Raw genomic sequence first — 274,791 nt, 5'->3', positions numbered from 1 at the left:
AACTGTAATACAACATCAGCATCCCTGATTCTACCCACTAAACAGGATCACATCAAAACAAATGGTCAGTCACCAGGGCCTGCACCTAAAATTGCTGAACATGGTCATCAACATCAGGAGAAAATCTCAACAACTTCCAGCTTGGCAGAGGAGCTAGAAATGGTCAGACAAAGTGTCCAAAAATATGAAGATCTAGAAGAAACAGACATGGAAACCTCTTTGACCATAGCGGCTGAAGCTGGCAACTTCCTACTGAAGGAGAACAATAATCTCAAAAGAGACATTCAGATATTGTCAAAACAAAAATCCTCATTAGAAGATACTCTTGCAGGGTTGGAGTTGAAGCTGGAAGAAATGACTGAACAAGAAAACACATTTTTGCACAAAATAGAAACCCTGCAGGAAAAATTGCATGAAACATTGGCTCAACTGGAAAAGGAAAAACAGCACAGATTAGAATTACAAAACTTATTTGAAGAGAATGACAGAATGCAAACCTTTTCACTAGATGAACAAAAGAAAAAAATACTGGATCTTGAAAAATTAAATCAACATCTGACAAAAAAACTAAACGTGATAGAACACAATAATTATACAGATTTAAAACTAAGTTTTAACAAGATTGAAAATTCAGATCAATTTCAAGATACTAAAATGCTCAAAGACATAGGAACTCAAACAGTCCATGAAGAAACACCTGTCATAAACTCCAGCAGCCTCGCTCTGACAGAATTAGCTCAAGTGAAGACGAGACAAGATCGAATGGAGGACGTTGTTAAAGAACTACAAGAACAGCTTAAGACTCTAAATTTATCTAAACTCCCCAGCGAAAGTGAATTGACTACACCAGGAATTAACACACATATATTTGGTCCAAGAACGTCAAAAAACAAGACATTTTGTGCCAAAACAAGTTTTTTCTGATAGGAAAAAGACTGCTTTTAGCATCTCGCTTCAGGCAGCCAAATACAACACTAAAATTGACACAGTTGGAGCCAGACAAACCACTCATAAAAAACTGAATTATACAACACCCCTTCCAGAACAACCTGACTATTCTACAGAAATTGACATAGTTGGAGCCAGACAAACCACTTATAAAAAACTGAATGATATAACACCCCTTCCAGAACAACCTAACTGTTCTACGGAAATTGACATAGTTGGAGCCAGACAAACCACTTATAAAAAACTGAATGATATAACACCCCTTCCAGAACAACCTAATTGTTCTACGGAAATTGACATAGTTGGAGCCAGACAAACCACTTATAAAAAACTGAATGATATAACACCCCTTCCAGAACAACCTAACCTAACTGTTCTACGGAAATTGACATAGTTGGAGCCAGACAAACCACTCAGAAAAAACTGAACTGCACTCTTCATTTAACACAGATACAATACCCACCATCAACTGCAAAGATCCGTCCCAATGGTGAAGACATAGAAGCATTTTTTAATAGACACATAGAGTTTTACAAAAACATAAATAACAACTATTTCTATACTCTCACCAGACCACACTCCGCTCCTGTGCAAATCTCCTCCTCCCACTCAGAAGCTGATCCTGCAAACACTCTTGAAAATAGTTTTTTAGAAACCCTCACTCCCAAAAAAAAGCAGAGAAAAACTAATCACAACCTTATTGACCAAGGAAATCAACTAAGGATATTTCATCAAAACATAGACTGCTTAGGTGGGAAAATTAACAGATTGACACACATTCTAGAACTTCATTCACCTGACCTGGTAATCTTGTCAGAGCATGGTCTTAAAGAGTACCAGCTCTCAAGTACTAGACTGCCAGGCTACAACTTAATAGGAGGCTTCTCTCGGCATACCTGCAGAAAAGGAGGTGTAGCAATTTTTTCCAGTGAAACACTAGGAAACCAAGTACACAATTTAACAACTGAGCTTGCTTGTGAACTTACGTGTGAAACTCACGTAGTACATGTGACTATTGGCAAAACCACAATCTATGTAATTGGAGTCTACAGACCACCAAGTGGAAACCTTGACAATGCCCTTGACATTTTATCTAGTACTCTGGACCTTATTCCAACATGGAAATGTCCTACTATAATCATGGGTGACATTAATGTAGATGGGCTGAATCATGATTATAAAAACCAAAAACTTAAAGACATGTTGGCCAGTCATAACATCACCAGGATAGATCTCCCACCCACTAGAGTAACTCTGAACTCTAAATCATCAATTGACTTTGTCTGCTCTAACCTTGACATAGGTAAAATTGACGCTGATTTAATTATCACTGGCCTATCAGACCACAAAGCTCAGCTCTGCTCAGCTAGTATTCCGAACAAAAAATTACCTTTGCCCATTTTAACCAATAGACATTTCTCACAGAAAAACCTAGATTACTTCAAAAACCTGCTTCATTTAGAGACATGGCAAAATGTATATAACTCCCCTTCTGTGGAAGAATCCTATGAATATTTTCATGAAATACTCATTCAAACTCTTAATGCAACATGTCCACACAAAAAATCCCGCCCGAAAATAAAATCAAAATTCAAAGCAACCAATGAAGAATCTGAAAGGTTGAGAAAACATTTTCTAAGATCCCTGGAAATGGAATTAACAACTGGCAGTGAGGGTGATAAAATAGAAACAGCTATCAGAAAAAAGAACTATGACCTCTACTTGAAAAAACTGAGGAAACAGTCAACCTCAGACTTCATTGATAACTCACATAACAAACAAAGGGCTGTTTGGGAGGTTATTAACTACGAAAAATGCAATAACAGTAAAAAGGACGAACCACTTAAACTTATAATCAATGAAAAACTGATCCAGGACCCTTTGGAAATAACTGAACACTTCAACCATTACTTTACAAAAATAGCTGACATCACTCTCTGTAACGCTAACCAGGCCATAAATAATCAGCTAACAACATGGAAAGACTATGGCGATGTACCTGACTTCATCCCACTCTCAACCACACCGGAAGAAGTCCTTCATATACTCACATCCCTTAAATCGAAACCAGCCGCAGGTGCCGATGAAGTCTCTTCCACACTCCTAAAACACTGTAAGGATGAAATAGCAAATCCCTTATGTCACATAATTAACCTGTCGTTTTCACAAGGTGTCTTTCCTATGAAACTGAAACTTGCAAAAGTATTTCCTAAACACAAGAAAGGCAATACAACATCAGTGGAAAACTATAGACCTATATCGATTCTTCCAACGATATCAAAAGTAATTGAAAAAATCTTTCTGAATCAATTGACAGCACACCTGACTACTCAAAACATCTTGACGCCTCAACAGCATGGCTTCTTACGAGGAAGATCCACCACCACGGCTATAGTTCAACTGACAAGAGTTTATTATCGACAAACTTGAAGAAGGTACAACAGTAACCGCCATGCTACTAGACTTCAGCAAGGCTTTTGATTGCCTAAACCACTCTCTACTGCTCCAAAAAGTAGGGAATATGGGCATTAGGGGAGCATCACATGACTGGCTTGCTAGCTACCTGAAAGATCGACAGCAACTAGTGGAAGTAAATTATACCAGAAACAACACATCCCATAAAGCAAGATCAACCTTGCTCCCAATCACTAGAGGTGTACCTCAGGGATCTATACTTGGACCAGTGCTCTTCATATTGCTGACAAATGACCTACCAAGCTATCTTCTTGACTGGGCCCAAGCTATGTTATATGCAGATGACACCGCTCTTCTTATTGCAAAAAAAGACACAGAATCTCTTGAAATAAATTCATTTATAGTCCCTGAATATGACAAAGCAATACTGCCAACATAATGACCTAGTTCTTAATGAGAGCAAAACACAACAATTAATATGGAAAGGCCGAAGAACCAATGATTACTATGGCTTACCTGAAATAATCCAAGATAATGAAGCCAAGTATCTCGGCATAACAATAGATGACAATCTCTCTTGGAACTCACACATTGATGGTCTTTGCAGCAAGCTCAACTCTAGTATCTATGCTCTTAAAAGAATAAAAAGTACTTGTAACAATGATACTACCAGGACAGCATACTTCTCTCTTTTTGAATCTCATCTGAGGTACGGACTACTTGTGTGGGGCAACTCCTCAGTAAGAAACAGGGAGCGGGTTCTGGTTCTACAAAAGAAAGCAATTCGAATTCTTGCGGGACTGACTCCTCAAGACTCATGCCGTCAGGCATTTGGAGAACTAGCGATCTTGACAGCTGTCTCACTCTACATCTGCGAGACCATCTGCTTCACAATAGCTCAGAAACCTGACCAGCTAGGTGACACACACAGCTATGACACCAGAAATGCCTGTGACTATGCCCTCCCCACACACCACCTGACCTTTTCAATCATCTTCCAGAGGACCTCAAGAGACGCAGAGATGAGAAGTACTTCAAGACAGCACTCAAGGCCTGGCTGCTGCAGAAACCATATTACACTCTAGAAGAATTTTTAAATACCTGATTGTACAACTAAATTATATTGACTCAATTCTGTACTCCATGTATACGAATAAAGATTTCTGTATTCTGTATCAAAAGAATGAAATTTATTAATTATTTTTATGTAATTAATTATACATTTATTTATTATTAATGGGAGCATGATTATAAAGAATGAATACAATAAATGCAATATGAAAATATAAAAATACCTGCCTACACAAAATTGTTATATACTAAAAGTATATAAAGATGATGTTTTTGGAATCTGTAGTAGAATTGACTGGCTATAAATAGTACAAATATAATTTAAACAAATGTGGTACCTCTTTTTAACTTAAAAATTAAATATTTTCCTACAAAGTTTGGGAAATCTAGGCATAACATTACCAAATGATTTGATTTCATAATTGATTTTCTTGTGTTAAAAATACATTAAAAAGAGGCTCCAGGAAGGTGGTCAAAGGGGTAATAAAATATTGTTTAAGGAAATCGCATTTCTTGTAAATGAAAATTTGTAACTCTCTTCAGCACAACAATGAACTGGTGAAGTACTCAATAACCATCAACTCTGCCATCCGGATGCTTACCTTAGAATGACATGCTGGTCTCCGTAGCGGCTTAAGCCACCTCTTCTGATCGACACCCCAGCACGCCAACGAATGCATCCACACATTACTATGGGGAGTCGTCAGTAACTACAGAACACCCAAGTTAACTCTGGTTTTCTGACAAAAGCCTTTTCTCTTGCCGGCAAACGGTCGTGTACAATGGGCCTTAGTACAGTGTCTGGAATCTTGACATCAAAATTTCAGACTGTTCAGTTATCTCTTAGCATAAAATTTCATATTCTTAGTTTTCAGCCATTTTCTGTGAGCCTGGTAGTCAGATACCTAATCCTACTATACCTTCAGTTCCTTGTGCGATTACATAAAAAATTATTTTCGTTTATTGTTTAATCTTGGAAGTAGAATCATAGAGCTGTAACTAAAAAAGAATTTAAAATTACTTAACCGGCAAAAGAGCAATTCTCACAATAATTGCCTGCAATTAAATCTATAAACGTCAATAAGAAGCTCTTTCTAGGAGTTTTCATGCAAAGGAGCTTGCAATATTCTACTTATTGATTGCAAAACAACATTTGAGTTCCACTTTTGATGATTTCCTTCCATTGCAGTCCAAAAGCTCTCATATAGAATGTCAGCTATAAAAATCAGCATGGCTGAATGAGTTTTCAAATGTCCCATATGTAACCAGTCATTGTGAGCGGTTGTTCCATCCTGAATATTTGAGTTATTGCTGAGGTACAAGGAGCCAAATTTTGTATTTCTTCTTCAAAGGGGCTGCCTATTTCCATGCACTTAGCCTCTTTCTGTATTTAGTAAATCTCATTCTTTTCAGTTTGCTAAATGTCTAGTGTATCCAGCCATTGTGAACGGGTTTACATCCTGAATATTTCAGTTACTGCTGAGGTACAAGATGCCAAAAATATGTATTTAGTAAACCTCATCCTTATGGGTTTGTTTCAAACTAGTTCATATGCAGAATTCATCTAGTACATAATGTGGTAGGCACCAATATTTTTAATAAGCATTTTCTGATCAAAGCCTGTCAAAATATTTTATATGCATGTGTACTTAGTATTAGTAATTCTGAACTTTCATAGATCTAGAATGTTCCACATTCTTGACAAGCTCATAATGTAGTCCAGCACAAAAACTGTCAAAAATCCAATATTAATTTACCAATGGTATAAAAGTAAAAGAGGCCTCAGACACAGCACCTTTGGTCACCAGTTAATAAGTTAATTTGTATGTATTTTGTTACATAACTATAAATAAAACATAATACTTACTTACTGCCGTGGCTCTTGGTACCCAAGGTGGTACTTTGCCTCGCCAACACACTGCCTCCAGATCTCTCTATCCATTGCCTCTTCTTCCCAGTTTTCTTATGTCTCTTCTGATCTGGTCTCGCCATCTCAACTTGGGCCTTCCTGGTGGTCTTCTGCCCTCCGGATTGTTTACAAGGACGTTCTTGACTAAGGAGTTGTCCTCCTTCCTTAGTAAATGGCCAGCCCATCTCATTCTCCTACTTTTCACCTCGGCCACTATGTCTGGGTCCATATATAGTTGCCTCAACTCTACATTATGTTTTATCCTCCACTCTCCATCTTCAAGGGTTGGCCCATAGATTTTTCTCAATAATTTGTTCTCCAATACTATCAAACGTTTTTCTGTTTTTTTACTTAACACCCAGTTTTCTGAGCCATATAACAGAACTGGTCTTATAATGGTTTTATATATATACGGAGTTTGGTTTTGTGTGATAGTAGTCGAGAGCTTAATAGCTTGTGGCATGCTGATAAACTTCTGGTGTGCTGATAAATAAAACATAATAGATAATAAAATAACTCTTTCACCTTAGTTTTTATAAAATTACTTCAATAAAGTTTATAAGTTAAGCACACAAATATTGTTACTATGATTAAATAGTTAAATTGAAATTTACACAGTAATAAAGATGACATTTTAATTTGGCAGTAATGCCAACCTGAATAAAATATTTCATCTGCAAGAATTATATTCATAATAGTATTTATCAAAGCAATAGTAGTCTGGTACATGAGCAAATACAACGTTCATTACAATGCGTAATTTCACAGTAAAAACAAAACTGTATTATACCTTAAAAATTAAAACCTAATTTTTATTATTACACCTGCATTTGTAAATATTGAAAAAGTTAATATGAGAGTGATTTAGCAGATTTTGGACAACCAAGATGATAATAGCTACATACGATTGGTTCTCGTAAGATGTTTCTCCTTTCAGTCTTGCCATGGTTACACAAGTAACGCTTGTAAAAATGTGAACTAGCAATTTCAATCAGCTATATAAAAATGTGAGTCTTAAAAGGTTGTATACACAAAACTTTGTTAATGGTTCCATTATATATTGATCAAACTTATAAGATAAGCTTGTTCCATATTTGGGAACAATATAAATAAAAGAAAATGGGTAAAAAATACAAATTTTACATTTTGAAACAAAGGATGTATATATTTACAATATAAATTAACAGATTTTTAGATTGGCTGGTGGTCTTGAGGATTCGGCTGATAATCTACTGATGAACATTTAGCAATCTAAAATCTGAAAAATAAACAAACATTTATTAGATGAAACATAATTAAAACAAATCAAAGGAATCCACTTAATTAGTAGATTATGTTATCAATGGGCATTGATTTTTTAATGATTCTATATTATTTCGTGGTAAAAACAACTTTGAAAGTGTATTGAAGATATTATGCATTTCCACCAAATAGAATTTTAACTCGTGAAATTTAATGTTTATGCCTACTCAACTGTACGACCACAAATCTAGTCATATATGAGGGTCACTGATAGTTTTGAGATATGAGGAGTTTCTTGTTGCTAGATTTACCAAAGGTTAGCTCTCTGGAGTCAATGCACTTTTTAAATTGGAATTTCACTCATTGAAATCACCCAGCCAGTCAATTTATAAAATGGAGTCGAAATATTTATGAATTTTGTTATCGATTTCAGCTTATGAAGAAAAGCGATCACAGCATTAATGTTTTTTCACATTGAGGACTAACCTGAGCAGCATATAGCAAGATCAGGTGAATAAGGTGGGGTGCTCCATAGTTTTGATGAATTTTCAGCCGAAAGGTCCACAAAGTTGAGGAAAGTTCAAGGTATTTTGGTTGATTAATTGTTCCAAGTTGTTGGTGCCAATATGAGGAAGTTCAATTGTGGGAGTTTTAAAGTTTTTTTAGTTTTTTAAGTTGTCTCCAAAAACCATTTTGAGGGAGGAGGTTGGTTTAAAATCAATCTAAAGCATATTCAAATGTTATTTTACAAATCTCAAAGGAGATATGTAATTCCTCAATGGTTCAATAGTCAATGAGATTAGGACTAGGATGTTAGGGACATCTAGTATAAGTAGTTTTATCAATTGCATATAAACAAAACTCATTACAATGAAATTACAAAAACTTAACAAATAATCCATTAAAACTTTTTCATAATAATTGGGAAATATTTCATTTATAATTTAAAAATATGAGTATATAATTTTTATCTATAACATATAAAAAAAAAATTATATTAGGTTAAGTATAATAGAGAGTATAATAGTCCAAACTTTGCCTGACAAAATAAAGAAATTATGCTTTATTCTTTTAACTTATTCTTCATTCTTTGATTCATCCAAGCTTACATATAAAGAGTAGTACATTACTATTAACATAATTTTCCTGAACAAATAGTGTAACACACTCTATAACAAGTACAAATTCTTACAAAGTAATAAAATGTTGTATGTCATTGAAACTTTCTTTGGTAAGTAAACAAAACTGACAACCACATTACGCAAAACACAAGTTAATCCAACATAATTATTTATTATACAGTTATAATGTTATTTATAAAAGTACAATTCCAAAACATACATGGAATATTTGCAGTATTTCAACAAAATTGAAAAACTAAGTGATATGTCCTCCACCTTTATTTGGCTTTTTAATTTTTCCCCTTTAGGTTCTTTTATTGCCTGAACAGAATATTATAAAAGCAATAAAACAAAATTAGCATTAAAACAACAGGTCCTTCTAAAAAAATTATGCTGTCTGTCAGATTGCGTGACAACTCTTGATATAAATTCCTAGAAAATGGCACTCCAGTCCCTCTTGTCCCATTGAAATAGAACTCTATTGATTTTCAGTTTAAAAGTCGGAGAGTAACAGTTTTATCGGGTCTTTCAACACTCTGTTACATTAGTTTATTATATACACTACTTTATGACATACTCATTATTTTATATGCATACATACTGTAAATGTGATGATTTAAACCAAATTAGAAATACAGATAATATATGTTTGAAGTTTTTAATTCACTGTATAGCGCTACTATAACAAGGGTCAATCCATTTCAAATCACCCAATAAAAATAAAATTTGTTGCTGAACATTTTTAATTTGCCTAATTTTTTTATTATGAGTTCCCTATGGGTAGACAATCACAAAACACTATTTGAAAAAATTTTACAAGCCACAGTTTTTTCCTGGCGGCCATTTTAAAATGGCGGTTTTGCAGCTTTTAGTAAAATACGTGGTTTGCGAAAAGTTTAATTGCCAACCTATTTTTAAAGATATCAGAATAATCCAAAAACCAGTGTGTTCAGCATAAAATGAACTTCAATTTGACATTATAATAATGTTTCTTTTGTGCAAGAAAGTCAGTCAAAGTTGTTCTGCAAAATCTCGGAAGAAAATAATCAATTGTTACTTCTTAAGACCATAAAAGTTTAAGAAGGAAAAGAGACTCACTACTAATATTTTATTTCTTTGTTGAAAACTAATATAACTACCTACTGAAAAAGTTTTAGCCCTGAGAATGCTCTCCTTTTTTTCTAGAGCTTTTCAAAAATGGCCGAAAGCCTAATAATGTCATTTTTCTAGGGTTAATAACTAAAAAGGGACTGAATGAAAATAAATGAAAATTTTACAGAATGTTCTTTATACAAATAGGAATATCTCATAAAAAAATTATGACTGAGACTTAACTACATTTAGAGATATACAGCATTGAATTTCAGTTAAACGCGCTACCCTTTTTCTCGCTTGTGTGGTACCAAGTTAGCAAACAAGGGCTTGTTTAAATCATTATGTTAACAATAAACTTATATTCCTTATTTAAACCTACTTAGGATTTACAATAAAAATTATTTAAAACCAGAAAATAATGGTATAAATAAACAATACTCATAACCACAAAACACCACTTGCGCACTTTAGGAAAAATAATTTGCTTAGGTCTATTATACTGTCAAAATGTATATGCATTTCAATTTATGTTCTAAAAATATAATATTATTAAATACATTTTATAAAATACATGATCGGGCAATGATAACCCAAGTGTTTTTTGCCCTTAAAAAAAAAATAAAAAATAAAATAAAATACATGATGTAAAAATATATGTTAGTACCTGAGGAATATTTTAAAATGGTAATAGTAAAAGGTGAGTGACTTGTCAGCTGAAGAACAATGTTTGCTAAAATTAAGAATTTCAAAAGAAATTACTAATATTTGCCACTACCACAAAGATAAGTATTTAGACAAATACAACCACATTTATGGGAAAAAATGTTGTGGGAATAAATGAGAAACTATGTAATGAATTATCATCTTCATTTAATTCGCTGATGAAAATTGCAGCCAATAAGTAACTGACCCCAATGTTTTAAATCTAAATGCACAGAAGAACAATATTATGTGGATACAGTATGCAAGTGTAGTACAAAAATTGTATCGGTAAGTTAAGTTGAAGAATTATAATTCTTACCTATTGTTCTCACTGTGTAAGATTATGAGTTACTATTTTAAAATATTCCTCAGGTACTAACATATATTTTTACATCATGTATTTTATAAAATGTATTTAATAATATTATATTTTAGAACATAAATTGAAATGCATATACATTTTGACAGTATAATAGACCTAAGCAAATTATTTTTCCTAAAGTGCGCAAGTGGTATTTTGTGGTTATGAGTATTGTTTATTTATACCATTATTTTCTGGTTTTAAATAATTTTTATTGTAAATCCTAAGTAGGTTTAAATAAGGAATATAATTTTTTGAGCATTAAATATAAGTTTATTGTTAACATAATGATTTAAACAAGCCCTTGTTTGCTAACTTGGTACCACACAAGCGAGAAAAAGGGTAGCGCGTTTAACTGAAATTCAATGCTGTATATCTCTAAATGTAGTTAAGTCTCAGTCATAATTTTTTTATGAGATATTCCTATTTGTATAAAGAACATTCTGTAAAATTTTCATTTATTTTCATTCAGTCCCTTTTTAGTTATTAACCCTAGAAAATTGACATTATTAGGCTTTAGGCCATTTTTGAAAAGCTCTAGAAAAAAAAGGAGAGCATTCTCAGGGCTAAAACTTTTTCAGTAGGTAGTTATATTAGTTTTTTTTCAACAAAGAAATAAAATATTAGTAGTGAGTCTCTTTTCCTTCTTAAACTTGTATGGTCTTAAGAAGTAACAATTGATTATTTTCTTCCGAGATTTTGCAGAACAACTTTGACTGACTTTCTTGCACAAAAGAAACATTATTATAATGTCAAATTGAAGTTCATTTTATGCTGAACACACTGGTTTTTGGATTATTCTGATATCTTTAAAAATAGGTTGGCAATTAAACTTTTCACAAACCGCGTATTTTACTAAAATCTGCAAAACCGCCATTTTAAAATGGCCGCCAGGAAAAAACTATGGCTTGTAAAATTTTTTCAAATAGTGTTTTGTGATTGTCTACCCATAGGGAACTCATAATAAAAAAATTAGGCAAATTAAAAATGTTGAGTAACATGACCTGGGTGATTTGAAATGGATTGACCCACAAATATATTAAGAAAATAAGAAATATAGTAACTCTTTCATAATTTTTTATTTTCTTACACGTGTTTTGGCAATCATGCCGTGATCACAGTAACATTATAATCTCACAAGAAACTAAAAATAAATATAAATAATTAAGTGATGATAATATGTAATTAACCCTTTCCGCTCGGATGGGCAGCAGTGCTGACCAAATATGGCTTATCGTAGGCTCGTATTATTTTACCGCGTACTGTCCACTCAGATCGGATGGGCAGCGGTGCTGTCCACTATGGCGCCTGCGTGCACACAGCAGCCATGTCATTGTTGCGTCCCCACCAGCTCGGATTTATTTTTGCCGTTGATACTGTGCCTTTTAAAAAGTTAAATGAGTTTAAAGGTCCAAAGGTAAATAATAATGTAGTCGAAAAGTATTACAATGGAAATGTTATATTTCTATAAACTAACATCAGTTACAATGAGTATTAATAATGTGACAGTAAATAATTATAACATGATAAAAAATAAAATTTAACTGCTTATTATTGTTCCGAACACAAATTTAACTGCAGGCTAGTTGTCATATTGTTGTTGAAATATCTGAGATGAATGGTACTTTTCAAAACAAACACTGATGTGAAGACCGGGCTCATTTTCACAAGTTTTGCAATAAAACTTCACTCTTTTCCTGGTGCCGCCTTGTGCTCTGCTGCTACACACGACGCAATTCTTCACTTTTCTACCTTCAAGAGGATATGGTAGATGAAGTTTCCCATTTAGTCGGGAAATGTCTTGCAATTGGGATGGTCTTCCTTTTTTATTTTTGTTCCTTACATCGCCAACAAGCTCTAATACCAGTAATTAATAATAATACCAGTAAAACCAGGTATTAATACTAATATATTTACACTTTTATTTACAGTTATATTTACACTGATATCTAAAAAACTTCATTTACACTATTTAATAAAATTGCACAATACTAAGAATAATAAACAATCCGTTCTAATAGCCTAATGCGTGTAGGTTAACTCACTAGTGACAATGTAGTTAAAAGCGCGCTAAAACGAAAGCCTAGAATGCAATATTGACCAGATGATCAATTTCCAAGCTTTGTAATGAAACAGCTGATTGATCTTAATGCGTTGTGTTATAAAAAAATATGTCAGAATAAAAAAAAGAGTATAACTTGTGGTCAACGCTGCTGTCCATCCGAGCGCTAGTAGGATTATTCAACGGGCAGCACAGCTGACCATCCGATCTCTGAAGATGGCGACTCTAAAAATATATGCGCGCGCTAGAGGAAATGGCAGTGGCCAACACTGCTGCCCATCCGATCTCTGTGGACATTCTAACATTACCGCTCCGAGCGGAAAGGGTTAACTATAAATCTTTGTTGGTAAAGTCTATGTTCAGGATTACTTCCTTAACTTTGATATTTGTTCAAATATTCCATAAAAAAAAAAAAATACAACTTAATACAAAAACTGAGGTTTGTTCTGAGGTTATAATGTTACTACATTACTTATTTTATATATATAGAATAATATATAGAAAATAGGTAATATAAATCAAGGCAGCCTGAAGAAGATAACAAAATACAAGACAAAACAATCTCAGACAGAAGAATACAATTGCAGGTTAGAAAATATGCTATCTATATCTAGAGTTTTGCTTATGGACCAGAACATAGAAAGATTAATGACAATCAATTATTGTTTTATATATGCATAAATAAGTATGATTTAGCAAATGTATTAGTACTAAAACCACAATAAAACACTTAAATATATCACGAATGGAAAACAACACTCACTTTTATTCTTCTTTAAATTTCCCATTGTAGTAAGGGATGTAATCAGAGATTAACCTCCACTCAGACAAATACAACCCCACGGCTGCTGCTGATCCTCCAAACACTGATAATGATGGCAACCTGCAAAACAGCATAATTGTAACACATTTTCAGTAGATTAATATAGTTAATGGTGCACTATCAAATTAAATAAAAGGGTTCTTTAAGAAAACCGTATTATAAGTATACACTAAATGCTATTTATTTTACTTTTCTATAGTTTTCATGTGATATTCGTTTTTTAAATACAACATTGGACATACAGAGGGGAAGAATTGTGCATTGAGTGAAAAGAAGTAAGGGATGTGATATTATAATGAAATGAATTTCGAAAGTTTCAGGAAGGAAGGTGTAAGTGTCATGAGACTGCTGACGGTTCTTAACCCATTAACGTTTTTTTATGTATCTAAATTGTGGTTATATTGAATATTTTGCTGTTATTTACAGAGATATGTGTCATTATCACGCAAATGAAGCCAATTGTCTATTTATGTCAGATATTCTCAAGGTACAATAAACACTAGAAATAAAACCATAAAGTACTCTGGGGCGGGTGACAAGCAAAAACACGTGGTAGCAGTCTGCACTGTGCGACTACAGCGAAATCACCAAGTGCAAACACTCATGACAGAGGACGGAAGAAGTGCTTACATCTAGTAGAAAATGCCAGAACTACTTGCGCGACACACGGTTGTCATAGAAATGCTTCTTGCACAATATTAGAGCAGACAAGAGAATAAAACAGGAACAATATAACAATGTGTAATATTACATAACAAATCATGAAGAGGTTAAGACAACAAGCAGATGATACCTCCCATTGCATTTTGACCTATAAAAATGTCGGTACTTTGGGATTATATCGACCACACCAGTATGAAGAACACAAAAATATAAATTTATAGAAACAAACATGATAGAACGAAAAAACAACTCTTTACTTACAAAATTACAAGCATTTCCAGGTATTGTGATCGGTATTGTTGTCGCTGTTATCTTATCTTTCTCGAGAATCCCGATTACGGCAGGCCACGCGGCATCACATGATAATTTAAGTTTTTTGCACGGTACATAATTGCCTTTCCATTACAATTCAATTTATATTTCTGATCTGCTCCTCTAGAATTTGATATTTTACTGATAGGTACTATCTCTAGGGATGTTTTTCTTTCGTTGACATCAGCGCGGGGCAGCACCGACCGAAGCCCGCGCTGATGGCCGGAGGCACCCGCATTTTGGGTGGCGGAGTGTGATCAAGAATAAAAACAAGTTTTGAGTGATTTTTTAAATAAATAGTTTAGTTTTTGTTTGGTAATGTTTGTTTTTGTTGCATTTTTATGTTTGGAGAAATGTAGAGGTAAAACACGGAAGTACAACAAAGCGACGGCACCAGCTGAAAGGGCGGCGAGACTCTGCAGTCGTTATCTACTAGACCGCTCGACTTTGACCTCTGTCTGAGGATGGGGAGGGGTTTGCGATAAGACAATTCCTGTTTTATATTGACGAAATATTGTTCTACGCTAATCTAGTAATCAGTAGAAGCAAAATGTCAAATAACGATTCATGTCTGGGTGTGGTCAGTATAATCCCAAAGTACCAAAATATCTATGTTGCTTCTGTAGTGGCAGGATATTCAGAATAGATCAAGTTGGCAATTGAGATCGTCTTCTGTCGAAATCTCGTGTTACATCCACCGTGAGGAGGAATAATGAGCGCTATATGTCTTGCCACCCTGTTGCTAGCTCTGTTCCTATCAAAGCGAGCATGGAAAGGCTCTTTCTCACACTTAGCTTTACAGAAATCTTATCAATAAGGGAATCCCGACACTGTAAGACTCATCTACAATAAATTAGACCTTATGATCCATATTTTACCTCAATACCTGACATGCGGTTAGTGATGTGCCGCTCCTGGACATCAATTTAGTTGCCCAAATATCTACAATAAATTAGACCTTTCTCTTTAATCCTTTATCTCAATACCTAACATCGGTTAGTGATGTGCCACCCTAGACATCAATGGAGTTGGCCAAATGTAAGTGATAAATTGGTTTCTGTTGGTGTAGATTCTATTGGTTAGTATAAATTGGCCAGAAGTTAGTTCCCTGGGGGGGTAGAGTCTGTATGTAACAACAGTAGAGACAAATGCGTGTACGTACCTACACCAATATGCATTAAATTTCTTTATAATAATTAGAAGTACAGTATGTATAACTTTTGAAACTATTATATGTGTAACTTTTACAAATATATTTCATACAATAGAACAACTATAAAAAGATGGCAATACAGGCCTAGTTGGTTATTTTTATTAAATACTAGCTGTTTCCCGCGGCTTCGCACGCGTCTCTTAAGCTTTGCCCGTATATTTCTTTGCCTTCAAATAGTGTTTGGATATTTTAATATACGTAACTACTGTGTTGTAATTGCAGTTTATAATGTGCAGGCGCTTTGATAACTTTTATATCTTGCAGTACAGCCTGGTGGTTAGTTACATCAATGGGCATTGCGTATAAACCTTCTACATAGAAAAATACAAATTTTCATAGTGATCGGTCCAATAGTTTCTGAGTCTATAAAGGACAAACACACAAACATTCATTTTTATATATTATGATTGCAGAAACAGTTTAAACAAAATTTGTCGTTTCTCTTAAGCTTACTCTATGCTTTAAAACTATAAGTGTAAAGAAATTTATATATAAATATATTTTTTTGTCGCATTATATATGTTTACAAAGAACAGCTGATTAAAAATTTGAAAAGACTCTTTCACTTAATAACATATGTTTGCTGCAATGCATTTCTTACGGGTATTTCTGTAACCAGTGGGGCGGAATCCTGAATCGGGAAAGGGATAAAAAGTATCCTATAACCTTCTACAGATCAAGACGAACAAATTAAAAAAAAAATTAGGCGAATCCGTCCAGCCGTTTGTGAGTGATGCTGTTACACATGAACAGTTTTCATTTTTATACAGGGTGCGGCAGTCAATCCCGCATTTTTGAAATAGGTGTAAAAAATAAACGGACGTAGATATCAAAATTATATTCATAAAATAGTTTTCTACATTAAAAAGCATTTAAGAAACATTGAAAATAATCACTGTTTGAAAATAACATCAGCAAGATGGCGGCCTTCCCGAGTACGGCATTCGCGCAGGCGATTTTGCGAAGCTGTTCATAACATCACGAAGCATAGGCTGAGGAATTCTCTCAATTTCTAGCCGGATTCTTGCCTTCAGTTCACCAACAGTATGAGGTCTTTCTTCGTATACTTTACTTTTTAGGTAACCCCACAAGAAAAAATCACACGCAGTGAGGTCTGGTGAACGGGGTGGCCACGGAATCGGGCCATTGCGGGAAATCACTCGGTTTGGGAAAACTCCGTTAAGAACATTCATGCTCACGCGGGCTGTGTGACTTGTTGCTCCATCTTGTTGAAACAATGTTTCTTCATTCACTTCATGTTGCCGAAGCTGAGGAATGAAGAATGTCCTTAACATTGTCGAATAGCGCTCAGCATTCACGGTAACAGATTGCTCTCTTTCGTTTTCAAAAAAATAAGGGCCTATGATACTCGACGAGGACATTGCGCACCAAACTGTTACCTTAGATGAATGGAGAGGTTTTTGATGTAATTGTTGCGGGTTCTGGTCACTCCAATACCTAAAGTTCTGTTTGCTCACATATCCCGATAAATGAAAATGCGCCTCGTCACTCATCCAGAGGTTGTGAACAAGCTCACCATTTTCTTCAATCATTTCCAAAGAATGGTTACAGAAACGCAGTCGAGCATCAAAGTCATTCTCATTCAAAGCGTTAACCACTTGAATTTTGTAAGGATGGTGATGTAAATCTAACCTAAAAATTCTTCTGACGGTTCTGTCAGAAATTCCAAGTGCCGTACTCTGTCGACGCGCTGATCTCCGAGGGCTTCTTCCCACAGCAATTCGAACGCGTTCAATATTCTCTGGAGTTCGCACTGATCTCGCACTGCCACCTCTTTTCCTTGTCGTTTCACCAATATTTTCAAAGTTTTCGACCCACAACTTAATTGCGTTTACCGAAGGCACTGGTCTATTGCGATTAATTTGAAAATGCGCTCGGAAACGACGCATAGCGGCTACATAGCTACCACTTTGATAAAAAGCTTTCACGGCAAACGAACGTTGTTGCTTAGTCCACGGCTCCATGTCTACTGAAATGCTATGAATAGGAGAACACAATGGTGACCTTGGCTGCTCGGCCCCCACCACTCCTACGCTCCTGCGCGCTATTTATAAATGCGGGATTGACTGCCGCACCCTGTATATATAGATATAAACCAGCAATAAACAACTCTGTAATTCTAAGCAATATATGGGTCAACCTCTATTTTTCTCATATTACAATATAATGTTCCAATAGTCAATTAGAAAAGGAAATGACTAGAATTTCTTGCCGGAAAGCAGTTATAGGGAGCAGGCAACTCATATTACAATATAATGTTCCAATAGTCAATTAGAAAAGGAAATGACTAGAATTTCTTACTGGAAAGCAGGCAACCGCGAGAATTACCTATTAGTGATCAGGGGCACTGACGTGATCTGGGCTTCAAATTTGGAACTACTCGAGTTAATTTTTTTTCTAAAAGAGCAAGCAGCGCGAAGCGCTGCGCAGCGGGCAAGCATCGTGCGTGATCTTCGTATATACTGAATTGATTCAGGCCAAAGGAATGACACATATTCCTTTACCAGATTTTTACGGAGATTTTGTATTGGGCGGATTATATTGGTTTACTTTGCTTTCCAGCATGTAATTATGTGTTTAAAATTGTTTTACATACATTACCTACATTATATTGTAATATGTAATAACAATTTATCTGAAATTTTTAATAAAAAAAGGATCACGCACGATGCCTGCCCGCTGTAGTTCCAAATTTGAAGCCCAGATCACGTCAGTGCCCCTGATCACTAATAGGTAATTCTCGCGGTTGCCTGCTTTCCAGTAAGAAATTCTAGTCATTTCCTTTTCTAATTGACTATTGGAACATTATATTGTAATATGAGAAAAATCGAGGTTGACCCATATATTGCTTAGAATTACCAACAACTCTGGTGTCCTGATCATACGATCAAAAATTATTTTTGTTGTGCACTGAATTATTAATTGCCATTTAAATTGAATATAAATGGCATTTGTTTTAGATTTGATATGAGTTTAAAAAGTTAAAAATATTATTTGTCAGCATTAAACCATAGACCATAAGATAAACATAGACTGGATATTCTCATATGTATAAGGCCCAATACACAAGTTGAAGCGGAACCGCACCCCTCATTGCTAAAAAACTGAATCAATATCCTAAATATGTACTTTTTTGCAGAGCTAAAATAATCATGTAAATTGTGAAATGCTCAACAAAACTATTTCCATATAAATAGATAAATTAAGTATTTAAAAAGTAATTTTCAACAGAATAATATAGCCCGGTTTATAAGGTAGCATTTTAAGGAATTTTAGAACGTTGAATTAAATTTTCATATTTTAAAAATTCTCGTAATTTATTGTCAAGTTTTAATGCAGAATAATACATTTCCTGCTCATAATGTTTTAATCAATGAACAGTATAGTGAAGTATCTGATGCCTTGTATTGTAAGGGTGAAATACTTGATTTTTATGGTACTGTTCACTATTTGATTTGTAAAAATGTAAAACTTCAAAAATGTACAGAGATGGAAGAATCAAAACATTATTATTTATGAAAAAAGGTTTACATGACTTAAGGATCAGAGCTAAAATATAATTCAATTTTTCAATTTGAACACAAATTATTAATGCTTGTACGTTGTATATTTTTGAGGTATGGACATCTATAGATTTGTTCTTTCAGCACACAGCCTGTAAAATTGGTGTGGCTCCGAAAATAGGTCTGATCAAAGAATGAGGGTAGTAATATAATATAGTTGAATGTGTATAGAAGGTTTTATCAAAATAGGCTTGTACGTTTTTGAGGTATGGCTATCTATAGGTTCTTCCAGTAGTTGACCTGAAAATAACAGCTACAAATAGCAATTATTATTGTAAAAGTAGACTTTTTCATTTAAAATCCGTATTTGTAGTATTTATCTTCATGTTATTAAATTAATATATATTTTGTATGGGTTAAGTTTATGAACTAGGTTAGGATTCAGTTATGAACTAGGTCCTGGATTTAGTTCTTTCTATGGATGTAATCTATGGCCAGTTTTACGTCAGCCCACTTCTTAATTCCTCATTACAATAGTTACGAGACACTGAAACAATGATTTCGGAGCAATAATTATAATTATTTCAACTTTTAGAAGTTAAGACTGGGCTGCTTAATTTTTAATAGGCTTGCTTATGCTATCCATAAATAAAAAGGCTAGTCTATGTCTATTGTTTGCAAGATTTTCATTCCAGTTAAATCAAAGAGCTTACCATTTAAATAAGAGTTGGACGTGTTTTGGGCCGACTGGAACTGGGGACATCTCTATAAAATTTACACTCAAAATAAGAAAATATAATTATCCTACAAACTGTCTTCCTTACAGAAGTATAACGAACGATGGCCTATGTGCCTTGGAAAGGTCGTTCCTTATTGTTTTTCTTACAGCTGATAGCTGAACCACCGTGAAGTTAGCGTCACTTTATCGTCCGTTTGTATTCCGTGCAACAATATTGCAGTCAACAATCAGAAGGCGCTAACAAACATTCAAAATCTAAAATAATAATATAAAACAAATTAGTAAAATACGATTTTTCACAAAATCTACACAGTTTTTCGTATTTATTATTTACCACAAAGAATTCCCGATAAATTTATAATAAATAAAAACCCAAATATAATAACTAAAATGTAAAAATGTATCCTTAAAAGGGCGTTCTCGTACTTAAAAACCACTCCTGAGACTAAACCAAACAAGTGCCCGCAATGAAACTTTGTACACAGATGCTCTGTAAGCTGAAATTAAATATACCAACGTCAAAAAGATGGTGTCGGCCGTCAGAGGTCCTATCGTCTAAATTAAATGCACCGTTGGACGGGCGTTCTCGTACAAAAGCCACTCCTGAGACTAAACCAAAACAAGTGCCCGTAATGAAACTTTGTATACAGGTGCCCTGTATGGTGTACTTTAATATACAAACGTCAAAAAGGTGGTGTCGGCCGTCAGAGATGCTATCGTCTAAATTAAATGCACCGTTGGACGGGCGTTCTCGTATAAAAGTCACTCCTGAGACTAAACCAAACAAGTGCCCGCAATGAAAATTTGTACACAGGTGCCCTGTATGCTGAACTTTAATATACCAACGTCAAAAAGGTAATGTCGGCCGTCAGAGGTGCTATCGTCTAAATTAAATGCACCGTTGGACGGGCGTTCTCGTATAAAAGTCACTCCTGAGACTAAACCAAACAAGTGCCCGCAATGAAAATTTGTACACAGGTGCCCTGTATGCTGAACTTTAATATACCAACGTCAAAAAGGTGGTGTCGGCCGTCAGAGATGCTATCGTCTAAATTAAATGCACCGTTGGACGGGCGTTCTCGTATAAAAGTCACTCCTGAGACTTAACCAAACAAGTGCCCGCAATGAAAATTTGTACACAAGGTGCCCTGTATGCTGAACTTTAATATACCAACGTCAAAAAGGTGATGTCGTCCGTCAGAGGTGCTATCGTCTAAATTAAATGCACCGTTGGACGGGAGTTTTCGTATAAAAGTCACTCCTGAGACTAAACCAAACAAGTGCCCGCAATGAAAATTTGTACACAGGTGCCCTGTATGCTAAACTTTAATATACCAACGTCAAAAAGGTGGTGTCGGCCGTCAGAGATCCTATCGTCTAAATTAAATGCACCGTTGGACGGGCGTTCTCGTATAAAAGCCACTCCTGACACTAAACCAAACAAGTGCCCGCAATGAAAATTTGTACACAGGTGCCCTGTATGCTGAACTTTAATATACCAACGTCAAAAAGGTGGTGTCGGCCGTCAAGCTATCGTCTAAATTAAATGCACCGTTGGACGGGCGTTCTCGTATAAAAGTCACTCCTGAGACTTAAACCAAACAAGTGCCCGCAATGAAAATTTGTACACAGGTGCCCTGTATGCTGAACTTTAATATACCAACGTCAAAAAGGTGGTGTCGGCCGTCAGAGGTCCTATCGTCTAAATTAAATGCACCGTTGGACGGGCGTTCTCGTATAAAAGTCACTCCTGAGACTAAACCAAACAAGTGCCCGCAATGAAAATTTGTACACAGGTGCCCTGTATGCTGAACTTTAATATACCAACGTCAAAAAGGTGGTGTCGGCCGTCAGAGGTGCCTATCGTCTAAATTAAATGCACCGTTGGACGGGCGTTCTCGTATAAAAGTCACTCCTGAGACTAAACCAAACAAGTGCCCGCAATGAAAATTTGTACACAGGTGCCCTGTATGCTGAACTTTAATATACCAACGTCAAAAAGGTGGTGTCGGCCGTCAGAGGTGCTATCGTCTAAATTAAATGCACCGTTGGACGGGCGTTCTCGTATAAAAGTCACTCCTGAGACTAAACCAAACAAGTGCCCGCAATGAAAATTTGTACACAGGTGCCCTGTATGCTGAACTTTAATATACCAACGTCAAAAAGGTAATGTCGGCCGTCAGAGGTGCTATCGTCTAAATTAAATGCACCGTTGGACGGGCGTTCTCGTATAAAAGTCACTCCTGAGACTAAACCAAACAAGTGCCCGCAATGAAAATTTGTACACAGGTGCCCTGTATGCTGAACTTTAATATACCAACGTCAAAAAGGTGTGTCGGCCGTCAGAGGTCCTATCGTCTAAATTAAATGCACCGTTGGACGGGCGTTCTCGTATAAAAGTCACTCCTGAGACTAAACCAAACAAGTGCCCGCAATGAAAATTTGTACACAGGTGCCCTGTATGCTGAACTTTAATATACCAACGTCAAAAAGGTGGTGTCGGCCGTCAGAGGTGCTATCGTCTAAATTAAATGCACCGTTGGACGGGCGTTCTCGTATAAAAGTCACTCCTGAGACTAAACCAAAACAAGTGCCCGCAATGAAAATTTGTACACAGGTGCCCTGTATGCTGAACTTTAATATACCAACGTCAAAAAGGTAATGTCGGCCGTCAGAGGTGCTATCGTCTAAATTAAATGCACCGTTGGACGGGCGTTCTCGTATAAAAGTCACTCCTGAGACTAAACCAAACAAGTGCCCGCAATGAAAATTTGTACACAGGTGCCCTGTATGCTGAACTTTAATATACCAACGTCAAAAAGGTGGTGTCGGCCGTCAGAGGTGCCTATCGTCTAAATTAAATGCACCGTTGGACGGGCGTTCTCGTATAAAAGTCACTCCTGAGACTAAACCAAACAAGTGCCCGCAATGAAAATTTGTACACAGGTGCCCTGTATGCTGAACTTTAATATACCAACGTCAAAAAGGTGGTGTCGGCCGTCAGAGATGCTATCGTCTAAATTAAATGCACCGTTGGACGGGCGTTCTCGTATAAAAGTCACTCCTGAGACTAAACCAAACAAGTGCCCGCAATGAAAATTTGTACACAGGTGCCCTGTATGCTGAACTTTAATATACCAACGTCAAAAAGGTGGTGTCGGCCGTCAGAGATGCCTATCGTCTAAATTAAATGCACCGTTGGACGGGCGTTCTCGTATAAAAGTCACTCCTGAGACTAAACCAAACAAGTGCCCGCAATGAAAATTTGTACACAGGTGCCCTGTATGCTGAACTTTAATATACCAACGTCAAAAAGGTGGTGTCGGCCGTCAGAGGTGCTATCGTCTAAATTAAATGCACCGTTGGACGGGAGTTTTCGTATAAAAGTCACTCCTGAGACTAAACCAAACAAGTGCCCGCAATGAAAATTTGTACACAGGTGCCCTGTATGCTAAACTTTAATATACCAACGTCAAAAAGGTGGTGTCGGCCGTCAGAGATCCTATCGTCTAAATTAAATGCACCGTTGGACGGGCGTTCTCGTATAAAAGTCACTCCTGAGACTAAACCAAACAAGTGCCCGCAATGAAAATTTGTACACAGGTGCCCTGTATGCTGAACTTTAATATACCAACGTCAAAAAGGTAATGTCGGCCGTCAGAGGTGCTATCGTCTAAATTAAATGCACCGTTGGACGGGCGTTCTCGTATAAAAGTCACTCCTGAGACTAAACCAAACAAGTGCCCGCAATGAAAATTTGTACACAGGTGCCCTGTATGCTAAACTTTAATATACCAACGTCAAAAAGGTAGTGTCGGCCGTCAGAGGTCCTATCGTCTAAATTAAATGCACCGTTGGACGGGCGTTCTCGTATAAAAGTCACTCCTGAGACTAAACCAAACAAGTGCCCGCAATGAAAATTTGTACACAGGTGCCCTGTATGCTGAACTTTAATATACCAACGTCAAAAAGGTAATGTCGGCCGTCAGAGGTGCTATCGTCTAAATTAAATGCACCGTTGGACGGGCGTTCTCGTATAAAAGTCACTCCTGAGACTAAACCAAACAAGTGCCCGCAATGAAAATTTGTACACAGGTGCCCTGTATGCTGAACTTTAATATACCAACGTCAAAAAGGTGGTGTCGGCCGTCAGAGGTCCTATCGTCTAAATTAAATGCACCGTTGGACGGGCGTTCTCGTATAAAAGTCACTCCTGAGACTAAACCAAACAAGTGCCCGCAATGAAAATTTGTACACAGGTGCCCTGTATGCTGAACTTTAATATACCAACGTCAAAAAGGTGGTGTCGGCCGTCAGAGGTGCTATCGTCTAAATTAAATGCACCGTTGGACGGGCGTTCTCGTATAAAAGTCACTCCTGAGACTAAACCAAACAAGTGCCCGCAATGAAAATTTGTACACAGGTGCCCTGTATGCTGAACTTTAATATACCAACGTCAAAAAGGTGGTGTCGGCCGTCAGAGGTGCTATCGTCTAAATTAAATGCACCGTTGGACGGGCGTTCTCGTATAAAAGTCACTCCTGAGACTAAACCAAACAAGTGCCCGCAATGAAAATTTGTACACAGGTGCCCTGTATGCTGAACTTTAATATACCAACGTCAAAAAGGTGGTGTCGGCCGTCAGAGGTGCTATCGTCTAAATTAAATGCACCGTTGGACGGGCGTTCTCGTATAAAAGTCACTCCTGAGACTTAACCAAACAAGTGCCCGCAATGAAAATTTGTACACAGGTGCCCTGTATGCTGAACTTTAATATACCAACGTCAAAAAGGTGGTGTCGTCCGTCTGAGGTGCTATCGTCTAAATTAAATGCACCGTTGGACGGGAGTTTTCGTATAAAAGTCACTCCTGAGACTAAACCAAACAAGTGCCCGCAATGAAAATTTGTACACAGGTGCCCTGTATGCTGAACTATAATATACCAACGTCAAAAAGGTAATGTCGGCCGTCAGAGGTGCTATCGTCTAAATTAAATGCACCGTTGGACGGGCGTTCTCGTATAAAAGTCACTCCTAAGATTAAACCAAACAAGTGCCCACAATAAAAATTTGTATACAGGTGCCCTGTATGGTGTACTTTAATATACAAACGTCAAAAAGGTGGTGTCGGCCGTCAGAGATGCTATCGTCTAAATTAAATGCACCGTGGGACGGGCGTTCTCGTATAAAAGTCACTCCTGAGACTTAACCAAACAAGTGCCCGCAATGAAAATTTGTACACAGGTGCCCTGTATGCAGAAATTTAATATACCATTGTCAAAAAGGTAATGTCGGCCGTCAGAGGTGCTATCGTCTAAATTAAATGCACCGTTGGACGGGCGTTCTGGTATAAAAGTGTTTCCTGACACTAAACCAAACACGTGCCCGCAATGAAAATTTGTACACAGGTGCCCTTTATGGTGTACTTTAATATACAAACGTCAAAAAGGTAATGTCGGCCGTCAGAGGTCCTATCGTCTAAATTAAATGCACCGTTGGACGGGCGTTCTCGTATGTATTGAAAGTAAATAAAAATAAATCAAGTGTGTTTTGTTACTAAATGGATTATTTATCTCAGTAAGTGCTGATTATATTCAACTGCAGTGCTACAAGCTTTTTAGGAGTTTTACAAGCATGTATTGAAAGTAAATCAAAATAAATCAAGAGTGTTTTGTTACTAAATGGATTATTTATCCCAGTTAGTGCTGATTATATTCAACTGCAGTGCTACAAGCTTTTTAGGAGTTTTACAAGCATGTATTGAAAGTAAATAAAAATAAATCAAGTGTGTTTTGTTACTAAATGGATTATTTATCCCAGTAAGTGCTGATTATATTCAACTGCAGTGGTACAAGCTTTTTAGGAGTTTTACAAGCATGTATTGAAAGTAAATAAAAATAAATCAAGTGTGTTTTGTTACTAAATGGATTATTTATCCCAGTAAGTGCTGATTATATTCAACTGCAGTGCTACAAGCTTTTTAGGAGTTTTACAAGCATGTATTGAAAGTAAATAAAAATAAATCAAGTGTGTTTTGTTACTAAATGGATTATTTATCCCAGTTAGTGCTGATTATATTCAACTGCAGTGCTACAAGCTTTTTAGGAGTTTTACAAGCATGTATTGAAAGTAAATAAAAATTAATATATTATATATTATTATACACTTTATTATAAGTAAAGTGCAATATAATATACATATTTTTTAGCAAATGCTACAGAATAAGGAAATAATAATTACAATTACTAATTGTTGCCTGTTGAAAAGTTAACGGTTTTAATTTTTTGTTAATATCTTTTACATTTAGTATAGCCCTTACTAAACTCACTCAAATAAAATTACAGAATAAAGACAAATTTATTACAGATAAAAAATATATACAACTTGGTCATTAGTTTTTAGCAAAAAACAGGATCAAAAAAATTATGGTTGCCTGTAAAGTCGGTTTTACGGGCGAAGATTTTACGTGACAACGTCTTTTTCTCGGTAGAATATTTATTGATATGAATATTATTAAATTGCACAATAGGAACAAGGAATTGAATGAAAATAAGAATTGCACAAATTTTAACTATAGAAATATATTTTGTTTACTAAAACATTGTACATAATTTGAAATTAATTAAAATTTGTTATTGTAAATGGTAAAGTTGAATAAAAAATTTACTAAAATTGGAATTTGAAATTCTTGCTAAACACAGTTAAATTCTAACTCCGCGCGTGGTGATTGGTCGGTTTAGTTCGTTTGTTTGGTCGCACTGTTATGACAGGTTAGAGGTTATAATTTGTTATTTTAAATGTTTGACTAGCAATACGCGCTGTTTCTTCTCAATCGACTGAATTACGATTGATTGCAGAGTGATTTAAACTAATAATTTACTTAACACTATCAACATTTGTCAATAGTATGACATAACCTATAAACTCAGTTTCTCAACTTTTGTGTCAATCTAACAATTAATCAATCAATCATAGTTTACGATAATTAAATATCAGTGTACAATTATTTACCTTTATTGTTGTAGTTGTTGTAAATGACGAATCTAAGCACTCCACATTTTCACGAATAAACATAGTTATCTGCTTTATCCCGTGCGGCGGACCCACAGTTATCTGCTTTATCCCGTGCGGATCCCGTGCGGCGGACCCACTGGACGGGCATCGTAACGTTACCGGGCGTTACACTTTTTCATGAGTGACTCCGAGCCGCAACCTAATTTAAGACGTTGTCACGTCAAAAACTTAAATATTTTATTATAAAAGACATGTTCAGTCCAAAACGTGGTATTGTGTAGTGGCATCAAATTAATAAAATACTCAAAAGTAAATAACTGTTCTTGATTCTATGTGTGTTTTTCAGCATTTGAAGACACCATCAAGAATGAGAAAATACCAACAAGCGACAAAGGAATGGTAAGTCGTGTACTAAGTATTGTTGCACTAAAAGATTAAAAAGCTAGTTTGAAGTAAATAACCATTTTATTAATTAATTACTGTTTTACATCCATTTTGTACTTTGAGACACTGGAATGTGTTTCACTTTTTAACCTTAAGGACGTAGAGACTATTAGGAAAGATCGAATGCTAAGTTAACGATAGCATAAGATCTTAGAATTAAGACTTACTTGAGTTGTTCTGTAAAGCTGTGTACTATACTGAGAGACTCTCTAAATAAAATAGTATTTTTATTTATTGTTTTTTTATTACTTGAAAATTATTTTTTAAATATACATATTTGGAAAAATCATAAACAATTTCTATTGCGAGTGCTCTTCTAGAGAGAGATCCTGGTAGATTGTAGTTATATCGTAAATATATGGAAAATATTTCATAAGCCTATTACAGTATAATTGACATACTTTACAAAATAATTCTAAAATGTTTTAGATATTTACGGACAACTAAACTTTCCAGAAAAAAATTTTTAAATTGATTTTTTGTAGAGGGTGTAGCAATGCATAAGTTATATATTCCTAAATCGACACTTAAACGTAGCTGGAAGCAGTATGAATAGTTTTAATAGTTATTTTAATGTTCAAGATTTTCCTTCACAATCTAACCCAGTGACTAAAAGATAAATCATTCTAAACAGAAAACGAATTCATAAACCTAACTAAAATGTAATCTTTACACACTTTGTTGCAGTGAACTGTTCTTTGTGAATATGTCAATAAAGTTATTTGCCTATTGTTCCATCTTAGAACACTGGAAGGTGTTTTAAATATATTTATTATTTTAATAAAACGAGGTTGAAGGTAATATTTATTCTTCTGTTTTCTCGTTGCCATTATGGTTACCATTAGACAAATAAAAATATTCCCTAAAGCTCACCCAAATCCAATGTAGTCGCATGCATCATAATATCTCTCATTGTTCGTCAGATAGAAATGAAATTTTCACGATATTGTGCTGATAGATAGACATAAATGGAATTTCCCATTTGACATTTGTCAATAGTATGACATAACCTATAAACTCAGTTTCTCAACTTTTGTGTCAATCTAACAATTAATCAATCAATCATAGTTTACGATAATGAAATATCAGTGTACAATTATTTACCTTTATTGTTGTAGTTGTTGTAAATGACGAATCTAAGCACTCCACATTTTCACGGATAAACATAGTTATCTGCTTTATCCCGTGCGGCGGACCCACAGTTATCTGCTTTATCCCGTGCGGATCCCGTGCGGCGGACCCACTGGACGGGCATCGTAACGTTACCGGGCGTTACACTTTTTCATGAGTGACTCCGAGCCGCAACCTAATTTAAGACGTTGTCACGTCAAAAAGTGTGTTGTTTGCTTTTCCTAAAACTCTGGCATATTTGAACAATTATTTTAACAGATGAGTTTTATAGCAACCAAAAAGAATCGTTGGTATATTTAGGTATATTTTCATGATTTAAAAAGCTAAAAATCTTTAACACCAAAAAAATAACTTGCGTAAAGAGTGACTCCCATAAGAAACATTGATTCCAGCTGACGATATGCATATATAAAATTATCTGTAGTCTAGCCACACTCTAGTTAAGATGGTATTAAAATTCAAAATAATCTTTATTTATAGATTGTACATCAATACAAAGAATGATATCATATGTCAAATGCTAATCTAAAAGAACTAAATATACTACACATTTAATAAGATAGCATTTAATTTTGTCAGAAAATTATTTGCATTGGAACAAGGTGAACGGTAGATACCAGCGAGTACAAACTGGAAAGAGTCCAATTTACATTCAGCCAGACAACATTCAAATTCTTTTTCAGTATTAAGACTATTAATTGAAAGTGTATTTAATCCTTCAACCGTTACATTGTACTTTGATAATATGATAACTCCACTACTACTATAATCCTTTTGTGAAAAAAATTATATTAAATAGTATCTAGAAATATTGAGCCGTTCTAATTCAATACTTGTCATTTTGTGTTCTCAAAGGACAACTATATCAGGGTTAATTTCTTGGAGTGTCACTTCTAATGCTTCAATTCTAGTTGGTAAATTCTGGATATTTTGATGGAATATTTTCAAAAAAGAACTTTTTTCAACTTTGGCTTGCTCTTTGGCTTATGCTGAATGTTGTGATACTGGTTCCCCTTGGTTTGTTGGTTATTTGCATGTTGTATTTTTATGTAATTTTATATGTGTTTGTAAATGTTATTAGTCATATCCTTCTATATATCTCTCTACTGTGTATAATTGAGTGTAGAGTGTGTAGTTTCTTTAAAATGTGACACCCTGAAAGAAAGTTTTTAAACTAGCTGTGACTTTTGAGTTTTGGATACAATTAAAGTTGAATAGCATACTGGTGAATTGTCATTTTATAGCTTCCTAATGAAGTATTCTTGATCCTCCAATATTTGGTGGATAACTATAGAACTTATTTTATGAAAGTACATATACTATGAAATTAATCATAATGTTTACAGGCTATACAATTCTGTCTACTGGAGACATTGTCAATACTAAATGTAACTTTTAAACTGTTTTCTGTGTAGGCACCCAGTTTGGTACCGTGGTCACGCTGTTCGTAGCCGGGTATCTGACTGCAGGTCCATGGGGTTGGCCCAGTATCTTTTACAGCACTGGACTGTGTGGTGTGTTGTGGGCAGTGGCCTGGCTATTTTTAGGTGCCAATTCCCCGGACACCCATCCTTCCATCAGTGACAGCGAGCGGGAATACATCAAGGCAGCCTTTGTTAGCAGCTCAGATCAAAGCAGTGTAAGTAATTCAAATATATTTTTTCTGTCTACTTAAAGCTCAATATGTACATAAAGTATCGCCAAATTATTCTCTACACTATTACCCTGTTGTCAGTTTGGGAAATCCAAAACTGAAGAACATGTGCATCAGTGACAAATTTGGTCGCCCAGATTTGTTTTTGCTATACCCAGTATAGATTCTACTAGCAGGCAAGCTAGGAGTGAACCCTACTGGGGTATCACGTTGGGTTTAGTAAAAGACAAAGCTACATGCAGACCAAAAGTCCAAGAGGTTACATAGCCCAAGGTCCTTCTCATGAAAGGCTGAATGGAACACCACACATGTTATGTCAAGGCAACAAAAGGGCTCAAGACAATATTTATTTTGCAAGGAGAATGGAGTAACAAAAGGAACCATCTACAAGTACTGGACAGTGACTCCACCGTCCCAAACTAGTGATTGCTTTGAGGCTAACAACACCCAGCTCAATTTCTAGAATTTGCTTTTCTAGAAATGATGCTGTACCATTCACATTGCTATTATTAACTGTAACATGTATGGGGGCTATTTGGAAAGTATCCTATGTTCGATGATTACTCCTTATCTACAACCGCTATTGTTGTCAGATTCAGCATTTACTATCTTTATATACTTCTACTTGCTCTGAGAATAGCTTCCATTCATACCTTTAATAAATTGGTTGTTAGTCAGTGTTCAGTCTACAGTTTCTCTAGCCTTCATCAGATTTAAAAAAACAAGATGGAACTTGAAGATTAGCATCGTTTTGGTTCAAACCCAGGAGGATGTGTGCATAGACCAGTCAAATGATCTAGCAAGCCTTTCAGGGGAAAGGCATGACTCCAACTTCCATAAATTACTGGATCATCCATTTAAAAAATGCCCATGTTTTGGTTGAAAGTGATCTACCAGCTACGTTCTGGTCAACCTTCCTTAACGCTAACCCACAAAATAATCAAACGTGTGAGGTTTGTGATAAAACCGGACAATCGCTTAGCAGTGCATGATATGGAGGAAGATTGGGATGTATGAGATCCTGAATTCTGTCTGAGGAATTACGTTTGAAATGAGTGAATGTAAATTTCATCCCAAAATTGCTCATAAAAAAAAGGAAATTGCACAAGACATGTATGAAACCATAACAAATGACTCTGACATCTAACTGTTCCTGAAATTGAAGGCAGAACTTGTAAAATCCCGAGGGTAGATTTTACAACTTATTTTTCAAAGTGAAAGGTTCGTTTGAAGAAGTGCATTATGTCTAATGGAAATTACTTTGAGGAAGACTAAAGTTTGGTTGTGATTGGTAAGCTAGTTTTCTGAAATATCAGACTTGTCAACTTGTGTCCCCCATTTTCCCACACGGTAACTTGCTAATATTGTGTTTTTCATTTATCATGATAAGCTTATAGATTTTTTCCTTTATAAACACTACGTACACCACATTCTCATCTAATTTAATGGCATAACTCATCCTAACCCAAGCTGGCTTAGCTATTGTTATCAATAAAATTTAGGTTAGGTAGTGTCTATAAAATTCAAAAGTGGTAGTCTATACATACAACAGAAAATATCCATGCTTTTTACAAGCACTAGACTTACTAATTTTGTACATGTGTGCCACAGGAAATAACAACAAAGGCTGCTTGGCGTTTCTTACAAAACTTTTGCAATTTATTTGCACAGTATAGCTAATGATCTCTAATATAGAACAATTTATTGAACAAATTTAAATCAAAGCTTTTTTCCTGGCTTTCAGCTTTGCAAACTTGTTTATAATGTCAGAAAAGTCTGTACCGAAAGTTAAGTTGTTTTCACAACACAACAATATTAGAGAATTTAGTTTCTCTTGTAAAATAGTTTTTCTCTTCACATTCTTGACACAGGGTTAACAGAAAACCCTCTTTCTGCAGTCCAGTTAGTGATGGGTAAAAATCCTGAAGGACACTTCAAGATTGGAAAATCTAGTTTACAGATAATTTTTTGAAATACAATCATATAACATCATCAATATGATAAAAAAAAGCTGTTTGAACGTTTAATATATGTATATCAGTCCCTTGGACGCAACCCTCATATTATAAATAACTTATACTAAATAGTAAATTAGTTTAATTCAATTAACCGATTTTAGTTTTTTCTATCTGAAACTGTTTTAAATTTAGCATGCGACGCTAGATTCTTTGATAACCTTATATTATAATGTAAACAAAAATTCTGTATAAGTTCATAATAATAAATAAATATAATAATAATTATGTATTCAAATGATTGAAAGGCCAAACATTTTTAAAACTTCTGTAAAAAATATTTAGAATCTGTTTATTTTGTAGAAGTTGTAAATATTGTTGATTTTTTGTGAGTGGGTAATGTAATGATGTGGACATCACTCAATCTTTTTGTCATTAAATCAAAGACAAAAATTATTGTTATCTTTCACAAATAAATTAATCACTTCAAATTTCCAAGGACTCAACCTTTAAAAAAAACCCATCGTGACAATATTAATTAATGATTGAAGTCGACTGTTTTAAGAGTTGTTTATTTTCTTGAAGATGTGTTTTACAATTTACACAGTTTTACCATACATGAACTCATTTGTTTAAAAAAACATTTGTAAATTTGTCACTTTTTCAAACACTGATCACTAAATACTGTTCATTTAATACGTAATTTAAGTAAACTAGTAATCATTATTAATGGATAGGAGAATCATCAGGCTTACCTTGAAAACTTTCTTCTCGGGTTCACTGATTTGAAAGGAACATATGGATCTAACTATTGATACTATATTTGAGTAGTATGTTATAGTACTATACCTTGTACGAATAATATTATAAACAATACTTTACCTAATACAGATATATAGTACTAAATTGTAGCATCAACAGTGTCCAGAAAAAGTAAATTGGCTACCCTACTACCTACCTTGATTCTGAAACTTAAACTGAACTGGTTGAGATAGATTGCTGTGCAATGAAACATTTCTAAATATGTCTTTATGTGTTTCTTCCAAATCAGTGGCCCCAGAAGGATATTTTTAAGGTAAGTCTGATGATTCTCTTATCCATTACTAATATTCATTGGTTTTCAACCCTAATAAATCAGTCCTAGACTAATAATAATTAAGTGAAGTTTCGACTTTATAAGCATATTATGTTCACCCATTATCTGATCAGACCATATTCCATTGATGAAAAAATATATTTCTTACCAACCTAAGTTTCATATATAAAAAAAAATGTAAAATATGAGGATTTATCCAATAATAAGCAGAATAGCACTGTTGGGGGTTGCAGTCTTCTGTCAGACATGTATAGCACAAGCTCATAATTTTTGTTGACGAATACATATTTTAAAAATATTCTGGTTCTTTTGGGTGCCCTCATGCAATATTTAGTATCCTAGTCTGAGGAAAATAGATGACAAAGAAGTATTTTATGTTATTTAATAGTTTTTAGTACGAGACATAACAATGCAAGCCTGGGTTGTGGCGTGGTGTTGCCAGCTTTAACGGAAGAATAACTAGTGATCAGATAATTGATTGAATTCAACAGGCGAGTGTTACTGCTCATCGTTACTGCTCATCTATCTTCGAGAAACCTTTACTGTAATTATTTACACTATGACACAGATTGTGAGTAAGAAATAATAATAAAATTAATGCGAAATAATTGAATGCTGAAGAGCAAAACAGATAAACACAACCGGAATGAAGCAAGACATCGTCGTGTCGCCTCATACTGAGAATCAGCTGATGTAACAATGTGGTAACGCTGCAGGTTACATGGGAAGTGAAGAGTGGTAACTGCACATACAGCCAGGCTTGCAATAATGTGCCTCGTACTACATTAAGATCTGATACAATAGAAGGCATTACCATTGTGTAAGAATGAATGTAATAGCCTAGTTTTAATTAAAGACTAGATTATTAGACGTAAGTGCAATATCTTTGTACCTGATTGACTGAAAAATACCTGGATTAGCCATTACAATTAGAAAGAATAAAAGTAAAATTAATCATTCAAAATAGTTTCACTACCGTTTCTTCTGTAATATCAAAACACTCAAAACTAAATCTAAAAATTGAAATATTTTTGTACGATATCTAGACGTTTTGTAAGTAGTTAACTTTATGCACATATTTGTACGAGTATTCAATTAACTCAGAGAAGGTTTGATTGTTTTTAGCAAAATTATGAAAAGATTTATCCAAAATGTTATAAATTTAAAACATTTTACCAAATACCATGATAGTTTGTGCACATGTAATATAATTGGTGGTTAGTAACAGTTTGTATATTTTTTTATTTCAAAAGCATATATCCCATTGGGATCTTTAATTTTTATGAAGTAATTAAGTTCATAGGGGCCAAAACACTTTTAAAGAGCTAATTTTAAGATTGCATCTCAGTTTTGTATAGTTTTTTGGAAATCTTGTCAAATTTCATGTAAATAAGTCGAACCATCTCTGAGTTAATTATGTAAAAGTGTAACTCTTGAGGCATATCCTATTACTCAAATAAAGTTATTTTGTATTAAAAATCATATTTGAGTGTTAAGAGATTGCACAATAAACTAAAAAATTAACACATTTTATAACTAAACCAGGAAATGTTTCATAATTTATATAGATTTTACCATTGTTAAAAATTTACAAATTTTATATAATGTTGTTCCATGCACAGTATTACCATAATTTTACTATAAGTTTGTTATTGAAATGTACATTTATAATAAATATTTTAAACACAATATGCTTATCACAATGTTTATTCCGTGTCTTAGTTTACACATTAGAAAATATATCTATCCATAGTCCCATAATTTATAACTGAACCTCACATTAAGTAAAATAATACAGATTTTGACGGATATCTTTAGAAATGTAGTTTTAATATCCATTAGTTTTGAATCTTAAAAAATTTGTTGGTAAAGTATCACACTCACATGGCTTTGTACACAAAACACGTAGAAGCATTAATTAATTGTTCTCTTTCGCCTCATTCGGAAAACGTAGATAGGTTTTGCGACAGCTTAAACATTAGTACCTAATTTATTTTCATAGGATTTACAAGTACTCAATATCTTGAAAACTGTTTGAAGATACTAAAAAATGTTTATGACAAAAAGTTTAGGAAATGTTATAAGCATACAGAACAGTTTTTGTTTTTTCCTCTAGGTTCATAAATAATGGAGATGTGAATTCTTAAAAGGTAAAACGGCTATTTTAATGGAAAGGCATGGAGTACCAATCTGGTCAAGAAACTTAAATCAATGTATTTAAAAGGTCAATATTTGTACCGAGTTTGAACTTGTTTCAACATTCCTACCACCAGTTCTTTGTGGTAGAAAAGTTCTTATGGGATTTACGTTTAATCAGTATATCGAAAACCATTTGAGATACAAAAAGCCTGACTTATTACCATATTTTTAGTAAACTTTATAAATATTCCAGAACACTTTTTGTTTTTTTCTCCAAGTTCTTAAATAACGAAGTTGTGAATTTTTAGTTTAAAGGCAGCCATGTATTGAAACGAAATGGTGACAAAGTAGTTAGTGATTGTACCACGTACAATTTTGAACGGGGTGGATTTGGGCTCTAGAGATCATTTTCAATGAAGTTATGTAGAAATATTTGGTAAGTGCTACCGTGAGGGTGATTACAATAGGCTGATTTTGTAAAGAAAATCTCACCTTAAAAATTTACACATTACAACTCTTTATTCCAAATTTAGACAACTGAAAGCCTAGACGTGTCAGACAATGAGAACCTGTGTGTATACCACAAGCACACTCGCAGCACACACCAAAGTTTGTTACTTGTTCAAAATTCAAATCCCACAATTGCTATTATTCTATTTTTAGTTATTTATTATTTATGATTTATTAGTACATATAACTATATGTATGTATCCTTCGTACTTGGGTGAAGATTGGCAAAATATGTTTTTGGACTGGGACAACATTTTGTGAAAAAAACATGTTTTTTTAACTATAAAACTTATTGTGTAATAGTAAGTTTGCACCAACTAATATTTTTACCATTAAAAAGTCATGCTGATGTATCTGCCTCTGGTTCTTACTTGACGATAATATTAGCAAATATCCATCTGTTATCATTAGTAAATTCTTTGTGAATAATACTTTTATGTTACCTACTCAATGGATAAGAATAAAAGCAATTAATTTAAGTGAAAACTATTGCTTTTAATAAGATAATATGAGCTAATAAACACACAAGGTGTACAAGAAATCATTATGAATATACCATAACAAACAATACATCATACTCAAAGTTCATTGTTTGAGAAAGTTTTGATATACCCTCCTTTGACAGCTGGGACCACCAAGTGACTGCAGTATTACCAATTGAAAACACATTTATCTTACAAATAGTCTTTAAAGTAAGGCTTTGGTAGTTTTTGTGAACATTTTTGTAAATTATTTCCAATAAATGCAGTTTCAAATGGAAAATATACTAGTATAGTTTGTGGATGATACGTGTAACATATGTGAAAAATCTAATCTTCAACGTATGTATCAGCAAATTGTCTGCTTCAAGGAAAGTCATTAGCGGATGTGCTTGTATCCATCCGTGAAGGATAAATACAAGCAATAATTTAATGCGGGTTCTAAGTAGGCAAAGGAAGCACTTAACAATTTCCATACATTCTGTTTAAGATCCTCAATTAATTATGTTGAAGTTTCCAACGTTTATTATAGTTATGTTCATCTAGGACAACAAGATGAGAATATCTCTCATAACATTTAGTCGTAAAAGACTCTTTGCTCTCCTTCTGGATATTCAGGATGGGTAAGGAGATTTGTTGAGATCTCATGATGAGGGATAACGAGCACTTTCTCAATCTTAACACCTTGGAGGAAGAGGAGGTTAGTTCTGTTCCAGCCTCTCCCATTCAAAGTGAGTAGGTGAACCAACATTAAGGGAGTCCATCCGTTCCAACAGTCATCCTCTGCAATGGACCAGACCTATTGATGACTTCCAACCCCCCTCCCCCCATAAATCTTGTCATTCACAGTTCGTGAATTGCCACTCCTGGACATCTATTGGGTAGCCTAGATTTAAGTGATACTGGTTATTGTTGTACCCAGCTAGCCAATGCTAAATAGCTGGTAGTGCCAATTGCCAATAGTGTAGGTCCTGGCAGATATAAGCCATCCAGAAGTGAGCTCTCCTGGAAACCTTTTTTATTGTGCTATGAGTAACAAAGAGCAGAGGATATGAAGAGTTCAACAAATTTTGACACGCCTAGCTATGGTTTACTTTTTGTATAAATCAAACTATTAGTCTAGAAGTTGAAAGCTAATTTGCACTATGTAGAACATTCAGCCGATTGTTTGTGAAATTGGCAGAGGATTTTCCGCTAAAGTTGTCATCTACTATAGTTTTCATGGAGGTTGAAATGGAAGAATGTCAAAAGTCTTAAAGTATATCGAAATGATAATATTTTACTCTGTTCATATTTTGTTTTAGCTTGACTTACTTAAATCTAATAATTATCAGACATGCAATAAAGTTATGTCATCAGCCAACTTCCACGAAAACTGATGACTCATTTCTTTCTTAGGGAAAAATCTTCTGTCGATTTCACAAAACACTCGGCTGTAAGCCAATATAATAAAAGTTAGCCCTCAGCTCCTAGACTAATAGTTTGAATTAATTGTTCCAAAAGTAAAAATTAGCACTATTGGCTCGCAGAGTACACCAATAACCGATGTGTTACTAAAGAGTTGTCAGAAAATGCTGAATTTTAGTCGGTCTCTCCGTATTTTTGGCTGATTCTGATTTAACTTTTCTTTATATCTCTGTTTTAATTGTCTTAAACTAAAACCAATTGACTCAGGAAAAAACTGTTCGATATCCTATTTCTATTCCCATCAGAATTAGCGTGACAATGTCTAAGAGAAAATTCCTCTATCTATCAATTTTATGAAAAGCTACATTGTGTGCTAATGCAATGCAATTTGGCTCTTGGCTCATGGACTACAGTATCTTCTTCTGTAAGGTACAATATTTTGAAGAACTAATTCCAAGCAAATCTTTAGTTCATTTTTATCCATAGTTCACTAAAGATATTTCATATATATTTAAAAAACAATCAAAGAACACTGAACACAAATTTACACACTTACCATAAACATGCACTATGTACGTAAGTTTAAATTTCGTTCCTCAAACACTTATATTACAAACATCTTACTATATATGTATACGTACAAAATTTTACAATTTTGTTTAAAAAAAATTAACATAACGCATTGAAGGCATCATATGAGGGTGTATGACATGTGCTCGGAATTGACTTGTAAAGAATTATAACTTTATTTAACTAAACCAAAGGATATATATTATTTTTTTTAATATTCTCCCACCCTTAAAATAATTTTATTTCTATATAATTGGAAGCTTTTTTTTTATTCCATCGTAAAGATTTAGTTTCGTCACAAGAAAAAATGTAATTCAAAAAGGCATCATTTTGTTGAAATGGTTTGAAGAGCCGCTTCAAAAACATCCGATTGATGTCACTTGTCATCCTGCGATAACAGATGTGGAGCTCACCAAGAAGACACATTGTGATATCCCAAGTATTCTATCACGATCTCTTGGACACTACTGTAACTGATTCTGAGTTCTTCAACATTTTAAAAACAAGTTATGCGCTGATCTTCCTCAATGAGATTTTGGACTTCCTCAATGTTGATCTCGGTTTCACTCGTCCTTGGGCGACAATTGTGGCACTCATTCTCAACCCTTTCACATCCCTCAAAAATTTGTTTGTGCCAAGTAAACACACATGTTTTTTTGCAAGATATTGTCCCTGAACTTTTTTCATCACATTACAAAATTTCGGTTAGGCTTACTCTTTCCTGAGCCAAGACTTAATAATGAATTTGAGAGTTGCGGTTGTTTCTTTCTGTCCCCAACAGTATATAAGCTACGTACACATCAAGCAATTTTAGGTCAATGACTCATTCGGAATTTTTTAGATAACCAGTCTCGTTTATAGTTTACTTATTCTTGTAGTAACCTTTAAGGTGGTCAGTTGGAATAAATTTTTTTGATTCCAAAGAACTGGTTGCTCTTAGCCCTTTAAATACTACTTCTGAGGAGAGGAACATATAGAAAAATTGTTTTCTTACATGAGGAGTGTTAGGAATTTGATATAAAAATTTGGGGCTTATTCAGACTCAAGGAAAAATGGTTTAAGATAAGGATATAAACTGTTTACAGTATGTACATGAGAAGTGACTGAACTTTATGAAATATTACTATTTCCATAATAAATACTATTTAAAAACCAATTTTAAACTTAAATTTAATAATAGGAAATAATTATCATGAAACCTTGAGTTAAAAGAAAATAATTCACTAAAGCCAAATTAACTATTAGTTAAATAAAATTGTTATTACTGTATAACCCTCAGTGGCAAAATAAATGCACAAGTTGGCAACATAGACTATTATTAAAAATTTAAGCTTAGCAGCCAATCACAGTAAAAATTCTGATTAAAGCCCTTCTAAAAGTTCATAACAATATGCAACAAGTCTGATTTTGGAAAATGCATCAAGATTTCTTTATGTATTTTTCTCTGTAGACAACAGATATACTTTACCTTACAGTGGTCACTAGAGTAGCCAATCATGTTCCGTGATGTAATGAAATAGGGCTAGTTATAATTATTATATTCATCACAATAATGATCACTGACTTCAGAAATGCTATTTTTGGATATCTACTCATACTGAAGACCTGTCTTTGGCCTGTGCACAAGGATCATCCCAGTTATCATCAATATTACCTAGAATTCCTGGTGGGATATGTTTTGAAATAAGGTCTCTTCTCAACTCACTGTAACTCCTTTACATCGCTGTCTCCACACTACCTTTCAAATTGTATTGTTGGATGGAATTATTAACATGAGAAGATTTCTTCTAATAACTTCAGAGGTTGACTGTCACTGCTGAAAAAATGTTTTGATGTAGTAGAGATTACATTTTCTAGGTGTAAAAACCGATATTTGTAATTATTTGTCAAAAATCTGGCATTTTAAGAGCTGCTTAAAAATCTTTTAGATTACAGTTTACAATTATGTCCTGTATAAAGATTACATAATGTTAATAGGGTATCAATTATTAATCATAAGCATATTATAAACCACCCCTACACTGTGAGTTGATAGCAAAGGAAAGAGGTTTAATCGTTATTCTTCATCAATTTTGTTTTTTATATAATCTAGACAAGTAAATAGTGAGATTTAAGAGAAAGTTTTTTATTGTTACATTAGAAATTACACGATTGAATGAATGACAAAAATTACAAATATGAAGATGTGGAGAGGAAATACATCACAACTAAATCCATTTATCAGCAACCCCAGTGACTTGTGTTCAAATGAAAAATGTAAGAAATAGTGGTGAGCAAAGAGCCAATAGCTTACAACGTGAATTTTAGCAACTGGTGCGTATCCACAACGTGCCTTCAGATTGGATGAACATTGTGCAGCTGCAGCAAACGGGAATTTAGGTACCTGGCGATTATCCACAACGTGACTTCAGATTGGATAAACATTGTGCGGCTGCATCAAACGGGCATTTAGGTACCTGGCGATTATCCACAACGTGACTTCAGATTGGATAAAACATTGTGCGGCTGCATCAAACGGGAATTTAGGTACCTGGCGATTATCCACAACGTGACTTCAGATTGGATGAACATTGTGCAGCTGCAGCAAACGGGAATTTAGGTACCTGGCGATTATCCACAACGTGACTTCAGATTGGATAAACATTGTGCGGCTGCAGCAAACGGGAATTTAGGTACCTGGCGATTATCCACAACGTGACTTCAGATTGGATAAACATTGTGCGGCTGCATCAAACGGGAATTTAGGTACCTGGCGATTATCCACAACGTGACTTCAGATTGGATGAACATTGTGCAGCTGCAGAAAACGGGAATTTAGGTACCTGGCGATTATCCACAACGTGACTTCAGATTGGATGAACATTGTGCGGCTGCAGCAAACGGGAATTTAGGTACCTGGCGATTATCCACAACGTGACTTCAGATTGGATGAACATTGTGCAGCTGCAGCAAACAGGAATTTAGGTACCTGGCGATTATCCACAACGTGACTTCAGATTGGATGAACATTGTGCGGCTGCAGCAAACGGGAATTTAGGTACCTGGCGATTATCCACAACGTGCCTTCAGATTGGATGAACATTGTGCAGCTGCAGCAAACAGGAATTTAGGTACCTGGTGATTATCCACAACATGTCTTCAGATTGGATGAATAGTGCAGCGGCTGCAAACAGGAATTTAGGTACCTGGTATGTATCCACATGTCGTCTGATTGGATGAATAGTGCAGCGGCTGCAAACAGGAATTTAGGTACCTGGTATGTATCCACAACTTATTTTCAGATTGGATGAATAGTGCAGCGGCTGCAAACAGGAATTTAGGTACCTGGTATGTATCCACATGTCGTCTGATTGGATGAATAGTGCAGCGGCTGCAAACAGGAATTTAGGTACCTGGTATGTATCCACAACATGTCTTCAGATTGGATGAATAGTGCAGCGGCTGCAAACAAGAATTTAGGTACCTGGTATGTATCCACATGTCGTCTGGTTGGATGAATAGTGCAGCGGCTGCAAACAGGAATTTAGGTACCTGGTATGTATCCACAACATGTCTTCAGATTGGATGAATAGTGCTGCAGCTGCAAACAGGAATTTAGGTACCTGGTGCATATCCACCATGTGGTGGTAAGATCCTTGGTATGTGTTCTTTACTGTATTGTATATCAGTAGTCTAGGGGCTATCAAGCAGGATTTTAGAATGTTGGATCCTCTGTTGAACTGTGATGGGTGTAGATGTTTGTTGTTTGACTGTTTTTATCATTGTCCCTGGGGTTTTGATTCATTATTTTGTATCTCCACTTGTCTCTTCATATTAATGTACAGTTTGAAGGAGACGCAAATTTTCAAAACTCTGCCGTTATTACAGTTAATGGCTGTTGGAATTTATTCACATCTTGCACATCAAATTTTAAGCACAACAGGATTTTCTACTAGATTGTAACAGAAATGTTATCTACTCATGTTTATGTCACTTCCACAATTTAAATGAGTTTTTATAAATCATCTCTATAGTTACAATACAAAATTGTCCAATTGTTGAATAGAAAAGACTTAATTTGAGATCTGAATGAATACTATTAATTTGTTAAAAGTTTGGTTGGTAGTGTTGATTCAGAATATATTTTTAAAATTATCATGTCCCAAATACTATTTTTAGTAACACAAAAGATTAGATTTAGTTAAATAACATACTAAATGTTTATGTATATTTCTATGCAAGAGTTTTTAATACTTTGACTGTGTCAGACACCTTACGGCATAGAATCAGAGTGATAGTATTAAAGTTTACTCAGTGTAGAGCCACAATAAAGGTGTTAAACATTAAATGTTCTATTTAAATAGTCCATTTACTGGATAAACTATACAAGAGTTTTTAATACTTTGACTGTGTCAGACACCTTACGGCATAGAATCAGAGTGATAGTATTAAAGTTTACTCAGTATAGAGCCACAATAAAGGTGTTAAACATTAAATGTTCTATTTAAATACCGTAGTCCATTTACTGGATAAACTATACAAGAGTTTTTAATACTTTGACTGTGTCAGACACCTTACAGCATAGAATCAGAGTGATAATATTAAAGTTTACTCAGTATAGAGCCACAATAAAGGTGTTAAACATTAAATGTTCTATTTAAATAGTCCATTTACTGGATAAACTATGCAAGAGTTTTTAATACTTTGACTGTGTCAGACACCTTACGGCATAGAATCAGAGTGATAGTATTAAAGTTTACTCAGTATAGAGCCACAATAAAGGTGTTAAACATTAAATGTTCTATTTAAATACCGTAGTCCATTTACTGGATAAACTATGCAAGAGTTTTTAATACTTTGACTGTGTCAGACACCTTACGGCATAGAATCAGAGTGATAGTATTAAAGTTTACTCAGTATAGAGCCACAATAAAGGTGTTAAACATTAAATGTTCTATTTAAATAGTCCATTTACTGGATAAACTATGCAAGAGTTTTTAATACTTTGACTGTGTCAGACACCTTACGGCATAGAATCAGAGTGATAGTATTAAAGTTTACTCAGTATAGAGCCACAATAAAGGTGTTAAACATTAAATGTTCTATTTAAATACCGTAGTCCATTTACTGGATAAACTATGCAAGAGTTTTTAATACTTTGACTGTGTCAGACACCTTACGGCATAGAATCAGAGTGATAGTATTAAAGTTTACTCAGTATAGAGAGCCACAATAAAGGTGTTAAACATTAAATGTTCTATTTAAATAGTCCATTTACTGGATAAACTATGCAAGAGTTTTTAATACTTTGACTGTGTCAGACACCTTACGGCATAGAATCAGAGTGATAGTATTAAAGTTTACTCAGTATAGAGCCACAATAAAGGTGTTAAACATTAAATGTTCTATTTAAATACCGTAGTCCATTTACTGGATAAACTATGCAAGAGTTTTTAATACTTTGACTGTGTCAGACACCTTACGGCATAGAATCAGAGTGATAGTATTAAAGTTTACTCAGTATAGAGCCACAATAAAGGTGTTAAACATTAAATGTTCTATTTAAATACCGTAGTCCATTTACTGGATAAACTATGCAAGAGTTTTTAATACTTTGACTGTGTCAGACACCTTACGGCATAGAATCAGAGTGATAGTATTAAAGTTTACTCAGTATAGAGCCACAATAAAGGTGTTAAACATTAAATGTTCTATTTAAATACCGTAGTCCATTTACTGGATAAACTATGCAAGAGTTTTTAATACTTTGACTGTGTCAGACACCTTACGGCATAGAATCAGAGTGATAGTATTAAAGTTTACTCAGTATAGAGCCACAATAAAGGTGTTAAACATTAAATGTTCTATTTAAATACCGTAGTCCATTTACTGGATAAACTATGCAAGAGTTTTTAATACTTTGACTGTGTCAGACACCTTACGGCATAGAATCAGAGTGATAGTATTAAAGTTTACTCAGTATAGAGCCACAATAAAGGTGTTAAACATTAAATGTTCTATTTAAATACCGTAGTCCATTTACTGGATAAACTATGCAAGAGTTTTTAATACTTTGACTGTGTCAGACACCTTACGGCATAGAATCAGAGTGATAGTATTAAAGTTTACTCAGTATAGAGCCACAATAAAGGTGTTAAACATTAAATGTTCTATTTAAATACCGTAGTCCATTTACTGGATAAACTATGCAAGAGTTTTTAATACTTTGACTGTGTCAGACACCTTACGGCATAGAATCAGAGTGATAGTATTAAAGTTTACTCAGTATAGAGCCACAATAAAGGTGTTAAACATTAAATGTTCTATTTAAATAGTCCATTTACTGGATAAACTATGCAAGAGTTTTTAATACTTTGACTGTGTCAGACACCTTACGGCATAGAATCAGAGTGATAGTATTAAAGTTTACTCAGTATAGAGCCACAATAAAGGTGTTAAACATTAAATGTTCTATTTAAATACCGTAGTCCATTTACTGGATAAACTATGCAAGAGTTTTTAATACTTTGACTGTGTCAGACACCTTACGGCATAGAATCAGAGTGATAGTATTAAAGTTTACTCAGTATAGAGCCACAATAAAGGTGTTAAACATTAAATGTTCTATTTAAATAGTCCATTTACTGGATAAACTATGCAAGAGTTTTTAATACTTTGACTGTGTCAGACACCTTACGGCATAGAATCAGAGTGATAGTATTAAAGTTTACTCAGTATAGAGCCACAATAAAGGTGTTAAACATTAAATGTTCTATTTAAATAATAGTCCATTTACTGGATAAACTATGCAAGAGTTTTTAATACTTTGACTGTGTCAGACACCTTACGGCATAGAATCAGAGTGATAGTATTAAAGTTTACTCAGTATAGAGCCACAATAAAGGTGTTAAACATTAAATGTTCTATTTAAATACCGTAGTCCATTTACTGGATAAACTATGCAAGAGTTTTTAATACTTTGACTTTGTCAGACACCTTACCGCATAGAATCAGAGTGATAGTATTAAAGTTTACTCAGTATAGAGCCACAATAAAGGTGTTAAACATTAAATGTTCTATTTAAATAATAGTCCATTTACTGGATAAACTATGCAAGAGTTTTTAATACTTTGACTGTGTCAGACACCTTACGGCATAGAATCAGAGTGATAGTATTAAAGTTTACTCAGTATAGAGCCACAATAAAGGTGTTAAACATTAAATGTTCTATTTAAATAGTCCATTTACTGGATAAACTATGCAAGAGTTTTTAATACTTTGACTGTGTCAGACACCTTACGGCATAGAATCAGAGTGATAGTATTAAAGTTTACTCAGTATAGAGCCACAATAAAGGTGTTAAACATTAAATGTTCTATTTAAATAGTCCATTTACTAAGACTTGGCCTTTCATTCTCAAACCATCATTTGGAACAATTCTCTTATGGTTTGTAAAAATACGATTAAACTTTGAATCTCATATGTAATATTTTGGCAGTAAAAGTTTATCTCTTAAAAATTACGTATTGTATAAATTAATTATTTCAATTGTTCATAACTACTGAAACTAACACGCAGATTAACTTCCAAATATCACAAAGGAATTTGTTGAGTGAAAAAATAGTTTTTTTTACTACTTAACCCAAGTCCATCCTGAACCCTTACCTCGCAGCCTTATCTTGTCCATTTGAACTTTCTGGTGCTATTTGCTTTCCCCACACATCCACTGATGTCTTTGATATCTTTATCGTCTATATACTTTTTTACAGGCACTTAACTGGTCAGATTATATGTTTAGCTAAGTTACTTTATAGCCATGCAATTGCTCAATGCAGGAGCCAACCGCAAAATCTTTAGTGACCTGCAGAAAAGACAACATTATTTTCTTATTTATTTTTTTGTTAAGAGAGGCCGATCTCCTTTTAAGCCCTGTTCTGCCGTCCTCATGGACGGATCTTATCAAAAAGAATAAGAAGGAGAGTCGATACAGTATAATGTAATTAATTATTACTTACTGATAAAAAGTGGAGGCTACAGAGAGGCCACTATTTTTCCTGCGCTATTTTTCTCAGATCCAAAATTCGACGTTTTAAAACCGCTCGCCATCGCGCTTGTAATTTATTAGTACTTACTTACTTACTTACTTACTGCCGGGGCGTAGTAAGTAAGTAAGTACTAATAAATAGTAAATAGTAAATAGTAAAAATAGTAATTTATTAGTTCCAATATAAATTAAGTCACAGAATTTTGAATCATTTAAATTCACGGCATTTACATTTTTAACTGTAAAAGCATTCTGTATACATTTTACTTAGGAATAAGCGGTCACTATAATAGTTCACAAAGTATGTATGTCCAGTTACCGTTCGTCTCTTATTATATGGCAGCGTATTGATGACGTCACGCTAAAGCCATATTTTCTAAGGCGACAAAGTGAGAGCTCCACCATACTGGTATTTTAAGGTTAATTTTTGAATTATCATTGTCCTTTATTTTGTTACCGCTGGGTTAATCAAAATAGATGTAAAGTTTAAATCCTTTTAATATTTGAACGTTTACTCCCGGACTCCGAGGTGCTTAGTCACTGAAACTCATATCCTCTGTAATTTAATTCAAAATCTGAGTCTTACAGAAACCTACTGTCGTTATATACGGTTTGCAGTTTAGAAAAGACAGCTAAGGCCAATAAGGGACTCTTACCGCATTTAAAATTATACATGGTGTAACAAAAACGGGATTGGGGATGAGGATGATTCCCGAACGATTACAGGTATAAATTACTGCACCTATAAATCTACTTTTAGAAGTAACCACCATTTTTTGTCATCTCGGGAGACGACCTGAAAAGAGTCAGAAGGAAATCTTACATTGAAGGATAGGTCGAGTAGTACATAACATTAAAGTTCTCTATTATTAGAATACAATGCCGCAAATATAACCTGAAAAGGTTCATTCTTTAAAAATTACGCTGGTTCAAAGTTTGAAACATTTACAATGTAAGTCCTTTTCTAAGTGGTTCCTCTAAAGTGTTCCGAATATATTCGTTTTTGTTTTACCAGGCGTGACTGCCTTAAAATTACATATTTTGCCAAGTTCTTTCAGTTTCCACAAATGCTGGTCGATATTTTCACCAAGTCCTTGCCTTCTAGTCGCCAACAAACTGGTGACGGAACTATATCGTATTAGTTGGTTTTATAAAAAGTTTGTCGAGGATAGTTATAGGTTCAGGATACGAATCAGCTCCTGATAGTAGTTCATGGATGCTGAAGTTGACAAAGTTTATAAGAAGCTTTAACTTGCTTTCCTCAGCAGCGCATATTGCTTCAGTAAAGTTTTAAAATGTTGCTTTCCAGTGGTTCCAATGGCCATCAGCATGATGTTCATTTGGGTCAGGCATAAGCGTTCTGAAGATTCTTGGAGCAATTGGAAAATTCTTTAAATATTTAAATATAAGCGTTCTGGCTTAAAGAATTGTTCAATTAATGCCCTTAATGTGAAAATCACTTGTAATATGATTAATACAATTAAGTTGAATAAAATTGTTATGAAATGGATTAAAGTTTAACCAAACTTAAATGGTATTATTCAACTTATTACATTAGATAATAGACTTACAGAAAGTAAACAGTAAACATAACTATTGGGAATTGATAAACAGCATAATAGGCTACTACAATACCACACACAATAACATACACCATTATATATGATAAAGAAAATAATGAAATGCTTCTCTAATCTAGTAAAATGTTTTACAATGATTTGTTTTCTAACTGTTAACCACATTTTTGACGTTGGTATATTAAAGTTCAGCTTACAGAGCATCTGTGTACAAAGTTTCATTGCGGGCACTTGTTTGGTTAAGTCTCAGGAGTGACTTTTATACGAGAACGCCCGTCCAACGGTGCATTTAATTTAGACGATAGGACCTCTGACGGCCGACACCACCTTTTTGACGTTGGTATATTAAAGTTCAGCTTACAGAGCATCTGTGTACAAAGTTTCATTGCGGGCACTTGTTTGGTTTAGTCTCAGGAGTGACTTTTATTCGAGAACGCCCGTCTAACGGTGCATTTAATTTAGACGATAGGACCTCTGACGGCCGACACCACATTTTTGACGTTGGTATATTAAAGTTCAGCTTACAGAGCATCTGTGTACAAAGTTTCATTGCGGGCACTTGTTTGGTTAAGTCTCAGGAGTGACTTTTATATGAGAACGCCCGTCCAACGGTGCATTTAATTTAGACGATAGGACCTCTGACGGGCGACACCACATTTTTGACGTTGGTATATTAAAGTTCAGCTTACAGAGCATCTGTGTACAAAGTTTCATTGCGGGCACTTGTTTGGTTAAGTCTCAGGAGTGACTTTTATACGAGAACGCCCGTCCAACGGTGCATTTAATTTAGACGATAGGACCTCTGACGGCCGACACCACCTTTTTGACGTTGGTATATTAAAGTTCAGCTTACAGAGCATCTGTGTACAAAGTTTCATTGCGGGCACTTGTTTGGTTTAGTCTCAGGAGTGACTTTTATTCGAGAACGCCCGTCTAACGGTGCATTTAATTTAGACGATAGGACCTCTGACGGCCGACACCACATTTTTGACGTTGGTATATTAAAGTTCAGCTTACAGAGCATCTGTGTACAAAGTTTCATTGCGGGCACTTGTTTGGTTAAGTCTCAGGAATGACTTTTATACGAGAACGCCCGTCCAACGATGCATTTAATTTAGACGATAGGACCTCTGACGGCCGACACCACCTTTTTGACGTTGGTATATTAAAGTTCAGCTTACAGAGCATCTGGGTACAAAGTTTAATTGCGGGCACTTGTTTCTTTTAATCTCAGGAGTGGCTTTTATTAGAGGACGTCCATTTTACGATACATTCCTACTGTTTACTTTGGTATTATATTTGGGATTTTTTATTCATTACACATTTAATGGGAAACCTTTGTGGAAAGTAATAAATAGAAAAAACTGTGTTGATTTTATAAAAGATCGTTTTTTATAATTAGTATTATACAATTTATCTCAGTTTTTGAATTTTTGTTAACGCCTTCAGATTGATGACTGCAACATTGATGCACTAGACTGTCTGGACGATAAAGTGACGCTAACTTCACGGTGGTATAGCTGATGCATTATTTTAAACATACAGGCAGAAACATATAGAGTAAAGAACAACTCTGCAAACTGTGTAGTTGGAAAAAGATTTTGATTCCATATAACACTCAAAGACAAAGGTTAGAGTAATCCACATTTGATTAAACTGTATACATAATTGTACATACATCGTTTAAATACAATAAAAGAATTAACTACCCAGGTTTATCTTAAGTGTTTTATACAAAGAAACAACTTTAAGTTCTGTGCCTAATGGAAAAACCCGTCCATATTTTCAGAAATTTGTTTGAGCGTCCTGACGCAACGCCCTAAACAAAAATATATTAAATTATTATATTTTGATAGTACCCGCATGACTTAATGAATATTTCCAGTAATTAGCACTCGCATTTCAATATTTTAAAGCCTCCAATTGTGGTTTTAGCTACATCTAAAGCCATATACAGTAATGACAAAATAATTGGCATGTCAATAACACCAGTAATTGGCACTACCAGATCGAACTTCAACAATCCTACAGTTATGGCAAGCTGGTTTCTCCAATAATGGCGTTGCCAGTCAAGTGTTCATAATTGAAAATTGTATATACGTTGAATAAAACGTCAGGACTCCCACCCTCTATTTGTTATATAGTCTATAAAAGGCGATATCTTTAGGGTAATAGTGCTATGTGGAAAGAAAATTGCATTTGGTTATTTTGAAAATTGTTTGTGTCCCAAAGAATGTGGGATTTTGGGGGTAACTAAAAAAAAATTAAATGTATACTTCTCTCAAGTGACCTCTCATTTTGAAGAGCATAAAAACGTAAATAATGGTGAAAACTATAGAGATCGCTATCTCTTTCTCATTCAAAATAATAGTTCGTCAAAATTTAAAATAGGTTTTTTACACTTATATTTTTGTTATTGTAGAGGTACTGTCTGCGTGGAGACCAGTTTAATGGGCGTTTGTGTTCTTAATCAATTATGGACGAAGGATCCGATGAATATTAGAAAGGACACTGATAAGAAATTTATTTGCAACGAGTGAACGGAAATTCCCGGTTCAAACAACGGTTTAGTACAAACGAGTTCCTTCTTTGTGTCAATCTCGTCAGACAGGTCATACTTTTAGAGCGGTTATTACTCGATAGAGTGGTATTATTATTGTGTGGTTACACTTCCGTAAAGTGTTTTGACAATATAACAGAATATAACAGACTTTCTAAATTTGACCGTTTTCAATGGGTTTTAACCATTGGGTTATAACTAACTATTGTTATAAAATATATCACATTTACTTATTTTTCCTAGCATTTAAGAACTGATTGTACATAAAAATAGTTACGCTAATGTGTGGGTATGCGCGCATTTGAGAAAAATAGTGGAATCAAAGTTAATTTGTTCAACAATCATTGATTTATTCTATACTGGAAGTCTGTTTGAGGAAGACTTTGGACTCTTTGAATCTGATGTGGATATATTGTTGAAATTTAAAAATACGCCAAACGGAGATTTCTTCCTCCTGTGACAATCTTCTGACACTCGTACTTATGTCTACTTTAACGGGTGTTTAATATTATTTCCTGAGCTCTTAACTGCCACTGAAATTGGGTAGCCCAACTTCTCAGCTTGTAAAAGATATTCCACATTGTTGCAAGCTTAATACATATAATTTCTCAATTTATGATTCTATTAGAAGAGTGTTTTGAATGTAGGTATTATTTTTTTATTTTAGTCTTTTAATTTTAAACTTCTTATTACATACAAGGAAGTTTTTATTTGATAAAAATTTCAATTTCTCAGTTTATAGCTGTCCAATCTTAAATATGTTGTTGATACTATAATTTGTGGGACTAAATTTTTCAACATTTTTCTCTCTTGCAGTGTTTACAATAGTTGAAGGTTTTTTGAGCAATTTAACTTTTAGAAATAAATATTACTGCCATTTCAATTTTATAAAGACAAGTAGAAGCAATTGGCTAAACATGCTGCTGAGCACGTCAATTAATTCTAAAATCTAAATAATCAATTGGTTTAAATTTAAGATTGAAGTAACTTTTCCAAATGTTATTCTGTGCTACTAATGACATAGCAGCTGGATCTTTGAATGTTTTAGTTGCGTGATTACATTTTGTGGTTATTTTCTGATTTGTTCTGTTTATAGTTATATTTTATGCTTCCTGAAGATGCGGGTATCAAATCCCACGAAACATAGATACTTTTTATCTGTTGCTTCATTCCAATAAGTGAAATACTATAAATATAAATATACATATGTACCTTATATTTTAGCGTTGAACTTTTAAATGGACAGCTAAAGGCTAAAATAGTGTACGTCGAGGCTACATGGGGATTTCAAAGGTGAATAACGTTAATAATAGGAATAAAGCAAAGAACTTAAAAAAAAAAACTGTAAACAATCCACAAGGTACACACTCCTGAATAGCAGTGGATTCCAGCAGTTCTACACAGAATGTGTTTTACTAGAGTTTTATTGTCAGTATAAATATGTCTATGGTATTGTGTTCTTAATCTGTTTAATTTATACAAATCTTAATAGTGTACGTAGCTAAGTGTAAACATGGGAACGAAAAGGAAAGCGGATAGTCAAGTTCCAGCAGAAGAAAGTGATCTTTTATCAATTAGACCCTTGTAAGTAGGCCTTTGTTTATGAAATCTGTAAGCCTACTTATTAATGAACCTTAGAAGTGCAGCAGTCTAATTACTCTGTATTAGCAGGCTACTTCTGGATGTTTAGTAGGCAATTTTTAAACACTGTGTTAAAATTATAGTAACTAACTTAACCTTAAAGTATTAATTTTTTATAGATAATTATCCAGAGACATTTAATATTTGCAGAAGAATAATATAATTTATGGGGTAGACTTTAATAAGTGACCTACACTCGTTATTCGGTTGTTTTTGTCTGATTGTTTGACTTTTTTATCTGAAGGCATAATTCAGTATTACAATTGATTTAACTTAGCATATGATTTCACCTTATTACTTATAGCAGTTTTAATGTAGTAAACAATAAACAGTAAGAAGTAACTAATATTTTTAGACTGAAAATGGTGATGAATATGAGGAAAATATGTGAGATATTTCTCACAAGTGATGAGATTAGTTTAAGTGGCTTCAACATGTACGTTTGGCTCCTGGTAACCCATGGGGAGAATTATTTCCTCCATTTCACAAAAGTTCTTCTCATTGCTATCAAGCTGGGCAAGTTATAAATATTGTAAGATTTCTTTGATATGTAACTTAATCTAGGCCTCAGTAGGTTTTGTTGTTTTGTAATGTTTGTGTTAAATTTATGTTTTTTAAAACTGAAGGTATCAATTTACATTAACGTGACCATGGAAAGGTATGTTAATTTTTTTTCCTGAAAACTACAATTTTTCCTGAAAACAATATTGAAGAAAACATTCGTCGGCAACAAAAATTAACGTAGCTACGATTTTTTTAAATCCTCTGAAAACTGTTTTTTGACAGTTTCTTATAACTCCGTGTCTACTCAAACTCTGTAATAGCCAGATTTTAAAAACCGATTATCATACCAACAACGAGAAATTATCGTACTTTCATATAAAATAATCGTACCAAAACACATTTAATGAAAAAGTATGTTATGTTCGTATAATAAATTATGTTATAATTAACTTTTGGTTTGTTACTTGTATAAATTTGTCCAAAAATCTTCATGGTACGATAATAACTACCCATCGTGTATCTTACTGGCTCATAAAATCAATGAAATTATCGTACCTCTGGCAACACTATCCATATTTGACAGTTTGGTATTACTCCGCGCCTTCTCAAATAAAGAAGGGACGCCATTTTGAACTACTGTTGTTCCTCCGCGTCTATTATTAACCTCCTAGTTCAGTAGTGGTAATGGCACACCTTTGTGTTGGATGTTCGGTATCTCACGTGGAAGCAATTCATAAAGACGAGTATACGTTAATCCTGTCAACGATGCCTGCCCGCTGCTTTTTTAGAAAAAAAATTAACTCGAGCTTGCAAAAGTCGAATCCTAGATCATGAGATGCCCCTGCTCCTTAACGCAATAATGTCCGAAAAGCATCAATATGCACCTGTGATAATAATACTTGGCTATAAATACCCAACCCATGAAAAAAAGTCCATTTTCCATGGTCGTCACGCTAATGTAAATAAATACCAAAACTGTAACGTACAAGATTTTTCTTGTTATGGTCATTTATTATAACTCTTATTTTGTACGATTTTTTCATATCGAAGTTGGAGATATATCGAACAATTCGACAAAAACAACCAAATAAGGAGTGTAGGCCGCTTATTAAAGTCTCCCCAATTTATGGGTAGAGTATGATAAACGGACCCGGTTTTTTATATTGAAATTATCAAACAATATTTAATTATTATACCCATCGATATAATCAACTAGGCCTAATATTAATTAATTTTAACAATAACTTAATCATCTGCACCTACTGTACACATATTTTATATTCTAATACACAAAGACTATTTGCTGTACCTTTCTTGGTTTAAAGATGTTTGTTTTGTTGTTATGTTTTGTGTACTATATGTCAATTTTCCTGTCACCAGTCTTAATTTTGTTGTTTGATTAATGGTTATGGTTCTTTTATTATTTATGACATTACATAATTCTTTAGGGTAGGGTACGATTAACGGACCCGGTTTTTTATATCGAAATTGGCAAATGATATTACTTAATCATAACCATCGATATAACCAATTGATACTGATTATTTATTTTGAACAATTAACTTAAATAATCCATATCAAACAGCTGTAAACACTCCAGTAATACATGTAAGGTAATATTTAAATTTTACATTTAAGTATCATTAGATTATTAAAAATGGCAGTCAATTTTAGAAAACTACACGACATTGCTTTAAAAGATGATAAGACATGTTTTATCGTGGCTTCAACATGTTGGATTTGTACCAAATAACCCATTATTTGTGAAATTTGTGGGAAAGAAACAACTGTAACTGTTAGAGGGGCAAACATGGTCCTCTTCAGTTTTCCTAATTTTGGTTATAATAACTTGTTTGATCACTGGAAATATTAAATTCATATTTTAATTTAAAACATATGATTGTTATTGAGGACTCTAGATACTTTTATATCGATTGATAGTCTTGGATTTTAGATGCGAATATTAGGTATCGATGATTACATTCTTCGATATAAAGAAACCGGGTCCGCTTATCTTACCCTGTCCATTCTTTAAACTGTTTCTATTCACTTGAAACATGTGACTTGAATTTTTTATTTTAGATACATTGATATCGATTGATAGTTCTGTTTTTCAATATATAAAGTATCAATGATTGTTATAAGCAATGTAAAAACCGGGTCCACATATTGTACTCTGCTCTAATTTATAATAACATTTTTGTACAGCACTAAACATGAAGTTTTATGAAAAGAAAGAAATATTTAAAGGGTGGAACTAGGGTGACAGACAATTTGAATTGACAGAGAAATTTTGGGAACATTCTTTTAAAAAAAGGAGGACGAATCCATAAGCAAGTTCTTATTCAAAACTTTTATTAATTCACTTAATCTGTATGTTCATACAAGTTAGTGTCATATATTATATATTGCAACAGTTTAATTAAAAGAAGTAATATTATTGTCTACAGTATAATAAGCGGCCACCAACACGTTGATGTTGATATCAATTTTAAGTACCGATACTATCGAACACGACATTTAACCTATAGATGTCCTAAATAATTATTGCCAGCTTTCTTTATTTAGACTAGTGAGTCATTACCAACACTGTTGTTATTTCTTTTATGTAGGAGAAGGCTAGTGACAATGACAAGGACAATGGCAATGAATTTGCAAATATTGGCTAAAAATGTTGTTATAAACACTAAGCAATGTTTTAAATAGCTGGATACAGCTTGCCTAAATTGTCTTAGAAAAATCTTTGAACATTTTGGGTTCTTTTTCTTGAGATAACAAGTAAATCTTCAATGCAGGATACAATTTAAGAACTTCTCAATGACAGAGAAAAGGCTAAGCCACCTAGTTTTGCAGTGCCATGTTGTTGGTGAATCTACCGAGTCACAAAAATCTTTCAATTCTCGGTACACACTATGTTTATTAAGAAATAATTATGAATTTTCATCACAAAAGAGTCAATGTCATAACTTAGTAAGTCACTAACTAGTAATACTGCAACCCTGTGCAATTTATCTGTCATTCAGTAATTTTCTACAATTATTGTACCAACTTCAATTTCTTTTTTAATATTGACATATATTAAACAGTGAATGTTTTTTTAAAATTTATTGTAGATGAAAACAAGTGTTGGTGAGATTAAATAACCCCCCAAATAACTAACCACCACGTAATCCTCTGTCGAAAATAGTGGCCTCTGCATAATATAAAGTACCTATAAAACTTAATCTCAGACCAAAATGAGTGCTTTAAAATTTTTTTAGTTCTTAACCTGTTGACGAGTGCGCACGGCATTTGCCGTGCCCCTATGACGGTCCATACTGAGTGACAGACTGTTAGGGAGTAAAACAAAAAAAATTTTTTAAATGTTAATAAACTTGTTTATTATAGTTTAAATGTATATAAAAATACATTGTAGATTGTTAAAATCAATATCCTCGTTTTAAAACTTTACTAATATGTGATACTGCTCAAAACAAGGATATATACAAAGGGCGACCACATGTTGAACATTCATAGCTGGTTTCTTTTCTTCTTTGTCCAGTTCGAGTACTGTGTTTGCATGCACACATAGCACTGCCTGAGTAGTTTTCGCTTCTTTGGGTTATTCTGGGGGAGTGGCCTTATAAAATGGCGACCTTGGAGGCGTAGCGGGTCTTGTTTCCCCCCTCCGTAAAATAGTTTTTTACATTATCACCAGGTGCCACCACGATACAGGACTAGTAACACTGTACAGAGACACTATTAGGAACAACTGAAAAGTTCCAAAAATCTCCACTAGACGTCACAGTAAGTCAGTGAGAACGAATTGACAGTCATTAGTCTGCAACGGAAAATGCCCTGCCTCCTCATACGGGACCAAACGGCAAATGCCGTGCACACTCATTTGGGTATGTTTTGCTGCACTCGTCAACAGGTTAAAGGAGTAAAATTGATGACAAAATTAAATATCAGTCATTTTGGAGAAGTTAGAATAAAACTGTTAAATCTCTGATTAGGTTTATTTAGCTTTATTACTAAGAGGATCTATTCGAGATCTTGAGAAAGCTCTCAGTTGTTATTTAAAATTCGATTACAAAAATTAAATAATAACATGAAAAAGTACCCAATTGACCTAATAATCATTAGCATCACTATCTGAATCATTGTTATTGTTTTGATATCAAAATGTGTGGATGGATTTCCTTTTTAGACGGCTTGTATTTCTCAGAATAAGTAGTGAATCCTCTCCTTATAAGAAATATGTCGTCTCTCAAATATAAATTCAGCTAAAGGGCTTTCGAAGATAAGTGCTTTATATATCTGTACCACATTATATTTTCTCTTCACTCCCCTTCACAATCTTTCTACTATCTGTGTGTAAGTACCAGTACTTGGTTTGTACGAGTGATTTACAGTCAAATGTGTAAATCTTCCAAATTGAAGACAGTTATATGTCTTCCAACAATCAGATAGTGATATTGTTCCTGTCAATATTTATTCATTTACGATTGGTAACAATGTATCACTAAAATATGTTTTAATAAGTACTAAAAGTACTTATTGGAGTCACTTTCAATTTTACCAAAACCCTAGCTATGATTTCCATTTCAATTGATCGATTCTATTCTATTTTCTGTTTCATTTTCGTCTCCTGATTTTGGTTTCACCAATTTCTACCACTTTACTAGTCCTACCAATAACCTGAAATTCTTTAACAAGAACAGCTGAGCAAACTTCTTACAAATAGTTATTACAGTCTGTAACTTTGGTGTTAGAAATGTCCAGTTCATTCAATAGAATATCGTACCTTGAAAGTTTTAGTAATGCCCAGTAAGCTGCAAATGAACAAATAGTTATCTTATCTAAATTGTTTTAAAACCAATGATGGTTATATTGGTATATCAATTTTATTGCACTGAATCTTAATCTTTTTTTGTTTGCCAACGTATTCTGCTCAGTTGAAACACTGGAATACACTCTTAGTTTCAAAACCTTTGTCGTTGAGTTTAGTACATATGTCAAAACCAATCATAATTATCATACCTTGAATAATATACCTGAAAACTGAAATTTTCCAACAGATTTTAAGAAGAAATATATTAAAATCTTTTAATTGCTGTACACAACCAGTCTCTTGTTCTACAGTTTTTCTACAGAATTATTTGTTAAAGTTAGGCCTTTTTATTGTATTTAATTATTTGAAGTCTTAAATATATTTTAATTGAGCTTTATTGACTGTTGAAGGTTTTGATGACATTTCTGCTTTTTCAGAGGAGCTGGGCAAGAAGTTGGAAGATCTTGTATTATGCTCGAATTTAAAGGAAAGAAAATCATGGTAAGTGTTTATAAGCTCTGTTCATTTTCTCTTTGTTATCATATTATGTGTGGGACATTTAAGAACAGACTTATGGTAATAGCCTATTTATTTTAAAAGTTACTATTCAATATTAAAATGGTTGCAAGGTCAATACATTGTTTGTTTTACTCATTATACCATTCCTAATATGAATTTTCTGCTGTTCCTATGTGAGTGGTAGTAACTACCAGTTTGATAGGAATATTTCCAGCCAGTGCTGAAGAATAGTTTTCTTGCTTCACTTGCAAAGAATTGGTAAGATGCTTCTCAAAGACGCACCCACTCTTATGCGACAGGCCAAAGTTATTTCTTAAGATGCTCAATTTATTAATAACTTAGATTATGGTAAGTTTTTACTGGGTAAAATCTGCAGCACATGGATATTCAGTGCCAAATTACACTCACATAGTCTCTGGCTATAAAACTAGTGTTGAAATACAGTAGCTACGGAAATAGAACTATAAATACATAAAATGTATTTCATGTATATAAATATGTAGTTCCAGTAATTCATTGCATATAAAAGTGTATTTAAATATGCGTGAAGGTAACAAGACTTTTTAGAACATTTGGGACTGTAATGTGAAACAAAGAAAGTTATCACTGTTTCGATATTTGCAATCTTGATTTATTTCTCAGATGGATAACATAACAAGAAACTAGGTTGAAGTTAGCAAAACATACCAAAGCATTTTGACATGCAAAAGTCTGAAAACACAATAAACAGGCTGCGTTTCAAATTCATACATACTATCTTTAAAAACAAGCGCACCGTAAAACTAATTAATTATTTTAAATTTAACAAAAGAACACAGGCCAGAATATCAATTGCAGATAACTCACTCAGTGGTCAATGACAAATGGTCATGACAATATGCAGCTAATACATAGATGAAATGATACGACTAGTACAGGTTAAAATAAAGAACGCAAGGACAGCACAAGATTGAAGCGGATTCTGTAATACTTTGTTCCTTCCTAGGGTGCGGCTGGCCGTAGAATCGACATTCTCATACATACAAGGATTAGAAACGTACACAGTCTCCCACCTACTTGAGGCCCTAGGATTCTGAAAGGAATGTCATTCCAAACTCAAATAATTATTACAATACAATACAATACAATACAAATTCACTTTATTCATAATTTGTACATAACATGTAACAAACATAAAATGGCGTCAGTTTATAATATGTACCATACATTACAATAACCATGGTATCATAAGATAATACAAGGTGCATAATGCCTACTCAATCTACAAAATTTTTATTCTAGGCCCATGAAAAATCGGTCATTATAACAGTTATCATTATGTACAAGATTACTTTGTGTATTTTACATTTCAGTCCTTAAGGCTACTAACTAAAGACAAAAAACTCATCAAATGAATAAAGTGGTCTACTAATCAAATACTGCTTTAGCTTATTTTTAAAGTTTTGAAAATTGTCAATTGCTAAAATATCTTTAGGTAAATTATTGTAAAATCTAATGCCTGCAACTATTGGTTTTTTCCTTGTGAACTGCAAATTAATCTGTGGAGCTGCCAATTGATTACGGTGTCTAGTTAAATAGTTATGGAAGGTGCCTAATCTAGGTAAGCTGTAATTAGCTTTCCTTACTTCTAATATCGTGTCCATAATGTAAAGCCCATAAATAGTTAAAATACCTAAATCCGAAAATATTTGTTTCACTGACTCCTGTCTCTGTAAATTTAACATAACCCTCATAGCCTTTTTTTGTAACAGCAAAATACTTTGCAAATTAGCATTACTGGTTGCTCCGTACAAAGCAACACCAAAAGAAATATGCGAGTGAATATGTGAGTAATAAACCATTTTTAAAGTTTCCAGATTACAATATTTTGAAATTGATTTTAATGCGTAAAGACCAGAAGATATTTTCCTTTGAATTACCTGTATGTGACCATCCCAAGTTAAGCATTCATCCAATGTCAAACCTAGAAATTTAATTTTATCTACTCTTTCTATTTGTGTGTTCTGAACCTCAATTTTTGGCTGTGGACTGAGTTTATTTTTGTGTGTACAAAATGAAATATATTTAGTTTTATCTGCATTAAGTGACAAATTTTTTTTCACAAAAATAATTATATATTGATGTCATATTTTGGTTTGCTATATTTTCTATTTCGTTTAGAGATTTATGAGATATAACTAGGTTACAGTCATCTGCATACAAACACATCTTACTATTTAAATTTAATACAGTATTCGGTAAGCCTTTAATATAGCACAGAAATAATAAGGGGCCAAGTATAGAGCCTTGAGGGACTCCATATTTAATTATTTTCATTTTTGATTTAACAGAGGTTAGTTGCCCATTCTGAATATGAGGAAGTTCAACGTATTGTTTTCTCTCTTTAAGATAGGAAATAAACCAGTTCAACGGCACACCCACAATTCCTAAATGTTCTAATGTTCTAATAAGAGTATAATGGCAGACTCTGTCAAATGCTTTGCTGAGGTCCATAAATATACCGAAAGCACGATTACCCGAGTCCACAGAATCCAGAACTGACTCCACAAACTCAATTCCAGCAGTGATGACAGATCTACCCGACCTAAACCCATGCTGCTCCTCCTCAAATAACCCATTAGTTTCTAAGAATTCCACTAACCTAATATGCATTACACGCTCAAATATTTTGGAGAAGGTTGGCAGTATTGACAATGGACGATAATTAGTAGGATCAGTTGTACTACCTTTCTTAAAAACTGTTTTTATTTTAGAAATTTTCAGTTTTTTTGGAAATATTCCACTCACAAAAGAAGAGTTAATAACATGCATCAATGGTTTAATCAATAGATATTTTGCATTTTTTTATAATAGGCATAGGGACATCGTCATACCCCGCAGAGAATTTATTTTTAAAAGATGATATGACTTTATCAAGTTCGATTTCGCTTAAAGGCTTTATACGAAGCTGTTTGATGGGTGGATTTTGAGTATTTAAATTATTACTATTATGGTTAACACAGATAGGGAAATTTTGAACTATACTGTCATCTACAACATTTATGAAGTGACTATTAAATATTTCACAAACTTTGTATGGATCGGAGCTCATTTGGCCATCTGCAATCAATCTAATGTCATTGTTTCTTTCTATTTTAGGTTTTATTTCTTTATTTATTATTTTCCAAGTAGATTTGCAGACATTATCAGAATTCATGATTTTATTATTTATAAATTCCTTTTTTGCATCAATGGCATTTAAATGATATCTTTTTTTTCTTTCATTAAGTAATTCTTTTGTAGCTCTATCTTTTGTTAACCTTACAGTCTGACTTAATGCAATTAATTCTTCCTTTTCTTTTTTAAGTTCATAGTTTATCCAATTGTCCTTATTAATGTTATCAACCCTGGATTTTACTAATGGAAAACACAAATTAAAATAATACATAAATATGCCGTAAAAAGTGTCATATTTATGTTCTACTGGAGCATTGTACAGATCTAGCCATGTTTCTGAAGCTAATTTTTTAACAAATAAATCATTATTTTCTTTTGTAAATTTTCGTTTTAGTTGTGAAATTGGCTGGTTTTCTTTTTTATTAGGATAAGCTATTTCTAACAGCTGAGCATCATGATCAGATAGCTCCGTGACCAGACCAGAAACCGAAAGTTGTGACTTATCAATATTAGTAATAATATTATCTATACCACTTTCAGAACCAATGGTAACCCTTGTAGGAAAATTGACAAGATATTGTATGTTGTGTTGAATTAAAGTATTCTTCAATCTATTATGGGCTGAATTCTCCTTTAAAACATCTATATTTATGTCCCCTGCCAGAATTATATTTTCATATTTAGTAAGTAACATACCTAGAGCAATGTCAAGCTTATTCAAGAACACATTATCATACATTATGCCAGGAGTTCTGTACAATCCAACTATAATTATTGACAAATTGCCTAGTTTACCATCTACTGCACAACACTCAAATTCTTTTTCACTTATTAATTCTGTAATTTTTGGAATATTAACAGTTTTTAATTGTGTACTACTTTTGCTGTTAATAAGTATCATAACTCCTCCTCCTCCAAAAGTTTTGCGACAGAAAAATGACTTTATTGCGTAGTTGTTTACTGTTGCATTTATTACTTCAAAATCTTGCAATTTATGTTCCGAGAGAATAACAATATCTGGATTAATTTCTTCAAGTATTATTTCCAAAGCAAGTTTACGGGAGCTGAAATGTTGAATATTTTGGTGGAGGATTGATATTTTAGATTTATTTTGAACTTTAGTTTTTATTTTAGAGAGAGAGGAGGAGTTATTCACATGGAGGTGAGTTTTTAAGTTTGAGGCAAGAGTTGGTATGAATTGTCCAAAAAATCTGATTGCTGTTGCTGAGGACTGACATCCCGGATTGAGGTCTCCGTAGGGAAAGACGTAGAAGGTGGAGTCTCTGGGTGTATGGTGTCGATATCAGAGGTAGGCCCTACATCAGATGCTGCACCAGGATTCAGCTGGATGACAGGAGAGGACTCTCGTAGGCAATAATTATCAATGCCTTGTTGAAGAGTGTTTTGTTCATCTGTGGGAGCTGAGCTGCTTCTTTTAGATAACATACTTGCAATCTTCCTGGCAACTTCTGCTTTCCCTCGTCTATTTAGATGGAGCCCATGAGTCGTGAACAGATGTCTAGGCAACAGATGAAGAGGAAGTAGGTTTAATCCTGAATTTTTCATTGCATTCATTTCTAGTTCTGAGTTAATTGTAGATATCTTTACGTCCAGATGAGAAACATCATGCCTCATAGGAATAGTGCCTAATATTAAATTAGTGTGCTGGGTTTTATTCATGAGACTAATCATATCTTTAACGAGGCTGTTTACTTCTGTATTTTCCACACTATTGGTCCCTGCCAGAACCAGAATGTAGTCGTCACCTCCCAGGTATTCTCCTAACTCTTGCACATCTTCCGTTACTTTCTTAAAGCCAGCCCCTGGCCTCACAAACGAACAAACATTGTAAGTTGTTCTTTGTTCAATAAGATGTCCTAAGTCACGGCCATGGCTGTCCGATAGAATGATTACATTCGGTCTGTTGGATTTACTGTTATGTTTGGGCAAAGTCTCAGGTGAATGATTATTTACTTTGTTTTTGTTTTGCTTTTGGGAAAAATTTTTCTGTCTAATAACAAGTTCATCCTTATCCTGAGGGTCAATGGTTGCAAGCTGACTATAGCGGTTTTCTGAGAAAAAATCTGAACTAATAATATTAGGAGTTAAAGTCAAATGTGATGTTGTCCTGATTGGTGATGCTTCACAATTGGTTAGCCTTAAGGGTGGAAAACAATTGAAGCATTTTTTATTGAGATCTCTCTGCTTATTTATTTCTATTTCTGTGTTTTTTTAGGTCTTGTTGAAGAAGTTCAATGATACATTGAAGCTCTTTATTTTCTGCTTTAAATTTGCACAGCTCTTCTTTCAAAATTTTTGTGTGAAAATCTTCATTGTTTATTGGATATTGTACTTTACTATGGGTTTCATCAAATTGCGCTAAAAGATTGTTTTTTTCAATTAGGGATTGTTCAAGTGAGATACATTTATCAGTCAGGGCATCGATCTGGTACTTTAGGTCCAAATAAGAAGGAGTATTCACTGCTGCATCAGTTTTACCATTTCCCGTATTAAGGTTTTTTGAAATAGTTTTTATTGGTGTGGATTTGCTGTTTTTGTGTGATGCAGGTGTTATTTGATAGGAAGTTGAGTTTGTTTTATTTTTCGTGGTAGGAGTAATATATACTATTCCAGCTTTGTTTGTTTTATTAAGTTTGGTTTCCCAAGCTTTATCAATGTCTATCAAGGCTTGCTTATAGTCTTTTTTGTGTTTATCTGTCACTGCTTCAAGAGTAAACTTCATTTTGTATTCTTGGAAATGACAAAGATCACCCTTATTGAGGTGTGCAACTTCATTAGTGGCAAAAAATTTTACTTTATATTTAACAACAGTTTTGTATGATTCTGTATCAATTTCAATAACTTTTGCAGGCCAGTGAGGAAAACCTTTAACTTTGCCAAAAACCAAGTCATTCACTGCAAAAGAAATGTTAATAGGCATTTTACTTCTTTTTTTTTACAACTAAGTTAATAAATCAAAGTCAATAATTATAACATTGTGAACTTACAAGTTCACTAATAACTTGTAGTAAGCAGTGTAGTTAGCTATAGCAAAAGCCTATATGGTTTGAAATGATAGCATCATTAATAATGGGTATAGTATAATAGGGTTGACCTTGAACTATGTTCAGATGTTCAAACAGCTCAGTCAAGTGTTAGACAACAAGAATCATCTGGATGCAACCAATGTCAAATGTAGTGTACCTTTTCCTGTCAAGCAACAGTCTTTATTACAGATAAAATCCTCATTAATTTTTGTTTGTTCAATATTAATTTACAGATATTGAATCCTCATTAATTTTTGTTTAATGATAGTCTACTGTAAAAGAAAATTTATAATTCCATCCTCAAGATGTAGTTTTTATTAAATTAAAAACATTAATGGTTATCACAAGTGATGTAGAATTCCCAGTAATTTAAATTTGAGGGAATATTCCAACAGTAATGGTTTTGGAAATAGACGACCCAAGCTATTTTATTTTTTTCAGGGTCTGTCAAAGCCTTCTATATCTCTGGTTGCAGGTTAAAGAAAAAGAAAAGAAAGAAACACGTCTTTATTGAGGCGAAATTAGGACCAAATGGCCCTTTCTTACATTTAACCTATCAAACAAAATTAATATTAATAGTGCAAAATAAGGCTTATTAACTAAAACTTACACTTACTGTATTCCATTCACGATTCAAAGAGTAGCCCGCCGCCCGCCACGGTCATCCGGTCCAGATATATTCGTCTCAGCTCCACAAACAAACCGTTCCCGACTCTCAATTTGTTTGACAGGATCTGGTAAGGAGTTCCATAATCTACAGGCGGTAACGGGGAAGGATCGATTATGGGTGGTGGTTCTGTGTATTGGAATTCTGAGACTTAGTGCACCAGACTGAGTTTTTCTTGGTTAGATCTGTATATTACATAAAATACAAAATGCATTTTGCCCTTGTGTTTATTATATTAATAAAAAAGAATCTGGATAGGTTGTAATATACATTATAAATTTGATACAGTTTTAAGTAACTAACGACCTATTGTTTCAGTGCGATATTTTCTAATTTTATTTGAAAATAATTTAGATATATATATCACTTATTGTTAAAATTTTTTTTATTTTCCAGCTTGATTGTGGTATACATCCTGGGTTGTCTGGCATGGACGCACTACCATTTGTGGACCTTATTGAAGCCAATGAAATTGATCTACTATTGATATCACAGTAAGTAATTTTGAGTTATTATTATAACTTTACTTTTTGTTTGATTCCATTAACTCTTTCGTTTACATTTTCTTATTTTTTATGAAACTCCATTTCTGTTGTTTCTACACCTCTATAATCAGAAAGAAACCTATGCATGTAAAATCTCGCCAAAATTCTCTGATTTCAGCAATTGGGAACTCCCATATCTGTACCGTATCACGTCTCACTACAAAAGGCTCAGGATTTTTTTGGGATTCAACAGGGACATAACATCATCAGAAACCCTTACCTACAAATATGGGGTCTTGCCAAACATCCTTGATGTTAGTGATGCGTTTTAGAGGGTACCCCCTATGTTTGCATTAGATTACATTGTATTTTAGTAGACTCAGAAGCTTGAGGTATCCAATAAAAGATGATCAGTACATAGTGTCATGTACATAGTGTTGCTCCAAACACAAAGTAGCTTAAATGCTAAAACACAGTTTGTCAGGAGGTCAAAAATAAAAATTATGCCTCATTCAACAATAGCAACATTTGTAGTCTTGGATATGTTTACATATAACGTATGTAAACATAATAACTTTTCAGGGGTCTATCCTGGGATCTCTATTGTTCTTATGTTACATAGAAGGTTTGCCAGGGGTTATGGAAGGGTTTGGGTGGTGTTGTGTGTCTGAATGCTTAAAAGTGTTACTAGAGGTATAAAAATATTAAAATTGTATCATATATTGGTCTAAGTAGTATTAAGGGTATTTTACGAAATTAATCTTTTGTTAAATTGAGACAAATATAATTATATTTATGTTTCTACAAAACAGTTCAGGTCAAATTTCAACCCTGACATTTTTCTAGACAATTACAGACTTAAACAAGTAGACCACTCAAAGTTTCTAGGGCTTATAATAGATAAGAATTTAACTTGGCATAAACATGTAGATTATTTTACTAATAGGATGTCAGCTGGTCTAAATGCATTGTGACAAATGGCAAAAATTAGTAATTTAAATTAATATATTTCTCATTGATACACTCACATTTAGCGTACAAAATACGCATTTATGAAGCAACAACAATAAGAAACTTAGATAGGTTATCGATCCTACAAAAAAAATCTTTGAGTCATGAAACATTTAAGATATACAGATTCTGTTAATCATATTTTTTCTCAGCTTGACATTTTTATGATATATTCATGACATTTATTTGAATCAATAATTTATGTTAAACAATTATTTGATCCTATACTAAAAGCTATTGAACATACATTAATATTAATTTTAACAGACATATTGATCAATACAATCTAGAATTTATAAAAAGAAATACATAGTTGTGAGATATTCGCATAATCTACCAGCAAAATTTATAATGGGAACAGATCTATTAAAAGTTACAAAATGAAATATAACATTATTTGACTAAGTTGTCTTTGTAGTCTTCTGAGGAATTTTTAAATATAAAACTAATGAACTAATTTAAAGAAGAATTGAAGATAAATTGTTGATGTAAGTTATTATAGCACACTTAAACTAATGTTACCATAAATAAAGTATACATTTAAATTAATATTAGTATTTAGTTTTATTGAAGTGACCCTATTCATTGTACGTTGTACATGTTAAGAAGTAAAGTGATTTGGCTATGACTATTTTAGGATGGCAGTATGTGAGATCTCATTAAACATCCCCAAGGTTTGTGATGGGTGTTAGGAGAAATCTGCATCTCCGAACCATTATCGTGTTTCACTATAATAGGCCCAGATATTGGATTTCAGACATTTCCCATCAGTATATCTTATAACGATAGAAGACTTCATTTGGAGGATTAAAACCTATAATAAATAATAAATTCGTTTATCTGTCGTAAAACATGTTACATGCATTGACAAAGTCTAATTCAGCTACAGACTAAATAACATTGTCTCTAAATAATATTTAATAAGTATAATACATAAATATTATATATATATATATATATATATATATATATATATATATAAGACATTAATTGTCTAGTTGAAAATTATACTAGTTATATCATGAGTTTATCTTAAAACAATCATTAAAAGTCTATTTTGTTAATAGAAAAAAACTCATCAATATTATATAAAGGGTTTTTTAACAGCCATTCATAAAGTTTATTTTTATAAATTTTAAGAGGGTATTTTTCTATCAAATGTTTTAATTTGTTATACACCTTCAAGCCAATTATAACATGACTATTCAAAGATTTGCTCAGTCGACAATATTCAATTAAAATGTTATTTTTGTTTCATGTGTTATAATTATGTGTTTGTGTATGGTTTATTAAGTCCTTATTATTTAAAATGTAAACAGATAAGTCAAACAAATATAAATTAACTATTGTAAGTATTCCTTGGTTAATGAAAACAGGTTTACAATGATCAAGATATTCAGCTTTACCAACAATTCTAACAGCTTTCTTTTGAAGCACCAGTATTTCCTGAACTCTAGCACTATTTCCCCACAGTATTAATCCGTATCTCAAAATTGACTGAAAGTATCCAAAATATGCAGTCCGAACATAATTATCACTTATGCAGCAAGATAGACGTATCAATAAAAAAATAATTCTAGATAATTTAGTAGACAGAAAATCAATGTGAGGTCCTACCCTCTTCCTCACTAGAAATACTGCTTACATTTAAGTGCAGACTAAACATGTGCACAAAACTTAAAACTAAAAAGTGTGAGGTGGAAGACTGAAGGTGAAAGTGTGCTACATTCCCTGATGTGTGTGACACGTGTTGTCTAGTGCTCTTGGTTCTGTGTAGTGAAAATGCTTGGGTTCATTCTCAAAAGTCTAGACTTTTCGCTGTTGTTGCACTAGTCAGGTATTGCTTGTTCTTTTGACGTACAACATATTATATTGTATAATTTATTTTAGTATTTGGCAAGTTCATTACTGCAGTATTAGGGATTGTTGACGTCGTAGGGGCAGATTTCAATCCTTGAAATGTAGTGTTCTGTTTTTGGAACCTATAATGATGGCAAATTACCAAAATCCCATTTTTCTTTCAGACCAGGAACTTAATCAGAAACCCTCACCTACATATATGTAACTCTCCAGATATCCATTAGGTTTCTATTAGGTATTTGGAGAATTCTTGGACCTACACAATATAATAGGCCCTGAAACTTGTAGAATCCAACAGGAACATCAGTAACTTTCATTTGTGTAGATTGAGATTCTATTTCTAGATTGAATTCCCAGAATTTCATATTTAAACACCTGTCAGTATTAATACTGAAACTAATTTTTAAATTGAATTTTTGATGGCTCTTAAACTTAGACTATATGTAATTTTAAAATCATTAATGTCGACTTGAAGTTCAGTTTTGTGCGTATTTTTGCAAAAGCTTTAGTATAAAAAAATAATTTGTTTTTAGTTTTCACTTGGACCACTGTGGAGCGCTGCCATGGTTCCTTATGAAGACTAGTTTCAAAGGCAGGTGTTTCATGACTCATGCTACAAAAGCTATATACAGATGGTTGCTTTCGGACTACATAAAAGTTAGGTAAGTTCACATGCTTGTTTGTTTTGTAATATGATCATGTTTTCCAGAATTTATTAGTAACATTTATTTATCTAACAAACTTGTTTAAAATATACATTTTATACCTTTACTATAGTTGTTCTTAAAAGATAGTTCTAAAAGTATTTCAATATTTCTACTACATTTTTTTACTACATGTTCTAATTAATTTGAATTTTTTGATTAACCAGTTTTACTGCCAACTTAAGAGAGACTTCCCTATCCAAGTACATATTTTAAAGCAAGTGTGAATGAAGAGAGAAGGTACTTAAGATTTCCCAGTTGCCTGAAGGGTGATTAAGTAAAGTACAATTTCAAAAGAACATGTGAAATCTGATATCTGCAACTACCGTCCAATATCCCTTTTTCGGTAGCATGTAAAATTATTGAGATGGTAATCTGTCGCATTGTACCTGGAGGAAAATAAACTTTTGGCTTCAGAAGATCCAAATCTTCTGATATAGTGCACATTCATATAAAATTTCATTTTAGATTAAATTTGTCATCCAACATAGGTTTGTCTAACGCTATTATTTTTTAAAGAACTTTTTCCGATTTTTGACTCTACCATCCAAAACATCTTCTTTGATCAACAGACCTGAATCTGTGTCTCTGTCTATGCCCTAAAAGCAGAAGAAAAGTAATGTGGCATCAGTATTGCCAAGTCTGATGGAAGCAATAGGTTTTTTTTTTATTTAATAGACATTGTCTTGAAGTAATACAGAAAGTAACCTCAAAAGGGAGCGGACTGGTAGGGTTTTGTGGGAGGAAGTCCCTCATCAGCATTCTACTGTGAATGCTGACTATCATAATTTTCTCTACATGTGAACAAAAAATGTGGTACTCGTATACGCAATTTTATGATGTGTGCTTTCACAACAAATTGCAATGAAAAATATGTGTTTGATGTATTTTATTTTATTTTTGTTGTATGTTTTCTGTATAGTTTAATTCCTGTATAGACTAGATAAGCATAAAAAATTTCATTTGAACTTCTTTCACAAGTGGCTTTTTATTTTAAACTTAGCTATAATTTTTTTGTATTAACCCATTTTAATTTGTTTAACTGTTTGTAATTTTATGTTATTACTGATTCAAGCACAAGAGTTATGTGTCAATGATCTGTTACAGTAATATAGCAACAGATCAGATGCTCTACACAGAGTCAGATCTAGAGAACAGTATGGATAAAATCGAGACGATCAATTTTCACGAAGAGAAAGATGTCGGAGGAGTAAAATTTTGGGCTTATAATGCTGGACATGTGTTGGGAGCTGCGATGTTCATGATTGAAATCGCTGGAGTCAAGGTGAGTTCATAAAATATTTATGTTGTATAGATAAAACTATAATTGAAAAAGGCATAAATTTTTTAGTAATCTATAGCTAAATATTTGTGCGAAATCTTTTCTCTGTCTGTCTGTTGGTCACAGAAGTTACTTTTGAGTACTAAATTGTTTCATTTTTTACATATAACAATTTTTGGAGCAAAATTAGATAAGAAAACCAATTTATGTAATAGTGCCTAGCTTTAAGAGTTTTCCAACCCTTTATTTAGATACCGGACTTTAAAAAAATCTCAATTTAAACATGACAAAATTTATAGATTTTATGGATTAGAATGAATAATACATCAGGGACCTCTGTATCCTATAAGGACATTTATCAAGACCATACATTAAATTAGTGGAATCAGCTACTTAGTCAACTGTAAGTTTAAATTAGACAGCTATAGGTCCCAATACTAAATTGGAGAAAAAATAATAAAACAGAATAGAGTCAAATAAATAAATGTGGGGTAAAATGTGGTCTTAACAAAGGTTCACTTAGAATGAACATATTTGAATGTAAAAGGTCTGCCAATTAACATATTTGTCACTGTCGTGTTTCTATCAAACAATCACCATTTATTATTGACGATTTCTCAGTTGTCAATAACCGATAGTTGTAGTTGCAGTTATGACCTGCATTCTTTAGTTCAGTTAATTAGTGTTAGTTTTGCATGTTTTAGAGATACTTGACACACAATATGTTTGTTATGATTACTGACATCTGCGTGTAACAACTCATTGGTATGATTTATTCACTCTAACCTCTAACACGTTAGATTAGTTATCCACCCGAACAATAGAATCAGAATGCAAATCTCAAAATGTATTGTTACTGCCTCTTTTTGTGTTGTTTAATGATGACAGATAAATGTTTGAACAAAATTGTATTACCTTTAAATTTTTAATGTTATTATCACTCACTCACTCATGACTTGTTGCGATGTTGGATTTGTGTTGAAAAAGGATGAGTAAAGATTAGTTTAATATACAGCAATTATCCACAGTATGTTGTTACTTTTTGTAGGTACTGTACACTGGCGATTTTTCTCGGCAAGAAGATCGTCACTTGATGGCTGCAGAAATACCAAGTGTCCATCCGGATGTGTTGATTACAGTGAGTATTTTCACATAATTGAAAACGCACATAAATAAAACAACGTAATTGGGTTGTGATTCAACTGACCTTATTTCAAAATTACTGCTTATATTGCAGCCACAGGAATCTACTTAATGATAGTCTTATAATAAGTGTGATTCATTTGTAAATTGTGCAGTTTCTGTAATAAATATCATAATTGCAGGAATCAACGTACGGCACGCACATCCATGAGAAGAGAGAAGAGCGCGAGAGCCGGTTCACAACGCTGGTCCATGACATAGTGAACCGGGGCGGGCGGTGTCTCATTCCTGTATTTGCCCTGGGGCGGGCCCAAGAACTGCTCTTGATTTTAGGTTGGTACGATTATTGTAGTATCATGGGTTACCTCGTAGGTTGGACCATAAAAAAACTCCACTGAAATCGAAATCGATAGTGAAATGATTGTTAACCAATTACCAATATTTAAAATTACATTATGTAATAATTATTTCCACTTAGATTTTCGATGGTGTCTAGAAGCGTACTAAAAACCAAATCCTTTTATGTGAATGGCATTAGATCTTGTAACAGAGTCGGAAATGGTTGGTTCCTTTACAATGGATATCAAGTAAGCTGATGTAAATAACAGGTCAAGTTGGTAGTTGATTTTTTTTCAAATGCCTGTAATATCAAATACCCAATACTTTTCCAAACAGGATATTTTTGCAATTTTATTTTTTGTTGGCCAACAAGACTGTTGTTGAAGTGGAAAAACAACATATTGCACAAATATGTAAATATTTATATTTTTAATTCTAGTAAAAAAATTATAAGACACATGCTATGCCACGTGAACATTTTCTGATGAAAGTGGACGTTTATTGCATTGTATGAATAAAATTTCATTTCATGACATTGAAGCTCCATAATTATATTTTGAATTTAATTCTATAAGGACAACTTTATCAAAATCAGTAATTTTTAAGTATGCACAATGTTGTGGCTTCAGAATAAGTGTCATTTTACTGAATAAACAATTACTTTTTACAGCTGGCTTTAATACATTTTGTTACTATTTTCTCTTACAATAATTATAACAATTGTGTACATGCCTTTTATTCTAATTAGACCAGTTTTGTTGCATGGGTAAATAAATTCCAAAAATTTAGTCATTGTAAAATTATTTGTATATATATATATAATTAAGATTTCTATTTAAAATGTTATAAGATGTTGTGTCACTCAGTTGTCTTTTTGATTCGGTAATGTAATCCTTTATATTTATGATTGCACTTACACCCCCCTTTTTAGTAGCAAGTATTATCATGTCCTTTTTATGTTTTAAAGAATTTATAGATTTTTGCTGCAGTTTTGTTAAAATGTTATTTTTGATAAAATTATCTGCAAATGTAGGATTAGAAATATTAGAAATAATTACATTTAAAAATTGCACTATTGGGTGATCTTGATTCAAAGGTGGAGGATCCCAATCCAGAGGAGACTTAAACTTTATAAGAGATTTTAAGTATTATCATCTGCTTCTTCATTATGATTGTTATTTGAAAAGTAATGCTTAATTCTAAGCTTTCTTGAAAACTATTTCTTTAAAAATTACGCATCACGTAATTATAACCATAGTGGAGATGTCTATTGTATTCTCTATTGTGAACTTCTTGCATTGTGAATTCATTAAAATATCTGATTTGTTATGTTATAATGTGTATATTTGTCCACAAACAGATGAGTACTGGGGCCAGCATCCTGAATTGCACGAGATTCCGATCTATTACGCTTCCTCCCTGGCTAAAAAGTGCATGGCTGTCTATCAGACTTACGTGAACGCCATGAATGACAAGATTCGTCGTCAGATTGCAATCAACAATCCTTTTGTCTTCAAACACATTTCTAACCTAAAAGTAAGTCCACTAGTTTCATGTTTCACCTTTGACTGGATTATAAAACTCATTAACCCCTTGAGTGTGAACATTCCGTCCTATGAGAGCAGTCCAGCTTGTTTCCAGATACTGGTATTGTACTGGCAATTCAACAGGTATAGTTTTATATTTTTATATGAAGACATACAGGGGATGCAATTTTATACTGATTACACTAAGACTTTACCACTAAGGTCAAATTAGTATTTAGTTTTCAGGGATCATTTCATGGGAAAATGAAAAAAAAATTTGTAGTGAAGGAGAGCCTATTGATGCCTAGCATTTCTTCTTTGATCAGTTTTTTGGATTCTCAAGGTTTTTTTTGCTGTGGAAGTACACTTTGTCTTTTAGATAAACAATACATAAGCATGTAAAGTTTTTATTATTCCTTGATCTGCGGCACCTCACGCTTCCATTTAACCTGTGCAAATCACTGCTGTCGGCAGCCTCCATATTTTAATATATTGAAAATGTAAATGATTGTCTATCAGCTAAAAAAAGTACCGTACATTTGTGAAGCCCTTTTGGATTTCCTTTCAAATGAATTAATGTGATTTAGTCATTCAATATACTATAACGTAGATATCAAACAAGAGCTAAAATTTTAAACTGTAGACATCATTTTAAATTCACTGCATTTCAATTACAATAACACAAGTTTGTGTGGGCTTTGCAGGGTATAGACCATTTTGAAGACATCGGACCGTGTGTGGTGATGGCTTCTCCGGGAATGTTGCAGAGTGGCCTGTCTAGAGAGTTGTTTGAGTCATGGTGCACAGACAGCAAGAACGGAGTCATCATTGCAGGTATGCTACCGATCCGTCTGTTTAATACTTTTATACCTTTAAACACAAATAACAAATTGTGTAGTATCATTTATAACTTTTACTTTGCAATATGGGTGATTATTTTCAGTAAAAATCATGTGTTGCTGCAGGTTACTGCGTGGAAGGTACTCCAGCCAAGGCTATACTCTCAGAGCCAGAAGAAATTGTGACAATGACCGGACAGAAATTGCCTCTTAAGATGTCGGTGGATTACATATCTTTCTCAGCCCACACAGACTTCCAGCAGACCAATGAGTTCATAAAGATTCTCAAGCCCCCCCATGTAGTAAGTGTTGTCAACCCGTTAGTTAACTGTAGTTTAGAGATATATTCAGCATTAGTACCAAAATGTTATATTCATTTGTTTGAGACCACGGGAGTGGTGTTGAGGATTACTTACGGTTAATTTGATAATGCTTATTTGATTTGGTGGCATATGAACCATGTGTGCTAAAAATTATTGGTTTAATTTAACTCTCTTTTTGTACACAATTATACAGTACAAATATAGATGAAAAGTTTACATTAGACAATTCTACTTCAGTTTATATCAGCTCGACATTGGTGTCATGAAATGTCCTGCAGAAGTTGAAGCAAAACTTGATCTCTGTCCCATACTTTAATACAAATTTCTGTGGTGACTGAATCAACTGCAGCTATATGTATTATATATGTAATGTTATATATATTGGTAAGTGGGCTATAAATATGTGTTTATACTCACCAAATTAAAATCCAAAATCTTAAGGTCAAGTAAAATATTGGCCGTCTTTTACCCATCTTATCCTATTCAACATGAGAAATTTTTCATTAAGTAAATCATGGCTTGAAATTTTGCATTAAACTTCATTTCTATGTAGGCAACATTGAGTTTGATGGTGGTACATGTCTTTCAGTGGGATTTGGCTGAGTGTTACTAAAGCTTAACTTCTCACAGAATATGTCTAAATAAAAATGAATTGAGCTATGAACTTGAAATTTACCATACATATCTTCATTTCTACATAGGCAACATAGGAATTTGATGTTGGTGCATGTCATTCCCTGGGTTTTGGCTGAACGTTAGTGTAGCCTCACTGTCTGTAGAATATCTCTAGAAAGATTTCATCTGTAGATTTTATCTAAAACTCCACTTACATATAGACAAGATCGAGTTCAATAATGGTGCATGTCTCTCCTGGTTATTTGAGTGAGCGTTAGTAAAGCCTACAACTCAAGGGTATATCTCAAGAATTAATAAAGCTATAAACTTTAATTTTTGTATATTTCGATATAATTCAGGGAGCTAGTGAAACTCTTTTGATCTATGTCTGTATGATTTCTGCGGTATGTCTTGGGAATGAACTGAACTATGGACTTAAAACTTTGCACACATGGTCTGATGTACTTCTACCTTTTAACAAAGTATTTATAGATGAAAAGTGTGTAATCAATTTCTTTATCGTTCAGTATTCTTTATTACTGCACTCAACCCTTAATTTGTTCTTCTCAGTTATACTATTTTATAAGTCTAATCTCCTTAAATTGGGGATTAAGGTGGAGTTTTCTTTTTGAAAGGCCATAAATGTAGTGAATTGAATTTGTCTTTTAATAAGCACTTTTGTCATTTACAGTATTACAAGTAAAAAATATGTATTGTCATTGATGCTTTATATAGGAAGGGAATGGTACAGAATAGGAAATATTAGTTTACTGAAGCGCAGTTTTGTTGACAGGTGTTGGTGCATGGAGAACAGAACGAGATGAATCGTCTGAAAGCAGCTCTGGTGAGGGAGTACGAGGATGATCCCAACACAAGTATGGAGATACATAACCCTCGCAACACTGTGGCCGTTGAACTGTACTTCCGTGGAGAGAAGACTGCCAAGGTAACATATCATTCTATGAGATTTTGTATACTTTCTAAAATGTTTCTACAACTAAGAATTTTTATGTACATTACTAGAATTTTTAGATTATTTAACCCTTTGAGTGCCAACGTCCGATTTTACCGGAACAAATCACAAAAAATCGAAAACTTTATATTTTTAAACTAATATATTAAATTGTTTATGAAGAACTGTTCTTTTAAAAATAAATTGTTATAGTACACTTCCGATCAATTGACTTTAACGAAAATCAATCTAGAAGGCACTGACATCACTGTCAACAGATTGTGATGCATATTTTTCTCAGTTACTTAAAAGTTGTATAACTCATTCATTATTGAAGACAATGCTATGAAATTTTCAAGATATAGACAATTGAATACTCTTTTCAGTGATATGGGCAAAGAAAAGGATATGAATTTTTTGGTAATGATAATTTGGTTGAAAAATGAAATGTATAAATAAATTCTGCAATATTTTTAGGTAAGTCTGTTTTTGGTATTCCTAAATTTAATTTTATAGTAACTTTGTTATTTTATGTTAGGCAGAGTTTTCAGAGAAAAATAAAAAAATATTTTGATAGCTTTTTTGAGCTATCAAAATAAAAAATATTTTGATTCACAATAATCCAATTGTGAATTTTTTACTGAAATCTTACAAAATGCCTTCAAAAGGGCTGGCACTTTTAGGTACCCCCATTAGAAAAATATCTGGCACTTTTCAGTACACCCACTCAATAAATACTTGGCACTCAAAGGGTTAATACGACTGGGTTGGCTTAACCTATTGTTTTTATCAGAATATGATGTAGAAATAACTAAATTGTTGCACAATTCTTGAATCTTGCGTAATACTCTTAATAAATAAATACTTTTTGGTGTTAAAAAGTGAAAATTGTTAACACAGGTGATGGGAAGTCTGGCCGTGGAGAAACCAAAACCTGGTCACAAGATCTCTGGTGTACTGGTCAAGAGGAACTTCAACTACCATATGTTGGCGCCTTCCGATCTCACCAGTTAGTAGCTTCTCACCTCAGTTTAATTTGTAATTGAAGATGTTTGCATGTGACTTTTAGACCAGAACATCAAAGCTCCAAATCTGGCACTGGATCCAGGTCGCATTTTAGTTCATTTTAAGACGTTAAATTAGAGACTACAATTGTAAAGATTGTGATAGATGTACAAAAATTGTTGATGTCTTGATTAATCAACAAAAGGGTTGTGTCAAGGGTTAAGGGTTAACCCTTCACACGCCACTAATAAATCGATTAACTTTCCTATAACGCCAAGACAAGTAAACATTTGTTTCCTTCAAGTTCAAAACTAATTTTTACTATAGCTAAATTATAAAAACAACAAAATTATAAAACAGGGAATTTGATTTAAAATTGGTGTATTTATTAATAAAATAAAAAGAACTATTTACAAAACTGTTTATTTAAAATAAATTTAAATTAAATAAAAAATTAATGTTTTTCAATCATTTTTTTGAAAAACATTAATTTAATTAAATAAAAACATTAACCCACCCCCTCCAAAAATTAATTGCTTAGTATTTTTAAGGAGAACAAGAAATCAACTTCTTTTTAATACTTTTCCTCTGTATTTGTTTTTTTGTAATGCAATATTAACCAGTAATAAATGAGTATCATTGTAACTCTAAAATTGAAATATGTAATGTTTTGATTTTCCTAGTGAAAGGCCATTTGCCAGTTTTATATTTATAATTCTTTGGTTTAAGCCTAGTATTTTGTGTTAACCAGCCATTTGGCTCTTTCATCTCATTATCATAATAATGTGTAATTTTGTTGGTTGAGTATCTAGTCAATCGTGTGTACTCAACTTGTTTTGACAAGACTTTGATTGACATACAACTTGCCTTATAATGACTGACGTATTTCTGTTTTCAGAGTATACGGACATGAACATGAGTACGGTAATTCAACAGCAGTCCATCCACTTCACAAGTTCGATGAATGTGTTGCGTTATCTGCTCACTCAGCTGACCGGCACCGTTGAGGCTTTGGAGGATAAAAAGCTGAGAGCATTCCAAGCCATCGACATCACACTTGACAACAAGATGGTGACTCTGGAGGTACATCTATAGTTACTTCACCAGTGTTAATATTACAAGTGCAAAATCAAGACTCCTTATTTTTTTTTAATCAATCATAGAATCATTGACAAACATTCAATCAATCAATCAATAATTCTTTATTCATTAGTTGTACAATACGGTACATCGAATAGTGTCATACATTACTTATATATATAAAAGTACTAAACATACTCAAGTTCCTCTATTGAATACAAAACTAAATCAATCAAATAGTTTTTTTAGTTTTCTTTTAAATTTGTTAATATTATTTTCCATCTTTATGCTTTGAGGAATATTTTTCAGAAATCTTTTCCCGATATACATAGTTTTTTTCGTGTACATTTCAAGTCTATGATGATCATTGATGATTTCATTCTTATGGCGTGTGTTATATTTGTGCACGTTATATTTGTGCACATTATTTTCTAAGTTAATTTTTTGGCCATGATTGAATTTAAAATATAGGATGGTTTCATATATATAAAGTCCAAAAACTGTTATTATTTTTAATTCTTTAAAGCAATTTCTAACAGATTCTGAGAATTTAAGCTTAAGTATACTTCTAATGGCTTGTTTTTGCACCTTTAAAATGTCAGTTAGGTTTTTCTTAGTTGTGGCACCAAATATGGCTATGCCATAAGCAATGTGTGAATGTATATGAGCGTAATAAATCTGTTTTAGCACTTCAGTAGTACATAAACAAGACATTTGCCTAATTGCATATAAGCCAGAACTAATTTTACCAATCACAAATTTAATGTGCTCATCCCAGCTCAAGTGACAATCAATGATCAATCCGAGAAATTTAATTTTTGATGCATTTTCAATCTCTGAATCGTCTATAAGAATATCAAGGTCATAATCATTATTATTTTGTTTAGTTTTAAAATTAATGAATTTAGTTTTCTCATAATTTAAATTAAGTTTTTTGTTGTTAAAAAATTGTTGTAGATTAGCCAATTCGATTGCTGAGATGAATTCAACTTCTTCTTTCGAAATTCCAGAAACCTTTAGATTTGTATCATCTGCAAATAAACACAACGTACTGTTTGCAGTATAAGATAGTTTGCTTTCAATATTCCTCAAATAACATAAGAAAAGAAGAGGTCCAAGATTTGAGCCTTGCGGGACTCCAATTACACTTTGCTCTAATTTAGATTTAAATCTTGTTAAAGTTCTATTTGTCGACTTATGAGCTATTTCAACAAACTGTTTCCTACCCGTCAAATATGATTTGAACCAATTCAGTGCAATACCTCTAACTCCAATATCATATAATATTGATAATAAAAGATGGTGATCAACACTGTCAAAGGCCTTAGAGAGGTCCATAAAAATTCCAATAACAACTTCCCCTTTGTCTATTGAATTTATTATGACTGATTCTATAAAACTTACTGCAGCTGTGACGGTTGATTTATGTTTCCTAAATCCGTGTTGGGTGTCGTTGATAATATTGTTTTGTTCTATATAAGTCTTCAGTCTATTATATACTACTTTTTCATAAACTTTCGATATAGATGGTAACAAGGAAATAGGTCTATAGTTTGATTTAAGTAACGTATCATTTGCTTTAAATATCGGAATAATTTTAGCAATTTTGAGTAGATTAGGAAAGATTCCACTAACTAATGAAGAATTTATCAAATGTACAAGAATTTTGCTTAGCTCTTCTTTAACTTCTTTTATAATTTTTAATGGCACTTCATCGTAACCACAAGTCAGTTTATTATCAAAAGAGACAATAATTTCTTGGACCTCCTTTACATTTGTTGGAGTTAGACAAAAGAACTTACTGAACAATTTCTCAACATCTCTTACAACTCTTACATCTAAGTCATTAATATTTAAACTTGTTAATGGTTGGACATTTTCGTTTTTTCTGTTAGTCATATTTATAAAATAATCATTAAAAATGTTACAAACTATTTCTGGATTTTCTATGCATTCATTGTTCTCTTGAAGTACTATATTACAATTCTTATTTAGTTTACATCTTTTATTTCCTACTTCATAATTAATTATATTCCATGTGGTTTTTACTACATTGGAAGCCTTACTGATTTTATCACTGAAAAATTCCCTTTTGGCTATTAATAGTTTTTCCCTATAATTCTTGGTTTGTAATTTGACAAAACTAGATAGCTCTTCATCTTTAGTAGATCTTGCATATTTGCCAGTGTTTATGATTTCTTGTTTCTCCATCTTAAGTTCATTTTTTATCCACTTAAATGGATTATTTTTTATCTTAAACATTTTTATTGGAAAACACCAGTTAAAATAATAAGTGAAAACCTGATTAAAGATATTATATTTATCATTGCATGGAGCAAGGTATATTTTTTCCCAAGTTTCATTTTTTAGAAAATCTTTAAATAATTTTATATTAAGTGCAGAGAAATCCCTACGGTTTTCAATGTAATAATCATTGTGTCCATTAAACTGTTTCAGATTTTTTATTTTTAAAATTTGCCCATCATGATCAGATAGCATTGTTACTACACCACTAATTTCCAAACATTCCCTTTTAAAGTTTGTAGAAATGTTGTCAATTGCTGAACTTGAGCCCTGGAATACTCTCGTTGGAAAGTTAATTAGACAATGCATATTGTAACTCTTCAAAATGTTTTTGAAAACTGATGATGTCCTGTTTTTGTTTAACATGTTTATATTTAAATCACCTGCTAAGATTATATTTGAGGAGAGCTTTAGAACACATCCTATCAAAACACTTAATCTATCTAAAAATATGTTTACATCTGCATTAGGGGATCGGTAAAGACCCACAACAATACATTTTACATTATTTACAATGAACATTGTTGCACAACACTCAAATATCCTATCGTCACACAATTTTTCAATATCGGGCATCACAACCTGTCTCCACTTCATCTGTTCCTCAGCCATTCATAGACAGCCAATTACATGAAGGTAAAAATTGCATATTAACAGCTCATTCTACTACAGAGACAGGAGTAATACAAGGAGCTCTATTTAAATAAGGGCAGTTTGGTTTTACAGTAAAACCAAATGTTATAACTGGTTAATTTAATATATTATAATATATTCTACTTTTTATTCTTTTTTATATGATTACCTTATTTATTTAAGTACTTGTTCACTCCTTAAAAAACTTTCTCAAAGAAATTTGCTGCGTACTCTGACATCCAGGAGTTCACAGCAATTTTCACTTCTTCGTGGTTGTTGAAGTGCTTCCCGCCAAGGCAATGTTTTCAGGTGCTAAAAAAGGTAAAAATTGCTCTGATCAAAATGATGATGGTGAGTGATAAAAAAACTCCCAGCTGAGAGAGTCAGTCATTTCCTGAATTTGGACAGCAGTGTTAGGCATTCTATTATTATGGAGGAGTAGGATTACTTTTGTCAGCATTCCTCTAGAGTATTTTGTTCTGAAATGTTTGAGGAGATTCGTTAATAGGATTCTGTGTCAAAATTCATTCCCCCCAGTATAAAATCTATCAGCAAAACACTACCTTTCCTTGAACAATTTAGATGCCATGATCTAGTGCTATTACAGTGTTCCTGTGGTTTTTGACCTTGATAGGAGAGGTTAATTGTTTCAAGTTTGTTTTCAACGTTGGAAGGGTTGGAAGAAAACAATATTTTTCTGGACATTTTTCATCATTTATTGATGCAAGGAATCAGTAACACTATGTTTTGAGATATACAACAGGTGGATTGTCTCTTCCACATGTAGATAACTGACCTAATACATAATTACAACCTAGGTTTCAATAAAAAAATTACACCAGAGCACGGTGACACGCATAAATCAGGAATCACAACAAACATTCCATTTCCTATTTTGCTACCATCTTGTTTCTGTTGTTATGGTTGCCATTTGCTATTGGCCTTCGGTCAGTTTCGAGTGGTTGGTTGATCAATGCAGACCCATTGAGACTTGTATTCTTTAGTTCGGTTTCAATAATTAGTGTTTTATTTTTTATTAAGTGCATGTCACAACGCTCTTGTATGACTTGTTTATTTGAATTTATATTGTAGTTATCTGTTAGCCTCTTCTCAGTGACTACCTACCTATTTGCTGCTACTCTATGGAATAGTGTTGGACAGTCTATACACCGTTCCTTGGTTTAAGCTGATGGTATACCCTTACTTCGTCTTCTGTGATGATAACGTTACTCAACATGTCATCCTTTTTTGTAGTTAAAGAGTCGTAAAGGTTAAGAAATTGGCTCAGTATATTGTTCTAGATATTGCACAACCAAACCTGTACAATATACTAGAATACTCTAGTATACACGTGGAAGGGCTTAATAAGTATTGTTCATAAAAAGGGAAAGATTTTCAGGAATTTGAAAACAAAAACATTTAATATTTAGTATTTAACGTCTTCAGAAGACACCTTTATGTGATTTAAATCCAAAAGTAGTCTTATTGTTGTTTCTGCAATTAAAAGACAGGGTTGTTCTTGAGAAATCTAAATTGCAAGCTCAGCAGACATTTGAGACAACTATAATATGCCATTATAAGACAATAGACAATAGACAATTGCTTTATTTTCGTATTCATTAAGAACAGAAATGGCGTCAAATATGATAAGACATATAGTCAATTAATTGTAGATAAAAGTTGCTAACTACATTAACAATTAACATGTTTAACTGACACAGTTTAGGTAGCTATTTCTTTAAAACATGATAAAAGTTTTACCAAAATAACAATTACAAAATACACATATAATTTACATATTTACATTGGTTATATTCTTGAACTCTTCAACACTATATATTGACCTTCCAACAAGCCACTTAATAAGTCTTTTCTTCAGAACCTGCGGAGTGCTGGTTTTGAAGTTCTTCGGAAGCATATTATAAAGCTTCGCTCCAGCATAAGACGGCTTCTTGGCAAAAAGAGCTGAGTGATGTAAGGGAAGACTGAAGTCATTGGCCCGCCTTGTGTTGTAATCATGGATGTCACCATTCCTCTCGAGACGTTGTGTGTAGGCGTGTAGAATCACTTCAGTAATGTACAGAGTTATCACTGTAGGAATTCCCAAGATCTTGAAAGCCTCTTTGCAGCTATCTCGAAAGTCTAGATCAGCCATGATTCGTATTGCACGCTTCTGTAAAACCAGCACTCGCTGGAGATTCCCTGCAGATGATCCACCCCACAGTACTATACCATAACGAATGTGGGTCTCAAACAGAGCATGGTATGCGGTTCTTGTTGCAGTAGGTGTACCAATTGATTTTATCCTCTTTAGCACAAAGAGTGCTGAGCTGAGTTTTTTGCATAAGCCGTCTATGTGGCAGTTCCAAGTCAACCGGTCATCGATCACTACCCTAAGGTGTTTTGTGGTTCGTACTCTTTCAAGGTTGGGTGGAGCATGAACTTCATCCTTATTTTTACCAAAAGTAAGGCATTTTGTTTTTGATGCGTTGAAAATTAAATCGTTCCTAAGGCAGTATTCCTGAGCCATATTTACAGATGTTATGGTGTTTATTTCTAGTCCTGGAACTGACTTGCTGTTGCTTATTAAAACTGTGTCGTCTGCAAAAGAGACAGGATAACAGTGGTTCCCCAAGTAGTCAGGCAGGTCACTAGTGAAAAGTACAAATAACACAGGTCCCAACACTGACCCCTGTGGAACCCCTCTCCTCATAGTCATTGGCTTAGATTTTTTAATTTTCAGCACATGCTTGTTTGAAAATTGCAAACACCTCAGACAAATAAAGAATACAATTGTGCTAGATACTTTGTTAACATAAATAAATTTATAAATCCATAATCTAAACCCAAAAAAGTAATATATTGGTAATAATTCAATGTCTGCTTCTATAAATACCATCTAAGTAATTGAAAGGGCTTTAATCAATTTAAAAAAAAAATAGTTGTTTGTATTTACTGGTAATATTACCCAAGCAGCTGAAGCAGCAAACCATATCGTATCACAAGATTCAATCTCCAACCATGAGAGATGGTTGCTGTAGAATGAACACTCAACGTCTATCTCAAATCAGAATCAGAAATCAGAAATTGCTTTATTCATAAGTTCGTACAGCGTACAATGAATAGTATCGTGAATATGAATACTATGACTGTACTATACAACTAAGGCTAAAACAGTGTAAACACACAAATATAACATAAAAATAAAATAATAGAATAAATAAGCCTTACAAACACTTTCACATAACTCATCATCATCATCATCCGACGTTTCCGTTATCACGGGTCGTCGTACACAGCCTCCTCCACTTTTGTCTGTCATTCCAGGTCTCCTTTTCCTCCACCTGTATTTTCTGTAGTCCCCTTCTCTCTATGTCTTTCCACACTTGGTCCTCCCATCTTCCTCTCGGTCTTCCTCTTGGTCTTCTTCCTCTTTCCTCCTTCTCCAGTGCTATTCTAGGCATTCTATTATCTCCCATCCTCTTCACATGCCCCATCCACTGTATTCTTCTTCTTTCCATTGTCTCTTGCAGTGAAACTACCTTCAATCTTTCTCTGGTTATCTCGTTCCTTATTCTATCTCTTCTTGTAGTCTTCTCTATCCCTCTTAAAAATCTCATTTCTGCAGCTTGCAATCTGCTTGTTTCACATAACTATTGCTCACATATGTGACCTAGTTGGTTATGTTGTTAAAGTGGGTGGCGACGCCAGTGAATGACATGTTCGCCGACTGTGTGCTAACGGCTGTTCTACAAGCCGAGTCTCTGGACCCTGCCAGCAAGTTCCTGCCCGTGCCATCCAAGATGGACCGCATGCACTTCAAGGTATCGTAATGTTTATCACTTTTGGTTTGGTTTAATTGTGATTCAAAAAGCATGTTTTATAAAACTTACCAAAGTTTTTTAATCTGTTAATTTATTTATATGTATGTATAATTTATCTGCTCTAGGAATGCCTGATAGAGATGCTGCAGGAAATGTTTGGAGAAGACTCTGTCCCGAAGATATTCAAGGGTGAGAAGCTGTACGTCACTGTTGATGGGAAAAAAGCGAATATCGATCTCTTGAACTTGGTTAGTACTTCTGACAGAAATGAAAACAGTATTAGTTCTATACAAGTTGTGGTATTATTCTCTAAAAAAAATGAGCTAGACCTCTATAACCATTTTTTTATTACTCAGATAGATTCAAATAAGTGTTGATCCAGTTTTTTAGTAATTTTAATTGTATCGTATTGTGTTGGCAGGAGGTGACGTGTGAAGAAGACGAGACATTCCAGCAGATTGTTCAGACAGCAGTGAGCAAACTGCACGACTCCCTGGCACCACCCAGAACCGAGTTCCTCAGTGGAGCCATCCTGTCTTAGTCTCCGGTATCAAGCTAAACTCCTCTCACTGGTTGATTACTTCAGAAATGTTAGTACCAGGGGAAGATATCAATGTAAACAGATAAGAATTATTTGTTTCATCACTTAGTTATAATGCAGAACAAGGTATTACTGGTATTTAACCCATTGGCATTTTAATTTTTATGCCGCTTTAGTAACTGGAATTTTCTAATTTTTCATGGTTTGGCTGATTTTATGAACAAGTTGTAATACCTTAAGTTCTGAAGGAGACAGAGTTGTGAAAGTCACTAAATTACATATTAAGTGTTTTAAATTCATTATAAAAACGAAAAATATGCATACTATTACATGCATGTGTACAGTGTGATTCCGATAAAAGTGCACATTTTTTTCAAGGTTAATAGACGATGTGAATATACACATTTTTTGTCAAATACACATGGGGTCACAAATGTTTCGTTTATATGAAAATTAAGAAGAATGTGTGAAACACCACCTTTTAGGCAACATGTAATTTTCACTTTGAGATTCAGCAAAAATCTCCAATCTGCCAGAAAAAAACTTTATTGCCTTCCTAATAACACTTGAAGGAACGGCATGATGTGAACAAGAAAGTAAAAAAATATTGTTACAGTAAATGTTCACAATTAATAATACACTTTTTCATTATTGTTTGCAAGAAGTGGTTCTTTTATTTGTAATTATGAGGAAAAACATTTAGTTTCAGCAGCTTTGCGTTTTTCTGGCCGAATCTCAGAGGCAAAGAAAGAGGAGTGTCACAAATTCTCAATTTTTCCGGAAACGAAACATTTACGGCTCCATGTGTATCGGATAAAAAAATTTGTATTCTCATCCTCTATCAACCCTGAACAAATTTGCACTTCTATTGAAATTACTCGGTATATCATACATACTATTTAACTTTCTTTGCTCTAGAAACATGCCATTTTATATAATCGCTGTAAGTGTCTGTGTGATTAATTAAAACAACAAGGAAAATCACTTGATTTGTACAACAGAAAAAGTTACATTTTGTGCAAGTATTCCATCCAGAAACTTGAAATATAATGATGGATAAGATTAATAGGAGTTCACAACCTGTTCAGTGTATGTAGCTGTCTAGCGGACAACATAACAATTGTGCTGTTGCCAGTTTTTGATGATGGATGGATTGTGAAGGAAACAGAATTATATATCAGCTAACTATAAATCAGCTGACACTGAAGCTGTAAATATTAAAAACTAACAAATACTTTCAAGACTTTCTTTCTTTGCAAGAATGCTTTCTGGTAACCAAGGTCGATTTGGTATTCTTATACATCTAAATTAGGATATAGTATAGCAGTAATTATGATTTATTATTAAATAGTAAAATATTTGGCGGCTTAAAAGTACCCCTGTACTTTTGATGCCGCTGTGGTGTAGTTAGTATGACATGTGCACGACATCACCATGGTGTCATCAGGATTGAACCTGTTAAGAAAATATTTGCTATCTAACTTATTTAAGAACTTTGTTTAAAAATGTAAGGAATTTGTCTTCTTCTAAAACAGAGATGCTACAGGTCAGGGAAGTCAGGGAAAAGTCAGGGGAAAAAAAAAAACAGGACTGGAAATCAGGGGAAAATCAGGGAATCCGGTCTCAAGTCAGGGAATTTCGACGTTGGTCAGGGAAAAATATAAAATCCCTTTACACAAATAAACTTACTGCCGCCGCGCCGAGTCCAAGCCTGCAGACGACGTGGCGCATATTTTACTTCAGTGTTGTAAAAGATCATTTAAGTCAATCTTTTTGTACGTATTAAACTGTGTTCACTTTATTTTTTGCTTTTTTATATTTGCCACCCTGTTAGCCTCAACACCGCTTTTTCCCACCCATTAATTGCCAAAAACCCTGGGGATTGCGTTGAAAAAAGTCAGGGAAAAATGAAAAATTTGGTCTGGAAATCAGGGAAAAGTCAGGGAATTTCATTATTGGACTCCTGTAGCAACCCTGTAAAACATGAGTTATAAATGTACTAATAGCGGTGTATGTACGTATGTAATAGAATTGTCTGAAAGCTACAATATAGTAAAATTTATTGTTGAAAGAATGTTTGTAAAATATGGAGAATTGGGAAATTCCCAGTTAGCTTAGGACATTTAGGTTGACAGAATTAGTTTGTGCAATTTTTTAAAAGATTATTTTAGTGTCATTGGGTAAATAATAAAGTTTGTTAAAATAATGTTTATTTTGTTTCAGGTATATATTTTCCCCATGACTGTCTGTGTATTTTGAAGAAACATTCATCTTGATAATGTGTATTATCAATAAAATATTTAATTTTGTTTAATTTCAGTTTGATCCTTTTTACTATTATTTAATAAATTAAAACTATTTAAGTTGTAAAACATGGTTGGTAAAAGCTTGTGAATAAAACAAAATATGTGCAATTGCAATGTTACATTTACCTAAGTTTGGGAACATTCTTTTACAGTGATCTAAATTAGATTTTTGCCAGTAACCAAAACCAATTCTTGAAATAACAGGTTCTGGCCTATGATGGCACGAAGGTCTAAATAGGCTACAGACCTCCTTCCTCCCCATTAAATCAAGGTTTACAATGAAAAAAAGTTTATATGAGAATATGTTTACTGTTTTTAATAAGAAATATACCTAGACTGATTCTGCTCATAACCAGTATAAAACACATCTCTAAAACTGGCATTTCCAATGTAAAATATACAACAAATGTCTTTACCCACAATATCAAAGATTTTACATCTGAGAAATTGTCCCTTATAAAAAACTGACATATGAATAGCTAATTAAAATTAAACTAACAGAAAACTAACTCCCATTCCTCTTCCTTGGCTCCTGGTTCTTAGTAACAATGCACCTGGCTAAACAGTTCGTGTACTAGAAGAGTTGACTGAGTTATGAGGGCAGCAAGTGTTACTCTGGCTCCCATTCCTCTTCCTTTGCTCCTGGTTCATAGTAACAATGCACCTGGCTAAACAGTTTCGTGTACTAGAAGAGTTGACATACAAGTTGACTGAGTTATGAGGGCAGCAAGTGTTACTCTGGCTCCCATTCCTCTTCCTTTGCTCCTGGTTCATAGTAACAATGCACCTGGCTAAACAGTTCGTGTACTAGAAGAGTTGACATTCAAGTTGACAGAGAGTTATGAGGGCAGCAAGTGTTGGCTCTTTCTCTCCTCTTTCTTGGCTCTTCTCCTCTTCTTGGCTCTTCTGAAAAGACTACAATCATTAATCAACGAAGATTCTGTCTGCTCATCAGTTTGGTTTTGGCGAAAACATGGCACAATAGAACAAGTCCATGGAGTAGTCTAAATGTTACATGAGTGTTTAGAAAATAAATAAGTTATTCAACAGCCACCTTTTAAGATGTCAGTCAAGCGTCTGATAAGGTGTGGCATACTGGTCTATTGTACAAAATTAGTAAGTATTTGCCCCATTCTATTTTTCCAATACTTAAAATCACATATTTCAAACTGATCTTTTCAAATAAAATATCAAGTTTCTTAGCCACATTCAATAGAATCAATGAATCATCCGGAGTTTCTCAAGGAAGTACACTTTGACCATTTTTATACTTACTATATACCACTGACCTCCTAGAAAGTTCCAACTGTTGCAGATGATACTGCAGTGCAATTACTGATTGGCTTAATACATGGAGATTGAAAATTAACGAAAATAAATCAGTTCACATAACGATTACATTAAGTAAAAATTCTTGTCCTCCAGTTACATCGAAAGACGTTCATTTACCCCAAGTAACTAAAGTAAATTATCTAGGCTGGCAATTAGACAGAAGAATTACATGGAAATCCCACATTTGAACAAAGAGACAGCAGCTAAATTTAAAAACAAATAAAAAAGAATTGGTTACATGGATTAAATCAAAACTCAGTTTGAAGAACAAGTTAATATTATATAAGACTACCCTAAATCGTATTGATGTATGGTGTGCAACTACGGGGAGATACTTCAACAGTATCAATAAAAAATGTTTAGAAATAATTGCAAAAACTCCTTGGTATGTATCCAATAAAATGTTACATCAAGATTTGAACATCCCAACAGTCATAGAAGATACTATCAAATTCAGTCACAATTGTCTTTCAAGATTAGAAAGATAATCAGTCAAATCATCTTGCAGTAAATATACTTGATAATTCTAAAAATGTGTACAGACTCCACCGATCTGCTATCCTGGAACTACCTTTTAGGTTCTTGAATTATGTATGTTAGTGTTAACAATGGTTAACATATAATGTTATTTCGTTATATAATATTAACTTCTCATATCCATAAACCAATCTGAAACCATACAGACTCAGTTCTACAGCATCTGTTAATTTGTTATCTTCTAGTAAAGAGGCTTGTAAGAAACAAAACGTACAAAAAAGGACATAAATAACAATAAGTTTTTCATTTCACACTCCGTTAAAACATTGCTCACACAATTAAATTCTTGAAATATTTTAGCCTTGCTGTGAAGAGATATTGTCAATCAATAAGTAAAAAAAAAATACTTGCTAAACAAAAGGAGAATATTAACACAAAACCTTTTAAATTTAAACTTTTTTGCTGCCAAGGATAACATATGTAAGAATAACATTTTTTGGGGGTTTCTTTTTAAAATAGGATATACTATTTCCAACATAAAATGGACCACTTAATTGCATTACTGTTATTTTATAACTGTTTACATTATTAAAAACGAAATTTTCACAACTACGCTTGTCCTGTAAAACGCACGTCCATAGTGTTGTCCAGATAACACTATAGTGTTGTTGAAGTAGACTATATCGGTTTTTTATGTACCCAGTGTTCTATAGTAAGGTATAGATTGAAACATCCAGAAGCCGGCAATACTGTGACAGGTAAATTTACTCATTTTGTATAAAATCGAAAAGAAAATGTAGGTACTTTTGATGAAAAGAAGTAACGCAAATATAAACATCTCGACTTTTATTAACAACATATAACAATATGTTGCATTTATTTTAAACTCTCTAAAGCTATTGTAATGCTCAGATTTAATATTAAATGGCTTGCAAAACATAACAGAACACAAATTTAGTCGGGTTTTTTATAGATAAAAAGAATGTAAAACCGAGGTATTTTTGGCCATGTACATTTGGACCATTAATATACTGAATCCATAAATTTTCACCCAAGCCAACGGGCCCAAGAAGAATACAGGACGCCAATGACATATTCCTCTTAAATGGCATTGAAAACACTCCTGAGATAAGCGATAATCACTGAAAGATATTCCAACCTTCTCGCCCATTTAGGATTTAAAAAGGACTGTTTAGGAGTCCTGGATTCTGAGAGTGAAACAATTTCAAGTACCTGTGGAGTTATCACTTGCTTATCTCTCCAATATCCGTGGTATTTGAGTATATCCAACGAGTTCAGTAATAATTGAACTTTAGATAAATTCTTTCAAGTGCGGAGGAATCCTAAGTCTAAGTCCAAAGCTTATAGTTTGTGTTCTGTTCAAAAGGTTGCAGGCTAAGATAGTTTACGGCGAATCCGATAGGTGCGCTGTTGTTACCTTTTCTATGATGTACGTGGGCATTCGGTATTGAATCTTTATTAGGTTAAACCTGAACAATTTTGACCATTCGTGGCTCTATTAATAATACAAATTAATATATCTACAAACCACGAGATTATTTATTTTTGTTAAACATATGTCTGTGGATATATAAGGTTAATACTACAGGAAAACTAATTTTTCCAAACGAGTTGATTGTGCCTTAAACAATTTGAGTAATACCTAGTGTTGCTTGATTAAAAACAGTATTTTAGGTTAGTTGGAGACTGCAGTCAAACCTTACAAGGTAATTGACATACAGCTACAGTAATTATTAAGATTAAAACACTTGTATTACCGTAAGCTATACTGTATATGTAGGTAGGTATATTATAAAGGAATGTAAAAGTAGCAATTTGATGGGTGTTAATTTCAAAGTTAATTATGCCTCATAACGTGTGTCATTGTATTTTAAATATTTCTAGTAAATAAATGACCATTTTCCAGTTAGTTGAAATTGTCAAATTTAAAAAAATTTTATTTTAAAAACTTTGCAATGGACATACTATTACAACTAAATTGTAATATAAATCAACAGTCCCGTTTGACGTAGTCAATTACGCAATACAGCCCGTTGTACTGTATAACTAAAAATGATGTAAGTAACGTCTTAGGCCTACCACACACGGGTCGACCTGTTGCAACCAGAGTTTAGAACTAGTTTCAAAACGCAACGAGTTTGCAACCAAAATAAAACCTGACTCCACACACGACGCGACTGGGTGTGGATCAGTGGGCAATCTCTGTGCGAACATGCGTATAGTGGTATAGTAATGTTTACATTCACATTTTTTACTTGATAAATTATCAATAATTGAATAGTTATTTGTCGGAGTGTAACTTTATCGATCATTTCAAGTACTAGTGAGGATGAGGAAGACATAATTGCATGTTTTCTACGTCGTAGACAACGAAGAATGCGCAGAAAATATTGGTGTCACCCATACATAGAGAAAAATGTAAGGTGCAGACTATTCGTAGCAGCTGAACAATTAAAAGAGACGGACAGAAAGTTTATAGCTTTCTACAGAATGTCCAAAGAGTCATATGTGGAATTGGTGACGCTGGTTGCTCCATTTATACATAAGGTTTGACACAAATATGAGGGAATGTGTGACTGCTGAAGAAAGAATACTCATAACTCTAAGGTATGTATTTATTGTCAAAATACAAAATTAGATATCAAGTAATTATTCCAGATTTTGCACATAGAACTGGTTGGCGTCAATGTCCTGTGTAAATTGCGTGTAGTAATTACCAGCGGATGTTGGCGGCGCACTAATATTGCTGCCTGACTGGTGAGAGATTAGTGAAATGCTGGAATGTGGCGACGCTGGTGTGACATCTGATGTGCCTGATATTTCATCAATAAGAGTAAAAACTTTGCGTTTAAATTGTTTGATTTGTGAATCACTGAGTTCTTCCAACTCTGGTATCAAGCTAAGAAGGAACATTTTCAAAGCTTCTTTCTTGTTACTATCGTTTGCGGTAGTACTATTTTCAAGTCGTGCTGTTTTTGCCTTAAAATATGCAGCAAAACATTGATCTGCTTCGACAGCGGCTTTTTTTCTTCTGCGTTAGGCGTTTTTTACCTTCATTCGGAATGGACGATGGCTGTGAGCTGGTATGAGGTTGTATTGGTATGATTGGGGATGACCGGGAAGTATTATCCTGTACTATTGACGGCGATTGCGGTGATTCAATTGAAGGATCATCTGGAATATCATCCAATATTTGTGATTCCAATAAAGTTTCGTCGGTATTTACGTCGCTACAGTTAGGAACCTCTGGTAAATTTCCTGTAGAAGGAGGAGCTGATGTTCTTACAAACGGCAAAAAAACTGCATGGCCTCTGCCAGGTAGTAGGCCTTCTTCTTAGCGCCAGATCCCGAAGGTGAAGGTTTGATTTTTCGCATGAATACTGTCCGGAGATTACGCCACTTGTCTTTGCATTCCGCAGCTGAAAAGAAAAAAAGGGATAGCAAAACTTGAATCGGTTGGGCCGATGTAAGTTGTAGTATAAAGTAGAAAAATGCACAATATTGTACGTGTGATAAATACACTAAGTATTTATATATAATTTATGAAAACCCGTCAGTAATTATGCTTGTTACATTCAAGCGTTTGTTACAGGTATTTGGCTACAGGATGTTCATTTGTCGCTCTCTCTTTATATTTTGCAAGAGGCGAGAGTACAGTTGGAGTCATTATTAAAGAAACCACGAAAATCATTTGGAATGCATTGCAAGCAACTTACATGCCGGTAACCAATAGGTGACCAATGGAAAGTAATTGCCGAACGTTTTGAGACATTGTGGAACTTACCAAATTGCCTTGGGGCGTTAGACGAAAGCATATCCGCATTGAGAAATATCCAAATACTGGTTCAGAAAATTTTAACTATAAAAGTTTCAATTCATTAATCTTACTCGGATGCTGTGATGCTGATGGTGCTTTCACTATGATAGAACCAGGATATGCTGGACGAAATAGCGATGGAGGTGTTTACAAGGTCAGTGCCATGCGATACCTGGCTCAACCATGGTGCTTTTCAAACTCCGCCACCCACCCCATTGCGATACGACGACATACAAAGACCATTCCCTTACTACTTCTTGGCAGATGAAGCGTTTCCACTAGCACGCAATGTAATGAGACCATACTCAATGATGTAAAAAGAATATTTAACTACAGATTAAGCCGAGGAAGAAAATCTATTGAATGCACGTTTGGTATGGCTACTGAAAAGTTTGCAGTGTTAAATGGTCCCATAAGATGTCGCAATGCAGTAACAGTAATCGACATCGTAAAAGCCGCTTGTATCCTACACAATTACGTACGTAAAAGAGAAGGTATCGACTATAACGCCAGCCTACAGTGGAAATAGCTGAAGGACCATGCCCAAGACAGCATCCAATCACTGAACGCTCTTCGGCAGTTTACTGTGAGACAATATTTGGCAAGTTACTTCATTTCTCCTCAAGCATCTCTGCCCTGGCAGTGGGAAAAAGCTATAGAATAAATCATTCTTCCAAGTGAAACATCATTGATTGCAAGATGTCGGTTTTTGCAAGCCCTATAAGGACTCAAGTAAACTGTCAAAACATACTTCAATAAAAACTTTGTACATTAAATTATATAACTATATTTTGTAACTGACTTATTATTAATTTCTTTTCATTTAAAATTATAATACAGAATGTCCCCATAAATAAAGGGCCAAAGTCCATGATATTTTAAATGGGTAAAATATTTTACATTACCGCCATTATGAAACGGTAAAAAATGTTTTATTTTCTCAAGACTGTATTATCAAACCGCATGAATTTTAGTTTCTCACATATTACTATAGTACAGATAAAGTATGGTGGTCATGAAAAAATTCTAATTTTAAACGGTTTAAAAACTGTCAAATTATCGATGATAACGATAGGTCTTGAGATATCAACACTAAACATTTTTGCTTATTTTGACTGAAAACCCATATCGTTTGGCTGGCACTACTTCACAACGGGACACCTGCACATATCTGCTATCAAATTACCTGTCATGTTCATTGCTACTCCAATCTCGTGCCAAGCCTTGTCAGTTATATCCTTTCTAGAATATCCTGGTAATTTGTAATTATACAACACTTCGTACTTTTCGACCTCTGCTACAAGTTTTAAAATTCAACTCTTGATCACCCATCTTGCACTCACAAACACGTGAAACTATGCAACGCAACTGTTTGGTGACAAGAAAATACGGGTCGCATGCGACCAGTCGGCAACTGATTTCAAACTGGTTGCAGTTTAGTCAGCCCGTGTGTTGATCCCCACTCCAGCACACGTCCAAGGTCAACAAACAGTTGCGTCTGCAAACCGATTTGAAACTATAGTCGCAAACCGGTCGACCCGTGTGTGGTAGGCCTTAGTCTGCGATGCGTAATTCTCTGAACACGTATATTTAATCACACAAGGGAATTTCGTGGAACCACACGCGTTTATATATCATAAGCACAAACGAACACACGCAAAATAATTTAAAACTCCAACTTTCTTCTAGAGTTTCAAAATTTACTATGAACGCCAGTTCCGTGAAACTCCGCAGTCTCTTATTGGCGCGTTATCAGGTACTATTACCCGAAAAACGTGATCAGCTACTGTTACCCGGAAAACGTGATCAGCTACATTCACCCGGTAACGTGATCATCTACTGTCACCAGGAAAACGTGATCAGCTACAGTCACCCGAAAACGTGATCATCTACTGTCACCAGGAAACGTGATCAGCTACTGTTACCCGAAAACGTGATCAGCTACTGTCACCAGGAAACGTGATCAGCTACTGTCTCCAGAAAACGTGATCATCCAATGTTACCCGAAAACGTGATCAGCAACTGTTACCCGAAAACGTGAATCAGTTACTGTTACACGAAAACGTGATCAGCTACTGTTACCCGAAAACGTGATCATCTACCTGTACTGTCACCAGGAAAACGTCACCAGAAACGTCAGCTACTTTCTCCAGAAAACGTAATCATGTAATGTCACCCGAAAACGTGATCAGCTATCTACTATATTTAGTTTAGTGGCAGATAAAACTGCTATTTAATCATTTGCTTTAATCTTACTAACAAAGAGCAATTGTGGTTTTTTACTGGTATCTCGTATTTATCATTTCAATCCAGGTTTGATGTTTTTATTTAAAAAGGGAATATAAGCTAAACTCATAACTGTAATACAGGGTGTGACTCATGTGATTCGTATTATACTTGTAAATGAACGTGTTAAATAAAATATTCAGATGAATTACAAAGTTGGTCACGATTAATAAAGTATGTCAAGAAGACATGATAAATGATCTGATTACATTTCCAAGCTATTTAAACTTATTCATAGACTTTAAGGACCCACTGAGGCCCCGGCAGTTGCGGTTCTAGGCACGGGATTGGCAGGAACATTCACGTTTGTTTAAACTGTTCTCAAACATGGATAAAATCAATTCCTTGGCAGCCACATAAGAGTTAAGAACATGTTTATACAAATTCATGTAAATTCATTTTGTAGTTCGTAGATTTTGTTATCATGTAAATTGCTTTTAACAGTTTAACTGTTTTCGCGAATGACCGTAACCAGTTTTGTGAAATAAACTTTTGAAAAATGTGACCTTAGGTTAAGACCTACAGTTTGAATAAATCATTAATAAATAAAGTATTCCTGGCAATATGAGTGAAAGATATATAAGTGCCGTTTTCATGAAATAGTTGAATACGTATAAAAATCATAATCACATTTTTCATAAAATACCTGGACATATATCCAAATTTTAATTCCAGTAATTGGTTTCAATTTTTATGAATACAAATATTAATTCTGTTTTCTTTTAATGTTGACAGTATGGCTGGTTCAAATCTTGTCCACAAGTTTGCAGGCCGAGTTAGTTTGGACCAGAACTGGCAGGAGCGCCCTTGTAATTGTATTTTTCTTTTAAATCAAATATATTTAGGTACATAAATTGAAAATTCAAAACTTTGATAGATAAAATAATTTTTAAAATATAATATAATTTACTAATAAAAATTTACGTCGTGTATAGTACAAAAAAAGTAAAACACAAAAAGAAAATTGGATTAAATTTTTCAACAACCCGTCTGCAGATTTAAGCTTTGTATGTTTATATAGGTATTTAAGTATATTATTTAGGGTATACCGTCTTCTTTTAATGCTGTATTGGATAGCAAATATTATTTGGAAGCTGCATTCCTGAATGACTTTACCTGAATGTTGAATGACAGCTCATATATTGAATAACAGCTTATGTTCACGCAATAAAACATTATTATTATTATTATTATTACAGCTGATATCGATTTTGATATATAGTCAATAGTGTAGAAATACACCGAGGCCACCAATCCAGTATTTCCGTGTTGGTAACGTTTGAAATAACGCGTGATTTTCTATTGAAAATTTTATTATTTTATTAAACTACAATTATTTCAAAAATACAAATACGATTTACCTTGTATAAACAAAACTAATTATTAAACTAATTTGAGATACATTTAATATTGCAATTCATATTGCTTTTTCTATGCATCAATTTTAATGAGTAAACTAGGTATACTTTAAGGTCAAAAATAAAATTTGTTTTATTAGTAATGTTAATTTTCTTTTGACTATATTTGTAAGTTTAACAATATTTGTAATTTGTACACACAGATTTTTAACTACGTTATCAACTACTGTCAAAAATTCATCAACTAAATCACACAGAGAAATTCCCAAGCCAATCCCGCATCACAATTCCAATATCGTACTTGATAACGAACCTTTTATAGTTCAAACAATGTCCATTGTACTCGTTATACTCGCAGTCCGAATGCCGTTGGCTACTTACCTGTTGTCCAAAGTGCTATATACGAATATAATAACCGTGATGGTTTGGCCAAAATGTATTTCGGACGCTCTTTTAGGTGTATTCCGCTATTTTAATAAATAATTCATCATATTTTATACTTGAGCACAGCGGCGTATCCAGAAATCTTCTCTGCTTCTCTGGGGATGTCTGGAAAGTCAGAGTGTAATATGAGCATCGCCTACGTCAGTCACCCCCCCCCTCAACACCACAACTGAAAACACCCCTTGCACATCACACTGTGGACATATACAACTGCAGAAATACAATATTTGTTATGTCAAATAATTTATTATCATAGAAAATATTTGCCGCTCTATACAAGTAATTTATTGATACAATTAATTTTATTTGTATATAATTTTAGTAACATTCCCACGGAATCTTGGCACTAATATGTGAGGTGCATAGTCCTAGATTTTGCTATAGGAATAATTATTTACAAGTTTTTTTTAATAAACATTAACTTTAAAACCTCTCCTTTGAATATATCTGTTTAAATTAATCCCGGTAATATTAATACAAAGATAGATATACTGACATGTGCTCTTTTTTATGAAGCAGCCGGACATAATTCTAAACTTTTTAATTCCAGTAATCAGTGTTAATGTATAAGAACACAAAATATCAATATTTTTTTCTTTTGATGTTAACAGTGTTGCTGGTTCACTTCTTGTCCACCAGGTGGCAGGCCGAGTTAGTTTAGACTGTAACTGCCAGGGGCGCCCTTGTGGTCGTATTTTTCTTTTAAAGTGAATAACTATAAGTATTTATTAAAAGTATAGAACTTTAATAAATAAAGTAATTTGAGAATATAATATTATTGTTTCCTAAAAATTTTATATTACGTATTGTACAAAAGAACTAAAAAAAGAAAGAAAAATAATTTTTATTTTTATATCTCGTCCGCAAGATTTAAGAGGAGTATGTTTATACGTTTATTCAATTCATTAATATTTCATTACATATATTTCTCTGTTTGTGATTTTACTTGGAAGCTGCATTCAGTTATTTTAACTTAAATGATGAATCGCAGCTCATTATTATGTAGAGTCGTTTGTTAATTGTAGGGCGTGTGTGATATTGGTAGTTTAAAATTTACCCGTGAATGCTGACTTGTAGCTAATATCAATTATTGTGAGTCATTGTGTAGAGACAGACCAAGGCTAATAAAAGTCTACTTGTTATCACTAAATTTGATACCGTTAATCGGCACAAATGAGACAAAAAATAAATACTGATTTAGCCAATACCAGTACTCTGATAAGACGTTAAACCAGTATTTCTGTGTTGTTAACGTTTTAATACGTTGCATATAATTTACTAAAAAAAAAAATTAAAACACATACACACATTCAACTTACATAAAAACTAAGGAAGGAGTTGGCAACCAGAGAGTTAATATTATTCAAATCTTGATTTTATCTTTAATTCTATGTGTTACTTCAACTTATATATCGTAGATTTGTAAGTTATTTAATAAACATCAATTGTTCTGAAAACTGTGTAGCTGTGAAAGGTCTTCATAAAGGTATTTAATTATTATTATGTGAGGACAGTGCAACCTTTTTTTGTATGATTCAAACTTTTGATTATATAAACAATCATTGAACACGTTGCTAGTTTAATAATACAAATTAACTTTAAACCCCCTTTTATCTTGATTTTTAATACCGATTATATGATTCTATTTTGTAATAAAACAAATAATAATCGTGCAATCAAACACATGTGCATACATACAAACTTTGATTCAACCAATCTCTTTTAATATCAAAGAACAAAAATCATTTCTTTACTTCAGATATTAACTGTTTTGCTAGATAAGTTCTTGTCCACCAGATGAAGACGGAGTTGGTTTGAGCTAAATTTGATAGGCAGCGCCCTGTAGTCATGTTCTTTTTCAGACATGAATAATAATTATTTGAAATTAAAGTGAAATACTTTCTTAAATTATATACTATATAAATATACTTAATGTACTATCAAGTACTGCAGTTTTCTTCTGCTACTCCTTGATTTCGAGATTTGACTACTAATATCTATTACGCGCTATTGAATTATAAAATGGGTAGAATATATTCATTTTACGTACGTTTTCATTGTATTAGGGAACGTGCTATATCAACATTTCTTAAATTTCACATCTTGAAGCAGCTTTGGAAATGAATTAGGTTAGGTTCAACCGCATACGAGCAGATAATGGACACTCAAAATCTGTAGGAGAAATATCAGACCAATGTTTACGCTTTCCTTACTTTTAAAAGAGTGCTTGTTTTGTTGGTATATTCTCTTTCTATTGTACCTCTGTACGGCTTAGTTACACAAGTACAATTTATATTTATGTATGTATGTATATATTATATATATGCTATATATAGCTCCCGGCGGAGCAAGTACTTTTTGTGTTTCAATGTTTATATATATATATATATATATATATAATTTCAATAAAACATTGAATTACAAAAAGTACTTGCTCCGCCGGGAGCTATATTTGTATTTATATATAGGTAAAAATACGTACGTAAGTTGTTTTGTATTTTACAATAAACTACACTTGTTCATTGTAAAATATTTGTTTAAAGCCCATGTGTAGCCTAATATTTTGTCTGTATTCACGTATTAACAGCTTTGTTTTACGTTAAAAGTATTAAACAAGCATAATATAAAATAAAACATAATAAATATATAAATAAGCACAGAGCAAGGCAGTTAGCAACAATTTAAGTCTAAAAATGTGTTCATAATTATATTACACATATAATAATTTATATATACAACACAATAATTAATTATACAACAGAGTTTTATTATATGATTTCAAAGATTCACCAAACTTGTTATTTTTCATAACTATTTCTATTGTAAGACGATAAGAGTAGTTATTTACCAGTTGGGCCACCAGAAGAAAAGTAATACTAGTTTCTGCGTTATCTCGCACCAGGCAGCAGGCTGAGTTAGTTTTTGTAAATGAATCTGTTATGAGCACCGTTTATTGTAATTTTTTTCTTCCAAATAATTAAGTTATTTAAATTTACGATTAAAGTTATAAATACCTATGGTAGTTTTCCCATTAAATGGGAATTACATCAATACACAAAATTGTATATTTTATAACAAGTTGTAACCGGACGGAGACGGGACTTGGAAATTAGATAATCAGAACACTAGTTGGCCGCAAAAATCTGATTTTAATATTAATCTCTTTCACATTATAATAATATTATTACGATACTTATTCACATTTCCACTAAACTGTACATTTTAAAAATATATTAATCATTCATCAGCGAAACAGTTAGTTTAAAAAAAATTTAGATTTTAGAGGAAAGGGCAAAACCACGGAGCGAACGCGTTACTGTTCGAAGTACAGGCGAATTTCACAAACCATCCACTCACATTACTTTCTTCGCTACAAATTTTTATTAAAATGGCGAGACTAGACTCCGTACGGTAGACTGCCTCCCAAACGATTTACTTGGGCGTAACAGAGTCCTAGAAGAACAGGGACACAACTTGGCCCAGTACACAGCTGGATGTCCAGCAGAATCGCAAATTCCTGAAAGGGGCCAAAGCCTAGGATGGGCTCTTCCGTTAAAACTTTGAAAATGAAAACCCAGGCAATATTTTGGTTTTTATAAAAAAATTTTTTAAAAAAACTTTTTCCTTTTTCCTTTTAATTTTAGGTGGGTGTATTTTAAAAAAGACTTAAAAGTTGGAACTGAAAAACTTGTTTATAAAAAAAAATCTTAATTCACGGAAAAAATTTAAAACCCCCATTCAAAAACAGGGGTTTTTAAGGGGTTACACATTTACCCCAGAAAAGCCCCACATGGTACAAAAACGGGGCCGTTCCTTTTCCCTTTTTTTTTTTTTTTTAAAATTTTTGGAATTTTTTCCCTAAAACTATAAGGTATTAATAGAAAAAAAGAAAAAGGGGCCCCTTTTTTTTCCCCTTTTTTCAAGTTAAAATTTTTACTAAAATTTGTAAAAAAAATCCCTTTAAAAAAAAATTTGGGGGTTTTTTAAGAAAAACAAAAAACAAAAATTTTAATAAAAAAAAAAAATTAAAATTCAGGTTCTCTTGCAAAAAAATTTGTTTAAAAATGGGGAAAAAAAAAATTTTAAAATAAAATTAAAGAAAGGGGTTTTTAAAAAAATGGTTTAATTAAAACCTCAAACAAAAAAGAATTTTAAAAAAAAAAAAACATGCTTTTTCCAATTAAATGCCCAAAACATTTTTATTTGGGGAAAGGGGTCTTAATTTTTTTTTTCCTTTTTTTTTGGGAACCCTTTTTGGTTCCCTTATTTATTAAAAAAAAAATATTTATTTTTTTAAAAAATTTAGCTACTTCCCAAATGGGGCCCCATGGGTTTTTACTCGGGGGGGTTTTGGGATACCCCTTTAAAAAAAAGTTTTAAAAAAAATCTTTAAAAAGAAAACATTTTAAATTAAAAAAAACAAAAACAAATTCCCCCCCCATTTACCAAAAACCCAAAAAAATTCCCTTTTTTAAAAAATTTTAAACCCCCTTTTAAAAAAAATTTTTTTAAAAAAAATGCCCAAAATTTAAAAAAGGGTATTAAAAAAAATTTCCCTAATCTCATTTAAAAAACTAAAATTTTTGGGTTTTTTTGTTTTTATAAAAAAAAAAAAATTTCCCCTTTACTTCCCAAAAGAATTCACTATATTGGGGGGGGGGGGGTGGGGGGGGGGGGGGGTGGGGGGGGGGGGGGGTGGGGGGGGGGGGGGGTGGGGGGGGGGGGGGGTGGGGGGGGGGGGGGGTGGGGGGCATTTTGTACAACTCCACTAATTTTTTATTGAGCATCAAAATAACACAGTCAAAATATTATTTTATTGCCATTTTACGCTTGTTTAGAAACTCTACAATAGATTTATGTGTTATGTAAAAACTAAATTACAATTATATTTATTGTTTTGAATAGCTATATTGCTACTTATTTGAAATTTAAACAAAGTTCCTCAATGTTGAAGATGGAGCTTGTATTGGTTACTTGTTAACTTATGTGATGTGTCTGATGAAGATAGCCTGGCTATCGAAAGGCCTCACAAAAATAAAAGTTTTAAATATTGGTTTATGTGTTTGAATGTAAATAAGTTAAAGTTGTCAATGTTCTCTCCAGGTAGAATCGCTACACATGCAGTACCTGAGAGAGGTGCCGTGCAAGAGGTCGTTGTTTGAGATGTTGGAACGTTTCAACACCAATGTACCGTACAGTGGACTGATACACCAGGTCACTCAGGATGTGAGTAGTGTCCGTCAACTCGTATTAGAATAGCTAATGTTAAAACATAACAGTGTAAATTATACTTATTTTCTTAACACATTTGGTACCACCGTGTTAAAAGTAGAACTATAGAGGTCAAGCACTACTTAAATGTGCTATCTGTTTTCGTGCCATAGACCATGTACCACTTGATCTCAGCAAATAGACTAGAGATGCATATTTCCCACCATTTTCAATTCAAATCCTGCAGAAATCTCATTTTACAGTCAACATGAGTTGGGATAGCTCTGAGAAAAAATGGTGTTTCAAGAATTTAACCTTTCCCACGCCATAAATGGATATATTAGAATTGTAGACTTTGACCAAAACGCCAAATACAGTTATATCCGATATTATAAATTATGTCTCTTGGAGAGTTGTATAGTTCACAAAAGGCCTTTGAAATGCCTGGTGCATGCTACGGGCTTATCACGCGCTTGCCAAGAAGTATTTATAAACGACCTTCACTTTGCAGCAGGGGGGGACAGGAGAGCCCTTTGTCTAACTCCGACCACCTGCTCGTAAGTTCTGCGTCTCCTACACAGCCATAACCAAACATCCGTGGCTAGTATTACTGCTTTCTCGGTTGTCACAAGTGCGCATCTACTACGTATCTCATTATTATTCTTCATCTTGTGTTAGTGTTGTGATTAGTTTGAAATATTTATCTTGTTTTATAGTAGGACGAGGTGTATTTAATTTAATTTTAAGTTATTTAAAATAATTGATTTAAAATAAACAGTTTTGTAAATAGTACTTTTTTATTTTTATCAATAAATATGCTGATTTTAAGTAAAATGCCCTGTTTTATAATTTTTTTTGCTTTTACCCTTTATAATTGTTATAATAAAAATTAGCTTTGAACTTAAAGAACAATTTTTTTTACATGTCTTGGTGTTATAGGAAAGAGGATTTATTAGTGGCGTGCAAAGGGTTAAAAGCAAGTTGTAGTAGTGTTAATTAAATGTGTAATTTGTGTATCCAGGGACTTTTCTCAGACAACAAGGAAAAGGCGATACAACAAACCATGCAGGCCATCATGGAACGGGAGATAGATCCTCAAGACATGGAGCCTGCTGATCTGGAGGCATTGTTCCACACCTTACGTCGACTGATAGCTTCTAAGGCTGGCTTCAGCGCATTCTCAACTCTCCGCGGGTAAGTTTCTACACAGTCTATAGTGTGCATATTCTGTTTGAATCCTCACTTCTGCTTTCTTTTTGTCTGCCATTCATAAATCTGTATACAAAATGAGCCTGTTACAATTGTCCCCACCAAGGTAGGATTTACTGAAAATTTCAGCATAACTTCATTAAACATTACCCCCTGAGGCCAAAATCACCGCCCTCTTCAGAAGTTTATATATATATATATATATATATATATATATATATATATATATGCTATATAACGGAGCTTGTAGAAACAAAACTGTCATAAAAAACCCAAACAAGTTGAAATTTAGTACAAAACTTGATCTTGTAAATATCTCAACTAAATTTGTTCACAAACTTGGAACGCCATTTCATTCCATTGTGGTGACTCTTTAAACTTAAAAAAATTCACAACTCTATTATTTATGAAGCAAGAGAAAAAAATAGTGTTCTGAATGCTCGTAACATTTTATCAAATGTTTCTATAAACTTTTTTGTTTGTATGGGGGGGCACTACAACAAGCAACTTGCAGCGGCTCCTAGTCCACCAAAAAAGAGCTATCAGGGTTCTAAAGGGTCTCCAGCCTAAAGAATCCTGTCGTCAAGCCTTTGCAGAGTTGAAAATACTCACTGTAGTGAATCTTTACATCCTGGAAGCAGTCTCTTTTCTCCACCTCAAGTCACCCCAAGCAGCAAGAACTGGTGCCCAAATTCACAGCTACAATACCAGACATGCCTCTAGCTACCAACTCCCTGTACACAGACTGACAGCCACAGAAAGGAAACTGACCTACGCTGGAGCCAAGTTATGGAATGCCCTTCCAGAGAACCTGAAGAAGATCAGCAGGCTGCAGTTTGGACAACTTCTGAAGTGCTGGCTACAAGAACATCCTTTCTACCAACTTGATGAATTTTATCAATGTACTGACAACGCCTAACCACTGAATTTTAACATGTATTTCTATGACTCTTGTTCTTATCTCTATGATAATGTACAAAAGAATGTCAATAAACAATATCTTATGTGATTTTTGAGACAGTTAGTACACAAAAGGCGCATGAGAATAAATTAATAATATTTCAATTGTCGCAAAATCTATCTATTTCTTCCGACTGAGGTGGAAGGACTATTCAATTCAAATACAGAAAATTTCAGGTAAGATATGATTGTCTAAACAAGTTAGCCTCAGTAAACATTTGGTAACTATATCTAACATTGTTTTCAAAAGTCAACCAAATTGTACACTCAAGAATAAATTTCTGCTTTATTTAAATCACAGTTCTATAAACAAAGATTTAAAAATATTTTTAGTTATTTCATTAAAATATGAGATTATTATTCTGTTAAATCTGTAGAAACTCTTCCCTAAATAATTGTGGTATTTATTAAATTATACTTATATATTCAATCATAATTCCTGAAATACAAAAATATAACATTTATTATATATTGAAAATAAATTGTATTACAATGTCAACACAATTTCTATGTATTCTGATATGAGCCACAGCTTATCTTCATCGAGGAAGGTAATGTTTAGTAAATGACAATAAAATCAAATAAAATTTTATCTTTATTTACATAAACTTCAAGTTAAGTTTAGTGTCAGTAAATTACAGTACAAAAGCTTAAAGGCTGGTCTCGGTCTGGTTGTCTTGACCGTAAATTCTTTTAATGAGTAGAATTCTCTGTTCTGTAATCAGTTGTTGAGGTTATGTCTAAAATGGTATTGGTCTGTCTTTTTCAACTCTTCCAGTAATGCATTCCACAGCTTGTGACCACTATAGCTGGGAATTGTCCTAGTAGCTGTGCGCTAGTTGGTTGAATGTCTTATGTCATATTGATGGATTTGTGCATATCTCCTTCCTGTCTCAGGTGCTTTTATGTGTATATGCACCACAACCTCTAGGATGTGTAGGTTTACTACTGTAAGTATTCTTGGATGTTTGAAGAAATTCCTAAATGATTCTCGAAATTTGAGATGTCCAAGAATTCTTGAAGAATGATTAAATTTATATTATACACTATGGTGCTACCCCATACAGCTAATCCTTAACGAAGATGTGTTTTAAACAGGGGATGATAGGCAACTTTTAAAGTAGCTGTATCACTTGTGTTTTATATCCATCGCATTACACACAGTTTTTGTACAGGGTTTGTAATGTGGGAGAGCGTCTAAATGTGGGGTCCAAGAAAGGTCGTCATGTATTATTAAAATAATAATAATAATAGCTTTATTGCTGTAGACAATTACAATATTGTATGGCATGCGTCATATCAATTAAAATATATAAGAATATAAGTAAAGTTAACAAAAACAATACAATTAACAAATAAGTACCCTTAAAAATATAAAATTCCATTGTATAATAATTATAATAATTGTAAACAAATAATGTAAAAAGTTTGCAAGGTAAAAAGCTAAAGTGCTACACATAACGGCACCCCCTGCAATCCTCACAATCTGCAAACTCACCAACAGAGTAGTAGGCTACTTGCCTTAGCTTCCTCTTAAACAGTGGTTTCCTTTTTTCAACACGCAAGCCTAAGGGCAGCTTGTTGAACAGTTTAACTCCAACCTCAGATGGCAGAGCTTCGTAAGCCTGTGTAATAGACATTACATAAACGTGTGTAATAAACATTACACTATAGTTTGTCCACCACCTCAAGAGTGCCAGATTACAGTACAACCCTTCCACCTGAACGTGTACACACCGTCACACGCGCAGTCCTGCCTACATATCTGTTTTGGCTGATTAAAATTCAATTGTCATGCTTTATTTTTCAGATTCCGGGAAGGGCTGGGCAACATGGTGGTGAAGGCGTTGAAGAGGAACCATGAAGCGATCACACATGCTGCCATCGACATGGTGTGTGCTCTGATGAAGCCCATGTACAGCGACTGTGATCTTAGGCAAGAGCAGCTTAACAAGTCCTCATTGCTGTCATCCCCCAAGTTCCTGCAGAGCCTACTGGACATGTGGGTCTCCCACGTGGTGAGTACAATCCACGTGCTGGTGGGAGTCCCTCAGCTGTTTCTTGTAAAGTGACGGTTCAGTTTCCTTAAATCAAAATATTAAAAAAAAATGTTATGTGCAGCAAAATTTTGAATTGGAAAGTAGTATAGTCTAAACTTTTTTTCCTGGTTTCCTAGTGCTAACCGAAGTTTGGATTACTAGTAACAAAATAAATGTATATGGAATGAATGGTTTTTCGTTCTTTTAAGACGAGAAGCTTAGTGGTTCTTCCGACATTTGCGGTTAGTGATGTGCTGCTCCTGGTTATCCACAAGGTTGTCCAGGTATAACTGACACATCGGATTTTACTGTACCCAGTGTGGGTTCAATTGGAAGGCATAAACCTGCCAGAAGTAAATCGTTTGGGGAAAATTAATGGTTACAACACTTTTAGTCATTGTGACAATGATTATCAATGGTATCCGCTCTTTCCTGTAATAAGTGCAGTGTAGACATACTGACAGGGGTGCGGTCGGCTGACTGTCTCCAACTCACTTGCCACACAGATAGTGTGGATTTCTTCCTCCTCGCAGTGTACAAGTTACATAGCGTCCCAATAGCACAATTCCTCATTGATATTGAGCACTTGATTGCATATTGCATTGGCAAAAACTTGATTTTTACAGATGACATAAACTGTAATACTGTGGCAGATGATGTCATGGCTGACATGTATTGGTCAGCTATGGGTCTACTCTATTGTCTGTGAACTGACTAGAATAGTAGGTGAAAGTAAAATCTACATTGAACACTGTTTAGTTAGATTTAATATCACACATGGCGTTAAATCAAATCCTTTAGTATTGAATCTTGGCATTACAGATCATTCAGTTGTTGTTTTATGGGTAAATATTAAAACAAATAATGTAACAAAATTCATGATGATTACAAATTTTTAAGGATAAGTATTGGAATTAGAATTGATGAATATACAATGGGCACAAATCCTCAATGAGAAATCAGTATCAAATGCATTTTATTTGTTTATTAATACTATGCTAAATTTAAAAAATAAATTCTGAGAATAGATTGCAATTAAAAAGAGCTTATGTAAACAAACACCTAGGATAACTGATTATTTGTCCAGAGGAGCAAATATAAGGAAAAATATTTATAGAATAATGATTGCTAGACCCTATGATTATAAATTTAAAGAATATGACGATCATTTAGAAAATAGGTTGAAGGATAATACGAGGGCTGTTCAGAAAGTAACCTCCGGTTGGTCACAGTGCGGGTAGTGGAGGGGAGTAGCGCGCGCCATCTGTGCATTCACGCACTAAGCAGGTCAGTCGGCATCAAGCTGTAGTCGAGTGAACATCGTACCTGCGCTAGTTTAGTTTTTGTGGCAGTTTGAAATGTGTGCTGCAATAGAAAATACCGCCAAATGTGAAGTGCGTGCTGTTATACGATTTTTTTACAGCCAAAGGATACTCTGCAGCAGCTATTCATCGTGAGCTTTGTGCCGTGTACGGACCACAAGTTATGAGTGAAGGAGTTGTCCGTGAATGGGTACGTTTATTTAAAAGTGGACGAGAAAACGTTCATGATGAAGAGAGGAGTGGTAGACCATCCTTGGTGACTGACGAACTCGTTCAGACAGTTGATGCAAAAGTTCGTGAAAATCGACGTTTCACAATGGCGGAGTTGTCTACTGATTTTCCACAGATTTTCTAAGACTCTTTTGTACGAGATAGTGACAGCAAGATTGGGTTACCGTAAGTTATGTGCACGATGGGTGCCCAAAATTCTTACCGACCACCACAAAACTCAAAGAATGGCCTCTGCATTAGACTTTCTGTCACGTTATGCGGACGAAGGAGAACCATTGTTAAACAGAATCGTGACCGGTGACGAAACCTGGATTAAGTACGTAAACCCTGAGACAAAAGAACAATCAAAGATGTGGGCACATTCAGATTCGCCTACCAAACCAAAAAAAGCCCGGCAAGATTTTTCTGCCAGAAAACTGATGGCAACGGTGTTTTGGGATGCCAAAGGGGTGTTGTTGGTTGAATTCATGGAACGTGGGACGACCATTAATCAAGACGTGTACTGTGAAACACTAAAAAACATTACGACGAGCTATACAGAACAAACGCCGTGGTATGCTGACTTCCGGTATCGTTTTTTTGCACGATAACGCCCGTCCTCACTCTGCTTGCAGAACAACAGCCCTTCTTAAGTCCTTCAAGTGGGACGTTTTCAACCATCCACCTTACAGCCCAGATCTGGCGCCAAGCGACTATCACCTCTTCATGCATATGAAGAAATGGCTCGGGTCCCAGCGGTTTGATGACGACGAAGAGCTCAAAGATGCGGTCACAGGCTGGCTCAAGGCACAGGCGGGTGATTTTTATGCAGAAGGAATTTCAAAGCTTGTGAAGAGATACGATAAGTGCCTCAATCGTGATGGAGACTATGTCGAAAAATAGTGCAAAGATGTAGTTGTAAGATGTATATATTAAAATATTTTTACTTAACTTGGTGTATTTTTTTCAATCGACCGGAGGTTACTTTCTGAACAGCCCTCGTATAAGAAAAGATAAAGAGATTATTATTTGAAAAAAAAATTGGTGTTGATGCTGGGTATTCCCGAGAACAAGGAGAATAATGAATAAAATAGGAAAGGGAAACTCGTACATCTTTACTGATGTGGAGATTGTTGTTGATTGCATCACAATTTAACTCACTTTTTATAAATGCACATAAAAAACCATAATAATCATGATTGTAAATACTGAAAATCAAGCTATGTTTAGTAAATTATTTCAAATCAAAAATGTAAAAAATTCTGTTTTTTTTTACTGCAGCAACTGACATTGACGTTTTCAAAAGAATAAGATCCTTAAGAAACAGTAAATTAATTCTGTTCTATTAGATAAAACATGGATTGGTCAGTGAAAGACCTGACCTGTTCTGGTAATATCTTATTTCCCACCTACTAAAGCTTTTAGACTGATCTTTTTATAGATTCTCCTGGGATAGGCATAGAATATTGAGTGGTTTTGTGATACTAGAATAAATTATCCCTCTGGTCCCTACATTGTAGAGAAAGTAAGTCTTAGTCAGTTGTAATCTAAGAGATGTTCAAGTACTCAGAATATTGCTGTTTACTGCTAATATGTTCTCAGCCATTATATCACTGTTCAAAAATAATTCGAAGACTGGTCTTTGCCCAATAGAACTGAAAGGATGCAGTACAATGAATAAAAGTGGCATTGTACAATGCTAACAAATTATGTAGACCCAGGAATTTCCAAATCTACATTGAAACTCAACTTTGAATGGTTCAAACGTCCAGTTAAATCATCTTTTTTTCCTTTATTGACAATACTAGTTTGTTGATAAAGCAGACTCGATTAAACATTTCAGTGTACCTTTACAGGAGTGTGGAACAGGCACTTTGGTGGTAACAGCCATGCTGGATTTCCTGACATTTGCTCTGTGCGTGCCGTTTAGCGAGACGACTGAAGGAAAACACTTTGACACGCTACTGGAAATGGTCGCTAACAAAGGGCGTACACTCTTTAAACTATTTCAGGTAAGATGAGATGGATACATTTTAATTATTTATCAGTAGTATAATTTGAGTGCTTTTAATTGTGCATGTGACTAAAATTTCCAAGTTTTGTCATTATGTATTACTTGCTAGAGTGCTTTGAACTTATTTTCTGCTCAGTCAATATGAGCTACTGTACGTTCTCTTCATAAGGTTTTTGTCTTTTCCTGGCTGCTGTTTCTGTCTTGAAATAAATGCTAACACATTCTTTTCTATTCACAGCTATACTTAAAAGCTTGTTAAAAAATACTCAATAGTATATTTTGTTAAATTATCAGTAAGGAAATAACCGCAGTAAAATGAAAATGGAGACTCCTGTCAGTTTTACCCTAACATTTTGTTCGTAGTTTCAGAAATTATAACACCTTTTTGTTACAGCACACATCGCTGACGGTACTGAAGGGTGCAGGGTTGGTGATGCGGGCGGTGGTAGAGGAGGGGGAGGCCACGGTGGCCAGCAAGATGCAGGAACTGGCACTATGTGAGGGGGCGCTCCCAAGGCACCTGCTCATCGCTCTGTTCACTAACAGCTCCGAGCAGCGACACCTGGCACACAGACAACTCAGCAGACACCTTGTGGGGCTCTGGGTCACCGGAAACCCTGACGCCTTGGATCTTCTGCACCGCTGTATGGTGAGTAAGTTGTCCAGTCGATGTCTAACATATTATTTGGCAATATCGTCTCGTACCGATCTATCAATTGGTAATTGCACAGCCCATAGGTTTACTGCAGTACCTGGAGAGCAAGGACAAGGTGCCTGATGGGGAAGCTGAGGATGTGCTGCAGATCCGTGATAACCTCAAGCTGGCATTGGATCACGCAGCGAAGACGCAACGCAACAATATAGCCATCAAGCTCGAGAGACACAGAAAAATACTGGAGAAACATGTGGAGGTAGGTTTTATACAATATCAGTCGGTCTTTTGACTCAATAGCACTGCTTACATTAGCTATAGGATGTAGTTCCATCTTGTCTGGGCGTATGTTATTTGGTTTGTACTAGTGACGGAAAAATCCATTATGTTCAAATTTTAGATCTGATTCCGAATCTAAAAAATCGATTCCCAATTCTCAAATTTCGAATCCTAATAGCTTTTTATAGCCTACTTGTGATTCAAACAAAATCATAATCAATTACTCAAATTTTTAAACTTTTTGAGACAGTCTGATAACAAAAAGTAATCCAAGAATACCATTCTATTAAAGGAACTTACGAATTGAGGATCAGGGAAATAGCTATATGTTAACAACTTAACAAGTTATATTCCCTATTTTCTACTTTAGTTTGTTGGATTATAATTTGGGCTTTCGGAATTTATGCCTTAAAAATATGGGCATAATTTGCATCATATATAAAACTTAAAATAGTTGAAAAATTTCAAACTATGCCTAGCCATAATAAAATATGGTGAGGTATAAAAAATACATATATTATATATATCGGAAATATTTATTTCCAGAACAACTACACAAATTGTGAGGTAAGTAAAAAATGTGCAGCTGTCTGTTTGCTTCCAATCGGCTGGCATCCGCAAAAGTCGCAGTAGACTTACAGCGATGAATGAACATTAATATAATAGAATTGCAAATACAATATTACTTAGAAAACTACCATAATTTCTTGATTAGGATATCTATCTACAATTTTTTATACATAAAGTATAACAAAAACACATTTTGACGATCAGTAACATGTGTGCTGCCGATCAGGTGATAAATCAATGACATGGTGAATCCCCGCAGATTCAATTGTTAAATACCATTAAACTCTTCTAGAATCTAAGTCTTTGTTCAAAATTTGTGGATTCAAGATTCAGGATATGGCTTCCTCACATCACCAGTTTGTGCCCTATACTTTCTTTTTATACTAGTAAAAAGTTCATAGGCATATTTTATGTACTGTGTTTCTAAATTACTTTCAATTTAAAAATGGACATGAGGTATAAAATAATGTTTTGAGCCGTAAAATAAAAAAAATAACATTTTTAATTTATTGTATGTAGAAAATGAACTTTTTAATACATTTAATTGGTTAGTTGTTTAATGTATAAGAAACCACGTTTTTCCATTAAATAAAACTTTTTGATAGCTTGTGATTTTAAGTATATTTTCGCTTTAGTTAAAATCACCTTTTGTTACTGGGGCTACTTGTTTGTATTAGGAACACAAGTCTATACTGTACTACATTTGTGGATGAATATTTAAATAAATAAAATGAAGTAGTCAAACCAAAATATATTCAAACTCAAAAAGTAATAGAGTATATAGTAACATTTATACTAGTTATTTATACATGATAGAATATAATAACATTTGTACTAGTTATCTATACACAATAGAATATAAGAACATTTGTACTAGTTATTTATACAAGTGGTAAGGTAAGGAAGGAACAGAACAATGAGTCTTTTTGTTTGGCTACCTTATGAGGTGAATCTTGTAGCTATCTATATTCAAATATTATTCTCTATTCATTTTTTTATTTGGTTTGATTAAAATTATACATTTCTACAAACAACAGCAACAATTTGTCAATTAAATAAGTAATAACAATGATGGTTGACTCTATAAGTGCTGAATTTTATGTTTTATTGTGTTTATGTGTGTCAGATTTGTAATTTTATAAATTTATGAACATTTTCGCTCATAATTTCGATAACAGGATTATTAAATTATATTGCTGGAAAAGGGAAATTTATAATATTTGACATTACTAAACCAACATTAAATAGTATAATAGATATATATTTTTTTAATTTAAAATTTTCTTAATAATGGTTGTTTAAATAATAGTTTTTCAAAGCAGACATTTTAAAATAAAAGAACAAAATTAGAAGTAAGAAAAAATTCATGAAATAATTTACAAATAAAATTCCTGTAAAATTTTGCACTTATATTAAATTGGCAATACAAATAAATGTAGGCCTAGTTTTAAGTTATTTAAAAAATGCTTAGGAAAATTGTATGTAAATTTTATTAGCATACTAAATTATATTATTTAGCTATTCTTTATATTATGGCAGTTTCAGTTCATTCTTTTAAGGGGACAGGGTAGGGCCTATCTAAACAATGTTAAATTGACCAAACATTTGCACACATTTCTCAACAACCATAACAGATATTCCAATGAAATTTTTTCACAATAATAATTATACTATTGTACAATGTTTAACAGGAGGAATTTAAAAAATTTATTTTTTTTTAATTTTTTTTATAAACTGCAACAAAAACATTGTTTTTAGCTTAATATTTTACTTTTATTTTTTTTTCCTAGAATGAATATTGATAAAATCTCTCGTTAACCATACAAGTAAGTTAGTTTTATATGTGATAAAAATTTCAGACCTTTAAACCTCTCCAATGCTGAGAAAAGTGTGGAAATGTATTTAAAAAATGTAAGTTTCGGAAATCACAAAAAACGCCAAGAAAGACAGTGTTTTAATGGTAAATACATGAATTTAACGTAAACTTACTTTTAATGCATCCCATAACCATAGCTGGGGTCATCAGGATCCACTTCCACATCTTCAATTTTCATTTTTTTATGTCTTCTCATTTGTCTAGCCTTGTTTGTGATCTCTAACACTTGTTTTTTGCGCAAAGTATACTCGGTCCTTATCCAACCTTTTCATAGCTTCAATTGTGTTTAGGCCTATTTTCATGTTACATTTTTTCATAGTTTCACATTTGGCAATGTAACCATCATTAAAACATGAAATTGCACCATAAATGCAATGTTTTATTAGCTACAAAGACAGTTTTGGGAATGCGGTTCCAAATAACATTGTTCACGCTCTCATTTGGATTTTGGGTGTTCCCATGAACACATGTTTTAGTAGATCTGCTTTGGCTAGGTCATTAAAAATAGGTTTAATCTTCTTCATAACTACTGCAGGTAGTGCCTTTTTATGGGAAAAATGTTGTTGGTTTGCTACTGCCTTTTGGTACTTGCACCACGATTGCTGGCGAAATCGGTGCGTGCAATGTCCACAAATATCGTAAATAAACATGACTTACATATAGATATATATTGTATTATATATCAAAATGTTCAGAATACTTCAGAGAACAAGAAAAAACAATAAAATGATTTTTGAAAAAAACCTTTTTTTGCTTACCCTGAATTAGATACAGAGTAAGATACATTACTATTACTTCATGTCGGATTTTAACACTAATTTGGTATTGACACAGCATGTCCTGCTTCACTGGGGGAAAACATCGTTGAGCAGTACGCTGGGCATCGAAAAGAAGGAAGATAAACCAAGAGACCGACCTATAGTTCTACGAAAGAGACGCGAGAGAGTGAAGATTGAATCTAACTGGGCTCTTTTCTATTACATGTTCAACCACGACCACAAAATGGCCAACCTCATTTGGAATCATAAGGTCAGAATATAATACCATAGAAAGTCAGGATGTAATAGCGTAGAATAGAAACAATATTAACTGGTGTTATTTGCAAACTAAAGTGTAATGTAAATTTTGTGAATCGCCGTTTTCAACATCCATGATAATCGATTGTGTATTGTTCAGACAAGAGAAGAATTACGGGAGGCTTTGGAGAAGGAAGTACGACTTTTCACTTCCGACAGAGACTTGCCAGGGAACACTCTAATTGCGTGGAACCACAGTGAGTTTGAGGTCTTCTACAACTCGCTCAGTGATGAGGTTTCTATCGACGGTTACTACCTCAACTTGCTGCTGGAGATAAATTCTGTACCCGACTCGCTCACCAAAGATGCGTGAGTAAACAGTTGCAATGTTTTCGTAAAGCTATAGCATTTTGTCATAAAGGAGAATTGTCTATTTTACAAATATTTGACAGGATTATGTGTATTATTAGCACAGACATTTGATAGAGAAATTTCTATACTGCTTCAGGTTGGGTTGGTGAGGTCGATATTTGGCAAGTATAAGTGACAACAATTTCTTGCTTCTTGCTAAAACACAAAATCATGTAATTTATTAATTTTTATTTATAACATATTTGTATATTCTTATTTTTGTTCCTTTTTAGTTCTAAGTTGAGCCATGAAACTTTAAATCAAGTACTGTGCTGTGTGTGATAGTAAGATTAAAGTGATCAAAGGGGTTTGCAGTGACGATCAAGCATATCTTAATTCAATTCAATTCAATTCAATATTCCTTTATTGATTTAGTACACAATTTGTGCACTGATTGATGTGACACCATTTTAGCCTAAATTAAAATATTAAATAAAACTGTGGTGGTTGGTCTCCAAACCAGGACCTAAACCACTGCAGCACTTTCCTGGTCTGCTGAAGAAAATTCCATCTTACGCTCATAGAAAGTTACTAACTGACAGCTATAGACAAGGGTTAGCAAGTTATAAATTTAATAACAAGCTACATATGAATAAAACTGTGCAAATTTTGTCCCGGCGGAACAGGTACTTTTGTGGTTCAGTGTTTATTGAAATTTTATATATAGACATAAAATTATAAGGTAGCTAAAAAATAATAAAAATGTTTACTTTAAAAAATAAAAAAATATATTTACAACATTAACAATTTCTCTAAACTAATAATTGTATTACAAATGAGGGTCTAGAAGCAAAACAGGACATGTCCAATTTCGTGTATTTTTCAGTAAACTCAAAAAACTTCTGTAATAAATGGCTTTTTTTGTTATTCTATGTCAGATTTTTTTTGCAATAAACTTTAGGGTAACCAAAAATGAATTACAGACTCAAACCATATATCTAAGCAACCATTATTTAATAATTTTAATTTTAAGTTTGGAAATGTCCGCTTTTGCATCTGGAAATGGAAATGACCACTTTTGCATCTGAACAAATGGGAAAAGTCTAGTTTTGCACCTCAAAATTAACTACAGTGAAAAAGTGTAAGCAGTAAAACCAGGCAAAATAATTTCTGTATGATTTTTATTTTAATACAGGTAATTAGAAAAGTAACATTTCACAGAACTTTCGTCCATGTCAAAAGAGTAGTGGTTAAGCTTTGGCACTAGACTCGCAAATCTTCAACAACTTCTGAAGGTTCGCAAACAGGATCATCACCAGGTTCTTCAATGGTTGAGTTGTTGTGATCATATACTGCGTTCTTATAAAACTGCAAATGAGGAAAATTCTTCCAATCAGAACCAAAATGTTTTGTTAAGCAACTCCTTAACATCGTTTAATTTGGACTGTTTCACCTTAACACCCATTGGCAAAACATTTGGTTTGATGTCAACAACAGTTTTTCCCACTTTGAAAATAGATAAACTACGTCCAGTGTTTGATCTGTAAAATATTTCACCTCGAACAAGGATTTTATAACCAAGTTTTTACCTTTTTACGTTCAATGATGATTCTTGAACACTTGCTGATTTGAAAATGCCAGCTCTGTAGGGATTTTAAACATTTGTTTTTTCAGTTTTCCAATCAAGTACCTCACAGTCAGAAAGCTTTACTACCGTTGCAGCACTACCAAAAGCTTCAAAATACTCTTCAGGTTGAATTATGCTGGTTTTCTTACGAACAGTCTTCTCAATTTGACCAAAAAAAACCCGGTCCGGAGGCAAATAACTATGACCAGTTACTGGAAAAATAAGTTCAAGCGTATTGATATTAGTAGGAGCATCAATTGCTAACCATTTCTGAGCCATCAACAACAACATGGAGTTCTTATTTTGGCCGCCACACACCGTCTGCAACAAGTCTTACTGTATTATTTTCAGGATTGAAATTTGTGTTTCTTAGTCTGTGGTAGACTGCAGAAGCTATTTCGCAAGACCCTTTTGGACGCTCCAGTTCTGACCATGTGTATGAAAAAACGTTGTCATGTGTAAGTCTACTTTATGGAAGTCCCTTCAACAATGGTGAAATTAAAAATGTAAAGTTGTCTGGAATAGTAAAGTTGCTTGATCCGGGATCCTAGGTAGGGGCATGTTTTTTTGGCAGTCAAAGCTAAAAGTCTTAACATTAACACTGTCAACTCTTAATATATCAAAAAAAGCTTTTAGCTCGTAATTTGTGTGTACTCGGAGCTCAGTCATTATTTTGTTCTTATCTGCCTTATGAAGTGCTCGTTTTATTCCCTCGCGCAAACGGAGGCAAGTGGAACAAACATCCACAGCTGGCGTCCCAAAACCAATGTTGTATTTCGTATTGAACAAATTACCTAAGAAGCATTCTCGTACTTTAAATTCAGGTAAAGCAGTGGAGTTGTACAAACTCCAAAGTTTTCTGATGTTCATTTCAGGGGGTAGGTACGCTCTTACAGAAGAAGATGATCGGCAGTAGTGAGATTCATTACATTTCAGGGACTCAACAAATTGTTTAATCTTTGCTCTATGACTAGATTTTTAAGTGGGGATATTCTATCACCTCCTCTTTTTTTCCTTAGGAGACTGACCTGTATTTTTATACCTTTTTGCAATACTCAGAACTCTATGCTTACTAATACCAAGTATTTCAATAAACGCTTTTCTGCAAACAGGTACTCTTCTGTTTGTAGATGTACTGTAGACATAATACTTCATACTTACAGATCTAGCCTTCTTTAGAGGTTCATACTTATGGCGCTTAGGTACAAGTGCTTCAGAAATGCTTCAAAATAAACGAATCTTGAATATCCTTCCTCTCGATTTCATAAAAGTTTTTATGAAATGTTTTAATGTCAAACATGTTAAGGCATGAACACTGGTAGGACTGGTAAGGTTTTCCCTTTGTGGTTACACCTCGGATGTTGTGGTAATCCTTTAGCAGAATACCTGGAACAAAACAAAAGTAATTAGGTTTTATTCAGTTAGATAAAAAATAATTAGGTTAGACTAATGCACTTAGGTTAAGTTAAGGTTAAGTTGTTATGCGTACAACAGTGTTAAGCTTAGTTTGGTTAAGTTTTGTAAAAAGAGTTTTACAATGCAAAGGCTTATAAGACTTTCAAGTTAATAGACACTGTGCTAGATGATAATTTAAAATATTTGAACTAATCAGCAAAGACCATAATGCCATTATACTTAAAAACACTTTTCATGGCCTAGGTCTAACTAGTGTTGAATCTTACCTTGCAACTTTTTCCCTCTCTCTCTTCCATGCTGTGGGATTTCTCTGCATTTTCCTTGATTCCCTAGCATTTGTAGGCACTGGATTGCATTCCGCTTCATTCATATTATTAAATTATTTAATAATAATAAAAGCTTGGGAAAGCTACTGTTCTCAGTTTAACACAAAATAGCAGACAGCAACAAACCAAACAAAACAGCTGATTTCATTGGCTGAATACTCTCATCTCATTGGTCGGGGGAAATGTCCAGTTCTGCTTCTCAATGGAAGTACAAATGTCCAAGTTTGCACCTCAACTGGATTTTAAACATTAAAAATATAATAGAAATGTCCACTTCTGCTTCTCAACTACTGCACCATTCCGTGTGTCTTTACACAAAGTATAATAATTGAATTCTAACTCAATTTGACCCAAAAGTGGAAATGTCCTGTTTTGCTTCTAGACCCCTCAAATATAGTATTCAGTTTATTAAATAGAGATTTTACTTTAAAGGCAGTGGTAAAAAAGTTAATGGTTTATCTTTAATGTATTTTGTTGTAGAAAACTCAATTAAAGTCTTACATTTTGCCCATTTTAATTGTTGCAATTGGTACTGTAGAAGTTTCAATAAAGGGTTATATCAATCTTAAAGAATGTATTTGGATTACTTGAAGAACCAAAAGTTATTGAAACTGTAATAATATATTTGTTCTTGTGTATATTTATTCTTCTTTTCTTTTTTATATTAGAGTAGGATAGAGACAGAGACTTATAGTTTGCACTGTTCATTTTCTTTTCCACTGACCATCTAAAACAGGGATCACATCATAGAGGTTTAAAAAAGGGTGCATTAAATAATTTAGGTGTCCTAAAAATTGACATGCTCTAAAAATTTACAATTTTTGGGCGTGTGTGCACATTGGGCCATGCTAAAAAACATATTTTTATACCTTATAAACGCATTATGAGTTTACTTTTTTACCTCAACACACGAAATAGTTATCTGGATCAGATTTTTAATCAACCCCATGTTTAAATTTATTTTAAAAACATGTGAATATTTAATTCCTATCTTGAAAACTTGCATAGGATCTAAACCTCACTTATAATTCTTGTGGTGTGACTTAGACTAGATGTAATGTTACAACAGACGAAAGTTTTTCAACAACCTTTACCACCGGTTTCTGATCAACACCCGGATGGAAATGAAGTACACGTGTCTGCAGGTCATGACAGTCGTATATGGTCACTACCACGAGGACATTGGACCCTTCAGCGATACTAGATACATTGTCACCATGGTGGACAAGGTCAGTAAAGACAGTATAGATTGTAATACAAGCATTATAATAAAGACAGGAAGTTGTTTTGTTTGAAACCTTCTGTAAATATATCAGTGGTTGCAGACACAACTTCATGGTCCAAAATCCTGACCTGTTCATAGCCTATTCTGCCACAGCAGCATTCTACACAACTAAACCTGTTACATCAGGTTTACCATCAAAATGGATTGTTCCAAAAATATGAGTTTTCTCAAAAAAAAAAAAAAAAAAAAAAAAAAAAAAAAAAAAAAAAAAAAAAAAAAAAAAGAGGTTTCACATTAGCTGATCATATATTTAACTGCTAACGGAACATCATAGTCCAGTCATTGATCACCCAGAAACTGATATGACTGTTTGGGTTTTCATAACCGATTAAAGTAGTAATTTACAATACATTGTGTTATTCGACAGCCGCTCAACATATGTTCAATTCTTGAACTCTGTCAATATTGACTAATATTACCAAATACATAAAGATGTCCGACATAGCCACTGAACGGTTGTTGAGTTACAAAGGATGAATGTGTTAATATTGTAATTTAGTTGCTAAAACATACACATCCATTCATAAATTTGTGAAGTTGAAATGGAGTATTAGTGAGCTGTTGTGTCTGCAGTGTGCTGACCGCATGGAGAGAGACAGGTTGGTGCTGTTCATCGAAAAACTGATCCTTAACAAGCAGAACGTGAAGACTCTGCTGGACGCTCACGGTGTACAGACTCTGCTGGATCTGGTTACTCTAGCCCACCTTCACACATCCAGGTCAGTGGACTTCTTCATTCCTGTGGTTGTACATTTTTTGTTCATTTAGGACAAGAAGCTAAAGACGTAATCTCATGTATAATGTAAGCTTATTTTTAATCAGATTTTCAATAAAGTTTAATTTCTTTTGGCAACTGTTCCAGACTGATGAAATTTTGATTCTTCAAACAATAAAAATCTGAAACAAAACCTCACTGAACATCTTTTTGTACTCAATTAGAAGTACAAATCATCATCATCAATTCATATATATATACATGTATATTTATCTGAAGAAGTGTACCTAGATACACGAAAATTTATAAATGTTTCAAACCAATATACCGTGGTTTATTTATTAAGAAGAGAATAACCTGTTTCTATAAATATATATATATATTTGATTAAATTACTTTCATTCTGAAGAATAATGACTTGTTTAAATGTATAAATTAAATTCATGACCACATAGATTGAGCAAATCTTTATAAAATCAATAAGTGGACATTTAGTGAAAATACTTAAACAAAATTTTTATAAGTGGTTACTCAATAATCCTCTTTAATCTTTAAATAAATTTGTCCTAATGTCTGTGATCAATTTTTTAATTATTAAGAATTTAGTTTTTATACTGTGCAACTGTGCTTAATTATTTACATTAATAAATAATTAAACACAGTGTTTTATTAATAAATAAATTTGTGTTTTGTTTGTATATGTATAACTTGTTATGTTTCTATTGTTGTTTTAGTCTTTATTTTTCATAGGAATTAAATTTGTGAGATTTTATTAGCAAAATTTGTTTAACTGTTTTTATTTATTGACTTATTTGTCATAACTTTAAGTATTTTTATATTATTTATTTAAGTAGGTTAGTGACGTGGTAATTTGAATGACTCTGTCAATGCGTATGTTAGCCTAAATGACAATACAGATATTCTTATTGCTCTAAAAGACCTTTGTGCATGCTACTGAAGTGACAGGATATTCAGGATGGGTAAGGTCAAGAGTGAGGGCCGCCTCCTGCCAAGATCCTGTATTAAATCCACCATGAGGAGGAATAAAGGCCACTTTCTCCATATCACCTTGGAAGAAGGGGATAGCCAGCTCAGTTACATTCTCTTATAGTCAGATTTGCCAGACGTAAGAAAAAGAAAATTAGTGTTGTACCCATTGTAGACATTACTGACAGGTATAAATCAGCCAGAATTTAACCCATTGCGGATCACTGACGAGCTGGGCTCGTCACGCGGCGGCCGGGCCTAACAGCACGATGACAAGCTCAGGTCGCAAAAGCGGTCTGCTTTTAAGTTTCCCTCCAAATAGTTCTATTAAAGTCTGATAGATCGGACGATCGTCTTCACTTGTCAACTAAGAGTGTTTAACAACGGTCTACGTTTAGAGTTTTCAAAAGTTCTATAACTATCCTACAGATCGCAGTTGTATGTCGAAGTTGAAAAATCATTCATATGAGTTTACTCTCTGCTTTTTAGCGCTTCTGATTGGGTGTTTTCCTAAGTTGTTATTATAATACTTTTGAGGTTAGTGACACAACTAAACGACGCAGACGTACATATTGGCGGGTTTAGTCTAGACTATGGCGCGGATGTTGTAATCGCTTCGCCCGAGCCGCTTTATTTAGACTATGATTCAGACATTATCCCTGCCACCCCGGAACCTTACTCGCGTGTTATCGTTCCTACATCACGGATACCCCAGCAGGTCCTTGTTCCATCTGAACGAAACCTTCACAGCTGAATATTCTAGTATACAATAGCGAGCGATACGATGTGGCGCACCATTGCTGTTCGTTCGGCCGCTGACCGTAAATTAATTCGTGCCTGCTGGTGCCCGCGCGCAAAAACAATACGATCCGCAATGGGTTAACCCTTCTGTGGAGATGGTTACATTTGATGTTCAGTGAATTTAAAGATCGACCAAGGAAAGGCAAGTTGACAGAAAGGTTAATATTAATGTAATTTATTTTTCTTAAATGTCTCTTGTCTGCTTTCTTGTTAATGCAAAACAGAGAAACCGGATCTGCAATTGTATGAATACAACTGTACTTATGTGACAAATGCCTTACTGTCAGAATTTTGAGCAGTATCGTATCTGAAGAACTCTTTTATGGTAAATGGTCAGAGAATCTTTACAGAGTGTGTGTTACAGGGCTGTGGTGCCGACCCAGACCAACGTGATTGAGGCAGGCCACGCCATGGCGCAAGACAATGAGAAGGAATGGTACTACAGTGTTGGGACAGAGAAGAAAGGACCTTACACTTTTGCAAAGGTACTATTTAGCTAGAAATTTTAATACATTTTTTGTTATATGTTTTCAACAGTTTTTAGTCTTATCAGTTGAACTGATACTACTAAACCAACCTTGGGCAAGGTAACCTCCACCATTAACCTACATCCATACTACGAGATCTATTACAAAATAGCTTAACCAACAAGGGTTTCAAATTATTACATCACTGATCAGAGGGCACCACCAACGTGGGGCTAGGCCTATATTCATTCATCAATAAATCAGATCTACACAGTGTTCATGGTTAAGTTGGTCAGTGGTTAAGGGACTGATTCTCATATTAGGTTTTGTGCTTATAGAAGTATTTCTGGTTCAAATTAATTATATATATTTTTCTTTTTTTTCGAGAAGAAGACACTGTAGTCCTCAAACGTAGTCCTAAAGGACCTTTGCACCTCCCTTACATATGTTTACGCCCTCAAAATCTGAGACTTTAACAGAAGCCAATCAAATTTGAGGGCTTCTGTTCTCTGATATCCTTGAGGCTGAAAAGATACGCCCCTAGGAAGTTTTTCCTACTTTGAGATATGACAGGACAGTTTAGCCATATATGTTCCGCTAATTCTTCTGCTTTTTCGCTCAGCTGAATACGTTAAAATTTCTTGTGATATAAGCAAAATTTTTATAAGAGTTAAAACATGGGTTTACACTAAGTGCACTATTAAAAAGTGTCTTACATTGTTATCTATGCAGTATCTTGTATAGAATGTGTTAACTAACATACTCATAGTGTAGAAAGTATTTTATACTGGTTAGTATTACAATCTTGCATCTATCTCAGTAACCCCCCAATCAATTTACCACAAATTGTTATGGGCTTGGAGAATAGAGGACCAGTACCATTGGAAGGAGACAAACAAGTCTACAAATGACATTGTGAATCAAGTTGGGCTACTGGGAAACTGATAGATTTGCAGAGCAACTAAATACGGCACTGCAGCCACTCTCTTTATTTTTTCATTGATGAAGATATCTTTCTTAAAAGAAAAACACATTCATCATAAGTTTCTAAAAAACAGGCTAATATTTGTTTATTTAAAAACTAGTGTATTAATTCAAGTATTACTGAAAATATTGTAATGCAGTTCCATGATTGAAGCAGTGCTATTGAAATATTTGTTTATTGTTTACAGTTTATGTAATTTTTCTTAACTGTACTAGAAACCTGTAATTCGTGGTTCAGAGGCAAGACATCATGCCTCTGTAAATTGTGTGGGATTCAGTTACCCATGTTATGTGATAATTACCGATATCATGTTTCCAGGTTGACCTTGAATCTCATTAGTTGATGAACAAAATTAATGCCTCAAATCTGGGATTTTCTCTAACATATCACTTTAATCCAGATTTTAAGAGGTTTCCCGTATTTTTTTTTTAATTTGTAGATTTTTACTTATGTTTAAGAATATGTTTTTGAGATTATATCAAATGCTTTAAAAAACAGGATAAATTCTACTTAAGTTAATAATGGGTTGAATACCCATTAACTCTTCACATGTCACTAAAAAATCCATTAATTTTCTTATAACGCCAAGACAATTAAAAAACAATTTTTTTTCTTTAAGTTCAAAGTTGATTTTTATTTTATACACATTATCACACTATAAAACAAGATAAATATTTCAAAATAATCACAACACTACCACACAATGAAGAATAATAACGAGATATGTAGTAGACGTGCACTCATGACAACTGAGATAGCAATGATACATGCCACGGATATGTTTGGTTATAGCTCTGTAAGAGATGTAGAACTGGTGAGCAGGTGGTCGGATTTAGACAAAAGGCAATCCCCTCTCTCTGCTGCTGAATGAAGATCGTTTATAAATACTTCCTTCGCAACACAGGGTATTTTAAAGGCCTTTTGTGAACTAAAAATCTCTCCAAGAGACATAATCTATAATATCGGATATAACTGTATTTGGCATTTTGGTCAAAGTCTACCATTCTAATATATCCGGAAGGGTTAAATGGTACATTGGCTGCAGTGGATTCCACTTAACCAAGGTGTTATCTAGATATTATACAGACTTAAGTTATTCTGTGTAGTATAATCTGTGTTTGTGTGTGACGGCACAGATGAAGGAACTGTGGGCCAGTGGAGAACTGACACTGAAGACCAAGTGCTGGGCCCAGGGGTTGGACTCGTGGCGACTACCACAGAACATACCACAGATCAAGTGGTGTCTGTTGGCCAAGGGTTCTCCTGTCATGAACGAGTCTGAACTTGCCACCACCATACTCAACATGCTCATCAATATGTGTCAGTTCTACCCCAGCAGGTAGGTTACTTGATAAGTTGTATATGACAAATATCTGATACATTTATGAATTGGGAATAATTGCATTGTTATTCCTAGAACTGAGATATGTAGAAAACAAGATAGTTTTTCAGTTAGTCAAGAGATTTATTTGCATAATACTAGAAAAAAATTTGTTTGACTTACCCTCTATTCGCTTGGAGAAAACAAAATCAAGTATCTTGTATTTAAAAATACAAATTTTCAATAAACTGCTACAAGAAGCGTGGACTGTCCCTTTTCTCAAATTTAAAACTAAACTTGAAATATGGTCGAAAGCACAGTCTTTCTATTTCAATAAGTTACTGTTATCTGTAAATATTGCTGGTTTGTTTATTTTTATTTATTTATCTGTATAAAACTAAACAAAATGTGACTGTCTAAGAGGAATAGCATTTCATATGCTTTAAAATTCGAAATGTGTCTTGATAAATAATCAGTTTGTTTAGTTGACAGTCTGTACATTAATTTAAGGCCTAAACTCATACCACCATCGATTTTTCTTACCACCAAAAGTATCATTGAGGAGTCATAGAACACAGCATGTCAGCTTGCAAATATCTTAATCAACAGCTGACATGCTAGGGTATTACAAAATCAAATTGATTTTTTCTACTTATATAGCATATGGGGTTTAAAATCAATATTAGGAAAAGTGTTTCGATATTAAATACACCTTAGCTGATGTAATTTTGTGAACTAATCTGCCACTCGACCACAGAGACGAGGACGGGGCAGTGATCTGGCCGATACCACGTATCAAGCGAGAGCTGAGTGGGCAGCAGTGCCTGCCTCACCTGGTCCAGCTGCTGCTTACATTCGATCCCACGCTCGTCGAGAAGGTGACCGCATTACAAACATTACGGAAATTACAACTAAAAATGTGTGGTATATTTAGTGTTAGTTAAAGGTACCTATTATCGTAATTAACTTTTATTTAATTGTACTTCCACTGAAATTACACTTAGTTGACATTTAATTGGTATCTTTATTTACAGGTGGCAACACTGCTGTGCCTGATCTCAGAATATAACTCACTCGCTGCCAGCCTCTACACTACCGGAGTCTTCTACTTCATACTGATGTACACCGGCTCTAACGTGCTGCCCATCGCCAGGTTCCTGCAGATGACTCACATAAAGCAATCCTTCAGGCTTGACGAGGTACCACCACAACTAGAATATTGATTGATAGTGAACTATTTTTTTTTTTTTTTTTTTTTTTTTTTCCTTTGGGATATTGGGGTGGATTCCTAGATCCTCACACGTCAACCTGAGCTTATTGTGTGCCCCTTTGATGTTAGAGGGGTAAGCCTATCTTCGTGCCCTTAATTAGGCTAAGAAGCTTTTCCCCGATACTAGCATCTGGTTCGTCGCCTGGTTGTTTATCACCGAAAAGAGCCCTTCTCCTTGCTCCCAGTCTCTCACAGTCCAGTATTATGTGTTTTGCAGTCTCTTCAGACTTATTGCAGAGTCTACACTCCGAGTCCTCATTTCGTAAACCTAGAGTGTTTAGGTGTTTCCTGAAGTGGCCGTGTCCAGTGATCAAGGCAATCACTTGCTTAACCCGATCCCTCCCCAGCCCCATCAGCCATCTGGTGAATCCGGAGCTAGAATCGGCAAGCAGTCTTTTGCCGAGTGCTTGTCCTTGGTGACTCTGCCACCGCAAGCGGTGTGTCTTCCTGGACCATTTGTTTATACTTTGATAAGCGGCTGACTTGCTTATACCACAACTCGGTTCTGGACCGGTGTATGGCATGCTTGCTCCGCTTTTGGCAAGCCTGTCGGCGCATTCGTTGCCACCTATGCCTGTGTGGCCCGGTACCCAACCAAGACGCACACAGTTGCGTGATCCAAGCTTGCAGAGAGTGTTAAAGCACTCCCACACAAGCTTGGATGAAATGCTGTTGGAGTCAAGAGCTTTAAGAGCTGCCTGACTGTCTGACATTATACAGATGTTCATTTCCTGGTACCTTCTGGTGAGGCCTAGGTTGGCACAGGCTAGGATACCATAGATTTCGGCTTGAAATATGGAGCAGTTCCGACCCAAACTGCCGCTAAGGGCAGTTCTAGGGGATTGACTAAACACTCCATATCCAGTTCTACCCTTAATAAGCGAGCCATCCGTGTACCAGACAAAGCTCTTTCTTATTGTTGGGATGTTATCTTGCGATTTCCACTCATCTCTGGAGTAGAAGTCAACAGAGAATGGCTTATTGAATACGAACTCCGTTCTCATTGTGTCGGAGACCATTTCGAGAATAGCGCTTGGGTTTACAGCTTCAGTGATGGCGCCATGGCTCGCGTTAGACGCGCCATTCCTCCACAAGCCAGCAACCATCAGCCGATAAGCTGACTTACGCGCTTCAGCTTTTATATGAACATCAAGAGGTAGAAGTCCTAAAGCCACCTCGAGGGTCGCTGAGGGACTGCTCCTGAATGCTCCGGTTACAAAGATTGTGCCAAGCCTTTGTAAGCTTTCAAGCTTGGCTTTGGCAATTACCTGATTCACCTTTGTCCACCAGACTAATGAACCATAAGTGATTTGAGGCCTTACAACTGCTTTGTAAAGCCATAGTGCTATATGGGGTTTTACGCCCCATGAGATTCCTGCAAGTCTCCTGGACGTCATGAGCGCCCACTTTGCTTTGTGCAGGATATTATTAAGATGATCATTCCACGTAAGCTTATGGTCTAGAGTCAGTCCTAAATATTTGACTGTCTTTGACCACTCCAGCTGAGTGGATGCGAGTTTCAGCCTAGAAAGAGACTCTAGGTTCTTTTTTCTAGTGAATGGTACAACTACTGTCTTAGAGGGATTTACTTTCAGTCCCTCTCCCTGACACCAGTTGTGTACATGTTGAAGGTTGGTATTCATGATATCAACAACAACATTTGTGTATTTTCCCTGTACCATAAGGACTATGTCGTCTGCATATCCTTGGACATAGATTCCGTTGTTAGTAAGGTCCTCAAGTAGACCATCTACTACTAGGTTCCACAGTAGAGGTGACAGGATGCCTCCTTGAGGACATCCCCTTGTGGGTGCGATCACAAGCGATACTTCATTGAGATCGGCCCTGATCCGTCTGGAGCACAGCATGGCCCTAAGCCACCGGCACAGAGCTGGCTCGAGGCCACGTCGCTGTGCTCCACTTACCATTGCAGTGAATTTGGCATTGTCGAAAGCTCCTTCAATGTCTATGAAGGTGCACAATGCCAATTCCTTGGCGGACAGGCTATCCTCAATCCTACTGACTAATTGGTGCAGTGCTGATTCACAGGATTTGCCTTGCTGGTATGCATGTTGGTTGCGATGAAGGGGAGTGTCTGAGAGAACTCCCTTTCTCAGGTGCCTCTCCACCAGTCTTTCTAATGTTTTCAGTAGAAACGAAGATAAACTGATGGGACGAAAAGATTTAGGGACAGAGTAGTCCGCTCTCCCTTTTTTAGGGATGAAGACCACCCTGTTGAGACGCCAGACTTGTGGTATGTACCCATAGGCTAGGCTCGCCCTGAATAGTTCACATAGAAGGGTAAGGAGATTCTCCGGCCCTTGTTGAAGCAGGGCCGGAAAGATTCCATCCCCTCCTGCAGATTTGAAAGGGGCAAATTTAGAAATTGCCCATTTGGCTTTAGAGAGAGTGACAATCCTTCTGGCAATGGCCCAGCTACCACGACAAGCTCTTGGCCGTGAGCCTGCCTCGTGATTACCAGACGTTCCAGTGTCGTCATTCTCAAAGATACAATCAGGGAAGTGAGTCTCAAGGAGAAGTTTGAGGCTATCACTAGACCCGGAAGTGTGTTGACCTCCCTGGGACCTTAAAGATCCCAAGTGACCGGTTGGACTTGAGGCTAGCAAGCGTTGCAGTCTAGCTGCCGCGCTTAACTCATTTACCTTCTGTGTAAACCGCCTCCAGGAACTTTGTTTTGCTTTTTTAATTGCTAGGCTGTATTCTGTTAGAGCTCTATGATAGGACTCCCAGATACGGCTCCTTTTGCATTGATTGTACAGCTTCCTGACATTAGCCCTTTTGCGAGCGAGGTCTGCAGTCCACCACTTATTATTGGTTCGACTCTTCCCCCGTCGCAATGGGCAATTGTCATGGAAGCTATTGATTATAGCATTCTGCAGGTCAGAAGCTATCTGATCTATGTCTGTGAAGCATCGCACCCTTCCGCCTACCGATCCCAACTGTGACTGAAGGTCAGACTTATATCCCAACCAGTCAGTCCTCCTGGGATTACGATAGAGGACCTCTGCAGCCTCATCTTGCAAGTTAAAGAGGATATACCTGTGATCCGATAATGAGGCCTCTTCGCTTACGTGCCACTTATCAACCATTCCAAGTATTCCTTGTGTGCAGATTGTTATGTCAATAACTTCTTGTCTAATTCGTGTTGCGAACGTAGGGCGGTTACCTTTATTACATATAAATAGGTCCCTACTTAGAAGAAATTGTAAAAGTGCCTCACCTCTAGGGTTAGTGTTGGTGCTGCCCCATCCAGCAGAGTGATGGGCGTTGGCGTCACAACCTAGAAGAAGTTGTTGACGTCTGGCTTGTGCTTCTTCCACCAGGAGCTCTAGGTCTCTTGATGGAGGGAGTTCCCTGGCATCATATGGCAAGTATACGGAGCCTACAATTGTGCTCTGCACTATACCTCCATTCTTCCAGGTCAGTGTGCCCACAGTGAGATCTCTGGAGCAGAATTCGTTGAGGGTTAGAAAATCCAAGCCTCTCCTCAACAGGATGCAGGTTCTGACATTCCTTAGAGAGGTACAGTAAATTAACTTACCTTTGGTTTCATTTAGGCCCGCCACTCTCCCTTGGTGAAGCCATGGTTCTTGAATCAGTGCCAGATCAAATCCCTCCTGGAGGAAGAACTGGCAGAAGGCTGCCGAGGCAGCCCCACTGTGCTGGAGGTTGATTTGTAGAACTCGTGGCATTGTCCTTGACTGTCGAGGAGACAATTGAGACCTGCCAGAGTCCTAAGTTGGCTCTACAGTTGGAAGCCTTCACAGCCTTGTAGCAGACCTCGTCCAGGAAGCAGACGAATCCGTAACCTTTCGGGTCTGGCTTGGATGGAAGGATTTTCCACTCGTTTACATTCAGGTTGGGGTTCTGCTTATTGAACATCTCAAGTACCTTTTCAGGTGTCTTCTTCAGAAGCTTCGGGTGAGCTCTGAAAAACACCCTGGTGGACCTCAAGATGTCCTTACGCAGACCCACTCTCAGAGAGATATCATCTCCCAGAGGTTTTATTCTTTGGATAACTTCTTCCAGCCAACGTTTGGTGTGTTCGTTGATGCAGGAAGCAATTAAAACACCTTTCTCTAGGTAGGTGCCCGCAAACGATGGAACGGAACCATCCTCCAGGGGTTGGATTTCTTCCATAATTGCGTCCTCGATGGCTTCTCCTTGCTCTGCACTAAGCTTCGCTTCCGGGTAGCCTTCGAGGGCTATGGCCATTTTAATCGCTGCGACCTCTCTGTAGGTAGCCTTGGGTGTGCTACCAGAGGCCTCGGGATCGTGGGCTTCGGGCTTTTGGGTTTCCCTCCTAGCCTTCTTTGCGGGTCCCTCAGCGGAGGGCGGGGTGACCAAGGTGCCTCTGGGGCGTTTGGCCGACCCCACCCCCGCCTTGGTACCCGCAGTTGGGCCCGGAGTTGAGACCTCCTGCCGTTCGGGATTCTTTTTCTTCTTCTTTTTCCCCCTCCTCCACTTGGAAGGGTCAAAAGCTTCACCCTTTTCAAGAAGTTTAGCCTTTAGTGCTTCTCTTCTTTGAGCAGTGGTGAGATTGGGCCTCTTCATTCTGAGGTTGCCGAGTTGCTCTGTGGCATCATCCAGCGTACCTGTAGACATGGGAGTGCTTGGGCTGTTGAGGAGCTGATCTTCTATATCTTGAAGGGATTTTGCTACCTCAGCGCTTGTACTGCCTTCCTCAGATAAAGCCTTGCCATGTATGGGAGCTTCAGTGTGCAATGGAACCTCCTGTGTTCCTAAGGCACTTTGTTGAGGAGAAGGTAGGGATGTTGGCATAACAACCTCTTGAGTTGTGTTGCCAGGTGGTGGTATGTGCGAGGTAGCTTCAGGAGCTACCTCAGCAGGAAGAGGTAGGTTAGAAACAGCTTCAGGAGCTGTTTCAAGGGTTGGTTTGTTTTGTTTTTTGTTTTTGTTTCTTTCCATGTTGTTCCCACGAGAAGCTAGGGAATGGAAGGTCCGCCCAGACAGAGCCCCGCATGCCTGGGTAAGCTGCTTTTAAACTGGAGGGTCGCCGGTGTCCAGAGTCCGCATAGTATAGACTGGTTTGCCACCAGCCATTCAGCCCTGGCCTACGCTGTTCCACCGTGGCTTGGCCCCTAGTGGGAGAAATGAAAGGGAAACTAGATCGAAGAGTTGAGGAACTTTACCTCAGATAGAAGAGAGTGAAGAAGAGAGATAGGCTGACACATAGAGAAGTGTGCCAGCCATAGGCCTCCAGAACAAGAAGAGAAGGGATCTGGAGCATTAGCTAGGGTACCTCGGGGTCGCCACTACCCGTACGGCCTTGAAAGTAAGACCGCCCCTGAGGGTGATAGTGAACTAAGTATAATAGAGGAATAAAAATAAACCCGATAGTGGTTTGAATCATATCAGAAAATGGATTTTAGTGTGGAAGAATTTATAATGAAATTTCTGTATATATAAAAGAGGTTGTTTGTATAAATATGATATTGATAGACTCAGAAACTATTTGACCGATCATTATGAAAATTTGTATGTATATGTATTTTTCCACCGAGAAGGTTTATAATTTCTCAAAAATATCTAAATTAGAAAGCTTTCATTGCTCTTAAACCAGTAAAGTTTAACAAATTGGGTAGCATGCTGAATTCAATTTCCCAATAAAGTGATTGGTATGATTTTTCCCATTTTGCAAGATGTCATCTGAAAAATACTATAATAAATTTACTTTGTACTGTATAGTTTCATATATTTCCAAAAAATGTTATTAAAATGTTGTAATTTTTTATCCAGTAAAAATTTATATTCAAGTGTTTAATTACTTTTTGAGAGAGACAAAATTTACTGTGTATGTTTATCAGACTTGTAGTGCCATACTCTGAAGAATTATTACGTTGAACTACACAGGGAAGCACAACTAAAGTAACAGGAGTTCAAGCACAAGTCTCCATTTTAACTTTTAAGTTCATTGGATTTACTGTGTAGTTCTGAGGCTGTATAAACTAGTTGGCCAGTGGTTAATTTGTGCCAGAGATCAAAGATATTTTAATTAAAATATTATTTGTGAGATTATTGCTTTTAAAAGAAATATATTTTACATAGGTTAATTCATCGGAGCTGATGCAGCGCAGTGTGCTGGGTCAGCTGTTGCCAGAGGCGATGGTGTACTATCTGGAGAATCACGGAGCTGAGAAGTTCGCTCAGATATTTCTGGGCGAGTACGACACCCCAGAGGCCATCTGGAACTCTGAAATGAGGTACTAACGTTTTTTTATTACTGAAAAATTGTCTCTCAATAAATTACAGAATTGATATAACGAATATGATGTACTGTTGTTTTCAGGAGACTGCTGATAGAGAAGATAGCATTACATTTGGCAGACTTTACGCCAAGGTTGCGTGGCAACAACCGAGCGCAGTACTCGTATATCGCCATACCAGCCGTGCGCTATCCGCAGTTGAAGAGCGAGCTGTTCTGCAACATTTTCTATCTAAGACACTTGTGTGACACCACGCGCTTCCCTGACTGGCCCATCAATCAACCGGTAAGATACGCTAACAAACGTATAACTAGATTTAAGTCATTTTTATAACAATGCATAGTGATATTTTAATTGCGGTTTTGCACTTATAATAGCAGTACCCCTTCTGTTAGTTTTATTACTTGTCACTATGTACATTTGCATTTTTCTTACATTCAAATATGGACTACACTGTCTTCAACTTCACGGTGTATTCGCTTTCTAATCTTCAGAGGAGAATTTTATCTTGTGTAAACTTTGATAGCCAAACATTACTTTGGGGCTTCCATGTTTTCTCTCCCATTGCATCATGCTCTTGGTTCATGTCCACACAACATACTCACTCTGCCATGTTTACATGAGGCTTCCATGTGTTCTTCACTTCTTCCGAGTACGTTCCAGTATTAAGTAGATAATGTTCTCATTAAATGATCACAATATTATGAATATCAAGTTCGTTTACGAGATGGAGTTTAGTGAAAACTGATCTTATGGTTAAAGTCGTGTACATCATTTATTTACGTACATGTTATCTTAAATGTTTCATCTTTAGATACTTGTAATGAATAAAAATAATTCAAATGTGTGTACAAAATTGCTTTCCGTCTCCCAGTCATAGTGTGTCGTGTAAATAAGCAAAATGGGAGATATGAGATTGGTAATATTCTTTGACTATGTCCTGTCTTGTCAACAACAGGTGTGCAACATGAGCATATTAGTTTGCCAACATATCCATATTTGGCACTTACTTCCTGCTTGCTTACATCAAAGGTACCACCACCAAACATTAAACATCTCCTGGCATAGGTAGTTCCCTTTTCTATTTTATATTAGTTTAGTAATAAGAAGTAATCCTTTTTATTACATCAGTTTTTAAACACTTCGATAATGAATAATATTCAATAGTGAAAGGAGTTGTTACCTTCAATAAAAGCAAGTTAAATATCTTTTTTAATTTTTTAAAATTATGTAATTATTATGTTTACACAATGCTTTGTCAATACCACATGAAGACTTGTGTCTGAAAAAACGCACACTTCTCACTTAACACTGAATGCGAAAAGCTGGATGGATGTGGAGGTCCTAGTTATTTATAGGACCCCTCTAATTTTTTTTGTCTTATAAGTCTATAGCAGCATTTTTTGCCGCACCCAATCCAACTCTTTTGTAACCATATGTTTGTATTGTCAACTGTAGTAGATGGAATGCATGACTAATAGAATTGAACAGAACAGCAAATATTTTCCAACAATGAATCCATATTTTGAACATTTCTCATTTTTAACACTTTGTACCCTGGGCCCTTAATACATGTTTCGGCGTGGCTCCCTGGGGGTTTTATGATGCTTTTAAAAAATTCTGAGCTATTACAGTAATTATGTTATAAACTCATACTATATATCTTTTTAAAGATAGAGATACATACTTTTTTTTTAAATGTATACAAATATAAAGTTTATTTTCAAAATAAAATTATTACATAATATTGAATGGTATGTAAAAAATACAAAAAAAGTTTTTGCTTCATAGCTTGTTAGTTCAGGTAGTTCGCCTTAGTGTGGTAATTTTTAAAGCACAATGGTCTGAATCAAATACAGGATCTGGCACATTTTCGTTTAGATTGTTCATAAAATCAATATTTGGTCCCAGGTGTGTATCAAAATCATCGTCACTCAAAATCATCGACTTGGAGTCAAACAAACAAAAGATCGCGAATTGCATCACTTTTGATTTCATCACCCATATTATTTAAACTCGAAAATAATAAGTAAAGAATATAACAGAAAATCAACGGAAAGTCGAGAAGAAAGAACAAAGCGAGTGTAAATACGAAACAAAACACACGGATAACCTCACATTGCTTGCATTTGCCTTTACTTCATTCAGTAAGAAACTAAAGTTCTAATTATTTACAAACAGTTAAATTCACATTTTGAATACATTATAATAATATTTGCTTCAGTATTTGTCAGCAAGATTTGTAGAAAATTTAGTAAGACATCACTAAGACTCACGACAATACACAACGTGAAACACTACAAAGCAAACTGACAGTACCGACGATTAGCCGCGGCGCCTACGATCAGCTGTCTAGACTCGTTTGTGACGAAAAATATACGTATTTCATTACTAAAACGTGACCCAGGGATCTCAAAACCAACAAATACGAACTTAGACAACCAATGAACATAATCAAAATGTTTGAATCCAAAAATAAGATGACTGAGCTAAATGATACAATTAAATAACACGACCCGAGCTATTCTCGGGCGCCGGTAGCAGGCGCTGCCGACTCGGCCCGACCTATACTCGGGCTCAGGGTACAAAGTGTTAAATAGGGCAGATTACAAAACTCCATAAATGTCCTACTTTTAATGCCTGTAATCTCACATGGAGAAATCAACAAACAGGGACTTCCTTTAAAGGGTTATAAATTTAATGTAAAAAGTATTTTTAAATCCAAAAATGATTGTACCACCATAATTATAATCTGACTATTATTAACAGAGTTTACATGTATATTATATAACATTATTTTCCAGTTATATGGACTTGAATTTTTTGTAAACTTTTTAGGAACAGTTTTGTTAAAAATTTCTTGTCTTTGTGAAATTTATTTACTAATATTTTTTTAATCTTTATATATATACGAGGGCTGTTCAGAAAGTAACCTCCGGTTGGTCACAGTGCGGGTAGTGGAGGGGGGTAGCGCGCCATCTGTGCATTCACGCACTAAGCAGGTCAGTCGGCATCAAGCTGTAGTCGAGTGAACATCGTACCTGCGCTAGTTTAGTTTTTGTGGCAGTTTGAAATGTGTGCTGCAATAGAAAATACCGCCAAATGTGAAGTGCGTGCTGTTATACGGTTTTTTACAGCCAAAGGATACTCTGCAGCAGCTATTCATCGTGAGCTTTGTGCCGTGTACGGACCACAAGTTATGAGTGAAGGAGTTGTCCGTGAATGGGTACGTTTATTTAAAAGTGGACGAGAAAACGTTCATGATGAAGAGAGGAGTGGTAGACCATCCTTGGTGACTGACGAACTCGTTCAGACAGTTGATGCAAAAGTTCGTGAAAATCGACGTTTCACAATGGCGGAGTTGTCTACTGATTTTCCACAGATTTCCAAGACTCTTTTGTACGAGATAGTGACAGCAAGATTGGGTTACCGTAAGTTATGTGCACGATGGGTGCCCAAAATTCTTACCGACCACCACAAAACTCAAAGAATGGCCTCTGCATTAGACTTTCTGTCACGTTATGCGGACGAAGGAGAACCATTGTTAAACAGAATCGTGACCGGTGACGAAACCTGGATTAAGTACGTAAACCCTGAGACAAAAGAACAATCAAAGATGTGGGCACATTCAGATTCGCCTACCAAACCAAAAAAAGCCCGGTAAGATTTTTCTGCCAGAAAACTGATGGCAACGGTGTTTTGGGATGCCAAAGGGGTGTTGTTGGTTGAAATTCATGGAACGTGGGACGACCATTAATCAAGACGTGTACTGTGAAACACTAAAAACATTACGACGGGCTATACAGAACAAACGCCGTAGTATGCTGACTTCCGGTATCGTTTTTTTGCACGATAACGCCCGTCCTCACTCTGCTTGCAGAACAACAGCCCTTCTTAAGTCCTTCAAGTGGGACGTTTTCAACCATCCACCTTACAGCCCAGATCTGGCGCCAAGCGACTATCACCTCTTCATGCATATGAAGAAATGGCTCGGGTCCCAGCGGTTTGATGACGACGAAGAGCTCAAAGATGCGGTCACAGGCTGGCTCAAGGCACAGGCGGGTGATTTTTATGCAGAAGGAATTTCAAAGCTTGTGAAGAGATACGATAAGTGCCTCAATCGTGATGGAGACTATGTCGAAAAATAGTGCAAAGATGTAGTTGTAAGATGTGTATATTAAAATATTTTTACTTAACTTGGTGTATTTTTTTCAATCGACCGGAGGTTACTTTCTGAACAGCCCTCGTATATATATATATATATATATATATTATACTTAAAATTTTGTGAGTAAGCTTTCTTCTTATATCAGCAAGCTTTATGGAGCCTAAAAGTGATTAAGTGGTTTTCTGTGGCAGGTGAGTCTGCTGAAAGATGTGCTGGAGCTGTGGAAAATGGAGGTGGAGAAGAAACCACCGGAGATGTCTGTAGACGATGCCTACGAGGCACTGGAACTGGCCAGAGGGGAGCACCACGATGACGCATCGCTGCGCAAGTCCTACTACAAGTTGGCCCATAAGTACCATCCTGACAAGAACCCTAATGGAAAGGTGAACAGTTACCTTGAGTTGATTTATGACTATTAGACAAGACCTGTTCAAGTTAATTTGTTATAATTTAAATATTTTTCACTGGAACGTTGTGGGAAGTGGAGGTCACAATAAACATGTGACTAGGAGGCTCGGTTGGGTAGTAGTAATAATTTACTAGTAAGGATATTTGTTGTGTTTGAGTTATTATTGGTTCACTTCCGATGATTCTGAGTGGTTAACCAATAATTATCAAGAGACAATACATCATTACTTTGCATATCTTTCATTGTAAGAGCTGGATCTGCTCTTTTTGCTACACATAACTTTACAATCATTATTAAGCTGCATGTTGCACTGTCATATTATTGTCTGTCCATATTTCAAAATAATGGTTCCCTGCCTCAACGGATCTCTGAATGTGTGTTATCTTCTTCGATATACTTACTGTTTATTTTTAATATTCTTGACAGAGAAAAAATCATAAATTTACTGATGGAAAGTGTAATATAAAAGTACTGATTCCATAACTCTTCAGGATTAATTGATTTGAATGTACCATTTCATCTACAGTTAACAATAAAGGAAGAGATTCATAAATCTGAAAACAAAGACCCCCCTGCCAGTAGTAATCTTTTAACTTCCAAAAAACTTAAATCTCTCATCGTTTCAACTCAAATTTCTAACTATTAAGAATAAAAGAAATGTTTCCTCTTGCATTCAATATTGGTTTTGAAACAATCATGAAAGAGTTTTGTTATTTTCATGTTATGCTGAATGTACTTCATAAAAACTCAGGTGATATTTTTTTCGTTCATTTAACAAAAAATAATTGTCCCTTTATTGGGGACCTTCTGTCACAAAAAGCCATATAATAAATTATTTTAATATATATACAGTGGAGTCCCGCTAATCCAAACACGTGTAATCCGAAAGTCGGTTAATCCGAACAGGTCCAGGAGGAATTATTTATAACGATAATGAATAGTTATAGGAACTAATTACTTAAAAAATGAAAATGGGTGCATCATTTCGTACATAAACAAAGAAAACTTTAATTAAATAGACAATTAGTATTTTATTAAGACAAATTGTGTACGTTACAGTACATAAATAATGAAGTTAAATACGTACCAAATTGAAACTTATAGGTTAAGTATGAGTTAAATTACTGTATTAAGAAGTGAAATCAAACAAAAATTGGACGTACAGTACTGATATTATTATTGAGTACAATATTAATTGTTAAAAGACATAAATTCAGTTATTGTCTTCTGTCGCATTGAAGAGAGTCTATTGGATGACGCGTAGTTTCGCCATCGTGTCATAAACATGATATAGGAAAGTGTAGCAGTAGCCTGTTGCTCTAAGTATCGTAGTGCAAGGTTAAGCACTGCTGCACCGTCTGCGTGTGGCACCAACCCTCCTTTATCACCCAGGTTCTCGTCGTCCCGTAGCGCGTGGACCCTTACTATATCCAGTACGCTCACATTGCTTAACAATAGAACTCTCACACTAAATACGGTAAATATGCTTAGTATTCGCAAACACGTTTATTTGTCAGAAGAAATACAATGCAACAGTCAGAAAACATGTTTTAATAAACAATGTTGATAATTCTATAACAAAATAGACCCATTCTCAAGTTTAAAACCGTATTTTTCTGTAATTCTGGCTAATCCGAACAATCACATAATCCGAATAGGGCTCGGTCCCAATTAGGTCGGATTAACGGGACTCTACTGTATATATATATATATATATATATTATTAATGGGAATGACTCCAATACATGACGTTATGTAAATTTATAAATCTTACAAATGCATTTGTTTTTAATAAATATTAATTAAGACATGTCGTTATCAGGACAAGTTCCAAATCGTGAACCGAGCTTACGAGTTCCTGTGCAGTAACAAGCAAGGAACAGAGAACGGTCCCAACCCTGACAACATTGTGCTGATTCTACAGACACAGAGTATACTGTTCCACAGATATTCAACAGGTGAGCTGTAACGTATTACACAAACTTTTTGCTGTCATTTTATGGGTTTTATTGTGTGCGATATTGAGAGTTCTGGGCTGAAAGAACCAACAATGTTTGGTCGCTGGGGTATAAACGAGCAGGTTAGATTGTAGGCTAGGAGGGGAACAAGGTATACGTGGGAAAGAAACTATGCCGTGAAAACAGTACATGATTTGACCACTGAATGAAGTCATGCCACTGGTGGGGGGGGGGGGTGTTGCCAGTCTCTAAGATAGGTTTCATCAGACATGAGTTGTAGAGTAGTCTTTGGACACATATCAGCTGATAACTAGGACAGTTTGTAGATGCACTGGAACTTGTGGTATTAACATTGCCCAAAGGCAGGGAGTAACAAAATACATCACAGTTCGTCACCAGGATTGCAGCAGCACACAATACCCGTGGCATAGGAACGCCAGGACGGAGAAAGAGAGAGAGGGAAGAAACCTGAGCAAATCAAATAAAGAGAACCGATTCGCAATGAATGTGAACCGCCCATCAAGCATGATGCTAGGAAGTAACTCGTCAAATGAAGAAAGTTTTTACATCAAATATGACAGGAAGTAATCAACAAATGCACTTTTATCAACACAAAGGTCGTAAAATATTGTGTAATATAGTCTTGTGCCAAGCCTAGGACCTAATATAAAATTTGTTTGAAATTCTCTCACCCTTCTCCGTACCCTTTTTAATCCAAAGGATAGGATACAAAATCTCTGTAGTATCAATGCCTACTTTCTACCCGAGAGGATTCCTCAACTAGTTGTCACACCAGTTGTACCACTAGTTGCTCACGGCTAAAAGCGGCCTAAGAACTAATTCATATCCTCTACCTTCTACTTTAATTAGATACTTTATTAAATGGATTACCAGAAAATTTGGAATATATTTGTATCACTCATAATACGTATTTTACACATATGAAATGTTAAAACAAGTAGCATTATGCAGTAAGAGCATTATGCAATATTCCAAAAAAGTATGATAGTTGAGATTCAATCTCGACTTTTCCGAAGGTAGTGGGACACGAATTTTTCTTTTATCTAATAATAAGTGACAATATCTTGGCAGATTTGATTGCTGAATTATGGCAGGTTTGTAAAATATAAAATGAAGGTTATTGTAGTGAGGAAGTAGTGTGCTAAAAACTGTTGTTAATGTTAAAGAAATATCTAATGTTATCAGTACATGTTTCTTGTTTCTAGACACTGTTGTTTAGTTTCCTTCATATTTTTAAATGTTTAATGAAGATTATTAAAAAAATACACTCAAAGCAGTATATACTGTATTTATTAGTGGTTTATTACTCCATAACATTGTTATAAATAAGTATTAAATATCAAAAAATAATGTAACCAACAATGGAAAACTTGATTGATGCATCACTTCATATACAAGGTATGTTCAAAATTAATGGAAATTTTCATTTTTTGAAAAAGAAATATATATATTTATATTTTAATTTCATCTATGCTTGTAAAATGACAGTCCTCTCACACAGAGCCATGTGTGGAGAATATGAAGACTGCGGCATTGTTACAGTACTGTTTTTGTCCAAAAATTCATGAACAAGCAAAGAAGTGTGAGCAAAATGCATTGATAGTCTTGGTGCAAAATTCATGAATTGTTTTGCCACAAATCCGTTGGTTTTGTAACTTGTTAAAACTGTTTTAGTCAAAATTTTAATATTTACTCAAGTTTAATTTTATGCATATTGAACTTACTCCCGACTATACTGCTCCGATGTCTGCCAGTCCAAGGTTAACAGATTTGCTCAAAGTGGCAAATATAATGCAGTAAATTTTAATTTTTGCAGCTATACTAGCGGAACTGCACCGTATTGTGCAGGAGATGATGGTTTACAGTATGAATCTTATATTTTCATCACAAATACTTTTTTTTTTCTAATCATTTTATTTGGAACTAGTAACAAAGAAGTTTTCAAAAATTTCCTTGTGTCGGCTATAAGAAGTTGAACTGAAAATCGTCAATGTTTGATTACACGCTATGGTGTGGTTGTGTAGAGCTCCAACCGTACAAGTACGCTGGTTACTCGCAGCTCATCAAGACTATCCAGCTGGAGACAGCTGACGCACAACTGTTCTCCAAGCCAGCTCTGCTGCTAGTTGCTGCCACGGAGCTCGCTTACCATACCATCAACTGTTCGGGCCCTCAACGCCGAGGAACTCAACAGAGAGGGTGGCTTTCAGGTAAAGACACTCTAGCTCTTAACCCTTCACACACCTATAACCTGTAACGCTAAAACAAGTAAAACAACGTTTCTTCAAGTTCAGAGCTAATTTTTATTATAACTAAATTATATACAAGGTGAAAGAAAATAAAAGTATAAAACAGGGTGTTTTAGTTAAAATTAGCATATTTATTGATAAAAATAAAAAGAACTATTTACAAAGAGTTTATTTCAAATAAATTTAAATTTTACTATAAATTCATAGGCCCAAAATAGTGTAGAAGAAATTATTGCAGCTGAATTTGTGATGGTGTCTCGTGAAGAATGAAAACAATGATATTGAGAGCCGGCAACCCACATAGATATAGAACTAATGGCACAGGATAATTTATCATAGACTGTTTACATTGTAGTGTAATAATGTAGTAGAAAACTATCATACTTAACCCTTCGCGCGCTGTTGACAAATATAACCGCCAATATTTACTTTGCTAAAAACGCTGTTGACAAATATATTCGCTTTTAAACATTGAGGATATTATTGGGAGTAAGTAGTTCCCAGTTTTGCCGGTGGAGTGCAGCAACTGCTGAAGCATATATCCCTCAATAGAAAAACACAGTAATAGTTGTCCCCGCCTCCCGATTTTTCTCCAAGCTGCAAAATGGCGGCGCACTACCCATGCCACTGCCTGTTTTGCCAGACCCTAGCGCTACTGACGAACTAACTTGCCGGTTTAGTTCGTTCGCGGACTGCGAGTGGAACTGTTCTGCGTACGTTGTCAAATTGGTTTTTGACATATTGGGAAGATGTGTTGTGTGTACACGCAACGGTTTACGCAAGGAGACCATTTACGGGTGCAAGATATGCACCGCCCGGCCGAACCTGCACCCGGATACGTGTTTCAAGTTGTACCAACGTTGATGTTATCTTGAACACCATGATGGCTAATTTTAGATCTTTTTATACCCATTAATGTTTTATTTTAATTGTATAATATACATATAATACACTATAATATAATATTATACACGATAGTAAAATTTCGTTCAACATTTCGTTAAATTATACACGGTGTATTTATATTGTTTTATAATTTAAATAAACGTATTAAAAAAATTATACTTTTTTCGTTCCCAAAAGTCTTTTTATATGGTAACAAACTCAAATATAACATTAGCGTTGACTTTATGGAAAAAAAATTTTCAGGTATATGTAGCGTTTGGGTATGGTGCGTCCCAAATTGCCGTAGCGCGGGAAGGGTTAAGTTAATTTTTACTAATTAAAAGGAAAATCAGCAGCATGCCTTGAAAACTTTCTTCAATGGTCCATTGATTTGTGACTTGAGATTTGATTTGAAATTTACTTAAATTTATATGACAGATAAATAGTTATTCCATTTAACAAATATAAGAGTTATGATTGTATTAATAGGACAAAAAAATTGATGTAATCAAATGATTAAAAACAAGAGATAGTTTGATTGACCAAATTAAAGTTAAGCCATTAAGGGGTTTTTAAAAACCTAAGTGTTTTACCGTACATTTTTTAAATTTATATCCATATTAATAACTTTTTGCGTTTAACAAATATAAATACTTCAAGGAGAGGATGTTTTAATGGTTGGTGTGTTATATTACAAGGTTTTGTGGAGGAGGATTTATTTATACAATTTGTGTTATTGGTTGTGTATAAATATAATTTATTATTCTTTGTTTAAAACACTTGTAACAGATTGTGTGAAACTGAAGTTTTTGCTCTGTGGTAAGGTGTTATTAGCAGCATTTTCCCGCTGTGTATCGATCCTGAGTCGCTCGTCCACCCAGCGAGACATGAACGTAGAAGTGTGCACACACTGTACTCGCTGCTTCAGTGCCGCCGCTCAGTTCCCAGCCTGTCGTTCCACATTCCTTCAACTGCCACAGCTCATCGACGATTTGCTCAGGATATTGCACTTCAAGGTCTGTACTAGGTCGACATGTCAGGTTCCATATTTCAGTAGATTTACCCACACGAATATGTACAACTGTAGGCTAACGTACAGATTCTTTATTTTCCATAGATTTAATTGTTTGGTATTTGTTTCTTTCAAATTATTTGTACGGGAAAGTTTGGAAAATGATTGGTTGTATAATTTGTTGTTTTTGTATCTACATTATTTATTATATTTGTATTTAAATACTGAAAACTGAGAATGACGGACATGAAAATGGGTCTCATGTACGTCTAGGTTTGTTGGTACTTGGTAATTTTTTTACTAAGGATCATTACTTTATATATAAAATATCCTACTGCTCACTCCATCATTTGCTTCACAACTTAAGAGTAAATTCAAAGCATTTCACGATCAGTTGTTCAATGTCAGTACTATCTAAAACTATAAATTCAGTAAGTCATCCAAGTTAATGTAGATTTTTTATAACTTTGAAAAGTCTTAAAAGTGAAAAGTAGAATAAAGAAATGGCCCATGGCCATATTGTGCCTTGTCACATGTAAAAGGTAAATTATGTGAAGCACCTTAGTGACTTTCACTCTTACTGTTGACAAATTATTCCTCTGAAGTGGTAAAAGCAATGCAAAATACATTACATTGGATAGATAGCATAAAATTTGTTTACATTTTGAATTTTGTAGATAAAAGAGTAATATTCATCCATAACATGTTACAAAACCTGAAGAAGCTGTGCTGTGAAGTGGCAGAGTGTGTGCGGAACATCTCTGTGGACTCCAGGCTTCAGGACGCTCTGCTGGACGCTGGAGTACTCTGGTACCTGCTCACTTATTCATCCATAACATGTTACAGAACCTGACAAAGCTGTGTTGTGAAGTGGCAGAGTGTGTGCGAAACATCTCTGTGGACTCCAGGCTTCAGGACGCTCTGCTGGACGCTGGAGTACTCTGGTACCTGCTCACTTATTCATCCATAACATGTTACAGAACCTGACAAAGCTGTGTTGTGAAGTGGCAGAGTGTGTGCGAAACATCTCTGTAGACTCCAGACTTCAGCACGCTCTGCTGGACACTGGAGTACTCTGGTACCTGCTCACTTATTCATCCATAACATGTTACAGAACCTGACAAAGCTGTGCTGTGAAGTGGCAGAGTGTGTGCGAAACATCTCTGTAGACTCAAGGCTTCAGCACGCTCTGCTGGACGCTGGAGTACTCTGGTACCTGTTCACTTATTCATCCATAACATGTTACAGAACCTGACAAAGCTGTGAAATGAAATGAAAAATGACTATTTACAGAGGCGAAGTTAGGACTTAAAAGTCCTCTCTACCACTTAACCTCCAACTGTGCTGTGAAGTGGCAGAGTGTGTGCGGAACATCTCTGTAGACTCCAGGCTTCAGGACGCTCTGCTGGACGCTGGAATACTCTGGTACCTGCTCATTTATTCATCCATAACATGTTACAGAACCTGACAAAGCTGTGCTGTGAAGTGGCAGAGTGTGTGCGGAACATCTCTGTAGACTCCAGACTTCAGGACGCTCTGCTGGACGCTGGAATACTCTGGTACCTGCTTACTTTCCTCTTCTCTTACGACTTCACACTGGAAGAGTGTGGCGTTGAACGCTCAGAGGACACTAATAACCAGGTACCAACTTGTATTTGGATGTGAATAAAGGAATATCTTTTTATAAAAATATTGTTTTAACTCACTCTAAGTCTTCAGTCAGTTCTAGAGTTAAAAATAGTTAAGAATATAGTAATCTCTACAAATTACTATGAATATGTTGGAGTTATTTTAGATTGTACACTAAAATGGGAGAATCATGTTGATAAAATAATTGGAAAACTGAATTCCCCATGCTAGCAAAAATTTGAGACTTGAATGTTTTAAGAACAAAAACTGTTTACTTAAGTTATTTTGAGTCAGTCATTGTTTGTTGGGATAGTTAATAGCTCATAGAATATGTTTTTAAAATTTTGAATTTTATTTAGTATTTATTTTATTTGTTTACAAGCCCTATAACATTGTAATGTTTTCTTGCATTAAAAAATACATAAATTTAACAATGAAATGTTAAAGCAAACACACACATCATCGGATCTGTATAATGTTTTATCGGATTGTTCATTTTATATGTGGAAACAGCTTGTCTGTAATATTTTAACCATTATCATTTTAATATTGTTTGTCAAGCTTTTTATAATTGTTGTATATGAATGCAGGAGGTGTTGAACCGGCTGGCCAAACTGTCAGTGCAAGCGTGTGCGAGGTTGGCTGGGTACGAACCAGACAGCCCTGACAAGCCTCTGGTCAGACAAGTGATGAGTAAGCTGCTCACCCCCTACCTCACTGACCTGTTTGCTGATGAACACCCTGAAAAGGTAATGCAAAATGTTCCTTAACCCTCAGACTGATAATAAATAACTCCCAGAATGAATGATACACTGGTTTTTGTCTTTGCGTATTTTTCAGAATTTAAAAAAAATATGTGCTAAATACTAAATAATAAGTATTACATATCAATTTTTTTGTTAGAAATTAGAGAAAAATGTAAAATAATGCAAATATGCACCTACTAGAGTATTGTTTTTTTATTTGTACATAAATTGAAAATTTTTTGTTTTCTAAGTTTTACGCCATATAACTTTCACGTGACTTAGATAGTAAGATACTTTAAATGTACAAAATATACAGTTTTGTAGTGAACAAAAGTATTATAACATATTTACAACACAAACAAGTTTTCTGATCATAATATAAAGTATGTACTACTTTTTTGACAGTGCGCATCCATATTGGTGCTTGATGAATTCTTTGGGCAAGAAGAATATCAGACAATTATGAAATGTTTTCACTGTCACTATCAATTTTCACAACCCAACTCACATTTTACCGGTTTGTAATCATCTAGACTACCTGACTACAAATCTAACAAAGAAATATCATCATGCACTCTGCAGATATGTCGCTTTCATTATCAGAACCAATATTTTCATTATCAAACAGCTTACGCATATCATTTGAACAACGAGGATCAGCCATTTCACAACATAATAATCAATTATAAACAACTAGCTTACATAATAACCTAGCAACAAAGAATGTCAAGGCCGTGCAGCGCGTCACCATCTGCATAGTCCGTCGCATTTGGATCGATATCAGCTGACAACAAGTAATATTATGAACATAAACTATATTAAATGAATTGGTATTTATGAGTAGAAGATTCGACTCGGTCCAACTTAAACGGTATTTGTGTAATAATAGCAGAAAGTTGACCAACAGCTGTGCTGTCTTTATCAGTTCACAAGCGGTATTAATGAACGTGTGTGCTGTCGGTCAACAGTGGGAGAGTTAATTAATTGTATATATTTCAAAAATATATTAATATCAGAATCTTTGCTAACTAAAACATTTAAGTATGAAATTGTATTGCCCTTTAAATATGTTTTAACTCTATTTAAGTAATATACAGGTGTTAATTATACAGTGCAAGACATTGTTGGATACATACTGAGTAGATGTTACACACTAAGAAAGAAATTTTTAATTAATTTTTTTCCAATAATGCAAATTACAAGACAATAAGGAGATTTAATACTGTAATGTTTGCAGGTGTTGAAGCTGCTGACCAGCAACAGTGAGAATCCGTACTTGATGTGGGACAACAGCACTCGGGCAGAGCTACAGGACTTCTTGGAGACTCAGTGTGCACAGCGAGAACACCAGCCACTCACAGACATCCAGTTCTCGTACTCAGGCCACGCTACAGAGCTGGTCATCGGCAACGTGTTCATTCGACTATACAACAACCAGCCAGCGTTCCCCATCAAGGTTAGAGCCATTTATTAACCGGGTAATCTTACCATTTTTGGCTGAATCTCAAATAACTCACTGCAGTCTTGTTAATCAGTTTTGATGGAATCAGACTTTGTTCGGAAATGCCCACTTTGGAAATACATGTAGTCAAGTCAAAGTCAAAATTTTCTTTATTCATATACATCAAGTACAGAGATAGTGTCAAACGGTAGTTAAATTAATTGGTAACTTGAAACGTTTTGCATAGAGCATTAAGGTCCATGATTGGTCAGTTGGTAGAACTCTTCGAGCGTGTAGATGGCCTAGCGTGAGAGCAGTTTTCGGAGTTCGAACTTGAGCTATTTCCCTCTCTTCGTTCTTATTTCCGTTGGCAGACAGTTGCTCAGCTTTCTTCCCGTGTAGGATGGTTTTTTCTCGTACTGTGCTAAGTGATGAGTGGGAAGTGGATACATTGTTCAGTTGTGGGTATTGTAGTAGTGTAGGTCTTCGAGTCTTAATAGGTTTTCTCTATCAATGTACAGGACAACTTCTTGGATGTAGAGAGCTTTCACGGTCAAGATCTTTGCAGCTCTCCCAGGAATGGAGATTTGCAAGAATTCTAACTTCCTTTTTTAAAGTGTTAGATTTCTGGTCATGTTAGCATTTGATGTCTCTCACCAAATAGCTAGACCGTATCTTAAGTGTGTCTCAAACAGAGCAAAATAGGCAGTACGTGCTGTCGTCAAGTCACCGATTGTTTTAACCTGCTTGAGTGCATATAGGCTTGAGTTTAGCCTATTACAAAGCTGGTCAATGTGAGGAGTCCAGGATAAGCTTGAGTCAATTATGATTCCGAAGAATTAGGCTTGTTCAACCAAGTTGATATCTGGTAGACAGTTAATTTGTCCTGCTCTTCTCCCAAACCCTGGTTGGTTAGTTTTTAGAGGGGTTAACCACTAAGTCATTGATATCACAATATTGATAAGCCATTTTGACAGCAATGAAAGCATTCAGACTGAGATTTTCAGGTGTACAGTAGAACACCTCACATCCGGCCACCACGGGACCGAGCCCCTGGCCGGATAACGATTCGGCTGGATAAACCAACCTACAGTACACAGCACTTGACGAAACAAAACAATTGTACTGTACTGTACTAACCGCACTGGAAATAATCAACGAACTGTTTACAGGTTAAACCTATTATTTCAACTGAGGACAACACAGGAAAATGTAAACAAATAGATACACCAAAATAACGCAAGAGTCGTGGGAGACTAGTGCGTGCAACTGCGCGTCTGCAAGCCGTGGTAAATAAATTTCGATATTGGCCGGATAAACCGAGGTGCGGTAAAACCGAGGCCGGATATGAGGGGTTCTACTGTATTGTTATCAAGGATTAAAGTTGTATCGTCAGCATACATCAAAGTTTTAGAGTATTCATGTAAGTATTCTGGAAGGTCATTAGTAAAGAGAATGAACAGCACTGGGCCCAGCACAGATCCCTGTGGCACACCTCTTTGTATAGGCTGAGGTTGAGATCGGATTGCTTTGGTTAGTTCTTTTTCATTTGATTTTAGTTCATCTACTTGACTTCAGTCTTTGAGGTAGCTTTCAAACCATTTCAGGGCTGTTGCTGTTACACCCAATTCTTTTAGTTTCTTCTGTATCAGGTCATGTCCCAGACAGTCGAAGGCTTTACTTAAGTCCAGAAAGACAGCTGTAGTCAGGTTTCCTTTTCCTATGCTATCAGTTATTGATTACACTGTCAATCATTGCTGTTATAGTAGACTTGCCTTTGATGAAACCATGCTGAGAACTACTTATCAGGTTGTTCACATTACAATGTTCTAATAGCCTGATAAGGAGTATTTTTTCACAAAGTTTTGAGACTGTTGGTAGTAATGAGATGGGTCTGTAGTAACTTAATTCTGCTTTCCTCCCAGTCTCAAATTTAGGATAGATTTTTGATATTTTTAGTGCCGAGGGAACGTGACCTTCGTTGAAAGATTTATTGAAGATGTCAGTAAGGGGGCGGATAAGTTCTTCTGCACAGTGTTTTAGTATTTTTGTGGATATGTCATCAATTCCGGCTGAGTTTTTTTTATTTAAAGCTCTTTATAATTGATCTTCATGTATGAGAACAACAAATCACTAAATAAAAGCATGGTATCAAGACTGCCTGCACGATTATTAATACATCGTAAATAAAACAAAACAAAAAACCAAAATCAACTATGCAGTTAGTATATAATATGTGACTTCCTGAAAAACCATTTTCAGTGTTAATACTACATTATAGTACTTTAATGTTTTGTTTTATAATTACTTAACCAAAGACTAACAAAATCACGTAGGACTAAGTGTGCCATTTTGTTAATTGTTCATTTATTTATTTTTGTTGATGGCAAAAATGCTACTAGATTAGAAATACTCTTCTCGTAATAAAGAGTTTCATGTGATATGTTTGGCCTATAGATTATTAGTGCATTGATGGCAGCAACTATTGCCAATAGACAATAAGCTTTATTCGTACATTCTTAGAGAATTACAATTGCGTCAAAACAAAAGTATAATTCATGGATAATACATGTATAGTTTTGTCAAGATTCCATTGGGTTTTCCAACTTAAGAACTCTTTAATTGTGTAAAATGGATGAAGCAGCAACCATCTTCTTAGCTCTCTCTTTATGGCATCGATACTGCTCTGTGATTTGATGTCTTTAGCCAGGACATTAAAAAGCTTGGATCCCATGTACGATGGCTTCTCTGATAACAGTGCCATGCTGTGTACTGGTAAGGTAAAATCTGCAGCCCGGCGGGTGTTGTGTGTGTCCAGGTCCCTACCCCTTGTCAAGGTTTTTATTGTATGCGTACATGCGATCAATTGACATATGTATAGAGACGCCACAGTGATTATGCGGAGCTCAATATAGGCATATCTACAAGTTTCTCTTGGCTGTTGACCAGCGAAAATGTGGACACACTTTCATTGAAGAATAAGGATTCTTTGTAGATTTGCTTTACACTATCAAACCGATTCTGTAGTCTCCCTTCTTTTCGCATAAAATTATCCATGTTGCACCCAAAGTATTATTTTTGAATAAAAACTTTAAAACTTCATCGTAAGTATAAATAAAAAAGTTAACAGACCTAAGCAACAAAAAGGATAAAATATATGAGGGAAATATTCGTACAAAGTGTGTTTGCTGATCGAAATCATATGCTTGGGGTCGAACGCAACCCATACAATGAACAAACTCTTCTTGACGGCAACGCGAGTAGGCAAAAACTGGTTGACATTGACCATTTAGTAGGTAAGATGCTGCCTGAGAGTTTTACATTAGACAGCATTTTATTTCACATTATACAGTTTACAAAGTTGTGTCTGGGGTAGAGCCTACCCCAGCATGTGTGCCTGAGGGTTAAAAACATTCAGTAGACTGCGCCTACAGTGTACAAGACACTATTAGGACTATGAGGAGGTAAAACTAAAAGTAGATAGCTTTGTGACCTTTGCTCATCTCCGTGTCGCTATAACCAGCCTGACAAAATATTTTGTTAGTGATCCTCAATGGGTTAAGCACAATAACGTTTTATTAAGATTCATTATTAAGTTTCTTTAAATAGCTTTCTTTAAAATTAAATTCGTACAAGTTGTTTAATGATGTGGTAACCGGATGTCTGTATAAACAGAGTCCAGATTAGTTAGAGTGAATTCTCTTAATGTTATTCTTTCCAGAATCCAAAGGGTTTTCTGCTGGACTTGCTGGAGTATGTGCGATTGTACCAGCCATCGCAGAGAGGTGATGAGCCGAGTGACCCGGAGCGCAATGACAGAGTAACCATGGCTCTCCAGGCTCTCAGTAATGTCATCAACAGTAACCCTGGTATGTTCCATCCGAGTCTAACCAAACAATATCATTTTGTTTTAGTAACAGAAGAATGTCATGAGTCATTTCTGTTACTACTGTAAGTACCTAAAGTGCTGACAATTACATTAAAACGCAATTCTTACTTTTTTACGTTATTGTACATTTTGAAAATGAAAGGATATTGTCATAATTGCATCTGGAGTTTGAAGTTTGTTTTTGACAATGGAAAGATTGTGAAGGAAACAGGATTTTTCCGGACATTTGCCATTGTTCAGTGATACAAAAAATCAGTAACACTACATTTCAGGAATTTTCAGGAATGTTGTGTGTCATGTACGACTGTCGTAGGTGGTTGGTCAACGAATGCAGACCTATTGTGACCTGTATTTATTCCTTAGTTCAGTTTTAATAATTAGTGCTGTGTTTAGTTTTTTATTAAGTGCATGATTTAGAGTTAGTGAAGTTGACACACAACATGGTGGTTGTGATTCCTGACTTAAACGTGTCAGAACGCTCTGGTATGATTTTTGTATTTTAACCTAGTTTAGTTATGAATTAGGTTAGTAATTCACATGAAGGAGAGATCCGATTTCAGATCTCGAAACGTAGTGGTATTGATGTTTTGTATCACTGAACGATGACAAATGTCAGGAAAAATCCTGATTTCTTTGCATCTGGAGAGTTTGATTAATAGGCCTATCTGTTATATTGATAACCTAAGAGAGACACAATAACTTCATTAAGTCAGGAAGTTGAGTTCATTATCACACTAAACAAATTATCATTTCCTAATTGAAAAGATTACCAATAAATAAAAACAATTCCAAAATTTGTATGTATATAGCCGATTGAATATGTGTATTACACCCCTATTGATGCTATTATTTACAAAGACACGTCCATACAGGGCTGGAGATCCAGTGTATAGGACACTTCAGGCTTTTGTTCCCTCTATTGAGTCTGGAGAGTTGCCGCAATATCCAGCAGTCGGCGCTGAAAGTCATCAGTTCAGTCACCCGCAACCAGGAGTGTATCAGTGACGTAGCTGCTTCCAACGTCCTGGTAAGTTTTCACTGGGCTTCGTGAGTTTATAATAGGAACTATTCGTAATCACTGTCAGTTGAAGATAGAAGTTTCTTCAAGGTTCGGTTTTGGGATCATTTTTATTCTTTCATTATATTAATAGGATTAATTATGTCATCAACAATAGAATTTATGAAATGAGACACATTTGTATTATTGTTTTAAGAAAGGGGGCCATCTGACCAATAATAAGCCAGGAATTTTGTTGTAAAACTGGGGAGATCTTAAAAATAATGTTTTCTCTCAAAGAACTTGAGAAGTACGAAAATAATTTAAACAACTCATTGAATTGGGAGCTTATTAATTCCTTTCATTGCATTTTGTAACACAAGGTCTGAGACACTGTAAAGAAACTTTAAATGAAGAATAATGGCATGACATATTGGCAAAAGCTGCCCTGAAGCCGGTTAATCAAAAATTTACTCCATTAATGTAGTGGATTCGATCTTGGCTAGTCTAAGCTACGTGTCACGTCAAAAAGTGCCCTGTACGATCTATTGAACAAGTTGTGACCTGAATCTCACCCTTCTGTTGTCTTCTTTATTTTTTTTTTATTTCGTAGCCGCAGTATGTTATTTTATTCAGGGAGGAACTGTTAGTTATCGAATTTAATAAAGTTTTGTTATTTTGATGTAATTCTATTCTTGTATAATATATAATCTGAAGGTAAATGCAAAATAAATGGAGCCAATCATTTATTAGGTTATTAAAGAACATTCAGAGAAACTGTGGTAAATACCAATACCTAGGTCTTCCCCAGAACGCAAATTTCAACGTATTTCAGTAACTTCCTTGAGACATTCATTTCAGTTGACCGTGGTACTTCTATGGTAATCAAGGTAGTGTTGTTTTCCAATTCCAGGTTTAATAAAATTGAGTTTAAATATAAAGGAGTGTTCATTTCTTTGTTAAATTATGTCGATGAACTGTAGCAAGTTCTGTTGATATGTTGAAATCGTCAGGTATTAAACCCCCTGGCGTATCTAGTTTTAAGTGGACAGTTGTAAATAGTAGAGATGTATATAGGTTCTGTGTATAGGTTAAGTAATTCCAGATCAGAAGATGTCTATGGACTTTCTAACTTTGTATTAAAGGAAATATTAGATGCTATAATCTATCCTTTAACACAGCTGATTAAACTGGGTGCTTACTGATGGAATATATCCACAGTGCCTTAAAATAACAATAACAGTACCTTTACATAAGAAGGGTGACAAAATGAATTTAAACAATTACCGGCCTATTGCCCTAGTACCCGTTATATCAAAGTTAATAGAGGCTATTGTGAAAAACCAATTGGAATATTACTTTGAGTACAATAATTTGATTTCTTCATCTCAGTATGGGGTTTAGGAAAAATCTTTCAACTGTTGAAGCTGTAGAAAATATCGTATCTTATGTATTGAATAGCTTTGAAAATAAGGAAGAAACAGCTGCTGTGTTATTGGATTTAAGTAAGGCATTTGACGTTGTACCTCATGATGAACTCATTCAAAAATTGAAATATTATGGTCTGGAGAACAATGCTTTGTCTTTGATTATGTCTTATTTGAGCAATAGACTTCAGCTTGTCAAAGTAGGTGACAGAGATCAGGACTTAAGAGGGTGGCAAGCGGGGTTCCCCAGGGCTCTGTCTTGGGCCCCTTCTTGTTTACTGTCTTCATTAATGATCTCCCTAAATTTGTCCCTGGTAAGGTTGTCTTGTATGCTGATGATACTACTCATCTGTTATCATCAGACAGAGACTCAAAATTAAATGATGTCGTTATGGGCTATATGAGGGAAAGGTCCTATCTCTGGTTCTCTGCTAATAAATTAACTGTGAATAATAACAAGACCGAGGAAATTTGTCTTTAGTTTACGTAATTCTGTAAATAAGTCTGTAAAACTACTTGGTATCAATTTAGACTCAAAGCTTAGGCTGGGGAATCCATACAAACCCATTTATGTATTAGATTGGCAAGAGTAATATTTCTACTAAAAAAAACTAAAATTGTATACAAGTCTTAATCTTGTCATTACGCATATTACGCTTTCTTTAATGTACACCTTCTGTATGGGGTTTTACTGTGGGCAACTCTAGTGGAGCCAAGACTGTGTTTTTAAGTGGCAAAAGAAAGCCATACGCTGCATAGTAGGAATTAGCGACAATGAGTCCTGTAGGCCATTTTTTGAAGAACTGGGTATACTTACGCTTCCATGTATATATATATTACACAGTTTAGTTTTTTGTTAAGGAAAATCTCGACTCTTTCAATCTTAGAAGCTTTAACCATGAACACAACACTAGAATTTAAAAAATACAATTGATGTGCAATATGCTAGGTTAAGTAAAACTCAACAGAACTATGCAATAACCGGAGCTAGGCTATTCAATAAGTTACCATTAAGTGCTAGATCAATTTCTGTTGGTAGGTTTAAGAATGTTGTTGCAGAGTGGCTCAAGAGAAAAACATTTTATTCTGTAGATGAGATTTTTTTATGCTAAATTTTAGTGACTTACAATTTTAAAATTTTAAACATTTTTAAACTTTTAACATAGATATAGATTGTATTTATTTTAGGCTCTGTAGGCCTACTTAGTGATATTTTTAATATCATATTTGGACTTTGTCAATACAATTTTGTAATTGTTGGACGACAATAAAATGATTCTGATTCTGATTCTGATTTAGTCTTATTACAAATATGTCAAGTATATAAACAAAATATTGGCCTCTTCTAATAATGAAGTAATTGATGTGATGTTCAAAGGATTATATTTTTTGTACATTTATCGCTACAAGTTAAGTACATTAACATTTGTATTATAAGTTTGTAATTGTAGCAAAAATTTCAAAACTTGCAACATGGGTATCAATGTTATTTTACTAGCTCATATTTTAAATTTTAATATTTTAGTTCATACATTTTGAACATTAATCGATCAATTAAACAATCCAATATTAATTACTAGATATGACATCGATACCAGTTACCATTTTGATAACATCTTTAAAAGTTTGTACCTGAAATGTAAATCTAACTATTTACGATGAACTGGTTCTGTCATACTTTATTAGACCTTGTTGTATATTCTACTCATTCATATATCAATGTCATTCAATAGCAGAAGTACATAGGTTAATAAAATGCCAGGTGTACATTGTATTTTGTTTCTCAGAACAAGTCACGGAAGCAATCCTATCCTACCACTAAACGCAACGTGAATGCCCTAGTATATGGTTCATTTACCTATTGAATGATACTATTTGAAACTGATATAAACAATGATACTCAGGTATATATGCTACTGGCACTGTACACTATCGAGGAAAGCCGTTCTGTGTGCCTGGACATACTATATGCTCTGGTCTCCAACACAGCAGTTGTCAAAGATCTCTATGCCAAAGGTTAGTCCATTTATTCATTCTTTTATTTAATAATTCTTCAGTCAATTTTCAGTATATTTTCCTCAGTTTTTTTTATTGAAGGCCTTTGGGTGGCTTCAGTGACCACAATTGTGTACGGGTTATGTCTGTACAGGAGGCTACATCTACGTGCTGGATCTGCTGTTCTCCGCAGGCGTTCCCGAGGTCCAGACCAAATGTGCCGAGTTACTCGGGCGACTGTGTGCGGACAAGCTGTCAGGTCCTCGTGTGCGACTGGCCTTGGACAAGTTCCTACCTCCTGCTATCTGTGACGCCCTACGTGACAGTCCTGCGCAATGCCCCTCACTTCTTGACACCAATCAGGAGAACCCTGAGCTTGTCTGGGATGACGAGTCTAAGCGCAAGGTGGGCGCAGCCATCGCCAGTCTGGCTAGACGGTGAGTCGAGTCATTTTAGCAAAATGCAATAATATGGTCACCAAACTATCCTATAAAGAAAGGTAAAACATGATTTAACGTGTAGCATATTTGGCACTCTCATTTGTTGTTTAATCCTATGCACTTGAAGGCAGTATATATAATTTGTCCTTGGAACTCGTATGGCCCGCTCTACTGGCCACCGCCATTTTGTCAGGAGCACGGATTAATTTTTGCTGTAATGTTATCTCAGCACGTATGTCCAGCTGTACTGGCCAAGATACGTATAATACGTCCATAGCTCGTAAGGCCAGCACCACTGGCCACTAAACGTAACAGTTATTTTCTAATGTTCTCTTTGTTTTATATGAATGGTGAGTGCTGAAACCTGTCATGCAGCTTTATTTTAAAGTAATATTTAAGTAAAGCAGTAAATTTTAAATTAGCCTATAATTTTTCCCTAAGCATTGGCTGTGCCAATACGACGAACTAAAGTGATAGAAGGGATAGAAACCTAGAATATTTTAATAGAAGACGTGTGTTAACAATATATGTTGTTAACAATATATGTATAAGAGTTAAATTTCCCAAATGTATGTTTATATTTGTATTAGAAAAATTCATAAAAAAATCTTTTTAATTATTTTTAATTTCTTCCTTAAACATTTAAAATTATATCCAAATGACATGGAGGAAATTGAAAAATAATTCCGATCTGGGGAGGCAAGCAGCAAATATGGCTGCCGAGCTCAATGAAAGTAGCACGGCCATCTGTACTGGCCATACGAGTTGCAAGGACAAACTACGGCAAAACGAACTCGAGATGTCTGCAACCTTGGTGTGGCCAGTGCTGCTGGCCTTTTCAGCACATAGGGTTAAAGGATATGCAATCAAAATATCCATAGTCATAAAAACGTAACAACTTTATAATTACATTACAGTGCATGGTGAAACTCAATGCTTTGGAAAATATAAACTGGAATTTACAAGAATAATTATTTTTGTTTGTTTATTGTTAATGTTTATTTAAAGGAAGTAACAATAACTTCACTACCAACTATAACAATATTTGGAAATCAAAGACTGCTTGTGGTGTATAAAGGAGATATTGAAACTGTAACATGAACGGCTGTTGAGAAAAGGCTCAACCACTAACTTTCTCAAGAACTGTGGGAGTTATAGTAACTTTTCACCAGTAAATCATCATTGTGATTGCCACACCACAATTTTGCAGGAAATGATTGCCTGCCCCTCCTAAATTTTCATTTATTATATCGCCCAACTTCAATGTAAAAGCGGCCAATTCCATCCTCTCCTGTGGAAGCTCATTCTACAGGGTGTCCACAAATTACTCTATCAAGCTTCACCATTTGATTTTTCAGGTCAAAATAAGTATTGTCATGTAGAGTATAGAGTATTCATCTTGCTTAGTTTACCGTCTGTCTGTATGTTTATGTTTGCTGGAGAGAATTGTATCTTTAGAATTGAATAAAGGTATAAAGTTGAAACTTTGCAACTTGTTTTGTTCCATACAGTCTTTGTTGAAAAAAGTTCAGAAAAATATCTTAGGTTTAATATTCTTAGGTATATCAGTAGGTTTAAAAACGTTAACTAAAAATATTATAGTTAAAAATACAAATTTTCAAACTATAATAACAAAAATTAAGGAAATTTTAAAAAGTGCATAAAAAATATTGAAATATAGGTTACTTTTATATGAACATTTTCATATCAAATTTATTTTGCTATGCCAAAAAATAGTCTTTATTATAACAATTATTTATTAGTTATTATTATACTATTAATAATAACATTAGTTATTATTTTTATGATGTACAAAACTTAAAGCAGATATTTTATTACATATTTTAAAATCCCAAATTATAACTATACCAAGATATATTAAAATGTATAATATATGGACAATACTGACCTCTGCCTCACAGCTGCTGTTTGTTTCATCTGCGTCACATCTTTTTTTTATTACTTGTCTGTATTTCGTGTAATAAAACTCATAATGAGTCAATGGAGATAAAGTTAACATTTTGACTGCCAAGTGGCACAGTGTCTGTTCTTGAAAATCTCATAACGGTTTTGTTGCGTTAGCTCTGTTAAACTGATGTGTGGTAATGTGATGTTAGGCACTACGCAGCGCAACGTAAGAGCCACGACGCCGTGTTGACGCTACCAGATACCAGCATCGTGGGCATAAACAGCAAGGAGGTGATGGTAGGGGGAGTGTACCTGCGGCTGTTCAATAACAACCCTGGCTGGCCACTGCGTAAACCCAGAGACTTCCTCTCTAGTCTACTGGATACTTCCATCAAACAGCTCAACAAGGATGGCACTGACGTAAGCTCCCCGAGTCTCTAGATAGTGGCCAGATCCTTGACTGTTCAGTGTTTATTAGTTAAATTTGGTAATGTAGTTATATCACCAATTTTATTTTTAAGTTTACATTTTTTCTTCATGTTTGTGTTTTTATTTCCTTTAAGTATATTTATTGTTTACCATTGTTTCATAGAGTCTATTATAATCGGCTCAAAAAGATAATTTACAATAATACGTATTATTTGCCATTCAAATTTTATGAAGATCTTATTTGATTTGAAAAAATGTTACAAATTACTTTCTATTCAACAATTCAAACATTTGTTGTTTTTTTTCCTGTATTTTTTTTCAAAATTGTTTGGTTGATTAAAGAACAAAGTTAGGCTCTTCATCTATACATGATCATAATTTACTGTTTGATATCTAGAAATTATTTTTGAATTTTTTCATGAATATTATAGTTATTCAGGAATAAAAATAATTTTATAAAAATCTAAAAATAAAAAAAAGCAAAAAATATGTCAAATACAACATTTTTACTTACTTTTATTTGTAACTCTGAGAGACAATTTTAATTTATCAATTAAGAAAATGTTTCTTGTAGTTCTTTGATTTTATTCACATATTACCTAATTTTAAAATAATAATACTTTCTGCTATCAAACATTCCAGATTTAAATTAATATTAAATTTGTATCTGAAGAAGACATGATTAACACGAGTTCCTTATCTGTCACCGTTCTTGTAGGACATCAATGTACAGGATTCACTACAACTATCAGAAATAGTATTGAATAAATGTATGTTTACACTTGATATTTAAAATATATATTTAATTTGTACTCATTTTGTTATGTAAGGAATTAAGTGAAAAGATATTTTTACTTTAATATAAAAATGTTTTCAGTTGTTGGAGAGGAGTTGTAAATTAGTGTTCTTGAAATCTACTTCCAAAAATCACTTTCAAAATTTGAAAGTATTATCTGTTTGAGTTTAATATAGAGAAGTGACATGTGACTAGAAATGGGCCAATTGTGATTCTTTATTAATTAATTGTTTAATATATTTAGCAAATAAATAAGGTGGTTTTAATTTCTCTACATCTTTGAAACCATCAGTTTTGAAACTTGCCTATAACCGTTGCACTTTTTTAAGTAACATTGACCTTGCATGCTACTGACTTTCCTCTTTATTCTGTTTGATAAGTTCTCGCTTAAGTCAATGGCCATGAGAACATGCTGATAAGGCTAAAAATGCTAAAAATGCTACTTACAAAACAATCTCACTTCTAATTTCAACATTACAATTCCAGTACAATTAAAATATGTAATGCTAACTGTAAATTATCAAACTAGTTGTAAGTGTACTTGAGTATGAAAGAATTGGCTCAACAATTCAATCAATTTTACAATTTCATAGTAAAACAATTACTTTGTTCTGCATTGTTGATCAAGATTTATCTGGATGAATCCTGTTATTTATTCATTTAACATTTGTTTCTAGTTTGTTTATAGAGGAATTTCTCCCAATAAAGGAGTTGTTTGTCAGTTACACTAGCTTTGGTTGCAGTGGATATGGGAGGGTAGAGACATGAATGATTTATTTTTTAGCTATATATTTGAAACCAACTGTCAGAAATGTCAGCCAATGAGATACAGATACTGGACATTATAACTTGTAGGGCAGTTTCCATTTCTTTACTTTCGTTAAATGATGCTGATACAAAACCATTATTTACATGTCTCATTGGAGTATAATGGTTTTAATGAGTCAAGCCAAAAAGATTACTATCTGTGGAAATTTGCATTTTGTCACCTTTTTTCTGTTCTCCGATTTTGACTCACACTGAAACTAGCAAAACTTACTAGGAAATGTCCCTCAATTTATTTCACAAAACAAAACTAGGTTGTGTTCTTAATTGGTTAATTGGTAACCAATTGGTAAATTGGTTCTCCTCCACACCTCCGATTGAAAAAATCCAGAGAAATCTGTGCCACTGTTCTTGCCACAAATGTTAATTTTAAATTAATAATTTGGGAAATTGCTTTAAATTTCAAAGATTGTGGAAAAGAGTTGTATTGATGAACTGTTTTCTGACACTGGTTTTATTTGTAGTAATTTTATTTATAGTTTACTGTGCAGTCATGAGTAATGATGTGACTCTGCTCTCTGTACATGTTATCTAAATTACGCTTCTTATAGACCTATCATCAATTTGTGATGAAAAGAGCTTTTAGTCAAATTGGTATGTTTGACTTTTTTGCTTGACCTCAAGTGCAAACACTGCTCTAAGTGATAAATAGAACAGAAAAACTAACAACTGCAGCGAATTTTCCACTGCTATATTTTTTACTTGATCTCCAGCCAGTACTCAATTTTGAATATTACAAATTTCTTAATTGTAACATTTTGAAATAAATGTTACTTATGGCTATTAGATAACCCATTTTATGCACTGAACAAGTTGTTCTGATTGAAGAACATTCTATTTTGATATTTTGATGGTTATAAAATGTATTACATTTTACTATTATAATTCTCAATATTACGTGGCAAAATGAGTATTTGAGTATAATTTTATCTTTGTTCTGTATTTGAACGTAATTGAAGGTGAACTGAAGAGATAATACTAGTACTTGATAATAGTTATTACCTATAAATTTTAATAGGTGTTTGTCTTTTTTAAGTTTATTGCAAAGATACTTGTATGAAGAATTTTCTATGTATAGTTGTTGAAAATTATGTTTGAATAGTTTTATATTTATACATCTGTAATTAAAATAAATTTTGTGCAGACATTAATAAACAGTTGTTGGTAAATAAACCACCAATAGGCACCAATAAATAAATCTACAGAAAATCTTTATAGAATAAAAACGTGGTTGTGTATTACATACAATAAATAATGTGAATCAATTCTAGAATCAATATTTAAAGAACATTTTCAAAATGGGATAAGATCATTGATACAACCCTAATTTTGAGCAACGTTGTTAGGTGGATGCATCAATAACTACAATAAATAAGTGTACAGAAAATCTCTGTAGAATAATTGAAAGCTGGGTTTTGTACAGTTAAGAGGGTGACAAGCTAACAAATTAAATTCTAAACTTATTAATGATATTATACAAGTGACGAACCTGTTGCTGAATAATCTGGAGAACCTGTGTTTTATACTATTTCTGTCTGTTGTGGAACAGTATGATCTACTCGAAGTGGTGGTGACTGCTCTGGTGAACCTGCTGCAGTCTCACCCCATGTTGGCCGACCAAGTACCTTCACTGGGCTACATTCCCCGACTCTGTGTGCTCCTACATTCACACCATCCCCCTCAGGCCTGCCACGCCATACTACGCATACTGCACCAGCTGTCCATCAGTGATGTAAGTATATAGTCCTCATTATCTAATAATTTTCCTCATTTATGCTGTCCCCCTCAGGTCTCCTGTACCGTTTTGTGCGTACTGCACCAGCTGTTCATCAGTGATGTGAGTAATATAGTCCTCATTATCTAACAATTTTCCTCATTTATGCTGTCCCCCTCAGGTCTCCTGTACCGTTTTGTGCGTACTGCACCAGCTGTTCATCAGTGATGTGAGTAATATAGTCCTCATTATCTAACAATTTTCCTCATTTATGCTATCCCCCTCAGGTCTCCCACACTGTATTGTGCATACTGCACCAGCTGTTCATCAGTGATGTGAGTATATAGTCCTCATTATCTAACAATTTCCCTCATTTATGCTATCCCCCTCAGGTCTCCCGCACCGTATTGTGCGTACTGCACCAGCTGTCCATCAGTGATGTGAGTATATAGTCCTCATTATCTAACAATTTTCCTCATCTATGCTATCCCCCTCAGGTCTCCCGCACCGTATTGTGCGTACTGCACCAGCTGTCCATCAGTGATGTGAGTATATAGTCCTCATTATCTAACAATTTTTCTCATCTATGCTATCCCCCTCAGGTCTCCCGCACCGTATTGTGCGTACTGCACCAGCTGTCCATCAGTGATGTGAGTATATAGTCCTCATTATCTAACAATTTTCCTCATCTATGCTATCCCCCTCAGGTCTCCCGCACCGTATTGTGCATACTGCACCAGCTGTCCATCAGTGATGTGAGTATATAGTCCTCATTATCTAACAATTTTCCTCATCTATGCTATCTTCCTCAGGTCTCCCGCACTGTATTGTGCATACTGCACCAGCTGTTCATCAGTGATGTGAGTATATAGTCCTCATTATCTAACAATTTTCCTCATCTATGCTATCCCCCTCAGGTCTCCCGCACCGTATTGTGCGTACTGCACCAGCTGTCCATCAGTGATGTGAGTATATAGTCCTCATTATCTAACAATTTTCCTCATCTATGCTATCCCCCTCAGGTCTCCCGCACCGTATTGTGCGTACTGCACTAGCTGTCCATCAGTGATGTGAGTATATAGTCCTCATATTTTCTAATATTACTCCTCAGTAATGCAGTGGATGAGCTAGAATTTACTTGTGGGCAAGTAAATTACGTGACAGATCAGCAATAAAGAAAGACAAAATTCAAACTAGAGGGTGTTGTGGCTATTCGTTTAGGGCTGATAAGTCGAATCACGTGTTATGGCCACATAGTTAACGTTGGAGGTACCTGCCACATATAATCGTACAAATTAAATGTAAACAAATCAGTTTAAACAAATTTATATTGAAATAGATTAATATATAACAAATTAATACTAACGAAATTTGTATTTTATAATAAAATATATTGGATTTTGATGATGTTGGCGTGGGTTTGAGATTGTGAGGGGGAATGGACCTGCTCTACCTTCCTCGGTCTCCTTCTTGAGTAGCATCTAGGATGTATAGTTTCAGTACCATGTACATCTACAATTTGTTTAAACGTTTATCAGTTTTATAAGTCAGAGTAGTGGAATTATATACATTTGTCGATGTAAAAATGAATTAGGCCTAATAAAATAGGAGTTTTCATGAACTAAATTAGAGATTAATAGTGATGATTTGGTGAGCACGTGTTTCATAAACCTATGTAAGTTTATAATTTAAAATTCATTACTGTGACGTTTACCTCGATATAAAGAAGACTAAATTTTTGAATAAATAAGTGTTTTTTTTAGTGTATAAATAGAATGAGTGACTTAGTGCTCTTGGTATTTTAATTGAGTTTTTAAAGAAGAAAGATTCTCGTCAATGTGAGTAAAATTCGCCAGAAGGGTTGAATGTTGATGTGTATTGGAATGAGCAAACTATTGGAGATAAAAGAACAGAATGTAATTATTTTGAGAAAAATTGAAGACTTGCTAACAAAAATGGATGAAAACACAGGCTCAACTTAACAAGGAAAAGCAAGAAAAAAGCAAAATCCAACAAAATCTATCAAGACCACGCTATTGAACAGGAACAGCTTATAACTAATTCACATAAATAGAATCAAATCATTGGAAATTAAAAAATATACAGATGAACAAAAGGCTTACTACCGCTAGGGAAACAGTCCTTTCTGAAACCAAGAGAAATAGAAACTCAAACACACCAACTAATTATGCGCTTCCACCACCGAACTCATCTCATCTTGCTAGAAATGGCACAGTTGAAAGTAAGGCAGGAGCAAATGGAAAACAAACTTATGAGCTTCAGTGAACAAATTCACAAATATGGGAGTTATCCAGGCACAAGAGGAAACTCTGGAAGAACCACTACAAAAAGCTACACCACCACCACCACCCAAAATTGAAAATCTCTGCAATAACACAAAAACCAATAGTGTAAACATCTCAACTAGAAACAAAAGGCTTAGAGAATGCAGGGGAAAAAACTTCTTCAGTGTCTCCCTCCAAAATGCTAGGTATTTGGCTGCAGGCAAAGGTGGCTCGCAGACAGAGCCAAAGCTCCACACTTTTCAAAGTCAGCAAATGCCCACCAATCACGGCTAAACAGCTAGGAGAGAATGAAACGTTAGAAGAGTTCTTCAACACAAACTTTAATGAGGCTTTAAATTTATGTCCTCTCCTTTCTGTGGATGTTGACTGTACAGAACACCAAGAGAACACAAAAGCAATAGACACTTCAGTATTACCCCAACCTATAGTAGAACACTTACCCTTAGTAAAAAGCAAGGAGAGAAAACTATACTGTCCCAAAGACCGACACTAACTCTGCTCTTGTGATATCGCCCACACAGGTACCCTCACAATCCAGGCAACATACATCAAACCAGCAATCTTTTTTAGACAAACTCAAGATGAAGGACACGAGGTCATAGTTGAATCAATAATAAGGTCCACACAGAATCAAAATAAAACTACAAAAACTCACCATTAGCTCACCATAATATTGATGGCCTTCAAAACAAAATCGACAGACTGACTCATTTTTTTGCACAACTCTAACCCAGACTTAATAATTCTCACACAGAACATGGTCCTAAGTAGAGAAAAACTGGAAAACCACGAGAATCCTTGGCTTCAGTCTCATAGGTGGTTTTGCCAGACAGCGGCACCGAAAAGGTGGAGTGGCTGTATTTGCGAACTTAAAACTGGAAAACGAAATAGCAGTAACATCTATATCAAGAACTTACATCAGAACTTATATGCGAAAGTAATTCTTCTGAAAATTGAGCTTAAACAAAAATTTCTTCACCTACTAAGCGTATACAAGCCACCTTGCAGCAACTTGGAAAACGCAATAAACTTTTTATCATCCGGAACTAGACAAAAATCGTAAACATAAATGACCCGATACTGGTGATGGGAGATGTAAATGTTGACAAACCTGGTTGACAGTTGCGACAAAAGAACTCTGGATGAAATGCTCCTTTAGCTACGGCTTGAGAAGGCTTCAACTACCTCCAACCAGAATAACTAGTCATAGTCGGAACTCTATAGATTTTTGTCTGTACAAACACCGGAGGAAACACTAATAACTACTAGAGTGCAAAAAAACAGGTTCTCTCGGACCACACTGCACAGCTATGTACTATCATCACCGATATGACAAAGCAAACACTGAACCAATCACAGAGAAGACAATTCACTACACGAATAGTGCAGGAACTGAAGCTCAATCTTCAAGCACAAGATTGGTCACAAGTCATACTTACTGAGGACACGGAAGCTGGATACAAAGCATTCAATGGAATCCTTCAATCTGCTATGAACATAGCGTGCCCTCTCAAGATAATAAAGAAATAGAAGAAATTTCAACCAAAAATATTTGGGGACAGCGAAAGTCAGACTCTAAAAATGCTGTACTTGGAGGCCACTGAACAGAGAACTCATCACTGGTCACCCTGATGATAAAAAAGAAACAGCTCGAAGGAAAAAAACTTACGATCAAAAAACTCAAAACACTTCGAAAACAGTGCAAACTCAGCTTATATAGACAGGTCTGACAACAAATCAAAAGCCATGTGGAGAGTTATAAATAATGAAAGAAAAGAAAAATCAACCAAAAAATCAACTGGAATGTTTGAGAATAAACGAAGACATCTCGAATTCTCCAAAGGTCATTGCCAACCATTTGAATAACTTCTTTGCTACAACCCCTGACAGAACACTTAACAAAAATGGAAATAGACCCAACACCAACATCTACAATAGAACTAAATAACCTGCTCCAAATTCCAAAATTAAATTTTTTTGAAACAGATGAACTAGAAATTGAAACAATAATTGACTCGTTAAAACCAAAAACATCAACAGGTGAGGATGAGATCTCCTCCAAACTAATTAAAACAATGCAAACACGAAATCATCATCCCCACTGACAATAGTTGTCAATAAATCACTCTCCCAAGGAACATTTCCCAGTGAATCTGAAACTCTCAAGAATTTACCCAAAGTATAAATCGGAGCAAGCAAATGAAGCCACCAGTTACAGGCCAATCCTCTCTCATATCAACATTTTCTAAAATTTTGGAAACATGTAGTACGAAGTAGACTTCTGGGACATCTCAAACAGCATAATCTCCTTACATCTAGACAACATGGCTTTTGTGAAAGACAGATCCACCTCAACAGCAATAGCCCAACTAATAGAAGCCATAATAGACAAACTGGAAAAAGGACAGATCGCCTCAAGTATATTGTTGGACTTCAGTAAGGCATTTGACTGTCTGGATCACAAACTTATCCTAACAAAAGCTGCAGTATCTGGGAGTCACTAACAAGGAACTAGACTGGTTCAAGAGCTATTTAAGCAACAGGAAGCAGGTAGTCGAAATCACTCATATGGAGAACAGTACTGTGAAGAAAGTAAAATCCGAACAACTATCAGTGAGCAGAGGAGTACCTCAAGGCTCCGTACTCGGACCTGTTTTCTACATTCTAGTAACTAATGACTTCTCAGACTATCTTTAAGGACTACTGCAAAATAGTAATGTTACGCTGATGACACAGCTCTGATTTCAGCAAATAAGGACAAGGACCAACTCGACATAGACTCTTTTTATTGCCATATAACCAGGCAAAACAATACTGCTGTCTCAACGATCTGGGTTTTAAATGACTCGAAGACACAGCAATTAATTTTCACAGCTAGACCAAACAACTTCCATGGGCGTCCCAGAAATAACAACAATAGAAACAGGAAAATACCTTGGAATAATCTTAGATCAAAATCTCTCTTGGGAACCCCATATAAACCAACTCTGTCACAAACTTAACAGCAGCCTATATGCAGTACGGAGAATGAAAACAAATCAGCAGCACCCGAGTAGCTTTAACAGCTTACTACTCCCTGTTAGAATCTCACCTGAGATATGGTCTGATCGTCTGGGGAAGCACGACAATCGCAAACCTTCAACGGGTAACTTATTATCCAAAAAAGTGCTATTAGGATTCTAAAAGAACTAGGACCACTAGACTCGTGTCGAGCTGCCTTCAGGGAGTTGGGGAATCTTGGACTGTGGTAAAACATCTACATCCAAGAAACAATCCTCTTTGCAATAAGAACAGGCCAAGCAAGAAACTGGTGACAACCATCCACCCTACAGCACCAGAAACAGGAGCAACTTCCTCCTCAATCAGCACCATCTGAGCTTGTTTGAGAAAAAAAACCGTTGTACAGAGGAGCGCTGTTTTTCAACAAACTGCCCGAATCCTTGAGGAAGCTTCCAGAGAAGAACTTCAAATCTTCCTTAAAATGCTGGCTTCTGGAGCGTCCACACTACACCGTACAAGAGTTCACCCAATGGAGAACCAGCATCTTGTAATAACAGACACTGAATTGAACACAAATTGTAATACTAACACAAGTGACCCTTTGCTCTGTTCTCTATGAATATGTGCAATAAAATAAATAAATAAAAATAAAAAATATTCATTAGTAACCAACCTATTATAACTAATGAGACTTTGACTAGAAACACTTTATATGATATGGAATTCATTTTAAAACCAAAATTTTGATTGATGCAAATTAAAATTAGTATTTTGTACTAAAGGAAATTTAGTGACCTAGTGACGTACATATATAACCTAGTGACCCATATATTTAACATAGTGACTTGTATGTTTGACCCTTCATAATTATGTTAAGTATGTTTAATTATTTATAATTAAACCCAATCTTTTGGTATCACTAAAGTGGAGTGTAAATTTATCTACATTTAATACAGAATCGTAGCATTTGACATCACAACTTGTGGCAGAATACAAACCTGTACCTTTTGATTTAGACATACCAACGTGAACCTGTACAATTATTTGGCCAAAGATTTATGAAATGTACTTGGTGGGATGAGTCGTACTCAAATGATATTTTTAAATTGACTAGAAATTAAATGCTTTATATTTATAACACCATATGACTCTGAATGATGTCACCACAACTATTCCTAGTCCACAACAACTGGTAACAGGTCATAGTCCAAAAGAAGCACTAGAGCGTAGACAATTAGAAAAGTTAAACTTACTGAATATATTAATGGTTGTTCTAATATTATGTTTACAGAGTTTACAAAAACCTTTATTTAAAAAATTTACATAAATTTACAGAGTCAGGTGCTTGGAAGCACGTGTGACTTATTATTACAATATAATGCAATACATTAAACAAAATATACATGCAGTTGGCAATTCAATGTTTTTTCTTATTTTTATGTTTCTTCCACCATGGTGCACAAATACTATACTCTTACTATCAGTCCATAACATATACTTATTTACTACTTATACAATCCAGATTTTAACAAGAACCATCTCACAAAAACGAGGTAAAAAATTAACAAGCATAAATATGTTAAGTTTTAACAAATAAATAAATATATAAATGATAAAATATTAAATATAAAATATCAATTTTTGGCCAGAACACTGTCTATCTCCATGAACAACCCAAAACAGTAAGATCAACAAACAATATTCAAAATATCAACAAGCATAAATATGTAAATAGATTTAACAAACAAATAATTATCAAAACAGCAATAGAGTATTATAAATTTTAAAAAAATATCAAAAATATAAATAGATTTAACAAAAAAATAAGTATCAATCAGTAAATAACAAATATAAAATACCAGTGACAAATATAACACAATCAGACAACAACAACTTAAAATAGTATATAAGTATTAATAGAATATGTTATTTCACATTTATTTAATGTTAATATTATTATGTGTTACTTTGTATTGTTTACGTACCTGTGTTGCTATAAATTGTTAACACATTGGAGTCTGGCTTGCTATTTGCTGTTTTCATAGCCTGGTCTGCATAAATTCATTGGTTTTTTCAGATTTTTTTTTAGAAAACTGTTAAATATTATGTATATGATATTATATTTTATTGAAAGTTCTATCTTTCCTCTTTAAATTTATATGCAAAACTGTATTCCTATAAAATGTAATTAATTTTTTTTTTAACTTCAAAAGTTATGTTTTTTGAAGAAAAATAAAAACTCCCGCATGTCTTGTGTTTCTTGTAAACTAACTTTTGAATAAATAAAACAAGTAATTTCAATTTTTTTAAAGGCATTTACTTTATAAATATTTACAAATAATTTTAATTGCCAAAAAAATTTCAAATGCTAAAAAAATTATTGTTGTCGTAGACAGACAGACGACGCGCCAGGCCACGTCATTAGATAAACAAAAGCCTCAAGCGGGTATGACGTAGTAGCGCCTAGCGGAGTTTTTCTGAACTAACCATCTAAGCTGGCTTTCTAATGCAGCAGACGGCACTCGAATATCACTCGAGCAACTCCGTATATCAATCGGCAAAGCTGTGCTCGAGTGACGCTTGAGCGCCGGCCGGGGGTTTAAACAATGGCGCTCGAGTCTGGCTCGAGCGTAGACTCGAATGTGTTAAAACTTATGAAATCAGTGTAGTCAAAAAAGCTAAGGGAGAGGAAATGTAGTATATTGATATACAGTTGTATTATTTTCAAATAGAAAATGTATAATGTTGGTACCACTGATTAGCAAATAAACCAGCCGAGGCCGACCAACCACCTGTTTCCGTCTTCCCTCTCCTTATCGATGACCAGATGCCATGACGTGAAGATGTCCCTGGAAGGCCTCGGTAAAGCAAAGTGTATTTATTAATCCTGTCAATGTGTGTACTTTGTGAGTGGTACTGAAATGTGATTATAACAAAACATGACAAGATCGTGTGTAAAGTGTATTATTAGCACAATCTGCTCGTGATGTTGCAGGTCTGTATTGGTAGCATGGGGCAGACTGATGTGCTGAGGCCTATCCAGATGACCATGAAGGAGAACGCAGAGTTGGTGGTACTAGGCTGTGACACTATGGCACGACTGTTCTTAGCCAACAAAGATCCTCTCGTCAAACAGGTAACAAGAACAGAGAAATGTTAGGTTATTTTAATTATATTAAAGGTTGTGAATGGCTATAAAACTTGTATCATCACAAGTTCAGATATTGTATATTCATTGCGTACCGCCATATACATTCTATATATAGCTTTGTTTGTTCAGAAGAATATTAATCTTTTTGACACTGCCATTTTTAGTGAGCACCATCTCCGCAATGAACTAAATCTCAGAATTCCAAAACATAGGACCACGTTTTTCAAAAACGAATATCAGCTCGTTTATAATTGAGTCAGACTTTACAATTCATTGCTGGAGCGGCTGAGGCAGGAGAGTGGGGATGCTTTTGGTAAGGGATTAAAGAAACTTCTCTTGTCAGAAAACCGTTACAGTATTGAGGAGTTCTGACTTAACGGTAAAGGTTGATAATGAGCATATAAATATTTAGATATAAGAACATAATTATTGAAATGAAAAAAGGTTATAAACTAAAATACGAGTAATGTAACTTTTTATTAATATAGCTTTTACTAGTATAGCTTTTTTTAAAAAATTGACACTATTTCACTGTGTATACTGTTTTAAATAGAAACAATTTGAGTTTCAGTTTGAGTACATTTTCTTCAATCAAATGAATTAAAATGAAACTAAACAGGATTACTTTTAAAATAATTAGTTTTAATAGAATATTTTAATAATGTGTTTTTATTGTATCCGGACAGAAAGTCCAAACACAATCCATTTTTATATGGGAGTTTTAGTGTTACTATATTAAGTGAAAGTCAATTCCACACTCAAAAACACATTCAGATTTACCAATACATGTGATAACAGAAAATGACACTGAAGGTTTTATTTTTGTGATGTTAAGGTACTGGCAAATATAATTTTAATTTGTTGCCACCATAATGCAGTTGTTTTATTTAATTCTTAAGTTTCTAGGCAAAACATTTTTTCAAGTAAAAGACACAGCAGTGTGGGACAAAAATGCCTCCTTTATTCTCCTATATTTTCATTCATTGTCTTGGTTTCGTTATATTGATGACATCTTTCTTATTTTAAATAGTAGAATGAAATTACTGATATTATTTAAAAAATAATTAAATATTTTTCAGCACTTAATTTCACCTTGAAAACCATAAAAAATGTAGTGACATTTCCGTATGTGAATGTTTTATAAACAACGGTAGCTTTAAAACTGAAATTCATGTCAAGGATCAAAGTAATATACAACACTTATATCACTAAATATGTCATCCACAGTATGTAGACAAGTTTATTCCCAAAGGGTCTTGCTCTCTAAGAGTTAATAATTTTTATATGGATCAACTAAATTTCAAAATTACGTAAAATCAATGAGCGAAGTGCCAAGTTATCTTTGTGTCGTGTTGTAACAGGCGCTGGACGTAGAACTAGTGCCGTACCTGCTTGGGTTGCTCGATGGACGGTTAGACAAGATGGAACATGCCGCCCGCAGTAAAGCACTGGTAGTAAAGGCCCTCAAATCCATGTGTCAGAGTGTATTGTACGGGGCTCAGGTGTCGGCCATTCTCAATAACTCCCAGGTGTGGACCAACTACAGTCAGCAAAATCACGATCTCTTCATCACCAACGCACCCACACAGAACTATCTCACAGGTATAATGCTACTATATTTTATTTAGAGAGTTTATCTTTATTTTATATGCTTTCATTTTAGGATAGCAAAGAATTTGTTTTAACCGGACAAACCTTTGAGGACCTTATGAAGTAAGCATACACAAAAAGAACAATATTTATCAAGTATTCTGTACCGAAAGTGAATAGCATGTAATAATTGGATGTATTTGAAGCAAAACAAAGTTATTACAAATAGTTTCTTATGTCTTTTTAGTTAATGTTATGTAGAGAATAATTTGCATACAACAAAATAAGATGTAGAGTTCATTTTTTGAATCAAATAAAAATTATTTATTGAAGCTTTTTTTAACTGATGTCAGTAAAATGTTATAGAAATTTTATAATGAGTTATTTTATAAACTATATCCTTTAATCTCCATTTCCTTACTCGTAATATTAGAGATCAGAATGGTGTCACAATACATTAAGATTTTCAATTTGTTTCAAAGTTGAAACAATATATTATGAGTCAACACAAAATGTTGTAATATTTGGGTCACAAGTATAATAATAATCCAATAATGTTTTACATATAACTAAATCTGGTTATTTCTAAAATTCATGTATTAAGCTTACTTAATTTAAACAAATATTCAAATTATTTTACTGAATTTGAAATTAGATTGGCTTATTGGTTTAGCCATCATTTATGAGAATACACAGATATCCACCCCTAAGATTCAGAGTTCTTTAATACTAAGTTAAAACTATATAAACAAGCACGTAACATCATATAGTTACGTACTTGTGAGTACATCAAAAACTCACTATAAATAAAAAACAATAATTTAAAAGAATAACATTAAAGTAAAATTTAGTCACAACTAGATGTGTACGAGGGCTATCCAGAAAATAAGTAACATTTTGGAATTTAGAAAACCAAGTACAATAAAAACATTTTATTATATACATATGAAAGGAGGTCTAAAATACCACTTTACTACATAATCCTCACACAAATTCAGGCACTTATCATAACGGTGGACAAGCTTTGAAATTCCTGTCACAGAATTCTGCTGCCTGTGATCTCAGCCACTCAGTGACACGTAACTGGAGCTCTTCATCATTGTCAAATGCTGTGTTGCTAGCCAGGTCTTCATTTTCAGGAACAAGTGAAAATCACTTGGAGCAAGATCAGGACTTCAGGGGGGATGAGGAAAAACTTCCCAGTTGAATGAGTTAAAGTCCTTACATACAGTTTGCTGTGTGAGGTCGGATGACAATTTTCCTTTACATTTGTTTTTGACAGCTCTCTTAAGGTTTTGCAATGTTTGACAGTACTGCTTAGAGTTTATTGTTGCACCACGCTCAAGAAAATCAATGAGAAGAACACCTCACCTGTCTCAGAACGCTGTTGTGTGCCCCGACTCCATGGAGTGTAATTTTGTCTCACAACTTACATATTTCACTCAGGTTTCATCTCCTGTTACGATTTGATCCAGTAGTGTATCACCATGACTGTAGTAGGCATCAAAAACGTGAAAGCTGCCCCAGTTCACAAATCTTTTTGTCAACTTTGACAACCAGACCGTCAGTCACAATGCTCAGACGTCCACTCTTCTCTTGATCATCAACGTTTATTCTGCCAATTTTAAACTGAACTTTCAGTCATTTTGTTGTTACCATACATTTCACACAGTTCCAAATAAATTTCTATCAGTTTTAAGTTTTCTGCCAACAAAAAACAATTCACTTCACAACTGGTGGGATTTTTAATTGCAGCACACATTTCAAATTGTGCAGAGATGTTGCTGTTGTCACAACGACGCTGACTGAGGTGCAGAGCACAAGCACACCAATATATATGTGATTGGCACACACATGATGGTGTCAGGTGGAAATGTTCCTTACTTTCTGAATAGCCCTCGTATATACTGTATAATTATCGGCTTTCCTAATGAACAGTCTAACCTTTGAGTAATTTCATCTCTGGGATCATTAAGTTAAATAAATTAACATTTGATAACTTCAAAATATCTTAAATTTTAAGCTATACTGTTTACCAATTTAACAAGTCATTGTTATTCATGTTTATAATATTAATAGTATGTTTGGCACAGAAGTAACTATTACAATGTACCTGTTTCAGGAGTGCCGATGACTGCAGGATACCTAACACAAGGCAGTTCCCAGACACTACCCAACTCCCCCCCTCCTCTGGAGACGGACACCAGCTGAGACCTGCCCCCTCCACATTCTCCTTTCCCCCTCCCCCTCGTCTGCTGAGCCACCTTGTGATATCCACGCCCACCCAACCTGTGATTTTGAGTGTACAGTGATTTATTTAGAAATTAAGGGAACATCCTATTAATTTGCTTACTAGTTAGGAATTGATTAATTTTATAAATATCGTCTTAAAGTATGTGAAATCGTTCTTTGTGTGACAAAGAATCTGTATATCGCTATGTTATTATTTTCTTGCTTATTCTTCATTATATGTAGTTTTTATTTTAATCTCTGTATGTTTATAGAAAGCAATGCTTTACACTTACTGTAATATTGTAATTCTTTTTATGAATTCAATTATAGATTTGGTTAATGTGTATGTATGGTTTATAGAGTTGTAATATCCATTGTGATATTAACTGTTAAGTTAAGGTTCTCTTTGACCGATTTATTAAAATAATACTCAATTAATTTTGTTATTTTCGGCTAATGTAAGTCAAAGTAATCTCATCTGATCCAAACTCCATGTATAACACTAATTTGTGTGGATTTTTAATAATAATATTGTTTTTTGTCCTGTTGCAGTACCATGTTCATGAGAAAGGATATCCAAATTATGGAGCACTAAATGTTTGTTCAAAACAAAATCATTAGTGATACAACAGTACCGTTAATAGAAAAGTTATACAATGTAGAATTTTATGTTCTGTTTATATATTTAAACCACATTTAAAAATACTTAAACTTACCAATTGTGCTTAATGTCTATTTGTGGCAACGACTAATGTTACCATTTAACTGATCTTGGAGAAGGTGAAAAATATCTTGAACATATCTTAAATTGGGGAGTTTTTATAATAATAAAAGTTAAAAGTGTTGTAGAAAAAACTATTTTAAAGTAGAAAAGTTATAATATAAAAAGGGTAGTAAATTGTAAAAATAATTGTGTTGGATTATATAAGCCCTGTGTAGCGAAAAAAAAGTTTTGTAGAGTATATAAGGTTGGTGCTTTCGTATCACGTCCCAGCTGTCTGAAAATGGGTCTATGGAAGGAACTGTGGAAGTTATCACACAATAGCTTTCTGGCCATGAATTTGAAATAAAAATATGATACTGTTAAAAACTTATATATACACAGTTAATTGATTTCACAACACTTAAAAAAAATATATAAATGGTTTCCTCCATGTGTCCGATTCAAATAGAACAAAGGAACCTGTGAATTGAACAATGTGTTAAGCGGTACTGTACAAATAATGTGTTAAGCGGGCCAATGGAAGCCACAGGTGCTTGACTTCACTGCCACCATCTACATGAACGTCTGACGTATCCTGATGCGTCAACCTTGTATACTCTGTCGATCTTGACCTTGTTCGTTAGTTTACAATTTTTTTTAATAAGGCAACGAGAGATTAGCTCATTTGAAGTAACATAATAATCGATGCTGGTGTATTATTGGTTTCCTCACGAACATTTGCTTGATATTCAAGATGTCTTTTTAAAAACTGTAGAATACTTACTCCTTTTTGGGAAAACTAAACAAATATTATGTTAAAATCAAGTGTATAAATAGGTTTATCATCCTCTGGCTGTCTTTTTATCCATATATTTTATGAGAAAATATTCAAAAGTATAGATAGATTATTTAGACATGAAACGGTTTGCGCATGGAGTGGTGAGGTGGTGTGAGGGCTAGGTTGGGTAAGGGGAAGCGCAAGGCAGGTGCGGCTGGTGGACTAACTTACTAGCACTATTGCAGATATCGTTGCGTGTCTAGGCTTTCATTGTACTTTGTTACCATAACACTCCGGATTACTGCTTCTCCATATAAACATTGTACGCCTATATTATTTTTTCAGTTTTTGTACAGTTATCGAAACCGAAGCACTTGCTGTGTTTGTTTTAAGCGCTGATGATAACAATGAACTGACTATCTGCGTCGTGCATGCGCGCTGTTAAATTTGTCAACTGCGCAACTAGGGCCCGTTTCACGTCTAAGTAATCCGTCTTTAATAAAATATATTTACTTGAAATTAATTTTTTTTTAACCAAAACATATAAACATACATAAATGCTTCATGTACGTATCACTTAAATAAATATTTCTTTACTTTATATCAATATAAAATATACAGTATTTTTTTACTGCCTTATTGGAATCGTTGCTACTCTGATTTTTCTCAGTTTTTTGAATTGTCTTGAAAAAGAAATATTTTTTTTTTTGGGTTTATCTATATTATTTCATATATCATTCCAATCTACTTAAAAAACTTAAGTGGAGCTTTTGACTAAAACTGTTTTTTTTTTTTTTTTTATACAGTATAATATTGCTGAAGAAGAACGTAATAAATCACTTGGTCTCTTAAAATTAGGAAAATACTAATAAGCAATGTAAAAATATATATTTTGAAAGATTTCAGTGTTATATGGTATGTATGTTGATAAATTATAATTATTTTTAATATTTTCCACAAATGTTTATACAAGCAAACGTCTAGATAATGAAAATATTCAGACCCTTGTTTTAGTATATTCTGTGTTTATATATAAACGGCCAAGGAACAAGCCGACATATTTGAAGACTATTTTATTTATTGCAACACAACGTACAATCAGCTTAACAGTTAAATCTGATTACCTTTACAGGCCAGCAAGTTCAGTACATCAGTAGCTTATAGGTTTACCATTTTTTTTTGCTGTTCAGTGTGTAAAAATGTTTGCTCAATGCTATCGTGTGACTAGCCTTTCCAGTCTTTCTCAAAACTTGGAGCAATAAATTCTCTACCCCGTTCATAGATAAAGAAAAGGAAACCAGCAAAACTCTCCTGAGTGGTACACTAGTGAAGTTACACATTATAAAGTCACAATATACTTGATTAATTTGTTATTTACTTATTTCGACGCATTACTTAAAATCAGTATGGAGGGGCTATATTAACTCTAGTGTAAATTGCTCTACGAGTAAGTATTACATACATTTGGCTTAAGTAATAAACATTATTAAAAAGGATTTTGGCAATAAGTTACATGCAATTTTTAATTCGGAGTTAAAATACAGAAATCTACACTGGGAATCACAACAACTTAATCGAAGCCTAAACATTACTCATATATATATATATATATATATATATATATATATATTTATTAAAAAATATATCATTCTAATATATATATATATATATATCATTTTATATATATATATATATATATAAAAATATGTATATTAGAATGATATATTTTTTAATAAGTTACTGTTTTATGTTACGAAAAAGCTAATTGCCACATAGTCTGAGGTGTGGAACTTTGGGAGTGAGTAGATTAAGATCCGAAAGGAGACTAATCTCTTCTTTTAAAATATTTAAAGAAAGCATAACACAACAATCTATTTTTATTTTACTAATGTGTTATTTCCCTAATAACTACAATTATTTAAACTTGTCAATTATAATAATGTACGACTTACTGTCCAACATTGTTTTATTATACAGGGTGTCCCGTAACTTTCTGGACAAAGGTGTGCCACATTATTACTCAGGTCAAGAAAAAAACACTTCTCACGATATGAACTTGGGTCTTCAATGCTTAGTTTCCCATCAGTCTGCCTTTGTTTGTTTTTTATAAATACATATATTAATATCTTAAAAACTAATAGATTAAATTATGTATTCCAAATTTAGTTCAAATGTTTATTGTAAATAGGTCAGTTACTGCCAAAAATATTATTATTATGATCTTTAATATTTTGTAGATGGCGGCCATTAAAACTTTTTAACTTTGAATATCTTAAAAACTAGCAATTTTTCTCAAGAATTATAAGAATAACCTTTTTTAGAGAACTTTATTCCAAATTTACATTCAAAATTACTTAAATTACATAATAAATAATAATATAATTAACGTTCTCAGCGAATAACCAACAATATAAAAGTGAATTAATGGCAGCTCCAGAATATCTGATACATATTCCCTTTACATCTGAGTTTTTATTTAAAGCAATGAAGTACATTAAGATTTGTTGCGAAGTAACGTGTGTTTTATCTAAATAAATTTTAAAAGCCTATAGCAGTATTATAAAAAATGTATTAACAACAATAAATTTCTTTATAAACAATAATAATGAGAAACGTCTTAATTAACAGTAATAAAATGCTTTTTTTACAGTAATGCTTTCTTTGATTCAAAACAACGAAATAAAGGTTACTGTAACTAGGTTAACTGTTGCCTAGAATAATAAACAGTTAGCCAAATCTAACATTAATGTTCAGACAACAATGTTTTTATAATTAAAAACAACATAGATCAGCTGTTTTATGGGAAAGACAGCTGACTGGTGTAACTTTATTTTAGTAAAATAAAAACCTAAAACAACAGATATTAAAATAACTTCCACTAACACCAAATATTTGACACTACGCTGTCCTTAGGTAAGCCTGAAAGGTTTGTATTTAAATTCTTTTGGATTATAAATACAAAAACTTACAAAAGTCATTAGATATTCCGGAGCTGCCGTTTATTCAGTTTTTGTATTGTTGGATATTTGCTGAGGACCTCGATGAGGGACATGTTTTGTCACAGTAAATCTGCTCTAAATCAGTTATATATTACTCAGTTTAAATAAATTTGGTGTTATTAAATTTGTGATCAAATTTTCTAAAAAATGTTATTCTTGTAATGTTTGAGAAAAATTGCTAGTTTTTAAGATATTCAAAGTTAAAAAGTTTTAATAGTCGTTGTTTTGAAAATATTAAAGATAATATATAATATTTTTTGCAGTTACTGATCTTGTGACCATAAACATTTTGAGCCAAATTTGGTATAATGTAATCTACTAATTTTTAAGATATTAATATTTTTATAAAAAAACACGTACGGACAGACAGATTGAAACTAAACATTGAAGACCCATGTTCATATAGTGACATATGAAAGATAGAACATTTAGTGCGTAAAAATAAATAAATAGTAACCATAGAAAAGTGAACTGTGACTTTGTTTAACTTTACAAGTTCTCCATTTAGATAAGCTTTTTTTGGTTTCCTGTCAACGAATTGTCTTATCTTGGCTCATAGCCCTTTTCAAACTTGAGCTATTTATCCAGTCCATTATTATTTTTCCTCTTAGAAACGTTCATTTGTAAGTTTTTAGCAATACAATTACCAATCTTCCGTGTTGTATGACTCCATCACCCCGTTGTATCGCTCTGTGAACCAAACCTGTCTGTAAGCTGTGTACAAAATATCTTGATTTACAACTGCCAAATCAGATTCTACTGTATGTAACTTATTTTTGTGGGAATTCAACTTCTGTACATGTTAGCTTGTAAATAACAAAGTGTTACTACAATGTATAATTAATTATTAAGACTGTACATACAAACAATGTCGCGTGAGTGCCTCTTCAACCTTAACTACGTTCATACTTGTTGTTGTGTTTGTTGAATCTTACATTTTATATTCTATCTTTATATTTATATATTACAATATTAATTCCTAAAAGACATTATGTTAACCATTCGTATTCTGTTGGACACATCTTATCTAGACTGTGACTGAAGATAAGGCCTAGTGGATGTGTTGCATTTATGTATTTGTTACTTATGTAAATAAATAGCTGAGATGTAAACAAAATAAAATGTATTTATAACAATTTGTTGTTGTGCTATCCACCTTGTATATAAGTGTCTGTAGATATAACTGAGCTAATACACAGATTGTATTCTTTTACGTTTTGCGTAAAAATGTTTCTTCATTTTAGGTAAATACCAATTGAATTTGAATTAATTGTAGGTTCTAGGAAAGGAGTTTTAGAACAAAGAAATCCCTAGAATTGTAAAAATATTTGTTTGTATTCGCGATCTTTAAAACTAAACTACTTTTTTATATAATTTCATATTGAGCGTTAATGCAGAGTCAATGAAAGGGAAAGTTTGATGTTTAAATTAAATCTGATGCTTTAATTTGGTTTTAAAAAAGTTGTTATATATAAACATTACAAATTAAACATTTGGGTAAAATGTACTGCAGATAACAAGTAAGCATAAGTGTGTTTCAAAAAGCATTTATGGGTTAACCGATTGTCATCATATATAGCTCAGTAACAAAGTTTAAGAAATTGAATGAAAATTTTCAAGTTTATACAAATCTAAACAAATTTATCTAGTAAAAATAAAATTTTGCATAACTTTTACTCGTATGGTGTACTTTTCGGAAGAATATTGAAAGCTCTGGAAATATTTTGGATGGTTGAAAAATGGGGATGAGATTTAACCTTTTTGTTTAATAATCCTCTAAATACTGAGGGAAACTGCCATAATTTAGATGGTGGTGTTCTGAAACTGCATGACATTTCTATCTTTTCATAATGAAGTATTCTGACAACATCAAATGTATACCTTTATCTGAAGTATATCAAGAGGAAGATGATCGTAAACGCTAAGCATCTTTCTAACCCTGTTAACATATGTTGGTAAGAATAATAGGATTTCTGACATTTGCCATTGTTATACGCTACGAAATGGACATAACAATGGCAAATGTCCTAAATCCTATTATCCTTTCAAACTTGAAACAAAGAATATTTTGCTTGTAAAATGAAAAATGTTTTTATCAAATGAGCATTATTTCATTCTTTACAAAATATTTTAGGTTTTAATTAATACAAAAATCATTAATACATGCTCCATGTAGGAGTGGTTCATGCAAAACTTCAAGTACGAGTATATAGATGAAATATTTGTCGTTATATTTTGACACATGATACACTGAGCTAGGTTTCATATCAGTGTTAATAAAAGTTCCTGCGAGTTAGAGAGGGTGTGACAACGCAAGAGTGCGTGGAAATCAAATCTTGTCGCCGACTTTTAGTATTGATTTCCACTCTATTATTTGTTGTTTTTACTCTATGAACAAAAATATGTTTAAAATCTCATACAGTTGTACTCTACTTGTTTACTAGTGTATTTATACTACTATTTTCTTGTTGCCATCATGGTTACCCATAAGACCAATGTAAAAGTATTTGCTAACGCTCAGCCCAATGCCATGGAGTGACATTCTCTATCATCAACCTCATTTATGCTAATATATAAATGAAGGTACATGCAAAATTTCAAGTCTATATGCCAGTTTCTTTCGAGATGTCGTGCGGACAGAAATGACATTTTTCCAGCCCCAGGAATATGCTTCACTAACGCTCAGCCAATAATTTAGCACAATTCACGGAAACTAAGCATTTTACTTGTTTTTTAATTAGCCCTTTTAACTCTCAGCTCCACAAGAAGATTAATGTCAATCATATTTACAGTAGGATGCATTTAACTGTGCACACAACCGGAGCAGGCCAAAGTTAAACAATCATGCGCAAAAACATCGGTCTGTGTATAATCACCAGCGAGCGGGGGAAGGGAAGTGGTGGCAGTGCCTGGTCTATGCTTCCAGAATAGTATCCAGTTCTCCCCATCAACATACCTCACCACCATGCACATTGGCCAAGGTCATGAGCACAGTTACACGCCTCCTGTACACTTACTGTAGAAGTGTGGGGATAGATACCTGGGGTTGAAAGTGTTATTATACATAGTAAATTCCTTCTTGATTAACATAATATATAACTGTTAAATATTAATTACTTATGTTACATAGACAAATTAATATGCAACTATTGTTCAAAGACTACTCACTACATTTCCTGTAGAGAATCCCATACAATTAAAGAAAATAAAAAATATATATTAAAAATAAAATTTCCTTTTAAACCAGAATAAAGAGTCATTAAATAATACTGTTTGAATGTTTATGTTGAGAAATTGTTATTATTCCAAATATAAAATTATGGATTTAAACAAAGCAATGTGATTAGAACATAAAATTAACACCAGAATGCAATTCACCATCTTATCAATTTACCGATTAAGTTTTATTACTGTCAATGGATCATTTAAAAGATACATGTTTTAGAATATTTGCCATTATTATGTGTTACATAAATTTACACTACATTTGAGAATTGGAACCAATCTTCTTTGGTGTCAAAAACCTTAAGGCAGTGGTTCTCAACCTTTTCAACGCTGCGACCCCCTTTTTAGGTTGAGAATTTTGGCGACCCCCTTCTTGTAACATCGTAAAGTAAGCCTTTGTATGCAAAAAGACAGCAATAATTAGTTTTAAAAAACATAAAAAATACTATTCAAAACTATATAAAAACGTTAGTGAGCACTAATTTCTTAATAATTAATAAACGATCCGGTAATAAATGTAACGAAAGTAATTTTAATCATTTTCAATTTCAATATCAAAGCAGGCAATAACTGTGCGCAGTGTATTTACAGAACTGACGCGTGGTTAAAGCCGCGGAAAACAGCCTGACATGGAGCTGCGCGCGCAGCCATCGCACGGCGCAATTCGTCCTCCGACAAGCCACTGTGCCAGTGTGCCAGTCGACTGCCTGACGTCTTGAGAAATAGTGCGTACTTTGATCTTCAAATTGAACACTCACGTTTTAGTATTAATAATGGATAAGTTTTTAAAAAGAGAAGCTTCATGTAGCAAAAGTAGTTCCGAAGTCTCAAAACCAAAATGCCGAAAGTATGATAATGCATATCTACAGTTTGGTTTTACTGAACTTGAAAACAAACCTCAGTGTGTTATTTGTAGTGAAGTTTTATCAGTTGAAAGCATGAAACCTTCAAAAATGAGGCGTCATCTTGAAACTAAGCATTCTGCGCTGAAAAACAAACCAGTCGAGTTTTTCCAGAGAAAACTGCTGTCCCTTCGCAGTCAACAGGTAAATATTAAAATTCATACTGATGTTAGCAAAAATGCCCTCAAAGCTTCGTACGAGGTAGCGCTAAAGATTGCTAAAGTGGGGAAACCACATACCATTGCTGATGAATTAATTCTTCCCGTCGCAATCGATATGGTTTCAAATATGATTAATCCTCAAGAAGCTGACAAGCTAAAAAAAATCCCACTATCAAATGACACTGTGTCACGACGAATATCAGACATGGTGAAAGATGTTCAGAACCAGCTAAAGATGCAAATAAATGAAAGCACGTTTTTTTTCGATTCAATGCGACGAATCAACTGACATTGCTTGATTGCTAACTGTGCTCAGTTTTTGTGTTTTATTAGGTATGATTGCGGTCACTCTATTAAGGAAAATGTATTATTTTGCAAATCTTTGCCAGACCATGCCACAGGTGAAAGTCTTTTTAAAGTGTTCATCGAGGCAACTGAACTATTTGAAATTGATTAGAACAAATGTGTTTCAATTTGTAGTGATGGTGCAAGAGCCCTTTCGGGTAAAAACAGCGGATTGATTGCCAGGTTGAAAACGTTAATGCCAAATGCAAACTGAATGCATTTTTTTACATAGACAAGCTTTGGCAGCTAAAGGAATGCCGGATGACTTGCGTCAAGTTTTGGCTGAGGCTATCAAAGTTGTTAACTACGTCAAGAGTCGACCATTGCAGAGTAAATTACTTGAAAACTTGTGTGAAGAGGTAGGAGCCCTGCACAAACATTTGCTACTCCACACCGAAGTGAGATGGCTGTCCCGGGTAACGTGTTGAGTAGGCTGTTTTCATTGAGATCAGAAATGTTGCTTTTTTAATGGACTTACTCTTTGGAATACAAGAATAAAAGATGAAGACTTTGAAAATTTCCAACTTACACAAGAATTCAAGGAGTATGTCTCAAGTATTGGTGACACATCCATTGACACATCATCTCTCTCATTACTCATATCATCACACCTTGAAGCCTTGATGAAGCAGTTGAATGATTATATTCCTGTTAAAGATGCAAGTGGATCTGTGTGGATAACAAAACCATTTTCCGAAAAAGCTGTTCAAAAAGCTGAATTGAATGCTGGCCTCCACGATGAACTGATAGATATATCAAGTGATCAGTCATTGAAACTAACTTTTGACGATGTTTGTCCCGACAAGTTTTGGCTAAGTATAAAGAAGGAACACCCAGAATTGACCAAAGTAGCATTGAAATTTTGATACCTTTTTCTACTTCTTACAATTGTGAAAAAGGATTTTCCACAATGGTGAATTTAAAAACCAAATCAAGGAATCGTTTGGCACTGGAAAATGATATTATTTTGAGTTTGACAAAAATCAACCCAGACATTCTACAGTTAGTTAATTCAAAGCAAGCTCAAGTTTCTCATTAAATAATTCTGCTAGAATTTAAAAAAAATGTATTTTTTGCAATGTATTTTGTGTAGTGTGCCTTTTTTTAGAATAAACAAATTTTGTCTCACAACAATAAGGCCTACGTTACGATACAAGCGGCGCGGCAGGCACCATCATTTTTAGCAGCGATGTTGAGTCATTTAGAGCTCCATTTGTTCCTTTTTGTTAATTATAGTTGTATTTTTAAATAGTATTGATTAATTGTAAATTGATTAAATATACTTATTGTATTTAACAAGCGGACTCAACTCAGTTTCTAAATAAGTACATGGTCGATTCATTTGATATTCGCCGCTCATATGGTATATATGGCCTGAGATTTTTAGTTTTTTTCATTTATCACCTATCTTGCGACCCCCTCAGACCCGTCCCACGACCCCCAAGGGGTCGCGACCCACCGGTTGAGAACCCCTGCCTTAAGGCATTAGGTTAAGCATACACACGAAACTAACAACTCTCTAAGGTTGACAACAGAACACATTGTAAATCAAATAAATTCAAGCATATAGCTGAGGGACGAGTGTGAGAACAACAAACACCAACCTTATCACTACACAGAACAGGCCCACTGAACAACATATCATACATACACCAGATAAAGTGAGAAACGGATGAAAACAAGGTAATCGTCAAGTGTCTTCATGCATGAGATAAAAAAAAAAACAAAACAAAAATCGAATAACTGCTTTTAACCATCCTCTCCCAACAATCCTGTTCCTTTTTGTTTTAGATGACGTGCCACGTTGCCACAGGAAATGCCAATAATGATTTCTCACTTCCTCTAATGTATGCAGATATGACTGTTGAATTTCGCTCCAGTTTACCTTCCTCTTACGTGAAGCATCTGAAATCTGATGCTGTTGCAGACTTGACTCCTGAAATCTGGAGTCATGATCCTCTGAAGGGATCCAAAAATGGTCTGTGACGAAGAACGAAGATGCTCAAAACTAACTCTCCGCATTGTTTTGACATCAGAGACACAGACTACAAAAGGTGAAGAGGTATTCTCAGCCCTTCCCGCCATAGCTGCTTTATGTGTGCAGATATGTTGTTCAGTGTGCCTGATTGATGCTTGTTCCTCTCACGCTGGTCCTTTAGGTACATGCTTGAGTTTTTTTATGCATGCTTAACTTTATACCGTAAGGTTTTTTTTTGACACCTGAATAATAGGATTGATTCTAGTCCTCGAAATTAAGTGTTCAATTTTTTATTTTATAAAATGTAGCGATAGCAAATTTCTGAAAACTTATTATCCTTTCAAATGAGCTCAGTAAATCTTCTCCTTCTACAGTAATCAATTATTTGGGAAGAAGTGCATATGTAATGAAATTTTTTGAATTAATTTTAAACAGTAAGGCTACTTCAGTAAGAACTCTTCTCAAATGTCGTGAGCAAGAACATCAGAAATCCTTCTAAAGGCAAAATGCATATAAAAAAGCAGCCATTAAGTACAATTTCAACCTTCAATTACTATGAAGTACTTTCTTCTGACACGGACGACTATGAAGACGAACTCCAGAATATTGATGCTGAGAATGTTCAAGTTAAAGTACAAAACATTGTTACAAAAAAGAAATTGCTACTTTGTTCAGACAGTCATGGAAGGGATGTTGCTTGGAATATTAATAATATTCAAAACTCATTTGAGGCTATAGGTTATGTAAAACCTGGAGGAAAGAGTGAACAAGTCCTGAACATGATAAACTTCGAAAAAGAAAATTGTTCAAATGACGATGTACTTGTTCTCATGTGTGGAGCAAATGATGTTGCTAAAAACGAATCTCAAGTTGCCATTAACAACATTACAAAAGCTCTTGAAATGGCAAAATGTTACACAAGTAATGTAGTTTTGGTGGACTTGCCAAATCGATATGACCTGGCTGAGTGGTCGTGTGTTAATGAAGAGACAAAGAAAACCAATGAAATTCTGAAGAAGCTCTCTGAGAAGTATCCTAATGTGACACTAGTTGAAGCCAGTAAAGCAAATAAACACTTGCATACTAGACATGGTTTACACCTTAGTGTTAGTGGTAAAAGGTGGCTGGCTCATGAAATAATACAAGCAGTAAGAGACAATCCAGAAAAGCGACCCACATCATCTCTAAGTACTGAATCGCCAGTGCTTGCAGTCAGCCCAAACAAACAAAGTCAACAACTCGGGAAACTCACCATCTCCAGTCCCAAGTCGCCACCCGCCCTCGCCACTGATGACAACACAGTAACAGACTTCATGGGATTTAATATCTTTCATTTGAATATCCAGTCGATCAAAAATAAACTAGACATGTTAAATATTTGGATAAATGAACTTAATATAACTATCGACATAATAACAATTAATGAACATTGGCTTGTTGAGGAGGAATTACTTTTATATCCTCCACTAGGTTTTAATTTAGCCAGTAGTTATTGTAGAAAACCTCCCCTTATAAGAGGAGGAAGCAGTGTATATGCCAGGGTAGGGATGGAATTTCAAATAATTAGCTTGGAAAATTATTGTTTTCCTCTTGTATTTGAAGCTTCAGCAATTTTACTAAAAAAAGAAAATTTCTTAATTGTAACTATTTATCGCACACCTGATTCTGATGTTAAGATTTTCTTCTGTTTACTGGATACACTTTTACAATTTTTATCAAAAACATACAAAGAAACCATAGTTTTGTCAGGAGATTTTAACATAAATATAACTAAAAATTCATTTGAAAAGGAGTCCTTTCTTAATTTATTACGCACTTACAATATGTATTGCTTGAACCTGGAAAACACAAGAGGAGAGGCATGTTTAGACAACATTATCACTAATATAAATACAAGAAAACTTAAATGTAAAGTAGTAGAACCTCACCTGTCTGACCATGCTGGCATCTTAGCTAGCTTATATAAATCTAATCTGACAAACATACAATGTGCTGTAAAAACGAATGACATGTACAAAAAAATAAGAGTGATGACGCCTATCACCATTGATAGTTTTAAAAAACTACTTCTTGAAGTAGATTGGACTAGGCTTAAGTTTTTTTATACTGTTGACGAGGCATTTTCTTATTTTATTAATTTATTGACTAGTTTATATGAAGAAACATGTTATTTAAAAGAAGTTATAGTTAAAAATTCAAAAAGGCCAAATATTCAATGGTTTACGCCAAAACTTAAGAATTTTAGAAGTTTTGTTTTAGTTTGTTATGACAATTTAAAAAAATAGTAAAGGTACAGAAAGAGAACTGTTGGCTAAATCAGTGTACAAGGAAGCTAGAAAACAGTATAAAGCCTTGATTAAGGAAGAAAAGCTATTGGCAAGTGAAGATTACATTAAGAGGTCTAAAAATAAATGTAAAGCTGCATGGAATATTATCAAAGCTGAAAAAAGCACAGAATCGCAATCTAATGAGTCTTATATTGATTCTAATGTTTTTAATGATTATTTTATAAATGTAGCACTAGATATGAATAAAACTCAAGTACCTGATGATTTTAGTGTAGCTCTTAGCTTAGTAAATAATTATGTAAATAGTTGTACTCCAAGAAATACTTTATATTGGAAAGTAATTGTTGTTGAAGATGTCCTAAAGTGTGCTTCTGAATTAAATCTATCGGGTAGTGAAGATTACTATGGTTTTTCGAATAAGATTACTAAACAGATTATCAGTGTCATAGCTGAACCACTAACTTATCTATTTAATCGAATGTTAATTGAAGGCACATTTCCTCAATGTTTAAAAATAGCAAAAGTAGTTCCTATCTATAAGAAGGGTGATAAAAACAAACCCTTCCAGTTATCGTCCCATATCTTTAATACCTATTTTTAGCAAAATATTTGAATATTGTATCAAAAACCAATTACAAAACTTTTTCATGCTAAATGGTCTCTTATGTAAAGAGCAGTTTGGGTTTTTACCAGGACTGAATACTACAAAAGCTGTAGAAACTCTAGTTGGTAATGTTATTCATAATTTTGAGTATAAAACAACATCATCTGCAACCTTAATTGATTTGTCTAAAGCCTTCGACAGCATACCTCATGAGTTACTTATAAGTAAACTTTATTGCTATGGTGTGCAAGGTAGTGAGTTGAATTTGTTGGTATCTTATTTGAATAATAGAAAACAAATGGTTGTTCAGGGTTCTAATTCGTCTCTCATAAAAACAATTCAAATTGGTGTGCCACAAGGCTCAGTTTTAGGTCCTTTTTTATTTATCGTTGCAGTTAATGATTTTCCTTTCAATTTACCCTGTATGTCAGTTTTGTTTGCTGATGATACTACTCTTCTAAATCACCATAGTACACTTAATGGTTAATAAAAATACAAGAAAATGCAATGAAGGTAGCAACTGAGTGGTTTCAGGCTAACAGGCTTGTTGTAAACAATAGCAAAACAGAAAATATAATTTTTTCAATGGACCATGTAATTTACAAATGTTTTAAGCCTGTTAAACTATTAGGAATCTTTTTAGACAGTAGACTAAGCTGGGAAAGCCATATAAAAAATCTTTGTACTAAATTGGCGAGAGTAATTTTCCTATTGCGCAAATTGAAACTCTGCATCACTGAAGAAATGCTAATAACCTCCTACTATGCCTTTTTCCACTCCCACTTAGTCTATGGAATTTCTTTATGGGGAAATAGTTTGCCATTCAAATAAAGTGTTTGTCTGGCAAAAAAAAGCAATAAGAATTATAAAAAAATCTTAATGAAAGGGAATCTTGCCTGCAAGCTTTTAGGGATTTAAATATCATGACATTGCCCTGTTTGTATATATATTATTGTTTACTGGATGTGAAAGCAAATCTGCAAAGTTATACTGTTAGAGAAACCATACATACTTATAAAACTAGAAAAACATACATGTTAGAGCTGCCAAGGACCAGGCTTGAAAAAACAAAAGGTAGTCATATCTATATGAAAATAAAACTATTTAATAAATTACCAAAAGGAGGATGGATTGTAAATATAAATAGGTTTAAACGAGTTGTAAGCAAATGGCTTAAAGAAAAAGCATTTTACTCTGTGAATGAATATTTGGCCTGTGATATTAGTTCCTTAAGTTTTTAATTTTGTCTAGTCAAGTTTTAAGTTTTTTAACCTTTATTTTATAGTTTGGAGATTTTATGTTTTAACCACCTGACTTACATATTTTAAATATTTATATTGTTACATTTTTCATTGGGTTTTAATTGTATGTGTTATTTGTGTTTCTTGTCCAGTCTGTGTTTTTTATATATATTTACCCTACAATGCTTTCTTATTTCTTAAATAATTTTATACAACCGCTCTCTATTTATACCAATTATTAGTTTTGTAAGTTCCTATATCTTGCAACATTCCTGTTAATTTTAAAATAAGTCTCCAATTATAAAATTGTTAATTTTTTAAGTATTACTGCCCAATAATGTGACGAAGTCTATTGTAACTAATTATGTTACTTAATGACTAATAAAGACATCTTGAATCTTGAATCTACATTTGAGAACCAAAAAATAAACTATTCTGGATTTCTTTTAAATTGGACCGTGATTTAAGATTTTGTGGAACTCATTTATGACATGTCCATTCTTGCCAAGTCATGGTATTGTTTCTTTTTTCTTAAGTCAGGCTGCATCATTTTTTTTTGTGCTTACTTTAATTTGCTAGCTACATTTCTTGTCACACTCCTTCATACCATATTACTTAAAGTTCCACATCAATTTTGTATCAATGATCATATGATTGAAACAAATATTGTAATGCATATTTGTATGTTAGTAGATAGTTCCAACTATAAAAAGAAGTCATTGATTAATAATAACATATATGCAAAATTTCTGTATTAAAACTCAATAGAGCCATGGAGGAAACACATTTAGCGATTACTAGTCATAAAATTGATCTTGATCATTAAAGGAATGTGAAGAAAAACACCAGTTGATACAATTTAATATTTATGTTTTCTTATTCTTTGTATTTCAATGTTCAATTCAGCCACAATACAGAAAATTAATTTTTTCTTAATAATCCCGTTTGCATTGATTTTCCAGTAACCGAATCCAAGAGGCAAGCGATCCATGTTCCGGAGAGATACTGGTGCATCTGTCATGTTGTATTCTCCCTAGTAACATAAAAATATAAATTATCGGCAGTTAACCAAAAAAACTGACTTCTGAAGTTTTAAAGTACACAAATTTTGTGTTATTGTAATGCAGTAATGTACTTTGACAACTACAGTCAATTAATAATAGTTTAGGTTAAAGAGAGGAAACTCAATCACATTTTAAATCTGACACTCAGTCCTTTTTATAAGATTTTAAGATTCCCTTCATGAGTTCCATTGAACTAATGCACCTTTTTATAGTTGAACAGTAATAATTTAATTCTCCATTACAACACATCTTTTATGTGTTTGTCACATACTTTACTAACAACAAAGATGGTTTATTGTTAGTTAGAATCCTTCCTTTAGTATAATTATCCATAAAACATAAGTGTCAAAAAAATCTTTGGACTTAAAACATGTACATTTGATAAAATATGGCATTAAAATAAGCTATCAAGACCTTGGATGATTTCTATTGTTACCGTACATAAGATGTCATTGGTTTGAAAACCAGCAAGTTACTTGAATTAAAAAACAAAACAAAAATAAACAAAGTCCGATTGTGATAGTTAAACTGAGACTCACAACCGGATGACTATATCAAAAGAGGCTACATCCAAAAAGAATGTAATACCAAAGTATAGGGTAAATTTTGCAAAACCAGCTACATAACAGAAACTGGATAACAGGAATTCAGTCATTCGCCATTGTTATACGTTACAAAAGGTATAATACAATGTTTCAAGAATTGGAATCTCCACTTCGACAGGTGGAGGAAGTATTTATTTTTGTGTGTAGCTCCTATTAATGTGTTTTCTATTAATTTTATAGATATTTTTTTACATTTCATGTATTACAATGATCACTGACTTCTAAATATTAAATGAATTAATATTTATATACATTTCCTGCTGATAAGGATGAGAAATTGGTAGATATTAGTAAAATTGGTTAAATTCAAGAATTGAAGAGTTGCCAATTACACCCATTAAAATTAAGACAACAAACACAAGATTTCTAGAGGAAGAGGCAGAACCATATCATCCCTTCAGGCATATCTGATGCCTACATCAGCAGCTGGCTGATGAGCCTGAACTGAAATACATTACATGTAATTTTACTCTAGAAGTTTAAAAAGAACTAAACTGTTGTACTTTCTTAGTCCACCATTAAATACATTGCCAATGACTAGACTTCTAGTGTAGGGATCAGTTTTAAAAACCTCTTTATTCATAATATTTATTTAAATGACATTCCTGATTTATTGAAAAAAACTGCAATGTGCTGATTAATAGTGAATCACCGTATGGACTACATAATAGTGCCAGTTTAGGGATTTGAAGGGTGGGGAATCTTGTAAAACAAATTTTAAAGAGTTCCTAATAATGACTATACCATATATGTATATATAGTATGTGTACTATTTTTCAATTTTTATGATAGTTCCAATGGTACTTTTTTCAACAAAATCCGTTGAAAAAACAACTGATACCTCTCAACTGTGACATGTTTATTGCTCCCAGCTTGTGCAAGCATACCTTTAAAGTCTGCTTGCTTATACATTGACGGATTTTGTTGAAACAAGTACCATTGGAATGTTAATATAAGTGTTCAAATAGTTGGTGTCTAGTAAATGTTTTTATAACTATACTGGTTTTTTTTGTTATTTGACTAAAAATTTTCAACAGCTGCCATTTTGTTAATATTAGAGAAAATAACTCTACTTTTTTCCTCGTATCTATTCAAACTTATGTGCCAAATTTGGTTTCATTAGTGTAACTAGTATAAAAATAAACCAAAAAGGCGGTTAGAGGCTAAACGAGACATTTCTCGGCTTATATTAATATGACATTTTTTGTTTCAATGTTCTGTACTAATCATCCGCAGAAGTTAGTCACACCCTTTTGTGAACACCCTGTATTTATATATATATATATATACATATATATATATATATATATATATATATATATATATATATATATATATATATATATATATACATTATTGTTTTGTAAAAGTTAACGAAAATACCAATGAGTATTAAGATGCGTCACAACGTCTATAATGATTCTTCATTCTTAACACAAAGCATAACTTACCAATAATACCTGCAAAATGAGCTTTGATTATCTTCACTATTTTAAATTTCAAATACTCCAGAACATAGTTTTTTAAATTTATTGCAGATAGTGACTTGAGTTACTGCAAAAGATGGTGGCGTGTGACTTACAGGAGATACAGGGCACTGGTCAGACAGGTTGGTGATGTGTTGGACAAATTCCGACCACATCTTGTTCTGATCGTGGAGTTGCTGACAGTCGAGTACCACTCTGTGTCGAGAGTTGAACTCGCAAGTGTCCGGCTCTTCCTTCATTCTACACTTAGTCAGCTCCAGTATCAGCTGGAACAGTCGAAAAACCGGAGCTGCATTACCAGGATGAAACATAAAGAAGTTAAATCTTAATAGTTATCATTCCAATAAAACTACATCTATGTTTCGGTGGAACAGAGAGAATTAGTGATTGTAACTGATAATGGGGAATAAAAGGAGTGAAAAACAATTTCCAAGACTATAAAAAACTGTAAATAAAATAGTACCTTATCTTATTAAAAAATAAATCTATCATTATAGAATTGTATTATTACTTGCTGTATTTCAAATAGAATAAAACCTTGTAGTTTGATTTGTATTCTGTTTATTCTTGTATAAATAATCCTTAAACACTTTTAAGAAAAGTAAGTCGTGTAATGTAGCTATGATAGGAAGGGTTTGATTCAATTGAATTTTCAGTTTAGCTCTAGTTTACCTTCCTTTTATTGCAGCGTCAGATATCAGACACTGTCTCAGACTTGGTTATCTCAGACTAGTATAAGAACGATGTAAATGTTTTGTTTTGAGCTTCTTCGTCATCGACTTTCTTTGGATCTATTCAGATGAACATGACTCCAGATTCCGAGAGTCAAGTTTGAGACAGCGTCAGATACCAGACGCTGCAATAAAAGGAATGTGAACTGGAGCTGAACTCAAAATTCAAGTGTTGTAAGTCATCTTTAACAAAATCAACATTTTTTTTCAAATATTGAAAAGGATAATAACAATCTGTTATAAAAGTTAATCCCACAGCTCATCCCAAAGTAATAACTAAACAGATTGTTTTATTTACTACCCCCAAGATTTGCAACACTATTTCTAATGAATCTTTTTGTTTTTACAAACTAATTGGCAGGTGTTTCTAAAGCATAAAGAAAATACTAATATCTCTTTTCTTCTTGCAGAGGTTCATACGACATAGAACAAACATGCAGTTTCAATCAAAGTAGTTGAAATGTAAATTATCCAGTTATAAAAAAAAATCAAAGCAACTTCTTGCTCTATTTAAAGCTATTTCATTGGCCATAATTTATACTTAATTATTTTAGTGAAAAATCACTCAAATAAAACACAATATCAGATAAAGGAGAGTAGATTTGAATATAAAATTGATTACCTTGTTTTGAAGAAGACATTGAATACACAACATTTGCAAGAATATTTAATACTAAAAGAATGTTTGAAACCACTTACATCAATCTTACCCCCAACTGGTCTTTTGACAATGATCTGAGAGTTGACTGTCATAATCCTCCTCTGATAATTCAGGATTGCTTCAGCTAGTTCAACGTCAGTTTTTTACACCCTCACACTGAATTAACTTTTCAATGTGTACTTCTTTAACTCCCTATAATAAATAAATAACGCATATTAACTTTGATTTCTGTACTGATGAGTGATAGTATAATGAAAGAAACCCCTGAATATGGTATATAGTCAATCATAATCATAATTTAATTTAATAAGTCCATAGGTATTTATCAAAAACGTATTGGTGATATAGTTGGTGTTGAAATTTCCCACTTAACACACTTTTCAACTAGCTTTCATATTCATTAAACATTTTAAGTAGATGCTGATTTAATAAAAGGGTAGGTAAAAACTCAGCGTGCATAAAACTGTACACATTAAATGTCAAACTAATCTACGTATGGCTATGAACATTATTTTTTATAGATATTTAGTGTAATGTCTATGCAGTCTCCTGTGTCATGTACGGAACAATTTGATACAGTAATACAATTGTTTAATCCTATGAGCTCAGGACATTAGGATGTCACAACAAATTTTGGAATGGGTGTACCATCTTGTCTACCCAAATCTCTTGATACATTAATAGCAAAGATTAGAAAAAATTTGGAAATTACAGGAAGAAGTTGACATATTAAGGCTGGACTCTAAAGAGAAAATTTGGAAGAACGAAATAGAACGGATATCTAAACAAAGAGCAAATGCAGAAGAACAACTTATACAAGAAAAGAAGAAACTTGAAAATATATTAGAAGAAAATAAATTAAAAAATAAATTAAAAGAAATGAAATGCCAAAATCTTGAACACCTTTATTCAGAATTAATGCTAGATCATAGGAATCTAATTGAAGTAACCAAACTACTTGAAGAGGACTTAAAAACCCTCTCTAATACCCATAAAGAAAATCATCTGGACGAATCAGGGAAAACATTCTGTGAAGTAATCATGAAAAGGTAAACATATTAATACAAAGTCTTTTGAATGAGTGGCCAACCCTCCCAAATACTTCTATCACACTTTCAAACAAGTATGACATTTTATCAGGGCTGATAACAGATGAACCTTTGCAAAACCAGACTGAAATCAACACACTAAACAGTGACTACAAGAATGAAAGTAAATTAAAGCAGAAAAGGCCTATTATTAAATCTAAAACATACACAAAACAAGAAACAATTAAAAACAGTTTTATACCCAAAAAAATCCAAATTTTTGCTGACAGTCATGGTAAAAATCTGTAAGACGCAGTGCAACCACTAGTACCAGATTCTGAGGTTTTTGTCAATGCCTGTCCTGGAGCCCCAATAACCCCAATGTTTATGTCAGAATTTTTAGATTTCTGACATAAATATCATTTTTTTGATTAGTTTGATTTGTAGATTTCTGATTTTTCTATACTGTATTAGCTATAAACGTAATTAACAAACCATGTGCACACTCTTCATAGATTATATTAAACCTGTTACTTGGTCATAAAATTAGTATAATTATAGTACAATATTGTAATAACTAATTTTGTTGTTGTAAATATCAGTGCTGTATATTTTGACGATGCCTATTTCATATTGTTGTGACCAATGGCTAATAAACTTCTTGATTCTTGATTCTTGATTAATTACATTTTATTCTCACGTAAGCGAACACCTGAGCACATCATATAGACAAAATTGCCTTAAAACGTCTACTAAGGTATGTAAATAGTAACTATTAGAAAATCACTTTCATGGATCCATACTTACTAATATAAGTAAAGTAACTGGAGCAAATATGACAAACAGGCAAAAGAACACAAACTTCATTTCTATACATATGTACACTCATTGCCATCATCATAGAGAACTCTGTATTGTTTTAACCATACAGACATCATAGTGTCCTTCACATCCCTGCCTAATTTGCGTCAGTTTTTATAGATAGACGATATGTCATGTCTATGATAATATCAGATATAACATCTTCATTTAGATTCTCATCAGAGGTTGGTTGGGTCTAATTGTTACAAGAGAACAATTGTTCATTGTGTCAAATTTTATATACTAACTGCCGTGCTATTGTCACGGTACTGTTACATTTCCTGATCTTATAACTGATTTGCGTTTATCATTACAAAAATAATTTTCATGAAAACATATCACAAATTTAATTTTTAAAATGTTATAGCTTTGATTATTAGTGTAACAATTTAAAAATTTATTTATGATGTATTTTTATGAAACTCAATTTATAACTTACAAATGTCTTTTAGTATCTATAGCATTTTATTCTGTAGGGAAGTTCAAGATGAACTACTGAGAGACAAATATAAATGCTGGATAAAAAATGGTCTGATAATAGTACAAATGAATGAATTATCTTTATCTTCTGGGTATTACAACTAAAATATACCTCCGATTGTATCCAAATTCTTGTTTTTCTTTTTACCAATTAACATACCATCAGATAAGAGAGCCAAACCCAACTATGAAAGGGTTAAACGTTATCCTGTTTCGTGGACATTTTCATTCATAACACTCTTTAAATCTATCTTATTGTGGGTTTTAGCTAAATATTTAATACATGCTACTAATAAATTGTCGAATAAAGAACTTGTATGAATCAGACTAATGTTTGCCCAGCTGGAACATGAATTACGGACTTGAGGTGGCTGTGGATGGAATGGCAAATTAAAAAGTGGTAGATTATGAAAACTCAAAATAATTCATACTTAGATTTAATAGAATTAAGTACACAGAGAGTTCGTTTTCTTTGAATACTTTGAGCGTAGATCCCATATTTGTATGGATTCTGTTAGCTCTGTGGTGTCTATCGGGATATTAGTTGCATAAGTCACTGCTAAAATGCACGCTAAGATCTGAATCGGCTTATTGCTAAACAGAAGCTGTTGCCTTGTTTGTTACAAAATTCCTATGCAAAAATCAAAATTTTAATTGTATCATACTAAAAAAACTACAAAGTTTACCACGTTTGTACATAAATAATCAATTTAAGATTATTATGCTGAAATAAGCATTGTAAAATAAATGCAAATAAAGGGTCCTCGGGAAAAGGGCTTCATTGAATTTTTCTGTTTTTTGAAACTGTGTTACTGCCAATAGAAATATAAAAACAGGTAAAGAGAGATACACTTTATAAAAGCAATGACCTAGGGGAAAACGTGCTCATTTCAAGCATATTTTGGGGAAAGGAGATCATGTTATATTACTCTGTATAAAGGTGTTCATTGCAAAACTAGCCACTGGTTGACTGGTGGCACTCCTGTTTTTTGTTTGTAATTACATTTGAGGTTGTGTTTTGATTGTTGCTATGGCATAACATTCAGTATATTACTGCCTTTAAATACAGTGTTACTAATTATTCAGCAGTTTTAACATTTTTATTCAGTTGAATTTGAGTAGGGAAGTTATTACACAGTAGAAGAAGGGTTCAGTGTTAGTGATTTTCAGAGAAGCCTGAAAACGACAGGAAAAAATATGTAAACTGCTGAACAATATAGTGTTTAAAAGGTGTATTGTATTAAACCAAGGTGTTTATCCAGTTTCTGAATTATTTATACCCTATTACATTGAACTCTGGGGAGGGATTTCATTGCTGTAAATGAGCCCTTCCTTTTCCGAGTCCTTTCCATACTTATGAAGATATAAATGTATTTCCATAACAAGAGTAATAATAAATTAAAAGTAAGTCAGTGACATATATTGAATGGTCAACGTATAGACTTTCAAAAAATATATTAGGCCAGTTCTTAAAATTGTTAAAGAATATAAACCATATGTTGTTGCGTACCCTTGAAGAAACCTTTAGTTAGCATGTTTTGTAATAAAACATTTTTAAAGCTAATTTTTCATCAACATAAATGCATAATAAGAATGTTTTTGAATAATTTAAATTTTCAACATAATTCAACAGCTTTAATCAAAAGAAAGATAAAAACGAGTGAAATACAGGATATGAGCATTGTTTATAAGTGAATAATGTTTGACATTATTCTTTTTTTAAATCAATAACATAGCCCATAGTTCTATAAAGACATATGATTCGGGGCCAGCACTCAAAATTGGTCATCAACAAACGAACTTTTAAAATTGTTTCTTTCATAATCGGGGACCAGGGAAATTGTAAAATTAAATTGATGTGGATTCATGAAAACCAATCTTACTCTGGAGTGGTTTTCTGGGAAGGGTAAAGAAATATAGTTCTTACAATGAGGAGTGGTTTGCTGTGCAGGCCATTTCAGACTGATAAATTTAATTAATTAATTTAATTAATGGTAATTTTTTTCAGAATAACTCATTTCAAAAATAAAACAAGTTTGGCTAATATTGTATAGTAATAGGATATGAAATATTTATTCTCAAAATATACTATACATAAAACAAAGTCAGATTAGTTTACAACATTTATAATTCAACAAGGACTGTAACTGATTAAAATGATCTCTGATTTGTTGGATTCATCTCCATGCCAAATAGCAGAATAGATATTAAAATTTCGTAAAAGTCATGAAAAATAGGTAAATAGAAGGTCAGATTCCGTTATATGCCCCCAACGCTTAAACTTTTTTCAATGAACTTAGAACGTTATAAAACGATATAGTTGAGCAACAGAACTAACATTCCATCGATCAACAAGCATTTCCAGGTATTGCGGTCGGTGTTGTTGTTGCTGTATCTTATCTTTCTCGAGAATCACACCGCGCGGCATAACATGATTATTTAAGTTTTTTACATGGTACATAATTGCCTTTCCATTACAATTCTATTCATATTTTCTGAACAGCCCCTCTAGAATTTGATATTTTACTGATAGGTACTATCTCGATGGATGTTTTTCTTTCGTTGACATCAGCGCGAACTACATCGTTCTATAACGTTCTAAGTTCATTGAAAAAAGTTTAAGCGTTGGGGGCATATAACGGAATCTGACCTTCTATTTACCTATTTTTTTCATGACTTTTACGAAATTTTAATATCTATTCTGCTATTTGGCGTGGAGATGAATAGCAGAATAGATATTAAAATTTCGTAATTAAGTAATTCAAAAATAGGTAAATAGGTCAATAGAAAATTATTTTTATATAATAATAGAGATTGAAAGAGCATGTTAAACGTAATCAACAGTTTTGTTTAAACATTGTTTTATGACAGCTCCATAGTTTAATTAATTTAGCCTTTATTTTCCATTTGTTTACATTTATAGTCTTGAAAGCATAGTGTAAGCTTGATAGTAACAACACATCTTATTTCAACCTTTTCTACAACTACCGTTGGCACAGACTAAGAAAATTGAAAGTTTCCTTACAAATGTACTCTTTAGCAAATACTAAATATGAAGTGTTTGGTCAGTACTATAATGTAAATATCAAAGACAAAGTTATTACATGACATTTATTATAAATTTAAAGACTGCTCAGAACTGTGTGTGTATATACTTCATCGGAGAAACAAAGCAAAATCGACTATGGCACCAAAAATATTAAAACCTGAATAAAATTTATTACAATGGCCAAGTTATGTACTTTTTGACATTGGCGCCGGAAATATAATTCACTCAAGCCAGAAGTGCTCATATACGTGCAAAGTCGACGAGTTTTTGCGTGCAAAGCCGCGGGCAGCTGTTAGTTTAGAATAAAAATCACTAAAGGAATTTAATCTTAAATTTTGAATGATAGTATTTTACAGTCTATTTTCATGAAATTTGTTATTACACGTGAAGATTTCAACATGTTAAAATCTCACATAAGTAAAAAATTTTTAATTGATAGTTGACCTTATAATAGGTATGTCGTCTTTACGGTATTTACATCCGCATAAAACTTTGAGCTGCTCATACTCAAACTCTTAATTTGATTGGGATTTTTAACTTTTGGGTAGTGCTTAAAGTTTAAAACTTTTTTTATCAGTCCCGTTGGAGGAAAATTAAGCAGGAGACATATGTACAGATTGCGTAATATTCTAATTTCAAATCAAAATAAAATTTATGTTGGAACTTTGAAATCAAATCCATTGTAATTTTCTAAGCTATTTCAATTTACGAAATACACGGCATTGCACATATACAGTTATGTTCAAAGCGCTTAATATTTGAACTTCACCATCACGCAGCACCTACAAAAGTGAGGTTTTCTCACTATTTCATGCGCCTTCTACCTGTACCCGGTAATTTCAGAAACCGAATACAAAATGTCGTCTTACTGTTTTAGAATCATACGTTATACAGAGTACGCCTAAAATGTTACAGTTACATGCTCCAGTTGCAGGTAAACGAGTCCGAGTTCTTTGTGCCAGAAACTGCAGTAAATGTGTAAAGTGTTTATATATCGTAAAAGTACCTTCCTTCGGTTTGCGGTATCTTATTTTCTTAGGACAGACTAGTACCCGGTGCAAAGTATCTGGTACGTCAGTAGTCCCGACGTGATCAATTATCACAGTAGTAAGTGAGTTGTCGATCCTTAATAGTTCTGTTCTGTGTTAGTTTGTTGACATTCGTTAATTGTCACTTGGCATCCATGCAACACGGCCCTGGGTAGTCTGGCGATTTGAGCGTTAAAACAAGCAGTAGTCGGTCGGTAAGTTGACAAAAACCTGCTCATTTCAATCTGTGTTAAAAATTAAATGTTTAAATGGTAGTTTACAAAATTTGATACTCAAGATAATAGCTAAAGAGTTCAATAACGTGGATTAATGCAGAATTTTGTGCACCACCCGGTTAAGAATAAAAGTTAAGATGGTAATGTAATAACAACTTCATTTTCATATTATTCTAAAATTAAATACTCAGTTACTGTAGACTACACTTGTGTCTATCTTGTATAAACATTTGGTCTTAGACGGATCACAAGTTTTCCGAGTTATGAATGTTCAAAACTGCAGATTTGTAGAAGTTCATACAAGAAGAAACTAAGCAGCTAATTTCTGAAGAAGTTATTGAACCTTGGCGAGCCCAGGTGCTTGTTGTTAACGGAGGGGGAAGAAAGAAATTATTGCGCATTGACTATTCACAAAACTATAAACCGATTTACCATACTAGATGCATACCCACTGCCACGGATGGAGGATATTGTACATCTGGTTTCTAAATATAGAACATTCAGCCTCAATAATATTTCCAGAAAGCCTATTACCAGTTACAAATTGAAGAAACATGAACATGCTTAAATAGCTTTTAAGTCATATGGCCGGTTATACTAGTTTAACAAGATTATTTTTGTAGTTACAAATTGTGTTCCTAATTTTCAAAGGACTAGACTCAATTATCCTTTGAGAAGTTGGACAAATGCTCCTTTGCTCAGAAATTGATTCAGCTCTTAGGTTATGTCATTTTTAACCTCTTCATGCATGACGATGTCATTTGACACCACTAAAATAAATAAATATATATAAAATGTAAGATTTATTCCAAACTGTGTCTATCTCATGTAGTTCCAACCAAGGGTTCATAGGTACTAGCAAAAGCCAGCCTACAGCACATTGGAAGCAATAGTTCATTTTCCATCCATTTTTATACAGTTCAGCATTGTTGTTATTAGTGAGAGGTTATTTTGGCAGTTTCATAATTTTTTCCTGATTAATGAGGAATTTTTATCAGTTTAAGAAAAATTTTATTCTGTTTTTAGGTATTATATACTAACATATTTACTAAATAATATTTTTGAAATTGTTAATATAATACAAATTAGCCACAAATTATTGATGAGTGGCGAATGACGCCACCATACAATAAGTGAAACTATCCCCATGCCCATTTACAGATTGGTATAGTTTCACTTATTTTATTTTTTCTTCTTCGTAGGTGTAAGAAAACATGGATACTGATATTGCCGAATACTTGGAATTACATAGTGAGAATATTATTCCATCTGGGTCAGAGGATGAGGAGTTGTAGTTTCTCAGGTGATGAACTATTTGAAGTTGATGTTGCTCACAACAGAATATTTCAGAAGGTATTGAAATACCAGAAGATCTTCCTGAAATTTTTACAGATTTTCAAAATTTTCAGTCAATACAGGAAAACCCAAGAAGTTATAACGATCACTCGGCTCATGCTATATCTGAGTACACCTTCATGGGAGGAGTTGACATGCGGACAGAATGATAGCACATTACCCTCATGGCATCAAGTCTAAGAAGTGGTACCTTAGAGTATTTTTTTTCACCTCTTAAATGTGTCCCTAGTGAATGCCTGGTTGTGCTACACGAAATCGGTTAGATGGAAAAATGGGACTTGTTGTCTTTCAAATCATCTGTAGCCAACACCCTCATTGTGAAAGGGTTAAGTGACACGAAGAAGAGAGGAAGGCCCTCATCAATGTCTCCTAACAACACTCCAACTCTTAAAAGAAAAGTAACCAGTAAACATAATTCCGGAACTGAGATACGACAAAGTTGACCACTGGCCATCGAAAGTCGAAAACGCCAGGAAGCAGCGATGCCGTTTTGAACACTGCAAGAAAAAAACCAGATTCCAGTGTAAAACATTTGTTTACATGTATGTCCACACTTTATGGAAGCTTTCCATAGTAAATAGGATGTTCTTATATTGATTATTTCAATAAATAAATTGATTTCAATTTTGAAATTTAATTTTTTTTTTAATAAACATTTTTTTTATTTTACAAAATGTGACAATATTTAATGTTAAGAGATTAAATACATTTTTATACATTTATAACTTAAACATAGTACTTATTTAATGCACATGTACCAGAAAATAAAACAAATTATAAAAAAGGTAACATTCATTTTTTTGTTTCCTTATTGCATGGTGGTGTCATATGACGTCAGGTCCGCCATTTTTTAACTAAGACGCAAAACAATTTGAAAAAATTATTTTTTTTATTAAACAAGCCTATTTATCAAAGAAAAACAAGTAAACAAATTTTTATTTTTATTATTTAATAATTCATGCATGAAGAGGTTAAAAAATCTAATCCGGCCAGATCCAAATTACCTTTATTAAAGTTGGACGTATCTCGTGATATTCACTCTCTGCTTGAAGTTCTTAAGGCATGTTTTATCACTATTCAACCTTTATCAAACACTTTTATGAAAAGATAAGGCCTCTGTCATCCACTAAACACTTTCCACTGTCTCAAGAGACTATCATGGGTGGGGGGGGGGGGGGGTGGGGGGGGGGGGGGGTGGGGGGGGGGGGGGGTGGGGGGGGGGGGGGGTGGGGGGGGGGGGGGGTGGGGGGGGGGGGGGGCCGCCCGAGCGTCTCGGCACTATTCACGGGTGCGCGCCGGGACCTATCGGTCCCGCTGGGCATTGTTGTTTTGCTTTTGGCACTGTTTACGCAGCACTGCAAAGAGGTCCTTTCTGATAGCGTGAGCGTGTTGGGCCGGTTTTCGTTCTTTGTTCTAGTGTGCATAGTTTCTCGGTTCAGCTAACTATAGTTGTTTTCATCTAGTGCTGTGTTTGCTATTATTTCGTGATTGTTGTTAGCGAAATAAACAATGGCTGGGACATCTAGAGACCCCAAAGTAGTTTGTAATACATTACCAATGAATCGTGATGATATAACAAGTGCCATGACAATAAGATGCACAATAACAAAAAGTGTTTGGTATGATGTACATATTGTAAATAAGACGTGTTAAAAACTACAAAGAAGGGAGGGGATGGTTGTAAATAATAAAATGATATACTATTAGTGCCTTTCAGTGAAAATTATCTTGTTTTAGAGTGGGCACTCATGTATAAATCAACGAAGACCTGTAGCCAGGACAACGGGACCCATCGGTCCCGCAACATATTACATAATTTTAAGAGTCTTGGGAACATAATGCCTAATTTCTTGTCTTTACTACCATCAACAGTCATAAGGTTACGTGTTACACCCCTAAATAATACAATAGTTCTTGTAATAAATCAGGTTCTTGTAAATATGTCATTTTCAGGTTCAATGGGCATTGGTCCATGCTGACGGGACCCATCGGTCCCGCAGTATAATGATGTCAAAAAAATGTAAATATATGTCAAAAAATAATCTTTTATGCTTTTATGTCACTTCTGCAAGTTATATCTTCTAATTAAACAAATTTTAAAAAATTAGCACCGGGGTTTCGCTAATACTCAAATGCTTAGCAGTGAATGTGTTAATAGATGAAATAATAAAGAAAACAAGATAAAGGGTTCAAACATACCCGAAAGCTGCTTGGAGTCCATTCCAAGCATTGTCACTGCACAGGATGCAAGTCCCGAGCAAAAGTCACTAGCACAAAAAGTCAAGAGCACAATCACATGTCACACAAGCACAGGTGAAACCCTACTGACACCACTTAAGTATCAAAGAACAATTAATTAGACTGTTTTATTAGTAGACAAGAAATACACTCCTACTGCACAAGAAAAAAATATATGCTTGAACAGATGAATGTTCGATTGGAGAAAACCAAAGGCACTTTTATTTATATGAAGATTAAACTTTTTAATAAACTTCCTGAAAAAGCATGGCATGTGTCTATCAGTAGATTTAAAAATGTTGCGAGTAATTGGCTTGTTGATAACACATTTTATTCTTTAAAATGACTACTTAACCTGTGATATTAGTACTTTAATTTTTTAATAGTTATGATTTTGTTGATAGTTATTTCTTGTTATTTATTTATTGTTGTTAAACCTATTTTATTGTTAATTTTAAATTGTTGCATTGTTATCTATTTATTGTTACTTTTTATTGTTTTATTGTTATATGTGTATTGTTTTTATTTACTATTTAATTTATTCTGTATATAATGTTTTAGATATGTTATATATATTTAACAAGATGCTGCTAATACCATTTTTACTTTTATTTTCTTTTTAATGACCAAATTGTGGCGTTATTCACATGTTCATATAAAATTTACTTTGACTTACTGTCTAATCATTACACTTGTATTATGGGATTTTAAAGGTGTGATAGGAGTAGGCCTTTTAGATATAATAAAAAGTGACGTTGTCCATTGCATTGTCAAGTGCTTAAAGACAATAAAGATTTCTTGATTTTTGATTCTTGACTGTGTGTTGGATTCTAACAAGAAGGTCAATGTCAGCATGATGGCATGTCATCTGAAACAATGGGACAGGATGGCGATGGTCAGGAAGAAAGGGGTAAAGGCAAACCGTTCCAGCCCTATGTTTTGGTCTTAGACCTTATTGTCATGGTATATGTACAAATTTTGTAGGTTGAGGTTTTTTTGTTATTAAAATCTTTTTAGGTTCGTAGTTAGTTCTTTTTTTAATATTGTTACCTAAAGTGGCCTTACCTCAACTTAACGGTTGTTCTGCTAATTTTATGTATGAAGCCTCAATAAGCTTGCATCTCCTCACAATGTATTGCGTTGGCTTCATCCCATTTTTTCAACATTCTCCGTTTAACCCGGATTTTTGTAATGTCCCAGCTAGTCCAACTTAATGAAGGTTGCACTGTGATTACAGTTTAGGGAGCTATACTTTTAATTAGCAGGTTATTTGTTCTGTAACCTGAATCCTATTTTAACTAATATTGGTTGGCTTTGTAAAAGAAAATTGTCTACATTTACTTAGAAATTATTTGTGGTTTTATTTAATAAAATTAGGTGTGTTTATATGTGACCATTAGATTAAATGTCCTTTCTTTGTTGCTAACCTGTAGGAAAACGCGGCGTGTTCAGCACAAGTGGAGGCCTAAAGCTAGCCTACGTGAGTGGACTGGAGGACTCAGATAGTTCGGCCTGCAGTTTCACGGCAGCCGATGTGACGAGAGTACGAGACTCGTGTATCAAGGGCCAACCCTCGTATCGGGGCATCGACATACTGCTTACGTCCCAATGGCCCCAGGGAGTGTTGCAACGCGATGAAAATGCTGTAAGTTGCTAATGTAACTGATTTTTAATATTAGAGAAAAATTAATGCGCTTTAAGATGTTTTTTTTTTTTGTTCGTGTTGTGTTGATAAAGCGCAATGGTTCTCAAAAGTGCTATTCTCTATGAAAGGCCTTAACTTAAAATGTAGTATTTACATAGTTTTGGTTAGTTGTACACTCAAAGTTTTTTGTTTGAAAACTTATTAGAATAGTTGTAATGAATACTAAATGGCTGCAAGCTTTCACAAAGTGCTTCAAAATGTCTTATGAATTAATTCTAGAAGTCCTTGCTGTCACTATTAATATAAATATTAAGAAAATCTTGTGAATGAGTGATGTCAGTGAATGATTGATTTGTCTCACACATATGTAAAGATTGTAAATGGCTAAAACCTAAAAAAATTTTCACAACTATTCTAAAACAAGCTTTACACATTTTGACCAAAGTTCATTGGTCACTGATTAAAATGGTTTGCTTGGTTTTATATAGTTACTGTAATTAAAACCAGTATAACTCAAAGTTTCAATTTTCATTTCTTAAAGTTCAGAATAGTAGTTAATTGTTTGGATTATAGAACTGTCCTATTGTTTACTAAGAGGCTTGCAGTTAAACATTAATCCTTAGAACACTTAGTATAAATTTCTGCACTTCCCCCTAGTGTGCCAATACAATAACAAAATCTTTTTTAATTTTTTTTAAGTTCTATTTGAATTTAGGTTTCTAAATTTATTGTAGGAAAAATTTAAAATAAAATGTTTTAATGATTTTTGTATATTTTTTATAATGTTACTGTTGAATTGTAAACAAAGTTTTCATAATCTGGGTTAGCCGTTTTTATAATTAATTTAATATAAAACTAAAAAAAATCACTGCAAACATAGATACAATCACTATTTCAATAAGTGCAAATTTAACCACATGTGATTTCCCATAATATGCACAGGAAGGGTTAATGTTTGCAAAATATAGATGTAATGTTACAATGACATTATGAAAAGACATATTACAACTTCAAAGTTTCTAGTGCTCATTAGTAAGGCTCTAATAGGAAGATAATAAGTAAGTAATTTATGAGATTAGATGTTACTACAGCCACTTTAGTGTTTTCTGGAGTTATATAAAAAAGACATTATAATAAGACAGTACTTGCTTACAATTATATTCCAAATTTTATATTTGTTGGTTGTACATGCTGCGTAGCCATAATATAGGTGCAATACTGAATATACGGAATGAGGACGACAGTCAATCTCAACCATTGTTTTGAAGTGATATTTGATTTTGATTACAATGCTGTTCATGGAGGACAGCAACCTGATAGATTTACCAACTTTTCTGGAAGTAGAGGAACATTAATGTGACGTTTATCCATTGATTAGTGACACGGAAAATCTCAGAATATTTTGTTTTTTTAAGATTCAGTGGATTTGAGATTTGATTTTAACACTTAAAGCCCAAATTCAAGTACGTTAGGTGTATGTATCAACATCAAACGAAGATTTGTGATATTCCTCTCAATATTTCTTTTGTTGTGAATATTGTTGTACTTTATTGAATTGAGAATTTGTTGTATTCTAAAATTACATCTTGTAATTCCAAAAAGAATCTACAATCAAAATGTGCTAAAGTATGATATATTTCTTTTTGTTTTGCATGTTCTTTTTTTATCCATAAGATTAACAATCTATCAGATCAATGCTAATTCCAATGTTTAATTTTTCAGAAAGTGAAAGCCCCAAAAGGGTCCGAACTTTTGTCTTGGTTGGCAGTTCAATTGAAACCCAGATACCATTTTGTTGGCTTGGAAGGTATATTTTATGAAAGGCCGCCATACAGGTAATTTGTCTACCATTTTGGTTCAAACAATTTTTTTAAAATATTAGTCAAAAGTACTTTTCAGTTGTGTTTTTCAATTTTTGCTATTCATTTATGTTTTAGGACATAACTTTATTTTTTTTGTCAAATATTTATTTTTTTAGTTGTAAATCAGTATACTGATATTTCCACTCTAACAAAACTGTTTTCAAATAATACAAATAAACAAAAAACATAAAATGACCTTAAACAATTTTTAATAACAATGCTCAATGAAGCACACAAAGAATCCTCTACATTAATAAATTAAAACACTGTAAACAACACTAACTTTTTATGAAATAATCTCCAAACAAAATATCTTTTTTCAAATTTCTCTGAATTTTTTATTTTACTGAAAAATGGTTATTTTGAATTTAAATTTTTATCATTGCTAATTTAAATGATTTATTACTTATTTTTAGATAATATTCAACATGTTCAACAAAATACACATGTATTTTTTCTAAACGAATTGATATATCATCCTCATAAAGTGGCGTAAGTGTTGAAACACAATTTTTCAGAAGAGTAAAAGCAAAATTATCTCATTGTAAACTTTTTTTAATGAGGAATAGTTGTAATTATTGATACATGTACTGTACTTTCTATTCATAAAGAGTCATCACATGGTAGAATTAACTTTTTCATACGGTTTCAAGTCAAATCCAGAATATAAATATAATTTTTAAATTATATCAGTTACTTAACCCTTGTTTGGGACAATAATATATGTATTATCTATTTTTTAAAACTTTTTGTCATTGTATTGAAGATTTTCAAACATCTCATTACATTGACACTGGCACTCCATACACCCGTGCACGTTTTAAGGTGTTTTTTATATACCCAAGTGTTGACACTACTTTGGCTTTTTCAAACGTGCCAAATTCAGAATTAAATGTTTTGTAAGTATGTAAAATTTATATATTTTATTTATTAATTATTTATTTCAGGTTATTGATTTAGTTTAAGATTTTATTTGATATCTATCAACGTTGTTTTAATTTAAGAATTACGTATAGCAAGATAAGTTTTACATAGCTAAAAAGATGTTTGTTTTAGTATATTATCAATTTACACTAGTCTAGTCCTACCTAAGCAGTATAAACATTACCTACGACAAGTTATGACTTGTAACACAAAATGATGACCATGTCAATTGCTGTATGCCTAAAGACAATAAAGATTTTGATTTGATTTGATTTGATTTGACTAAAAACGTTAATAGCTATAAATTTAATGTCAAGTATAATAACTCTATTAATGTCTATTTAACTCTATTAATTAATCAAAATAAAGTACCACTGAAGATTTATACACTTGTTTTACAATTTTGTAAAATTCCTCACTGCTTAATACTATTTACTATCATTAATTAATTAGTAGAAGAGATTTTCTCCATTCTCTTATAAATTAGTATGTAAATATAAGTCGCTTTGTGAGTTCCTATGACACAGACGTGGTTGACAGGAATCTGGACACAGGGAGTGACAGTGGAGCACATCTAACCCGCTTCATGTCACTGGGTGAGGTGGGTGGTGACGCACGGTGGTTGTACGCTGCCAGCCTGACACCTGTGGACATCATGTCTGCGCAGGAGCTGCGCCAGCAGACGACAGACCAGACCGAACTGCCGTATACGGGCCGAGCGTTGTCAGCCACAGTGAGCGGTGCGAGTGACAATAGTGCAGGGCACCAGTACTTCTACGACATGACACCGGCCAAACAATCACGTGATGGTGACGGTCCCAGGGAGAAACGAGCGAAAATGGAATTTGATCAAAGTAAGTAATGTCCGCTTTATGGTTATAAACAGAATATTTACAAAGTACAGATCTTGAATCCAATTATACTCTGAGAGTGTGGAAACATTTTATCATGAAATGTTAAAATTGTTTGTGATTTTTTTAAATCAAAGCCAAAATCACTTGTGCTCATCAAAGTAAATCTCTATAATCTTATTCCACTCATTCAATTCTAATTGACAGACCATTACTGAGCATCGTATGACAGTTTTTTTTTTTTTTCATAATAAAAAGAAAATAAATATAATCATTTAGTAAACATATAGTCACATATTGAGATTCTGTTTTACTGACGATTATTAAGAACAACACACTGTTTATTGTTCAAAGTTTATTTTTGAAAGTGGATTTTTATGGGTAATGGATTATTTCACACATTTCCATCAAGTGTTGTTTTATCACAAAAGCAAATCTCCATAACAGTACTTTTAATCTTTCAATACACTGTTAATAAATGTCAGGAGATCAAGTTAAGCTGATAAACCAGCTGCTGCAGGGCAATAAAACACAGTACTTTCCTCATATCCTCTCTACCTATCAACAGGATATTTTTTAAATAAATCCCAGAAGGAGCATCTTTGTCAAGCATAAAACATTATAAAGCATACATTATTACAATGTTTGTTTTTGTACTAGGTTATCATTATTCTGATTCATATAACTCTAATTTTTTATATAATTTATTCCCTTTGAATTTTGTTTTCAAATGTATTTAAAGAGTCTAATTTAAGTTTATTGGATCCGTAGTGTAGCCTATGAAATTCTTCAACTTTTTTTTGTTCTCAGGTTCATGTTGGTTCTGCCTTTCCAGCCCTCAGGTGGAGAAACATTTGGTCATCAGCATTGGACAAGAAGTAAGTTAGCTACAGCTATCATCAGTGCCTGTTGATAAAGTTAATTTCTGTTTATACAGTCGATACAATAATAATATATAGTTGGTAAAATAATTTTAAATAGGAAACTGTGGTGTGCCTGAATATTCTCTCTGAAAAGAGCTGTAATGGAACATAAATACACCAAACCAACAGGTGCATCGCCAATGAATACTATACTGGTAGCTAAAAATAAAAGTTATCCAAAGCTGTTATTATTAATCAGGGTATTGTAGATTTAATTAATTTGCTATGTGCCTTAGAGGATATACATTAGTAATCATCCAATGTATATGTTCTTTATTTTCACAATTTTTTCGAGTTTTGCATTATTTAAGGTACGTATTAGTAATTACCACACACTAATAGTCACTTCAAAACAACGGTGGGTATTTAGTTCCTGGATTTATCATTACCAATCTTGCCACCACCACATAAAAGATGGTTGATTATTAGATGAGATTATTACTGTCTAATTACTTAAAATTAAATTACTGTTAAAGTACACCTAAACTTTATGTGGTGAGCAGACAAGGGCAACTGATTTCCAGAATTTAGATGTGGTATATTGGGTTGGCACCCAGATGCTGTCCACCTAGGTATAGAACATTTTGAAATTCTCAAAATTTAAGAATTGGATAGAAGTGTTATAAATAGTTTTGTGGTAATATTTCAGGTGTACTTGGCCCTAGCAAAGGGAGGTCTTGTGGACGGTCATGTGTTAATTTTACCAGTAACACACCATCAGGCTGCCGCTCACCTGCCAGACTCGGTCACTGCAGAGATTCAAAAGTATCCTTCTTTATTCAAGTGTCACTTTAAATTATCTGTGAAAATCCTGAAGTTCATTTATCAGCCCTGTATAAAGCGTAGCTCTTTTATACACACTACTGTAGTTTTGGATGGGCATCACAAATTTAGACTTTCAAGTATTGTAGAGTAATTTTGTCATAGTAAAACAACACACAATACGTGAATGGCTTCAAATTATAATATACTAGTCTGAATATTTAAAATTACCTTGACTAAAATACTTGTCAACATAATAAAATGGCAGTATTATTTTTTTTTATTCTTCAAAAATGTACAAAGATTTAATAATAAGATATTTTTTAACTTTTTACTAAATGTTTTAAAACACATCTAATTTCATATTATATTTTGTAAAAAGTTATATCTAATTCTAAGGTATGTTGTACTTTTGTTAAATATTTTTTTACGATTGCTAATCTGAAAATTGTCTATATATGTGGTATTATATTCATAACGAAGTTATCTTGGCAAGATTCTTACATTTTTTCACATTTCAAACTATTTTATGAATATATAAACTGTATAACATCATTATACTTAATGATTCTTAGAATGGTCATCAAATTTTAGTTTAAGCGTTGTTCTGACCGCAACTATTTGAAGGTGCAATATTTTGTTTCAGTTAAATTTGATAGAGCTCCTTCTACTTGGATACCATAAGCTAAATGTGCATGAATGATGTAAAATATAGTCATTTTATTGTATCTATATTGCAAAACAGGGCAAATATAGTTTAATTTCAAAATTACCAGAACTAATGTTTAAACACAATTATAATCTAATTGTACCAGAAAATACCAAACTGGATCAAATTAAAGTGCAAGTAGTTGGTATTATTAATTTCAACTAAACTTAAAGAATAATGTCATAAAGTTTTATACATTTTCTATTCCAAATTATAGAAACCGTTTATATTGTGAGGTAACTGTATTTTATTATCTTCAACTTGTATCTGTTATCATGCTATTGTATCTTTTATTTATTATATTCTTACTAAATTTTATTGATTGATTGTGTGAGTCACATAATTTTTTTCCAAGGAAAAGAAACGATAGTCCTAGAAAGGATCTTTTCATCTTCCTTACTTATATTTGTGTCCTCAGAATCTGAGACCTTTACAGAAGCCGATCACATTTAAGGGTTCCTGTTCTCTGATGTCCTTGGGGCTGAAGAGATATGCCCCTAGGAATCTTTTCCGAATTGTAGATATGGCATGACAGTTTAGTCATATGTGCTCTGCTGATTCCTCCGCTTCTCCGCAGATTCTGCATTCATGGCTAAGGCCCACCTTCATAAGGTGTTTTCTAAGGGGGCTATATCCTGTCAGCATCCCTATAATCATTCTTATATCCTCCTTACTCTGATCTGGAGAGATGCCCACCCTTTAGCATAAGGAGAGATAAACATTTTTCATTGACTTAATCCTGAGGCCCTACTCCAATTAAAGTATTTTATCCTATTTTCCCAATCTTTTACAAGAGCTTTGTTCTAGGAGAAAGCTATCCCTTAACCCGGCTCTGGTTCCACCATAAAGGACTTCGCTCCCTTTTGCGCTAGACCCTATGTACCAAGTTTGAAGTCTTTAGAACCTTTCTATCATAGATATTTCACAAAAAGGACCTGTTGTGTTCTTAATTTTAGGTAGTATTTTAAAGGCATTTAAACAACACTAATTATATTATGCTCAAGGGTAGAAGGGTTATTGTAATTTTTGCTTCTGTAGTTATATGTTGTTCTGTTATTTTTTAGTCATGAGATAACTATTCCTCATAAATCTTTAAAAAAGTTTCCAAATCACAATAATTGTTTTAATTACTTCTTGGATTTTATATGTATGATTGCTTTTGTTAACTCAAAATATACTTGATTCTTTTGTTCCTTAATACAAAACCAGATTCCAAGATGCTCTAAGGAAATGCTACGCCAAAGATGGTAAAGTACCTGTGTTCTTCGAGCGGAACTATAAGACTTCACACTTACAAATTCAAGTAATACCAGTCTCTAAAAGTGTCAGTCCCAAACTGAAAATGGTGTTTGAGGTAAGTATAAAAGGATGGTGTTGAATTATAAGGATTTTGATCAATAGAAACATTAATTCAAAGATACAAGTTTGGTTAAAAATGTAACTACCTATTATGAGTATTATTTATATTTTTATAATTTTCTGTGTGGATGATTTAAAATTCTACTGTGGAATTTATGATCACACTACTTCAGCTAAGTTATGGTACTTATTTGTTAACATATGAAACACCTTTCTTGAACCAAGATTCAAAGCCAACTCCATAGGATGATAAGCAAAGGCTTTAGCAACCTACGTGTAAGAAGGGGCAAAAATATTAAGCCATTTTATAAATTAATATAGCTTCACATTAGACTATAAACATTTCTGTGGGTTTATTATTTCTTACAATATATAGTAGATCTCAAGTAATGAAAAAGATAATAAAAACAAATGAAAACATGTACGATTTGAAGATGACATTATTTAAATGCTGTTAATTTAATGCCATACATTCTTCAAGTCTCTCAATAAAGCTGTCCAACACTTTCCTCAAAATGTCAGTTAATATTGAATCGACCATATTGCTGATAGCAACCTTCAAGTTTTCTAGTGTGTGAAGTTAATTTACTACAAATTTGATTTAAGGGGATCTGATGGCTCTATAACTGTGATTGTTAATTTGTGTAAGTTTAGGTATCTTATATATTAAAGTGTGCACCTTAAGTTCCCCTACAAGTTAAAGAAAATTGAAAAGATTTTAATTTGTAAAAATCAAAACTTTGGGAAATTGTCTAGCTCTTCCCTGCTCCATACGCATGTTCCCTAAAATAAAGCTTTTCCTGCATTATTTGCAGTTTTTGATCTTTTTCAATCTTTGATGTTTCCCAAATTAAAAACAAGCTAAAGCCTCATACACACTTAGCTGTTCTTTCCGGAATGTGAGACCAGATCACTTGGGCAATTCACTTGGATTCTGTGTGCCGCCATATAAACATTTCTTCAGAAGTTCCGGAGAGGCTGTCTTTAAAACAAGGCTTTATTTCAAACATGCACTTGCCAGGTGTATGAAAATGTCCATAATGATCAAACTTTCATCATTTTGTTTTGCTTTCTGGAATTTGTACCAGTTACTGGCTCTTTATGTGTAAAGAAATTGTTGTAAAATGAATCTGAAACAATTAATAAATTTGAGCACTTGGGGGTTATTGTACTCTTCTTAAGATACCTCCAAATAGAAAAGTAACAAAACAGGGATCAGGTGCATGTTGCATGTTAAACAATGTCATCATTGCAAGAGATGACATGATCATGAAATCTCATGTGCAATTACTTGTCTGGTTGGACCCAAACTTTTTTATAGCTGATAATTTTCTCTTCGGTCCAAAAATAGAAACCACACTGCAACTCGGGCACTTTGCAGAGGAGATGGGTCCAACTCTTGCGGGTTTTAGTCCAATTAATATTGGTAATTTTGTTAATTGACATACCATTATGGTAAAAATGAGCTTCGTCACTTATTGCAAGAATTTTTCTTAGGACTTGCATAGTTGCAAGACTTCAGGTTTTAGTCAGTGGCAATGTCATATAGGTGAAGTGTAGATCATAGTCATCTCATTGTCAAATCAGATATTAAAAGAACAGCAGCTTGTATACGTATCTGCAAGGACGTATCCAGCAAAGGGGTACAAAAGGTCCGAACCCCCCCCTCCAAAGTTTCAATTTCTTTCTTAGTAAACAATGATTATTATTTAAATTATTCAGTATTACTGACTTACCTTTCTCAACAAAGAAACGGGCCAAAACTTTAAAGGACAAAATGGGGCTTACTCTCCACTACGGAAAAATATCAGTTGTCTGGATCCCCCCCAAATTTTTTCCTGGCTACGTTCTTGCGTATCTGTCAATATAGACTAGTTACACAGCTTGTTTTTTTCCCCCTAAAACATTTTCAGGCATTTTTACTGATCTTAGATGATCTGTAAGCTTATGTTTTAGGTTAAACCTGTTGAGCTAAAGCTACTCACCTATAGCATTATTGTGTTACAGGATGGAACAAATCAAATCATGTTTATTTCCGTAATACTCCTACAAGTATTGAAACTTTCTATTTGCCACCAGATGGCCAAGTCAAAAGTACATGAATGATGTACTATTCTAAAAACTGAATAGAATCAAAATCAAGCAGAGGTCCAACAGTAGCATTTACAGCAACATTATGTAAACTTGGTGGTTTGAGACAGTTTTTAAAGTTTTTTTTTTATGCAGGCTACATTAAAACTAGTCAGAATAAGGCATTAACAATTGTAAAAAGCAACAAGAGTATAACAAAATTTATAAAATTTTACAAAAGTCCCCAATAAATATAAAAATCAACAATAGGTGTTAAATTCTACAATAAATATAAAATTTAACAATCAATATATAAAATTATACAAATATATCTACATACAAAAAGCCTACAACAAATTAGAAATATAAATTGTTTGTAGTGAAAAATTCATTGACTGAATAAAATGGAGATGTTAACAACCAATGGTAAAATTTACATTTAAATATTTTTACAGGGTATTTAAGAATGAGATGCTCCAATGTATTGTAAATCTTAAGTGATTCTTAAATGTTTAGTGCTATATGGTGAAGTTCAGTTAACTATGTAAATTCAACCACATATTTGAATACATTACAAATTAATTAATAATTATTAAACCCTTTCACAATTCATGTACAGGACCATGCAGAAGCGGAAGGGTTCAGTGTGGACGAGTTACCACCTCATGCTCGTCTTGACCAGATCGTCCAGCCCAACACCCCCTACTTCTATGTGGAGCTGCCGAGTGGAGAGAGACTTTACCATAGGGTCAGGAAACACTTCCCATTGCATTTCGGCAGGTAAGTTTCAGACTTAAGGTTCCGGTATTTTAAAATATGGGTCATTTTCAAAAACATTATAGAGATTACTTGTCATAACACCTTTTCATGATGTTCCCATTTTATATAATGCATGCTTTTTTTTATACGCATTGTCTTCGTTTACGTAAATATTTAGTATTAATTATTTTATTTCTCTCATAATAAAGAATGTTTTACTTCTCATTACGTTATATAAGGTTAAACTAAATACTCTCATTATTTAAGGCAAAGGTGAAGTTTTCATATCTCAAAACAAGCAATAAAATCATAAAATGTTCAGCTTTATAATAATTTTGAGTTATTTAATTATAAACTGAAACATAATAATTAATAAATAAATCTTATTGTCTAAAAAGAAATAGGCAGATTTCAATGAACTAGATAGGAAGAGTGACTGATGTATAAAAACTGGAAAGGAAATGTAGTCACTTGTAACTAATCACTAATCACTTGGAAGTGTTTCCATCTTGGAAAGTGATTATTCAAGACAGAAACCAAAATATATAAACACACAATGGACTTGAATAATTTACACTCACCATATACTTTTATAAACCTGAAACCCATTAAGTTTACATATGTTTCTGTTTCAAGTACTGACATTCCAGATTGAAAGAGAAAATTCTGCACTTCCTAATCGATCAATCACTATTATTATGAAAATAATTTTAGCATTAAGTTGTTTAGTATCCTGGACTTAATGGTTTTGTATGTTTTACAGAGAAGTTCTTGCAAGTTCACAAGTATTGGATATGGAAGAGAGAGCAGATTGGAAAAACTGTTCATTGTCCAAAGACGAAGAGGCCAGGATGGCATTGAAGTTCAGAGCAATGTTTAAACCATTTGACTTTACACTGTAAATGTTTTTTTTTTTTCAATAAAATGACTTTTGTACAAATAAACATATTTATGTACTACTGTGACAATACTTTCCCACCGACTTGTCATTCAAGCTACTAATCACAGAAACGTAACTCACAATGTATTATGTTCAAAATAAAAGTTGATTATAAAATGTCTTTATTGGTGGCATAACCTAATGGCAAGTGAAAGTAATAAAATTTATTATACAATGACTTTTCTGTCAGTGTAGCTCTGGAAATTCTGTTATTTCGGTATAAGATCCTGAAGACATTTTTTAAACCACCATTTTGAAATTATTAATGATAGAATAACTGGAAAAATATGCCTTTAATCAAAAAGCCTGTAGAGAGCAAAATTATAGCTTATTAAAAATAAAAACAATCGCGTATTTATGGTATGTGCAGACCCAATGCAATTAGAATTATTGCTTGTTGAAAGTTGATTGGTATTTTCAAAAGTTGATTGGTATTTTCAAATGCCAAAATGGAAAGTTTCTACGTTCAATAACCAAAAACCAATGCATTTTTCGGGAAAAACTCATAAAATGTTTTTTTTACTTCTTTAATAACCTTTATTTTTATTTTTTATAAAAGTTCCTGGCATCAAAACTAAGTGAGTTATGTCTATTTGTATTCTTTCATTGGGAAAAAATAGTAAAAAATTTCATCTCTCTTCCACTCCATTCATGAAAAACCTTCAGAAAACCGACAATTTCACTCAAGCATAAGTCAAAGAGTTTTGATTTTCAGAAAAATCTTCATAGAACAAGTTGCTTAAAATTAAGTCAAATTTATCGATTTCTGCACTTATTTTCAATGAAAAATTACTCACTCCCAGGGAAAAAGTAACCCCCGGCACAGGATAGACTTTGTAAAAGAGAACAAGTAGAACCTAAATGCATATTTTTATGAAAATCGGTGCTGTATGGGATAAATATATGGGGAAATGGTCATTGACTGGACTAACCATAGTTGAAGTTTGAAAATGAACTACTTTATTTGTGAATATATTTTTGTTAGCATTAGATTTGTACTTATAGTTGTGAAAATAACATTAAATTGTCAAATTACTAGGCTAAAAATAAACAATCTGGAATTAACTATGTATTCTTGTCATAGTTTTTACGTAATTCAAATATTACTTTTGAGTTGTTATTTTTACCACCAAAGGTCAAACTCATAACCTTTTACAGATTTACTTGTGGCTAGGCTCACATACTGTCAGCTTGAGAAAATGCCATGCTTGAACTGGAATCTAATCTTTTTAGCACATTGTTACCAACCACCCCTCATGCTCTTCAGCAAAGCCATGCCCAGCTTCTAGGTCCTCTCTCTGTAGGTAAACCTGAACTGCTTTTAGGCTGTAGGAAAGGAAAATGCTCACTTTATATCTATACAGAAACTTTTGAGCCCAAAAATAAAAGCTAATTGGACTACTCTCTAAAATACACTGGTTACTTACCAGTGGTGGAAAAAATATCAACACGGTGAAAAAACACAAAATGTAACAAAAATAAACGTTTTATTCATAGAAAAAATGTCAGAATACAAAATTGTTTGGAATACCAACAATGAGGTTGTTTTTGGGACTACAAGTTTGTGGGATGAGTTTAGCGAGTGAAGTGGAGTACCCTCTCTCTCGGGCCAGCAGGCAGCGGTCGTAGTCGACGATAGCCATACATCTCTCTCCCTGGGCACTCTTGTCGTAGAGCTGTTTGTGAGTCTGGTCTGCGCAGTGACCCAGCACCAGGTAGTGGTGAAGTGACAACAGAGACATCTCTGAACTCTGGGGGTACGACACCATGTGGTTGTTCTGTGCACAGTACAGTACAACCAATCATTGCCATTCTACATCTACATACTGCAATATTGTTTACAAATTTATAGACTTGAACACAACAAATATATGGATATGATATTAAAAACTATCTGACCATATTACCATAAGATAATCTAAAAAATCTAACGTGACAACTCATAATATCCATGATTTTAGGTTTGAGATAATTTAAAATCTTGTACCAAAATTGAATACACAAAATAGTGTTTTATTAAAAAAAAAATAAAATTTTATAAAATTACAGTTAAAAATATGTTTTTATAATGTATGCACATCCTAAATACTTTTATTATTTCTAATGGATAGGAAAATCGTCAGGGATATTTTTTCTACTCCGCTTGCAATGGTAAATTGCTGTAAAAAACCGGTTATGACCACTTAAAGTTTGCAGCTGCCAAGCATCAAAATCAAATATTTCCAGAGAAAACACAAGAAAGTAGATTTAAAAAACGACAACAGAAACTAGAACTGCATTTCACCTTTTAGGGTAAAGCAAACAATTGTTATCTGAACTGCAAATAATTGTTATCTTAACTGCAAGACTCCTTACAGACCACTAGATTTTAGAGTAAGTATAAACCATAATACCAAGGCATCTTAAAACTGATGGAGATGATTATTCAACAAATGAACAATAATAATCTGTCACAGAGATAGAGGTAGAATTTCCCTGTCTATAGTCACACCAAAGGTACTCATACTTTTCTTGCAAGACTTCTTCATATCCTTTCGTATCAACTAATGTATATTCCCATAACATCTTTACATCTTTTACAAAAAAACAACTAGCAATAGAATATAATACCTTCAGGTGATATGACACAGTACTGAAAATTCTTTAAATCCATTCACTATGTTCTTATCTCTCAGCAAAGAGAATGATAACTTTAATTTTATACGTACAAAAAAACTGTGAACCATGTGGACTTGAGACTTGTAGAGGTCACATGTACTAACTAGCCTCAATTGTAAACTAACCTTGCAGCTGTATATACTAGTATTTAACCCTTTTAGTGCTACAGCGTCTACGTCATAGACGCTGCGTTTATGTCTAGAAGTGCTAGCGTCTACATCGTAGACGCAGCGTATTTTTATATGTAATGGTTTAGTTTATGCAAGTTACTGGCTGCAAACGATGACAGTTCATCCAAAAGCCATAGAGTAACGATATTTGTATATTTGCCGACGACCAGCCATTTATACGTCTTCAACGTGAAATAAAAAGAAGGTCAGTTCGGATGTTTATGTTGCGAGCAAACTGACGCTGTGCTATTTTACTGTTTTATCTTATTTTATCCATTAAATTGTGTTAATTGTGAAATACTACTTCATTAGTATTCCAAATCATTGCATTATTTCATTTTTCATTTGTGTTTTCCGTGTGTATTATATTTTACTAAGTTACAAACTATGTCTAATAAGAACATTGCGGGTTATGATGAGTTACTTCACCTTTTTTATTGTTTTATTACTGAATAAAACAATTATTTAGGTAAAAAAAAGTGTTAACTGTGCTTGAATTTCTTCTTTTATAAATAATACTAAAGTTAATAAAGTATTTATGCTAATAATAGTAAGTGTATTACATTTCTCTTGAGCATTTCAAACATTATGTAGGGCAAAATTTGGCACGGACAACATATATTTTTCATCCACACTTCTTATTTTTTGTGTAAAAATAAAATAAAATATATGGAATTTGTTTAGTTTTGTTGCTGTTTCCGATGGTAGCATCAGAAAAATAATATAAAATTGTTTACATACTAAAATTGTATGCCAAAGTGAAAAGAAAATTTTAAAAAAAATTACATTATAAAGAAAATTTTTTTTATTACAATCCAAATATATACAAATGTACTTTTTTGTATTTATTTCTGTTTATTGGTTATTTATCTTCAATAAAAAAAAGTAACAAGATATGACCTCAATTAAGGGGATTCTGCATCTAGAAATGGCAAAAAATGACAAAAATTTGAAAAAAAAATATTTATACATATTCTTGTTCTCTGTGTTAAATTCTGAAACCAGAAAAACATAACTTTATGACTAAAAAAAATAATATTTTATCTCATAATATTTTATTTTTATTCGGCCATGTCCTGAGTGTGAACTCGACATTTTCTGGTTTCAAAGAAACTTTACATGTAATAAGCATTATTGTTTACTCTTTGTTTCTATAGTTATTTATCTTTGTTTGTTTGTCTTTCTGGCTAGCTTGTATGTTAGTTAGCTAACAACTGTTTTGCTCAAACAGCTGATCAAATGTATTTGAGTCATATGGTAGCATATCACAAACAAACATTTCACAAAATATTCTGTTTGTTTACAATTGTAATTGTGCAGTTTCTTGTGTTTTAGTGTCTACAATAAGTGAAATAGTTTTAGTCAAATATGGGTCGAAAAAAAGAACTCCAAAAAGAGACAAGTGATAGAAATAGACAAGCGATTTCGCTAAGATGGAAAGATACAAGTGACAATGGAAATAGAGCTCCAGTTGAGCCTAGGCCTAACCTACAAACTTGTGATCCACAACCTAGTGTTAGTATGCAAACATGTTACAAATGCAACCATTTGTCCCAACAACAAGTAAGTGAAAGAGACTGTGGAAAATGTAAGTAGGCCTACTGGATTTGCATTATATTCTCAGTTATAATGAGATAATTCCAGAAAAAAAACGAATCATCAGAATACATTTTAGTCGAAACCAAGAAGCTTGAAAGTTTTATAGGCTCTTTTCCTTGTAAAATGTGTTTTTCTGAGAGGTCAAAAGTAATAACCAAATGCATAAAAGGTTTTGCTGTTACCCTGAATGTAAAATGTGATGACTGTGATTATGAGACTAGCTTTTGTACGTCCCAGTCGACGAATACAAACGACACTCCGAGAGGTTCTTATGACGTAAACCGCAGAGTAGTCAAAGCAATTGCTTCTATTGGCAAAGGGCATAGGGCTTTAGATATGTTTTGTATGTCCTTGAACATGAGTCCAATGAATTATAGAACGTTTCAAAAAACATATAAGTAGCCTACACGCTTCTTCAAAAACAGAAATGGAACATGTTTTGGAATTAGCCCGATTCGAAGTAAAAAAGTGTTATGGCACTTTAGATGCTGACAATGAGGTGTTTGACATAACTGTGAGTTATGACGGATCATGGCAGAAACGTGGTTTCACATCCAAATATGGGATTGGTTTGTTGTATTGAAATTTTGACAGGTCTTGTTATAGATTTTGAAGTGATATCCAAATTTTGTAACATATGTGAGGTAGCAAAAACGAAAAATTAGCAACCCTGAGCATTTTCAGACTTGGTACAACACAATCACAAAGGTGTATGTAACCAAAACTATGTAGGTTCATCACCAGGAATGAGGTGGTGAGGCAGCAGAAAGATTGTGGCGGCGTTCGGAAAGCATTGGATTTAGATATACAACCATGTTGTCGGATGGCGATGCAAAAAACAATTGCACATCTAAATGATTGCAATATTTATGGTGACAAACCAGATTGAAAAAGTGGAGTGCCCTCAATCATGTTGCAAAGAGGTTAGGCACTGGATTGAGAAAACTATAAAGGATCGTTCAAAATCAAAAAACCCAGTTGGAGGTCGATCTCGAGGTCACCTAAGTGAACCAGTTATACAAAAACTAACAAGGTATTACCACAATGGTATACATAAAAACCTTGGTAATGTAACCAAAAATTGAAAGAGGCAAATATATGCCACTCTCTTTCACTGTAAATCCCCACTGATGAGTCACCACATCATAAGTTATGTCCGCTAGGAAGGAATCTTGGTGTTTTTACCAAAGAGCCATTGCTGATGGAAAGATCTCCTGAACCACATGCATTGAAAATCAAAACACCTCTCTCTCTCTAATGTAAGTGAAAGAAATGCTTCCTTTATATGAGAGGCTCTCCACCGAAAACTTTGTTGACTAGGTGTTTAGCCGGTCGTGACTCAAAATGCCAATGAGGCGCTCCACAATGTTTATTTGGTCAAAGTGCCCCAAAACTGTTTACACATCTAAAACAAAACTTGAACTGGGTATTTTTGAAGCCATCAGCATTTAACAACACAGGCTATATGAAAACTTGTTCAAGCTATCAAGAGGCTGCAGGTATTAGTCCTGGGAGGCACAGTTATAGGATAGCTAAGCGCTTTGATAAAAGCAGGCTACGACTATCAAAAAGGCGCATAGAGTTACAGATTGGAGAATATAGGAGGAGACTGAAGTGGCACAGATAGCAGAAGAACGAAAGACTAAGAGCAACAGAAGGGCTGGTGTATGGTGCAGGAGAATTCTAGGTCTAAAACCTAGTAGGCTACATTGGCTGTAAAGATCTGAATGCTGGAACCACTTACTTGATACGGTAGGTCTAAATTTTTTTTTTTTTTTTTTAAGACTTCAAAACTTAGATTTTGGACTCAACAAAAAATATTTATGGATACTAATTCTAATAGGCCTATGTAAAAATAACAAATTAATGTAATATTATGTTATATAAAATTGTTGTATTAATATAAACTTGTAGATTACATTGAAGAAATGAAACTATTTTAGTTTATCGCGATTTTCCGAAAGTTAGGTTTCTTTGAATAAAAATTGATATTGCTTGAGAACCATAATACATAGAGAGCTGAAATTTTTTCCAGGTATTATTCATATCATGTCTAAAAATTCCTATGTATTTTCATAACTCTACAGCTTACCTAACCTATTTTTTTTAATTATACAAATAAAATAAAATGAGAAAATATTTTTTTTTAATTTTTAAAAGCCCATGGAATTTTAAATCTATTGGGGTATGACAATGAAAATACATAGGAAATGTAGTAGCTGTCAATAGCATCAAAATAAAATAAACAGGATAACAATTGATTGTCATTCAGCTATGGAATATCAATTTTAAAAATTAACGTTTTTACAAAATAAAAACGAGTATTTATTTTATTGTATCCAAGTAAAATTAAAATATGACACCAAAGGTATTTACATATTAGTTTTTACATGTAGGGAATTGAAAAAATACATCAAAATAATAAAATGTTAGTAAATATAAAAAAAAAACACCCATCTCTAGATGCAGAATCCCCCTTAAGGAAATAGTAAGGAATTTACTAAAACTCTGCATTTATGCCCTAAAATGCGTAGCACTCTTGGGTATGGCAATGCACCAGACCCCTTAGCACTAAAAGGGTTAAATAATAATGCACACATTTAACACTCATATTTAATTTAACACCACTAGTGAATTACAACACATATTCCAATAATTAATTTAATTTTACGAGGCCTTTTAGAATCAAGGATTCCATCGTCAGACAACTTCACAAAATTTTTATTTAAATTTCACAACTCATATTTAAATTTTAAGTAAGGATTTTGGAAGTATTGCAAAATAATATAATGAGATTAAAATATAAGCTGATATTATTTACTAGATAAAGTATGTCCTGATCCTAATAGCATGAGCATACAGTAACTGTCAAGGACAATATTAGGGAATATGAAATTATAAAGTCTTGTGAAAAAATAAAAACATGACTCTCAACTACATGTTTTGATACACAAGTGGCTTACTTGTAATGAACCGTAACAGCAGGGACAGACGACGAATGTTGCGTTGCGCTGCAGACAACTGTGGATCACTAAGTCTGAGGCTACGCCACAAGCGTGAAGTGATACTCCGATCTGAACATAACATCAATCATCTAAGTTATGTGTTTCCAGAACACAACATTTGTACTTTATTATGTTTTGGTTATCTATAATTTACTATTTTAACAATAGCAAGTTAACTTGTCATAATAGTTTTATTTGTAACATTTTCCCAATAAATATGATATAAACATTACAATATTATCAATTATATACTCTATGACCGACAAATTGTATTCATGTTACTTTGTAGAAAATAAAGCTATAATATACTAAATATGTGTATCTTTAAAATTAGTTAACCACAGATTTGGTGCCATTAAAGGTCCAAATTGGTTACTCAGCAATTTGCAAGCCTTGCAAACAAAATTATATGTATTATTATACATTTTTTATCAGCTAGACCACTTTAAATTATAGCACTAATGTGGGAAATTTGTAAATGATTGTAACTGCAAAGTAAGCAGACCACTCATTCAGTAATTATTTTTATAATTGCATATTTTTATTGTTAGATTAACTTGTTACTATTTGGATTCAACTGAGTTTGAAACATCAAATCCTGAGTTGAACAAAAATTGTATGAGTCATCAGATATACGGATATTTCTACCCTAAAACATCGTCAGAAATATGATTTCCATACTTTCATTATTAGTAGACTAAAAGAAACTCACAGTCTTTAAAACATAAGAACACATCTTTCATAAATTGGCATAAAACTTTAAGGCCATTAATCGGTGTTGGATATGATACAATGATTTTTGCTTCAAGGAATTTTCAAACTTTTTCATAATGACCTAATTTTTCAGTATCTTGACAAAACAACACACCTGAATTTTAAAGAGTTGACAAATGGAAGAAAAGCTACTGACAAAAGCAAACTCTGGTGACAAGGAAGGGTTAAAGAACTCAATTATTTACCTGAAAAGAGCCCTTGAAATAATCGAGGTTGCACTGTATGACGGTGACATTGGACAAGGTCAAATCCCTGACTCGGGCCTTGGCACGTGCCAGAGACTCCTCCTTGTTGTCCAACAGAACTACGTGACATTGAGGCAGACAATGAGCCACCACAATGCCCAAGTGCCCACTGCCACAGCAGAAGTCAACGATGGTATCCCCCGGCCTTGCTACCTGTTACATATAAGAATGTACATCACTAATCTATCTTTATTCTCCAATCTCTGCAAATACCCAAACTAGAGCAGCCCGCAACTAAATAGATGTTGCCAGATTTACGTATAGGACAAATTATTGATTAATCACATCATTCTTGCAATAAACAAACATCAGTTGTCACCTTAAACCAATATATGTAGGTTTTTTTCATAGATCTGTTTTGCAGACAACATGTAAATCAACAGATAGTAGAAACTACATCAATGTCATTAGAGAACAGCTGGTGGTCAGCAGCGATATGGCAACACTGCCTCAAATATCACGGACTATTTTGGTGCTGGCTACTCTAGCAGAACTTACAATTGACAATAGCAACACCCAACTTTTTGGGGTATTGGTTTGTGTATTACCTTGTACTTATAAACCATTCTAATATTTTGTTTAAAAACATCTACAATATGATTTGAATGTGTTACAACTACAATATGACTTGAATGTGTTACAACTACAATATGACTTGAATGTGTTACAACTACAATATGACTTGAATGTGTTACAACTACAATATGACTATTAGGATGATATCAACATAACATATAATTGGCATAAAGTTGTTTATGTCATTAATTAACTATATACACACTGTATCAAACAACTGACACACAATATATACACTTAAGATTGATAAAATATTTTGATGCATTATCGATACTGTGTTTGAAATCATTCACCATATCTACATGCCTGGATTTATCACAGCTAATCATTTTCTGCTCAAACTATGATTCTCTCTATTCCATTAACCTAGTAAAGTCAAATCTTGTTTCAGTTTGTCATTTGGTATTTATCGGTCTATCTCACAATTACAGGAAAACTAGTTACCGCACTCACCTAAGTTGAAATTCCAATAGAACACAGCGTTTCCATAATATAGTTAATCACATAAAAAATATTCATAAACACTTTTTTAATGCGTTAACATAACTACTGATACTATAACTATAGGCTGTCTCACTATAAACTTGTGTAAATATGTAGGTTATGGGGGAGTTTTTTTTTTAATTAAGAGCCGTTTCTCTCTATATGCAATCCTCTGCTCCCTAAGTATGATGACATAAAATAGGCCTACTTCCCTGTAAAACGCACAGTATTTATTTTTTAATTGTTTCCAAGGTTAAGCTTTAAGTGTAGAAGACACAATTTTCCTCATTAACTGTTACAATTTTGGTAAAAACTGTAGTAGTTTTAAATTAAATATCCGAAAACCTGTTGCCATGAAAGTACAATTTTACCATGCAATTGAAACTTTTAAATTTGTACCAATTCATTATATTTAAAAAAAGTTTCTCTTTTTTAAGATTTTAGGGTATTAAAGTTATATTATGATAATTTAACTAACATTTAAAAATTAAAATTAACAGTTAGATTTTCCAAAAAATGTCTCAAAATATAATCTAAGAAAAAATTAAGTTCTAAAAGTAGACAAGATGAAATTTTTATAATGAGTAAGTAATAAGTTGGGTATAGCATAGCTAACAGTGGTAGATTTGGATGATTTGTTTGATTTCGATTAAGCTTTGCCAATTTGGGATAACTTATAAGAAAATTATTCTACTAGTTTACAGAACTATGGTGTCCATATTTCGCTAAGAAATTGTTTCAGTTTGAAAGGTTTGTCTATTTTTGTATGGTAATTAACCCAACTTTAATATACATATGGAAAGTTTACTAAAATTAGAGATACAGGACAACTGCCATAAACTTAAAACCTCAAGGGTCTGAAATGAAACCTTGGCAGTAACTAAATCCACAACTGCTGAAAACAACCGATCACATCTTCCTGAGGAAAATCACATGTATGATATGTTGTACAGTCTAATATACTAGACTAGAACTAATAATACTATGTCACTAGTAAATAATACCTACACAAACAAAATAGCATGATTTTGAAATTTATTCAAAGAAGCATTCATTCTGAAAAATGGAAGCTTGATTACTCTTAATCGTAACATTACTCACTATATGATTATTGATTCGCTTATAATATGTGATTTACCTTGATAATAGCTTTGGAGAGGTTCTCCAACTGTTGCCGTTTCCTAGCCAATCTGTCACTAGGCACATCAGGCTGTACACCACCCGGAACCCCTTGCCAGTCCAGTGGCACTTCATGACCAAACGGCAGAGGGTCATACTCCAAATCCAGTGCTAGATCTTCCACCACTCTTTACAGATTGGAAACTTTCAGTTTAACATCTATATAAATGGGTCTCCACAGGGAATTTAACACTTCAAGTTCTTGAAATAAGAATTCTACTTAACCAAATTAGAAGTAAAAAATTGACTAGAAATTGGGTATAATTTCACTTCAACTGATTGCAACATGCAGCACCTTACTTATTGTACATAGCAATGGTTGCTCACACCATACCTGTATGTACTCCAGTAACAAAATATTTTTTTAAATAAGAACCCACTTATGTCCCATTCTGAAATGTTGCATATATGTAGTCAGTTATAGTTCAAGTTCAAAAAAATTGAAGGGGACTATTTTGGGGTTTTTTTTAAACCATTTTGGGGAAAATTACAAAAACTTAAAATATACAAACAATATAGTGTCATATATCAAATTAAAGATCATTTCAAATGGAAAAGAATTCGACAAATTGGAGCTCCTTGGATTTAATAGTTTTTTAGCTACGTTGTTTAGAAAACTGAGATGTGATAAAAAATTACCTTTTTGTGGGTTTTTGAAAGCCTGTCACTCAAAACGTAAAAGGCAGAAAAATGTAAAATTTTACATTTTAATAATTCTTGGTAGGTACAACTTCCATACAAAATATCATGAAAATCTGAGAGGTCAAAGTCCAGATCATTGGTTTAATTGTTAAAGCAATGTATTGACGCGGTGCGAACTGGAAAACATACATGTTAATATATGCTTTGTACAGTAAAAAGGCACAATGATATCCGACATGACACAAATTTATTAGCGAACTCTGCCAGCACCGCAACAAAGCTGCTAACTTGTTGGCTGATATTAATCTGATCTCTGCTCATGCACTCAAGTGGATCTAAGAAAATAAATGTCATGTCACCGCATGTCATTCATTTTATTTATCTATTAAAAAAAGGACTTATACTGTGATTTTGTAGCTATGCTAATTTTTAGTACAATAATATAAATTAAAGTCACATTTAATAAGTTAGTAAGTATTGGTGCACAGCAGAACTACTTACTTGAGAGCTGCGTCAACATCATCCTGGCGTGTAAATATTTTCCACTTTGGTTTATACCTCTTTGGATCACTTTTGTACAAACTGTGTAGAGGAACTTCCGGAAGCACACAGTTGATGTCCACACTGTTACCGGGGAATTGAGAAGGGACTTCTTGGATGGTATCCAGAGCCTCCGAGACATGATCCTGACTGATGACCAGCTGATACCAGCGCAGCACAGACGGTATCAACGGTGCGAGTGTTAAACCCGACAGCAATTTGAAAATCACACGGACACATGGGACTATCATGAGGTCAGCAAGAGACATCGTATGACCCTCGGCGAACTCGTGGTCAACACAGTCCCTGTTCATCTTCTTTCGTAGTTTTGTCCACATTGTGCATCCTGACGGGCTGTTTGAGGTGTTCTTCAAACCTGGCTAAGTGTCTGGGTACCTCGAATACCTTGACATTTAGCACGGTGTCACTTGAAAGATCTTTAACCACTTCTATAATGTCTATTTCACAGAACCTAGTCCAAAGGGAGACCTCCGCACAGGCAAACAGGCAGCCCTCCCTAAAACCAAGGAGATGTCGCCATTCTTCACCACTGTTTTTTCACTATCTGTGAGACAACAAGTTCCAGTTTAAAATTTGTAACTATTAACATATCATTAGAAATAGCAATAGGCAGAGCATAGATATCAAGATGACTAAGTTCATTCACAAAATTCATTACATTTTATTTTCTTTTTGGGTATTAATACTTGAAGCAATTTTTACCACTTTTAAATTTAAATAAAAGGGGGAAATTCCAGTACACTTTACTCTTAAAAAAATTATTGATATCAATTTAAATTTGGGATTGGAGGCTAATAGCTAATAAATTTTAAGCTCTAAACCTGTGGTATTGATAGATCTTAGTATTTCCAACAACACAAAAAAGAAACTCTTTCCTGATGTGCTGTGCTTCAATACTATACCAATACTACCATTACATCAAATACTATATTCAAGTGATATTGACCCTATTACAATCAACACATTCACTGCTAAAAAGAATACTCATTATTAAGCATGCTAAAAAATTCTAGCATATATTGCAACAATAGTTGAAGGTCTCCGATCAGAGATGGCAGCACTCGGAGTGAGTTCAGCGTGTCTCCGATCGGAGACATTAGCAATGAATCTGTTAACAAGATCATCACCCTAAGACATTACAAAGCACTTCAAAAATGAAAAATTAGTTCACAACTGAAAACATATAAACTAAAAAATGTTTTACTCATAAAATAATTATATGCAACATAATGAAATTGATGTTTTATCACCCCCATTAAAATCTTCTTTGGAAACATTAAATATTGCTCTTTTTAAAAAAATTACAAATTTGTCGCAAAACCTTTTTAAATTTCTCCCCAACACATGTATATAATTTATTCATAGTTACAAAGAAGTGTACAGTTAAAGACTAACCTGCCGCAGCACTGCACACAGTCCAGCTACACAAGAGGTTGTGTCTGTGGTAGAAAAAAACGGGCAGGTGACAATCTCGTATCGGTGAGTTCAAGCTTTCCTGTGTCACAGAGCGGTACCGCAGTGCTCCAACATTCACGCTCAGACTCACAGCTTCGCGTTCACTCTCCACCAGCACAAGCTCAATGTTAGAGGGACTCCGGAGATAAGACATCAGGAATATACAGACTGCTGACGGTACAGGCACCTCGGCTATCTCATCCAACAAACTGTACACTTCCAAAAACACCTTAGCCATCTGAAATGCACCCAAAACTAAATTTTAAAAAATAACAAAATGTAATATTTTTCTTTTCTTCTTTTTTTAAGTACGTTTTTATTGGTATGGAACAAAACAGATAGGCTATTCCAAGTGCTGTGATCACATACAGGATTTGAACCTACACTACCTCTAATTGGTTCTCTACTACCTCTAATTGGTTCTCTACAGATACTAATTGCAACATAAAAAGTCCATGATTTATCAATATTTTTTTAATTTTTACCAATCTACTATTTTCTACAAACACACATTACAACCTTAGTACAAAGTTTGTCAGAAAAATATCCCTTTGCTGTGATTATTACATGAAACAACACAGACCACCAAAAGGAATTCACTGCACTCCACCCAATCAAAAAATCAATCAATCAATCAAAATCCTTTATTGCTCAAAATAACATTTTCATGCATTAGCAACGTCATTAAAGTATACACACAGGGCTAGCTTAACTAACTTATACAGTGTTACATGTTATGCTAAGTATACATCAAAGAAAAAAAACAAAACTATATTTAGTCTACTATTTACAATTTATGCAAAAAAATCCTGGACACTGTAAAAGGAACCGTCGATGAGGAACTGTTTTAAGTTATTTTTGAACAAGGTTAAAGAACAATCCACCTTTAAAGCATCTGGAAGTGAGTTGAAAAGTTTAATGCAGTTGTAAGTTACGTGTTTTTTGAAAAAAAGAAGTAGAATGTTGTGGAACTGGAATGTTAAGCCGGGTTCTAAGTGAATAATCTGAATTGGTGTTAGCTAGTGTCATAAAGTATTCATTCTTTTTAAAAAAAACTAAAGATTCATAAATAAATATGCTTGGGAAAGTAAGAATGTTGTTGTTTTTAAATACATTTCTACAAGATTGATGCCTACTTAGCCCAAAAATAATCCGCAAAGCTTGCTTCTGCAATTTAAAAATGAAATTGGTTCTGCAGTTCCTTCCCCAAATGGGAACTGCGTAAACAAGATGAGAATAAAAGCGGCCATAGTACAAAGTTAGTAGTAGTTGTGAATTAGCGAAAGAAGCCAATTTTCTCAGTGCAAACAAACACGAACTTAGTTTTTTTACTATTTTATTGATATGCAATTCAAATGTCAGGTTGCAGTCAAGTTGAAGACCTAAAAAGCTCACTGAGTCCACACATGATACCATGCACTCCCCTAGCATTACCTGTAAGTTGTCCACAAAACTACGTCTAAGTGTGAAATTCAGAATATGGGTCTTGTCTGTGTTCACAATCATGCCATTTGAGGTAAACCATTGAAGAAGAGCATTGGATTCAACAAAACCATTGATCTCTAAATCCACTTGATTGTGAGCTGTGACCAAAAGAGATGTATCATCGGCAAAAATACAAAGATCTGACTTTTTGGGTGCAATGTCTAATATCGTTAATAAATACCAAGAAGAGAAGAGGACCCAACACGGACCCTTGGGGGACTCCCATTTTAATGACCAGATCATTAGAACACTTTCTTCTTAAAATACCCTGGCTGTCCACAAAACTGATTTCAACTCGCTGAGATCGACCGCAAAGATACGATGCTATCCAATCATGAGCTTCACCTCTGACGCCCAGCCTCTGTAGTTTACTTAACAGTAACGAATGGTCAACTAAATCAAACGCTTTGCTTAAATCACGAATCAGTGACTCACAACTATCTGCTTCATATGTTACTACATGTGCTTGTGTTGCATTTCATAGTGTTGATTGAACGTCTTGGACATGGAGATAATGTGACGAGATGCTCTGATATAATAGTAGTTTAGACAATTCAAAGATGACCGTATTTGAATGGAGAGTAACCCGTGGAGCCTGTAATGCCAGAAATCTTGCAAACATTAAACATGTTGATGCAGCAACCAACAAATGCTGTTGATTTACTAAATGGAAGTTGATAATAAGATCTTGGCATCTCAAAATCTGCAGTTTGTAAAATTTTACACCAAGATTTACAAATTAAATGTGTTTCTAGATTTCTGGCTGTTGCATGGCTGCCAAATGGCAGGCCACTCTCTACTGAAATGCGTCGATCCATTTTGAATCACTTAACCTCATGAAGGGTTTCTACGTACTCTGCACATTCGTCGTTTCTAAACTCATTTTCTCTTTCTAATAGAAGAGATTTATCAAGAAAACTTAGAACAATGATGAAATATTTAAAGTTCCAAATTCTACTATCTGTAGTATATAACCCTTCTCCTGTGACATATCATTCTGATGATTGTTCTTAATACCTGTTAATTATTTAAATAATTTTCTTCAAATCATTAATCTCATAAACACAAAAGCATGAAAAATTATATACAACTTCGCCTATGCTTGTGTTTGACACTGTACTCAATGTATATGTGATTAAAGAATGATTTGATTTGATTTGATAACCCGAGACTTCTGGTAATAAGAATCTATGATAACAAAAACAACACTTGTTGCTCAACGCTGCAAGTTGCAATTTTACTTTTATAAATTGATTCCAAACCAAAATTACTAGACTTACTCAGTCTATGACTGAAATTAGTGGTATAGTGCTTTATTCCGCATTTCAAGTCAATGTAGGAGAGCTAAGGTCATGAAGCATGACGATGACCTTTTTTCTCACTTTGTATAGATATCCTGATATTACTTGCCAATTTCATTGATGTTAGAGATTCGTTTGTCAAAGGTGCATGAGACCTAAGGTATTATCTTGTCTATGAGTTTCAGTGATTGAGGGTAATGTCCAATTTACTATTTACATATACTGTATAATCTTCATGAAGGGCCAACATTCCACTTCAGTGACCAGAACTAATATTTATTTTATCTCTGACACAATTTATTTGGTATTTGTTTGTGGGCTAATAATACTAACCATCTATTCTCAAGTTTTCTTAAGTCCTTGTCTTATCAGAAATCAAATTGTTTGGAAATGGTGCACATTACATCCACCCAGCACATGTACATCAAGCACCTCCCATCTAGTGTATGGATCTTAGCAGTGAGTTAACAATCCAAGACCTAATTAATGCTCAAGGCAGATTACTCTTCTTTCTAAATCGTAGCAATTTTTATTGAATGTGATAATGTTGGTTTTTGTGTATACTAATAAATGAGGGTATGATGGTAGTGCAGACTGAGGAACTTGTTTCCCCATACACAGGCTGATGCCCATGTGGGGATAATTTCCTATAAGATATTTGTTATGTATTCTATTTTACTCTGTACATAAATTTTGGAAATAAATAAATCAATCAATCAGGGGTAAGTAGGGTAAAAGTGAATTTGTTATAGAGTTTGAAGGTGTTAAGAAAGACAGTGTATTAAGTTAGTGTCTACAGTAAATATTGAGAGAATTAACCCACTCACTATTAAACAAACTAAACACTGTTGGCTATCTGTCTTTGAATCCGTCTCAATGTCCTGAGATCTAGAACTCTTTGTCGCATGTAAACAGTAGCGGTCGAGAAACAGCCAATCATGAACATAAATCCTTCAAATTGCCAAAACTTCTTTTCCTCCAGCCAAGTGACTCGCTCACAACTGAAACATTACAAAATAAATATTACAAATTTACACCATTATACATTTTTAATATACAATAATGTAAAAATACTCATGATATTCTACAAAAAACCTAGAGGATATTCTCAATATACCTTGTTTCAGTACAGCTGATAGTAATGAGAAACAAATGCTTTGATGTTTATAAAACCAATTTATTCCAGTTTCTATGAGAAAAGTATTAAATAAACTACAGACTAAGACGGTACAATTTTATAAATATCTCATTCTATACAGGATTTAAAAAGTTCGATTAATAGAATCTCTCCTTTATCCTTTGTTTAAAGTTTGTTGTTGACAATGGAAGGTTTGAAATGGTAATCAAGTTTCAAGGATTGAAATCTATCCTCTTGGTCCGGTGTGAAGACCATTTATACATTTACTTGTACTTAAAACCTACAATGTTCGGCAATAAACTAAAAGTAAAATGAACAAGATTTTAACAATCAAACAAACCTCAACCATAAAATTTCATACACCCACCATGACATTAAGATTATGATTCAAACATAGAGCCAGAGGCAACTGCCTTTATCCTTCCCCTCCCGACCATTACCTTCCCGTCTCATAGTTTCAGATGACACACAACACGATACCACAGAAAATGCTGACATTGATAAGCATATATATATATATATATAGTATATATATATACTGTCTTCATACCTGATAAAGAGGATAGATTTTATTCCTCAAAAAGTAATGTTATACATTTTGTAACATATGACTATGGCAAATGTCCGAAAACCTATTATCCTCTCCTTTATGATAGTTCCACCAATAAAAAAGAGTGACTCAAATGGGGACCTGGCACGCACAATAAAAGCATTTTAATGTCACCTCATGATCACCTCACCTTACAAGAACTGTATGAACCTTCCACTCATAAATTTTAAAAGCATCTTTTGGTGATTTAAGTTAAGATCAACACAAAAAAAATCCACAGAGAACATATTGAAATCGCTATGAAATTCTACAGATTAGTATAGTCAAACTAAAAAATAAAATCAAATACAAGTTTCAGATAATCTAAGTTAGTTTTATGAGCCTCTTTTGTTTGAATGTAACCCAATTGGCTATTCCTTTTTTGACAGTTTAGAATTCAGTAGCTGAATTTTCCTAATTTGTAGCAAATATTTTCTGGGGTAGCACCTTCAAGTATAAACCAAAACTGTCCAGTTTGCAAAACCTTCTTTGGATATAATAATGTTTTGTTGTTTTGCTTTGTTTTATAATCTTAAAACTTTGGCATCTCAATTACTGAAAATAGAAATGAATAATTTTCATTATTTTTACATTCTATAATGAATTAAACTTCATTCATATTGCTTCTTTCAGGAAAAACTTCAACCAATGGCTGAATATTGACCAATTTCTTAGATTGTTATATGAGACAATGCTTTTTGCTATAATTGGAGCATCCCTTTGACGTTTTAGTTAGAATCACACAAAGTGCATCATCTATCAAATAGTTTATTGGTTTTGGAAGGGAACAACGGATTGTAAGTTTTTTACTAGATTCTATTTGGATACGGTACAGATATCCTGAAGTGATCTTTAAGCCCTTTGCTAACTGTTAACAGTACCTTTGCCTACATTAGTTCATCATACAGATTTTCATTTCATTTCATTTTTCATTTTACAGATTCTCCTACGTCTAAGTGTTTGAAAACATTTCACTTTTGCTCGAGTAGGCTACAACAGGAAGTTAACGTTTTTCACTCATATTTTACACATATTTACTAAAGATGAATATCATATATGAATATATATATATATATATATATATATATATATATATAAACACAGATACTCACACATGTACTTATGTACACAGCTTATCACTGTCAAACACTTGATTAACAAAAGAATATATGACTTACACGTTTGTGAAAAGTGTAAAATCACATTGGAAATACACAAACTAAATAGAACAAAATAGGTTTCAATTAATGACCGTTGATGTAACAGGTTGTACAAGTCATAGAGAGCAAATGAAACATAGCTGTTTGTGTATCTTAACACAAAACAAATTGTTACTAAAAACATTCAATTAAAAAAGTTATTATTATAACAAGTGTGACCGATTACAGAAATTAGGCCTACTGAAAAATAGGACTAAAAACACTATAAAACTATATACATGATTATTGTCGAAAAGTATACGTTGGAAAGTTCAAGTGGAATGCTATCATCACTGGTTTGAGGGAATAGATAATGAAGAAAAAAATATCTCTTTATATCAAACTCTTGAATAACTGGCTCTTGTAACATTTTTTAATTATAATTAACACAGGAACTGTAATGAATACTATTTATCAGCCATAACTATGGGTCTACTAATGATTTACACATGTTATTGTGATTTGTAAAATAATTGTTACAGTATATAATATTGTAACTGGTCACTAAGACTAACCTTTTTTTTATCAGTTGAAATAGTACAGACATTTATTTCTGACTTGTTAATTCCATAGTTCAATTGAATTATATTTGTATATAATGCGTTATTTTAAAACTTACCTTCTAAAAACCTTTCCTGATTTTTTCACAATTTAATGCCTCCTTGAAATGAGTTCCACTGCAGATTTTGTTGCTCTTGCTTGCAATTTCAAAATCTATAAAACCAAAAATTTTGTATCAACATTGAATTAAAATATTATAAACAAAACGTTTTCCCTGCACTTTTAACTGTTAAAATGGTAATTATTACTAGCTAATATACAACTCACAAAATAATATGCTCTATAAAAAATCTCCACTGTATATAAACAGCTCTCCACAATTCGACTGTGATAAAAACAAACCAGTCACAATTTGTAGCATCTCAGGTGTTACATGTCTTACCTCTTCCATTTATGACATTTTCAATAGCTCAATATTGGCTAGTTTAGTTTTATAAACTCTTTCTTTTATAAAGCTCAGTAAAAAATCTACATGATTTAGATCCGGTGACCTAACAGGCTATTCAACGTACCCCTGTGACCAATCTAACGGTTAGGAAACACTTGATCTACAACAGAATGCGTGTTCGTCTACGCTAATGGTTTGGAACACTGTAATGCTGAAACAATACTGAATTGGAAAAGAAGAGTACGCACCACTGACAAAATGTTATTTCAACATGTCCCAGTAAATTTCATCTGTTATATTACCATCTATTATAAACGGTCCAATAATGTTCACTATTCCAGCCCACACATTCACCTGTTGAGACGTTTGTATGTGACCTTCAACCATTGAATGGTCACTCGAATTGTGTTTATTATGTGTCCATTTAATAAGAATGTAGCTTCGTCAAAAAGAGTATTGAAGTTAAAACATGTTGAATTTTTATCATACTTCTTACAAGTATTTCGCAAACTTCATTTCGTCTGTCGAAATCGTCCTCTTCTTGGCCTAATTATCTTTTTAGGAGGATATTTCTATTTGTATAAAACATTGAACATTGATGCATGCTTATATTGTAATCTTCATTCAGGGCATTTCTGGCCAATGTGCTGGGATCATCAACAAATGTTTTAAGTACATCTAACGACTTTTCTTCATTTGCTGCCGATTGAGGCCTACAACGTCCTCCACAATCTTCAATTGTTGCTGTTTTTTACAGCATTGGATTGTCTCAAACACTAGAGACTTATTGATTGAGGATCTGTTATGGAAAGGGTTACTAAACGAATTTGCAGTTTCTTCGTAGCTCAGCGCTGGATCTCAAATAGAACTATGCTCTCATTGAATATTAAATTAGAATAAAATTTAAACTAGTAAAACAAAAATTTGCAAGGTTTTTTACTTTTTTTATACTTATATTTTATGTTTACGAACCTGAACAGGGATGACATTCTTCAACAATCTCAAAATCCTCTGTCAACCAACACAAATCAGCACCTGAAGCATTCTTTTCAGTTACTCGCAGAGATCGTCCATTTCCTGTTGTCCAGTTGCTCTCTATAACCAGGACAAACAGTGTCAATCTGAAAAAAATTATTATTGTGATAATTTAAATTTTAAAAATTTATATCCCATACTACAGATTCTTCTACATTAAATTTATAATTATTAATACAATTGATGGTGTTCCAATGATAACATGAATATGAACATGTCTAAATGCTCTTTCATGAATTTCACACAAGGTTATTTTGTGCAATCTTAATAAACCTGTTGATTGATTTTGTTTACATATATATTCCCGATTGTTATTCTCTTGGAGAGAGTTCTGATGACTATATCTTGATTAAGGCCCTTGATATTATTTTATTTAGCATCTTTCTTTTCATGGTCATCTTGCTTTCCTGCCCAAGAAGACACAATAACACTATGGATTTCTCATATGTTCCACAGAAGGCTTGATAAGGCAATAAACAATTTTGATTTGATTTGATCATCCTGAAGGAATAAAGCGGAGTTCTCGGAAAGCATGTGTATGTATGATGCTGTATTGGTATACATGCTGAATGTTTTGTTTGAAACATATTTACTACTAAAGAAATCTTTAAAAAGTACTAGCGGGCCCGGCGCGCTTTGCTGCGCATTTCAATAATTTTTTGCAAAAGTTGCCCGCGCGGCTTCGCACGCAATTTCCCGTTGAAAACAGTACACTATATTCACTTATTCTTTTTCTATCACATTCTAAACATTGCTGAGATAATTGATAGTCGTTCCATCGTGAGCCTCTTGGGCGTATTATGAAGGTACCATATTCCTGCCTCTATCTAGCTGTTACCCACGGCTTCGCACGCAAATCTTAAGAACCGAAGTCCTTATATTACTTAGTAAATTTTTTTTTTTACTATAATAAATTTTAGATTAAATTAGTTATATCTCCGATGCCACGATTGAGCTTGCTTTGTTGTCTCGATCGAGAGAATATGTACACACGGAGTTTTGAGAACCATACTTCTGTCAAAAAAAACAACTAAGGTTGATTTTATAACATTCTTTATATTTGTAGCCAACGTAAGATAGTAATTATGATATCTGCATTACTCTTCTGATCAAGCATGAGCATGGTTTATATTAAATAAATATTGCAGTTAAAGGTGAATTTTTACGTCAAATTTGAATTGTATTATCTGGATAGTAAAGTCTATGTTTAACAGTGATTGCAAAAACAGTTTAAACAAAATTTGTCGTTTCTCTTAAGCTTACTCTATGCTTTAAAACTATAAGTGTAATATATGTTTACAAAGAACAGCTGATTAAAAATTTGAAAAGACGTTAACATATGTTTGCTGCAATGCATTTCTTATGGGTATTTCTGTAACCAGTGGGGCGGAATCCTGAATCGGGAAAGGGATGGGCATAGCTTATAAACCTTCTCCGTGGAAAAATACATATACGTACAAATTTTCATCATGATCGGTCCAATAGTTCACGATTCCATAAAGGACAAACATACAAACATTCATTTTTATATATATAGAAGTATAAATATTAACTTTTTTATTAGTGCTATATTTTAAAAAAGGGAGTTTTTGAAAACTGGTGTTACAAAAAAATTTAATTATATGTACTTTTAAGATTAATTATTAGCAATAAAATATTACAAACTTATTATAAAAAGGAGGAATTTATAAAATATTTTTTTTTTTTAAGTTGTTGTAATAAGATTTAGGCCCTTTAAATCTAGGTCCTAATAGGCCCAGGACATAGAAAGATTGTATTAATCTAATAAGACTTATTTCAAGTCTCCATGTTATTTTAAAATTAGATTCTTTACTAAAATACCACGAAAACAGTCATTTTGTATATATCAATATAGGGCTCCACTATGTTAAAAGTTGTATCAAATTTTTAGAGATTTTTTAAAATTTGATTTATTAATTATTAATCAAACAGTTATATAATTATAACCCACTGGTGTGTGAAACCATCTCCATATTATCCTAACTGTGTTAATGAAACACAGAGAATTAAAATTTGTGCCAGAAATGGACAGCTTTTCAGATGGTAGAAACTCTTGAGATGAGCCAAATCAGTTTAAACTCCAACAATGTAGGCTACTGTATATGGAAAATGCCAGGCTATGGTATTCCTTTGTTGTTATAAGCAACTATTTTCGGGATTATATTTCAAAAGCCAACATTTAAAAAATCTAGGGATGGTCCTGTACATCAAAAACGTACGAGTCGAATTATTAAACTTTGCATACACAGTCTAGTATATATTATAATACAAGGCTCATTCTTAGACTGCACCTATTTTGGAGCTAGATTGATTTTACAGATTAAGAGCAAACCATAGGTTAGAGATGGCCCCGTAACTCTAAAAGGTACAAGCCGGTTTTGATAAAACTTGGCATACACATTCTAGTTATATAGTCTACTATACTATATTATGATGTTAATACAAAACTGGTATCAGTGGAGTTAACGGTCTAAATAGCCAATCAAAATTTTAACGTTATTTATGTATTCTGCTCATTCTCCTGAACAAAAATATATACGGTTTTAGGGGGACAAATAACATTGCTTTTTAATACTTGAAATGTAAATGTAAATTTATGGCTATATTTGTGTACTGTGTTTCTTGTTATCTATGATTTTCACCATTATCTGCTCCTGATAGCTTACATATGAGTGTTCTGTGGTCAGAACCATCTAACGGTCCGTGCAGTCTCTTCAACAATGGTGTCTACTCATATTACTCAATTGCAGCACATTAACACTAGTAAAGTTAATTAATTTTGAAAGTTTTTTTACGTGTTAGATTGCGGATTACATGAACAGTTAACATATTAGGAAATTAATTTATTCAATTTTAATTGGTCAACGTGTTTTTTTTTTTTTTCAAGTGAGAGTAGACAGATAAGTTCATTGTGTAATGATATGTTATTTTTAAATCAAGAAATCTATTTTAACATGATTGGAAATTACCGCATGGTGTGTAAGGTACATATGAAGTTATAATTACGTTAGTTATGCTTTTTTATTAAACTTCTGTTTTCAAACTATTTATTGATTTGTAGAAGCATTATTTTGAAATTTGTTTTTATCAACACCGGAAACAAATGCACCACTGATGTTATTAACATATTGCTATATATCCTTTGAACAAAACAATATAAGGTTTTAGAGTATTAAAATGACAATATTGAGGTTTAGAACATTTTAAGTAGAACTACTTTTCTTGCAAGATTGTAGGAAGTTATGGTTATACAAGAATTTGCAATATTTGTGTTTTTTCAAGTTGTGTTTCCAATAAATCAGTAATGGCTGGAGGCATCCATGATCACACTATTTAGAATTTGATTTTTTACTGATAGGTAGCACCTAAAGGGATGTTTTTCATTTATTGCCACCAACGCTGGGCAACACCCCACAGCTTGTGCTGATGGCCGAAGGCACTTGTGTCAGGCTGATATAAACTTTTATTCTTAGCAGGTCTAAATTAACAAAAACCACTTTTATTTTGATCAAATTCCTCTGATTTTAACATTAATGTTATTTTCTTTATCCAAAGATGGCATGACGGCTGACGTCAACAGCAACAAACAAGAGGTAGGCATCATAACAAGACCATGTGACACCCTTAGAACAATGAAATATTACTCTGTGCGATAAAAGTAGTTACACTTTAATGTTCTATAACCTCATTATTTGTCATTTACACTTACTTATACTTATACTTATACTTTTGTTTCCGCAGGAAGTTGGCCCATCTTAGGGCTTCTGCAGGTCCAAAACTGCCCTGAATAGGAGGGACAGTGTTTAGGGTAGGGTGGGGTGTTCCAGCCCTTTACAATGATCAAAAAATTGTTCCATGCTATAGAAGGATTGATCTATTAGGAAATTTTTTAGCTCACTCTTGAATTTTTTGTTACAATTGATTGTTCTTATTGTTAGTGGTAAAACTTGATAAATTTTTAGTCCAGAGAAATTTGGTTTTTTTTCAAAAAGAGTAAGCCTATGTTGCATTGAGAAATTGTTCTTAAATCTAGTATTGTAATTATGACTATTGTTTATAAATTCTAAGTTTTGAGATTTTATGTACCAGGCACATTCATAAATATATAGACATGGAACTGTTAATATTTTTAGGTTTTTGAAGTGATCACTACAATGTGAGCGGGGAGGCAAGCCCAACATGGCTCTGATGGCCTTTTTTTGCCAAGTAAAAATTCGTTTGAGATTTGAGGCTGAGCCCCCCCACAGGATGATTGAGTAAGAGATGTGAGACTCGAACAAACAGTGGTATACAGATTTTTCCAATTGGTTGTTTTTGAGTTTTGCAAGGTTTCGAAGGACAAAAACGCCTTTGGCTAATTTGCTTTCAATTTTGACCAACTGTTCATTCCAGTCCAACCCATCATCCAATATCACCCCCAGCAGTTCTGCTGATTTTGTGACATCCATCTCCCTGTCACCAATGCACAAGCTAGGGAGTCCAGGAATTTTTTGAATTTTTCTTTTGTTTTGTTTGGATGCAAATGCATTTTGTTTTTTCTTGATTGAGTTTGAGGTGGTTTGATTCAAAAAATTGGGCTAGATTGTTTGCTTTGATGAAGGATTCTAATTCCAGGACTCCACAATCTCTGTGCCTGGTAACTAGGGTAGTGTCATCAGCGAACATGTAAAGATTTTCCACTGGAATCTTACTGGTTATGTTGTTTACATAAACCAGGAAAAGCAAAGGGCCCAGGATTGAACCTTGTGGCACGCCATTTCGGATCAAACTGGGTCGTGAAAGTGTGGATTTAATTTTGAATTTGGTTGTGCTGAGAACCTCCACTACCTGATACCTATTGGTCAAGTATGAGGTTAGCCATGCGATGGCAGAATTTTGAACGCCCAGTGCTGATAATTTCTTCAATAAGATGACCGCATTGACACAGTCGAAGGCCTTCGATAGGTCAGCAAAACAGCCGAATACCGTCTCACCAGCCTCGACCGCATCAATGCAACCATTTACAAAATCAATTAAGGCCAGTTTGGTTGATTTGGATTTTCTGAAGCCATACTGCCTCTCCACCAGGAGTTTATTTTCCTCAAGGTAGAGAGTCAGCTGGTCACAGATTACCCTCTCAATGATTTTGGATACTGCCGGAAGGAGCGATACTGGACGATAGTTGCAGACATCGGACTCATCACCCTTCTTTCTGAAAAGAGGCCTCACCTTGGCCACCTTGCAGGCATCCGGGAAGGTGCAGCTGTTTATGGAGGCATTCACCAACTCCACAAGGGGTTTAGTCAGTTCCTTTTGACAGAATTTAATAGCTTTCATACATAGACCATCCACTCCGGCCGATGTTTTCGGTTTGAGTTTTGAAAAAAAGTTTTTTTAGTATTCTATCATCTATGGGCCTGAAAGATTCTAGTTTTGTGTTAGGGTCTATGTTTGGACCGTCATTGTCATCAGAGCAATAGTTTAAATTTTCATTTATTTGGTCTGCAATGTTTATGAAGTAATTGTTAAAAAATTCTCCAATCTGCTTTGGGTGATTTATTTTTTTGTTTCCATTAATTATTTCAATATTTGTTATCTTATCAGTGCTCTTTCCTCTAAAATTATTTACAACATTCCAGGATTCCTTTTGTTTGTTGTCAGATTCATTTATTATTTTGTTAAACCATTCTGCTTTTGTTGACTTAATTCTTAATCTGTAAGTCTCAAGGGCTGAATTGTATTTCTGTCTGTTTTCTGAATTTTTGTTTATTTTCCATTTATTAAACAATTCATATGCCCTGTTCTTTAAATTGCTTATTTCATTGTTCATCCATTTAATTCTGTGATTTTCTTTTATGGTAACTTCTTTTAAAGGGCAGGCTATATTGTAGTGGTATGCAAAAGTTTTGATAAAAGCTCCATATTTGTCATTTATATTTAGGGCGTTATAAAAATCTCTCCAATCTTCATTTCTCAGTCTAAGTTTTAATTCATCTAAGTTATTCTGTTTCATGCTTCTTATTTGTTTTTTAGTTTTACAATTTTTCCCTTTGTGAGTATCAATATTTAGTGATATGGCATGGTGATCAGATAGGAGTGGTTCGATTACTTCGTTTTTGTGTTTTTCAAAATTTGTAATGAAGTTGTCGATACAAGTAGCAGAGGTATCAGTTTCTCTGGTGGCCTCTTTTACAGTTAGATTCAAGCCAAAACTTGTTAAATTATTTTTAAAATCTAATATGGTTTTATTTTCACACAATATATTCAGGTTGAAATCACCACCTAGTATTATATTGTTCTCTTTTGGTGTTAATTTAGAGAGGTAAAGTGTTAATTTGTTTTGGAATATGTCAATGTTTCCATCAGGGCTCCTATATAGGATGCCAATAATGGTTTTCTTATCATCTACTTTGGTTATTATTTCACAGCATTCAAAATTCTTGTTCTCAGATAATTTATTGCCAATGCTGGTTATTTTTAGAACTTTTAGTTTAGACTGATTTTGCTTATAGATTGCAACTCCTCCCATTCTCATCCCTTCCCTGCAAAAACTGTTTTGCAAAGTGTAATTTTGTATTTTCAACATGTTTTTAAAATCTTCAAGACCATGCTCAGAGACTAAGAAAAAATCAGGTTTATTGTCATCCAAAAATATTTCAGTTTGTGTTATTTTTTCAAGAATGCCCCTTATGTTTAGGTGAATTACTTTACAGGACCCTGTTATATTGTTAGATGAAGCTTTTTTCCCCAATTTAGCCTTCTGTCCCGTCGTTGGATATATCGGCTTGTGGTTATCTATGTGTTTTCCAGGGTCATGTCTAATTTTTGCGTTTTTTTCATCCAGTGCTTTTTTTGGACTGACTAGTGAGAGATAGTTGATTTATTAGGTCGTTTAGGACATCCTTGCCCGTTTTATTAAGGTGTAGGCCATGTCTAGTAAAGCAAGTCCTATCTAACATTAAATTTATGTTTAGGAACGCCCAGTTATTTAGTTTACATTTATGTTGTATGATTTCATTTTGTTTTTTTATTACTTCATTTTTGTCCGGGCTGTCGAATCTGTAGGGTGTTTCGACCCACAGCACCCTTCCCTTGAGCCCTTCCGCAAGATTGTCCAACCCGGAGCCCAGTTCCAAGTTTGTTTGGTTTGAAATGGCATTTGACCCCCCTACCATGAGTACAAAATCAGAGTCCCCTGCCTGTTTGGTTACCTCACCCGCTCGGTCTATCATGGACATGAAAGAAGTACCAGGTTGCACATCTTCCAAAATTTGAAATTTATCCCCAATTTTTGACCCTCTCAGCCGGTCACCACAGCCCCTCCCATGACTGTCTGAAACCAACCTAACCACACATTCCGGCTGGCGAGCCCCCCCAACACTCGCACCAGCTACACCCCTATGCCCCTTAACCTCCCTCCACTCGTTTCAAACCGCCATTCACTCCCTCCTCAGTCATGTCCATGACTACTTGCCTCAGTCTCGTTAACTCTACTTCCTTAAGACCAAGATCCTCTAATAAGGTTTCTTTTTCCAATAACAAAGTTTCGTTTTGAGTTTTTAGATCATTGATTTTCTTTTCATTGTCCCTAAGAAGGCCTATTACATCAAGATTTTTTTTTAAGCTTAAATTTAAATTGTGGTAGTATTCTATGCAAATAGGACAGACCCAGTAGTCATTTTTCCTAATGTTAACAAAAAGTGTTTTTTTTTTTAGTTTGCTACATGCTTTGTCTGCATGGAACCACTTACAGCATATGTCACAGGCTATTGAGTCGGTTTTGTTTTCATCAATGGGCTCTCTACATTTACAACAGGTTTCAACAATCATTTTCTTGATGAGCTTAAGTAACTTTAAATAACTTAAAAACTAGCCTAGCGTTGGGTAGCTTTTTGTCAATTAGTAGTAAGTTAACAACGAGAAAGTCTAGACTAACTTATTGTATGAGTGGCCAGATAGGCCTAGTCTTATATTAGTCCAAATTTGATCAAAAGCTTTAATTGTGTGATTTTGAATTCCTAAAACTAACTATGTAGGTAAGTGGCCAGATAGGCCTAGTCCTAAATTAGTCCTAATGTAACTATACAACAATCAGGAAATTATGCTGTTCAAGAGTCAGCTAAGTTCCTGGAACAATTTTTAATGTTTGTGATTTTTTTGAAATGAAAATGATTAATGTTGTTAGTTTAGAAAAGATTCATGACCAATTGGGTTTTTTTTTTAATTTTGAAAAAGTTCCGGCCCTCCCGGTTCAGAGTGATGTGGGTTTCAGCTGGTGTGTATGGATATAAAATGGAAGTTTTAAGGTTTCGAGGTTGAAGAAAGATATTTCCAAGCAAAAGGAAGGCAGTTTTTAGTTGTACTTGCGTGACCTGCAGTTATCCAGAATTGAATTTCTTTATTAATGTGGTACGAACTTCTTCATAACCTATATCTTGACTGAGCACGTTTTTTTATGTTTTGTCGAAAATTTTAGTAAAAAGCAGAAATTTATTGTTCAGAATGTAGATTTGTTTATATAATACTGAATCAAACTGAAAAAGTAGCACTTATTTACTGATTTATCAGGATTTTTGCGGATTTTAATTGAAGAGTAAAAAATTTGCAGCCGCCACACACAACAGTCGTCCCGGCTACCTAACCTTAACCTTAAAGCAGTAATCACTGTCTCATCAGGTGTTCCAACTAATTGAAATCACCCATTGAAATCTCATATTGTTTGTTCAGGAAGACAATAGCTTGTGTTAATAACACAAAGCTTGCATTTTGTCAGGTTGGCAGTTAACTTCACAATTACCATAAACCTGTATTGGATTCTTTTTAAGCAAAACTCTAAAAGAATTTGTTTTTGTATTTAAAGTATTTATCTTTCCTTATAAAATTAATACAGATTTTGTAGAGGATTAGTTATGAAAGTAGGATGGAATCTAGACGCAGTTTCACTTGGGTGCTAATACTTGTTCTTATAAAGAATAATCAGACTGAGATAGTCAGTCAACTTTAACTCTTTGCAACAGTAACTTAGGACTGATAGTACTTTAGGTGCTAAGACATTACTTCAGAAACAATTAATTGGATCATCTATGATCTGGTGAAGGTCATTCCTTTCATTTTTCAGGTTATTTTCAGCGACATTAAGGCTTTACCAGAATGCCTGAGTAAAAAGGTGAACCTCCAGAAACATCGCAAATTGACAAGAACATTTGATGTTAAATACTAGTTTACCAGAGACTGGACCTTGGAAATTACTGAGATAAAAATCTAACCAAGAATAAACTTACTTACCCACCAAGGAAAATAATTCCTAAAAGCATGCGTTGTTTAGAACATGATTCGATCATCTCTAATAATCTATCGTTTTCTTAAATTACTTAAAAAAGTGTTACACAGATATTATAATCGTCTGCTCTTACTCTACACACCACAACGGCCACAATTTGATTGAAGTACTTCGTCTTCGTAATATCGTAGTGTACTGTCTTTCTCGTCTACTTCCTGTCCAACTACATCTGACATCAAAACAGTTAGTCAGCAGCACTCATCAGGTACTCCCTCCTTCCTTAGTTTAGTCACATTCACACTCACGGGCATAAAATATAATAAAAAAGAATTAACGCTAGACAGTCAAAAACTTTACAAGGTAAAACGGTATATTAAAAGAGACAATACACAGAGACACAGATACTTTTCTGATAATTAAAATATATGTTAAAATAAATGGAATTATGTTCAAATTTAGCTTGTTTTTTTCTGCTTTTAAATAACCTCCTGACCATATCAGTCTGGAGGTCTGCGTTCGAAACGGCAGCCGCCCGTAGCCCGCTGTAAATTAAGACATCTTACTCAATTAAATTTGCTTTAAAAATTAAACCTTTAATTTAGTTAACATAGTTTCACATCCATGACAATGACTTTAAGAGCTCCATAACAATACCAATTGTGATTTGTTAAACCACCTCGTCAAGAATAAAGTTGTTGTGGTTATTTGATACCTAATTTTATGTTATATTATAAAAAATACATTTGTACCCATCTTTAATAAGAATCGGGTCCTCTTCATTTTTGTCTTCTGTAATGAAAACTAAGAAAACCTTTTTGCAAACTAAGGCTTTAATCAACAAAATTCAACTAGATAACCTTAAATATTCAATGTATAAACTCAATCAGAATGTATAACAATTACTTAATATCTTCTTTAAATTAACATATGATCTAGTTATGTTTACATGGAGTAAATTATATAACATTCTCCCCCACTGAATTTAAGAGGTAGTCATTGAAACGTTCAGGGATCCTTCTTATTCTTGATCCTCTTCGAGGAGAAACTATTTTATTTTCTTGATTGAACTGTTCAGATTCAACTTCAGTGTCTTTTGAAAAATCTTTCTTATTTCCTTGTGATGCATCTTCATGTTCATCCTCCACCTCCTGTACTTCCGACCAATTGGATAAGTCTGTCACCATTAGACTTTTATCACCTCGGGGAGCTAAGTGTTTTAGTGAAAACAGTAGATTCTCTTTCCATTGGGGGTAAACGAATTAGAGCGTATTGTGGATTTGCTTTCTACTAATTCAACTTCATCAAACTAGTGGTTCGTATTTGCTGCTTCTTACATTTCGCCTAGTTAGTACTGGACCAGGTTGCAGTAACCATGCTGGTAGTGAAGTACCTTTAGTTGATCGGCGTGGATGTATGGAACATTCTCTCGTGTGGAGTGCAGTTTGTTGCTGTGCATAGTAAAGAGCGTATCGAATGTAGAGACTCTGGAAGTACAGACTCCCAGTATCGTTGGTCCAGTCCTTTGGATTTTAGTGACAGTGTAACGGTCTTCCATATAATTCCATTATACCTCTCAATTTGTCCATTTCCTGCAGGATTGTATGGACTGGTTAAACTTGTAGCAATCCCCTTTTGATGAAGATATGCCCTTATTTCATCAGACAAAAATGATTTGCCTCTATCAGAATGGATGTAATTTGGTATCCCATAAACAGAGAACAAGTTTTCCAAACATTCTATCACAGTACTCGAAGTCATCTCTTTGCAGGGGTAAGAGAAGGGGAAGCGAGAGTACTCGTCAATAATATTTAACATATATCGATTTCTACTTGACGATGGTATTGGTCCTTTAAAATCAATATTGAGTCTTTCAAAAGGTGAAGTGGCCTTTATCAATGTGTTGGTTTGTTTGTGGAATCTAGGTTTGACCTCTGAACAAATAGGACAAGATAAAGTCATTGATTTGATCTCATTCAAAGAATATGGCAAATTCTTGCTGCGTACCCAGTGATAGAAACGCGTTATTCCTGGATGACAAAGAGCCTGGTGCATTTCAAAAAGTTTGTTGTCAGTCGTAGATGCATTACAGATCCGAGAGAGAGTGCGTCTGCAGAAACGTTTTCTTTACCAGGTCGATATTGAATGTCGTACGAGAAAGGAGAAAGCTCTAGTCGCCAGCGCATGATTTTGTCGTTTTTAATTCTGCTAGAATGTTTTTGGTCAAAAATAAATGACAAAGCTTTTTGATCAGTTAAGAGAATAAATTGTCTCCCTAACAAAAAATGTCTCCATTTCTTAATAGATTCTACGATGGCCTGTGCTTCTCTTTCTACTGTTGAGTGTTGTTTTTCACTTCCAGACAAAGTCCTAGAAAAGAAGGCAACAGGACGTCCATTTTGGCTTAGTGTAGCAGCTATTGCAACTCCTGAAGCATCAGTTTCGACTATCAATTGATTTTTCCGGTTCAACAGTCACAAGAAATGATCTTTCTATATCCTTCTTAATGTTTTGAAAATCACTAGCGGCAATGGAGGTTGGTTCAATAGGAAAATTCTTACAGCTTACCAAACTTCTAATTTTGTCAGAAAACCTTGGTATCCATTTGGAGTAGTATGATAAACAATCCAAGTGTTCGTTTAAGAGAAGCAGCATCATGAGGCAGAGGCATGTCCAAAAGTGGTTGTAATCTCTCTGGGTCGGGACGTATAGTTCTATTTTTGATTTGATAACCAAGGATAGATATAGTATCTTGAGCAAATTTACATTTCTTCAGGTTCAATGTTAGATTGTATTTCTTAGCCACAGCCATAAACTTTTCTAAATTTTTATCATGATCTTGTTTACCCATTCCTCCTATTGTAAACATCATCAATATATGCGAAAGTACCTTCGAGTCCTTCTTCTGAAATAATCTTATTTATAGTCCTTTGGAAAGCGGACACGCCGTTGGTTACTCCAAAAGGAATGCGTTTGAACTGATACAATTGCCCATTAGCTTCAAAAGCGGTAAGTTGTTTTTCATGCTCTGGAATTGGTATCTGATGATAAGCACTAGACAAATCCAATGAACTGAAAGTATCAAATTTAGCAATTTTTAACACAAGTGATTCGATATCGGGCAAAGGATAAGCATCCAATAATGTAAATTTATTTACTGTCTGAGAATAATCTATTACAAGTCGTTTCTTGTGGTTTTCATTTTTGGTAATGAGCACTTGAGCTCGCCATGGAGAAACACTTTTCCTCGATAACACCATCTTTCAGAAGAGACTGTATTTCACATTGTATAAATTTTTCATCTTCCCCAAAAAAAAACCGCCTTGTCTTAGTCACAACAGGTCGACAATCTTTAGTCATGTGCTGAAATAATGATGGTGGTTCCACATTAGCACAGGCAACGTTACAAACAGAGAAAGATGATCTTGGTCCCCCAAAGTCTACAGTAACATTTGTATGTAGTTTCATGATATCATGTCCTATCAGTACATCAGTACATAACCTTTCAATTACAAGCATTTTGATTTGTTTGTAAGCATTGTCTTGTACATACAGATCTACCCTAACATACCCTTTAATTGGTGTTGAAAAAAACGAGTGACGTAGATGCCATCGACACCTGTTTGACTTCTGGAAATGTTTTAAGGTTGTTAGCCTTTACAAAACTACTATCAATAAAACTATCAGAACTTCCAGTATCAACTAAAAACTTAGCAGAAATTCCGTTTACATTTCCGGATACAATTGCTTTAGATAATACTTTGGGTGTTACTGCTGAAGTTATTATGGGACATGTTGTTAAAGAGGCTGAATTTATCTTACCATTTTTAAGATTCTTAGATAAACAAACTCTGAGAAAATGACCAGTTTTCGAGCAACCTTTACAAATAGCATCTTTTGCAGGGCAGTCATCTCTTGAAATATGTCTTGCTCTTCCACAAAAATAACATTTCTGTCGGAGTCTGTGTGCTGATACAGCAGCAGCAGTAGAATTGTCTTCCTGAGTTTTTAGTTTGTCTGAAGGAATCTTTAAATTACTACTCGTATCAACGTAGTGACAATATGATTGAGGTACACCTGAAGTCATGGAATAAGCGTCCGCATGTTTCTGAGCTGACTCTAAGGAACGAGCTATTTCTTCAACTTTTTCCAAGGTTTAAAACGTTATGTTCCAGAATACGTTGTCTGATTCGAGAAGAATTTAAACCACTAATAAAGGCATCTCTGATAGACTCATCACTATAGGTTTTAGCATCGACATTTACGAAATCACACTCCTTACTAAGAGATTTAAGCGTTTGCAAATAGTGATTTATTGATTCTCCTTCTTGTTGTTTTATGATTAGCAAGCAAGTGTCTAGCAAAAAGTACATTTTTCTTAGGTATGAATAATGTTTCTAAAGTTTGTATAGCATTTTTGTAATCTTTACACTCACTGATAAATTCATAGTTTTCATAGGTTAGAAAGTTCACTAGTACTCCAAGTTTCTTATCTTCTTTAACTTCAGCATTTTCTATGAATGTATTGAACGTTTGAAACCAATGTTTTCCATTGTTTAGAAGCATTTGTTGTTTCAGGGCTGCATGCAAATTTCTCAGGTTTCAGTAGTTTTTTCCATTACAGAGTATTGAAGTTAGTATAGCAAAAATGTTGATTAAATTGTAATGAAAACTAAGAAAACCTTTTTGCAAACTAAGGCTTTAATCAACAAAATTCAACTAGATAACCTTAAATATTCAATGTATAAACTCAATCAGAATGTATAAACAATTACTTAATATCTTCTTTAAATTAACATATGATCTAGTTATGTTTACATGGAGTAAATTATATAAACATCTTCTATGGGACGGCCTGTTGCCATGCACTTAAGCCTCAAGGACCTTTAGCGCACCCCGGAAGCACACCATGAGGCCAACCAGTGAGTTCTACAAACCACCGAAAACAACCGGTCAGGTCCTTTTGGGGAAATTCGCTTACCCTTGTCCGAATTACCAAATATGGCGTACCGCTCCCTTGCTATTGCGGGGCAATCAAAGAGCAGGTGTTAAACAATTTCCTCCGGCTCGTCACACATTCTGCAGAGCGGATCCTCCCGCCGAAGGATACCGACTCTGTAAAGATATGCTTTCTCAGGTTACCCTGTCCCATAATTAGATCCATAACCCGAAAAGATACCGATCTTACTCAGTGAAGAGAAAGTCAGACGACACCCTAGGGGCGCAAAGATACCAAGTGACTGGGATCGAACATGAATCAAAATGTAAAATTCAAAAATAAGTTAATTAAAACTAAGACCAATAATCTGTAACGTGACTTAGGGAAGAATCCTTAGTACACTACTTTATTGTTTTTATAAATAATATTTTTTTAATAAACCAACAACACGTTTTTGGTTTTTTCAGATTATATTTATTAATTCATTCATATTTTATGGATAATATGACCAATGTCATGAAGCATAATTACACAAAGCTATTGGAAATTGGTGCAATATTTAAAACAATACCTAGCAGTCAAATTGTTTTCCAAAAATAAATAAAAACAAAACTTTGAGAAAAAGATTTTTATATACATTCGGTTCTAACAAAGACGAAATAAAAAAAATTATAAAAAGCCCATTTTATAAATTGGAGGTACTATGTTAAATCAATGAAAATGTATGAACTTCCTGTGAGCGAGTCTGGAGGATAAATTAGAAAGGGATGAGCGGTAAAGTTTGGATGTACATTAAATTAAGCTACCCAGAAATAAATTACGCAAAACACAAATAAAATACAATAAATTTGAATATTTATAGTTAGCAACGCTATCGTTTACTTGAAACCCCCAAAATATTCTGGGATGAACATTTTTTCCGTCGTCCTTTCTAAAAAATAAATCATTTCAAAGATCGGAAAACTTAAGTGTGAAATAAAAACATTCCCTTTCTTCATAGTTATTATCGTTTAAACTATTTTTATAAAAACACAATCCACGAGGTCTCTCCTTATGCTTCCTCCCCTGCTTACTCTATCTAATATCCTACAATTCAGGAGACTTTATCGACATCCGGGATGAACCCAGCATCTTAACCACGTCCAATGCCTTACAGCCCAACGTGGACAAGATTTCAAGGATAAAACACACGTCCCGACCCCCTTAAAGCCGAACGTATTGTACATATTTTGATAGAGGCGTAAAAAGCCCCTCTTTGTAATAGTTTTTTTTAGTTGTCCCTGCAATGCTCAGGAGTATTCGCGTTATAAGGAAACAGCCACCTGGAAATTTTTTTTCTCACATGAATATTTAATTCAGTAATACTAGTCATTACAGTAAATACTTATTTATTAAAAATTAGTGAATCTCTTGACGCTATTTTAAAGTTGAACGTTGTTTTCAATAAAGAATTTTGAGTTCCGAACTATTCTAAGTGTGTGTAAGTACTATTCTTGATCGAACCCGAATCTCCGGCGTTTATGATTTTAGAAGTTTACCTACGTATTGATATGGTATTTGGTTTTGGATTAATTTTGGTGGCTTTATCTCACTTTAGTTACTTATGTTTACCATTTTTTGTCTTTCTTGGAGGCATAAAATACGTCTATACATTGCATTTGCATTGGCATCGACAATATATAAAAGTATCTTTGTGTTCTTTGGTTCTCACTGTAATCTCTATGGTCGTCATTCTAAAGGTATGATACCGTCACATTTTGTGTACAATTGGATACTGAAAGTGCAAAACTGAGAACCAGAAATTAGATTGAAAATAGTCGTGTAATTCTTTAGAGCCTGTAATTTTGATATTAAACTTCACAAGTCTGTTATTTGGAGCTGTGTTTAAAGAAAGAATTATTTATAGTCATGTGTGATACAGTTTGTTCATCACTTGAACATCTCATAAAAGATGTTTTATGTGCTAAAATTGGTAAGTGAATGTTCCTATCAGTAGAATAAGCCTAAGTACTAAGGAACAATTTAGGCTTCTAACTTGGCCCAATGTTTGCACTGCATCATGTTAAACTTTTAGTCTACTGATCTTTTATGAAATACATATTCATTGATTTAGCATGGATTCTTTGGTTTAGCCCATTGGTTTAGAATTTGTCTATAGCCTAGTAGGCTATGCTAGTGGATGAATGAGGTCCCATTAAAAAGGTCTGGACACTTAGTAGACTTACTAGGCCTAGTGATTTAATAGGCTATGTGTCATATGAAAAAGTTGTATAATACGTAAACTAACTACGAGTACATAAGGAGACGAGCAGCAATTTTGATTCGTATATGATGCATACTGACAGCTTAGGCCTTAGTTTTATGTGCTCAACTAATTATTATACATTTTCCCAGTTTGTTTCAGGATAACAGTGACTTTATCTGCAAGAAGATATTTCAAGGCTATTTGTAATTCGTACTGTATTGAAGTTTGTGAATACTCAAGTCATTCTGGCTGCATAGTATAGGTTGATGTCATATACTGTGGCTATTTGAAGGTTCAAATGTAAATGCACTAGGCTAATAATCTAACTTTGCATTGAGAGAAGCATTTCAGGAAATCATGCTGATCTTGTAGTTCAATCTTCAAGGATTCCAATACTTTTTATCTTTCTACCTTAAATTTTATTCATGTTTCAATGTCATATTTGTGCTAGTGTGTTGTTGACTATCGCAATAGTGCAAATAAATATATTTTAGAATAAAAGACATAACTTATCTCTTTATTGATAAATGATTGTCTCTGAGTAACCTATTGGAAAATCACTTGGTTAAAATTCATTTTCACGTAATATTTTATTGTTTTTCAATTACTGAACATTATTACTGGCACTTTTTTAGTTCTGCAGTAACAATTTACTCTTAATAAATAGATAGTTTTCACAACCATATAATATATATATATATACTGTAATTTTGTTGGTTATACAGTAGAGTCCCACTATTTTGAACTCCGCTATACCAAACAGAGTTCAGAGAAATACCGGTTTTTAAATATCTGTTACAAATAAAAATAATCATTGAAATCTCCAATTTCTAACTTTAAAACTGTAGAAATAAAAAAGATGTCTGTGAAAATACAGTTATTGTTTATACAAAATATTCTGTACAAGCAACTTTAATAAAGACATACCTGTGCTTAGAGCCTAGGTTTGAGGAAAACACTAACCTAATTTACTTACATATAAGAAGTAAATTCAGTGCTTTTTTTTTCTGATTAAGTGCAGTGTTTAACAACTTGAGGATTACAATGTTTTGCCATCGCCACTTAAACTTCATCATTTGGTGTTGATGAAGCGTGTTGTTTGATGTATCATAAGGTGAGGTCAAGAGCATTAGCCGTATCTGAGTGTAATACGAGTTTAGTTTTAGCGTTCACCTCCTCTTCGCTTACCTCTGAGTCGATCTGAGCTGATGAGCCGTGCACCATTGCTTGATGTCTTTGTCTCCATACTCATCTACAACAGCAAACCTCTCCTCAATATAGCTTTCTTTTGTTTTTTCACAGCCAGGGACTTGCTTGAGTAGTGGAAGAAGTTCACAGTCTTTAACTTAGGGTGTAAAAGTTGTTTCAACAAATTCCAATGTAGGCCAGAGATTTTCCACCAATTTATATTGCTCCTTTATTGGCATTATCCCACGCTTCAGCTACCCAGTAAATCACATCTCTTACTGTAGTTTTCTTAAGTTTTTGAAGAATTATGAGTGGGTCAATCCATTTCAAATCACTCAATAAAAATAAAATTTGTTGCTGAAACATTTTTAATTTGCCTAATTTTTTTATTATGAGTTCCCTATGGGTAGACAATCACAAACCACTATTCGAAAAAAATTTTACAAGCCATAGTTTCTTCTTGGTGGCCATTTTTAAAATGGCGGTTTTGCAGAATTTAGTAAAATACACGGTTTGTGAAAAGTTTTAATTGCCAAGCTATTTTTAAAGATATCAGAATAATCCAAAAAACCAGTGTGTTCAGCATAAAATGAACTTCAATTTGACATTATAATAATGTTTCTTTTGTGCAAGAAAGTCAGTCAAAGTTGTTCTGCAAAAATCTCGGAAGAAAATTGTAAATTGTTACTTTTTAAGACCATAAAAGTTTAAGAAGGAAAAGAGACTCACTACTAATATTTTATTTCTTTGTTGAAAACTAATATAACTACCTACTGAAAAAGTTTTAGCCCTGAGAATGCTTTCCTTCTTTTTCTAGAGCTTTTCAAAAATGGCAGAAAGCCTAATAATGTCGATTTTTCTAGGGTTAATAACTAAAAAGGGACTGAATGAAAATAAATGAAAATTTTACAGAATGTTCTTTATACAAATAGGAATATCTCATAAAAAAAATTATGACTGAGACTTAACTACATTTAGAGATATACAGCATTGAATTTCAGTTAAAAGCGCTACCCTTTTTCTCGCTTGTGCGGGGTACCAAGTTAGCAAACAAGGGCTTGTTTAAATCATGTTAACAATAAACTTATATTTAATGTTCAAAAAATTATATTCCTTATTTAAACCTACTTAGGATTTACAATAAAAATTATTTTAAAACCAGAAAAATAATGGTATAAATAAACACCACAAAATAGCACTTGCGCACTTTAGGAAAAATAATTTGCTTAGATCTATTATACTGACAAAATGTATATGCATTTTAATTTATGTTCTAAAATATAATTATTATTAAATACATTTTATAAAATACATGATGTAAAAATATATGTTAGTACCTGAGGAATATTTTAAAATAGTAACTCATAATCTATTTTTGGATTATTCTGATATCTTTAAAAATAGCTTGACAATTAAACTTTTCGCAAAACCGCGTATTTAACTAAAATCTGCAAAACTGCCATTTTAAAAATGGCCGCCAGGAAAAAACTATGGCTTGTAAAATTTTTTCAAATAGTGTTTTGTGATTATCTACCCATAGGGAACTCATAATAAAAAAAATTAGGCAAATTAAAAATGTTGAGCAACAAATTTTATTTTTATTGAGTGATTTGAAATGGATTGACCCGAGTTCATTTTCATCCTCTTTATGTAAGGTACGAAGCAGCATTTTTCTTTATTTTTGTTTAACGTCCTGCAACACACCCTGGTCCATAGGCTGAAGAATTGAAGTAAAATTAGGTGGCATAACATTTCTTTGATCTCTCCATAGACAAGTTTTTCATTTCTTCTTGTGCGGAACGGTGTATTGTCTATAAACAGTAGAGAATGATTACTTAATCAATTTTGTCTATTGAATGCCATCACTTTAGGGACATATTGGTGATTGAACCATAGGACAAATTGGTGATTGAACCATTCCTTGAACAAGTTGCATTCCATCTAAGCTTTTTTTTATCCTTACAATACACAGGAATTGAGTTAATGTTGATGTTTTTGAATAACTTTAATTCTGCTTCAGAAGAACTAGATTTTTTAACAGACTTGATAAAGGCGATAAGCTTACTAACCTCGCAAATGAATATGGAGTCAGTTGCACAACGATACATGACACACAGAAGAACAGTGAAGTGTTTTTGCAAAAAAGCAGTGGCAGTGTGAAAAAGTGCCAGGAAAAACATTGAAAAAGGGCACAATTTCCTCAGGTTGGGAACAGCCTATATGCTTGGTTTCTTCAAGAATGAAACAAGCATGAGCACCAATTTCAGGGGAGATTCTTACAGAAAAGGTAAAGGTATTCTCTGAGAAAATAATGGAGAAAAATGATGGAAAAATGAAAGATGGTTAGAAAAATTCAAAAAGAGTTTTGGAATTTATTTGTTAAGTACGACGGGCAAAAAACTTATCATGTGGATGTTGCTGCAGTCAAACCATTCAAGGAAAAGTTTAAGGAAATTATTTAGGAACTAGACCTAACTCCCAATCAAGTCTATATAGCAGGTTGAGAGTGTTTCATTTTACCGGGTTTTTTTTCCGAAGAAGACATTTCGTTCACTGTGTTTTGTGCAAGTGCTCTGAGGACAAAAACTGGCCAAGAACAGAATAATATTTATTCCCAGTTTTAGCGCAACTGGCACACATAAATTGAAGTTATTGGTGATGGGTACGTCAAAAAACCTCAGGGTCTTCTTTAAAAATGTCAAACTGTCAGTTGATTACAAAAATGCATGCTAGAGATTGGATGATTCAGTTACTGTTTAAGGAATGGTTTCATGAAATTATACGTGCCATCAGTGAAAACTTTAAAAAAATAAAAGTAAACTGCCTCAAAATGTCCTGCTTATTATTTGGTAATTGTCTCGTCCATCCAGAAGAAGATGAATTAAAAAAGTTTTGTGTCCGTGTCATGTTTTTGCTGCCAAACGTTACACCTCTTCTACTACCCAGGAGGTGCAAGAACCAAGATTGTAACTTGGGTTAGTCTTGGGATATACCCAAGATTTATCAGCAGTATGGAGTTTGCTTACTACTCCTGGTACCTGTAAGAGCAGTTTTCAAATATTTCCAAAGGAAAAAAAACATCATCAATACTAGTTTCTATTTTAAAAAAGGTAGTAAGTCATTTTGTAAGTCACTCACTGCTTCCTAGAGACTAATTTTCACGGCTTCATTGGTATACAACTAATAAAACCATATGGTCTGGAGCAGGAACTAAAATACGCAATATTCATAGTCAACCATGTTATATTTACATCCATGCCAAGAATCATGTGTGCTTGTTCAACTTCCCTAAACTTATTAATTACTTAAATCCATTTTGTTTAAAAAAGTTATCTCCATTTTTTTCTTCGGCAATACAAAAAATATTGTTGAGTGGAAAAAAGTTTTGGGGGGTGGGGGGGGGGGGGGGTGGGGGGGGGGGGGGGTGGGGGGGGGGGGGGGTGGGGGGGGGGGGGGGTGGGGGGGGGGGGGGGTGGGGGGGGGGGGGCTGAGAAATATTACATCTTTGATGGATCAGTAAGAAAAATATTACAGCTTGGGATGGGTCAGTAAGAAAAATATTACATCTTGGGTGGGTTAGTCTGAGAAATATTACATCTTGGATGGGCCAGTCAGAAAAATATATCTTGGATGGATCAGTAAGAAAAATATTACAGCTTGGATGGGTTAGTCTGAGAAATATTACAGGTTTAATTACCGTTAACTTTAATACTCTCTTATCTGGTAAACAGAATATTGTATAAAAAATGTGGGTGAGGTCCAAGCTCTGGCAATCTCTCTAGTATCAACCAATGATTGCGAATCTTCATCTATGTAATCGTGGTAATGTGCTAGAATGCCCTTCTTGGAACATGAATTTTTGCTCCAGATAAGTAGATAAATACAGCCTGTTACTGTTTATTGCATTAAAAGAATTGCCCGGTGACATAATTTTTATGTAAAACATTTCCTTTTCATGTATTACAGATTTATGTATCAATACACAAATATTTATTTACAATTTCGTGAAGGAGTGACATCAACATGTTCAGACGTGGTCTCCACTTACCTGTTGTGGTCCTTGCATCATGTGTTGGGTAGTGGTATATTGCGTCATAACTTTGATGCTGGATATCAGGAACACACTTAGTTCTTAATGTATAACTTATCTGGTATAACTTTTAGGGAGTTCATTGCGATTTGTTGTTATGTTAATTTTTGTACATGCTTGACCTTAAGTTTTTATATCATATCGATTCCAACCAACATGGCTGACTGACTACAGTCACATTAAAGTGAACTCCAAGAAAAGTGTGTATTTTAAGTGGTAATAACACAACAAAATATTATTTACTTGTGCACAATACTTACCTTGGATCTCATGTAAGTTAAAAAACAAATATTTTCTTTCATGGAAGCTTCAGAACTTTATCATGAAACTTGAATTAAATACTGAACACTAACAAGCAAGTAAACTATCAAGATTAAGCCAAGTTAAAGACTTTCAATAATCAAGCATAACACTTCACACAACTATATTATTCACTCCAAACTTATAAGCCTTTTAAGATTTAAAATAATATGAAATATAATTCATGTATTACTCATCTATGAAATAACTAAATAACAGTGACGTCATTGCCAAGTCACAAACTAACAGTGATATTCCACATCATACAGCGTTGGCACACAGCTGCTTGGCCACCTGTAACTAGACCAGTGACCCAGACACCGTGTCAGCATTGTCAGCGCTGACCTACAGCAATACAGCCAGCTGCTGTACTCATACTATTGACACGGCACTTGATTGCCATTTAATCAAGAGTTTTTTAGGTCTATGTATTTTTGACAAACTTCTCTCATTTTTTCACTATCTGACAAAGCAGTTGATTAGCACATCTAAATCAAATAATATACAGTAATTCATTCATTTATACTCTGACAATTAAACCACAATTGGAAAGCCTACGGACAAGTAGCTGTTTCCCACATATCTTAATGACGTCACTAGAATAGTCAACTCAAAAAAAGTAGTGATGTATTAGATTGTGTGATAGACTCCAGCTCACACCTGCTATACAGCAGAAAGTACAGAGTGAGAAGGTCACAGACGGGAGCAGTGACCCAGCAGTTGCTGACAGTGCACACAACTACTCTGCCTCAGGCACTGCCACTGCCAACTTGATATCTCACTCAATCCAACAACTGACTTCCTCTTTCTAAAATATTAACAATTTTTATTTTCAATTATTTTCCTGACATAAGTAAATAATTCTCAAAAATGTCCAAGAATAAGACTACATCCGGACCTAAATATCCCTGTGGTATTTGTAGTGTAGGTGTAAAATTCTCTGGTATCTATTGTACTGGTCCCTGCAACCTGTGGTACCATGCTGGATGTGTAAACATTGCTGAAAAACATTTGAAAAAAATGAATAAAGAGGAAATCGACCACTGGACATGTAAAAACTGTAATACAACATCAGCATCCCTGATTCTACCCACTAAACAGGATCACATCAAAACAAATGGTCAGTCACCAGGGCCTGCACCTAAAATTGCTGAACATGGTCATCAACATCAGGAGAAAATCTCAACAACTTCCAGCTTGGCAGAGGAGCTAGAAATGGTCAGACAAAGTGTCCAAAAATATGAAGATCTAGAAGAAACAGACATGGAAACCTCTTTGACCATAGCGGCTGAAGCTGGCAACTTCCTACTGAAGGAGAACAATAATCTCAAAAGAGACATTCAGATATTGTCAAAACAAAAAATCCTCATTAGAAGATACTCTTGCAGGGTTGGAGTTGAAGCTGGAAGAAATGACTGAACAAGAAAACACATTTTTGCACAAAATAGAAACCCTGCAGGAAAAATTGCATGAAACATTGGCTCAACTGGAAAAGGAAAAACAGCACAGATTAGAATTACAAAACTTATTTGAAGAGAATGACAGAATGCAAACCTTTTCACTAGATGAACAAAAGAAAAAAATACTGGATCTTGAAAAATTAAATCAACATCTGACAAAAAAACTAAACGTGATAGAACACAATAATTATACAGATTTAAAACTAAGTTTTAACAAGATTGAAAATTCAGATCAATTTCAAGATACTAAAATGCTCAAAGACATAGGAACTCAAACAGTCCATGAAGAAACACCTGTCATAAACTCCAGCAGCCTCGCTCTGACAGAATTAGCTCAAGTGAAGACGAGACAAGATCGAATGGAGGACGTTGTTAAAGAACTACAAGAACAGCTTAAGACTCTAAATTTATCTAAACTCCCCAGCGAAAGTGAATTGACTACACCAGGAATTAACACACATATATTTGGTCCAAGAACGTCAAAAACAAGACATTTTGTGCCAAAACAAGTTTTTTCTGATAGGAAAAAGACTGCTTTTAGCATCTCGCTTCAGGCAGCCAAATACAACACTAAAATTGACACAGTTGGAGCCAGACAAACCACTCATAAAAAACTGAATTATACAACACCCCTTCCAGAACAACCTGACTATTCTACAGAAATTGACATAGTTGGAGCCAGACAAACCACTTATAAAAAACTGAATGATATAACACCCCTTCCAGAACAACCTAACTGTTCTACGGAAATTGACATAGTTGGAGCCAGACAAACCACTTATAAAAAACTGAATGATATAACACCCCTTCCAGAACAACCTAATTGTTTCTACGGAAATTGACATAGTTGGAGCCAGACAAAACCACTTATAAAAAACTGAATGATATAACACCCCTTCCAGAACAACCTAACTGTTCTACGGAAATTGACATAGTTGGAGCCAGACAAACCACTTATAAAAAAAACTGAATGATATAACACCCCTTCCAGAACAACCTAACTGTTCTACGGAAATTGACATAGTTGGAGCCAGACAAACCACTTATAAAAAAACTGAATGATATAACACCCCTTCCAGAACAACCTAACTGTTCTACGGAAATTGACATAGTTGGAGCCAGACAAACCACTTATAAAAAACTGAATGATATAACACCCCTTCCAGAACAACCTAACTGTTCTACGGAAATTGACATAGTTGGAGCCAGACAAACCACTTATAAAAAACTGAATGATATAACACCCCTTCCAGAACAACCTAACTGTTCTACGGAAATTGACGTAGTTGGAGCCAGACAAACCACTCAGAAAAAACTGAACTGCACTCTTCATTTAACACAGATACAATACCCACCATCAACTGCAAAGATCCGTCCCAATGGTGAAGACATAGAAGCATTTTTTAATAGACACATAGAGTTTTACAAAAACATAAATAACAACTATTTCTATACTCTCACCAGACCACACTCCGCTCCTGTGCAAATCTCCTCCTCCCACTCAGAAGCTGATCCTGCAAACACTCTTGAAAATAGTTTTTTAGAAACCCTCACTCCCAAAAAAAAGCAGAGAAAAAACTAATCACAACCTTATTGACCAAGGAAATCAACTAAGGATATTTCATCAAAACATAGACTGCTTAGGTGGGAAAATTAACAGATTGACACACATTCTAGAACTTCATTCACCTGACCTGGTAATCTTGTCAGAGCATGGTCTTAAAGAGTACCAGCTCTCAAGTACTAGACTGCCAGGCTACAACTTAATAGGAGGCTTCTCTCGGCATACCTGCAGAAAAGGAGGTGTAGCAATTTTTTCCAGTGAAACACTAGGAAACCAAGTACACAATTTAACAACTGAGCTTGCTTGTGAACTTACGTGTGAAACTCACGTAGTACATGTGACTATTGGCAAAACCACAATCTATGTAATTGGAGTCTACAGACCACTAAGTGGAAACCTTGACAATGCCCTTGACATTTTATCTAGTACTCTGGACCTTATTCCAACATGGAAATGTCCTACTATAATCATGGGTGACATTAATGTAGATGGGCTGAATCATGATTATAAAAACCAAAAACTTAAAGACATGTTGGCCAGTCATAACATCACCAGGATAGATCTCCCACCCACTAGAGTAACTCTGAACTCTAAATCATCAATTGACTTTGTCTGCTCTAACCTTGACATAGGTAAAATTGACGCTGATTTAATTATCACTGGCCTATCAGACCACAAAGCTCAGCTCTGCTCAGCTAGTATTCCGAACAAAAAATTACCTTTGCCCATTTTAACCAATAGACATTTCTCACAGAAAAACCTAGATTACTTCAAAAACCTGCTTCATTTAGAGACATGGCAAAATGTATATAACTCCCCTTCTGTGGAAGAATCCTATGAATATTTTCATGAAATACTCATTCAAACTCTTAATGCAACATGTCCACACAAAAAATCCCGCCCGAAAATAAAATCAAAATTCAAAGCAACCAATGAAGAATCTGAAAGGTTGAGAAAACATTTTCTAAGATCCCTGGAAATGGAATTAACAACTGGCAGTGAGGGTGATAAAATAGAAACAGCTATCAGAAAAAAGAACTATGACCTCTACTTGAAAAAACTGAGGAAACAGTCAACCTCAGACTTCATTAATAACTCACATAACAAACAAAGGGCTGTTTGGGAGGTTATTAACTACGAAAAATGCAATAACAGTAAAAAGGACGAACCACTTAAACTTATAATCAATGAAAAACTGATCCAGGACCCTTTGGAAATAACTGAACACTTCAACCATTACTTTACAAAAATAGCTGACATCACTCTCTGTAACGCTAACCAGGCCATAAATAATCAGCTAACAACATGGAAAGACTATGGCGATGTACCTGACTTCATCCCACTCTCAACCACACCGGAAGAAGTCCTTCATATACTCACATCCCTTAAATCGAAACCAGCCGCAGGTGCCGATGAAGTCTCTTCCACACTCCTAAAACACTGTAAGGATGAAATAGCAAATCCCTTATGTCACATAATTAACCTGTCGTTTTCACAAGGTGTCTTTCCTATGAAACTGAAACTTGCAAAAGTATTTCCTAAACACAAGAAAGGCAATACAACATCAGTGGAAAACTATAGACCTATATCGATTCTTCCAACGATATCAAAAGTAATTGAAAAAATCTTTCTGAATCAATTGACAGCACACCTGACTACTCAAAACATCTTGACGCCTCAACAGCATGGCTTCTTACGAGGAAGATCCACCACCACGGCTATAGTTCAACTGACAAGAGTTTATTATCGACAAACTTGAAGAAGGTACAACAGTAACCGCCATGCTACTAGACTTCAGCAAGGCTTTTGATTGCCTAAACCACTCTCTACTGCTCCAAAAAGTAGGGAATATGGGCATTAGGGGAGCATCACATGACTGGCTTGCTAGCTACCTGAAAGATCGACAGCAACTAGTGGAAGTAAATTATACCAGAAACAACACATCCCATAAAGCAAGATCAACCTTGCTCCCAATCACTAGAGGTGTACCTCAGGGATCTATACTTGGACCAGTGCTCTTCATATTGCTGACAAATGACCTACCAAGCTATCTTCTTGACTGGGCCCAAGCTATGTTATATGCAGATGACACCGCTCTTCTTATTGCAAAAAAAGACACAGAATCTCTTGAAATAAATTCATTTATAGTCCTGAATATGACAAAGCAATACTGCCAACATAATGACCTAGTTCTTAATGAGAGCAAAACACAACAATTAATATGGAAAGGCCGAAGAACCAATGATTACTATGGCTTACCTGAAATAATCCAAGATAATGAAGCCAAGTATCTCGGCATAACAATAGATGACAATCTCTCTTGGAACTCACACATTGATGGTCTTTGCAGCAAGCTCAACTCTAGTATCTATGCTCTTAAAAGAATAAAAAGTACTTGTAACAATGATACTACCAGGACAGCATACTTCTCTCTTTTTGAATCTCATCTGAGGTACGGACTACTTGTGTGGGGCAACTCCTCAGTAAGAAACAGGGAGCGGGTTCTGGTTCTACAAAAGAAAGCAATTCGAATTCTTGCGGGACTGACTCCTCAAGACTCATGCCGTCAGGCATTTGGAGAACTAGCGATCTTGACAGCTGTCTCACTCTACATCTGCGAGACCATCTGCTTTACAATAGCTCAGAAACCTGACCAGCTAGGTGACACACACAGCTATGACACCAGAAATGCCTGTGACTATGCCCTCCCCACACACCACCTGACCTTTTCAATCATCTTCCAGAGGACCTCAAGAGACGCAGAGATGAGAAGTACTTCAAGACAGCACTCAAGGCCTGGCTGCTGCAGAAACCATATTACACTCTAGAAGAATTTTTAAATACCTGATTGTACAACTAAATTATATTGACTCAATTCTGTACTCCATGTATACGAATAAAGATTTCTGTATTCTGTATCAAAAGAATGAAATTTATTAATTATTTTTATGTAATTAATTATACATTTATTTATTATTAATGGGAGCATGATTATAAAGAATGAATACAATAAATGCAATATGAAAATATAAAAATACCTGCCTACACAAAATTGTTATATACTAAAAGTATATAAAGATGATGTTTTTGGAATCTGTAGTAGAATTGACTGGCTATAAATAGTACAAATATAATTTAAACAAATGTGGTACCTCTTTTTAACTTAAAAATTAAATATTTTCCTACAAAGTTTGGGAAATCTAGGCATAACATTACCAAATGATTTGATTTCATAATTGATTTTCTTGTGTTAAAAATACATTAAAAAGAGGCTCCAGGAAGGTGGTCAAAGGGGTAATAAAATATTGTTTAAGGAAATCGCATTTCTTGTAAATGAAAATTTGTAACTCTCTTCAGCACAACAATGAACTGGTGAAGTACTCAATAACCATCAACTCTGCCATCCGGATGCTTACCTTAGAATGACATGCTGGTCTCCGTAGCGGCTTAAGCCACCTCTTCTGATCGACACCCCAGCACGCCAACGAATGCATCCACACATTACTATGGGGAGTCGTCAGTAACTACAGAACACCCAAGTTAACTCTGGTTTTCTGACAAAAGCCTTTTCTCTTGCCGGCAAACGGTCGTGTACAATGGGCCTTAGTACAGTGTCTGGAATCTTGACATCAAAATTTCAGACTGTTCAGTTATCTCTTAGCATAAAATTTCATATTCTTAGTTTTCAGCCATTTTCTGTGAGCCTGGTAGTCAGATACCTAATCCTACTATACCTTCAGTTCCTTGTGCGATTACATAAAAAATTATTTTCGTTTATTGTTTAATCTTGGAAGTAGAATCATAGAGCTGTAACTAAAAAAGAATTTAAAATTACTTAACCGGCAAAAGAGCAATTCTCACAATAATTGCCTGCAATTAAATCTATAAACGTCAATAAGAAGCTCTTTCTAGGAGTTTTCATGCAAAGGAGCTTGCAATATTCTACTTATTGATTGCAAAACAACATTTGAGTTCCACTTTTGATGATTTCCTTCCATTGCAGTCCAAAAGCTCTCATATAGAATGTCAGCTATAAAAATCAGCATGGCTGAATGAGTTTTCAAATGTCCCATATGTAACCAGTCATTGTGAGCGGTTGTTCCATCCTGAATATTTGAGTTATTGCTGAGGTACAAGGAGCCAAATTTTTGTATTTCTTCTTCAAAGGGGCTGCCTATTTCCATGCACTTAGCCTCTTTCTGTATTTAGTAAATCTCATTCTTTTCAGTTTGCTAAATGTCTAGTGTATCCAGCCATTGTGAACGGGTTTACATCCTGAATATTTCAGTTACTGCTGAGGTACAAGATGCCAAAAATATGTATTTAGTAAACCTCATCCTTATGGGTTTGTTTCAAACTAGTTCATATGCAGAATTCATCTAGTACATAATGTGGTAGGCACCAATATTTTTAATAAGCATTTTCTGATCAAAGCCTGTCAAAATATTTTATATGCATGTGTACTTAGTATTAGTAATTCTGAACTTTCATAGATCTAGAATGTTCCACATTCTTGACAAGCTCATAATGTAGTCCAGCACAAAAACTGTCAAAAATCCAATATTAATTTACCAATGGTATAAAAGTAAAAGAGGCCTCAGACACAGCACCTTTGGTCACCAGTTAATAAGTTAATTTGTATGTATTTTGTTACATAACTATAAATAAAACATAATACTTACTTACTGCCGTGGCTCTTGGTACCCAAGGTGGTACTTTGCCTCGCCAACACACTGCCTCCAGATCTCTCTATCCATTGCCTCTTCTTCCCAGTTTTCTTATGTCTCTTCTGATCTGGTCTCGCCATCTCAACTTGGGCCTTCCTGGTGGTCTTCTGCCCTCCGGATTGTTTACAAGGACGTTCTTGACTAAGGAGTTGTTCTCCTTCCTTAGTAAATGGCCAGCCCATCTCATTCTCCTACTTTTCACCTCGGCCACTATGTCTGGGTCCATATATAGTTGCCTCAACTCTACATTATGTTTTATCCTCCACACTCCATCTTCAAGGGTTGGCCCATAGATTTTTCTCAATAATTTGTTCTCCAATACTATCAAACGTTTTTCTGTTTTTTTACTTAACACCCAGTTTTCTGAGCCATATAACAGAACTGGTCTTATAATGGTTTTATATATATCGCTACCCTAATTAGCAAACCTCATAACTCCAAAAACCTAACTTTTCAGGAGCTCTAAAAAACATGTTTAAAAATTAAGTTTTATGCTTAACCAAATATTTTGTTTGAACTATTTATGTTTCTAATATTACTTCTTAAAATTGTAGAAAAATATAAAGCTATATTGTAACAGAATAATTATTTTATTGGAGTTAAGAGTTTTTCTCAAATTATGTGTTGGAGATACGAGTTTTTCTCTAAAAAATAGTTAAGATCTAATCGATGTGGTAATAAGAAACTGTGTTGCTTTTGTAAATGATATTTTATTTACATATTTTAATAAAAGTAAGAAATATATTCCTAAAACTCTGACATTTTATAAACTTTAGCTTAACGATAAAACATTGAACTCAGCTGTAGAATGTTTTTATTTGTTCATAATAAAATAAACATGAAAAGATCTTTTAGTAATTATAAAGGATACTGTTGGAATACTGTTGCTAAAAAGGGATGGCTCTTATTTTATTTTTTAAAGCTAAATATCTTAATAATAGGGCCTACTGCTACAATACAAGTTATAAAAAACCTATCGATCCAGTCTTTACTTAAAGGGTATGTTATCATAAAACTCATGGTAGTCTCTTTCAAGAATTGATTTGAGATCTTGGAGGTGATCATATTTCCTTTGTTTTATTGATATTCTTTCCTTGTGCAGGCTTGGAAAATTTTTCAAACTGACATAGCTTCAATTTTCTTGTTTTTTTCGCTGGGGCAGAGGTTGCCAATCTTCTGAAAAATTCAATTTGAATTTTATTGTTCCATCAGGGGACATACTGTAAGCCACGGATGTCATTAACACATGGGTCACCAACACCTTTGCCCGGTCTGATGCTTTTGAAAAATAAATGATTTTCAAAGTTCTTGAAATATTTTATGGTCTAGATACTCAACTTTGTACTCCGATGGATCTTTCCTGGCTTGCTACAAACATTTATGTAATCTGCTGGTACATTTATTTTCACGTTTTTTAACTTTCGCTCAATAATAGAGTGCATAGAAATCTGCCTCCATCTGGGTATGACCCACTTCAAGATATTTTTGTTCCACAATAACATTATTTGTGCACGAAAAGTGCAACAAAGCATTTGATAGATTTGTGCATCTGTTCTGGGTAGGAAACACCCATCACTGTACAGAATCAGTTTAGTCTTTCCTTCTGGTAAAGGAAGTTGCGAACACAAAACTTGTAAACTACTGTAGCAAACTCATTCGAAGTCAGGCCTCCCTCAGTTTCGTTCCAAAGGAAACAAAAGCCTTCATGCGTGCCTAAGTTGTAGATTGCAAAATTGTGTACGGAAAGTTTCATCTTATAATACAGCGCCGATGCATTAGATCTAGGAGACAACAACAAGGCCTGTAAATCCATAGTGAATGTTATGTAGTTTGTGTTTGCTTTGTCTGCTTCTTTCTCAAGTCTAGCTAAATCTTTTTTCGCAACATGTGCTTCATAGTCTTCCCTACTCAAATTTCCAGATTTAAATGACTCACACTTGTCGCAGGCATCTTTCTTTGGCTGAAACAAAGCTAAGTTATGATCATGAAACAACTGGTGGAACTTACACTGAGACAGAGATGGGACATTTTTCTGAGAAACACCAGTCATTTTTATAAAATAAGTAAAGCTGTCTTTCAGATTTCCAGTTCGGTTCTAAATACATTTTACTCGTCCTTTCCTACAATAATGGGACTCGACTTTAGGTAAACTACGAAAGAACTCCTCCAACCCCTCAATTTGAACAGACTTTCTTAGTTTCTTAGGTTTTGGCTCTATAAATGTCTCATCTATATTTTGACCAATGCCATCCACAGTTTCTTTATTTAAGTCACGATTTAATCTTCAGCTTGCCAATGAAACGCCATCCATTCTCCAATCGACAGTGTAATTTTTTGAAACATTGTTTTGCAAACTCTTACAACATTATTCTCAAAATTTTTCAAGTAATACTTGCTTTTTGCATTATCTTTTCGTCCCCTGGGCCCTAGCTGTTTTCAGATTTTTCTGTCAAAAAATTTACAAATAATTTTTTTCCCTGCCAATCAAGTTTCCAAAACTGTTCAAAAATTTTGCACTCTCTCATTTTCAGTTAATGACGAACACTTCAGCAAACTATTCTCTTTTCTTTTACATTTACACCGTACTTTTTATTACCCGGGGCATTTTTTTTATATTATACACATACTTTCCGTCATCATTTCTTTTTCTTTCCACAGTATTCTTGCCCACTCTTCCTTGCCTCTTTCCAATTCATTACTCTTCCATGTAGTGGTTGTTACTTGATGTCGTTTTTTTTTTCGTTTACGGGTAGTTGTCCACATTATTCATGTTGTCAATATGAAGATCAGCGAGCACATTGTCAAACAGTTTCAGTGAATCTTCTTGATCCGAAATGCTCAACTCTTCAGGAGGTCTTCTTGCTCAGGAACGACATCAGGGTTCATAACTTGGCTTAAGTTACCTTCAGGAACTTCTTCTTGTTCAAGAACGTTGTAAAGGTTTCCATCTAGGATAAAGTTGTTTTCAGTGAGGTTTTCTTGCTCAGGAACGACATCAGGGTTCATAACTTGGCTTAAGTTACCTTCAGGAACTTCTTCTTGTTCAAGAACGTTGTTAAGGTTTCCATCTAGGATTAAGTTGTTTTCAGTGAGGTCTTCTTGCTCAGGACAAAATATATTTTCAGCAAAGGTCACGTCATTTATAGTTAGATATTCGTCGTTCTCAAGAAAAATATCAACATTTTCAGTTAAACTTAAGTTCTCTACAGGTATGCCTTCTTCTTGAGGAAAAACAATAGAACCAGTTTCAGGTACTCTACAATCAATTTGTTGATAAGGAGTTTTTGTCACTATTTACTTTTGCAGAGGAATCAGTAGTATTTTCATCGACTTTGGATAGAGAACCGTCGACATTGACGACGAAGGTCTCTGGTTGATTGTCATTAGTGTTACGTAAAGCCAACTCCATAATTCTTTGCACCCTTGACATTCTGAAAAAATAACAACATGTGTTTTACATTGTTGTTAAAAAAAACATGTGTTGTCGTATCTCCAAACAACATTTTTCACTGTAGCGGGCTGTTTTTATTACCGAGTAGCCCATAGGCCTACGCTTTATTAGAACGGTTCGGAAAATACTAAACACACGATGTCTAATAAATGCTCTTAAGGAAAAATTTAGTTATTTTTATAAGTAAGTAAGCATTATTAGGATTACAAGCAAAGATTTTAAAATCATGTTGATAGTTGTAACTTACTTACAGCTATCAAAACTCTTAACTCCAAAAATGATCGAGCATAACCTCAAAATCTAAAAAGCAATTGCAAACCTCTTAACTCCATACTTATTTTAATAATAGATAATTTTAGGCTTTTATAAAATAAAACGTTACACTTAAACTATTCTAAAAATATACATTAGCACTTACTTTTTAAATTTTTAAAGTCGTTTTGTACCGGAAAGAAGGAAATTATCACTAAACAGTTACAATATCAACAACACTTCACAGCATGATGTCTTCATCTGTATAAAAACAGTACTGCAGCTTGGAGTTACCAGGTTTGCCAACTACAAAAATGAAGTAATGGAGTTAAGAGGTTTGCTTTATATTAAATATAAAATCAACGGAATATTTTGGAGTTACGAGCTTTGCACAGTTAGAAGGAGGATTTTTTCTTGAAAACGGTTGGTACCAATATCTCAATTTGACCAAAAATGGAAGTTACGAGGTTTGCTAATTAGGGTAACGATATACGGAGTTTGGTTTTGTGTGATAGTAGTCGAGAGCTTAATAGCTTGTGGCATGCTGATAAACTTCTGTGTGCTGATAAATAAAACATAATAGATAATAAAATAACTCTTTCACCTTAGTTTTTATAAAATTACTTCAATAAAGTTTATAAGTTAAGCACACAAATATTGTTACTATGATTAAATAGTTAAATTGAAATTTACACAGTAATAAAGATGACATTTTAATTTGGCAGTAATGCCAACCTGAATAAAATATTTCATCTGCAAGAATTATATTCATAATAGTATTTATCAAAGCAATAGTAGTCTGGTACATGAGCAAATACAACGTTCATTACAATGCGTAATTTCACAGTAAAAACAAAACTGTATTATACCTTAAAAATTAAAACCTAATTTTTATTATTACACCTGCATTTGTAAATATTGAAAAAGTTAATATGAGAGTGATTTAGCAGATTTTGGACAACCAAGATGATAATAGCTACATACGATTGGTTCTCGTAAGATGTTTCTCCTTTCAGTCTTGCCATGGTTACACAAGTAACGCTTGTAAAAATGTGAACTAGCAATTTCAATCAGCTATATAAAAATGTGAGTCTTAAAAGGTTGTATACACAAAACTTTGTTAATGGTTCCATTATATATTGATCAAACTTATAAGATAAGCTTGTTCCATATTTGGGAACAATATAAATAAAAGAAAATGGGTAAAAAATACAAATTTTACATTTTGAAACAAAGGATGTATATATTTACAATATAAATTAACAGATTTTTAGATTGGCTGGTGGTCTTGAGGATTCGGCTGATAATCTACTGATGAACATTTAGCAATCTAAAATCTGAAAAATAAACAAACATTTATTAGATGAAACATAATTAAAACAAATCAAAGGAATCCACTTAATTAGTAGATTATGTTATCAATGGGCATTGATTTTTTAATGATTCTATATTATTTCGTGGTAAAAACAACTTTGAAAGTGTATTGAAGATATTATGCATTTCCACCAAATAGAATTTTAACTCGTGAAATTTAATGTTTATGCCTACTCAACTGTACGACCACAAATCTAGTCATATATGAGGGTCACTGATAGTTTTGAGATATGAGGAGTTTCTTGTTGCTAGATTTACCAAAGGTTAGCTCTCTGGAGTCAATGCACTTTTTAAATTGGAATTTCACTCATTGAAATCACCCAGCCAGTCAATTTATAAAATGGAGTCGAAATATTTATGAATTTTGTTATCGATTTCAGCTTATGAAGAAAAGCGATCACAGCATTAATGTTTTTTCACATTGAGGACTAACCTGAGCAGCATATAGCAAGATCAGGTGAATAAGGTGGGGTGCTCCATAGTTTTGATGAATTTTCAGCCGAAAGGTCCACAAAGTTGAGGAAAGTTCAAGGTATTTTGGTTGATTAATTGTTCCAAGTTGTTGGTGCCAATATGAGGAAGTTCAATTGTGGGAGTTTTAAAGTTTTTTTAGTTTTTTAAGTTGTCTCCAAAAACCATTTTGAGGGAGGAGGTTGGTTTAAAATCAATCTAAAGCATATTCAAATGTTATTTTACAAATCTCAAAGGAGATATGTAATTCCTCAATGGTTCAATAGTCAATGAGATTAGGACTAGGATGTTAGGGACATCTAGTATAAGTAGTTTTATCAATTGCATATAAACAAAACTCATTACAATGAAATTACAAAAACTTAACAAATAATCCATTAAAACTTTTTCATAATAATTGGGAAATATTTCATTTATAATTTAAAAATATGAGTATATAATTTTTATCTATAACATATAAAAAAAAAATTATATTAGGTTAAGTATAATAGAGAGTATAATAGTCCAAACTTTGCCTGACAAAATAAAGAAATTATGCTTTATTCTTTTAACTTATTCTTCATTCTTTGATTCATCCAAGCTTACATATAAAGAGTAGTACATTACTATTAACATAATTTTCCTGAACAAATAGTGTAACACACTCTATAACAAGTACAAATTCTTACAAAGTAATAAAATGTTGTATGTCATTGAAACTTTCTTTGGTAAGTAAACAAAACTGACAACCACATTACGCAAAACACAAGTTAATCCAACATAATTATTTATTATACAGTTATAATGTTATTTATAAAAGTACAATTCCAAAACATACATGGAATATTTGCAGTATTTCAACAAAATTGAAAAACTAAGTGATATGTCCTCCACCTTTATTTGGCTTTTTAATTTTTCCCCTTTAGGTTCTTTTATTGCCTGAACAGAATATTATAAAAGCAATAAAACAAAATTAGCATTAAAACAACAGGTCCTTCTAAAAAAATTATGCTGTCTGTCAGATTGCGTGACAACTCTTGATATAAATTCCTAGAAAATGGCACTCCAGTCCCTCTTGTCCCATTGAAATAGAACTCTATTGATTTTCAGTTTAAAAGTCGGAGAGTAACAGTTTTATCGGGTCTTTCAACACTCTGTTACATTAGTTTATTATATACACTACTTTATGACATACTCATTATTTTATATGCATACATACTGTAAATGTGATGATTTAAACCAAATTAGAAATACAGATAATATATGTTTGAAGTTTTTAATTCACTGTATAGCGCTACTATAACAAGGGTCAATCCATTTCAAATCACCCAATAAAAATAAAATTTGTTGCTGAACATTTTTAATTTGCTTAATTTTTTTATTATGAGTTCCCTATGGGTAGACAATCACAAAACACTATTTGAAAAAATTTTACAAGCCACAGTTTTTTCCTGGCGGCCATTTTAAAATGGCGGTTTTGCAGCTTTTAGTAAAATACGTGGTTTGCGAAAAGTTTAATTGCAAACCTATTTTTAAAAATATCAGAATAATCCAAAAACCAGTGTGTTCAGCATAAAATGAACTTCAATTTGA

The 274,791-nt window shown here is 34.0% G+C and overlaps 6 protein-coding genes and 1 long non-coding RNA gene across 7 annotated transcripts; 3 read left to right on the top strand and 4 right to left on the bottom strand.

The window, feature by feature from the left end:
• Positions 1-7,480: 7,480 nt before the first annotated feature.
• LOC124355446 lies at positions 7,481-20,334 on the bottom strand. Its single transcript, XR_006921765.1, has 3 exons — positions 20,175-20,334; positions 13,690-13,809; positions 7,481-7,601 (listed from the first exon to the last, which is right to left on the bottom strand). It is a non-coding gene; the product is annotated as an uncharacterized LOC124355446 (long non-coding RNA).
• Positions 20,335-52,118: 31,784 nt separating this feature from the next.
• On the top strand, positions 52,119-87,885 carry LOC124355445 (cleavage and polyadenylation specificity factor 73-like). The gene is made up of 17 exons (XM_046806587.1): positions 52,119-52,342; positions 58,154-58,217; positions 65,502-65,599; positions 68,995-69,123; positions 70,273-70,450; positions 71,496-71,585; positions 71,773-71,923; positions 73,290-73,465; positions 74,160-74,289; positions 74,421-74,596; positions 76,026-76,178; positions 77,085-77,193; positions 78,088-78,272; positions 84,902-85,030; positions 85,156-85,278; positions 85,452-85,620; positions 87,795-87,885. The coding sequence occupies exons 1-16, from the start codon at positions 52,272-52,274 to the stop codon at positions 85,569-85,571; spliced, it is 2,082 nt and encodes a 693-aa protein (XP_046662543.1). The 5' UTR covers positions 52,119-52,271; the 3' UTR covers positions 85,572-85,620; positions 87,795-87,885.
• A 4,884-nt stretch (positions 87,886-92,769) lies between these two features.
• On the top strand, positions 92,770-174,332 carry LOC124356016 (dnaJ homolog subfamily C member 13-like). Its single transcript, XM_046807162.1, is given in 35 exon segments — positions 92,770-92,790; positions 93,635-93,814; positions 102,716-102,838; positions 103,845-104,017; positions 106,803-107,010; positions 110,420-110,575; positions 110,972-111,226; positions 111,309-111,488; positions 114,789-114,983; positions 115,131-115,339; positions 119,760-119,919; positions 120,549-120,694; positions 122,843-122,963; positions 125,067-125,269; positions 126,009-126,129; positions 126,286-126,450; positions 132,612-132,766; positions 132,853-133,054; positions 137,129-137,320; positions 139,169-139,304; positions 141,350-141,492; positions 141,494-141,535; positions 143,284-143,475; positions 144,933-145,112; positions 145,691-145,849; positions 147,084-147,302; positions 151,009-151,156; positions 152,049-152,203; positions 155,505-155,616; positions 155,750-156,032; positions 158,153-158,363; positions 161,543-161,725; positions 170,009-170,149; positions 171,526-171,766; positions 173,877-174,332. Coding segments are annotated over 35 exon segments (5,799 nt in total). The 3' UTR covers positions 173,966-174,332.
• A 15,731-nt stretch (positions 174,333-190,063) lies between these two features.
• LOC124353403 lies at positions 190,064-196,389 on the bottom strand. Its single transcript, XM_046803243.1, has 4 exons — positions 196,240-196,389; positions 193,797-193,950; positions 192,462-192,632; positions 190,064-190,243 (listed from the first exon to the last, which is right to left on the bottom strand). Exons 2-4 carry the CDS (start codon positions 193,848-193,850, stop codon positions 190,070-190,072), a joined length of 399 nt encoding a protein of 132 aa, XP_046659199.1. The 5' UTR covers positions 193,851-193,950; positions 196,240-196,389; the 3' UTR covers positions 190,064-190,069.
• Positions 196,390-204,895: 8,506 nt separating this feature from the next.
• On the top strand, positions 204,896-216,857 carry LOC124356015 (CWF19-like protein 1). The gene is made up of 9 exons (XM_046807161.1): positions 204,896-204,944; positions 205,468-205,679; positions 207,402-207,514; positions 209,006-209,319; positions 210,127-210,194; positions 210,889-211,004; positions 212,920-213,064; positions 215,759-215,919; positions 216,662-216,857. The coding sequence occupies exons 1-9, from the start codon at positions 204,896-204,898 to the stop codon at positions 216,798-216,800; spliced, it is 1,317 nt and encodes a 438-aa protein (XP_046663117.1). The 3' UTR covers positions 216,801-216,857.
• Positions 216,858-218,306: 1,449 nt separating this feature from the next.
• LOC124356014 (glutathione S-transferase C-terminal domain-containing protein homolog) lies at positions 218,307-233,972 on the bottom strand. The gene is given in 8 exon segments (XM_046807160.1): positions 218,307-218,616; positions 224,229-224,339; positions 225,230-225,442; positions 227,487-227,655; positions 228,671-229,012; positions 229,014-229,263; positions 230,126-230,423; positions 233,799-233,972. Coding segments are annotated over 7 exon segments (1,656 nt in total). The 5' UTR covers positions 233,799-233,972; the 3' UTR covers positions 218,307-218,343.
• On the bottom strand, positions 233,836-247,278 carry LOC124355444 (protein JTB). Its single transcript, XM_046806586.1, has 4 exons — positions 247,167-247,278; positions 237,819-237,967; positions 236,517-236,611; positions 233,836-233,972 (listed from the first exon to the last, which is right to left on the bottom strand). The coding sequence occupies exons 1-3, from the start codon at positions 247,220-247,222 to the stop codon at positions 236,520-236,522; spliced, it is 297 nt and encodes a 98-aa protein (XP_046662542.1). The 5' UTR covers positions 247,223-247,278; the 3' UTR covers positions 233,836-233,972; positions 236,517-236,519.
• Between the last annotated feature and the right edge of the window lie 27,513 nt (positions 247,279-274,791).

The sequence above is a fragment of the Homalodisca vitripennis genome, chromosome 2, assembly GCF_021130785.1.
Source record: "Homalodisca vitripennis isolate AUS2020 chromosome 2, UT_GWSS_2.1, whole genome shotgun sequence".
In the NCBI taxonomy this organism is placed as follows: Eukaryota; Metazoa; Arthropoda; class Insecta; order Hemiptera; family Cicadellidae; genus Homalodisca; species Homalodisca vitripennis.
This window is presented reverse-complemented; position numbering and strand designations above follow the sequence as displayed.

Coding starts and splice junctions, on each gene's coding strand:
- LOC124355445 (XM_046806587.1), top strand. CDS start 52,272: ATGGGAACGAAAAGGAAAGCGGATAGTCAAGTTCCAGCAGAAGAAAGT. Junction 77,194..78,087: donor GGCGCCTTCCGATCTCACCA/GTTAGTAGCTTC, acceptor TTCTGTTTTCAG/AGTATACGGACATGAACATG. Junction 85,031..85,155: donor TGGACCGCATGCACTTCAAG/GTATCGTAATGT, acceptor TATCTGCTCTAG/GAATGCCTGATAGAGATGCT.
- LOC124356015 (XM_046807161.1), top strand. CDS start 204,896: ATGTCATCTGAAACAATGGGACAGGATGGCGATGGTCAGGAAGAAAGG. Junction 204,945..205,467: donor CGATGGTCAGGAAGAAAGGG/GTAAAGGCAAAC, acceptor GCTAACCTGTAG/GAAAACGCGGCGTGTTCAGC. Junction 211,005..212,919: donor GTCACTGCAGAGATTCAAAA/GTATCCTTCTTT, acceptor ATACAAAACCAG/ATTCCAAGATGCTCTAAGGA.
- LOC124355444 (XM_046806586.1), bottom strand. CDS start 247,222: ATGATCGAATCATGTTCTAAACAACGCATGCTTTTAGGAATTATTTTC. Junction 237,968..247,166: donor GGAATTATTTTCCTTGGTGG/GTAAGTAAGTTT, acceptor AATTTTTTTCAG/ATTGACACTGTTTGTCCTGG. Junction 236,612..237,818: donor AGAATGTCATCCCTGTTCAG/GTTCGTAAACAT, acceptor TTGGTTTTATAG/ATTTTGAAATTGCAAGCAAG.
- LOC124353403 (XM_046803243.1), bottom strand. CDS start 193,850: ATGACAGTCAACTCTCAGATCATTGTCAAAAGACCAGTTGGGGGTAAG. Junction 192,633..193,796: donor CAGTTGGGGGTAAGATTGAT/GTAAGTGGTTTC, acceptor CGACTGTTCCAG/CTGATACTGGAGCTGACTAA. Junction 190,244..192,461: donor ACCAGTGCCCTGTATCTCCT/GTAAGTCACACG, acceptor TTATGTTACTAG/GGAGAATACAACATGACAGA.